Below are 247,899 nucleotides of genomic sequence, written 5' to 3'. Positions count from 1 at the left end.
TTTGACTGTGTGGATCACAATAACCTTGGAAAATTCTGAAAGGATGGGAATACCAGACCACTTGACCTGCCTCTTGAGAAACCTATATGCAGGTGAGGAAGCAACATTTAGAACTGGACATGGAACAACAGACTGGTTCCAAATAGGAAAAGGAGTACATCAAGGCTGTATATTGTCACCCTGCTTATTTAACATCTATGCAGAGGACATCATGAGAAATGCTGGGCTGGAAGAAACACAAGCTGGAATCAAGATTGCCGGGAGAAATATCAATAACCTCAGATATGCAGATGATACCACCCTTATGGCAGAAAGTGAAGAGGAACTCAAAAGCCTCTTGATGAAAGTGAAAGAGGAGAGTGAAAAAGTTGGCTTAAAGCTCAACATTCAGAACACGAAGATCATGGCATCTGGTCCCATCACTTCATGGGAAGTAGATGGGAAACAGTAGAAACAGTGTCAGACTTTATTTTGGGGGGCTCCAAAATCACTGCAGATGGTGAGTGCAGCCATGAACTTAAAAGACGCTTACTCCTTGGAAGAAAAGTTATGACTAACCTAGATAGCATATTAAAAAGCAGAGACATTACTTTGCCAACAAAGGTCCACACAGTCAAGGCTATGGTTTTTCCAGTGGTCATGTATGGATGTGAGAGTTGGACTGTGAAGAAAGCTGAGCGCTGAAGAATTGATGCTTTTGAACTGTGGTGTTGGAGAAGACTCTTGAGAGTCCCTTGGACTGCAAGGATATCCAACCAGTCCATTCTAAGGGAGATCAGTCCTGGGTGTTCTTTGGAAGGACTGATGCTAAAGCCGAAACTCCAATACTTGGCCACCTCATGCAAAGAGTTGACTTATTGGAAAAGACTCTGATACTGGGAGGGATTGGGGGCAGGAGGAGAAGGAGACAACTGAGGATGAAATGGCTGGATGGCATCACTGACTCGATGGACATGAGTTTGAGTAAACTCCGGGAGTTGGTGATGGACTGGGAGGCCTGGTGTGCTGCAGTTCATGGAGTCACAAAGAGTCGTACATGACTGAGCGACTGAAATGAACTGAACTGAACTGATAGACCAGTTTGGAGAGAATTGGCATCTTAACAACATTGAGTCTTCTGATCCATGAACATGATTCCACCTCTCCATTTATTTAATTCTGCTTTATTTTCTTTTTCTTTTTCTAAGCTAAGTTTTTTTAATTAATTAATTAATTAATTAGACTGTGAAGTCACTCAGTTGTGTCCGACTCTTGAGATACCATGGACTGCTTGAGACACCACTGAACCCAGGTCTCCTTCCCTAGTGGCTCAGACGGTAAAGCGTGTGCCTGCAATGCGGGAGACCGGGGTTCGATTCCTGGGTTGGGTAAATCCCCTGGAGAAGTAAATGGCAATCCACTCCAGCACTCTTGCCTGGAAAATCCCATGGATGGAGGAGCCTGATAGGCTACAGTCCATGGGGTCCCAAAGAGTCAGACACGACTGAGCAACTGCACTTTCATTGCAGGCAGATGCTTTACCCTCTAAGCCACCAGGGAAGCCCTATTTATTTGGCTGCACTGTCGCACAGAGTCAGACACGACTGAAGCAACTTAGCAGCAGCAGCAGCAGCAGCAGCAGTCTTAATTGTGGCAAACAGGATCTTCAATCTTTGGTGTAGCATGTGAACTCTCTTGTTTCGACATATGGAATCTAGTTCCATGATCTGAACCCAGGCCCCCTGCATTGGGAGTGTGAAGTCTTAGCAACTGTACTACCAGGGATGTCCCAATTGTGCTTTAATTTCTCTTAGAAATGTTTTGCAGTTTTCAGTGTACAGGTTTTACACATACTTTGTTAAATTTATACCTAAATATTTCATGTTTTTTGATGATACTAAAATTATTTAAAATCTCATTTTCTATTCCTATTACACACATGGAAGTAATTAGATATTCTGTGGAACTGTGAGATTCATACCACAGTTGTTTCAGGGTCCCATGGCTGAGTCCCACTTGCAGGAAGGTACCTGGAGATTAGATGCTCCTTAGCCAGCAGTTCAGTTCAGTTTAGTCACTCAGTCATGTCCAACTCTTTGCGACCCCATGAACCACAGCACAGCCTCCCTGTCCATCACCAACTGCAGGGAGTCTACCCAAACCCATGTCCATTGAGTCGGTGATGCCATCCAACCATCTCATCCTCTGTCATCCCCTTCTCCTCCTGCCCTCAATCTTTCCCAGCATCAGGGACTTTTCAAATGAGTCAGCTCTTCTCATCAGGTGGCCAGAGTATTGAGTTTCAGTTTCAACATCAGTCCTTCCAATGAACACTCAGGACTGATCTCCTTTAGAATGGACTGGTTGGATCTCCTTGCAGTCCAAGGGACTCTCAAGAGTCTTCTCCAACACTACAGTTCCAAAACATCAATTCTTCAGCGGACACGACTGAGCAACTTCACTTTCTCCCGCGTTGCAGGCAGACGCTTTACCCTCTAAACTACCAGGGAAGCCCTGTTTATTTGGCTGCACTGTCGCACAGAGTCAGACATGACTGAAGCGACTTAGCAGCAGCTTTCTTCACAGTCCAACTCTCACATCCATACATGACCACTGGAAAAACCATAGCCTTGACTAGATGGACCTTTGTTGGCAAAGTAATGTCTCTGCTTTTAATGTGCTGTCTAGGTTGGTCATGACTTTCCTTCCAAAGAGTAAGCGTCTTTTAATTTCATGGCTGTAATCACCATCTGCAGTGATTTTGGAGCCCCCCAAAATAAATTCTGACACTGTTTCCACTGTTTCCCCATCTGTTTCCCATGAAGTGATGGGACCGGATGCCATGATCTTCGTTTTCTGAATGTTGAGCTTTAAGCCAACTTTTTCCCTCCCCTCTTTCACTTTCATCAAGAGGCTCTTTAGTTCTTCTTCCCTTTCTGCCATAAGGGTGGTGTCATCTGCGTATCTGAGGTTATTGATATTTCTCCCGGCAATCTTGATTCCAGCTGTGCTTCCTCCAGCCCAGCAATTCTCATGATGTACTCTGCATAGAAGTTAAATAAGCAAGGTGACAATATATAGCCTTGACGTATTCCTTTTCCTATTTGGAACCAGTCTGTTGTTCCATGTCCAGTTCTAAATGTAGCTTCCTGACCTGCATATAGGTTTCTCAAAAGGCAGGTCAAGTGGTCTGGTATTCCCATCTCTTTCAGAATTTTCCACAGTTTATTGTGATCCACACAGTCAAAGGCTTTGGCATAGTCAATAAAGGAGAAATAGATGTTTTTCTGGAACTCTCTTGCTTTTTCAATGATCCAGTGGATGTTGGCCATTTGATCTCTGGTTCCTCTGCCTTTTCGAAAACCACCTTGAACATCAGGAAGTTCATGGTTCCTGTATTGCTGAAGCCTGGCTTGGAGAATTTTGAGCATTACTTTACTAGTGTGTGCTGCTGCTGCTGCTAAGTCGCTTCAGTCGTGTCTGACTCTGTGCGACCCCATAGACGGCAGCCTACCAGGCTCCCCCATCCCTTGGATTCTCCAGGCAAGAACTCTGGAGTGGGTTGCCATTTCCTTCTCCAATGCGTGAAAGTAATAAGTGAAAGTGAAGCCGTTCAGTCATGTCCGACTACTAGCAACCGCGTGGACTGCAGCCTACCAGGCTTCTCCGTCCATGTGAGATGAGTGCAGTTGTGTGGTAGTTTGAGCATTCTTTGGGATTGAATGAAAACTGACCTTTTCCAGTCCTGTGGCCACTTGCTGAGTTTGCCAAATTTGCTGGCATATTGAGTACAACACTTTCGCAGTATTATCTTTTAAGATTTGAATTAGCTCATCTGGAATTCCATCACCTCCACTAGCTTTGTTCATAGTGATGCTTTCCAAGGCCCACTTGACTGCACAGTCCAGGATGTCTGGCTCTAGGTGAGTGTGAGTGATCACACCATTGTGATTATCTCGGTTGTGAAGATCTTTTTGTATAGTTCTGTGTATTCTTGCCGCTTCTTCTTAATCTCTTCTGCTTGTTAAGTCTGCTTGTTGAACATTCTTTGGCATTGCCATTCTTGGAGATTGGAATGAAAACTGACCTTTTCCAGTCCTGTGGCCACTGCTGAGTTTTCCAAATTTGCTGGCATATTGAGTGTAGCACTTTAACAGCATCATCTTTTAGGATTTGAAATAGCTCAGCTGGAATTCTATCACCTCCACTAACTTTTTTGTAGTGGAGGGCTAAGGCCCACTTGACTTTGCACTGCAAGGTGTTGGGCTCTAGGTGAGTGATCACGCCATTGTGGTTATCTGGGTCATGAAGATCTTTTTGACCTTCAGGAGAAGATCTTCTGAAGATCTCCTGAAGATCTTTTTTGTATAGTTCTTCTGTGTATTCTTGCCACCTCGTCTTAATCTCTTCTGCTTCTGTTAGGTCAATACCATTTCTGTCCTTTATTGAGCTCATATTTGCATGAAATGTTCCCTTGGTATCTCTAATTTTCTTGAAGAGATCTCTAGTCTTTCCCATTCTATTCTTTTCCTCTATTTCTTTGCATTGATCGATGAGAAAGGCTTTCTTATCTGTCCTTGCTATTCTTTGGAACTTTGCATTCAGATGGGTATATCTTTCCTTTTCTCCTTTGCTTTTGCTTCTCTTCTTTTCACAGCTATTTGTAAGGCCTCCCCAGACAGCCATTTTGCTTTCTTGCATTTGTTTTTCTTGAGGACGGTCTTGATTCCTATCTCCTGTACAATGTCACAAACCTCCGTCCATAGTTCATCAGGCACTCTGTCTATCAGAGCTAGTCCCTTAAATCTATTTCTCACTTCCACTGTAGTAGAAGATTAAGGGATTTGATTTAGGTCATACCTGATTGGTCTAGTGGTTTCCCCCACTTTCTTCAATTTCAGTCTGAATTTGGCAATAAGGAATTCATGATCTGGGCCACAGTCAGCTCCCAGTCTTGTTTTTGCTGATAGTATAGAACTTCTCCATCTTTGGCTGCAAAGAATATAATCAATCTAATTTCAGTGTTGACCATCTGGTGATGTCCATGTGTAGAGTCTTCTCTTGTGTTGTTGGAAGAGGGTGTTTGCTATGACCAGTGCATTTTCTTGGCAAAACTCTATTAGTCTTTGCCCTGCTTCATTCCTTACTCCAAGGCCAAATTTGCCTGTTACTCCAGGTGTTTCTTGACTTCCTACTTTTGCATTCCAGTCCCCTATAATGAAAAGGACATCAGTATTCTTTAATGGGATTGCATGCAATTGGGTCACCAGAATGGTGCTGACATGGTGGTTTTGGTGAAATAAACAGTTTCTATACATAGGAGTCATGTAAAAAAAATTTTTCCCCAGTACCCTCAACTTCCTGGGGCAGCACTGACCCAGGCATGGCTCCCTTAGAAGAGGAAAAAAATCAGTAATCAGAGGAGTTCTCTGCTCTCCTATCATTCATTATGGCAAGAACCACTGCACTCTATATTTTCTTATACCTAAGAGAAGGGTAGTTCATTATTGCTCCCCACCACTACCACCAACAAAGCCTATGAAAGCCTTTCAGTTCAGTTCAGTCACTCAGTCTTGTCCGACTCTTTGCGACTCCATGGACTGCAGCATTCCAGGCTTCCCTGTCCATCACCAACTCTGGAGCTTGCTCAAACTCATGTCTATCCATTCAGTGATGCTATCCAACCATCTCATCCTCTGTCGTCCTCTTCTCCTCCTGCCCTCAATCTTCCCCAGCATCAGGGTCTTTTCCAATGAGTTAGTAGTTCGCGTAAGGTGGCCAAAATATTGGAACTTCAGCTTTAGCATCAGTCCTTCCAATGAATATTCAGGACTTATTTCCTTTAGGATGGACTGATTGGATCTCCTTGCAGTCCAAGGGATTCTCAAGAGTCTTTTCCAACACCATAGTTCAAAAGCATCAATTCTTCTGCGCTCAGCTTTCTTTATGGTCCTTGTCTAATTCAATGAAACTATGAGCCATGCTGTGTAGGGCTACCCAAGATGGACAGATCATGGTGGAGAGTTCTGACAAAACATGGTCTACTGGAGAAGGGAATGGCAAACCACTTCAGTATTCTTGCCTTGAGAACCCCATGAACAGAATGAACAGGCAAAAAGCCATGACACTGAAAGATGAACTCCCCAGGTCAATAGGTGCCCAATATGCTACCAGAGAAGAGTGGAGAAATAGCTCCAGAAAGAATGAAGAAACAGCCAAAGTGAAAACAACGACCAGTTATGGATGTGACTGGTGATGAAAGTAAAGTTAGATGCTGGATGTAAAGAACACTATTGCATAGGAACCTGGAATGCTAGGTCCATGAATCAAGGTAAATCGGAGGTGATCAAACAAATGTCAAGAGTGAACATCGACATTTTAGGAATCAGTGAACTAAAATGGACCGGAAAGGGTGAATTTAATTCAGATGACCATTATATCTACTACTGTGGGCAAGAATCCCTTAGAAGAAATGGAGTAGCCCTCACAGTCAACAAGAGTCTGAAATGCAGTACTTGGGTGCAGTCTCAAAAACGACAGAATGATCTGTTTGTTTCCAAGGCAAACCAGTCAGTATCACAGTAATCCAAGTCTATTCACCAGCCACTAATGCCAAAGAAGCTGAAGTTGAATGGTTTTATTATGACCTGAAAGCTTTTACTACAGTATAAAATAATTTGTTCTAAGGTCACACTGCATCCTTGGCCAGAAATTTACCCCTGATTTCTATTGAAGTACACATGATAATATGGTTAAAGTTCATTTCAAGGAAACTAATTCCTTATCCCTTCAGCATGCCATCTGTTACACAAGAACTAGTTATATATCTGAAGTGTGGTTGGGACCAGTTGAGTCTTATTCTGACTTTCTATCACACTGAACTTTGGAGACTTTTCTAATCTATGAAGTTGAGATGGGAACAGTTATGAAAAGTTAATGTGAATGTTCTGTTTACTCATGACTTTTGTATAATTTATTTAAGCTCTTTTAGGCTAGCAAAATTATTCCCATGTTATTTTATTATTCCTAATTAATGAAAGTGAACATCACTGGTGAGTGGCAGGGCCTCTCAACTGAAGGATGCATTTATACTGAAATCAGCACCCCTCTGGCAGCAAAGAATCCAAGCCTATATTCTTCTTCACTGATGGATAACTTTCTGGATTGTTACTTGCTCTTAGCTTTTGTTACTAGGAGGAAAGGGTAATATTATTTCTAGATACAAATGTATATTCAACTGTATTTTGAAATACTGATTCTCATGGAACTTGTGGCCACAAGCAAACTGCATTTGAGGCAGCTGTGGACATGACTTAGCAATTGAACAACAACAAAAGAATTAGCTGGCTAGATTTTTTTTTTTTGTAGTGGTATAACAAGTTTTAATTAAAAATAGACACTTTGAAAGCAATAGGTAAAGAGCAATAAACTTGAAAAAGCTCTGTATTTACAACAGAACACATCAACAATCACACACCACTTTCATAATTGCCTCAAAAATGCACATTTACAGCAAAGACTTGCAAGTATATTTTTAAAATCCATATGGCAACATTATCATATTTCCCAGAGACTGTCATGTCTTCTGAGTGCATTGCACCAGTGTCTCTGCTGTGTATCACCAGCACTTCAACTAATCTGGCTGGTTAGATATTTTTTAGTAAGAAATTCTGATGTCTTCAAGGTCAACACTTCTTCCGCCATATGGATTACATGCTGAAAGTACATCTGCATGGGTAAATGTGAGATAGTTATGGTTTGAATGTAAGAAGAATAACTAATTCATAACTTAGTTGTAGGTAGAGGTGGGAAGCTAAGAACATGGTTAAGGTGTCCAGAAATGGTTCATGCTCTAATGTGTAACTCATAAAGTGTAACATCAGCCAAAAAGGAGTCATGCATGTGTATTCAGTTGGGCAGACTCTTTGCGAATCCATGGACTATAACCCACCAGGCTCCTCTGTCCATGGTATTCTCCAGGTAAGAATAATACTGGAGTGGGTTGCCATGCCCTCCTCCAGGGGATCTTCCCGACCCAGGGATTGAGCCCACATCTCTTATGTCTCCTGCACTGGCAGGCAGGTTCTTTACCACTAGCACCATCTGGGAAGCCCCAAAAGAAGGCATGAAAGTGAAAGTGAAAGCAAAAGTCACTCAGTCATGTCTGACTCTTGTGACCCCATAGACTATACAATCCATGGACTTCTCCAGGCCAGAAAGAAGGCATAAACATATTGAATTCCCAGATTACAGATGCAACTTTTATTCAAAAGTTTTTGATGTATTCTTTGATGAATATGTTGTCTATTTTTCTCTCTTCAGATGTCTCACTTTAGCCCAAGTTTACTGAAAATATATGATCATTACTAGAAATTTCACGTGACTCTAATGCTGCTTTTCCCATAGCACTGTTTCACCATTTCTATTTGGACCTAAAGCACCTGCTACTTATCACTAAACATGATGGCCAGTGAATATTAATAGTTGTTTTTCTTTAAACTCTTCTCCCCAAAACTTTAGCCATTACACCAAATCAGAGTGTTCTTCCTAGGAGGGGCAAGTAAGACAAATTAAAACTTATTGGGTTCCTTCTTCTCAAATAAATTCCATGTCCTTTTATATTTTCAGCATTTAAAAAGCTCATAAAAGCTCATATTGTCTGAAGAAAGTGTGACCCAACACTCATGGGGATAACTGGCAGGAGTGGACAGTGTGTGTTTGCGGCAATAAGAGACTGTTTCATGCTGCCCACCTGCTTTAGGTGGTGACAGCACCCAGAAGGAAGGACCAGAAAGGACAACTTCCTGAGCAGTGGTCAACCTTATATCATCCCCTTTTTCCTCTGGTAGAGGAGTGGGCCAGGCCTTAGGCAATTAAATTCTTTTTTTAAAATTAAAATTGTGTTTTCTTTTTAAAAAAAGCCTCTTTATTTGTCAGGAAGCATTAACAGGAGGCTTCCTGTGTGCTGTTTTGGGTCTGTTATGAATCCTCTGTCCCTTATTAATTCCTGAATATTCAGGAATTAAGAGGTGTTGGCAAACCGCTCCCGGGGCTGAGGAATGCATGCATTTCCTTTGTTAGTTTTTCCATATGGTGATAAGTAACTATTTACGATCCTCTTCCTTTTTATTAACCATATGGTAAAAGTGATTATTTACAACCCTCTCTCTTTGATATGGATTGCCTTATGTTTCCTTGATAACTTGTAAGTCTGGACTTTTGATTTTTATCTTTGCTGAAAATAGCTACCTTATAAGACAGTATATATACCCACACTATGTTGAATAAAACACCTTTGCTCCATCAGAGCTTGGGTCCCCTTGTCTTTCTTTCTTTCTTTCTCTCTCTCTCTCCGACTAATTCTTTGGAGCGCAGAAGCCCGCTGAGCTCACTGTCTTGCCTGGGCTCCTAAGACCCTTTCAAGAAGGCACACTGAGCCTTCACCCCCTCGAGAGGGTGCCCAGTGCCTATGTGAAGCAGTGGAAGCCCCGTGTCAAGGGCTTTATTGGTTTTCTGTGTAAACCAAGGAATATCAGCCTCTTTTTCTCTTTTACTTTCTTATTGTCATCTCCAGATCACCAGGTTCCGGTCCATTAAAGGACCTCAACATTTATTGAGTTCAAAAAGTGATTGACAGGGACTTCCCTGACAGTGCAAACGGTTAAGACCTTGCCTTCCAACAGCAGGGGGTGTGGGCTGAATCCTTGGTCAGAGAACTAAAATCCCACATGCCTTGCAGCCAAAACACTGAAACATAAAGCAGAAGCAACATTGTAACACATTCAATAAAGACTTTAAAAAATGGTCCACATAAAAAGAGAATCTTTAAAAAAGTGATTGACAATTATAAACAGTGCTGCGATGAACATTGGGGTACATGTGTCTCTTTCAATACCGGTTTCCTCGGTGTGTATGCCCAGCAGTGGGATTGCTGGGTCATATGGCAGTTCTATTTGCAATTTTTTAAGGAATCTCCACACTGTTCTCTGTAGTGGCTGTACTAGTTTGCATTCCCACCAACAGTGTAAGAGGGTTCCCTTTTCTCCACACCCTCTCCAGCATTTATTGCTTGCAGACTTTTGGATCACAGCCATTCTGACTGGTGTGAAGCGGTACCTCATTGTGGTCTTGATTTGCATTTCTCTAATAATGAGTGATGTTGAGCATCTTTTCATGTGTTTGTTAGCCATCCGAGATGTCCATCAGCAGATGAATGGATAAGAAAGCTGTGGTACATATACACAATGGAGTATTACTCAGCCATTAAAAAGAATACACTTGAATCAGTTCTAATGAGACAGATGAAACTGGAGCCGATTATACAGAGTGAAGTAAGCCATAAAGAAAAACACCAATACAGTGTACTAATACATATATATGGAATTTAGAAAGATGGCAATGATGACCCTGTATGCGAGACAGCAAAAGAGACACAGATGTGTAGAGCAGACTTTTGGACTCAGAGGGAGAGGGAGAGGGTGGGATGATTTGGAGAATGGCATTGAAACATGTATACTGTCATGTAAGAAATGAATTGCCAGTCTATGTTCGATACAGGATACAGGATGCTTGGGGCTGGTGCACAGGGATGATCCAGAGAAATGATATGGGGTGGGAGGTGGGAGGGGGGTTCATGTTTGGGAACTCATGTACACCCATGGCAGATTCATGTCAATGTATGGCAAAATCAATACAATATTGTAAAGTAAAATAAAGTAAAAATTTAAAAAATAAAAAATTAAGTCACTGAGCTTCTCTAGGAGCACTTGAACTGCTTAGATGAAGGTTACTTGTTATGTAATATAATAAAAGATATTTATCACTTAAAAAATGATTGACATACAAAAAGCTGTACATATTTAATGTATACAACTTGATGAGTTTGGAAATAAGTATATATCCATGAAACCATTGCTGCAGTCAGTGCCATAAGCATCCATCACCTCCAAATAGCAGGGGTCTGAGCTGGAATCAAGATTGCTGGGAGAAATATCAATAACACAGATATGCAGATGACACCACCTTTATGGCAGAAAGTGAAGAGGAAGCCTCTTGATGAAAGTGAAAGAGGAGAGGGAAAATGTTAGCTTAAAGCTCGACATTCAGGAAACGAAGATCATGGCATCTGGTCCCATCACTTCATGGGAAATAGATGGGGAAACAGTGGAAACAGTGTCAGACTTTATTTTGGGGGGCTCCAAAATCACTGCAGATGGTGATTGCAGCCATGAAATTAAAAGATGCTTACTCCTTGGAAGGAAAGTTATGACCAACCTAGACAGCATATTCAAAAGCAGAGACATTACTTTGCCAACAAAGGTCCACATAGTCAAGGCTATGGTTTTTCCAGTTGTCATATATGGATGTGAGAGTTGGACTGTGAAGAAGGCTGAGCACCGAAGAGTTGATGCTTTTGAAGTGTGGTGTTGGAGAAGACTCTTGAGAGTCCCTGGACTGCAAGGAGATCCAACAAATCCATTCTAAACGACATCAGCCCTGGGTTTTCATTGGAAGGAATGATGCTAAAGCTGAAACTCCAGTACTTTGGCCACCTCATGCGAAGAGTTGACCCATTGGAAAAGATTCTGATGCTGGGAGAGATTGGGGGCAGGAGGAGAAGGGGACGACAGAGGATGAGATGGCTGGATGGCATCACCGACTTGATGGACATGAGTTTGAGTGAGCTCCAGGAGCTGGTGATGGACAGGGAGGCCTGGCGTGCTGCAATTCATGGGGTTGCAGAGTTGGACACGACTGAGCAACTGAACTAAACTGAACTGAACTGAACTGAGGAAATTAGCCTAGTTTTGTTTGAAATCCTGGCATTCACCTGACCAGGGACAGGTGCCTTGCAAGGCAATGTGCATCCACCACAGGTACTACTACAATCTTACTTGGCTACTGCTAGAACCATAAGTAAGGTCAAATCTCAGTCTGCTCTAGGGAGTCTGGTGTACAGTACAATATGACCAAGAAAGGAGTAGCTAAGCATCAGATGAATTATTACAAAGTTTAGCTAATGTATATAGTGTAGCAGAAGCCTGGGAACATGTGTAGGGGTAGATAGATTCTAAGAGTGTCAGGCCAAAGAAGACAAAATTTAACTAGATCAGGAATAATCCATTGATTAGGGCCCCCTTACTAGATATTCCAGGTTTAATGTGTTAGTTTATGCAAGTAGAGGTGGCTCTAACAGCTTAGTGGGTTGAAGGATCAACATTTTGACTCATTTTCCTGTTGTCATTTTTAAAAAAATGTATTTATTTTGCTGTGCCGAATCTTAGTTGCAGCATGTGGGATCTTTTTAAATTTGTGGCATGTCCGATCTTTTAGTCCAGGCATGCAGAATCTAGTTCCTTGAATAGGCTTGAACCCAGGCCCCCTGCATTGGGAGCATAGAGTCTTAGCCTCTGGACCACCATGGAATTTCCTGTTTTCCTATGTTTAAAGAGGATAAGATACCAAAGCTTCAGTGGCATGAAATAAAGAGAATACAAAGACTTAAGGAGAGAAGAAGGTTGGAATGGGTTTATTATGTGCAAACTGCATACTCATCCCCCCTCTATAACTCCTGAGAAAGCTTGGAAGGCTTTCTGTCACTGAGGCATTGAGAAAGAAATTAAGAGAGGTCTGTGGTTGCTTTCCTGACCATGCAAGATGCTGTCATTGAGATGAACTCCCAGATTTCACTAGAAATGAGAAGCTCTCAAGTAGCAAAGGTCAAATGGCATCACTTAACCATAAAAGACAAAGTAGATGTGTGTATTGTAAATGGAAGCAGGGACATTATTAATAATAAGAATGCTTTGGCCTATAGGGAACTTTGTTGCAGCTTTTTAGCTGCTTAGTCGTGTCCAACTGTTTGTGACCCCATGGACTGCAGCCTGCTGGGCTCCTCTGTCCATGGAATTTCCCAAGCAAGAATACTGGAGTGGGTTGTCATTTTCTTCTGCAGGGCATCTTTCTGACCCAGGGATCGAACTTGTATCTCCTGCTTGGCAGGAGGATTCTTTACCCACTGGGTTACCTGGGAAGCCCACAGGGATCTTTGACTGTGGCTAATTGATCCTGATGTCCCTTAGAGTGAAACAGATGAACAGCGTGATCTGTGTCTAATAGCCAGAAACCTGAACCAAGTTACCACAGTGGAGAGTCATGGCCTTTTGTCCACCTTCTAGCCTTAAGACACTTCACAAATGTAGAGTTCCTTAATTGAATGGTAGGGTTCTTTCCCTTCAGGAATGATCCTACAACATTGCTGCATGAATACATCATAAATCTTCAAGCCTTCTCCAAAGGGACCTTCACCCGTTTGCTTAAGTGACTGTGCACTGGATAAAAAAGGAATATCCACATCTTTCAGGTATTGGTAGACACTGCTTCTGCATTGATGCTAATTGCTGGGAATCCAAAATGACATTGTGGCTCATGGTGGAGGCTATTGTGGTGGTGATAAATGGAGTTGAGGCCTAAATTAAGGTGGGACCAGTTGGTTCACAGACATATCATATGTTTATTTCCCCATTTCTTTAATGTTTAATTGGAATGAACATGTTTATAAGTATCACTGTAGTAGCAAGGCTATCCTCTCTAACAAATTAGCAAATAAAAAGCAATGGCACAATGATAAAAAAAAAAATTCACCTGCCAATGCAGGAGTTGCGGGAGATGCAGGTTCAGTCCCTGAGTTGGGAAGATCTCCTGGAGGAGGAAGCAGTAACCTGCTCCAGTATTCTTGCCTGGAAAATTCCATGGCCAGAGGAGCCTAGCGGGCTACAGTCCTTGGGGTTGCAAAGAGTCCAACTCAATCTAGCACACGCAACAGCACAAGCAAACTACATCCCTGTAGAAATTGTAGATATGAGTACCACCATCAAAGACTTGAAACATGCTGGGATGCTGATATCTATCACACCTGCATTTAACATACTTGTTGGCCTCTGCAGAAATGGGATGGACCTTGGCCAATGACCGGATTTTCAGATTGGGAGATACTATGATGAAAAGATGGGATTCCATCTTCCAGCCTGCAGTGTATGCTTCGAAGCAGAGACCATTATATGGTGCTATCTCCTTCGTAACCAGAATCTGGAAATCAAGGGAGTGGAAGTCGGAGTGGCTCCTCTCACAATTAATACCTGATAATCCACTCACAGGGTTTTTCCCTCCTCTTTCAACTACTTTGAGCTTTGTTGGTTTGGAGATTTTTGTTCTTAATACAAATACAATGATAATTACATTGAACTAGAAAGTGAAACTCCATTTGGCTATTTGGGTTTCTTATTGTCACTGAGCCAGCTGGCAGGTAAAAGAATTGCTCTACTGGGGGGTTACTCCTTGATTATCACTGGTAAATTAAGTCGTTGCTACACCAAGGAGCAATAAGAATGATTCTGGAACCAGGGTATTCCCTGGGGCTAATCTTTTTTTTTTTTTTTTTAAACAACCCTATGATTTCGTGACATTGTACAGGAGGCAGTTATCAAGACCAAGAAAAAGAAATGTAAAAAGGCAAAATGATTGTCTAAGGAGGCCTTACAAATACTGAGAAAAGAAGACAATTGAAAGGCAAAGGAGAAAAGGAAAAATATACCCATCTGAAGGCAGAGTTCCAAAGAACAGCAAGGAGAGATAAGAAAACTTTCCTCAGGGATCAATGAAAAGAAATAGAGGAAAACAACAGAATGGGAAAGATTAGAGATTTCTTCAAGACAATTAGAGATACCAAGGGAACATTTCATGCAAAGAAAGGCACAATAAAGGACAGAAATGATATGGAGCTAACAGAGCAGAAGATATTAAGAAGAGGTGGCACGAATACACAGACTATATAAAAAAGATCTTAATGACCGAGATAACCACAATGGTGTGATCACTCACCTAGAGCCAGACATCCTGGAGTGTGAAGTCAAGTGGACCTTAGGAAGTATCACTATGAATAAAGCTAGTGGAGGTGATGGAATTCCAGGTGAGCTATTTCAAATCCTAAAAGATGATGCTGTGAAAGTGCTGCACTCAATATGCCAGCAAATTTGGAAAACTCAGCAGTGGCCACAGGACTGGAAAAGGTCAGTTTTCATTCCAACCCCCCAAAAAGGCAATGCAAAGAATGTTCAAACTACCACACAATTGCACTCATTTCACACACTAGCAAAGTAATGCTTAAAATCCTCCATGCAAGGCTTCAACAGTATGTGAACTGTGACATTCCAGATGTTCAAGCTGGATTTAGAAAAGGCAGAGGAACCAGAGATCAAATTGCCAACATCCATTGGATCACTATAAAAACAAGAGAGTTCCACCCTCCTACACTGTTGGTGGGAATGCAAACTAGTACAGCCACTTTGGAGAATAGTGTGGAGATTCCTTAAAAAATTGCAAATAGAACTTCCTTATGACCTAGCAATCCCACTGCTGGGCATACACACCAAGGAAACCAGAATTGAAAGAGACACATGTACCCCAATGTTCATCGCAGCACTGTTTATAATAGCCAGGACATGGAAACAACCTAGATGTCCATCAGCAGATGAATGGATAAGAAAGCTGTGGTACATATACACAATGGAATATTACTCAGCTGTTAAAAAGAATACATTTGAATCAGTTCTGATGAGATGGATGAAACTGGAGCTGATTATACAGAGTGAAGTAAGCCAGAAAGAAAAACACCAATACAGTATACTAACACATATATATAGAATTTAGAAAGATGGCAATGACGACCCTGTATGCAAGACAGCAAAAAAGACACAGATGTGTATAATGGACTTTTGGACTCAGAGGGAGAGGGAGAGGGTGGGATGATTTGGGAGAATGGCATTGTAACATGTATACTATCATGTAAGAATCGAATCGCCAGTCTATGTCTGATGCAGGATACAGCATGCTTGGGGCTGGTGCACGGTGATGACCCAGAGAGACGTCATGGGGAGGGAGGTGGGTGGGGGGGTTCATGTTTGGGAATGCATGTACACCCGTGGTGGATTCATGTCAATGTATGGCAAAACCAATACAGTATTGTAAATTAAAATAAAGGGAAAAAAAAAAAACAAGAGAGTTCCAGAAAAGCATCTACTTCTGCTTTATTGACTATGTCAAAGCCTTTGTGTGGATCACAACAAACTGTGGAATATTCTGAAAGAGATGGGAATACCAGACCACCTTACCTACCTCCTAAGAAATCTGTATGCAGGTCAAGAAGCAACAGTTAGAACCAGACATAGAACATTTGGACTGGTTCCAAATCAGAAAAGGAGTACGTCAAGGCTATATATTGTCACCCTGCTTATTTAACTTCTCTACAGAGTACATCATGCAAAATGCGGGGCTGGATGAATCTCAAACTGGAATCAAGATTGCCGGGAGGAATATCTATAACCTCAGATATGCAGATGACACCACCCTTATGGCAGAAGGGCTTCCCTTGTGGCTCAGCCGGTGAAAGAATCCCCCGCAATGTGGGAGACCTGGGTTTGATCCCTGGGTTGGGAAGATCCCCTGGAGAAGGAAAAGACTACCCACTCCAGTATTCTGGCCTAGAGAATTCCATGGACTGTATAGTCCATGGGGTCACAAAGAGTTGGACACGACCGATCGACTTTCACTTTATGGCAGAAAGCGAAGAGGAACTAAAGAGCCTCTTGACGAAAGTGAAAGAGGAGAGTGAAAAAGCTGGCTTAAAACTCAGCATTCAAAAAACTTAGATCCTGGCATCCAATCCCATCACTTCATTGCAAATAGATGGGGAAACAGTGGAAACAGTGGCAGATTTTATTTTCTTGGGCTCCAAAATCACTGCAGATGGTGACTGCTGCCATCAATTAAAAGATGCTTGTTCCTTGGAAGAAAAGCTATGACCAACCTAGACAGCATATTAAAAAGCAGAGACATTACTTTGCCAACAAAGGCCCATCTAGTCAAAGCTATGGTTTTTCCAGTAGTCATGTATGGATGTGAGAGTTAGACTATAAAGAAAGCTGAGTGCTGAAGAATTGATGCTTTTGAACTGTGGTGTTGGAGAAGACTCTTGAGAGTCCCTTGGACTGCAGAGAGATCCAACCATTCAATTCTAAAGGAAAGAAGTTCTGCATATTCATTGGAAGGACTGATGCTCAAGTTGAAACTCCAATCCTTTGGCGACCTGATGTGAAGAACTGACTCATTTGAAAAGATCCTGCTGCTGGGAAAGATTGAGGGCGGGAGGAGAGGGGATGACAGAGGATGAAATGGTTGGATGGCATCACTGGCTGGATGGACATGAGTTTGAGCAAGCTCCAGGAGTTGGTGATGGACAGGGAAGCCTGGCATGCTGCAGTCCATGGGGTTGCAAAGAGTTGGACATGATTGAGCAACTGAACTGAACTGAACTGAGTGATTTTTTTTAAATTATGAAAGTATGGTAACACATTTAAAGGAGACTTAGAAAATATAAAACAAAGTTACATTTAGTCCCTTATATATTATAATTATTTTTAAGTAGATAAATTAAGATTTTCAGTTGGAGTTTCCATATCAAACTCTCAAAAATTAATAGAATCAATAGACAGAAAAGTAGGAGGATATGTTGTTGTTCAGTCACTCAGTTGTGTCCCACTGTGTGACCCCATGGACTGCAGTACTCTAGGCTTCCCTGTCCTTCACCATTTCCTGGAGTTTGCTCAAACACATTTTCATTGAGTTGATGATGCCATCCAATCATCTCATCCTCTGTTGCCCTCTTCTCTTCCTGCTTTCAGTCTTTCCCAGCATCAGGGTCTTTTTCACTGAGTCGGCTCTTCACATCAGGTGGCCATAGTATTGGAGTTTCAACTTCAGCATCAGTCCTTCCAATGAATATTCAGGGTTGATTTCCTTTAGGACTGACTAGTTTGATCTCCTTGCAGTCCAAGGGACTCTCAAGAGTCTTCTCTAGCATCACAGTTTGAAAGCATCAATTCTTCTGGGCTCATTTCTTCATAGTCCAACTTTCACATCCATACATGACTACTGAAAAAACCATAGCTTTGACTATACAGACTTTTGTCGGCAAAGTGATGTCTCTGCATAGTAATACAGTGTCTAGGTTTGTTGTAGTTTTTTTTCCAAGGAGCAAGCGTCTTTTCATTTCATGGCTGTAGTCACTGTCCACAGTGATTTTGGAGCTGAAGAAAATAAGATCTGTCACTGCTTCCATTTTCTCCCCATGAAATGATGGGACTGGGTGTCATGATCTTAGTTTTTTGAATGTTGGGTTTCAAGTCAGCTTTTTCATTCTCCTCTTTCACCTTCATCAAGAGGCTCTTTAGTTCCCCTTTGCTTTCTGCCATTAGGGCAGTGTCACCTGCATAACTGAGGAGGATATAGTAGACCTGAAAAGTACTATGAACCAATTCAACATAATTAAGATTTATACAATTTTCACATAGCAGCAGGATACAAATTCTATTCAAGTTCCCATAGGGTATAAATCTGTGGATTTAAATATATATATATATATGTGTGTGTATACATACATATATATATATATATATATATATATATATATATATAAAATGTATTTATTTTTGGTTGTCCTGGGTCTTTGTTGCTACACAGGCTTTTCTCTAGTTGTGGTGATCAGAGGCTACTCCTTAATCGGAGTGTGAGGGCTTCTCATTGTAATGGCTCTGGGTCACTCAGTCTTCAGTAGTTGCACCATGTGGGCTCAGTAGTTGTGGCTCTCAGGCTGTAGCACAGCCTCAATAGTTGTAGTGCACAGCCTCAATAGTTGTAGCGCACAGGCTTAATAGTTGTAGTGCACAGGCTAGCTGCTTTGAGTCATGTGGGATCTTCTCAGGTCAGGGATCAAACCTGTGTCATCTGCATTAGCAAGTAGACTCTTTACCCACTGAGCCACAAGGGAAGCCCCTCTGGGTGTACTCTTTTTTTTTTTTAATTGTATAATAATTCCTTTACAAGGGGCTACTCTTGATACTTCTACACCCAAGTAAAATTTATGGAAAACTATAGCAATCAAAAAAGAGCAAGACTAGGACTTTTCTGGCAGTCCAGTGGTTAAGACTCTGCAATTCCAGTGCAGGGGACCTGAGTTCAGTCCCTGGTTGAGGAACATGCTGGATGCTGTTCAGTGTGGCCAAAAGAAAAAAAAAAGACATGATTATTGAACTTTCCAGAATGAAGGCTGAGATCACCCTACCACATAAAAGACCAAAATGGTCAATGTGGTTACTGAAGGAAGAAGTCATAGATTTCAACTATGGCCTCATGACTAATTAATTATCAAGGTAAGGATTGTGATATCTTTATCTACTTTCTTTTCACTAATTATGTGTATATTTAACTATTTTATTCTTCTTTTAGTTATTATTTTCTTTACAAATTGCTGGAGGTTAACTTTACAATTGTGTCTTTGGGCAGCAGAAGATTCAGTGAGATTGTGACTGAGGAGTAATTAATGGAGCCAATAATGGGTATGACTGTTTATGTGTCGCCTTATTTGGGGGAGAAGGGGAGAATTCTACTTGTATGAAGAATAACTGTTGCTTTATTGTTGTATGGAAGTTTGAATGTGTGAAGAAGGGTGCATCTGGAAATCAATGGGAATAACTTATTAGTTTGTTGCTTCTCACATCCAAATGTCCTCTTTTTTGTCCTATTTTTTTATAGTGGACCCTATAAACATTTCTACTTTGTTATTTTATATTAGTTTCGTCAGTAGAGTTCTGGAGGGACACTGCAAAGCCATAGGAGAGACTTCGTTTCCTGTTTCCTGTCAGCTCATTTTGAGCATGTGAGGAGGCCTGGTTAGTGCTCACTTCAGCAGTCCTCACGGACCAGCTGTGACCTGCATACTCAGCATATTATCTTCCCACCTAGCAGGCTGCTCCCACTGGGCAGCTACAACCGAAAGCAAGGTTTTCCACCACCCAGCAAGTTACTCGTATAGACCAGATCCAACTTGTATAGTTTGAAAAGTTTCTGGGCCAGTCCTATAACCAGCTCTGGTTTGCCACTTTCAGCAAGTTCCTTCACCACCCATAGGTCTCATGTTCTTGCAGCAGCCAGACTCTCTCCAAAAAGGTCTGAGTCTTAGCTCAGGAGCGGGGCTCTTCTACAGTCTTTGTTCTTTCCTTGTTTGCTCTTTCTCAGCCTTGTCCAGTCGCTCAGTTGTGTCTGACTCTTTGTGATCCCATGTACTGCAGGACATCCGGCTTTCCTGTCTTTCATCATCTCCTATAGTTTGCTCAAACTCAAATCCGTTGAGTCGGTGATGCCATCAACCGTCTCATCCTCTGTCAGCCCTTTCTCCTCTTGTCTTCAGTCTTTCTCAGCATCAGGGTATTTTCCAGTGAGTTGGCTCATTTGAAAATTGCAGGGAGAAATGTCAATTTCTCCCTGAAATCCTGATGCCAGCTTGTGCTTCATTCAGCCTGGCATTTCACATGATGTTAAAGCGTCTGCCTCCAATGTGGGAGACCTGGGTTCAATCCCTGGGTCAGGAAGATTCCCTGGAGAAGGAAATGGCAATCCACTCCAGTATTCTTGCCTGGAGAATCCCATGGACGGAGAAGCCTAGTAGGTTACAGTCCACGGGGTCGCAAAGAGTCGGACACGACTGAGCAACTTCACCTCACCTCACTCTGCATAGAAGTTAAATAAGCAGAGTGACAACATACAGCCTTGATGTACTCCTTTCCTCATTTGGAACCAGTGCATTGTTCCATATCCTGTTCTAACGGTTGCTTCTTGACCTGCATACAGGTTTCTCAGGAGACAGGTGAAGTGGTCTGGTATTCCTGTCTCTTTAAAAATTTTCCAGTTTGTTGTGAATCACACAGTCAAAGGCTTTAGCATAGTCAATGAAGCAGAAGTAGATGTTTTTCTGGAATTATCTAGCTTTTTCTATGATCCAGTGATTGTTGGCAATTTGATCTCTGGTTCCTTTGCCTTTTCTCAATCCAGCTTGTACATCTGGAAGTTCTTGGTTCATATACTGTTGAAGCCTAGCTTGGAGGATTTTGAACATTATTTTGCTAGCATGTGAAATGAGTAAAATTGAGTGGTAGTTTGAACAATTATTATCTCTAAACTTCTCAACCTTAGAGATAATAACTACTTTTTACACTTTGTGACTTGTGTATGCCTTAAGCTCTCCTTTACCCTGTTAGTAGTTAACCTTTTACTAACTAGTAAAAAAAGTTATTAGTTAGTAGAATATTAAATTTTCTCTGTTCTATTTACAGAGAAATGGCTTCTCTCTTCTTACTGGACTCTTACTCTGACTTACAGAAGAAATTAAATTCTTGTGCCCAGATTAGCATGTTGAAATGGAATTCCTCAGTCTTAGTCCTTCAGTGTAATATTTTAATTGCTCACATCTATCATCATAATTGACATTTATTTCAATTTTTGATACCTATGTATTTGGTTCTCATGCTTCCTTGACATTTCCTTTGTTTACTTTTTAGTCCTTTTATTAAACTATGAGCTCTTCAATTGTAGCATGTAAACTCCTAGTTGCTGCATGTGGGATCTAGCTCCCTGACCAAGAATTGAAACCTGGCCCCCTGCATTGGGAATGCTGAGTCTTAGACACTGGACTGCCAAGGAAGTCCTCCTCACCATGTTAAATAACTTTGTACTGTTTTCATTGCTATTATTTTCTCTCCTTTCCTACCACTTTTCCTCCTACAACCATTTTTCCTCCACTTAGTACACAATCTAGTCATTTCCTACTTAAAAATCTCTGCTGGCTCCTAGTACCTACAAGATAAAATTTAAACCCTTACAATGGCTTGACTTTGAAGTCTCCCTGTCGACAGATCTGGACAAGCCATTTCTTGGGGAAACCCTTGATGTTAGTGTCTTTAGGTCTTTCTTTTGGGACAGTTCAGTTCAGTTCAGTTGCTCAGTCGTGTCCGACCCTTTGCAGCCCCATGAATTGCAGCATGCCAGGCCTCCTTGTCCATCACCAACGCCTGGAGTTCACTCAAACTCATGTCCATCGAGTCCGTGATGCCATCCAGGCATCTCATCCTCTGTCGTCCCCTTCTCCTCCTGCCCTCAATCCCTCCAAGCATTAGAGTCTTTTCCAATGAGTCAATTCTTCGCATGAGGTGGCCAAAGTACTGGAGTTTCAGCTTTAGCATCATTCCTTCCAATGAACACCCAGGACTGGTCTCCTTTAGAATGGACTGGTTGGATCTCCTTGCAGTCCAAGGGACTCTCAAGAGTCTTCTCCAACACCACAGTTCAAAAGCATCAATTCTTCGGCACTCAGCTTTCTTCACAGTCCAACTCTCACATCCATACATGACCACAGGAAATACCATAGCCTTGACTAGACGGACCTTTGTTGGCAAAGTAATGTCTCTGCTTTTTAATATGCTTTCTAGGTTGGTCATAACTTTCCTTCCAAGGAGTAAGCATCTTTTAATTTCATGGCTGCACTCACCATCTGCCATGATTTTGGAGCCCCTAAAAATAAAGTCTGACACTGTTTCCACTGTTTCCCCATCTATTTCCCATGAAGTGATGGGACCAGATGCCATGATCTTTGTTTTCTGAATGTTAAGCTTTAAGCCAACTCTTTCTCTCTCCTCTTTCATCACGAGGCTTTTTAGTTCCTCTTCACTTTCTGTCATAAGGGTGGTATCATCTGCATATCTGAGGTTATTGATATTTCTCCAGGCAATCTTGATTCCAGCTTGTGTTTCTTCCAACCCAGTGTTTCTCATGATGCACTCTGGAGACAGGATAAGCAGGGTGACAATATACAGCCTTGATGTACTCCTTTTCCTATTTGGAACCAGTCTGTTGTTCCATGTCCAGTTCTAACTGTTGCTTCCTGACCTGCATATAGGTTTCTCAAGAGGCAGGTCAGGTGGTCTGTATTCCCATCTCTTTCAGAATTTTCCACAGTTTATTGTGACCCACACAGTCAAAGGCTTTGGCATAGTCAATAAAGCAGAAATAGATGTTTTTATGGAACTCTCTTGCTTTTTCCATGATCCAGTGGATGTTGGCAGTTTGATCTCTGGCTTCTCTACCTTTTCTAAAACCAGCTTGAACATCTGGAAGTTCATGGTTCACCTATTGCTGAAGCCTGGCTTGGAGAATTTTGAGCATTACTTTACTAGCATGTGAGATGAGTGCAATTGTGCGGTAGTTTGAGCATTCTTTGGCATTGCCTTTCTTTGGGATTGGAATAAAAACTGACCTTTTCCAGTCCTGTGGCCACTGCTGAGTTTTCCAAATTTGCTGGCATATTGAGTGCAGCACTTTCACAGCATCATCTTCCAGGATTTGAAAGAGCTCAACCGGAATTCCATCACCTCCACTAGCTTTGTTCGTAGTGATGCTTTCTAAGGCCCACTTGACTTCACATTCCAGGATGTCTGGCTCTAGATGAGTGATCACACCATTATGATTATCTGGGTTGTGAAGATCTTTTTTTGTACAGTTCTTCTGTGTATTCTTGCCACCTCTTCTTAACCTCTTCTGCTTCTGTTAGGTCCATACCATTTCTGTCCTTTATCGAGCCCATCTTTGCATGAAATGTTCCCTTGGTATCTCTAATTGTCTTGTAGGTCTTTCCCATTTTGTTGTTTCCCTCTATTTCTTTGCATTGATCACTGAGGAAGGCTTTCTTATCTCTCCTTGCTATTCTTTGGAACACTGCATTCAGATGCTTATATCTTTCCTTTTCTCCTTTGCTTTTCACTTCTCTTCTTTTTACAGCTATTTGTAAGGCCTCCCCATACAACCATTTTGCTTTTTTGTATTTCTTTCCATGGGGATGGTCTTGATCCCTGTCTCCTGTACAATGTCACGAACCTCATTCCATAGTTCATCAGGCACTCTGTCTGTCAAATCTAGTCCCTTAAATCTATTTCTCACTTCCACTGTATAATCATAAGGGATTTGATTTAGGTCATACCTGAATGCTCTAGTGGTTTTACCTACTTTCTTCCATTTGAGTCTGAATTTGGCAATAAGGAGTTCATGATCCGAGCCAGTCAGCTCCTGGTCTTGTTTTTGTTGACTGTATAGAGCTTCTCCATCTTTGGCTGCAAAGAATATAATCAACCTGATTTTGGTGTTGACCATCTGGTGATGTCCATGTGTAGAGTCTTCTCTTGTATTGTTGGAAGCGGGTGTTTGCTATGACCAGTGCATTCTTTGGCAGAACTCTATTAGTCTTTGCCCTGCTTCATTTCATATTCCAAGGCCAAATTTGCCTGTTACTCCAAGTGTTTCTTGACTTCCTAGTTTTGCATTCCAGTCCCCTGTAATGAAAAGGACATCTTTTTGGGTGTTAGTTCTAAAAGGTCTTGTAGGTCTTCATAGAATTGTTCAACTTCAGCTTCTTCAGCGTTACTGGTTGGGGCATAGACTTAGATTACTGTGATATTGAATGGGTTGCCTTGGAAACGAACAGAGGTCATTCTGTCATTTTTAAGATTGCATCCAAGTACTGCATTTCGGACTCTTTTGTTGACCGTGATGGCTACTCCATTTCTTCTAAGGGATTCCTGCCCACAGCAGTAGATATAATGGTCATCTGAGTTAAATTCACCCATTCCAGTCCATTTTAGTTCTCTGATTCCTAGAATGTTGATGTTCACTCTTGCTGTCTCCTGTTTGACCACTTCCAATTTGCCTTGATTCATGGAGCTAACATTTCTGGTTCCCATGCAATATTGTTCTTTACAGCATCAGACCTTGGTTCTATCACCAGTCGCATCCACAACTAGGTATTGTTTTTGCTTTGGCTTCATCCCTTCATTCTTCTGGAGTTATTGGGACAGTTAGATTCCCCCAGAGAAGAATCTTGCCCTTCCTGACTGAAGACTAGAGGTTCAGTAACCACCGATGTTCTGGGAGCAGTGTGAGGGAGGGGCTAGAGTCATCTCAGCATTTCGTATACAAAACATATGGCCATCTGCTCTCCCCATTTTTTCAGGGTACACAAGTCCTTAACTGTGTCTCGTATCCCCTGATCCAGAGGTCATCATCACATCTCCAGAAAATCGGCCTCCAGACTTTTGCATGGTAAAGGAGGGGCAGTTCTTATGGAATTTGGGAGGAGATCTAGGGAAGTAATCACTTCTCAAATCAGCTTTTATCCAACTCCCTTCTTTCCCTACTTTCTTGGGTAACAGCCTTTGAAATTGAGCAGACACTGTGAGGTCCTCCAAGGCACAAAAGCCTTTCCAGGTCCCTTTTTTAATTTGCAGGAAAAAAGTGTCACCCTCTTCGAACTTCCTGAATACCAAAGAGCAGATTCAAATAGTTGCTAATCAGAGAAGTAAGGGAATACAGAAACAAAGGAGGAACAATCAAGAAACTATAGTGTAGGGACTTCCCTGGTGGTCCAGTGGTTAAGAATTCACCTGCCAATGCAGGGGACACAGGTTTGGTCCCTGGTTGCAGAAGATCCCCCGTGCCATGGAGCAACTAAGCCCGTGAGCCACAATTACTGAGCCCACGTGCCATAGCACCCATGCTCTGCAACAAGAGAAGCCACCAGTGAGAAGCCCACACACCACAGCTGGAGAGTAGCTCCCACTCACCACAACTAGAGAAAGCCTGCACTCAGTAATGACGACCTAGCGCAGTCAAATAAATAAATTTTAAAAATTGGAAATTAGTCAGTAATTAAAGCAGGATCCTGGTTCCTCCTTAAGGGATATACATAACAATATTTTTGTAAGTTCTGCAGAAACTAAGGCCCCCTACCCTGGTGGAGGATGGTAAGTTCAGACTGAGCACAAGATTCCTGGAGCACTGCCCTGTTACCTCATCACTAACCCATCAGATGAAAGTCACACACCCTGCAGCTCTCACTCCAAATTTTGCCTTAAAAACTGCCTGCTTCCACCCCAAATCAGCAGGGATTTCTGTGATTTTGAGCACCAACCACCGTCCTTCTTGCTTGGCCCTACAGTAAACCTGTATCTGCTCCAAACTCTAGTGTTATGATTTGTTTGGCCTCACTGTGCATTGGGCACATGAACTTGTTACTGAACTTTAGCAACACCTTGGTAACAATAGCAGTTACACTGGTAATTCAGGCAGGAGCACAGCTACACAGTACAGGAGCTTTTGGCTGAATGATCAGAAGAAAGAATAAAGAGACTTGAGATCTAAAACTTTTGGTTAATAATCTTACCACACAGAAGGGAAGAGACAAGAGAGAGCAAGAAGCCAGCATTTTTTTTTTTTTTCTTCTGAACAAAGGCCTGTCTCTGGGTTCTCTGACGATGATCTCTCCTCCCTTTCTCGCCCATGCCTGGATCTTTCCTTGACGTGCATTCTGTTCTCACCTGCTGGGTAGCATTCTCCAGCTGCCTTCTCAGCAAAGAGAGCCTTCACTGTTACAGACAGTGGAGATTTCTAAAGAAGCAATTCCACTACAAGCCTGTGAAAACTGAACTTGAAGTGAATAGGTGAAAATTTTGTCATAGTGCGTTTGTAAGGGTGTTAATTCTCATCATAGAGGCCTCTTGGATTGATTTCTAAAGAATAGTAACTGCTCCACCACTATTTAAATTGCGGTAGAATTTTAAATCACAGCATGGTGGGAATTCCCTGGTGGTCCAGTGATTCCATGCTCCCACTGCAGGGGGCTTGGGTTCAATCCCTGGTCAGGGAACTGGATCCCATGTGCCACAACTTAAAAAAAAAGATCCCACACACCACAACTAAAGATCCCGCATGCCTCAGTGGAGATCAAAGTTCCCACATGCTGCAACTAAGACCCAGTGCAGCCAAATAAAGAAATAAATATTTTTTAAAATCACAGTGTGATTGAGATGATGTAAGTATTGCTGCAAAGCAGGGGAAATTGAGTAAAAGTCTTGTATACTTTTTGCGATACCACAACAGTTATTCCACGGAATCTTTTGGAGGCAGTGTATGGTTGATGAAGGGCAAAAGTTTGCAGTTAGTCATGTGGTTCTGAGTTTTAATGCACCAACATGATCTTGGACATGTCACACGTCAGCTTCTTCAAATCTCAGTTTTCTCATCTGTCATAGCTAAAATAGGGTTAACCAGGTTGATATATGAGATAATATTGTAAGTGCTTAATATATTCTGTGGTACAAAGAAAGTGCTCAATAAAAGCCAGTGAATATTATTATCATTTTAACTCTGTAGCAGAATCTTAACTAAACTAGCTGATCTGACTTTAACAAGGTGACTTTCTGCTTGCTTCACTTTCTGTACATCTACATGGGTGGGCGCGCTTTTAATCCACCTATAAGTTCACCTGTGTTCCAGATCTCAGGATCCATCCAGTTGCTAGATATGGTTATTTCAAAAGCCCTGTGCTAGAAGCTCACTGACTTGAGTTCAGACAGTCTGCTCTTGATCTCTTTTTGTATTTGGTTCTGGTGATTACTTCTCATTCCTTTTCAAAAACAGGGGCAGACCTAAGTTTTGTCTGACCTGGAGCTTATGCCATCTTGGGAGCTCTCTTTAAGAAAAAGAATACAAAATTATGAATGTAAAATTAAGTACAAAAACACATTGAAATCACTTCAGTTAAAAGTAATAATCTTTCGCCCAAGTTTTAGACCTGAACCAGTTTTTAGACCTGGAACCTATTGACTGAAAGGTGACTGAGTTCCCAGGGAGAAGGACCCTGCCACACCATAGCAAATATATGCAATAATGATTCCCCCAACTCATTCTTTAAAGAGACCTGTGACCATTTATTTGAATAACTGTGTTGGACTCTAAAGAAAGCTGAAGAGTTGATGTTTTTGAACTGTGGTGTTGGAGAAGACTCTTGAGAGTCCCCTGGACTGCAAGGAGATCCAACCAGTCCATCCTAAAGGAAATCAGTCCTGAATATTCATTGGAAGGACTGATGCTGAAGCTGAAACTCCAATACTTTGGCCACCTGATGCAAACAACTGACTCACTGGAAAAGACCCTGATGCTGGGAAGGATTGAAGGCAGGAGAAGAAGGGGATGACAGAGGATGAGATGGTTGGATGGCATCACCAACTCAATGGACATGGATTTGAGCAAGCTCTGAGAGTTGGTGATGGATATTGAAGCCTGGCGTGCTACAGTCCAAGTCCATGGGGTCACACAGAGTTGGACACAACTGAGTGGCTGAACTGAACTGATACTTGGAAAAGAGGATTAAGAGATATTTTGAGGATGTTTGGACACAGAGCTGAATTGATATTGATACCCAGAAACCTGAGGTATCATCATGACCTCCCTATCAGAGTGGGGGCACATGGAAGTCAGGTAATCAGTGCAGTCCTGGACACATTCCACACTACAGTGGGTCCACAGGAGACACGGGCCCATCCAGACATTTCTAGTCATTTCCCTCATCCTCAAATGAATAATTGGAGTTGATGTCATTGGCAGTTGGGATAACCCTCACATTGGGTCCTTGGTCTATGGGATAAGAGTTATCCTAGTAGGAAAGGCTAAGGGGAAGCTTCTGAAAATGCCCCACCCCCACGTATTCTTTGTGTCTGTGGAGGGGGTGGTGGATGGAGGAAATTAGTGCCACTTTTAAAGATCAAAAGAATGCAAAGGTTACACGCTATGATGATAGCCTACTTTAACTCTAATTCATTAATGTAGCCCCTGCAGAAACTAGAGGGATTTTACTTTATCTATAGAGCCAGACATCCTAGAATGTAAAGTCAAGCGGGCCTTAGAAAGCATCACTACGAACAAAGCTAGTGGAGGTGATGGAATTCCAGTTGAGCTGTTTCAAATCCTGGAAGATGATGCTGTGAAAGTGCTGCACTCAATATGCCAGCAAATTTGGAAAACCCAGCAGTGGCCACAGGACTGGAAAAGGTCAGTTTTCATTCCAATCCCAAAGAAAGGCAATGCCAAAGAATGCTCAAACTACCACACAATTGCACTCATCTCACATGCTAGTAAAGTAATGCTCAAAATTCTCCAAGGCTTCAGCAATAGGTGAACCATGAACTTCCAGATGTTCAAGCTGATTTTAGAAAAGGCAGAGGAACCAGAGATCAAATTGCCAACATCCACTGGATCATTAAAAAAGCAAGAGAGTTCCAGAAAAACATCTATTTCTGCTTTATTGACTATGCCAAAGCCTTTGACTGTGTGGGTCACAATAAACTGTGGAAAATTCTTCAAGAGATGGGAATACCAGACCACCTGACCTGCCTCTTGAGAAACCTATATGCAGGTCAGGAAGCAACATTTAGAACTGGACATGGAACAACAGACTGGTTCCAAATAGGAAAAGGAGTAAGTCAAGTATTGTCACCCTGCTTATTTAACTTCTATGCAGAGTACATCATGAGAAATGCTGGGTTAGAAGAAGCACAAGCTGGAATCAAGATTGCCGAAGAAATATCAATAACCTCAGATACGCAGATGATACCACCCTTATGGCAGAAAGTGAAGAGGAACTAAAAAGCCTCTTGATGAAAGTGAAAGAGGAGAGTGAAAAAGTTGGCTTAAAGCTCAACATTCAGAACACGAAGATCATGGCGTCTGGTCCCATCACTTCATGGGAAATAGATGAGGAAACCATGGAAACAGTGTCAGAATTTATTTTGGGGGGCTCCAAAATCATGGCAGATGGTGAGTGCAGCCATGAAATTAAAAAACACTTACTCCTTGGAAGAAAAGTTATGACCAACCTAGATAGCATATTGAAAAGCAGAGACATTACTTTGCCAACAAAGGTCTGTCTAGTCAAGGCTATGGTTTTTCCAGTGGTCATGTATGGCTGTGAGAGTTGGACTGTGAAGAAAGCTGAGTGCCGAAGAATTGATGCTTTTGAACTGTAGTGTTGGAGAAGACTCTTGAGGGTCCCTTGGACTGCAAGGAGATCCAACCAGTCCATTCTAAAGGAGATCAGTCCTGGGTGTTCATTGGAAGGACTGATGCTAAAGCTGAATATTTTGGCCACTTCTTGTGAAGAGTTGACTCATTGGAAAAGATTCTGATGCTTGGAGGGATTGGGGGCAGGAGGAGAAGGGGATGACAGAAGATGAGATGGCTGGATGGCCTCACCGACTCGATGAACATGAGTTTGAGTGAACTCCGGGAGTTGGTGATGAACAGGGAGGCTTGGCATGCTCCGATTCATGGGGTCGCAAAGAGTTGGACACGACTGAGCGACTGAACTGAACTAACTGATAGATTACTACAAACTACAAACCAAGATTGGTTGGTAGACTACTCCACCAAGTGGCAGCCTCAGTTGTAACTACCATAAGAGACATAATATCATTGCTAGATTAGATTAAGATGGTTTCAGGAACATATTGTGTAGCCTTTGAATTGACAAATGCATTCTCTTCTACCCTAATCAAGAAGAGGATCAGAAAGAGTTTTGCTTACCTGAAACACAGTTATTGTTGTAGGGTTTTCCAGAGAAACAGCACCATTATATATATATATATATATATATATATATATATATATATATATGCATGTAAAATTTTTATTTTTATCTATCTATTAAAAAAGAAAGACTGGACATCCCTGGTGGTCCAGTGGTTAAAAATCCACCTGCTAATGCAGGGGCCGTGGGTTCAATCCCCGGTCCAGGAAGATCTCACATGCTATGGAGTGACTAATCCCCTGTGCCGTAACTACTGAGCCTGCGTGCTGCAACTATGGAGCCCAAATGCCCTAGAGCCCATGCACAGCAACAAGAGAAGCCACCACAATGAGAAGTTTGTGCACCATAGCTAGACAGTAGCCTCTGCTCACTGCAGCTAGAGAAAGCTCCCACACACCAACAAAGACCCTGTGCAGCTAAAAATAAACAAATACTTTTTTAAAAAGCCAAGATTTATCATAAGGAATTAGCTCACATGGTATTGGGCTTCCGTGGTAGCTCAGTGGTAAAGGATCCACCTGCAATATATGAGGTGCAAGAGACTCAGGTTTGAGAGACTCAGGTTTGATCTCTGGGTCGGGAAGATCCCCTGGAGGGAGAAATGGCAACCCACTCCAGTGTTCTTGCCTGGAAAACTCTATGGATAGAGGAGCCTGGTGGGCTATAGTCCATAGGGTCACAAAGAGTTGGATATGACTGAGGGACTGAACAGGCACATACGATATTTTGGATTTTAAGAAGTACCAAGATGTAACTGAACGCAGAATTCCAGAGTAGTAAGGAGAGATAAAACCTTTAAGTGAACAATGCAAAGAAATAGAGGAAAACAATAGAATGTGAAAGACTAGAGATTTCTTCGAGAAAATTAGAGGTATCAAGGGGATGTTACATGCAAGGATGGGCATGATAAAGGACAGAAACAGTAAGGACATAACAGAAGCAGAGGATACCGAGAAGAGATGGCAAGAATACACAGAACGATACAAAAAAGGTCTTAATAAGTCAGATAATCATGATGTTCTGGTCACTAACAGCTGGACATCCTGGAGTGTGAAGTCAAGTGGGCCTTAGGAAGCATTGCTATGAACAAAGCTCGCAGTACTAGTATAGCGTAGTGTTAGTCGATCAGTCATGTCCGACTCTTTGCAACCCCATGGACTGTTTCCAGCCAGGCTCCTCTGTTCGTGGAATTCTCCAGGCAAGAATACTGGAGTGGGTGGCCATTTCCTTCTCCAGGGGATCTTCCTGACCCATGGATTGAACTCGTGTCTGCCACATTGCAGGCAGATTCTTTTCTGTCTGAGCCACCAGGGAAGCGCAAATGTAATGTTAAGTGCTATGCAAGTTGTTGAATATGAGTGGCAAATTTGTTTTATTTTTTGGAATTTCATGGAATTTTTTTTCAAGTATTTTCCATCCTTTGATTGAATCCATGGATATGCAGATATGAAGGGCTGATTATTTTCTTCTCTCCAAATATCAAATTCCTAGCAAATATATAATACCATATACAGTTTCAAATTAAATTTACAGTTTTTATTTTGATTGATTTTGTTTTAACCTGTCATGTAACATACTGCCATGAGTCTTCGGATGTAGCATCTAACCAAAGAAAGTTGCATATGGTCACTCTCTGTATAAGAGGTGTAAATACAGAAGGTGACAAGATTTTTGTGGACTATTTTTAAACATGGTAAATGGCATTATCAACATGATTTAAATATTATGTATACAATACCGACCATCTCCATATCAACAATTATGTAAGGGGAACACTAGAAAATAAAAATTTTATAATGTTCTTAAGCAATTGAATATTTTATCTGAAGAGACTATGATGTAAAAATTAGAATCAAAGTTTTGCTTTTTGTATGCATGGGAATTCCAGCTGAGTTATTTCAGATCCTAAAGGATAATGCTGTGAAAGTGCTGCACTCACTATGCCAGCAAATTTGGAAAACTCAGCAGTGGCCAGAGGACTGGAAAAGGTCAGTTTTCATTCCAATCCCCAAAATGGGCAATGTCAAAGAATGTTCAGACTACCATACAGTTTTGCTCATTTCACGTGCTAGCAAACTAATGCTCAAAATCCTCCAAGTTAGGCTTCAGCAGTATGTGAACTGAGAACTTTCAGATGTTCAAGCTGGATTTAGAAAAGGCAAAAGAACAACAAATTGCCAACATCAGCTGGATCATAGAAAAAGCAAGAAAGTTCCAGAAAAATGTCTACTTCTGCTTCATAGACTATGCTAAAGCCTTTGACTGTATGGATCACAACAAACTGTGGAAAATTCTTAAAGAAATGGGAATACCAGAACACCTCACCTGTCTCTTGAGAAACCTGTATGCAGGTCAAGAAGCAACAGTTAGAACTGGACATGGAACAACAGATTGGTTCCAAATTGGGAAAGGAGTACGTCAAGGCTGTATATTGTCACCCTGCTTATTTAACTTATACACAGAGTACATCAGGCGAAATGCAAGGCTGGATGACTCTCAAGCTGGAATCAAGATTGCTGGGAGAAATATCAACAACTTCAGGTATGCAGGGGATACCACCCTAATGGCAGAAAATGAAGAGGAACTAAAGAGCCTCTTGATGAAAGTGAAAGAGGAGAGTGAAAATGCTGGTTTAAAGCTCAACTTTCAAAAAATGAAGATCATGGCATCCAGTCTCATCACTTAATGGCAAATAGAAGGGGAAATGTAGAAACAATGACAGATTTTATTTACTTGAGCTCCAAAATTACTGCGGATGGTGACTGCAGTCATGAAATTAAAAGATGCTTGCTCCTTGGGAGAAAAGCTATGACAAACCTAGACAGCATATTAAAAAAAGAGAGTCATCACTTTGCTGACAAAGGTCCATATAGTCAAAACTATGGTTTTTCCAGTAATCAGGTATGGATGTGAGAGTTTGACCACGAAGAAAGCTGAACCCTGAAAAACTGATGCTTTTGAATTGTGGTGCTAGAGAAGACTCTTAAGATTCTGTTGGACTGCAAGGAGATCAAACCAGTCAATCCTAAAGGAAATCAGTTCTGAATATTCATTGGAAGGACTGATGCTGAAACTGAAGCTCCGATACACTGGCCATCTGATGTGAAGAGCTGACTCATTGGAAAAGACTGGTGCTAGGAAAGATTGAAAGCAAAAGGAGAAGGGAGCAGCAGAAGAAGAGATGGTTAGATGGCATCACCAACTCAATGGACATGAATTTTACAAAGTCTGGGAGATAGTGTAGGACAGGGAAGCCTGGAGTGTCACAGTCCATGGGGTCACAAAGAGTCAGACATGACTTAGCAACTGAACAACAACAAAAGATCTGCAAGGTGAATCAGCAAACTGGAAACCCAGGAGAGCAAATGTAGTTCTTATCTGAACATGTCCAGGCTTAAGACTCAGGAAGAGCTGTTTCAGCTAAAGTCCAAAGGCAGGGAAAAAGTTAATGTCCCAATTCAAAGGTAGTTGGACAGGACAAAACTCTCTTACTTAGGGGAAGGTCAGACTTTGGGTTCTATTCAGGTCTTCAAATGATTAGTCAAGGCCCACATACGTTAGGGAAGCCAATCTGCTTTAGTCAGTCTTACTTAAATGTTAATCTCATCCAAAAACACTGTCACAAAAACACCCAGAATAATGTTTGACTAAGTATCTGGACACTCAGTGGTCTGGTCAAGTTGACTCATAGAATTAACCATCACAATTATTTATAGTTTTGCTTTGGGGCTATGCTGTTTTCTGCCCAGCATCATAATGCAGTATGATCCTGACAGTCTCAGAGTATCACAATCGTTTATTACATTGATGACATTGTGCTGATGGAACAGAATGAGCACTAGGTTACTAGGATGAGGATAAAACAAAGGGTGAGAGAGAAACTCTGCTGCAAATCATGCACGTGCCACTTTGGAAGGCATTTAGGGGCCCAGTTTCAGGGCATCCCAGGATATCTCCTCCAAGTGAAAGACAAAATTGCATGCGTCTTGTATTTCCTAATACAAAAAAAAGTACAGAGCCTGATAGGCTCCATTAGGTTCTTAAGGTAACATATTCCATATCTAAGAATGCTATTCTAGCCTGTATACTGAGGTAACATTGAAAGCAGCTGGCTTTCAACGGGACCTAAAGTAGGAAAGGGTCAGAAGCAGGTTCAAACTGTAGAGCAGGCAGCCTTGATGCTTGGGTTGTATGATTCAGCAGCTCCAGGTGGAGCTGTCAATAGTGAGAAAAGATTTAATATGGAATTTATGGCAAGCCCCAGTACTAGAATCATAAGGAAGACCTTGAAATTCTGGAACAAGGGCATGCCACTCACAGGAGAGGATTATACACCCTGTGATAAACAGCACCAGATGCATTACTGGTTACACACTAGATTATGGGGCACTACGTAACTTTGAGTATGGAACTTTCCATTATGAGCTAGATTTTGTTGGAAAGGCCAAGTCATAAATTCTGACATACCCAGCATGTGTCTATTGTAAGATGGAAATGGTACATTTAGGACTCTAGGAGCCTGAGAAAGTGAGCAGGAAGTTCAGGCCCTCATATACCTACCATGGTTGCATCATTGCCCTTCTCTGAGCTCGCTCCTATGACTGTATGGGGAGAAGGAGGTCTGACACAATAGTTGAAGGAGAAAGAAAAAGCCTGAGCTTGGTTTATGGGTGAGTCTGCTTGGAACGTGGGTGAAAGCCAAAAATGGGTATTGATTTCATTATAGTCATATTCAGCAGTGGCCCTGAAAAACGATGGAGAGGAAATATATTCCAAATGAATAGAGCTGGGAGCAGTGCATCTGGTTGTCTGCTTCGTGAGGATGAGAGAAGGGGTTAGAGAGGTGAAAATATATAGAGATTCCTGGGCAGTGACCTCAGCATGGGCCATCTGGTCAGGAGCTTAGAAGGAAAACAATTTTTTTTTTAATTACACAGCACCAGAAAGCATCTATTATGAAAGAGACACTGAACGTTGAAGCAGACAAAATGACTTGGTTAACTGGTATTAGCCAACCTTTGTCATTGGCTATCCCACAACTAGCATGATAGGAACACAAAAGAGTGATGATGATTGTGGCAGAAATTGAGACTACATACGGGCCCAATGGCAGGTCCTTACCAAGGTTGATCTAGCTTTTGTTTCCTTGAGTGTTCAACCTGTTTCTGATCAAGATGAAGATATGACCCTGTTTTTCAGAGACTAACTGGTTTCTGGCAGATAAAATATATAAGACCCCTTCCATTCTAGAAGAGTCAGGAGTTTGTTCTCAGAGGAATGGATTCCTATTCAACATACAAATTGTCGTACCTGCCCACAGACCTCAGCCAATAACTGCTACTCAGGGACTATGGAATCCTTGATCTACAGGCATGGAATCTCACACAGAATAGCACTTAACCAGGAGACCCATTTCATAACAAAAGATGTGTCAGAATCATCTGATTTGACTGTGAAATCCACTGGCCATAGCAGATAACACATCATCCAGAAGCAGCCAGCCTCATAGAATGCTAGAAAGGCCTTCTACAGGTGCATTTAAACTGCTCAGCTCAGAGATAACATTCTTTTCTTAAGAAAATTATTTATTCATTTATTTTGGGCTGTGCTGGGTCTTTGTTGCTGCACGGGCTTTTCTCTAGTTGCAGCGAGCAGGGGGCTACTCTTTAGTTATGGCGCTCGGGCTTCTCACTGTGGTGGTTTCCCTTGTTGTGGAGCACAGGCTCTAGGTGCACAGGCTTCAGTAGTTGTGGTACATGGGCTCAGTTTTTGTGGCTCCTGGGCTCTAGAGCACAGGCTCAATACCTGTGGTGCACGGGCTAAGTTGCTCCTCTGCATGTGGCATTTTTCCAGACCAGGGATCAGACTGACATCTCCTGCACTGGCAGGTGGATTCTTTACCACGGAGTCACCAGGGAAGCCCCATAACATTCTTTTCTAAAGAAATATTTGTTTATGTGGCTGTGCCAGAGCTTAGTTGTTGCTGGGAGCCAGCACGGGAGATCCCACCCATGACAAGTTCATGCAGAGAGGCCTGATGGGCAAGGTGAGTCAGGTCTCAAGGGGTCCTCTGTCTGAGCATCTACCCTGAAACCAAAATCTGTCTGTTTACTGTCTGCTATACTATACTCTTCTGACATTACCACCTTTTCTCTGGAAAGAGTTAATTCAGAGCTCCAGTTAACAGTCTCCTGCATATAAAAAGAATGTCTCGGCTTAAACCCCTTTTGATGGCTTTCTAACTTATCTGCCCGGACTTTTACAATTTGTGGATTGTTTACAGCCCCCAACCATGAGAGGCACGAAGCTCAAAACATCTTAAAGATATAAAGCCTTTTAGAGTTAAGAATTAGTTTGGTGAAGAGTGTGTTGAGTTAATGTTTGCTGCCAGACCTCCATATCCTTTATCTTTTAGGCACCTGGGAGGATATTAATCAGTGTAATTGGGATGCAGAAATAAGAATATAGTAGTTCTGATGTTAGCAACACTAGACTTTTGAGTTAATTAATTTTCTCTTCGTTATAAATCACTGTACTCTTTTTACTTGTTATAAATTGTTGTATCCTTGCTATGTAAGAATGTAACTTTATTTAGTGCTTTCTGAGAGTGGCACCAGACTTTGGGAAGAACAACACAAATAAGTCTTCTGGTTGACAAACCCTTATCAGAAAAGGGCTGTAAAATGTTAATTGGCCCTTCTGGCCAGAAGATGATGTAAATCACCTAAGACTTGTGTATACGACTAAGTATGCAGAGAAAAAGCCTGGTCTCGATAAGATTCAGGGCTGCTGACACTGCATAATTTTATATTATCCATTGATCTCTATGTACAAAAAAATGTTTAAAAAGCCTTTACAACAATAGAGGATGGGCCAGTCATTGGAAAGACTGGTTTCCCCCATGTCTTCTTTTCTTACTCTATTTTTTGGCTGAATTCCCATCTGGGGCGTGGAGGCTCACCATGTCTACTTACTTGCCCCAGCTTCTAAGATCCACATGAGAGGGAGCCCAAGGCAGGGCACCCCCAGCTATTCAAGAGGACACCAGTGGCCTAAAGTAGATGGTGCAAGTTCCTTGTCTTGGAACTTTATTGGTTTTCCACGTAAACCAAGTTATTCAGGCTCTTTTCTCCACTAAATTTTCCTACTATACTATTTCTTCTTAATTTCTTTTATATTTCTAGATAAATAAGTTTTCCTCGCCTACACCGTCTCCCCTTCGAATTCCCTAGATCCACCCCGGCAGGACCCTGGCAAGTTGTAGCATGCAGGATCTTTCAGTTGAGGCATACGGACTCTTAGCTGTAGCATGTGGGATCTAGTTTCCTCACCAGGGATTGAACCCTGCCCTCCTGCACTAGGAGTGCAGAGTTTTAGCCACCGAACCACCAGAGAAGCCCCCAGAGACAACATTCTGAAGGGATGGGTGCCATCCTTCAATGCTGTGTGTGCATCAAATTAGGGACCTCTACATAGTGCTGTGGGCTTCCCAGGTGGTGCTAGTAGTAAAGAACCTGCCTGCCAACTCAGGAGACATAAGAGATGCTAGTTCAGTCCCTGGGTTGGGAAGATCGTCTGGAGGAGGGCATGACAACCCACTCCAGTATTTTTGTCTGGAGAATCCTATGGACAGAGGAGCCTGGTGGGCTACAGTCCATAGGGTCGCAAAGAGTCGGACATAAATGAAGCAACTTAGTACATATGCATGCATATAGTGCTGTGTCTCTATTAGGAAGACGACAGATGTCCTGAAACCAAAGAATGGAAGCAGGAGTGGTCCCACTTATAATCATTGCCAGTGACCTCCTGGGGATTGTGTACTTCTTGTCTCCACAACAGTAGGTTCTGCAGGATTAAAGGCCCTGGTCCACTGCACCACAAACTACAGCGCCTACCAGTGCACCAGAGACTTGTGTCCAGAGACTAGCAGGTGAGGAGTCATGACATTGGCAGGAGTCATTGACACTGCAGCAGAAGGAGATGGTGTTCCTTTTACACAGTGGGGTCAGGGAGGAAACACACAGAATCCAAGAGATCTATTTGGGTGCCTCCTGGTACTCCCTTGCCCCACTGTAACTGTGACCAGACACATGAAAACATCCTGGCCTGAGAAAGATATGATTACTAAGGGCTCAGAATCCTAAGGACTGTAGGTTTAGTCACACCACTAAGTGAGCTCTGAGGTGGTAATTGAGGGCGGGGCAAATTCAGAATGGATAAGCAGAGGAAGGAGAAAATGAATACTAGTTGTGGCCCCAGGATCAGTTGTAGCAATGAAGGCTGTACTTCACCCAGTCAACCTTCCTCTTCTGTTTCCTCTCAGAAAGAGAGCTATGGAAGGTATGTTCCGCAATCCTGTAAGGAGAAGTAAATCTATGAAATAAAGGGTAGACTGTGGAAGCCATAAAAACGCTCTTCTCGGATCTCTGTGATCTGAGAAGATTACATTGTGAGCTGCTCCTGCTGCTGCTCCTAAGTCGCTTCAGTTGTGTCCGACTCTGTGCGACCCCAGAGATGGCAGCCCATCAGGCTCCCCCATCCCCAGGATTCTCCAGGCAAGAACATTGGAGTGGGTTGCCATTTCCTTCTCCAATGCATGAAAGTGACCAGTGAAAGTGAAGTCGCTCAGTCGTGTCCAGCTCTTCGCGACCCCATGGACTGCAGCCCACTAGGCTCCTCCATCCACGGGATTTTCCAGGCAAGAGTACTGGAGTGGGTGCAATCGCCTTCTCTGTACATTGTGAGGGCATTCTTTATTAACCATCTTGATTGCTGTGCTCTAAAATCAATCCCCATGTTCACTCAAAGGCCATGGTTTCCACAGGTTGCTCTTCTGACTGAGTGTAAAAGAGATACTAAGGCAGACCTGATCTTGGGAGATGCAGGACCTCTCTGATGGGTGACCGGTTTTGTCTAACATTCTTAGAACTGAATTGCAGTCTAAGACCCTTCCACTCAATCTTCCTTCTTGTCCTTCCTTCTTCACCAGCATAGAGTTCTGATGGCTGTCGTGTGTGCAAGCATGCTGAGTCGCTTCAGCTGTGTCTGACTCTGTGCAACCCTATGGACTATAGCCCACCAGGCTCTCTGTCCATGGGACAAGAATACTGAAGTGGGCTTCCATGCCCTCCTCCAGGGGATCTTCCTGACCCAGGGATCGAACCCACATCTCCTGCATCTCCTGAATTGCAGATGGATTCTTTACTGCTGAGCCACCAGGGGTGCCCTGATAGCTCGCACAGTCTTTCCCTAGTTCACAATTTCCTCTCTGTGTTCCCTGTAAAGCTTAACTTCTAATAAAGCTCTCACGCATCTAATCCTTCTTGACTAACACGCATGCCAAATGTCCATCAAAGGGAGAATGGATAAAGAAAAATGGACATGTGGTATATTTGTATAATGGAATACTACTCAGGATTAAAACCGAACAAATTGCTGATATGTGGGAATAACAGAGATGACTCTTCAAACATGCTAAGTGGAAAAAGCCAGACAAAGGAATTCATACCATAGGATTCTACTTGAATAATGTGTCTCTGAGGCAGCAGGGCAGGAAAGAGGGGGGTGGGCAGGAATTCATATTGACTGAAAAGGGATACAAAGGAACTTTATGGAATGACAGAAATATTCTATATTTTGATGTGTGTGACGGCCTCATAGGTATGTACATATGTAGAGAGTCATTAAGCTGTACATTTAGAGGTTGTGCATTTAATACATGTAAATTATATCTCAAAAAATAATGAAAAATTATAAAGGGGATTTATTGACTCATGTAACTGGATGTTGATAGACATAGAGGGCATTAGGTAGGTTTGATTCAGCTGTTCAAGAATGCCATCAGAAATCTAGTTATTTTCTATGTTTCCCATAAGCCTTCTGGTGTGTCACCTTCAAGTGAAGCCTGGCTTACCCTTGTATTCATTGCATGCTATCAGCAATCTCCTTTTCTATGTCAGAGCACTCAGAGAGTTACTTCCATGAGCTCTTTTAAGAGAGTGAGAACATTTCTTTCCTGGAAGTTGCCAGCAAACGATGTCTCATTGGCCTAGTGGGTTATGCCCGTTCCCAAACCAATCCCCAGTGCAAGGGAAATGCCGTACATTGATTGACTTACAACTGCCTATCCCTGAACGAATCACTTTAGAATGGGGTGTGGGATTACTGCAATCCATTAGACAAGTTGGAGCTTACCTGTGGAGCTAAATCTCTCTAATTTTATCATTGTTCTTCACTGGAAGAAATATGGCAGTGTTCGGTAATAGGGCCAATCAAGTCAATTTTAAAAATAATTTCGTTTATTTATATTTATTTTTGGCTGTGCTGAGTCTTCCTTGCTTTGCAACAGGCTTTTTCTAATTGCGGCAAGCAGGGGCTGCTCTCTAGTTGTGGTACATGGGCTTCTCATTGCAGTGGATTCTCTTGTTGTGGAGCACAGGCACATGGCCTTCAGTAGTTGCGGCACATGGGCCTAGCTACTCCGCTGCATGTGGAGTCTTCCTAGATCAGGGATCAAACCTGTGTCCCCTGCATTGGCAGGCAGATTCCTAGCCACTGTGCCACCAGGGAAGTCCTCAATATTGTTTTAATCATGATTTTCCTTTCCATTTCTCAAATATCTTTCCCTACCCCCAGTTTATCAGTATTTCATATATATTCAAAGTTAGCATTTGCTTTCCTGGTAGCTCAGCTGGTAAAGAATCTGCCTGCAAGGAAGGAAACCCCAGTTCAATTCCTGGGTTGGGAAGATTGGCTGGAGAAGGAATAGGCTACCCACTCCAGTATTCTTGGGCTTCCCTGGTGGCTCAGCTGGTAAAGAATCTGCCTGCAATGTGGGAGACCTGGGTTCGATCCCTGGGTTGGGAAGGGAAAGGCTACCCACTCCAGTATTCTGGCCTGGAGAATTCCATGGACTGTATAGTCCATAGGGTCACAAAGAGTTAGACACGACTGAATGACTTTCACTTTTACTTTCAAAGTTAGCATTATCATCGAGCATAGGTGTCTGCATTATATTTTGAGATTGAAACCAGAATAAAGTCTATTATCATATACATTATTCTGGATTACGTATAGTTTACTTCCCAAATGATGCCTAAATCTGCATTTCTGAGCCTAACTCTATCCCTCACCCATGATTTTTGTTCCATTCCTAAAGGGTTGAGGATGTTTCACAAATGCAATTTTAAAGATTTGTTTTTAAGACTGGCTCAAAATTTTCCTGACATTAAAAGAGCTGTTATAAAATGTCATGTATTCTTCCTGGTCATTGATTTTGGTATTTGTGTTTTCACCCTAGACATTGCAATGCTATAAAAGAAGTATCTTTAGACTTCGGTCTCTTTGAAATGGATCAGTTCTCTCACCAGAGGAGAGAGATGAAACAGGGTAATACAGGCCTAGGGTTACTACCCATGTGGTTCCTTGGTGAGAATTTGAAAGGCACCCAAATTGCAACCCTTTAGGTGCAGGACCGGGTGAATGGAGTGCAGGCTGGAAATCAGCCTTGATGTCTAGATGTCGTGTGTCCTCTACAGGGCTTTCTCACATGTCCTTCTCACATGCTGCCATAGCCTTCTGACTTATCCTCTGCCTCCATTTCTCTTTCCCATTGATCCCACACACATTTGTCTGATTAATCTTCCCCAAACAGGCCTATTTTTCATGCTACTCTCCTGCTCAAAACACCTTCATTGGCTTCCCTCTGCCAAGCTAAGAGAATTCAGATTCCTTAAGTTAGCAGCCTAAAGCTTTTCCCAATGTTTCTCAAGTCTCTTTTATAGTCTTTTCCTGGTACTTCTCACCACAGTCTTTGTGTTCCAATTAATCTTAAGTACTTGCTATTCCCAGCCATGTTTTACATATTCCCCAAAATCTTATATGCCATGTTTTTATCATCTGTATTTATATATTTATATGTTTATTTGTTTAATGTCTGTTTCCTAAACTAGACTGACTGTAAGCCCCACATTGTATGTTGACTTTTGTATTTAAAGTGCTAGAACAATAACTCTAACATCAACAAACTGGTATTATTTTAATCTGAACCAATGTTTAGGGTATTTTGAAAAGAGCTGGCAGATGTCAACAGTGGCTTCATATAGCTCTCAGGGACATTGACCTCCATATTTACTCCACACAAACCACAGATAAACAAGACCTGCTTTGGGGTCTCATTATTATTTCACCTGCTGATATTTCCAGTGTGTTATGGTCTCTTTCTTACCACAAGTCACTGCTGCTTTTCCTTTTCATCTTTCATCTTCTCCTTCACCTTCCTCCTGTTCTTACCCTCTTTTTCCTTCTTATTTCCTTAAGTTTAATTATTTAACCAATGGAACAGTTCTCATGCTTTACTGAGAAATCTCATTGCTTATTCCCTTCTAAGTTAATCAATCTGATAGCTCCCTTCATGCCAAATTTGAGTCCTTATCCAGGAGAGAATATATGGTCACTTTAATTCTATCCTTACAAAATACATTGCCACTTAGGTGAGACAACTAATGGTATAGAAAGGAAACTTCACTGGACTCAGAATTCAACAAGGTGCATTTGAGTTCTGGATCTGTCACTCACTTGCTAGTGACCTTGATTAAAACACAATATTTCTGAGCATTTCTACAAAGGTAAAATGGGAATAAAGATGCTAGTCAACTGGAGATGAATAACAGGGTTAACAAGCAGCAATTTAGGGCCCACATGGAATTAGAATAAAATTAATATTCTTGGTCAGCATCAGTTTTCTTCAGGAATGCTTTATTTTCTAGCTGAAAACTGTAAAACATTGTATCAATTTTAAATATCATCATTATTAGATGTTCTTTCCTCCTTCGTGTAACTTCCTCTATATCAATTCTAGGTTTCCCTGGTTCCAGCTCAGGGTCACATATGGTTTCTTTCATTCTTCTTTTCTTTTGGAAGTTTTTTTTGTTTTTATTTTTTGGTTGTGCCTTTGTGGCATGTAGGATCTTAGTTTCCCAATCAGGGGTCGGTCCTGCACCACTGTGTTGGAAGCATGGAGTCTTAACCACTGCCAGGGAAATCCCAGTTTCTTTCATTCTTAATGTCCAGGTTATCTTAAGCAACCTAGTATCCTTCACTATTGGTTGTTATTGTTTAATTGCTAAGCATGTCCAACTCTTTTGTGACCCCATGGACTGTAGCCCACCAGGCTCCTTTGTCCATAGGCTTTCCCAGGCAAGAATATTGGAGTGGGCAGCCATTTCTTTCTCCAGGGAAATCTTCTTGACCCAGGGATTGAACCCATGTCTCAGGCATTGGCAGGCTGATTCTTTACCACCAACCCACCTCCTCACAGATAGTAGCTTATTTCTTTGTATTTGTTTAAAAATGGCAAATATATCAGAAAACACAACATGCAGCTTCATGAGCTATCAGGAAAAAAAAGTCACCCTGCTACTCTAAGGTACAATGTCATTATATCATTATTTTTTAGAAACAATAGGGCAGAAGCAGTTTGTTCAGAGAAATGTCTGTTTTCCTACTGTCATCTGAATTGAGGTCACTACAGTTCATGACCAGATTGTTGGAATAGGTACCTAAAAGGTTTCCATGTCTCTTTTTCTCCCGTTTGAATAGATTGACCACATCACAGCCAGATGATTCATTCATTCATGGAACATGTATTGAGGGTCTATTATGTGCTAAGTACAAAGCACACTGGCACTCCCCTCATGGCTCAGATGGTAAAGAATCTGCCTACAATGCAGGAGTCCTGAGTTTGATCCCTGGGTCAGAAAGATCCCCTGGAGAAGGGAATGGCTACCCACTCCAGTATTCTCACCTAGAGAATTCCATGGACAGAGGAGCCTGGCGGGCTACAGTCCATGGGATTGAAAAGAGTTGGACATGACTGAGCGACTAACACACAAAGCATACTAATGAGGGAAGAGATGTGAAAAACATAGGTGACATTCAGTGCTATCATGCTATATAGATGTCTAACAACCTTCACTATCTTGGTTCCCTGTTGCCCATACTATATACTTAACTTCATGTTCCTTAACCTGGCATTTAATATCACCCATAATTTGGCTTTAAAAGGCACTTCTAATCTTTATTTCCCATTTTTATATACAAACATTTATTTTTAACTGTTCCATGAATGTTCTGTACTTCTTAGCTTTGGGGCTTTTGCTGAAGTTGTTCAACATAATTGAAATTCCTTACCTAAGCTTTTGGGCATATTTGAATCCTATTCATTCTCCAAGACCTACATGAAATAAGACTACAGTAGAGCTCCCTCTCACAAGTTTTACCGAAACCGATCTTTCTTCTGGCTCCCCAAATAATGAGTGCTTCTTCAAATCACCTGACAATCTTCTGAAGCTATTACTTTTTTGTATTATTACAGTCTTTTACTGTTATTTAACTTTCCACATATTTTATAGTAGCTCACTAACTTGATGTTAAGCTGCCAGATGTGAGATTGTTTCTTGTTTAATGATATTTTGGAAAAGATCTATCAATTACTCAGTTCAATTCAGTTCAGTCTCTCAGTCTTGTCCGACTCTTTGCGACCCCACGAATTGCAGCACGCCAGGCCTCCCTGTCCATCACCACCTCCCGGAGTTCACTCAGACTCTCGTCCATAGAGTCAGTGATGCCATCCAGCCATCTCATCCTCTGTCGTCCCCTTCTTCTCCTGCCCCCAATCCCTCCCAGCATCAAAGTCTTTTCCAATGAGTCAACTCTTTGCATGAGGTGGCCAAAGTACTGGAGTTTCAGCTTTAGCATCGTTCCTTCCAAAGAAATCCCAGGGTTGATCTCCTTCAGAACGGACTGGTTGGATCTCCTTGCAGTCCAAGGGACTCTTAAGAGCCTTCACAAAATAAATATAAGAGTAATAATACAAATAGCTGTGAAAAGAAGAGAGGCGAAAAGCAAAGGAAAAAAGGAAAGATATAAGCATCTGAATGCAGAGTTTCAGAGAATAGCAAGAAGAGATAAGAAAGCCTTCTTCAGCGATCAATACAAAGAAATAGAGGAAAACAACAGAATGGGAAAGACTAGAGATCTCTTCAAGAAAATTAGAGATACCAAGGGAACATTTTATTCAAAGATGGGCTCGATAAAGGACACAAATGGTCTGGACCTAACAGAAGCAGAAGAGGTTAAGAAGAGGTGGCAAGAATACACGGAAGAACTGTACAAAAAAGATCTTCACGACCCAGATAATCATGATGATGTGATCACTAATCTAGAGCCAGACATCTTGGAATGTGAAGTCAAGTGGGCCTTAGAAAGCATCACTACGAACAAAGCTAGTGGAGGTGATGGAATTCCAGTTGAGCTGTTTCAAATCCTGAAAGATGATGCTGTGAAAGTGCTGCACTCAAATGCCAGCAGATTTGGAAAACTCAGCAGTGGCCACAGGACTGGAAAAGGTCAGTTTTCATTCCAATCCCAAAGAAAGGCAATGCCAAAGAATGCTCAAACTACCACACAATTGCACTCATCTCACATGCTAGTAAAGTAATGCTCAAAATTCTCCAAGCCAGACTTCAGCAATATGTGAACCGTGAACTCCCTAATGATCAAGCTGGTTTTAGAAAAGGCAGAGGAACCAGAGATCAAATTGCCAACATCTGCTGGATCATGGAAAAAGCAAGAGAGTTCCAGAAAATCATCTATTTCTGCTTTATTGACTATGCCAAAGCCTTCGACTGTGTGGATCACAATAAACTGTGGAAAATTCTGAAAGAGATGGGAATACCAGACCACCTAACCTGCCTCTTGAGAAACCTGTATGCAGGTCAGGAAGCAGCAGTTAGAACTGGACATGGAACAACAGACTGGTTCCAAATAGGAAAAGGAGTACGTCAAGGCTGTATATTGTCATCCTGCTTATTTAACTTATATGCAGAGTACATCATGAGAAACGCTGGACTGGAAGAAACACAAGCTGGAATCAAGATTGCCGGGAGAAATATCAATAACCTCAGATATGCAGATGACACCACCCTTAAGGCAGAAAGTGAAGAGGAGCTAAAAAGCCTCTTGATGAAAGTGAAAGAGGAGAGTGAAAAAGTTGGCTTAAAACTCAACATTCAGAAAATGAAGATCATGGCATCTGGTCCCATCACTTCATGGGAAATAGATGGGGAAACAGTGGAAACAGTGTCAGACTTTATTTTGGGGGGCTCCAAAATCACTGCAGATGGTGAGTGCAGCCATGAAATTAAAAGACGCTTACTCCTTGGAAGAAAAGTTGTGACCAACCTAGATAGTATATTCAAAAGCAGAGACATTACCTTGCCGACTAAGGTCCGTCTAGTCAAGGCTATGGTTTTTCCTGTGGTCATGTATGGATGTGAGAGTTGGACTGTGAAGAAGGCTGAGCGCCGAAGAATTGATGCTTTTGAACTGTGGTGTTGGAGAAGACTCTTGAGAGTCCCTTGGACTGCAAGGAGCTCCAACCAGTCCATTCTGAAGGAGATCAACCCTGGGATTTCTTTGGAAGGAATGATGCTAAAGCTGAAGCTCCACTACTTTGGCTACCTCATGCGAAGAGTTGACTCATTGGAAAAGACTCTAATGCTGGGAGGGATTGTGGGCAGGAGGAGAAGGGGGCGACAGAGGATGAGATGGCTGGATGGCATCACGGACTCGATGGACGTGAGTCTGAGTGAACTCCAGGAGATGGAGATGGACAGGGAGGCCTGGTGTGCTGCGATTCATGGGGTCGCGAAGAGTTGGACACGACTGAGCAACTGAACTGACTGAATAATAAAATAGTTCTTTTAAAAAAAATTGGCAAGGAACACTCAGATAAATGAAAGGATATATTATATTTATGAAGACAGTTATAGTTGACCCCAAATTAATCTATAAATTTAATGTAATTCCCAGAAGAATTCCGGAAAGAATTTTGGAAACAGAGTAGATTGTAAGATTTATATAGAAGGTTGAAAAAGTACATAGAGAGCTAAGAAAAAATTGGAAAACAAAAACAAGAAGGAAAATTCATCTTACCTCTCATCTAAATATTTACAAATTCAATTACATATTACCAAATTTAATTGGTAATTAAACAGTATGCACTGGAAAAAGAAAGTTACCAATGTGATAGTAGGCAGCTGTGATACCATTTAATTAAATAAAGTATACACCAAACAATGTTACATATGCACGTACACATAATTTAAAAATGGACTCCAAACTCAAGTTGTACTTGCTCCCAGAGATGCTATATGGAGGCATTAAAGTGGACTTCTGCTATATTAAGTAATAATTATTAATTCTGAGTGGTGAGTATATGGGTATAGATTATGCTATTCTTTGTACTTTTCTATAAATTTTAATGTCCTCCAGATAAGGAAAAACACCTAGTTAAATCAAACTTGTAAAAAACAAACTTGATTCTTAGTAAATGTTTAAGTAACATGTCTTCTTATGTGCCAACCTCTATTAACCATATTTTCCAGCTGTTGAGTATATCAGATATTTGCTCAAACATATTCATTTATTCAGAAAGCAAATTTTTTTGAGCAGCATGCTGGAGAAGACTCTTGAGAATCCCTTGGACTGCAAGGAAATCGAACCAGTCAGTCCTAAAGGATATTAACCCTGAATTTTCATTGGCAGGACTAATATTGAAGCTGAAACTCCAATACTTTGGCCACTTGATGCAAAGAGCCAACTCACTGGAAAAGACCCTGATGCTGGGAAAGACTGAAGGCAAAAGGTGAAGGGGTCGGCAGAGGATGAGATGGTTAGCTAGCATCTCTGACTCAACTGACATGAATTTGAGCAAACTCCAAGAGATAGTGAAGGACAGGGGAGCATGGTGTGCTGCAGTCGATGGGGTCACAGAGTCTTATGCGACTTAGCGACTGATCAACAACAATAATATATGTAGCATTACAGTGAATGTTAGAGATAGGCCTTTACATAGAAATATTTTCTGCTCTTACATTAGCTCATAATCTAGTTAGAGAGAAAGGCATTAAAGGAATACTGACCCTCAAAATAAACTGATAAATTCTAGGAAGGAAAAGAATGGTGCCATGAAAGTCTGTAATTGTGGTACCAGATTTAAAGAGGTTGAGGGATTATGCTGGGCTTCCCTGGTGGCTCAGCTGGTAAAGAATCTGCCTGCATTGCAGGAGACCTGGGTTTGATCCCTGGGTTGGGAAGATCCCGTGGAGGAGGACATGGCCACCCACTCTAGTATTCTTGCCTGAGAATTCCCATGGACAGAGGAGCCTGGGGGGCTACAGTCCATGGGGGTAAGAAAGAGTCAGACATGACTGAGCAACTAAGCACAGCATAGCACAGCAAGGGATTACGCTGGCTTCCATGGTAGTTCAATAGTAAAGAATCCCCCTGCTAATGCAGGGGTTCTATCCCTGGGTCAGGAAGATCCCCTGGAGAAGGAAATGGCAATCCACTCCAGTATTCTTGTCTGGGAAATCTCATGGACAGAGGAGCCTGGCAGATCCGCTGGAGAAGGGGAAGGCTACCTACTTCTTCTGGCCTAGAGAATTCCATGGACTGTATTGTCCATGGGGTGGCAAAGAGTCAGACATGATTTAGAGACTAAACAACAAGGATTTATGCTACTTCACAATAATTCATTTAGATATTTGCAGATATAAATCCATTTACAGATATAAACATGTTATCTACTACACCAAATAAACACTAGATTTAAATTACTTCTAGTAAATTTTATGTGTAGGTTATCATTTATCATTACTACCTCCCTTTTACAAATAATATGATTAGCATCATACAAGTAGCAAGTGTGATTTACACTGTAATTCTGTAATTCTATAGCTATACTTTAAAAATTCTGAAGTGAAGTGAAAATTGCTCAGTCGTGTCTGACTCTTTGCAACCCCATGGACTATACAGTCCATGGAATTCTCTAGGCCAGAAGGAGTGGGTAGCCTTCCCCTTCTCCAGCAGATCTTTCCAACCCAGGAATCAAACCCAGGTCTCCCGCATTGCAGGCAGAATCTTTACCAGCTGAGCCACAAGGAAAACCCCCTTTAAATTCTGAGATTATAGCAAAATCAAACTACTTTGGCCCCTGTCCATCTTCAGTCATTTACTCTTTTCTAAAAACGAAGATCATGGCATCTGGTCCCATCACTTCATGGGAAGTAGATGAGGAAACAGTGGAAACAGTGTCAGACTTTATCTTTTTTGGGCTCCAAAATCACTGCAGATGGTGACTGCAGCCATGAAATTAAAAGACGCTTACTCCTTGGAAGAAAAGTTATGACCAACCTAGATAGCATATTCAAAAGCAGAGACATTACTTTGACAACAAAGGTCCATTTAGTCAAGGCTATGGTTTTTCCAGTTGTCATGTATGGATGTGAGAGTTGGACTGTGAAGAAAGCTGAGCGCCAAAGAATTGATGCTTTTGAACTGTGGTGTTGGAGAAGACTCTTGAGAGTCCCTTGGACTGCAAGGAGATCCAACCAGTCCATTCTAAAGGAGATCAGTCCTGGGTGTTCTTTGGAAGGAATGATGCTAAAGCTGAAACTCCAGTACTTTGGCCACCTCATGTGAAGAGTTGACTCATTGGAAAAGACCCTGATGCTGGGAGGGATTGGGGCCAGGAGGAAAAGGGGACGACAGAGGATGAGATGGCTGAATGGCATCACCGACTTGATGGACCTGAGTTTGAGTGAACTCTGGAAGATGGCAATGGACAGGGAGGCCTGGCGTGCTGCCATTCATGGGGTCGCAAAGAGTTGGACACGACTGAGCGATTAACTGAATTGAACTGAATCCTTATTTATACTACACTCTAGAACTCGTTCATTTTGGAGAGAGACCACAACTGAAGGAACTCTCAATACAGTTTTTGGAACATTTTAATGTTTTAGAGATTAATTTGTCTGCAAATCTGAAATAAGTTTTCTTGACTGAGCAACATACGTTTTCTTGACTGACCAACATACCATCGCTTACAACTCAGTATTGTTTATGGAGGAGTTAGTGGTAAAGTTGCTATGTCAGAGTATAAATTATCAAGAAGAAGACAGACATGATCTTTGCTGTCATGGAGTGCACAAGCAGTTGGACATTACAGTTCAGTTCAGTGGCTCAGTCGAGTCCGACTCTTTGCGACCCCATGGACTACAGCATGCTAGGCTTCCCTGTCCATCACCAACTCCCTGAGCTTACTCAAATTCATGTCCATCCAGTTGGTGATGCCATCCAACCATCTCATCTTCTGTCGTCCCCCTTCCCTCCTGCCTTCAATCTTTCCCAGCATCAGAATCTTTTCAAATGAGTCAGATCTTCTCACTAGGTGGCCAAAGTATTGGAGTTTCAGCTTTAGCATCAGTCCTTCCAGTGAATACTCAGAACTGATTTCCTTTAGGATGGACTGGTTGGATCTCCTTGCAGTCCAAGGGATTCTCACGAGTCTTCTCCAACACCACAGTTCAAAATTGTTCAGCGCTCAGCTTCCTTTATAGTCCAACTCTCACATCCATACATGACTATTAGAAAAACCATAGCTTTGACTTGACGGACCATTACACAAATATATAAAAATATGTATGTTACTTGTTATAATTAATATGAAAGTGCAGAAGACTGAGCCAAGTGCTGCTGCTGCTGCTACGTCGCTTCAGTCGTGTCCGACTCTATGCGACCCCATGGACGGCAGCCCACCAGGCTCCCCTGTCCCTGGGATTCTCCAGGCAAGAACACTGGAGTGGGGTGCCATTGCCTTCTACAAGTGAGGAAAATATAAAGCCCTAATTGAGACTGGACTCAGGTGATTAGAGAATTGTACCTAAAACCACACGAAAGTGTTTTGTTTCCTAGGATGCAAGGTTCTAAAACCCTTCAAAACCCACGGAGGCTGTAGCTGCCGTGGCAGTGAGATCTTGGCGCCCCATTGTCCAGTCAGGGGCTGGCGCGACTTTGCCTGGCTCTGGAGGGGACCGCTGACTTTATTCTACATTGCTGTGGTGTGAGGGGAATTTTCATCAATGGAACTTTCCGATTTCCCCCCCTAGCGTCTTCCTAGCGTCTTTCTGCCAGATCATTCGCTCCTCTGTGGCCGTCGCCCGTCTGGTCCATCTACCAGAGGACCCTTGATTTTGAGTTCTCTCTCTTTCTCCGCCCCACAAGCCTAGCACTTTGCTTGCGGCTTCGCGCAATACTCGCTCCGGGCCGTTGCACTTGGCCGCACAGTCCACTCCCTTCCCTCCAGGCTGCAGGTGCGTCGGAGGCGCGCGGGCTGGCGAGGGTGCCGGGCGCTCCCCGTCCCTGGGTGTCCCCTAGGTGGAAGTCGGCCAGGCGCGAGCGCTCGGTGCGCATTCTGGGCCGTCTGCCCCTGGCGCGCGCCGCCAGCCCGCGCTCGCTCCCGTCCCTCCTCGCGCTCGCGGCGGCCCGGACAGCGCGCGCCGCCTCCCGCTCGTCCTCAGGCCGCCCCTGTCGGCCCTCGCGGCGCGCGCACCGGACCGGCCCAGGCTCCCCACTCGGGCCGGCCGGCTCGCGGGTTTGCTCGCCCCGCCCCCCGGTGCCGCAGCTGGGCGCTTGCGCGGGGCGCGTGGCCGTGGCCGGGGTCTCCGCCGCAGCCGGTGCCGCCGCCGCCGCCTCAGTCAGTCAGTCAGTCCCCAGCAATGGCGGAAGGAGGTGAGCGAGAGGAACTGCTCTCGCCGTCGCCGGTCTCTCCGGCCAAGCGCCTGTGCTCGTGGCCCAGTCCACAGGCTCACCACCCTCGCGGTTCGCCCGGGGCGGCCGGCGGCGGGGTGGGGGGCGTCGGCGGCAGCTGCCTACCCCCGGGGGCCCGCCCCCACCTGCAGCCCGAGTCCTTGCTGGACTGCGCCGCCAAGACGGTGGCAGAAAAGTGGGCGTACGAGCGGGTGGAGGAGCGCTTTGAGCGGATCCCGGAGCCTGTGCAGCGCCGCATCGTCTACTGGTCCTTCCCGCGGAATGAGCGGGAGATCTGCATGTACTCCAGCTTCCAGTACCGCGGCGGCCCTGGCGCCGGCGCGGCTAGCGGCGCCGCGGGGGCTTCGCCGGCCGAGGAGGGGCCGCCGCCACCCCCCGGGGCCGCCGCTCCGGCCGGCTCCGCCCCCGGGGCCGCCGTGGCGGGGGCGTCCCCCGGACTGGGCTCTGGGGCTGGAGTGGCCGGCGGCGGTAGCGGCGAGGGGCTCCCCTTCCGCCGGGGTATCCGTCTGCTGGACAGCGGCTCCGTGGAGAATGTGCTGCAAGTCGGTAGGTGCTCGCTCGGCTTCTCTCGGGTCCCCGGCCTCCTCTTCCGCAGGTGCCTTCTCTTTGCACAAGCCCTGAGCCAGGACCCCGGCTTTTTGCCCAACTCCCGATCCTCTGCCAAAGGACAAACTAGTCACATAAAAAACTTTTCTCAACATTTCGTCAGGTCCACTGCTGCTCTTTCCTCCACTACCCCCATTTCTTTTTGTTTGAAGAGCGAATAGATCTCTTTTTTATTCTTCGTTCTACACCCCAAGCCAAAGCAAAAAGGATGGGGAAGTATGGCTTTCTGGATGTAATCATTTCTGAATGCGTTTTTCTAATTTAAGTTGAGAGAGGAGCGAACTGTTAGTGAATCTGGAGCAAGCGGTCTTACAGGGAACGTTTGAGGGACAGGCTGTCAAAGGCAATCTAGTCTTTGCAGATTGAAGCTGGGTATAATTAACTTTAAAAATGGGGGGAAAAAAACTCAGCAAAATACTGTGCATTTCAGACAGTTTTAATTATCTGCTTTAATGTTTTTTTCCCCTGGACCAGTGATACTTGGGAATCTAGGCTGTGGACTTAACAATACCCGAAGATGGAAATGTGACAGCTTCTTCTCCACACCCCCACCCAAGGAAAAAAAAAAAAGGCACAATCTGGAGTGGGGGTGGGGTCTGTCTTCCTTGTCAGACTGGGGTAAATCAAAAGCTGGTCACGTTGGGTTTTTCAAATGCTTCTCATTTAACAAGTCTTCATATTTGCTTTTGTTTTATCTTTTTGTTTGTGGGGGAATGAAAAGGATTTCTTTTTCTTTTATTGCTCCAGAGCTTCTAGTCAGTTTGTTCGTCTTATTAAATATACAAATTCAGTAGTCCTGATTTGTGGGATGGATAGGGAGAAAGGGGAAAAAATGACATTGTTTAACATTGACCTGCTATGTGGGGAAATTTAAATACTGATTTTTTTTTCTATTTGGACTATTATAGCACTTTGGAAGTACACATTATCTTTATGCATTTTATTGTACAATATATGCTCATATTTACTGAAAAAATATTGATTTTTGAAAGGAGTTGGAGAGAGGCTGTTTTTAGAATTAAACAGACACAGGAACACACATAAACAGGAACCCCAAACATCTAGCTCTCTTCTCCCCAGGTAAAACTGACATATTTGATTTTTTTTTTTTCATTTGAAGAGTAGCACATTGTGGTGTTTCATATAAAGCAACCTACTTTTGATTATTGAGACTCACTGAACCCTGTTTCTTTTTAAAGCAACATATACCACAATTTGTTTTGCAAATATGAAATGTAAATTTATCTAAATTTATCCTGTGTCAGAATACAGAAACAGTAGATTGAGAAAGTTTTGTTTATTTGAGGCTATTCCTTTGTGTGTTTCTGTACATATTTGTAATAATGAATTGAATAACAGGTAATTAAGGTGTGCAGCTTTAATTCTGAAAACATGAAAATGAATATAGGCATTTCATTATTCATCTGTAGATCATATTCTTTTTATGAGTTTATATCAATTTTTAAGTTCCTTGTTTAAATATTTTGAATTGAAAAGTTTCAATTTAAGTAGTCATTTTATAGTAAGAGATACTGTATTTGAAATAATTTTCAAACTTCGAAGGGGCAATTGAGAAAGAAGAGTTTTAAAGAAGTATATATTTTGAAAATGACTATAATGTCAAGTTGTAAATGAAATCAGATGTTGTAAGTGATCCAGGTCATGTTTAAATCAGATCTTTTTCTTCTACAGTATGAGAGTTGGCATGCTTCTTAGGATGATGAGCTCTTGTATGATAGTTTTAGGGACTGGAGAAAATATATTTAAGCATATTTTTTGATTCTTACATTGGATTTCATAGATGAAGATAGGATAATGAATTAATCATTTTTAAGTAATGCTATTTGAGAAACATGAGTTGTATAATTTTATTTTTCTGATTTTAATCTATGCTGGTGAAGGTGAAAGAGAAGAATATTCCATTCTTTATCATTCTGAGTTCTGTATCTTGGCATAAACCCCTGTTAATTTTTTTGGCTGCATCATGCATCATCTTCCCCCACCAGATGATCAGACATGGGTGCCCTGTGTTGGGAGCACAGAGTTTTAACCACTGGACCACCAGGGAAGTCTCAAACCATCGTTTAGTATGTACAATTAGAGAACCATTCCTCATCTCTTAAACCTAAAATGTGAGTATGTGACGATCTAGATGATAGGTTTTATAAAAGTATTACCAAGAGATAAGCAAAAAAAAGATTTGTATATAGCAAGACAGTAATCATGTTCTTCACTTTATAATTTCACTTCAAATTCAATATAGGGGCTTCCCTGGTGGCTCAGTGGTAAAGAATCTGTCTGCCAGTGCAGGAGACATGTGTTCAGTCCCCGATCCTCGAAGATCCCACATGCCTTGGAGCAACTAAGTGCATGTTCCATAACTGCTGAGCCTGTGCTCTAGAGCCTGGGAGCCGCAGCTACTGAGCCCATGTGTCCTAGAGCCCGTGCTCTGCAACAAGAGAAGCCACTGCAATGGGAAGTTCATGCTCTGCAACTAGAGAGTAGCCCTTGCTCACCACAGCCGGAGAAGAGCCGAGCAGCAACGAATATCCAGCACAGCCAAAAATAATAAAGAAATACAATTACTTAAAAAAACCCTCAATATAATTACCCAGTGCTACTATTAAAAATTCTTATTTATTTCCTTACTATATCCAAGCCATAGTTAAAACCTCAGAATTGGAAAGATACTGAAGGCTGATGCTTTAGGAAGTAAGGGAAATTAGGGTATTTCTTTTAAACATTCTTTTAAATAAAAGATTCATAAAGGGATTTAAACAAGGTAAACATGTATTTTAAATATTTTATTAAAATAAATAAGTAAATTTAAAAATAAAAAGCACAACATAAAAGAAAAAAATTGAAACAAATTAGACAACAAAGACTTTGTACAAAGAGTATTTATATTCAGTAACTTTTGATTACTTTCCACATGGAATCTGGTAATGGGACATCATGGGCTGGTTAAAACACAAATGCTCTGTAGAAAACATCCGATTTTGAATTAGAACTCAAAGTTTCCCAGCTTGGTATAAAGAAATGGGAGGACTGTAGCTTGTTATGCTCAAAGGATACATTTCTTTTACAAGGCAGTACTGAATCAGAGGTATTGCTCCTTTTAAAAGGGGAAAATTATAAATTAGTCTTTTCATGGGCATCTGTAAGTTTGAAGCTCTGTGAATAGATCTTTCTGTTCTCTCGGTATTATGAAGGTAATAGAGTTCAGATGTTTTAAGCATCTGCATTTTAACCTGTCTAAGGAGCCCATGGAAATAGTTGTAGTATAAACCTTGGGAAAATACTTACTCAGGAATCTGCAGATGGTATAATAAGAATGGTACAACTATAATTTACTAATAATTTTAAGATGTTGACCCATCATCATATTTTAAATTAATGTCTCTGTGTCTGGTAGAACTTAAAGGAGGATTGTGTCTTCTCAGGGAAAACTGACTTGATTGATGGAAAAGAAGCATTGATAGTTTTTTTGTTGTATGCAGAAATATTATATTTATTTGAACATTTAGATTTTCAAAAATTGGATAAAGTCTTACTGGGGCCTTCAGTGTTGGTATATCTTAATTATACAAGTGTTTATCCAGAAAATATCATATATTCTGACAGTCGAGCCCCATAGTTTTAGCCTACACATTTTCTAATAAATGCATAATTTGTGTGTGGATAATCTTCAAGACTACAGCCACAATGCTAAGTACTACTTTATGTGAAAGAAATGTAATTACAAAGTCAATAATAATAAAAAGATCCATTTCAGGAAGTTATTCATAGCTTACACATTAAGTAGTTAAGTTTATAATTATGAGCATGTATATATTATCAATAAACATCTGTGTAATTTTTCTGTAGTACAGCTTTTGTAAAGTGCAGCAGTAATAAGTATTGCTGGTGTTGATTTCTATAGGTAATTTATTTTTAATCTATATTATTTAGAGGAACAAAAGATACCGTAACCTAAAAAGCTGTATAGCATTGTAAGTTAGAATAGATATAAAATCATAATAAAATTTCTATGTGGGGAAAAATGACTTAATTTATATGTGAGATATTCCAGCAGGGAAAGCAGCTGCATGCCTTTAAGGGATAAGTGGTAACATTTTTTAGAGTAGAAACTTACCAGGTTTTAAAATCACATTGCTTTTTTTCTTTCTTAAGCAGTGAATTTTCTCCTTCCTCTTCCACCACAGCACCTCACACAAGTATCTTAATATTCAAGTGTTTGTTAATTTCCAAAATATACAAACAGCTCCTGTAGTTTAATATGAAAAAAACAAACAGTCTAATAAAAAATATAGGCAGAAGACCTAAATAAACATTTTCCAAAAAGACGTGAAGATGGCTAACAGGCACATGAAAAGATGCTCAGTTCAGTTCAGTTCAGTCGCTCAGTCATGTCCGACTCTTGGCAACCCCAAGAATCGCAGCACGCCAGGCCTCCCTGTCCCTCACCAGCTCCTGGAGTTCACTCAAACTCACGTCCATCGAGTCGGTGATGCCATCCAGCCATATCATCCTCTGTCATCCCCTTCTCCTCCTACCCCCAATCCCTCCCAGCTTTACTATGATGAAATATCACCTTACACCAGTCAGAATGGCCATCATCAAAAAATCTATAAAAAAATAAGTGCTATAGAGGCTGTGAAGAGAAATGGACCCTCTTACTCTGTTGGCAGAAATGTAAATTGGTTCAGCCTCTGTGGAGAAGAGTATGGACGTTCCTTAAAAAACTAAACATAGTTCTACCATATGATCCAGCAATCTTTCTCCTGGGCATCAATGTTCATAGCAGCACTATTTATAATTGCCAAAACATGGAAGCAACCTAAATGCCTAGTGAAAGATGAATAGGTTAAGAAGATGTACATATATACAATGGAATATTACTCAGCCATGAAAAGTATGAAATAATATCATTTGCAGCAACATGAATGGACCTAGACATTATCAGACTAAATGAAGTTAGTCAAAGACAGATATCATATAACTTATATGTGGAATCTGAAAAGTGATACAAATGAATTTAATTACAAAATGGAAATAGAGTCACAGACATAGAAAACAAACATGATTACCAAAGGGGATAGTGGGAGTTGGGGGTGAGATAAATTAGAAATTTGGGGTTAACATGAATAGACTACTACATATAAAATAGGCAGACAATGAGGATCTTCTGTATAGCACAGGGGAACTATACTCAATATCTTGTAATAACCTATAATGGAAAAGAATTTGAAAAAGAATATATATGTGTGTGTATATAACTGAATCACTTTGCTTTACACTTGAAACTAACATAACATTGTAAATTACACTGCAATAAAAAAGTCTGTTGAATAGTGAATGTTTAGAAATTTAAAACAGACTTAGTTAAGAGAGAGAGATATGAATTTTTATAATGAGTGTGGTGCTAGAAGATAAAGGGAAAACTCCATTCTTGTGGGTATAATAAGCTGATAGCAGTAAGTGGTATGAGTGTTGCAACAGTGTGTATCTTTTATGTTGACTGTCTGCTTCTTGTGAAGAATAGTGATTTATCAGTTTTTTTTCCCAAAACTTTAGATGAATTCTTATTGAAGGCAACTTTCTCAATGATAGAGCTTTAAAGATAATGAATAAACTAAAGGTAGTAGACTTTTAAAGGTTATTTTTATTTTAGGAATTAAAAATGTATTACTGAAGTGTGAATACAAAGTTTAAATTTTGAAGTGAAAGGACTAGAAATTTACTTAAGCCTATGTGAAACAGTTTCATTGAACTTGTTTCAATGACAGCTGTTAAAAATCAAGACATTAACAGTATCTTAGAGTTGATGGTTATATGAATATACGCATGTATCTATCTACCTATCTGTATACATGTTAAAATATATAGAACTATTCTCCCAGAAGTCAAAATTACCGTTATTTTAGAAAATAATTTTAAAAATAAAGACATTAATATTAGTAACTTAACATATAAGAGATACTGAAAATGCTGTATTGATTTCCTATGGCTACTGTAACAAACTTCCACAAATTGGGTGGATTAAAACAATAGAAATTTACTGTCTCATAGTTCTGGAGGCAAGAAGTCTGAAATCAAGGTATCAGCAGGGTCATGCTCCCTCTGAAACCAGTAGGGAAATCCTTCCTGCTTCTTCCTAGCTTCTGGTGGTTTGCCAGGAGTCTTTGGCATTCCTTGACATACAACTTCATAACTCCAGTCTCTTCTTTGTCACATGGCATTCTTCCTATGTGTCTGTATTTTCACATGACCATTTTAGAAGGACAGCAGTCATATTGGATTAGGGGCCTACCCTGCTCCAGTATGACCTCAGTTTAACTAATTACATGTGCAATGACCCTATTTCCAAATAAGGTCACATTCTGAGGTCCTGGAGGTGAGGACTTCAACATATCAGTGTTGCTCAGTTGCTCAGTTGTGTCCGACTCTTTTGCAACCCTATGGACTATAGCTCGCCAGGCTCCTCTGTCCATGGAATTTTGCAGGCAAGAATACTAGAGTGGGTTGCCATTTCCCCCTGCAGAGTATCTTCCCAACCCAGGGATCGAACCTGCATCTCCTGCTTCTGCACTGCAAACAAATTCTTTACCTTCTGAGCCATTGGGGAAGCCTGTCAATCATGGGAGAACACAATTCAACTCATAACAGCTTCTCATGCTTGTTTCTTATTGCATAACATAGTTTCATGTGAATTTTAAACTTTTATATGTTGAATATGGCTTAAATTAGATATCACCACATCTATTTTATTAGATAAGCATTATTTCAGTTTAACTGATTCAGTTTGCATGATTGATTATTTAATATTTTTAATACATGTGGAACTTTTTTGATAAATAAGTGGTCATTTAAAGGTTAAACCTGTCATCATTCTTTATAAAAAATGATGACTGTGCAATACAGCACTCAGGGCATACACGCGTGGATGAACAGATTACTGTCAGATTTTTTTTCATGAATACCATTTATAACTCATTTATAGAAATAGGTAACCCTCAGTTGTCCAGAGCCTTTTCAGCATCTCCTTCAGTCAGATCACCAGTGGCTTGAGTGTTCTGCCAGTTCTGCACAATACACTGTGCATGAAAGTATGAGACCTCATTGATAGTTTAAGGGGATAGAGATTGCAGTGCATGAGGTTATCGTGGAGAAACAGGAGGGCAAGCTGGAGATGCTGTTCAAGCTCATCCTGGTGGGAGATGAGAGCCTGAGCTGGAGGGCACCTTGTATGGCCTTTCCCTGTTACATGCATAAGGAAGTTCTGCAGCTACTGACCTAGAGCAAGTGAGTAAACAGAACAGAGTCCTAGGTCAGCTTGCAGAAAGAACCCTAGGAGAGCAGAGAAATAAGGACAGTTAGATATCTTGTAAGTCTTGTAAGCTGACCTCAGTCTCTTTGCTGGGAGGGAGAGGTTTAAGGAGGCACTTTCTTTCTGAGATTAAGAATTCTACCACTCTGTCATGTCCTACTGATGCCCCTATCCCCTCACTGTACCTTCTTTTTCCTGCTAATTCTGTGGTAATGAATGTAGTTTCTGAGTTTACTTTGTGTGATTCGATGTTGGGGCATTTGGAGGTACCAAGACCCTGGCAATTTTATGTGGCCTTTTAGACTATCCTCTAAGAAGAAAGGGGCAGTAGGAAGAAGTGGGGATCCCAGAATTAGTACAGGAGGAGGGGCTGCTCATTTAGCTTACTGTTAGCAACAAGTTCCTATATTAGGGATAAAACATACATATGCATTAGAGCTGGGGTATAGACCATAGGCGGTGAAGAGAAAAATGGTCAGTCCTCTTTTGGGTCTAGAAGTCAGCTGCAATGTCACAATTACTTAGGGTGGTCAATTAGCTTTCTCGCTCTGCTTTCACTATTCTTTTTGTCTCCTGCAATGATTGGTGATCACCCACTGGATAGAGGCACATTGTCAGAGATGAATAAGCCTGGTAACTGACTTGCAAAATAAATTAAGACCTGGGAGAAGTGCCATCCTTCTTTCCAGCTGGAGAGACCCCAACACCAAATAGTTCTGTAGGGAGCCTGATCATCAACTTCCAGTTCCTCACAGAGCCAACCCATGTCCCACTCTGAACTCCCACTGGAAACGCTGCTTCTTTAAACTGGGAGTTCTTGAGGAGTTAGGCAGAAGTGGCTGGAGCTGACTCTCCTTCTGGGACATCACTTTGGCTTTGGTATTGACAGAGTGGCTGACACTTATCTTCCAACTCAGACTGGCTGGGACAGGACAAGGGCTATGCTTGATCATGACCAGGCTTGACTGCTCCCAGCCTGGAATGCCCCTGCTCTGGACCTCTCATTTCTTTTTATTGGTTTATTTTTTAGTGCATCTTTAATTTGTACAGAAATAAGATGTAAACAAAAAAGGAAATAGGTAACCCTGAAAGCATATGAACCATGTCTTAACTTTTTCCAAAGTGTTAGTTGCTCAGTTGTGGCCGACTCTTTGTGACCCCATGGACTGTAGCCTGCCAAACTCCTCTGTCCATGGAATACTCAAGACAAGAATACTGGAGTGGTGAATAGCCAAAGCAAGCTTGAGAAAGAAGAATGGAACTGGAGGAATAAACCTGCCTGACTTCAGACTACACTATAAAGCTGTAGTCATCAAGATGGTATGGTACTGGCACAAAGACAGAAATATAGATCAATGGAACAAAATAGAAAGCCCAGAGATAAATCCTTGCACCTGTGGACCCCTTATATTTGACCAAGGAGGCAAGAATATACAATGGAGAAAAGACAATCTCTTTAACAAGTGGTGCTAGGAAAACTGGTCAACCACTTGTAAAAGAATGAAACTAGAACACTTTCTAACACCATACACAAAAATAAACTCAAAATGGATTAAAGATCTAAATGTAAGACCACAAACTATAAAACTCCTAGAGGAAGACATAGGCAACACACTCTCTGACATAAATCACAGCAGGATCCTCTATGATCCACCCCCCAGAGCAATGGAATAAAAGCAAAAATAAATGGGACCTAGTTAAAAGCGTTTGCACAGCAAAGGAAACTATAAGCAAGATGAAAAGACAGCTTTCAGAATGGGAGAAAATAATAGCAAATGAAGCAACTGACAGAGAATTAATCTCAAAAATATACAAGCAGCTCATGCAGCTCAATACCAGAAAAAATAAATGACCCAATGAAAAAACTGGGCCAAAGAACTAAACAGACATTTCTCCAAACAAGATATACAGATGGCTGAGAAACACATGAAAAAATGCTCAACATCATTTGTTATCAGAGAAATGCAAATCAAAACCACAATGAGGTACCATCTCACCCTGGTTAGAATGGCTGCTATCAAAAAGTCTACAAACAATGAATGCTGGAGAGGGTGCGGAGAAAAGGGAACCCTCTTACACTGTTGGTGGGAATGCAAACTAGTACAGCCACTATGGAGAACAGTGCGGAGATTCCTTAAAAAACTGGAAATAGAACTGCCATACGACCCAGCAATCCCACTGCTGGGCATACACACCAAGGAAACCAGAATTGAAAGAGACACGTGTACCCCAATGTTCATCACAGCACTGTTTGCAATAGCTAGAACATGGAAGCAACCTAGATGTCCATTGGCAGATGAATGGATAAGAAAGCTGTGGTACATATACACAATGGAATATTACTCAGCTATTAAAAAGAACACATTTGAATCAGTTCTAATGAGGTGGATGAAATTGGAGCCTATTATACAGAGTGAAGTAAGTCAGAAAGAAAAACACCAATACAGTATACTAACACATATATATGGAATTTAGAAAGATGGTAATGATGACCCTGTATGTGAGACAGTAAAAGAAACACAGATACAAAGAAGAGACTTTTGGACTCGGTGGGAGAAGGCGAGGTTGGGATGATTTGAGAGAATAGCATTGAAACATGTGTATTACCATATGTGAAACAGATTGCCAGTCCAGGTTTGATGCATGAGACAGGGCGCTCAGGGCTGGTGCACTGGGATGATCCTGAGGGATGGGATGGGGAGAGAGGTGGAGGGATGTTCAGGATAGGGGACATATATACACCCATGGCTGATTCATGTCAATGTATGGCAAAAACCACTACAATATTGTAAGGTAATTAGCCTTCAATTAAAAAAAAAAAGAATGCTGGAGTGAGTAGCCATTCCCTTCTTGAGGGAATCTTCCTCATCCAGGGATCAAACCTGGGTCTCCTGCATTGCAGGTGGGTCATTTCCATCTGAGCCACCAGGGAAGCCCAACTTTTTTCAAACCCCAAGTTAATATGGTTTGGGATTGTGATATTAGAAATATATTACAGCCCATTCCAGATTACTATTATGTAAATTTTCTACCTTGTGGTTTATATATAGGCTTATTTCTTTCCTCATTTAGGCAGCATGCTTCTTGGCCACTTTTAACCTGTCATGGAGCTGGTATACTGAAAAAAATCACACTCATTTTAATATTAGCTTTAGCATTATATTATCATATGATAAATTTCTCTGATACTTTTCATAAGCATATAGCCAACTGATTAATTTTTGGTTCTCAGTATTGAGAAAAATTGTTCTCCCTCTTAGGCTATGTAATGTGATATGCCTTAAATTGATACTCAGTAAATGCTTATTGAATGAAGCATTTTTAAATATTTAAAAATATTTAGATAATATGAAAATCTCTCTTTATTGATTTGTAAGTAATGGGAGCCTAGAAGATATACTGGCAAAATGTAATTTCTGGATGTTTTAGATTTTTAAAACATTATATAGGTTTAAAAATACCGACGAAGCTTATTAACTAGTTTCTGATTCTTTTCATTGGATATTTGGTCACTTGTTTTGTGTAAAGCTCAGTAAATAACTATTTACTTACTTTGGGTGGAAATCATTTCAAAATACTTTGTATTTTCCTACCTTAGACTACAAACCCAAGTTGGATACCAAAGCCTATGCTTCTAAGAACTACATTATGTTGCCATCTTTATGCAGGTGGGAGATTGTAGACTGAGATTCTCTGAAACCTGATATAGCTGATTCACTTTGTTGTACAGCAGAAACTAACACAACATTGTAAAACAATTATACTCCCAAAAATTAGTAAATTTTATTGAATATAAATTTTGCCTCAGAAATTGGTTTTAAAGGAAAGAATGGTAGGTTCCAATCGTTGATTTCACATTAAAATCGCTGGGGAGATTTTAAAGAAAGTGCCAAGGACTAACCCTAAATTAATTAAAAGTCTGTTGAGAATGAGGACTGATCCTCAGAATTTTTAAAGAGCTCCTAGATGTCTTATGTGCAGCCAGGGTTGAAAGACACTGTTCTAGAAAAATGATCACCTTTATTAGTATTTTCAGTGTTTTTAAACTTACTGTAGACAATCAAAACATTATTTAATATTTATTACACAAATGCTTTGGACTATGTCAACTTTCTTTTCTATTTCAGCCTGTTTTCTTCTGTCTATCTTTAGGTTTATTAATGGATCTCAAGGAAAATTATTCTCTTTCATTTAAAAAATGTGTGTCTGTGTTTTGAAAAGGTCCTATGCAAAAGTGTATAAATTCATGCCATCAAAAGACACTATAAATGTAACACCAACATTTAATTTTATTCATGTTTGTTCACTCATTTGTAAAACTTAACATTTAACATTCTCAGTGCAGAACAGAACATAAATTCTGTATTTAAGGAGTGTATAGTTTAGTATAGGATACACATTAAAATAGCATTTAGCACAATGTTCTCTAGTAATAGAGTAGTTACTGCGGAGGTAAAGAGTAGAAAGTGATTAACTAGAGAAATGGGGCTAGCTGGATAAATTACTCTATTTTAATATAACTTCAATTATAAAAATATTAAAATTATGTTTAACAGTACAATAAAGATTGAGAACATTATTTATTGCTTACAGATTAGATTTGACCCTTCATGAAGTTCTTTCTGTATTAACATTTCTCTGCCCTGTAGTACTCTAGTTCATAGTTGACTCAAAGAGGTGACATTAGCAGGCAGGAAGATGACAGAAATATTGCCAGATTTTTTTTTCCCCTCAGTATAAATTTAACAGATTTCTGTCTTTAGAATAACTTTATTATATCTTCATAGGATCTTTTTAAAAAATTATTGCTGTTTTAAGGTACAAATATATGATAGAGCTAATCAGTAAAATAAATTTTGGTGTATCCATCCATTCATTATCCTGCATTCTGTAATCAGCGGGAAAATGTATTATGTCTTTAAAAGTACTTGGAGATAATTACATCTCTTCCCTACTCATTTATGGTCTTATTGAATGGAAGCTGGTAGCATTAATACATTCAGGAAAAGTCATCCTGTTTTTATTTTGCTTAAATCTATCAATACCTGGTAAACTGACAGGACTGTCAAGAATCACCAACATACACTGATGTTAGTGGTATAAAACCCTTCCCCATGTCATGGTTCCCTCTTATGAAAAAATAATTTTGCTGATCTTTTCTCTCATTCAGTATTACATTATTATTTTTATTTTTAATTAAAGTATAGTTAATTTATAATTTTATATTAGTTTCAGGTATACAACATAGTGATTCAGTTTTCTATAGATTAAACTCTCAATATTATTGTACTGTCTACTGGTATGTATGTTTGCATGTTCTATCATATATATTATCACATATATGCAGAGACCATACAGCAGGTAGCCTCAGAATTCTGGCTCCTCACTACATCTCAGTTTCCCCAACCATGGTGGTGGTGGTACATGCTCAATCTTGTCCGACTTCTTGTGACCCCATGGACTGTAGCCCATTAGGCTCCTCTGTCCTTGGGATTTCCTCAGCAAAAATACTGGAGTGGGTTGCCATGTCTCCTCTAGGACCAACAGTTGTTTTGAGGATAAATCAACATGTTAAGTATTTAGAACAGAGCCTAACTCCTATTAGGTATTGTGTAAATATTCATTCATTATTATTATTGTACCAAAATTGTTGAGGTAATCCATGTTTGTTACCTTTCCTTTAACCTTGGTGCCACCTCTGAAGCCTTTTCAATCTGACTTCTGCTTTCACTCACTATGTTAAAATTGATCCCTTAAAGGTTACCAGTGACCTCATGATTGCCAGATATAGTATCCTTTTTTTCAGTCCTCATCCTTTATGACCTCTATATAGAATTTTCTAGTCTTTTAAAATACTTTTTCCTAGATTTTTGTTTTACTTCACCATTCTGGTTTTCTTTCTACCTTTCTTCTTTATTCTCTTACTCTACAAAAGTAGGATCACAGTCTTGCCCCAAGTTTTCTAATTAACCAGTCTTGTTTATTTCTATATCTTCAATTACTATTTTATGAACATAAGTTAGAAAACTGAGCATGCAAAGAATTTATGCTTTTGAATTGTGGTGGTGCTGGAGAAGACTCTAGACAGTTCCTTGGACTTCAAGGAGATCAAACCAGTTAGTCCTAAAGAAAATCAACCCTGAATACTATTGGAAGGACTGATGCTGAAACTGAAGCTCCAATACTTTGGTTAACTGATGCCAAGAGCCAACTCATTGCAAAAGACCCTGATGCTGGGAAAGATTGAAGGCAAAAGAAGAGAGCAGCAGGGGATATGATGGTTAGATAGCATCACTAACTCAATGGACATGAATTTGAGCAAACTCCAGAAGGACAGAGGAGCCTGGTATTCCATGGAGTCCATGGGGTCTCAGAGTTAGACATGATTTATCGATTGAATAACAAGTTAGCATCATTTAATGTAGTGGTCTCAAATTTGTTTTAAGCCACTCTGCTTATTTTCAAATGAAATCTTAGATGATATTCCAGTTTTTGCAGTGGGAAAATTTGAGCTGTTTTGGGAATTGGGATAGGGCCCAAAACTCAGTCAGCTTGGCCAGCTTTTTCCTTTTGATCCCTGAAGCACTTCCAAATAATCTTGGGATTTGTAGTCAGGAGATCTGCCTGAGATTTCTCATCTGTAAAAGTATCAGAATTTTTGTGAGATTCTAAATAAGCTCATATACATGAAAATACTTTATTACAAATAATTAGACTGTATATCATTGTTTCTCCCTCTTGAATTCAAGATCAGCTTATATATTTGCCCACTAGATATTTCTAAATGGATACCCTACTAGCCCCTGAAAATCAACGTGTCTGATAAGGGATTAATGTCCAGAATATGTAAAGAACTCCTACAACTCAACAACAAAAAGCAAACAACCTGATTGAAAAATGGGCAAAGGACTTCAATAAACACTTCTTCAGAGAAGGTATGCAAATGACCAGTAAGCACATAAAAAGATGCTCAGCATCACTAATCATTAGGAAAATGCAAAAACCACAGTGGGCCATCACTTTATATCCATTAGGATGCCTATTATAAAGAGAAAAAAACAACGGAAAATAACAGGTGTTGGTGAGGATATGGAGAAATTGGAAACTTATGCATCACCAGTGGGCATATAAAATGGTACAGCTTCTGTGGAAAATGATATGGTAGTTCTTCAAAAAACTAAACATAAAATTATTGGATCTAGCAGTTCCACTTCTGGGTATATAAGCAAAAGAATTGAAAGCAGGAACTCTAACGGATGTTTGTACACCCCCTTATGGCAGCAGTAGTCACAGTTGGCAAAAGGTATAAACAACCCAGGTGTTCAACATAAGATGAATGGATAAACAAAATTTGGTATAAATATACAGCTTGCTATTATTCAGCCTTAACAAGGAAGAAAATTCTGATGAATGCTACATGGATGAACCTTGAAGATACTGTTGTTCATTTGCTAAGTCATGTCTGACTCTTTGCAACCCCATGGACTGCAGCATGCCAGGCTTCTCTGACCTTCACTATCTCCTGGAGTTTCCTCAAACTCCAGTCCCTTGAGTTGGTGATACCATCCCACCATCTCATCCTCTGTTGCCCCTTCTCGTTTTGCCTTCAGTCTTTCCCAGCATCAGGGTCTTTTCAATGAGTTGGATCTTCACATCAGATGTCCAAAGTATTGGAGCTTCAGCTTCAGCATTCCTTACCATCTGAGCTACCAGGGAAGCCCCTGAAGACATTATCCTAAGTGAAATAAGCCAGACACAATAGGGCAAAATTATTTGATTCCACTTAAATGAGCTACCTAAAATAGGCAAATTCATAGAGATAGAAAGTAAAAGAGGTTACCAGAGGCTAGGGGGGAGGGGAATGGAAAGTGTTTTTTTCTATTTATTTTTTTATTGAACAATAATTGCTTTACAGAACTTTGTTGTTTTCTGTCAAACATCAACATGAATCAGCCATAGGTGTACTTATATCCCCTCCCTTTTGAACCTCCCCCATCTCCCTCCCCATCCCACCCCTCTAGGTTGATACAGAGCCCCTGTTTGAGTTTCCTGAGCCATGCAGCAAATTCCCATTGGCTATCTGTTTTACATATGGTAATGTAAGTTTCCATGTTACTGTTTCCATACATCTTACCCTCTCCTCCCCTCTCCCCATGTCCATAAGTCTGTTCTCTATGTCTGTTTCTCCATTGCTGCCCTGTAAATAAATTCTTCAGTACCATTTTTCTAGATTCCATATATGTGCGTTAGAATACAACATTTATCTCTCTCTTTCTGACTCACTTCACTCTATATAATAAGTTCTAGGTTCATCCACCTCATTTGAACTGACTCAAATGTGTTCCTTTTTTATGGCCGAGTAATATTCCATTGTGTTCGTGTACCACAACTTCTTTATCCATTCATCTATCAATGGACATCTAGGTTGCTTCCATGTTCTAGCTATTGTAAATAATGCTGCAATGAACAATGGGATACATGTGTCTTTTTCAGCCCTGGTTTCCTCAGGGTATATGCCTAGGAGTGGGATTGTTGGGTCATATGGTGGTTTTATTCCTAGTTTTGTAAGAAATCTCCATACTGTCTTCCATAGTGGCTATATCAATTTACATTCCCACCAACAGTGCAAAAGTGTTCCCTTTTCTCCACACCCTCTCCAGCATTTATTGTTTGTAGACTTTTTGATGATGGCCATTCTGACCAGTGTGAGGTGATATCTCATTGTGGTTTTGATTTGCATTTCTCTAATAATGAGTGATGTGGAGCATCTTTTCATGTGTTTGTTATCCATCTGTATGTCTTCTTTGGAGAAATATCTGTTTAGGTCTTTTTCCCACTTTTTGATTGGGTTTTGTTTTTCTAGCATTGAGTTGTATGAGCTGCTTGTATATTTTGGAAACTAATCCTTTGTCAGTTGTTTCATTTGCTATTATTTTCTCCCATTCTGAAGGCTGTCTTTTCACCTTGCTTATAGTTTCCTTTGCTGTGTAAAAGCTCTTAAGTTTAATCAGGTCCCACTTATTTACTTTTGTTTTTATTTCCATTATTCTAGTAGGTGGGTCATAGAGGATCTTGCTTCGATTTATGTCATTGAGTATTCTGTTTTCCTCTAAGAGTTTTATAGTTTCTGGTCTTACATTTAGGTCTTTAATCCATTTTGAGTTTATCTTTATGTGTGGTGTTAGGAAGTATTCTAATTTCATTCTTTTACATGTAGCTGTCCAGTTCTCCTGGCACCATTTATTGAAGAGGCTGTCTTTGCCCCATTGTATATTCCTGCCTCCTTTGTCAAAAATAAGGTACCCATAGGTGCATGGGTTTATTTCTGGGCTTTTTATCTTGTTCCATTGATCTATATTTCTGTTTTTGTGCCTGTACCATACTGTCTTGCTGACTGTAGCTTTGTAGTATAATCTGAAATCAGGAAGGTAGTTTCCTCCAGTTCCATTCTTCTTTCTCAAGACTGCTTTGGCCATTCAGGGTCTTTGTGTTTCCATATGAATTGTGAAATTTTTTGTTCTAGTTCTGTGAAAAATGCCATTGGTAATTTGATAAGGGTCGCATTGAATCTGTAGATTGCATTTGGTAGTATAGTCATTTTCACAATATTGATTCTTCCTACCCAGGAACATGGAATATCTCTCCATCTGTTTATGTTGTCTTTGATTTCTTTCATCAGTGTCTTATTTTCTGTGTACAGTTCTTTTGTGTCCTTAGGTAAGTTTATTCCTAGATATTTAATTCTTTTTGTTGCAGTGGTGAATGGAATTGATTCCTTAATTTCTCTTTCTCATTTTTCATTGTTAGTATATAGAAATGCAAGTGATTTCTGTGTATTGATTTTGTATCTTGCAACTTTGCTAAATTCACTGATTAGCTCTAGTAACTTTTTGATACTATCTTTAGGGTTTTCTATGTACAGTATCATGTCATCTGCAAACAGTGAGAGCTTTACTTCTTTTCTGATCTGGAAAGTTATTTTTTAATGAGTATACAGTTTTATTGTGGGATAATGAAAAAGTTCTAGAGATAGATAATGATGATGGTTGCACAGCAGTGAGAATATATTTAATGTCACCAAACTATAAGCTTAAAATGGGTAAAGTGAAGTGAAGTCGCTCAGTCGTGTCCAACTCTTTGCGACCCCACAGATGTAGCCTGTCAGGCTCCTCTGTCCATGGGATTTTCCAGGCAAGAGTGCTGGAGTGGATTGCCATTTCCTTCTCCAGGGGACCTTCCCGACCCAGGAATCGAACCCGAGTCTCCCGCGTTGCAGGCAGACACTTTACCATGGGAGCCATCAGGGAAGCCCAAAGGGTACACCTTATTTATATTTTACTGAAAGAAAAAAAGTTGTAAAAAATTTGAATCATATGATTCAATTTATATGAAATGTCCAGAATAGGCAAATCCTAAAGATAGAAAGTAGATTCTTGGTTTCCAGGACCTGGCAGTAGGGAAAGTAATTGCTGATGGGTATGGGGTTTCCTTTGGGGTGATGAAATGTTCTAACATTAGATAGTGGTTGTGACTGCACAAATCTGTAAATATACTAAATACCACTGAATTGTATATTTTAAGTGTAAGTTTTTTGTGTTATATGAATTATGTCACAATAAAGCTGATATTAAAAAAGCAAATATTCCAAAGTTGGGGGAGAACTTTCAAAGACATTCTGTTTCTTAGGAAACGAGGTCTAAATTCTTAAGTCTTATTTTTAGATATTATTTTAGGCTTGTTTTAGCAAGGTTCAAATCTCAGTTCTGCTGCTTTTTAGCTGTATAACCTTGGATGACATGTTATTATACTTAATCCCTCAGTTTCTTTTTTTTTTTTTTGTGGCTCAGTTTCTTTATCTCTAAAATGGAGATACAATACCATTTCAGAATGTTTTTATTATAGTTAAATGAGATAATGTATTCAAAGTCAACTTGGAATTTCTAACACATACATTGTAGGGATACTGTGACTGTTAGTTCTCTTTCTTTTAACCTTCTGTGCCTCTTATGGTCTATATATTTCCATTTTTAAAAGGAACATTTCCATAACTAGAGAAGCCTGTGTGCCGCAACTAGGGAAGCCCATGCACTGCAAGGACGACTCAGCACAGCCTCCCTCCCTTCCCCGCCAGAGGGCCATTTCCTTATCTACTTGCTTGAAATTAAACCTTTCTTTCATTTTAGTCCTATGCATTATTCATCAAATGTTTATTGAGTACCTGTTATGTTTTAGGCCCTGGTCTAGACGCTGACTATGCCAAAGCCTTTGACTGTGTGGATCACAATAAAATGTGGAAAATTCTGAAAGAGATGGAAATACCAGACCACCTGACCTGCCTCTTGAGAAACTATGTGCAGGTCAGGAAGCAATAGTTAGAACTGGACATGGAACAACAGACTGGTTCCAAATAGGAAAAGGAGTACGTCAAGGCTGTATATTGTCACCCAGCTTATTTAACTTCTATGCAGAGTACGTCATGAGGAACACTGGTCTGGAAGAAGCACAAGCTGGAATGAAGATTGCCGGGAGAAATATCAATAACCTCAGATATGCAGATGACACCACCCTTATGGCAGAAAGTGAAGAAGAACTAAAGAGCCTCTTGATGAAAGTGAAAGTGGAGAGTGAAAAAGTTGGCTTAAAGCTCAACATTCAGAAAACTAAGATCATGGCATTTGGTCCTATCACTTCATAGCAAATAGATGGGGAAACAGTGGCTGATTTTATTTTTCTGGGCTCCAAAATCACTGCAGATGGTGACTGCAGCCGTGAAATTAAAACACGCTTACTCCTTGGAAGTTATGACCAACCTAGATAGCATATTCAAAAGCAGAGACATTACTTTGCCAACAAAGGTTCGTCTAGTCAAGGCTATAGTTTTTCCTGTGGTCATGTATGGATGTGAGAGTTGGACTGTGAAGAAAGTTGAGCACCGAAGAGTTGATGCTTTTAAAATGTTGTGCTGGAGAAGATTCTTGCGAGTCCCTTGGACTGCAAGGAGATCCAACCAGTCCATCCTAAAGGAGATCAGTCCTGGATGTTTGTTGAAAGGACTGATTCTGAAGCTGAAACTCCAGTACTTTGGCCACCTCATGCAAAGAGCTGACTCATTGGAAAAGACCCTGATGCTGGGAGAAATTGGGGGCAGGAGGAGAAGGGGATGACAGAAGATGAGATGGCTGGATGGCATCATGGACTCGATGGACGTGAGTCTGAGTGAACTCCGGGAGATGGTGATGAACAGGGAGGCCTGGCGTGCTGCGATTCATGGGGTTGCAAAGAGTCACACACAACTGAGCGACTGAACTGAACTGAACTAGACCCTGGAGATGCAGCAGTGAATAAAACAGTTTCTGCTTTTGTGGAGCATACATCTTAGTGAGGGGACCCACTCACTAAAGCACTTTCTCCTTTCAGCTATGTTATACTTATTTATAATTAGGTATTATTTTCTGTTCCAGTCTGTAAGGACTTCTAGGGCAAGGACTGTATCCTACAATATTTTCAGCATCCAGCACAATACCTAGCTGATTTCATAACAGACTTTTAAGAAGCTTTGTGGAAATGAATCAAAAACATCTTATTAATTTCTTTGACTGTCATAATAGTAATTTTCAGTGCTGCTGCTTTTTACTTAAGTCACTTGAGGAACTTTGGTAAAATACATTCTGGGGCTCTACCCGTGTAAATCCTAGTTAACTAAGATTGGAATGGGACTCAGGAATCTCCATGTTCTACAAGCTCTGCAGGTTTAAATGCTTGGGATCTACTATTCCATAACACAGTGATTTACATGGAATGTGCTTAGTAGCTGTTGGATGAATTGATTTATTGGTTGATTTATACACTAGTTTTTTCCAAACCAGATTCGGAACTTGTGGGTCAAATTTAAAAAAAAATGGGTGTAGTGATTTCAGGAAAGAGTTATATGAAAAAGTCATCTCAGCAAACTATAATTTGCTATCGGGAAAATCACTAGTATCCATCCTTTTTTCTTTTCAAATGCTAATTCTTAATGTACTTTATCCAAAATAATTATCCACATTTTAATAGTTACATGCATTTCTGAAAAAGCATTGGAAAAGTCTGAAAGGATTTACATCTAACTGATAAATAATATTTATGAAGAGAAAGGGGAATAGGTGGTAACCAAGAGGAAATTTAGTTTAATCTGAATTTTTTGAATTATTTTATGGCAAGAACCTATTATGTATTCCTTGTATAATAATGTGATTAAAATAAGTTAGGACTTCCTGGTAGCTCAGTGGTAAAGAATCTGCCTGCCAATGCAGGGGACCCAGGTTTGATTGCTGATCTGGGAAGATCCCGTATGCCGTGGAGCAACTAAGCCCATGAATCACAGCTATTGAGCCTGTGCTCTAGAGCCTGAGAGTTGCAACTAATGAGCCCATGCCCTGCAACAAGAGAAGCCACCACAATGAGAAGCCTGCCCACCTCAGCTAGAGAGTAACCCCGCCACTCAGTGCAACTAGAGAAAAGCCTATGCAGCAACGAAGACCCAGCACAGCCAAAAAAAAATAAATAAAATTATTTAAAAATAAGTTAAAGAATGTGACTTATTCAACTGCATTTTGGTCAGTGACTTTTGTCTTTTAAATTAACATGGGTTGGACAGATGTCATTTTACCTTTATAAACATGACTTAGATAAGGAATTCTTAACCTGGCTCCTATAAATGGCTTTCAAGGATCCAGGAACTCCTGAAATATTTTCAGACTTTACAAATGCATATGGACATTTTTTAGAGAAGGCAGTCCATAACTTCTGTTTGATACTCAAAGGGATACATAACTCAAATAAGTCCAGGAACCACTAATTTATACAAAAGAATTTGTTTTATTTGATAAAAATCCTGCAGTAAGTTCCTCTATTACCTTTGAGCCTTATGAATAGAATAGTTACTTTATTTTCTTAAAGGTTAACACAGCTCTATTATTTGCTTTTTCTAATAAGTATCTCAGTTTTGTCATCTTTCATATATTGATTCTGTTTTGTTACTTATCTAAGTGGTGCTAAGTTCCTTTTTTTCCCTGTATTAACAGAATGATGGCTTGACATTTTTGTGCCATACACAGCTGCATTTTAATGATTTGCACTAGCTGAAATAAAATAATATCCTATGAGGTTAATGAATAGAGTAGGTCATAGCTACTTCTTTATTGAATTTTCCTATGGAATCAGATTTTTTAGGTTATGTTCCCTGGGAAATAAACTCTAAGATGGAGATTTGCTTGCAGGTTTATTGAGGAACGATACTTGTAATGGAGTGAAGGAAGCAAGATTAGGAGGGCAGAAGGATTGAACTGATGCAGTTGCAGCAGAGAAGTTAGTCAACATTTTGGGAATTCTGGAGCTTGGATGACATTTCAGAGCTGTCTGGAATTGTTGTTATTCAGTTGCTGAGTTGTGTCCAACTCTTTGCAACCCCATGAACTGCTGCATGCCAGACTTCCCTGTCCTTCACTATTTCCTGGAGTTTGCTCAAACTCAAGTCCATTGGGTCAGTGATGGCATCCAACCATCTTATCTCCTAATTCCCTGTTCTACTCCATCCCTCAGTCTTTCTCAGCAACTGGTCTATGTGGCTCACCTGAGGTAACCTTGGGTGGTGTAACCTTGGGTGGAGCAGTTTCTTTCTGCAGTACAGATCAGTTCAGTTCAGTTCAGTCACACAGTCATATCCGACTCTTTGCGACCCCATGAATCGTAGCACGCCAGGCCTCCTTGTCCATCACCGACTCCCAGAGTTCACTCAGACTCACGTCCATCGAGACAGTGATGCCATCCAGCCATCTCATCCTCTGTCGTCCCCTTCTTCTCTTGCCCCCAATCCCTCCCAGCACCAGAGTCTTTTCCAATGAGTCAACTCTTCGCATGAGGTGGCCAAAGTACTGGAGTTTCAGCTTTAGCATCATTCCTTCCAAAGAAATCCCAGGGTTGATCTCCTTCAGAATGGACTGGTTGGATCTCCTTGCAGTCCAAGGGACTCTCAAGAGTCTTCTCCAACACCACAGTTCAAAAGCATCAATTCTTCGGCGCTCAGCCTTCTTCACAGTCCAACTCTCACATCCATACATGACCACTGGAAAAACTATAGCCTTTACTAGACGGACCTTTGTTGGCCAAGTAATGTCTCTGCTTTTCAATATGCTATCTAGGTTGGTCATAACTTTCCTTCCAAGGAGTAAGTGTCTTTTAATTTCATGGCTGCAGTCACCATCTGCAGTGATTTTGGAGCCCCCAAAAATAAAGTCTGACACTGTTTCCACTCTTTCCCCATCTATTTCCCATGAAGTGATGGGACCGGATGCCATGATCTTCATTTTCTGAATGTTGAGCTTTAGGCTAACTTTTTCACTCTCCGCTTTCACTTTCATCAAGAGGCTTTTTAGTTCCTCTTCACTTTCTGCCATAAGGGTGGTGTCATCTGCCTATCTGAGGTTATTGATATTTCTCCTGGCAATCTTGATTCCAGCTTGTGCTTCCTCCAGCCCAGGGTTTCTCATGATGTACTCTGCATAGAAGTTAAATAAGCAGGGTGACAATATACAGCCTTGACATACTCCTTTTCCTATTTGGAACCAGTCTATTGTTCCATGTCCAGTTCTAACTGTTGCTTCCTGACCTGCATATAGGTTTCTCAAGAGGCAGGTCAGGTGGTCTGTATTCCCATCTCTTTCAGAATTTTCCACAGTTTATTGTGATCCACACAGTCAAAAGCTTTGGCATAGTCAATAAAGCAGAAATAGATGTTTTTCTGGAACTCTCTTGCTTTTTCCATGATCCAGCGGATGTTGGCAATTTGATCTCTGGTTCCTCTGCCTTTTCTCTGGTTTTCTGCCTTGAACATCTGGAAGTTCGTGGTTCACCTATTGCTGAAGCCTGGCTTGGAGAATTTTGAGCATTACTTTTCTAGCGTGTGAGATGAGTGCAATCGTGTGATAGTTTGAGCATCTTTTGCATTGCCTTTCTTTGGGATTGGAATGAAAACTGACCTTTTCCAGTCCTGTGGCCACTGCTGAGTTTTCCAAATTTGCTGGCATATTGAGTGCAGCACTTTCACAGCATCATCTTTCAGGATTTGAAAGAGCTCAACTGGAATTCCATCACCTCCACTAGCTTTGTTCGTAGTGATGCTTTCTAAGGCCCACTTGACTTCACATTCCAGGATGTCTGGCTCTAGGTGAATGATCACACCATCGTGATTATCTGGGTCGTGAAGATCTTTTTTGTACAGTTCTTCCGTGTATTCTTGCTACCTCTTCTTAATATCTTCTGCTTGTTAGGTCCAGACCATTTGTGTCCTTTATCAAGCCCATCTTTGCATGAAATGTTCCCTTGATATCTCTAATTTTCTTGAAGAGATCTCTAGTCTTTCCCATTCTATTCTTTTCCTCTATTTCTTTACATTGATCACTGAGGAAGGCTTTCTTATCTCTTCTTGCTATTCTCTGGAACTCTGCATTCAGATGCTTATATCTTTCCTTTTCTCCTTTGCTTTTCACTTCTCTTCTTTTCACAGCTATTTGTAAGGCCCCCCCAGACAGGCGTTTTGGTTTTTTGCATGTCTTTTCCATGGGGATGGTCTTGATCCCTGTCTCCTGTACAATGTCATGAACCTCTGTCCATAGTTCATCAGGCACTCTATCTATCAGATCTAGTCCCTTAAATCTATTTCTCACTTCCACTGTATAATCATAAGGGATTTGATTTAGGTCATACCTGAATGGTCCAGTGGTTTTCCCACTTTCTTCAATTTCAGTCTGAATTTGGCAATAAGGAGTTCATGATCTGAGCCACAGTCAGTTCCTGATCTTGTTTTTGTTGACTGTATAGAGCTTCTCCATCTTTGGCTGCATAGAATATAATCAATCTGATTTTGGTGTTGACCATCTGGTGATGTACATGTGTAGAGTCTTCTCTTGTGTTGTTGGAAGAGGGTGTTTGCTATGATCAGTGCATTTTCTTGGCAAAACTCTATTAGTCTTTGCCCTGCTTCATTCCGTACTCCAAGGCCAAATTTGCCTGTTAGCTCCAGGTGTTTCTTGACTTCCTACTTTTGCATTCCAGTCCCCTATAATGAAAAGGACATCTTTTTTGGGTGTTAGTTCTAAAAGGTCTTGAAGTTCTTCATAGAACCGTTCAACTTTAGCTTCTTCAGCGTTACTGGTTGGGGCATAGACTTGGATTACTGTGATATTGAATGGTTTGCCTTGGAAACGATCAGAGATCATTCTGTCGTTTTGAGATTGCATCCAAGTACTGCATTTCGGACTCTTTTCTTGACCATGATGGCTACTCCATTTCTTCTAAGGGATTCCTTCCCACAGTAGTAGATATAATGGTCATCTGAGTTAAATTCACCCATTCCAGTCCATTTTAGTTCGCTGATTCCTAGAATGTTGATGTTCACTCTTGCTGTCTCCTGTTTGACCACTTCCAATTTGCCTTGATTCATGGACCTGACATTCCAGGGTCCTATGCAGTATTGCTCTTTACAGCATCGGATCTTGCTTCTATCACCAGTCACATCCACAAGTGGGTATTGTTTTGCTTTGGCTCCATCCCTTCATTCTTTCTGGAGTTATTTCTCCACTGATCTCCAGTAGCATATCAGGCACAAACTGACCTGGGGAGTTCCTCTCTCAGTATCCTATCATTTTGCCTTTTCATACTGTTCATGGGGTTCTCAAGGCAAGAATATTGAAGTGGCTTGCCATTCCCTTCTCCAGTGGACCGCATTCTGTCAGACCTCTCCACCATGACTTGCCCATCTTGGGTGGCCCGACGGGCATGGCTTGGTTTCATTGAGTTAGACAAGGCTGTGGTCTAGTGTGATTAGATTGAGTAGTTTTCTGTTATTATGGTTTCAGTGTGTCTGCCCTCTGATGCCCTCTTGCAGCACCTACCATCTTACTTGGGTTTCTCTTACCTTGGACAAGATATATCTCCTCACCACTGCCCCTCTTGACCTCGACTGTGAAATAGCTCCTCTAGGCCCTCCTGCACCCGGGCAGCCACTGCTCCTTGAACGTGGGGTAGCTCCTCCCGGCCGCTACCCCTGACTTCGGACATGGGGTAACTCCTCTTGGCCACTGCCCCTTGGGCATGGTGTCCTCCTGGCAGTAAAGATAGAACTACCTAGTTCTCCTTCCCAACTGCAGGAAGTGCTTTAAGCAGATGGTTTTCAATTATCAGCTGGTTCAGGATCTGTCTCACCTACAGAGAGCTGCTTCACCTGAGTCACAGTCTTCCAGGAGCAGTTTTCAAATGGCTGAGCAAGATGAGGGTATATTGGCCCAAGATGGAACTGTTGACAGGCAGTACTTGTTCAGAGAACTGTTCCTGGTTGTCAGGCCTGCATTACAGTTTGACTTCTTCCTCTTCTCAGTCCTGCTTCTGCTGCCTTTCCGTCACAAGTATTGATTTCTAATAAGTATCTTGTATCCCAAGCTCCCTCTCAATTTCTGCTTTCAAAGAATGCAGCCTATGGTACTTTGGTTGAGGGCAGTTTGTGGAAGAGGCCTTGGTTGTGAGCTACTAGCATCCAACTCTCCTGGCAATTAGAGGAATAACTGCCTTGGTCTTGACTGGAGTGTCTGAGCACTGTAATCCTTGTGTGTCTTGAATTCATTTCAAATGGTAATTTCACCCCATGTGTGAACAAATTCTCCAGTATTCTGTTTGATCTCTTTTAAAATGTTGGGAATTTACAAATGTGAAATTAGTGGACCAATTACAACCTCTTTCACTACAGCTGGTCTTCAGATAACAACTGATTAGTCTGTCTCCTTCCACTAATCTGTAGATTCTTGGCCAGAATCTCTTCCTGTCTAGATGACTTACGAGATGGGATGGTGGTCATGACTGAGGAGTCTGAGCCTAGTTATGATGCCCTTTTTAGGTCTTGGCACTGTACTTGTTTATTTACTGTCAACATTGGACAAGGAAGTTATTAAGAGATGCTCCGGTGGTAACCTCCATGCTAAATGTCATCTAGTTCCTGATGTTACCTTTCTTTGTGTTGGTAAATCTGCTTAATTTCATTTATACATGTGTTGCTAAGGTAGCATGTTACATGACATTAAAATCAGATCTATTATGTGGGTTTTAAAGATCAAACAGAACCGTGTTGAATCTGTTTCATTAATGTTTGTTTGATACATGATGGGGATACTAATTGCAGAGTTTTATAGATTGTCAGTTCTTGTGTTGTCTCTTGCAAATAGTATTAATATATTGTCGGGATAATTAGCAACAAAAGAAGTTACTTAAAATCTTATGTTTTTATTTGTAGTATTTTGGTATAGTTTTATTTAGAACTTTAGTGAGTAATGAGTGGTTGTTTACCACCCACTCCCCATTACCTATTCACTTAGAGGTTAGAATTGAAAAATTGAGGAGCTGGATCTTAATGCAGTTATATAGCCATGTGATAATTATGTCATTTAGCAAACCATCAAGACATGTTAACATTACTGAAAGGTTTTAGTGAGGAACCTTCCTTCTGCTTTGAAGCCAAGCCTGCTTGATGAGCCTTTGAAGATGAGAATGTTGGCAGTGTCCCTGAAGAGACTTTAATATTTTGAAACTGGGGGCTCTTTTAGCAGACACTCTTCCCTTTCCTTCTTTCCTCCCTCCTCCCTCTATCCTTTTTTCTCCCTCCCTTCCTTCCTTCCTTCCCACTTTTGGCAGGATATAGTTCACATACCACACAACTCACCCACTTGAAGTGTACAGTTAAATGTTTTTTAGGATAGTCATAGATATGGACAGCCATCACCACAGTCCATTTTAGAACATTTTTATCATCTTAAAAGAAACCCTGTACTACCCTTTGATATCACTCCCTAATCCTACCATCCCCTCTAACCCTAGGCAACCACTGATTTTTTATCTTTATGCCTATTATCTTATTCAGATAATTGGGATCATATACTATGTAATCTTCTTTTTTTTTTTTCTCGGTTAGATAGCATTTTATTTAAGCCGTTCAAAGAAAAATCAATTTTAATCTTCTGTGACTGACTTTTTTCATTTAGCATAATTTTTCAAAGTTCATCTCTGTTGTTACATGCATCTACTCCATTCCTTGTTATGGCTGAATAATATTTCACTGTATGGATATACTACATTTTGTTTATCTTTTACTTAGTTCTTGAACTTTTGCATTGTTTCCCTTTTGGTTATCAATAATGGTGCCATGAACATTCATGTACAAACTTTTGTGTGGACATATATTTTCATTTCTTTTGGGAATAGAATAGTTGAGTCATATGGTAACTCTGTGTTTAACTTTTTGAGGAACTGCCAAACTATTTTCCAAAGTATCTATACCATTTTACACCCCCTGCCTTCACAATATATAAGGATTTCAATTTCTCTGCATCCTTGTCAAAGCTTATTATTATCTATCTTTTTTATTATTATCATCCTAGTAGGAATGAAGCGGTATTGTGGTTGATTTTGATTTGCATTTCTCTGATGACTAATGATGTTGAACATCTTTCCATGTGTTTATTGGCCATTTGTATATCTTCTTTGGAGAAATGGCTCTTCAGATCCTTTGCCTTGTTTTTTTCTGGTGAGAATATTAAATATATATTCTCATAACAACTTTCAAGTATATAGTACATTATTGTTAGCTGTAGTCACCATGCTGTACATTAGGTTCCTGGAACTTACTCATCTTATTGCACTCATCTTACATGCTAGCAAAGTAATGCTCAAAATTCTCCAAGCCAGGCTTCAACAGTATGTGAACCGTGAACTTCCAGATGTTCAAGCTGGATTTAGAGAAGGCAGAGGAACCAGAGATCAAATTGCCAACATCCACTGGATCATTGAAAAGCAAGAGAATTCCAGAAAAACATCTACTTCTGTTTTACTGATTACGCCAAAGCCTTTGACTCTGTGGACCACAACAAACTCTGTAAAGTTCTTAAAGGGATGGGAATACCTGACCGCCTGACCTGCCTCTTGAGAAATCTGTATTCAGGTCAGGAAGCAACAGTTAAAACTGGACATGGAACAACAGACTGGTTCCAAATAGGGAAAGGAATACGTCAAGGCTGTATATTGTCACCCTGCTTATTTAACTTATATGCAGAGTACATCATGAGAAACGCTGGGCTGGATGAAGCACAGGCTGAAACCAAGATTGCCAGGAGAAATATCGACAACTTCAGATATGCAGATGATACCACCCTGATAGCAGAAAGCGAAGAACTAAAGAGCCTCTTGAAGAAAGTGAAAGAGGAGAGTGAAAAAGTTGGCTTAAAACTCAACATTCAGAAAACTAAGATCGTGGCATTTGGTCTCATCACTTCATGGGAAATAGATGGGGAAATGGTGGAAACAGTGAGAGATTTTATTTTGGGGGGCTGCAGAATCACTGCAGATGGTGACTGCTGCCATGAAATTAAAAGACGCTTGCTCCTTGGAAGAAAAGCTATGATCAACCTAGATGGTCATATTAAAAAGCAGAGACATTACTTTGCCAACAAAGGTTCGTCTAGTCAAAGCTATGGTTTTTCCAGTAGTCATGTATAAATGTGAGAGTTGGACTATAAAGAAAGCTGAGCACCAAAGAATTGATGCTTCTGAAGTGTGGTGTTGGAGAAGACTCTTGAGAGTCCCTTGGACTGCAAGGAGATCCAACCAGTCCATCGTAAAGGAAGTCAGTCCTGAATATTCATTTGGAAGGACTGATGCTGAAGCTGAAACTCCAATACTTTGGCCACCTGATGTGAAAAACTGGCTCATTTGAAAAGACCCTGATGCTGAGAAAGATTGAAGGCAGGAGGAGAAGGGGCCGACAGAGGATGAGATGGTTGGATGGTGTCTCCGACTCAGTGGACATGTGTCTGTTGTGTGTTAGTCACTGAGTTGTGTGCGACTTTTTGTGACCTTGTGGACTGTAGCCCACCAGGCTCCTCTGTCCATGGGATTCTCCAGGTGAGAATACTGAAGTGGGTTGCCATTTCCTTCTCCAGGGGATCTTCCCAACCCAGGGATTGAACCCGGGTCTCCTGCATTGCAGGCAGATTCTTTGCTCTCTGAGTCACAAAGGAAGCCCAAAAGTGAAGGTTGTGTTGGTTGGGAATCAAACCCAGGTCAGCTGCTTGGAAGGCAGCTATGTTCACCACGATACCACCAATCCCTGAACCTTATCAGTTCAGTTCAGTTGCTTAGTCGTGTCTGACTCTTTGTGACCCCATGGACTGCAGCACACCAGGCTTTGATGTCCATCACCAACTCTCAGAGCTTACTCAAACTCATGCCATCCAACCGTCTCATCCTCTGCCGTCCCCTTCTCCTCCTGCCTTCAATCTTTCTCAGCATCAGGGTCTTTTCCAACAAGTCAGTTCTTCACATCAGGTGGCCAAAGTATTGGAGTTTCAGCTTCAGCATCAGTCCTTCCAATGAATATTCAGGACTGATTTCCTTTAGGATGGGCTGGTTGGATCTCCTTGCAGTCCAAGGGACTCTCAAGAGTCTCCTCCAATGCCACAGTTCAAAAACATCAATTCTTTGGTGCTCAGCTTTCTTTATAGTCCAACTCTCACATCCTTACATGCCTACTGGAAAAACCATAGCTTTGACTAGATGAACCTTTGTTGGCAAAGTAATGTCTCTGCTTTTAAATATGCCATCTAGGTTGGTCATAGCTTTTGTTCCAAGGAGCAAACATCTTTTAATTTCATGGCAGCAGTCACCATTTGTAGTGATTTTGGAGCCCCCAAAAATAAAGTCTCTCACTGTTTCCATTGTTTCCCCATCTATTTGCCATGAAGTCGTGGAACTGAATGCCATGGTCTTCATTTTTTAAACGTTGAATTTTAAGCCAACTTTTTCACTCTCCATTTCACTTTCATCAAGAGGCTCTTTAGTTCTTTTTCACTTTCTGCCATAAGGGTGGTGTCATCTGTGTATCTGAGGCTATTGATATTTCTCCCAGAAATCTTGATTCCAACTTGTGCTTCATCCAGCCCCGCATTTCGCATAATGTACTCTGTGCAGAAGTTATAAGCAGGGTGACAATATACAGCCTTGACATACTTCTTTCCCAATTTGGAACCAGTCCATTGTTCCATGTCCAGTTCTAACTGTTGCTTCTTGACCTGCATACAGGTTTCTCAGGAGGTAGGTCAGGTGGTCTGATGTTCCCATCTCTTTAAGAATTTTCCACAGTTTATTGTGGTCTACACAGTCAAAGGCTTTGGCGTAATCAATAAAGCAGAAGTAGATGTTTCTCTGGAATTCTCTTCTTTTTCGATGATCCAGTGGATGTTGGCAATGTGTCCAACATCACATAACTAGTTAAGTGGCAGAACTGAGGTTAGAACCAAGACAGTCTGGTACCTGCATCCAAAATCTTAATCATGCTGTTTTCAGTTATGCATAGTGAAAAATAAAATGAGCAGCTTAAGTCCAAAAGAGTGATTGAGAAGGGCAAAACAGATCAGTTACGTGAACACATTATATGCTGAAATTATTCCTTTCCTCTTTATAACTAAGAAAATTCAGACATAGATTTTGTATATAGACTATGACTAATCTTTATTGCCTTTAATAACACTCATTCTTACCTTATGCATCATATCACGTCTTTAATGCACAGACTTAAAAAAACTATCTAGCTGAATCTATTGTTGAGCTTAGTATATTAAATTAATATATCATGGACCTATTATGTATTCTTACAATATGAACTTTTTCTCCAGCAGTATAAAATGGTTGATGTTAGTGATAGTTATAATTTAAATCAAGGAAATAATTCATTTTGCAGTATAGATAGAAAAGCAGAACAGGTGACTTCATGAATGGAGAATATATTATTGATTTTATTCACCTTTTTTAATTGCCTTTATGATTTACCAATAGCAATTTAGATAATTTCACTTTTCATTGTATTATAGAATTCGTTAGAAAGCAATACAAGGAAGAAAACAGGCAGAACATTTAGAAGTTTTACTGATGAGTGGCTTATAAAACTCGTTTTAAGAGTAAATTCACAGGAATTCTCTGGTAGTTCAGTGGTTAGGATTCAGCACTTTCGCTACTGGAGTGGGGTTTGATCTCTGGTTGGGGAACTTAAAAAAAAGGTGATTTACATGATAGTTGTAATCTAAATATGTGGTTTGTTTGCTAACTGCTCTAAACCCTGTGATCCTAGAGGTTCTGGGAAGATTATAAGGATGTTTTGTGAAGAAAAAAGCATGCCACAATCTTCCTAGCTCCTTTTTGACAGAATGTTTTCCTCTAGAGTTCAGCTACAGAAGATAATATATCTGAAGTGCTTGCTGAAATATAAAGTTCTGTATTGATATTAGTTGTGATTTATCTAAAATCATGTGTGGTAAGTTTGCTACAGAACCGTAAATTAGAATTTTTTCCAGTTTTCTGCATAGTAAAATATTTCACTTTTTAAAGAACATATTTGTTCGTTTTAGCTCACTCTGGTAAGACTGTATGTGTAGTACTAATATGGTACTAGGTTCTTCAGTTATTATAATGTTGCTAAGTGAACATATATTCTATTTATTACAAATGAAGTTGACATTTTATCTCCTTTTGGGGGACAGATTAATTTTTTTGAGAGGAAAGTACAACTATTAATATTTACTCAACAAATACAGATCCGTGAGTTGGGAAATGCTAAAGAAAGTATTGGTGCTTCTTCCCATGTGACACAAGTGGTAGAGAACCAGCTTGCCAGTGCAGGAGAAATAAGAGACATGGGTTCAATCCCTGGGTTGGGAAGATCCCCTGGAGGAGGACACAACAACCCACTCTAGTATTCTTGCCTGAAGAATCTGATGGACAGAGGAGCCTGGCGGGCTATGGTCCATAGGGTTGCAAAGAGTCAGACATGACTGAAGCGACTTCACATCCACGCACACAGTAAAGAAAGTATTAAGATCTTATCATCTACTGCAGATTATCAGTACAGTTGAAGGCTTCTCATCTATTCATTCATTCATTCAATAATGTGAGTAGAATTAGTTGAGACTATATATTAAACTTGTATTGTGTTAAACTGTGATAGGCAGTTAGGAGTATAAAAGTAGAATGATTTGGATTTGTTGACAGTAGGGAACTGTTGGAGGTACCTAATTAGAAAGCTGATATGATGAAATATATTAGGAAAGTTAATTTGTGTCATTTGAGTCAAGTAAAAAGAGATAAGTACAGCCTGGTGATAAATAGCATGGACCTTAGAGAGATTAAGGTTCAAATTCCAACTGTGTTGAAAAGAGAGTCCAGAAGTAAGCCCAAACCTATGGTCAATTAATCTTTGACAAAGGAGGCTAGAATATACAATGGAGAAAAGATAGTCTCTTGAGCAAGTGATATTGGGGAAACTGGACAGCTGCAGTAAATCAATGAAGTTACAGCACTCCCTCATACCATACACAAAAAATAAACTCAAAATGGCTTAAAGACTTAAGGTATGACACCATAAAACTTCTAGAACTGAACATAAACAAAACGTTCTCTGACGTAAACCATAGTAGTGTTTTCCTTGGTCAGTCTCCCAATGCAGTAGAAATAAGAGCAAAATATTGATAAACAAAGGGGACCTAATCAAACTTACTGGCTGTTGTACAGTAAAGGAGACCATAAACAAAATGAAAAGAAACATATGGGATGGGAAAAAATATTTGCAAATGATACAACTGACAAGTGCTTTATTTCCAAAATACAAACAGCTCATATGGCTAAATAACAGCAAAACAAACAACCCAATCAGAAAATGGGCAGATGACCTAAATAAACATTTCTCCAAAGAAGACATACGATTGGCCAGTGGGCACATGAAAAGATGCTCAACACTGCTTAATTATGAGAAATGCAAATCAAAACTACATTGAGGTACACTGGTCAGAATGGCCAATATTACAAAGTCTAGAAAGAACAAATGCTGCACAGGCTGTGAAAAAAAGGGAACACTCCTACACTGTTAAAAAAAAGGAATGTAAATTGGTGCGGCCACTATGGAAAACAGCATGGAAGTTCCTCAAAACACTAAAATTAGAATTACTCTATGATCCAGCAGTCCCAATCCTGGGCATATATCCACAGAAAACTGATTGTAAAACATCCAAGTACCCCAATGTTCATAGCAGCACTGTTTACAATAGCCAGGACATGGAAGCCACCTATATGTCTGTCAACAGATTAGTGAATATGAAGATGTGGTATACATTATCAGAGAGACAGAGCAGAGTGGCCAGAGAGAATTAAGATGGCTGTTTCAGGAACCCAAATCTGAGATTTGAAGAGCTTAGGATCCTCTTCTTGGATGGCCTAGGGCTTTGAATGAGTTGCTCATTTGGGGTTATTCAACACTGATTGACATGTCAATACAGTTTCAAGAAGGCTTCTAATAGAATGTAAAACTGTCTCTGATTTCAGATAAGAATCCACCCAATATAGCAACTGGTTGAATATGTGACGGAAGAAAAAGAATATGGAATACTACTTCTCAGCCATAAAAAATGAAGTAATGCCATTTGTAGCAACATGGATGGACCTGGAAATTATAATACTAAGTGAAATAAGTCAGAAAGAGAAAGGCAAATACCATATGATGCCACTTACATATGACACAAATGGATTTATCTACAAAACAGAAACAGACTCACAGACATAGAGAACAAACTTGTGGTTGCCAGGGGAAAGGTTGGGGGAGGGATAAATTAGGATATGGGATTAAAGATATAAGCTACTATATGTAAAACAGATGAACAACAAGGTCCTACTGTATAGCACAAGGAATTATATTCACAATCCTGTAATAATCCATAACAGAAAAGAATATGAGAAAGAATTCATGTATGTATATATAACTGAATCACTCTGCTATTCCAACCAGTCCATTCTGAAGGAGATCAACCCTGGGATTTCTTTGGAAGGAATGATGCTAAAGCTGAAGCTCCAGTACTTTGGACACCTTATGCGAAGAGTTGACTATTGGAAAAGACTCTGATGCTGGGAGGGATTGGGGGCAGGAGGAGAAGGGGACGATCCAGGATGAGATGGCTGGATGGCATCACGGACTCGATGGACGTGAGTCTGAGTGAACTCCGGGAGATGGTGATGGACAGGGAGGCCTGGCGTGCTGCGATTCATGGGGTCACAAAGAGTTGGACACAACTGAGTGACTGAACTGAACTGAGCTGAACTCTGCTATACACTAGAAACCAACACAGCATTGTAAATCAACTGTACTTCAATTAAAAAAAAAAACAATAGGATAATAAAATACTACCAATAGTGAAAAAAGAGAAATTCCAAATCTGTCACTAGCTCCTTGGTCTTGCTTAAGTTATTTATGCAAAAACAAAGGAGAAGGGACCAACCTAGACAACATATTAAAAAGCAGAGACATTACTTTGCCAACAAAGGTCCATCTAGTCAAGGCTATGGTTTTTCCAGTAGTCATGTATGGATGCGAGAGTTAGACTATAAAGAAAGCTGAGCATCGAAGAATTGATGCTTTTGAACTGTAATGTTGAAGAAGACTCTTGAGAGTCCCTTGGACTGCAAGGAGATCCAACCAGTCCATCCTAAAGGAGATTAGTGCTGGGTGTTCATTGGAGGGACTGGTGTTGAAGCTGAAACTGCAATACTTTGGCCACCTGATGCGGAGAGCTGACTCATTTGAAAAGAACCTGATGCTGGGAAAGATTGAGGGCAGGAGGAGAAGGGGATGACAGAGGATGAGATGCTTGGATGGCATCACTGACACAATGGACATGGGTTCGGGTGGACTCTGGGAGTTGGTGATGGACAGGGAGGCCTGGTGTGCTGCAGTTCATGGGGTCGCAAAGACTCGGAAACGACTGAGCAACTGAACCGAACTGAAAGGAGAAAAGGAAAGATATACCTATCTGAATGCAGAGTTCCAAAGAATAGCAAGGAGAGATAAGAAAGCCTTCCTAAGTAAAGAATGGGAAAGCCTTCCTAAACAGTAGAATGGGAAAGACTAGAGATCTCTTCAAGAAAATTAGAGATACAAGGGAACATTTCATGCAAAGATGAGCATAGTAAAGGACAGAAATGGTATGGACCTAATAAGCAGAAGAGATTAAGAAGAGGTGGCAAGAATACACAGAACTATACAAAAAAGATCTTTAGGAGATCTTCAGAAGACCTTCTCCTGAAGGTCAAAAAGATCTTCATGACCCAGATAACCATGATAGTGTGATCACTGACCTAGAGCCCAGCACCTTGCAGTGCGAAGTCAAGTGGGCCTTAGCAAGCATCACTACGAAAAAAGTTAGTGGAGGTGATAGAATTCCAGCTGCACTATTTCAAATCCTAAAAGATGATACTGTGAAAGTGCTACACTCAATATGCCAGCAAATTTGGAAAACTCAGCAGTGGCTGCAGGACTGGAAAAGGTCAGTTTTCATTCCAGTCCCAAAGAATGGCAATGCCAAAGAATGTTCAAGCTACCAAACAATTGCACTCATCTTACATGCTAGCAAAGTAATGCTCCAAATCCTTCAAACTAGGCTTCAACAGTACATAAACTGAGAACTTCCAGATGTACAAACTGGATTTAGAAAAGGCAGGGGAAGCAGAGATCAAATTGCAAACAGCCATTGGATTATAGAAAAAGCAAGAGAGTTCCAGAAAAATATCTTCTGTTTCATTGACTATGCTAAAGCCTTTGACTGTGTGGATCACAACAAACTGAAAAATTCTTCAAGAGATGGAAATACCAGACCACCTTACCTGCCTCCTGAGAAACCTGTATGAATGTCAAGAAGCAACAGTTAGAACCAGACATGGAACAACGGACTGGTTTTAAATTGGGAAAGGATTATATCAAGGCTGTATATTGTCACCCTGATTATTTAACTTCTGTGCAGAGTACATCATGAGAAACGCTGGGCTGGAAGAAGCACAAGCTGGAATTAAGATTGCCGGGGGAAATATCAATAACCTCAGATATGCAGATGATGCTACCCTTATGGCAGAAAGCAAAGAGGAGCTAAAGAGCCTCATGATGAAAGTGAAAGAGGAGAGTGAAAAGCTGACTTCAAACTCAGCATTCAAAATTGGAGATCATGGCATCCGGTCCCATCACATCATGGCAAATAGATGCGGAAACTATGGAAATAGTGACAAACTTTATTTTCTTCGGTTCCAAAATCACTGCGGACAGTGACTGCAGCCATGAAATTAAAAGATGCTTGCTCCTTGGAAGAAAAGCTATGACCAACCTAGACAGATATTAAAAAGCAGAGACATTACTTTGCCAACAAAGGTCCATCTAGTCAAGGCTATGGTTTTTCCAGTGGTCATGTGTGGATGTGATAGTTGGACTATGAAGAAAACTGAGCACCAAAGAACTGATGCTTTTAAACTGTGATGTTGGAGGAGCCTCTTGAGAGTCCCTTAGACAGCAAGGAGATCCAACCAGTCAATCCTAAAGGAAATCAACTCTGAACATTTTTTGGAAGGACTGATGCAGCTCCAAAATGTTGGCCATCTGATCTGATGAGCTGACTCATTGGAAAAGACCCTGATGCTAGGAAAAATTGAAGGCAGAAAGAGAGGGGATGACAGAGGACAAGCTGGTTGGATGGCCTCCCTGACTCAATAGATGTGAGTTTGAGCAAGCTTCAGGGGACGATGAAGGATAGAGAAGCCTGGCATGCTGCATTCCATGGGGTCCCAAAGAGTCAGACACAACTGAGCAACTGAACAACAAAACGCTGTCTGTAATATAGGATCATAATATATACTTCTTAGAATTGTTGTAAGGACATTTAATGAGAGATTACTATATGCTTGGCTCTGTGTGATATGCATTAATTTCATTTATATGAGAATATCTATTTCTCCACCTTCTTATATGGTTGGATTTTGAAAGAGGAGTAAAACAGTTCATTTTGTGGGGAAATGAATGTGAGAAGGACATTCCAAGCAGAAGGCACTAGTTGTACAGCTTACAAGGTAAAAGAATATGTGAAATAATGTGGTGTATTTGAGAGATGATGAGGGTAGCGTGTGTGAAGGAAAAGTATAAGAGAGATGGAAATTGAGAGAAACTCAGGTTATGGAGGATCTATCTTTCTAAGGAGTTTAGGCTGTATCCTTTAAGGCAGATGGCACAAATTCAATTGTTTATGGGGAGTCAGGCAGGAAAGGTAATTGAGTAAAGTGGCCTGGATAAGGACTGTGGTAAACTGAAAATCGGGCTTCCCAGGTGGTTCAATGGTTAAGAATCCAATTGTCAATGCAGGAGGCTCGGGTTTGATCCCTGGGTTGGGAAAATCCTCTGGAGGAGGAAATGGCAACCCACTTCAGTATTCATACCTGGAAAATCCCATGGACGCTCACCATTTCTCAAATATACCACTTTGTTTCACACATTCTTTTACCTTGTAAGCTGTACATCTAGTGCCTTCTGCTTGGAATGTCCTTCTCATATTTGTTTCCCCACAAAATGAACTGTTTTACTTCTCTTTCAAAATCCAATTGTATAAGAGGAGGCTACAGTCCACGGGGTTGCAAGGCTACAGTCCACGGGTTGCAAAAAGAGTCAGACACTACTTAGCGACTAAACAGCAACAAACTGAAAGTCACAAATCACATGTGCCTTGTCTTATCTAGATGTCCTTTCTTCTGCTTCAGCACAGTTTTCCACAGTTTGGACCCAGTGTTGCCAAATTTTCTTATTTTTAAAAGTGAAGTTATGTATTGATATTTTAAATATGAAATCATATTTCCCAAGCACCCGTGTGTGTGTGTGTGGGGAAATCCTTTACCTTTATTTTTTACTTAACCTGTGGGCTGTTTATGTCCTCTGCTGTAGATAGTTGGGAAGCCATACAAGCTTTTTAATAACAAGGGTAGTGACAGGCCCAGATTCAATTTTGAGATAGATCATTCTCGCCTCGGTGTGGAGAATGGATTGGTGAGAATAAAGAATGAACATAGAAGGCTATTGTTATAGAAAAAAAGTGAGAGAAGTGACTGGCTTAAGGCAGTGGCATAGGGGTCAAAGTGGGAGTGGGAGGTGAAGAGCTCATTTCAGTGCCATGCTTCCCAATATATTCATTTTCATGGGCCACTGTGGATTTACTGTTTGTGTCTTGCAAATAAGCTGTATTTATTAATAATCATACTCCAGTATTCTTGCCTGAGAAATTCCATGGACAGAGGAGCCTGGTGGGCTACAGTCCATGGGATTGCAAAGAGTCAGGTACAATTGAGCAACTGACACTTGCACTTTTTTTCTCTTAGCAATCATATCACCATAAAATTTTAATCACTAGTTATAAGGTCTTATAGGCATAAAGCAACTATGCATACTGCATTAAGTTAATTCAATTTTACTTCACAGTAAAAAAAGGCAAGCAAAACAGAACTTAGGCCTGAAGCTGTAATTAGCTTTTGTAACCTTACTGTAAGTATAACTACAATAGGGAAAAGTGAATATGTATAGTTCTTAATTACTGCTCAAATTAAATCTAGCCAAAAAAAGGGAATATAAATTACTCAGAAATTTGACTATAATATACTTTGAATCAGGAGAATTCCAACTAACATTTTCTAATCAGTTCATTATATTAGTCTCAAACATTTTGATCTTAAGACCTCTTTGTTAAAAATTACTGAGGTCTCCCAAAGAGCATTTGCTTATGTGGGTCATATCTATCAATATTTGCAATATTAGAAGTTAAAATTTAAATGAAGGACCTGTTTTGGAGAGTAGGTCTCTTCAAGAAAGTGATCGGAAGAATGCAAAATACATAATCTGTCCTTTGTTTTCTAGTCAGTTTGACAGATGAATCATAATCATATCTGTTACCTCTCCAAATTGGGAAATGAGAAGCCCAGGCTAGTCACAGAAACTTAAAAAAAAAAAAGACTAACATACTTTGACAACAACAATAACAAATAACTAGTATTTACTGATTGCTTCAGTTCAGTTCAGTTCAGTCGCTCAGTCGTGTCCGACTCTTTGCGACCCCATGAATCGCAGCACGCCAGGCCTCCCTGTCCATCACCAACTCCCAGAGTTCACTCAGACTCACGTCCATCGAGTCTGTGATGCCATCCAGCCATCTCATCCTCTGTCATCCTCTTCTCCTCCTGCCCCCAATCCCTCCCAGCATCAGTCTTTTCCAATGAGTCAACTCTTCGCATGAGGTGACCAGAGTACTGGAGTTTCAGCTTTAGCATCATTCCTTCCAAAGAAATCCCAGGGCTGATCTCCTTCAGAATGGACTGGTTGGATCTCCTTGCAGTCCAAGGGACTCTCAAGAGTCTTCTCCAACACCACAGTTCAAAAGCATCAATTCTTCGGCGCTCAGCCTTCTTCACAGTCCAACTCTCACATCCACAGATGACCATAGGAAAAACCATAGCATTGACTAGATGGACCTTAGTCGGCAAAGTAATGTCTCTGCTTTAGTGACTCTTTACAACCCCATGAATCACAGCACACCAGGCCTCCCTGTCCATAACCAACTCCCGGAGTTCACTCAAACTCATGTCCATTGAGTCGGTGATGCCATCCAGCCATATCATCCTCTGTTGTCCCCTTCTCCTCCTGATTGCTTACTATATGCTAAAAGTATTCCATGCTAAGGGCTTTATAAACTTATTTAATCCTCATAGCAGTGATGTAAGATAGATAATATTACCAACTCCATTTTATAAATGAAAGAAATAGGATTTAGAAGAGTTAACTAACTTGACTAGTAAACCAAGGGGACAGAATTTAGATTCAGAACCTGAAACTTTTTATAGCAACAAATAGAACACAAACAATAAAGTTAGTTCTATACTGTATAACAACAATTATGGTAATTGTCAGAGCTGAATTAACTTATTTATAGTAAGTTATCAGGACAACGTGTGTTTAAAGTCTTATTATGTTGAAATTATTCCATAAAAAGGCTTTTGGGTTAAACCTGTTTTTATGTGAATTTCTGCTAGAGATGAAATACAGCTGACTGGTATAGACAGCATTTAGTACAATTGTATTTGCAATAGCCTGTCATTTAAATTTTCTGTGTGCTGTAACAGATGACTGTTAGCACAACACAATTTGAATTTTTCACCTTTTTCTTTTCAATTTTATCTCCAGATGAATTTCATTTGATTTAACTGCTTTTAGGTTCAGCCTTACTTTGAATATGTTACTGAATTAGAATAAAAGAAAGATATATTACTGTCTTCCCAGGAGCCCTAATTCTTTATGGTTTCAACTATTGCAGTGCTTTTTACCATTGTGAAAATTCAAATTTTTATAGAGTTTTACAGCGTAAGAATTGCAGTTCAGCTATTTAAGGCAGCAACTGCCACATTATCATAGAACTGAAATCAAAAAAGAACAGAACTGACATTTATTGGAAACCTTTTATATGCCAGATGTGTCAAAATCTGTTGTCTAAATCATCATAAAAACCCTATAAAGTTAAGTGTTAACTCTGTTTTACAGATGGGAAAAAATGCCCCCAAAGTTAAATACTATGCTCAAATTCCCACAGCTAGTTATAGGTAGAGCAAGATTTAAACCCAAATCTATATGATTTCAAAGAGAGAAGTTCTGTAACCTTACTTAAAAACTGTAAGCAATTCAGTCAATAAATGCTTATCACTTGGGATACTATTTGCCAAACATATATTTGAACAAAGATTGATATCTAGATGTATGAATAACTCTTGCAATTTAATAATAAGACAAGCAACCTAATATAATATGGGCAAAAGATGCAAACAAACACATCACAAAAGACTATTCTATACAAATGGCTTATAAGCACAATAAAAGGCAGTCAATGTTATTAGTCATCAGGGAAATGTAAATTAAAACCACAGTGAGATAGTATTACTGTGTTCCCACTAGAATGGCTAAAATTAAAAAGCCAAATATTGGTAAGGATGTGAAGCAATCAGAAGTCTTATACATTGTTTTTTTGGAATATAAAAATGGTATAACGGGCTTCCCTGGTGGCTCAAATGGTAAAGAATCTGCCTGCAGTGCAGGAGACCCAGGTTCGATCCCTGGGTTAGGAACGTCTCCTGGAGAAGGGAATGGCTACCACTCCAATATTCTTGCCTGGAGAATCCTATGGACAGAGGAGCAGGCTACGGTCCATGGAATTGCAAAGAGGAATGACTGAGTGACTAGCCCTGTCAAAATGGTATAACCACTTTGGAAAATGGTCTACAGATACACCTAACCTATGATCAGAAATTCCACTCAAGTATTTACTCAAAATAAATGAAAGCACATTTCAAAAATTGTCAATGAAAAGCCATGTACAAGAATGTCCATAGCAGCTTTAGTTGTAATAGCCCTGTTATGCTTGAACAGAAGGATGGCTAAACTGTTTCAGTCATACAGTGGACTACTACTCAGCAGTAGAGAGGAGCAAACTACTGATATGTTCAACAACATAAGCATGTCTCAAGAATATTATGCTAAGTGGAAAAAGCCTCATTCAAAAGAGTGCATGTTGTTTGGTATCAATATAGGAAGTTCTAAAATAGGCAAAACTAATCAATCATTAGCTGTGGGTTCTATCCTTAGGTCAGGAAGATCCCCTGGAGTGGGAAATGTCAACCCACTCCAGTATTCTTGCCTGGAAAATTCCGTGGACAGAAGAGCCTGGCAGGCTACAGTCCATAGGGCCACAAAGAGTCAGACACAGCTGAGTTGATGTTGAGTGGATTCAGCATCTGAAAGAAGACTCAAATTTCCTTTGAAAACAATTGAAGACATGAAATCAACAGCTAAAAAAAGAGAACAGTGGTTGCCTCTGGAGGGGATTGACTGATGAGGGGCATGAGAAAACTTTCCTGGGTGATGGTGACTGCTTTTCTAAAATTTCCTTGTTCATTGCAAGTGCATATTAGTACAATTGATTTTTTGTATATTGATCTTATAACCTTGCTGAAATTGTTTATTTATCTCTAATAGTTTTTGTGTAGCTCCCTCAGGATTTCTTGTATGTAAGGCCATTCCGTCTGTGAATAGAGTTAGTAGTTTTACTTCTTCCATCCGTTTGAATGCCTTTTATTTCTTTTCTTTGCCTAATAAGGTTTCTCATCACCTTTGCAGTCTGTATCTGTTCCATCAAATCTTGGTATAATTAACTGCCTTCTGGGTGTGTCCACTTACGTATCTCTTTAGATCATCAGACTCACTATGTCCAAGACTGAATTCACTGTTTCTATCAAAATCTTCTTCCTCTGGAATCTGCTGTCTTGCTAATGACATCACATCCAATCCAACTAATTGTTTAGTCAGAAAACTGAGACTCACCTTTGACTCCTCCATTTTCCTTACCCATCATATCTAATCCACCACTCTGTCCTGATGGTCCTGCTTCCTAACTCTCTTGATTCAGTCTAAAACTTATCCTTTCTGCTGCCACTACCCTTGGTCAAACTATCATCATCTCTTGCCAGGACTATTATTACACTCACTTAACTGGTTCCTCCAGAAGCTACTCTTTACTTTCATTTCCCTATTCTTCACATATCTCTCAGCATGATCTTTCTTTTCTAAATTATTTATTTATTTTGGGCTGTGCTGGGTTTTTGTTGCTCCATGGGCTTTTTGCTCTAGTTGCTGAGAGCAGGGGCTACTCTCTAGTTGTGGTGTGCTGGTTTCTTATTGCGGTGGCTTCTCTTGTTGCAAAGCACAGGCTCTAGGGCACACAAGCTTCAGTAGTTCCGGCTCCCAATCTCTAGAGCACAGGTTCAGTAGTTCTAGCACATAGGCTTAGTTGCCCCATGGCATATGGGCTTTTCACAGACCAGGGATGGAACCCATGTCCTCTGTATTGGCAGGAAGATTCTTTACCACTGAGCCTCCAGGAAAGCCCAGCATGATCTTTCTGAAAAAACAGTTGTGACCGGGTCACTGCCCTGCTTAACACCTTCTTATGGCTTCCCATTCAAGTCTAGCATGGTTTGAGTCCTTGCCTTGCTTGCTCCCATTATTCTTTTTATAAAAAACAAAACACGGTCTGTGAGGCCTTTTAAGTATGTGTGTGCATGCTCAGTCAGGTCCAACTCTTTGTGACCCCATGAATTGTAGCCCACCAGGCTCCTCTGTCCATGGGATTTTCCAGGTAAGAATATTGAAGTGGGTTGCCATTTCCTGCTCCAGGGGATTTTCCTGACCCAGGGATTGAACCTGTATCTTCTGCATCGGCAGTCGAATTCTTGACCACTGTGCCACCTGAAACGCCAAGGTCATCACCACCTATCTATAATGTCTTTAAAAATATATATATATAAGTGAAAACATATAATATTAAGTATTATTCTATCATCCTGAAATTTTAAAATGACAGATGCACACATTTTTTAAAAGTTAGACATACTAAATAGATACAAACTGTAATGTCTGAAAGATACTTAAAAAACTAATTTCATTGAAATTTTTCATTTATAAATATCGCCTTAAATGCAGAGTGTTAAGAAGCTTAAATAACTATGTATTATGATGGTTACTCCTTGGAAGAAAAGTTATGACCAACCTAGACAGCATATTGAAAAGCAGAGACATTACTTTGCCAACAAAGGTCCGTCTAGTCAAGGCTATGGTTTTTCCATTGGTCATATATGGATGTGAGAGTTGGACTGTGAAGAAAGCTGAGCGATGAAGAATTGATGGTTTAGAACTGTGGTGTTGAAGAAGACTCTTGAGAGTCCCTTGGACTGCAAGGAGGTCCAACCAGTCCATTTTGAAGGAGGTCAGCCCTGGGTGTTCTTTGGAGGGAATAATGCTGAAGCTGAAGCTCCAGTACTTTGGCCACCTCATGCGAAGAGTTGACTCACTGGAAAAGACTCTGATGCTGGGAGGGATTGGGAGCAAGAGAAGAAGGGGACGACAGAGGATGAGATGGCTGGATGGCATCACCGACTCAATGGACGTGAGTCTGAGTGAACTCCGGGAGTTGGTGATGGGCAGGGAGGCCTGGCATGCTGTGATTCATGGGTCGCAAAGAGTTGGACACGACTGAGCGACTGAATTGAACTGATGATGGTTAGTCGCATATAAGGTCCATATTCTTTACAGTATGGCTCTGCCTACTTTTCCAGACATTGTTACACTGGCTTTCTTTCGCTTCCCTGAGCTGGATACATATTGATCTTTAAATACCAAAGGGCTGGGATCATATACTGATGTTTATTCAGGGCCTGACGCATGGTTAGTTACCAGTAAATTTAAGTAAATACAGATTATTATGTGCCAGGGTAGAGATGGATATGTTCATTATCTTAATTGTGATGATGGTTTCATGTATGTTTGTCAAAACTTATGTCAAACTTAATACATCAAAACATAACCTATTGTACACTTTAAATAGGTGTAATTTGTTGCATATAATTTTTTCTTAACAAAGCTGTTAAACAAGCAGCTATGTTCTGTTTTAGGGTCTTGTGAAGTCATTCAGTCGTGTCCGACTCTTTGTGACCCCGTGGACTGCAGCGCACCAGGCTCCTCTGTCCATGGGATTCTCCAGACAAGAATACTGGAGTGGGTTGCCAGTTCCTTCTCCAGGGAATCTTCCCAACCCAGGGATCTAACCCAGGTCTCCTGCATTGCAGGCAGATGCTTTAACCTCTGAGCCACTACTCTCTTTAGGGTCTTGGCACAGTCTTTTTATCTAGAATCTTCATTTGCTCTAATATGCTCACCTGGTGGTAGTGTTGTGCTCAGTCGTGTCCAACTCTGTGCGACCCTATGGACTGTAGCCCACCACCAGGCTCCTCTGTCCATGGGGTTCTCCAGGCAAGAATATTGGAGTGGGTTGCCATTTCCTCCTCCAAATTTGCTCACCCAATTCCTACCTTTTCTTTAGTCTTTGCTTAAATATATTTCTTCAGGTTCTAGCTTGGAATCCTCATTCATATCCCACTAGATTAGTTCTCCCTTTTACATATCCTGTCCTTCAGAGCACTTCTCATAATTATGAATAATTATATAGTATTGTTTAATGTCATCTTTCCCCCAAACTGTAAGCTGCCTCAGGATTGGGACCATGCCTTTCTTGTTCACTAATGTATCCTAGGGATGTATTATAGGTGCTCAAATATTTGTTGACTCAATTAACAAATATGTATCCATTTATTCTGCACATATTCATTGAGCTCTACCAGTAACCAGGGACTATTCTAGGTTCTGGAGTTACAGCAATGAACAAAACAGACAAAAAAAAATCTCTGTACACATGGAGCTTACATTTAAGAGTCAGAATACAGACAGTTAAATAGAAGGTGGTGGCAAGTGCTGTGCAGAAAAATAAAGCAGGGAAGGGGAATAAGTGGTGCTGAGGCATATGGAGAATTGTCTTATTGCCCATAGAGACAGGGATTAGTATCTGGGCATTGAGGAATGACCTAGGAGCTCTGGACTTCTTGAAGTGGTGGGGCATAAAGGGCATTGTGCGATTAGTCCTGAAGGTCTCAAGGCAATTAGTTGAAGCTGTGAGTGTTGAGCAATAGGAGGATCAGGAGTCTTGCTAGGATCATGCACAATCCTTGGTTCTTTCTGTTTATCCTGCGAATAGTGATGGGGAAGTTTAGGTGTTTTATCTAGAGTACATAGAGTGCTGGATGTTTTCCTTGATTGCTCCTAATAGATTTAAAAAAATATTTATTTATTTATTTGGTGGCACCGGGTCTTAGTTGTGGCATGAGGGATCATTAGGTGCAGCATTTGAACCATTAGTTGCAGCATGTGGGATCTAGTTCCTGGCCAGGGATCAAACCTTGGCCCCCTACATTGGGAGCTAGGAATCTTAGCCCCTGGATCACCAGGGAAGTTCTGCTACTGACAGATTTGTAAAATACTAACCACCAGTAAAAATGCAAAAGGCAAAATTGTTGTCTGAGGAGGCCTTACAAATAGCTATGAAAAGAAGAGAAGAAAAAGGCAAAGAAGAAAAGGAAAGATATACCCATTTGAATGCAGAGTTCCAAAGAATAGCAAGAAGAGATAAGAAAGCCTTCCTCAATGATCAATGCAAAGAAATAGAGGGAAACAACAGAATGGGAAAGACTAGCAATCTCTTCAAGAAAATTAGAGATACCAAGAGAAATTTTCATGCAGAGTTGGGCACAATAAAGGACAGAAATGGCACGGAGCTAATAGAAGCAGAAGATATTAAGAAGAGGTGGCAAGAGTGCACAGAAGAACTATACAAAAAAGATCTTCATGACTCAGATAACCACAATGGCGTGATCACTCACCTAGAGCCAGACATCCTGGAATGCGAAGTCAGGTGGGCCTTAGAAAGCATCACTACGAACAAAGCTAGTGGAGGTGATGGAATTCCAAGTGAGCTATTTCAAATCCTAAAATATGATGCTGTGAAAGTGCTGCACTCAATATGCCAGCAAATTTGGAAAACTTAGCAGTGGCCACAGGACTGGAAAAGGTCAGTTTTCATTCCAATTCCAAAGAAAGGCAATGCAAAAGAATGCTCAAACTCCTGCACAATTGCACTTATCTCACACGCTAGAAAAGTGACGCTCAAAATTCTCCAAGCCAGGCTTCAATAGTTCATGAACCGAGAACTTCCAGATATTCCAGCTGGATTTAGAAAAGGCAGAGGAACCAGAGATCAAATTGCCAACATCTGTTGGATCATGGAAAAAGCAAGAGAGTTCCAGAAAAACATCTATTCCTGCTTTATTGACTATGCCAAAGCCTTTGACTGTGTGGATCACAACAAACCGTGGAAAATTCCTCAAGAGATGATAATACCAGACCACCTGACCTGCCTCCTGAAATATCTGTATGCAGGTCAAGAAGCAACAGTTAGAACTGGACATGGAACAACAGACTGGTTCCAGATCAGAAAAGGAGTAAGTCAGGGCTATACACAAGCTGGAATGAAGATTGCCAGGAGAAATATCAATAACCTCAGATATGCAGCTGACACCACACTTGTGGCAGAAAGTGAAGAAGAACTAAGGAACCTCTTGATGAAAGTGAAAGAGGAGAGTGAAAAAGCTGGCTTAAAACTCAACATTCAGAAAACTAAGATCATGGCATCTGATCCCATCACTTCATGGCAAAAGATGGGGAAACAGTGACAGACTTTATTTTTGGGGTCTCCAAAATCACTGCAGATGGTGACCACAGCCATGAAACTAAAAGGTGCTTGCTCCTTGGAAGATAAGTTATGACCAACCTAGACAGCATATTAAAAAGCAGATACATTACTTTGCCAACAAAGGTCTGTCCGGTTATCGCTATGGTTTTTCCAGTCATGTAAGCTGAGCACCAAAGAGTTGGTGCTTTTGAACTGTGGTGTTGGAGAAGACTCTTGAGAGTTCCTTGGACAGCAAGGAGATCCAACCAGTCCATCCTAAAGGAAATTGGTCCTGAATATTCACTGGACGGACTGATGCTGAGCTGAAACTCCAATACTTTGGCCAACTGATGTGAAGAGCTGACTCATTGAAAAGACCCTGGTGCTGGGAAGGATTGAAAGTGGGAGGAGAAGGGGACGACAGAGGATGAGATGGTTGGATGGCATTCCAACTCAGTGGACATGAGTTTTGGTAAACTCCGGGAGTTGGTGATGGACAGGGAGGCCTGGCATCCTGCAGTCCATGGGGTCGCAAATAGTCGAACACAACTGAGCAACTGAACTGAACTGAACCACCAGTAATATCCTTTGGGAAAAACAAAAACCACCTACCTGACTTTAATCTCTTCCTATTCTCAAGGAACTCGCAATGTAGTCGACAAGACTTATATGTAGAAAATAATTATGATGTAAATAAGATGTAGTAAGAGTAATAGCAGAAATATAAATGTACTACGGAACTAAAGAAGGGAAGAATAATTGGAAAGGGTGTAGGGGCAGAAAGAAAAGTGGAAGGTAAAATGAGGTAGAGGAAGGACACAATTTCAACCAGCAGAAATGATAGGAAATTGCATCTTAAGCAAATAGCGCCTCTGTTTGGATGCCTCTCTTCCACCCCAAACTCAATGTGTGTGTGTGTAGCCAGTTATTTCCCACAAACCCAGATATTTCTCCTAATCTCCCCGTTGTGATCATTCTCTCCAGTATTCAGACTGTAAATGTTATAACGACCTTTGCTTCTTTCTCTAAAATAATAACAACCATATTTATTGATTAATTGCAGTGAGCCAGACTCTACTAAATCTTTACATATGTTATTACAGCTGGTGTGATCTGCTTCATAAAACTCAAAGTGAAAATGCAGACTCTTATTCTCTAATTTAAATTTAAGGCAACCCAAGTCCCTATATGCTATATTTAGCAGAATATCACCCGTTCCCAGGCTTCCAAGGTAGCACAGTTGGTAAAGAATCTGCCTGCCAATCCAGGAGATCCAAGAGACACACCTTCAATCCCTAGGTCGAGAAGATCCCCTGGAAGAGGAAATGGCAACCCACTTCAGTATTCTTGCCTGAAAAATTACACAGATAGCAGAGCCTGGCAGGCTACAGTCTGCAAAGAGTTGGACACAATTGAGCATATACGCATGCATGCATGCACACACCCTTTGCCATGTAATAGCTGAATACAAGCATTTCCCTTTCCACTGTATTGTCTGAAAGCTTCAAAGATACACCTTCTATTTAAAATGAACAAACCCTGATTCCTACTTCTAATCCCAGAGGAATCTTGGTAACTGTAAGTTCAATTCAGTCACTCAGTCATGTCCGACTCTTTGCGACCCCATGAATGGCAGCACGCCAGGCCTCCCTGTCCATCACCAACTCCCACAGTTCACTCAAACTCATGTCTATCGAGTCGGTGATGCCATCCAGCCATGTCATCCTCTGTCGTCCCCTTCTCCTCCTGCCCCCAATCCCTTCCAGCATCAGGGTTTTTTCCAATGAGTCAACTCTTCACATGAGGTGGCCAAAGTATTGGAGTTTCAGCTTTAGCATCAGTCCTTCCAGTGAACACCCAGGATTGATCTCCTTTAGGATGGACTGGTTGGACCTCCTTGCAGTCCAAGGGACTCGCAAGAGTCTTCTCCAACACCACAGTTCAAAACCATCAGTTCTCGCTATTAAAAAAATTATTCCATATAATTCTTAAATTTTTATGTACATAAGATCTCTTGGGTTATTACCCACAATTGTGTATTACTGGGCCCCCAATTCCAGAGGTCCTGACTGATTAAATCTGATGCCTGGTGATTCTGAAGCAGATGGTCTCCAGCCCACCTTTGAGAAATACTGAATGCTGTCTGTTACACTCTTGTACTTGATGCCACTATAATACAAAATTACTTGTCTCTGACCTCACTCCTTCAAACCTTCCTCATGCCTTGCATGTGTACATGTTCATATATTTGTTTGGACAGAACCCTCTCACATCTTTCCCTCCCTGTGTTTGTATTTTCAAGGGAAGAGGAGGAATAGTATCCTTATCATTCAGCTAGACCTCTCTTCATTCTTTAAAACTATTCAGATGTCACCTTCTCTCTGATTCCCATGTAGGAAAAAAAAAAAAGACTCCTTTCTTTTATGTGTTTGTTTATATCACATTGTAAATTCCTTGGGGCCAAGGGCAGTATAGGGTAGGAAACAAATGACAGCAGGCTCTTAACTCTTCTGGGAAATAAGATAGAGCCTAGAGTAAGTGATGTTGTGTTTGAGACCTAAAGTTTCTATAAGAGTTAATCAGATTAAGAGGTATAATGAAAGTATCTCAGTAAAGAGAAAATAGTGTTTGCAAAGTCCCAGAGATGAGAGAGTGATGTTTTTGAGACAGAAAGAAATTTACTGAAGTTGAAGAGTTTGGCTAAGGTCAGGTCAAAGATGGCCTTGTAAGAGTCTTAAGCCAATTAGAAAGCTGACTTCAGTTTGCAGAAAGAATTAAGGTAAGAGTAGAGGCAGGAAGGTGGGTTTTGAAAAACTATAAGTTGCTAGAAAATAATATTTATCTAGGCTCAAGGAACTCGTGAAAAACTGGTTGGATTCTACACATGCTACAAGTAGTGAGCATGATTTGATGATTGATTAGCTGTTGGGATTGTTGCTGGTAGGGCAACAGTTGGAGACAAGGATGACTGCCAGGTTTCTGACCTTATCATAGTGCCATTGTAAGGGGGCTGGAGAAGGGAGGGGAAGTATTTGGATGGTTGGGGGCAGTGTCGGGTGGGAAAGATGTCGAATTCAGTCTCTAAAATGTTGGCCTTTCCGCAACTAGAGAAAGGCCGTGCACTAGAGAAGACCCAGTGCAACCATAAATAAATAAATAAATTTAAATAAGAAAGAATACCTAACAGTGTTGTGAGCACAAATAGATTTGGTGAACCCACATTTTCAATTATACCAGTCAGCATAATTGTGCCTCAGTGTCTGTCAATCATGTATGGAGATGACGAATAGTTCTAGGATTAAGGTTTTGCCAGGTAGTTATCAAATAAAGATAGTTGAGTAACAGGTTTTGGGATATTGACAAATATCCAAAGAGTGATTAAAATAATGGACTAAGGAATCTAAGCTGGGTGATAATGATAATTTCATTTATCATTATTAAGTGCTTACTATAAGAGGAGAGTGAAAAAGTTGGCCTAAAGCTCAACATTCAGAAAACAAAGATCATGGCATCCAGTCCCATCACTTCATGGGAAATAGATGGGGAAACAGTGGAAACAGTGTCAGACTTTATATTTTGGGGCTCCAAAATCACTGCAGATGGTGAGTGCAGCCATGAAATTAAAAGACGCTTACTCCTTGGAAGAAAAGTTATGACCAACCTAGACAGTATATTCAAAAGCAGAGACATTACTTTGCCGACTAAGGTCCATCTAGTCAAGGCTATGGTTTTCCTGTGGTCATGTATGGATGTGAGAGTTGGACTGTGAAGAAGGCTGAGCACCGAAGAATTGATGCGTTTGAACTATGGTGTTGGAGAAGACTCTTGAGAGTCCCTTGGACTGCAAGGAGATCCAACCAGTCCATTGTGAAGGAGATCAACCCTGGGATTTCTTTGGAAGGAATGATGCTAAACCTGAAACTCCAGTACTTTGGCCACCTCACGTGAAGAGTTGACTCATTGGAAAAGACTCTGATGCTGGGAGGGATTGGGGGCAGGAGGAGAAGGGGATGACAGAGGATGAGATGGCTGGATGGCATCACTGACTCAGTGGACATGAGTCTGAGTGTACATCTGAACTGATGTACTAGGCCGGAGAAGGCGATGGCACCCCACTCCAGTACTCTTGCCTGGAAAATCCCATGGATAAAGGAGCATGGTGGGCTGCAGTCCATGGGGTCACGAAGAGTCAGACATGACTGAGTGACTTCACTTTCACTTTTCACTTTCATGCTTTGGAGGAGGAAATGGCAACCCACTCTAGTGTTCTTGCCTGGAGAATCCCAGGGATGTGGGAGCCTGGTGGGCTGCCATCTCTGGTGTCACATAGAGTCGGACACGACTGAAGCGATTTAGCAGCAGCTGCATGTACTAGGCACTTAGGAGAAAAATGAAGAATAGAGAAAGTTAAATTGATTTTTATGTGTCATTTGTCTTTTGATTTTATGGTATTTGAGGCCAAGCAAATTGTTTTTCATTTTTATGTAGTCAAATCTAACAATATTTTCTTTTATTAATATGAGTTTTGAGTTATGGCTTCTCCCTTACATCTGAGTTGTAGAGAAACCCACTTACGTTTTCTTCTAGTACTTGTATGGTTTCATTCTTTTACATTTAGATCCTTGATCTATTTGAAGTCTATTCTTGTATATGGCATGAAGAGAAATCTAATTTTATCTTTTTTTTTTTTCAGTCATCCCAACACCATTTATTAAAAAGTCCATCTTTGTCCTTGCGATTTGGAATATCACCTTTATCATGTACTTCCAAATTGAGTCAGTTTCTTTACTTGCTGTTTTATTCCATTGGTCTTTCTGTGTACTCATGTGCTGGTATTATACTGCTTTACTTTTGAAGACTGCAAGTTTTATGTCTGGTAGTAATTTCTCCTCATAAGCTTTCTATTTTCAGTATTTTCTTAGCTATTCTTTTGTGTCTATTTTCCCATATGAACTTTAATATCAACTTGTCTAGCTTGAGAAAAACAGCTTGGTACTTTTATTTGGGTTGCATTAAATTATGTTATTTAGGGAACACTAAATAGATGGGGAAACAGTGGAAACAGTGTCAGACTTTATTTTGGGGGGCTCCAAAATCACTGCAGATGGTGACTGCAGCCATGAAATTAAAAGAGACTTACACCTTGGAAGAAAAGTTATGACCAACCTAGATAGCATATTCAAAAGCAGAGACATTACCTTGCCGACTAAGGTCCGTCTAGTCAAGGCTATGGTTTTTCCTGTGGTCATGTATAAATGTGAGAGTTGGACTGTGAAGAAGGCTGAGCACCGAAGAATTGATGCTTTTGAAGTGTGGTGTTGGAGAAGCCTCTTGAGAGTCCCTTGGACTGCAAGGAGATCCAACCAGTCCATTCTGAAGGAGATCAACCCTGGGATTTCTTTGGAAGGAATGATGCTAAAGCTGAAGCTCCAGTACTTTGGTCACCTCATGTGAAGAGTTGACTCATTGGAAAAGACTCTGATGCTGGGAGGGATTGGGGGCAGGAGGAGAAGGGGATGACAGAGGATGAGATGGCTGGATGGCATCACTGACTCAATGGACGTGAGTCTGAGTGAACTCCGGGAGTTGGTGATGGACAGGGAGGCCTGGTGTGCTGCGATTCATGGGGTCGCAAAGAATCAGACACGACTGAGCGACAACTGAACTGAACTGAAAATCTTGGTGATTTTGAGATATCCTAAGAATGAGGTATATCTTTGAACAAGCACTTTTATTCTTTCCATAGTGTTTTATGGATTTCTTCATGCATGTCTGAAGTTTATTCTGAATATTTGCCTCTTTTTTTTTTTTTTGCTCTTGTAAGTGGAGTTTTCTCTTATCTTGTCCAATTTGTTGGTTTTGTCCCCGAAGGAGCTGGGATTTTAATATATTAATTTCAATAACTAATTTCTGTTCTCTAGTTTACCAGTTTTTCTTTCATTTTTATTGTTTACTTGATGTGTATTCTTTCTGTTTGTTATTTGTTCTTTTTCTAGCTTTTTAATATGATAATCTAATTTTCTTTATTGTTATTGATATAAGTGTTTAATGTTATGAATTTGAACAGTGGTTTAAATGGATCCTATCGTAGTGTTTTGCTGTTTTTTCAGAAATCTTCTAATTTCTGTTTTTATTTCCTCTTTTACCCACGAGTTTTTTAACAGAAGACTTTTTCATTTTTAGGTCAGAGGGACTTTTGTTTCTTGCTTTATCAGAGCATGTTGTTTTAATATTGCTCTGTACTTTATGGGATTTGCTGCTGTTCTGATCATGTTTTGTGAACATGTTATGAGCACTTGAAAAGAAGATATATTCTCTATTATTAGAGTGTGGTGTTTTATTTATATTGATACTTCCATAAGATTGTATTGACTGTGTTATTAGATTTTTCTATATCCATTCTTGTTTTTCGTTCAATTCACCTATCTTTTACTAAGAGCGCTGTTAAAGCTTTCTACTTGTAGTGGTTTCTATCAATTTCTTATTTTTATCTCCTTGTATTTCTGCTTTATACAGGGGGTTTTTGTCTTTTTTGCTGGGTAGATATAGACACCTGTTATGTCTTCTTTTTAATTTTGGCTTTTATCACCATAAAATATCCTTCATTGTTTCATTTAATCATTTTCACCTAATTCTACTTTGTCTGAGATCAGGATTGCTTTTTAAAAATTTTTTTCTATTTGCCTGTTTTGTCTTTGCTTATTCTTTTATTTTCAGTATTTCTAATTCTCTGTGTTTTAGATGTCTCTCTTGTACATAGCATAGATTTAGATTTTATTAAAAGCCAATTGAAAATCTTCCTCTTTCAATAAATGAATTAAGCCTATTTCCATTTATTGATGTAACTAAAATGTTTCATCTCTATACTGTTGTATGATTATTTTCTTTTTTAATTACTGCTGTATTGTATTTCCTAAGAGCTTGTTCCCATGTATATTTTATTCTTTCAAGATTTCATTTGGTATGTGGAAAAGACTGTTTTTTGTTATTTGTTCTTGTGGTTATTTTTATGTTAATACCTTTTACCATGACCACAGTCATCTTTTTTTTAACTTAACCTTTTACTTTGTGGCTTTTCAGTTGAAATGCTATCCTTTGAATCTCACAGTTATTACAGTAGTTAATGATCTTATTTTACTTTCTGCTTTTTCTCTTCCTTTTCCTCACATAACGTATAACATATGTTTATATAATATTTTAAGTCCTAATTTTTAAAAACATAGATGCTTTCCCTTTTAAAAAATTGGCATGAAATTCACACAATATAAGTAACCATTTTCAAGTGTGCAGTTGAGTGGAATTTCATGCATCCACAGTGTATGGATACTATTCAGTGCAGTTCAGTTGCTCAGTTGTGTCAACTCTTTGTGACCCCATGAACTGCAGCACGCCAGGCCTCCCTGTCCATCACCAACTCCCAGAGTCCACCCAAACCCATGTCCATTGAGTTGGTGATGCCATCCAACCATCTCATCCTGTCATCCCCTTCTCCTCCTGTCCTCAATCTTTTCCAGCATCAGGGTCTTTTCAAATGAGTCAGCTCTTCACATCAGGTGGCCAAAGTATTGGGGTTTCAGCTTCAAATCAGTCCTACCAATGAACACACAGGACTGATCTCCTTTAGGATGGACTGGTTGGATCTCCTTGCAACCCAGGGGACTCTCAAGAGTCTTCTCCAACACCACACTTCAAAAGGATCAATTCTTCAGCGCTCAGCTTTCTTTATAGTTCAACTCTCACATCCATACATGACCACTGGAAAAACCATAGCCTTGACTAGATGGACCTTTGTTGACAGAGTAATGTCTCTGCTTTTTAATATGCTGTCTAGGTTGGTCATAACTTTCCTTCTAAGGAGGAAGCATCTTTTAATTTCATGGCTGCAATCACCATCTGCAGTGATTTTCGAGCCCAGAAAAATAAAGTCAGCCACTGTTTCCACTGTTTCCCCATCTATTTCCCATGAAGTGATGGGACCAGATGCCATGATCTTAGTTTTCTGAACGTTGAGCTTTAAGCCAACTTTTTCACTCCCCTCTTTTACTTTCATTAAGAGGCTTTTTATTTCCTCTTCGCTTTCTGCCATAAGGGTGGTGTCATCTGCATATCTGAGGTTATTGATATTTCTCCCGGCAATCTTCATTCCAGCTTGTGCTTATTCCAGCCCAGTGTTTCTCATGATGTACTCTGCATAAAAGTTAAATAAGCAGGGTGACAATATTCAGCCTTGACATACTCCTTTTCCTATTTGGAACCAGTCTGTTGTTCTATGTCCAGTTCTTTTTTTTTTTTTAAATTATAATTCTTACATGCATTCCCAAACATGAACCCCCTCCCACCTCCCTCCCCACAACATCTCTCTGGGTTATCCCCATGCACCAGCCCCAAGCATGCTGCACCCTGCGTCAGACATAGACTAGCGATTCAATTCTTACATGATAGTGTACATGTTAGAATGCCATTCTCCCAAATCATCCCACCTTCTCCCTCTCCCTCTGAGTCCAAAAGTCCGTTATACACATCTGTGTCTTTTTTCCTGTCTTGCATACAGGGTTCTATGTCCAGTTCTAACTGTTGCTTCCTGACCTGCATACAGATTTCTCAAGAGGCAGGTCAGGTGGTCTGGTATTTCCATCTCTTTCAGAATTTTCCACAGTTTATTGTGATCCACACAGTCAAAGGCTTTGGCATAGTCAATAAAGGAGAAATAGATGTTTTTCTGGAACTCTCTTGCTTTTTCCATGATCCAGGGGATGTTGGCAATTTGATCTCTGGTTCCTCTGCCTTTTCTAAAACCAGCTTGAACATCTGGAAGTTGCTGAAGCCTGGCTTGGAGAATTATAGCACTTTACTTTTTCATCACCCTAGGAGAATACCCGGTACCCATTAATGTGTTTCCTCTGTCCCCTCTAATCTATTCTCTCTCTCTGTGGATTTGCTTGTTCTGGATATTTCATATAAATGGAATAATACAATATGTGACTTTTTGTGTCTGGTTTCTTTCTCTTAATATTTTCAAGGTTCATCCAAGTTGTAGCGTTCTGTCTTTTTATGGCTGAAGAATATTATGTTGGGCATCCCTAGTAACTCAGTTGGTAAAGAATCTGCAATGCAGGAGATGCTGGTTTAATTCCTGGGTCAGAAAGATCTGCTGGAGAAGGGATAGGCTACCCACTCCAGTATTCTTGGGCTTCCCTGGTGTCTCAACTAGTAAAGAATCTGCCTGCAATGCATGAGACCTGGGTTCAGTCCTTGGGTTGGGAAGATCCCCTGGAGAAGAGAACAGCTACCCACTCCAGTATTCTGGCCTGGAGAATTCCATGAACTGTACAGTCCATAGGGTCACAAAGAGTCAGTGTTGTTTTCACTTTGGCGCCATCTCTTCATTCTTTCTGGAGTTATTTCTCCACCCTTCTCCAGTAGTATAATGGAAAATTCTTAAAGAGATGGGAATACCAGACCATCTCACCTGCCTTCTGAGAAATCTGTATGCAGGTCAAGAAGAAACAGATAGAACTGGACATGGAACAACAGACTGATTCCAAATTGGGAAAGGAGTATGTCAAGACTATATATTGTCACCCTGCTTATTTAACTTCTTTGCAGAGTACATCATGCAAAAAGCCAGGGTGGATGAAGCACAAGCTGGAATCAAGATTGCCAGGAGAAATATCTATAACCTCACGTATGCAGATAACACCACCCTTATGGCAGAAAGCAAAGAGGAACTGAAGAGTCTCTTGATGAAAGTGAAAGAGAAGAGTGAAAAAGCTGGCTTAGCTCTTTCTGCCATCTTTCTGTGCTGGATGGCGCACATGAATGTCCTGGCTGATGCTCTCAAGAGTATCAAGAATGCTGAAAAGAGAGGCAAACACCAGGTCCTTACTATGCTATGCTCCAAAATCATCATTGGGTTTCTAACTGATGATGACTCATGGTTACATTAGTGAATTTGAAATCATTGACAATCACAGAGCTGGGAATATTGTTGTGAACCTCACAGGCAGGCTAAATAAGTGTGGAGTGATCAGCCCCAGATTCGATGTACAACTCAAAGATCTAGAAGTAATGGCAGAATAACCTGCTCTCATCCCATCAGTTTGATTTCATTGTACTGACAACCTCAGCTGGCATCATGGACAATGAAGAAGTAAGATGAAAACATACAGGAGGGAAAATCTTTGGATTCTTTTTCTAGGGATGTAATACATACAAATAAAATGCATCAGAAGGGGGAAAGAAAAAAACTTGGCTTAAAACTCAACATTCAAAAAACTAATATCATGGCATCTGGTCCCATCACTTCATGGCAAATAGACAGGGTGACTTTGGAAACAGTGACCAGCTTTATTTTCTTGGGCTCCAAAGTCACTGCAGCCATGAAATTAAAAGACTCTTGCTCCTTGGAAGAAAAGCTATGACCAACCTAGACAGCATATTAAAAAGCAGAGACATTACTTTGCTGATACAGGTCCATCTGGTCAAAGCTATAGTTTTTCCAGTAGTCATGTATGGATGTGAAAATTGGACCGTAAGGAAAGCTGAGTGCTGAAGAATTGATGTTTTTGAACTGTGGTGTTGGAGAAAACCCTTGAGAGTCCCTTGGACAGCAAGGAGATCTAACCAGTCCATCCTAAAGGAAATCAGTCCTGAATATTCATTGGAAGGACTGATGCTGAATCTGAAGCTCTAACACTTCGGCCACCTGATGCGAAGAACTGACACACCTCAGCGACTGAGCAACAACTGTTAAACACAATAATCTGTAAGAACTTACTGAAAGCTAATACTACTTTATTAGGCTTAATGATAAAAGTCATCACTGAATATACAATTTAGTTTAAATCTTTATGGAATGACCATACAAGGTATACATAAACACTCTACTATTGTTAAATTTATGATTTATTGGTGAAAGTAATTGTACATATTGGCACATATTACACAGCAATATCTATATGAGATTGATCATATAGCCTTTTAAAACCTTCCTAACAAAGTATATTAAGGTAACCAGATTAAATCAAGACTTTAAGAATGAAAGAACATAAAAAACAGTATTATACAAATTAAGTCTTACTTTCACTTATTTATAACAAGTACATCATCCAGGGGACTCACATGAGAGTACAGAAAATAGAGTTAAATATTTGTTTATACTGAAAAATGACCTGTATCTTTGTAATAAATCTGTTTCAAGTATATAACATTCTTTATAAAACAGTATTTTGTTCATTTTCCCATATAAATCATGTTTAAAAGCTACCATAAAGAAGATATATAAATGACCAATAAGCTCATAAAAAGATGTTTAACATCATCAACCATTAACAAAATGTAAATCAAAACCACAGTGAGATACCACTTCATACCACTATGATGATTATGATCAAAACAATGGATGATAACAATGGATGATTATGATCAAAACAATGGAGAGGACCTGGAAAAATAGGAGCCCCTGTACATTGTTGGAAATATAAAATGTTAGAGCAGCTATAGAAAACAATTTGGCAGTTCCTTAAAAGTTGAAAACAGAATTAGCGTATGAACCAGCAATTTCACTTCTCAGCATACACCCAAGAGAAATGAAAGTATATGTCTATCCAGAAACTTATACAAAAGTGTTTATATATCAGTATTATTCATAATGGCTGAAAGGTGGAAACAACTCAATGTCCACCAACTGATTAATAAATTGTGGTGTATCAATACAATATAATATTCGGTTCAGTTCAGTCGCTCAGTCATGTCTTACTATTTGTGACCCCATGAATCACAGCACGCCAGGCCTCCCTGTCCATCACCAACTCCCGGAGTTCACTCAAACTCACGTCCATCGAGTCGGTGATGCCATCCAGCCATCTCATCCTCTCTCGTCCCCTTTGCCTCCTGCCCCCAATCCCTCCCAGCATCAGAGACTTTTCCAATGAGTCAGCTCTTTGCATGAGGTGGCCAAAGTACTGGAGTTTCAGCTTTAGCATCATTCCTTCCAAAGAACACCCAGGACTTAGTTGTGTCCAGTTCTTTGCAACCCCATGGACTGCAGCATGCCAGGCCTCCCTGTCTATCACCAACTCCCAGGGCTTGCTCAAACTCATGTATATCGAGTCGGTGATGCTATCCAACCATCTTGTCCTCTGTCATCCTCTTCTCCTGCCTTCAATCTTTCCCAGCATCAGGGTCTTTCCCAGTGAATTATGTATTTTGTTATGTATTTTAACAGTTGCATATTTTGAAGAGTTTGTTTTCTTTTGTCACTCCTCTAAGCATCTGTGACCTTGAAGTATGTTGATATAAATTGAAGGGAGGAAAAAAATTAGTATAAATATTATAAGAAAAGTACTACAGATATTATAAGGAAAATTGTCTGTTTGGTGTATTATAAAAGGTTTCAATATCTACCTTTGAGAAAGGGTCTACTGAATATCACGTATCCAAGGGAGGCTATCACTGTATATCGCTTTGTCTGCTTCCTTTTAGAAAAACCTCATGATGCTCTAGGATATGCAGTTAGCAAAGCTTTAGGGTCTCACAAAAGCCTGAATACATCTTTGATTGGTTATATATTAAAGGAAATAGCCCACAGCATGGTGCCAGACAAGTGTAGAGCCCAACCAATTTGATCCTTAAGCAGGGAGAAGAATTCTATTCATCATTAAGAGGTTAGATCATAAAATGTTGTAATTATTTCAGCCTCAATTGGTTTAAAGCTTTTTTTTTTTTTCAGTAAAACTTCTCTTCAAATTTTGAGGCAAGAAGACAGTTTTCATTTTGATGACCTTTTGCATTGTGTTTTTCTTAAGTCCTCCCACCCTGCCCTGTGGCCTACTCTGTTTGCTGTTCAAATCTGAATCATAATGTGCATCTGCAGGGATCGGAGTCATGTGACTGACTGAAGTGTCTCTTGTCATTTATTAACATTCTTTGAATATCTAATTTTGACATATTATTTGGCTGTGTCATGAGGAAATTTGCTCCTGCTCTTGACTGTTTCAGAGGTGGGTGCATATGAAAAATTATTATTTTTTCTCTTTCATCTCTACACAGTTATTTTTGTTTTTGTTTTTTAGTTACAAAATGGAACAAAGAATGACAGCCACATTGGGCCTTGACAGGGATCCTTTTACTTGAAGGGCCACTCCTATAATGAATGATTTTTATTCAAGTGAATATTCATATATTTCTCTGACTCTAATTTGTATGAAATGACAGCCTGCAGACCATTTTATTTGATTACAGTCCTTTCACCTTCATTATCTTTTATGTCTATTTAAACTCTGGACTTGCCATATCCATCTTGACCCTCCCCCACATCTCTCTGTTTGTATTTTCTTTCATTGCAATTTTCCTCTTTTCTCTTCTGTGGGCATTCACAGATTGTTTTTGGAGTTCATTAAAAAGAGAGTGTGTTGTCTGGGTAGAAAATTACATTTGCATGCTTGAGAGAGGCCTAAGGGTTTTTGTGGGGTTTGGCAAGGATCCTGGCTTTTTTTTTTCCTTTTCGGAGGGAAGAATGAGGAAAGGGGGTAATAATAAGGGATTTTTGGAAAGGAGAAAAGTGAGAGTTGTTGAGGTGATTTCTTTCCTCATTTTTCCCTTCCCATAGTATATGCATCTAGCTGATTTTCATTTTTTTTTTCTGCATGTATAAACCACTTGACTAACAATGGGGGAGATTAGAGACTTTTCTTAGAACTGTTTTTGAATGCACAGTAGAGTTCTGCAAAGCAGAAACCTCTCTTATGGTGATAATTGTACATTTTCTAGTGAACATGGCAAGTTGCAGTATGTATACATATGCATTTTTTTCCTTTGTGGTAACTGGAGGAGGTTTTATATGGAAAAATTGTTTCTTAAATTAATATGACATTTCATTTAAACTGGAATCTACATAGAATTCTAGTTATGTTTTGAATTAGGATTCCACATTTTCAAAATTTAAGTTTTGAGGTTTAATATTTAGCCCTTTTTGAAGGTGATAATGTTTTTCCTTTTTTATTAAAAGTGATATCATTTGTTATTTAGGACTTGTCATTTGTGCCCATTGGGACATTAGGGAAATCGTGAACATTTATAATAAAAGGAGTATAGTTTATAGCAGTGATAATTCAGAAGAATTTGGCTAAGTTCAGAGTTAATACAAAAAATGTGGACTGCAGGCATAAGACCAAGGGTCATGTGGGTCAGGACTGATCAGGAAAATCAGAGAGTTGTTTTGTGCTGTGTTGGATATTCATAGGAAAATAAGTTGATTTATTATAGAGTAGCTCATAGAGTTGAATCTTTTTTTAAAAAAATAGTCTAACTGACTTGTTATGTACTATAAATCCATTCAGCAAATATTTTTAATTGAATACTGACTCTGTTCATAGGGACTAGGACTAAAAAAATGAGTAAGATATAATAGTTGTCCTCAAGGAACTTATAATCACCATGACTATGTATATTTGCAACTGTGTTTGTAAGTTGTCTGTAAGGTCTAGAAACATAGATACTTTTATTTTATACTTATATATGTTTTTAAGATCTAAATACAAAGCAATTATACTCCAATTAAAAAAGATCCAAGAAGTCTTTGATGAAAAGTATATTTTCCTATGTTTTCAGACTTTATGTTTACCATATGGAATGTGTGTGTGTATGTAAACAATTAGTTACAGTGTAAGTGCTGAAAAAAAGCTGTATGCAAAATAATTTGGACTGCATCCACTTTTCATTTTCTACTGGATATTCACATTAGCCTATAAGGACTTCCCTGGTGGCTCAGCGATTAAGGACCTGCCTGCAATGCAGGAGACACAGAAGAAGGGAGTACTATCCCTGGGTCAGGAAGATCCCCTGGAGGAGGGCATGGCAACCCAGTCCAGTATTCTTGCTGGGAAAATCGAATGGACCGAGGAGCCTGTTGGGCTACAGTCCATGGGGTCACACAGAGTCAGACACAACTGAAGCAACTGAGCACACACACATCAGCATATAAACATACTTTTATTTCTTGAGTCTTAAAAAAATTATCTTCTCTTAACTCTGCTAACTTCTGTCAGCTATTGTCCTATTTCTTTCCCAGGCTCTGTACTTGTTAACTCTAATTTCCCTCCTCCCATTTTTTCCATCCTATTCTAATGGTGTTCTCATCAGAGTCACTGATGACCTCTACATTACTAGTTGTCATTTCTCAGTCCTTGTCTAACTTGATTATCAGTAACATTTGATATAGATTACACCCTATCTTTGACTGGTAATCTTCACAAGGTTTCCAAGATACTCTGCTCTCTTAGTTGAAATTTCTCCTTGGTTGTTCAGTTGCTCTTCTCTCTTCTCCTCTCTTTTGTCCCTCAACTTTAAAAAGTGTTTTTTAAAACCTCACACTGTAAAAAACAAAACTATTCTTTTCTTTTGACGTGTACAGTTCTATGAATTTTAACACATGTATCAGTTCAGTTTAGTCACTCAGTCATGTCCAACTCTTTGCAACCCCATGGACTGCAGCACACCAGGCTTCCCTGTCCATCACCAATTCCTGGAACTTGCTTAAACTCATGTCCATTGAGTTGGTGATGCCATCCAAACATCTCATCTTCTGTTGTCCCCTTCTCCTGCCTTCAATCTTTCCCAGCAGCAAAGATTTCCTGATGTGAAGAGTTAGTTCTTCACATCAGGTGGCCAATGTATTGGAGTTCCAGCTTCAGCGTCAGTCCTTCCAATAAATATTCAGGGCTGATGTTTTAAGGATTGATGAGTTTGATCTCCTTGCAGTCCAAGGGACTCTCAAGAGTCTTCTCCAACACCACAGTTCAAAGCATCAATTCTTCAGCACTCAGTTTTTTCTATAGTCCAACTCTCACATCCATACATGACTGCTGGAAAAACCATAGCTTTGACTAGATGGACCTTTGTTGGCAAAGTAATGTTTCAGCTTTTTAATACACTGTCTAGGTTTGTCACAGATTTTTTTCCAAGTAACAAGCATATAGATGTATACACATGTATAGATTTGTGTAATCAGTACCATAATCAGAATACAGAACAATTCTATCACGCTGAAAATCTTCCACATGTCATCTCTTTACAGTCAAACCTTTATCGCCTGGAAACCATTGTTGTTCTCCATCATTATAATTTCATCTTTTAGAGAATGTCATATGCATGGAACTATACAGTATGTAACTTTTCTAGACTGGCTTCTTTTACTCAGCATAAACCTTTGATATTCCTCTAAATTGTTGCATGTATCTTTTGTTTCTTCTTTCTTATTGCTGAGTAATATCCTTTGTATGGATGTACCACAAATTGTTTCTCCATTCACCTGGTGTAAAGGACATTTGAATTGTTTTCCAGTTTGAGTTGTTTTGGGCAACTATGAACAGAACTGCTATAAACACTGATAATCAGGTTTTGTATAATGTAAGTTTTCATTCTCCAGGGAGAAATCCCAGGAGAGGGATTTCTGGGTCTAGAAGAAATTTCTGGGTTTATAAGAAACAAAAAAGATCTTCACGACCCAGATAATCATGATGGTGTGATCACTCACCTAGAGCCAGACATCCTGGAATGTGAAGTCAAGTGGGCCTTAGAAAGCATCACTACTAACAAAGCTAGTGGAGGTGATGGAATTCCAGTTGATCTATTTCAAATCCTGAAAGATAATGCTGTGAAAGTGCTGCACTCAATATGCCAGCAAATTTGGAAAACTCAGCAGTGGCCACAGGAATGGAAAAGGTCAGTTTTCATTCCAATTCCAAAGAAAGGCAATGCCAAAGAATGCTCAAACTACCGCACAGTTGCACTCATCTCACACGCTAGTAAAGTAATGCTCAAAATTCTCCAAGCCAAGCTTCAGCAATACGTGAACTGTGAACTTCCAGATGTTCAAGCTGGTTTTAGAAAAGGCAGAGGAACCAGAGATCAAATTGCCAACATCCGCTGGATCATGGAAAAAGCAAGAGAGTTCCAGAAAAACATCTATTTCTGCTTTATTGACTATGCCAAAGCCTTTGACTGTGTGGATCGCAATAAACAGTGGAAAATTCTGAAAGAGATGGGAATACAGACCACCTGACCTGCCTCTTGAGAAACCTATGTGCAGGTCAGGAAGCAACAGTTAGAACTGGACATGGAACAACAGACTGGTTCCAAATAGGAAAAGGAGTACGTCAAGCTGTATATTGTCACCTTGCTTATTTAACTTCTATGCAGAGTACATCATGAGAAACACTGGACTGGAAGAAGCACAAGATGGAATCAAAATTGCCAGGAGAAATATCAATAAGCTCAGATATGCAGATGATGCCACCCTTATGGCAGAAAGTGAAGAAGAACTAAAAAGCTCTTGATGAAAGTGAAAGAGGAGAGTGAAAAAGTTGGCCTAAAGCTCAACATTCAGAAAACGAAGATCATGGCATCTGGTCCCATCACTTCATGGGAAATAGATGGGGAAACAGTGGAAACAGTGTCAGACTTTATTTTTGGGGGCTCCAAAATCACTGCAGATGGTGATTGCAGCCATGAAATTAAAAGACGCTTACTCCTTGGAAGGAAAGTTGTGACCAACCTAGATAGCATATTCAAAAGCAGAGATATTACTTTGCCAACAAAGCTCCATCTAGTCAAGGCTATGGTTTTTCCTGTGGTCATGTATGGATGTGAGAGTTGGACTGTGAGGAAAGCTGAGCACTGAAGAATTGATGCTTTTGAACTGTGGTGTTGGAGAAAACTCTTGAGAGTCCCTTGGACTGCAAGGAGATCCAACCAGTCCATCCTAAAGGAGACCAGTCCTGGGTGTTCATTGGAAGGAATGATGCTAAAGCTGAAACTCCAGTACTTTGGCCACCTCATGCGAAGAGTTGACTCATTGGAAAAGACTTTGATGCTGGGAGGGATTAGGGGCAGGAGGAGAAGAGGATAACAGAGGATGAGATGGCTGGATGGCATCAGTGACTCAATGGACGTGAGTTTGAGTGAACTGCAGGAGTTGGTGATGGACAGGGAGGCCTGGCATGCTGCGATTCATGGGGTCGCAAGGAGTCGGACATGACTGAGTGACTGAACTGAACTGAACTGAAGAAACTGCCAGATGATCTTCCAGAATGCCTGTACCATTTTGCATTCCTACCTTCAATGAATGAAAATGCCAGTTCTGCATCCTCACCAACACTTGGTATTGTTGATTTTTAAATTTTTTCTTGTTTTGTTTTTGTTTGTTCTTTTGTCTTGTCATTATTTTAATTTTATCCATTCTCATAAATATACATCAAAGAGTTATTGTTTTAATTTGCAGTTCTTTCAGAGCTAACGATGTTGAACATCTTTTCATGTGCCTACTTGTCATTTGCATGTTTTCTTTAGAGATGTGTCCAAATCTTTTGCCTAGTTTTAAAGTAGACTCTTTGTTTTCTTAATTTGAGTTTTGAGAGTTCACTGTGTATTTTTGATACAAGTCTTTTATTGGATATGTGCTTTGCAGATAGCACCTCCCAATCTCTTGCTTGTTTTCTTCATCCTTTTAACAGTATCCCTGGTAGAGCAAAGGTTTTTAATATTAATGAAGTCTAACTTATCAGCTTTTTCTTTTGTGGATTGTGCTTTTGCTGACATGTCTAAAAACTCCTTCATATACAGTGGCTAAGCAATAAGGTCCTACTGTAAACACAGGGATCCATATTCAGTGTCCTGGGATAAACCATAATGGAAAAGAATATTAAAAAGAATGTATATATGTGTATAACTGAGTCACTTTACTGTATAGAAGAAATTAACATAACATTTTAAATCAACTGTACTTCAGTAAAGAAATAAGTTGGGTGGGGCGGGGGGGAAAGCCTTTGCCTAACCCCAGGTCACAAAGATTTTCTGCTATGTCTTATTCTAAACATTTTCTATTTTTACATTTTTCCATTCAGTCTGTAATCCGTTTTGAGTTAATTCTATATAAAATACGATATTTAGATTACTTTTTTTTTGCGTATAAATGTTCTGTGTCCAACCCTGTATGTTGAAAAGACTGTCCTTATCCACTGAATACTTTTGAATCTTCACCAAAAATCAGTTGGTAATATTTGCATAAGTCTATTTCAAGACTCTGTTTTCTTTCATTGATTTAGGTGTCAATCCTTTTACTGTTACCACACAATTTTTATTATTATAGCTTTATAGTAAGTCTTGAAATCATTGTGATTCTTCTAACTTTATTCTTTTAAAATCATTTTAAACTATTCCAGTTCCTTTTAGAACCAATATATATATTTTAAAAGTTTTTGCTGATATTTTGACTTGTATTATATTAAGCCTATATAGCCTGTATATACAAGCCTATAATACAAGTCAAAATATCAGCAAAAGAATGTTTTTGGTGGCTCAGTGGTAAAGAGTCTGTCTTTACCACTTTAGTAAAGTGATAAAGAATCTGCCTTTTGGTAAAGAATCTGTCTTTAAAAGACTGGGTTCAGTCTCTGGGTCTGGAAGATGCTCTGGAGAAGGAAATGGCAACCCATTCCAGTATTCTTGCCTGCAAAAGTAGGAGGAGGAAGACAGAGGAGCCTGACGGGTTACAGTCCATGGGATCATGCAGTCAACCATGACTCAGCGACTAAACAAACCTATATATCGGTTTTGGAAAAATTGAAATCTTTACTTTGTTGCATATTTAATCTATAAATACAATATCTCTATATTTAGATTTTCCTGGATTTCTTTCATCACTCTTTGTAGTTTTCAGCATACAGATTCTGTAAATGTTTTGTTAGGCTTATACACCTATTTTAAAGTTATTATAATTGGATATTTTTGAAAAACAACAAGGAAAGTTTTCAATCTTTGGCAAGTTTGAAAATAGAAAAACAAATAGAAAAAAATCAGTAAAGCCAAAAGCTGGTTCTCTGGTATTAAGGCCAAACAAAATCAGAGAAAGGAAGGAAGGAAGGAAGGAAGTTGCTCAGTCATGTCCAGCTTTTTGCGACCCTGTGAATCATAGCACGCCAGGCCTCCCTGCCCATCACCAGCTCTCAGAGTCCACCCAAACCCATGTCCATTGAGTCGGTGATGCCGTCCAATCATCTCATCCTCTGTCGTTCCCTTCTCCTCCTGCCCTCAATCTTTCTGAGCATCAGGGTCTTTTCCAGTAAGTCAGCTCTTTGCATCAGGTAGCCAAAGTATTGGAGTTTCAGCTTTAACATCAGTCCTTCTAATGAGCACCCAGGACTGATCTCCTTTAGGATGGACTGGTTGGACCTCCTTGCAGTCCAAGGGACTCTCAAGAGTCTTCTCCAACACCACAGTTCAAAAGCATCAATTCTTCGGCACTCAGCTTTCTTCACAGTCCAACTCTCACATCCATACATGACAACTGGAAAAACCATAGCCTTGACTAGATGGACCTTTGTTGGCAAAGTAATGTCTCTGCTTTTTAATAAGGTAAGAAAAAAAGAAAATGACGTGATTGTCTATATAGAAACTCCCAAGGAGTTTACAAAAACATACCTTTTTGTGAAGTTATTAAAATAGAATATTAAAAAAATTTTAATTTTCATTTGTACATTTCTGATATAAAGAAATCTAATTGATTTTTGTATTCTGTATCCAAAATTTTTATACCTATATCCAAGTCCTTGCTAAATGCACTTAGTGTTAGGAATTTTTTTGTAAATTCTTTGGAAGTTTCTATATAAATAATCATGTCTTCTTTTTTCTTACCTTCCTGCCTTCCTTCCTTTCTCTGATTTTGTTTGGCCTTAGTACCAGAGAACCAGCTTTTGGCTCTATTGATTTTTCTGTGTTGTTTTTCTATTTTCAAACTTGCCAAGAGATTGGAAATTTTCCTTGCTGTTATTATTCAGTCACTAAGTCGTATCTGACTCTTTGTGACCCCATGTACTGCAGCATGCCAGGCTTCCCTGTCCTTCACTATCTCCTGAAGTTTGCTCAAACTCATGTCCATTGGGTCAGTGATTAATGGTCTGTCTAGCCATCCCATCCTCTGCTGCCCTCTTCTTTTGCCTTCAATCTTTCCCATCACCTTCAATCTTTTCCAGTGAGTCAGCTCTTTATATCAAGTGGTCAAAGTATTGGAGCTTCAGTTTCAGCCTCAGTCCTTCCAGTGAATACTTTAGGGTTGACAGGTTTGATATCTTTGCTGTCCAAAGGACTCTCAAGAGTCTTCTTCAACACCACAATTCAAAAGCATCAATTCTTTGGCATTCAGCCTTCTTTATAGTCTAACTGTCACATCCATACATGACTACTGGAAATTTTCCTTATCTTTCCGTTATTTATTTCTAATTTAATCTATCATGATCCATTTCCCTACACTCTGCCCCAGGCAACCACCAGTCTGGTATCTTTGAGTTTGGTTTCTTTTAGATTCCACATAAAATCATGCAATGTTTCTTTTCTCCTGAGTTATCTATTTAGCATAATGCCCTCAAGCTCCATCCATATTGTCACAAATGGCAGAATTTCCTTCTTTTATGACTGAATAATATGCCATTGTGTGTGTGTGTGTGTGTGTGTGTGTGTGTGTGTGGTGTGTGTGTGTGTGTATCTCACATCTTTATCCATTCATCTATGAACAGGCAGTTATGTTAGTGTGTTGGCCATTGTGAGTAGTGCTATAATAAACATTGGAGCTATCTTTGAAAGAGTGGTTTCGTCTATTTTGTATGTATACCCAGAAGTGGAATTGCTGAATCATATGGTAGTTCTATTTTAAACTTTTTGAGGAACTTCTATACTATTTCCACAGGTGGCTGTACCAACTTATATCCCCACCAGTAGTTTCTTTTTCTCTCCATCCTCACCAGCACTTGTTATTTCCTGTCTGTTTGATAATAACCATTCTAACAGGTGGAAGTCATATCTCATTGTGTTTTTTATTTGTATTTCCCTGATTATTAGTGATACTGAGCACTAGTTCATGTACCTATTGTCTATTTGTATGTCTTTGGGAAAATGTATATTCAAAGTCCTTGCCCAATTTAAATCGAATTGATTTGTTGCTCTTGAGTTGAGTTCTTAATATATTTAGAGTATTAACCAGATATAAACAATTGCTATAATCAATTGTTTCATTATGGATTATGGAAAAGTTATTTTTTCTTATCCCATCATTCCTTTTATATTTATCAGCTAGCATTCTTCAAAGAGAGTGTTTCCTGAGAAGTGCTGGATCAGTCAGTTCAGTCGCTCAGTTGTGTCTGACTCTTTGCGACCCCATGAATTGCAGCACGCAAAGTCATGTCCATCGAGTCGGTGATGCCATCCAGCCATCTCATCCTCTGTCATCCCCTTCTCCTCCTGCTTCCAGTCCCTGCCAGCATCAGGGTCTTTTCCAATGAGTCAACTCTTCCCATGAGGTGGCCAAAGTACTAGAGTTTCAGCTTTAGCATCATTCCTTCCAAAGAACACCCAGGACTGATCTCCTTCAGAATGGACTGGTTAGATCTCCTTGCAGCCCAAGGGACTCTCAAGAGTCTTCTCCAACACCACACTTCAAAAGCATCAATTCTTCGGTGCTCAGCTTTCTTCACAGTCCAGCTCTAACATCCATACATGACTACTGGAAAAACCATAGCCTTGACTAGATGGACCTTTGTTGGCAAAGTAATGTCTCTGCTTTTTAATATGCTATCTAGGTTGGTCATAACTTTCCTTCCAAGGAGTAAGTGTCTTTTAATTTCATGGCTGCAGTCACCATCTGCAGTGATTTTGGAGCCCCCCAAAATAAAGTCTGACACTGTTTCCACTGTTTCCCCATCTATTTGCCATGAAGTGATGGGACCAGATACCGTAATCTTAGTTTTCTGAATGTTGACCTTTAAGCCAACTTTTTCACTCTCCTCTTTCACTTTCATCAAGAGGCTCTTTAGTTCTTCTTCACTTGCTGCCATAAGGGTGGTATCATCTGCATATCTGAGGCTATTGATATTTCTCCTGGCAATCTTGATTCCATCTTGTGCTTCTTCCAGCCCAGCGTTTCTCATGATGTACTCTGCATAGAAGTTAAATAAGCAGGGTGACAATATACAGCCTTGACAGTTCCTACTAAAACATCATTGTTAGTGCTAATTTTTTCCTCTTTAGCTGAAATGATCAGATAAGGACTTTAAGTAATAAAAAGTGACCTCCAATGGCGGCAAATGAGGTTTTTCTTTTCTTTCTTTTCCCCCTTTTTTTTTTTTTTGAGGTATCTCTATGGACACATAGGTTTTAAAAAATATTTTATGGTCATAGTCATTTTTCTTTTTGATACTCAAATTGTTATTTATTTGGCTAGTGGAAGTCCTTTCCAGCTTCTTGTCTCCTTTTAACATACTTTTCCTTGGAGTTCATCCTTGATTTCAGGCAAGGTGGAACGACCCAGAAAAAAATTGATACCTTCACTGCCTAGACCTGAAATTCACTATGGAATGGTTACTTTCAGTGGTAATGGTTTTTAGAAACAAAAACCTAGGTGCTATATGTGCTTGTTGCCACTGTGACATCATTTTTTTCTAGGGCAGCCCTAAAATTGGCCCAGAGTCACTATACCTCTTGATGGAGGAGTGACATAGGCACATTGCACAAAACACATGGGAAGAATTTGGAAAACTATGTTCTACATCTGTGGCTGGACACAAGGGATATCTCCATTCTTTTGATATTAGAAATAATGCTGAAATCAGTAACTTATAGATGTTTCATATCATGGAGGTTTATATTCAAATTTCTTCAAGTAAATTAGAGATACCAAGGGAACATCACATGCAAAGATGGGCACAATAAAGAACAGAAATGTGGACCTAAGATAAGCAGAAGATACTAAGAAGAGGTGACAAGGATACTCAAAAGAACTATACAGAAAAAATCTTAATGACCCAGATAACCACAATAGTGTATGTGATCACTCATCTAGAGCCAGACATCCTGGAGTCAAGTGGGCCTTAGGAAGCATCATTACGAACAAAGCTAGTGGAGGTGATGGAATTCCAGCTGAGCCATTTCAAATCCTAAACAATGATCTGTTAAACGTGCTGCACTCAATATGCCAGCAAATTTGGGAAACTCAGCAGTGGCCACAGGACTGGAAAAGGTCAGTTTTCATTCCAGCCCCAAAGAAGGGCAATGCCAAAGAATGTTCAAACTACCGCACAATTGCATTCATTTCACATGCTAGCAAGGTAATGCTCAAAATCCTTCAAGATAGGCTTCACCAGAAAGAAAAACACCAATACAGTATATTAACACACATATATGGAATTTAGAAAGAGGGTAACGATAACCCTGTATGTGAGACAGCACAAGAGACAGATGTATAGAACAGTCTTTTGGACTCTGTGGGAGAGGGAGAGGGTGGGATGATTTGGGAGAATGGCATTGAAACATGTATAATATCATATAAGAAATGAATCGTCAGTCTAGGTTCAATGCAGGGTGCAGGATGCTTGGGGCTGGTGCACTGGGATGACCCGGAGGGATGGTGTCGGGGGGGAGGTGGGAGGGGGGTCTGGGATTGGGACTACATGTACACCTGTGGCGGATTCATGTTGATGTGTGGCAAAACCAATACAATATTGTAAAGTAAAAATAATAATAAATAAAATTTTAAAAAAAGAAAAAATAAAAATGTTTTCTTAGTAAAAAAAAAAAAAAAGGCTTTAATATTACATGAACTGAGAACTTCCAGATGTGCAAGCTGGATTTAGAAAAGGCAGAGGAACCAGAGATCAAATTGCAAACATCCGTTGATAGAAAAAGCAAGAGAATTCTAGAAAAACATGTTCTTCATTGACTATGCTAAAGCCTTTGACAGTGTGGATAACAACAAACTGTGGAAAATTCTGAAAGAGATGGGAATACCAGACCATTTTGCTTACCTCCTACGAAACCTGTATGTAAGTAAAGAAGCAACAGTTAGAACTGGACATGAAACAATAGACTGGTTCCAAATTGGAAAAGAAGTATGTCAAGGCTGAATAATTGTCACCCTGCTTATTTAACTTCTATGCAGAGTACATCATGAGAAATGCTGGACTGGATGAAGCACAAGCTGGAATCAAGATTGCCTGGAGAAATATCAGTAACCTCAGATATGCAGATGACACTACCCTTATGGCAGAAAGTGAAGAGGAACTAAAGAGCCTCTTGATGAAAGTGAAAGAGGAGAATGAAAAAAGCTGGCTTAAAACTCAACATTCAGAAAACAAAGATCATAGCAGCTGGTCTCATCACTTCATGGCTAATAGTTGGGGAAACATTGGAAACAGTTACAGACTTTATTTTCTTGGGGTCCAGCTGAGCCACAGGGAAGCCCCTTTCCCCCTCTATTTGCCATGAAATAATGGGGCCAGATGCCATGATCTTAGTTTTTTTAATATTTAGTTTTAAGCTGGCTCTTTCACTTTCCTCCTTCAACCTCATCAAGAGTCTGAAGTATGTGAGGCATACTTTATTTTAATTTTAAGCAAATATAGCATACCAAATTCAACACAAATTAGCAAAAAAGTCAGTATAGTAGAGGTTAGTCATTGTTGGCTCAAAAAATATCCATTAAAATGAGAGAGCTGGAAAATAATTTGAAAAATAATATACGTATATTATTTTATATATATCAGTATTATATATAAAACTGAACCAATTTGCTATACAACAGAAATTAACACAATATCATAAATCAACTATACTTGATTTTAAATTAAAAAAAATTTTAAACAAATTTTAAAAAAGAAAAATAAGAGTAGTGAGACTTTTTTAGTATAGAGATGATGTATTTCACAGGTAGTTCTTAATTATGCATTCATGGAATGATCATTCAGTGTATGGATTATCCAGGTAATTTGTTTCTAATTTCCTTTCGCCTCCCTTCTGTTGATTACTCTTTTCTTATTTTATGCCTCCAAAAGAGTTGGACAGGAAAAGAGATTAGATGTAAATAAAAAAGATAGCAGTTTTTTCTGGTTAGCAATTGTGTTCAGAAGTAAGAATATTGAAACTAATGACAAACTAATTTTGAAAATTGCTAGTGGTTTTCAGTATTTGCTGATTTAATACTCATTGCCTAGATTGTTTATTATAGAAAGAGGAGATTGGCATTTCAGGTTAGGAAAGGATGACATCAATGATATTCATCATATATCCTTTATTTTTATAGTTAGAAAATACCAAGGTCATACTGTTCTGAAATAAAAATAGCATGGATTTAAGCAGTTAAATATGATAATTCATAATATGATAATTGTTTTTACATATTGCCAATAAATGGAATTTTTCTTTTTCTTTTCATCCTCTCTGTGTACTACTTTAGCTGAAGGTATTGGTAAAAGGTTTCTCTTATTCCTCTATTATCTGCCTAGGAGTTTTACATAAACCTATCTCATAGACTTTCATTTGATAGTATCTAACTATCAAGGGAGAAACTCAGAAAAGCACTAATGTCATAATGAAGCTTTGCCCACCTCGATGAAACAGTTTATATTATATAGATAATTTGTTTTGTCTTTTGCTAATACTGTTACTGCTTAAAATGTTCTTTCTTTAAAAATGTGGCTAGTTTAAAACTTATTAAAAGTAGATCTTTAAAACTGCTAACATTTACTTAGAAATTTCTCTTACAGAGTGTTTGAACTTTAGAAGTAAGATCTCAATACAGCATTTAAAGAAATACTCTAACTGAACTTCCCTCTGTGTATTATTCATGTAAAACATGGCTCTGCAGACCCTTATATAATACCTCGATCATAATTTTCATATATTTTTATTTTATTACTGCTATTTTTATTGAATTATATTTGATTTGCCATGTTGTGGTAGTTTCAGGTATACGGCAAAGCGATTCAGTGTCATATATGTGTACATATATAAATATGCGTGTGTGCATGCTAAGTTGCTTCAGTCGTGTCCAACTTGGAGGGAAGCTGTGCCAGGAGTTAGGGGCAGAAGAAGGCACTGTGTGTGAGCTCAGTCTCTCAGTCGTGTCCAACTCTGCAACCCCATGGACTGTAGCCTACAGGGTCCTCGGTCCATGGAATTTTCCAAGCAAGAATGCTGGAGTGGGTTGCCAGTTTCCTTCTCCTGGGGATCTTCCTGACCCATGGATCAAGCACGCGTCTCTAGTGTCTCCTGCATCAGCAGGTGGATTCTTCACCACCGTGCTATGTGGGAGGCCCAGAAGAAGGCAGATTTATGAAGTATGATATACCTGTGAGCCATCTAAGTGATGACATCAAGTAGGCAGTTGACTATAAGGATTTCAAGTTTAGAAAAGTGTCCTAAATTATAAATGTAAATAACTAATGTGGAATAGTCAGTATAAACCTAGGGCTTCTATTTAAAACACACAATTCGGAGCACAGTTGAATAAAACATCTCAGCATACACTTCATCATCAGAAAACTTTCACTCTTGTGACTTAACCTTGGCTTTACTCTGGTTTAATATGAAGTCTTACTTTTCTTTTCACTCACAGGGATGAAGAGCTAAGAAAAAGTAGTGCTCTTAAAAAAGAAAAAAAGAAAAAAGAAAAAGAAAAAGTACTGCTCTTAGTTGTTATACTACAGGGTCCCCCTAGAGGCTGTTTCTTTTCTGCTACCCTAACTCAGGTTTTGCTTGCTTCCCCTCATCTTTCAGCATCCTGCTCGTTTCCACTTTGAACCAAAAAGAAAGGAAATGATTTTGCTTACATATGCACTGTTTTCCAGAGATTAGCCTTTGCCACTTTTTTCCAGTCTCGAATTCTCTTTTGAATTCTCTGCTGCTTCCTGTCCTTTGAAGGCTGGAACTGTTATAAAAGCTAATTGGCATCAAACACAAAAGATTATTCATTAACTTTTCTCTAAGACCTACAGCTCCTTCCAAGCCTGATTCTAATTTTTTTAAAGGACATCTCTTTCTTTTCTTCTGAACAGACATTTTAGAATATGTTTGAATAGAACATGCACAATTTTTAAACAACTACTTTATATGCCGTATTTAGTTTGAAAGTTATTTTCCCATAAAAACAATATTATAAATGGTGGTTTGGTTTCTCCAGCCAACTCCAAAGCCTTTGAAACTTGTGTCACAGTGGTATTTAATCTATAATTGATAATAGCTATATCCTTGTTTCTTGGGCACAGTGACACATTTCCCATAAATTATTCTAGTACTGCATAGAGACAAGGACTGTACCTGCAGGGCCCCAGTAATTTAACTTTGTACACTAGCAGCATAAAATCATAGACGGTATGAGCTAGAAGGGACTGTAACACAGTCTCAACTATTTATTTTATGAGGAAGAAAACTAAAAGCCAGGAAAACTTTAATGATTTTTCCTCAGTAGCATCTTCTTATTTTACATCACTGAAACTTGTGTATGTTGATTCCTTTGTTAGAATTCCATATAAACTCTTTAATATCCATCAAAAGTTCTGTGAAACTTTCTGTGTCAACCTTTGTCTCCTTGGATATAGTGGGTCACTCCAGTCTCTGTGTTAGCGCCATACATTGTATATAGCTCTTATAGCACTTGTTAGCTGAAAGTTGTGTTACCTTGTATAACTCACCAAATATCTTTATACTTCAGTTTGTTCATCCATAAAATAATTATAATCATAATACCTCATAGGGTTGATATGAAAACAAAATGAATTAGTATATGTAAACAGCTTATGACAGTGTCTGGTGCATAGTAAATGGATGTAGCTATTATTATCATCAGGCATTGTGATTTTTTAATGAGAATACTTGTCTTACCTACTGAACTCCTCAGTTCTTTCTCAAAGTCGGAAATATTATATATTACTCACTTTGTAAGCATTATACAAGTTTTTAATGAAACTTTTTATTTTTAGATGACTGTAAATTGGCATACACTTGTAAAAAAAAAAAAACAAACAGAAAAATCCTTGTGTCCTTTACCTAATTTCCCCTAGTAGTAAACCTTGCAAAACAATACTACAATATCACAACCAGGAGATTGATATTGATACAGTCAAAATTCAAAGCATTTCTATTACCACAAGGATATCAGGTATTGTCCTTTTATAGCCTCACGTTTCTTTCCGATATCCCTCTCCAAGTAACATCCTTAATCCCTGGCAACCACTGATCTGTTCTCTGTTCCTTTAATTTTATTATTTCAGGAATGTTACATAAAAGGAATAACACAATATATAACTAAGCATAATTTACTCAACATAATTCTATGAAAATTCATCAAAGTTATTGTATGTGTTATTAAAATTATTGTTACATTGTGTTCCACAGTATGAATATGCATGCCAAACATGTATGGATGCTACATGGTATGGATAAATATACTTAAGTTTAACTCTCCACTGAAAGACATCTGAATTATTTCCAGTTCCTAGCTATTATGAATAAAGCTTATTTGAACATCGTGTACAGGTTTTTGTGTGAACATAAGATTTTTTTTCATTTAATTCATTCACCTTTTATTTCTTTTTTAGCAAACATCAGATAATATGAACAAAATTGTATTGTTCACTATAGTTATGCACATTCTTATTTGCTTTATGTGTTACAAACCTACTTAAGCAGATAAAATTCACTGAAGAAATTAGACATATTCCAGAACTCTGACATATACTTTTCTAAGTTAGGACAAAAGGAAGCTTATCAAATTTCCCTAAGAGATCAGCATTATACAACAAAATAAATTAATATATGCTGCTTTTAAGTTCAGTTCAGTTCAGTCGCTCAATCGTGTCCGATTCTTTGCGACCCATGAATCGCAGCACGCCAGGCCTCCCTGTCCATCACCAAGTCCTGGAGTTCACCCAAACGCATCGAGTCGGTGATGGCCTCCAGCCATTTCATCCTGTCGTCCCCTTCTCCTCCTGCCCCCAATCCCTCCCAGCATCAGAGTCTTTTCCAATGAGTCAACTCTTCACATGAGATGGCCAAAGTACTGGATTTTCAGCTTCAGCATCATTCCCTCCAAAGAAATCCCAGGGCTGATCTCCTTCAGAATGGACTGGTTGGATCTCCTTGCAGTCCAAGGGACTCGCAAGAGTCTTCTCCAGCACCACAGTTCAAAAGCATCAATTCTTCGGCACTCAGCTTTCTTCACAGTCCAACTCTCACATCCATACATGACGACTGACTGGAAAAACCATAGCCTTGACTAGATGGACCTTTGTTGGCAAAGTAATGTCTCTGCTTTTGAATATGCTATCTAGGTTGGTCATAACTTTTCTTCCAAGGAGTGTCTTTTAATTTCATGGCTGCAGTCACCATCTGCAGTGATTTTGGAGCCCCAAAAAATAAAGTCTGACACTGTTTCCACTGTTTCCCATCTATTTCCCATGAAGTGATGGGACCAGATACCATGATGTTAGTTTTCTGAATGTTGAGCTTTAAGCCAACTTTTTCACCCTCCACTTTCACTTTCATCAAGAGGCTTTTGAGTTCTTCTTCACTCTCCACTTTCACTTTCATCAAGAGGCTTTTGAGTTCTTCTTCACTTTCTGCCATAAGGGTGGTGTCATCTGCATATCTGAGGTTACTGATATTTCTCCTGGCAATCTTGATTCCATCTTGTGCTTCTTCCAGCCCAGTGTTTCTCATGATGTACTCTGCATAGAAGTTAAATAAGCAGGATGACAATATTCAGCCTTGATGTACTCCTTTTCCTATTTGGAACCAGTCTGTTGTTCCATGTCCAGTTCTAACTGTTGTTTCCTGACCTGCATATAGATTTCTCAAGAGTTAACACCTGTCATTTTTCAGACTTTTTTAGGTTACAGCTAAAATAATTTTTATCTCAAGTTTTATGACAAAAGAACAAAAACTGAGGCATGCAAATCCTATTCATAACTGTATTGGCCATTTAAAAAATAAAAAAATAAAAAATATAATCAAGAAAATACTTCCCTTGTGGCTCGGTCAGTAAAGAGTCTACCTGCAATGCAGGAGACCTGGGTTCGATTCCTGGGTCAGGAAGATCCCCTGGAGAAGGAAAAGGCAACCCACTCCAGTATTCTTACTTGGAGAATCCCATGGACAGAGGAGCCTAGCAGGTTACAGTCTGTGGGGTCACAAGAGTCGGACATGACTGAGCGAGTAAGCACACACACAGCATACAAGAAAATGCTACTCATTCTGCTAGAAAAAAGTAGCTACCGATAAGTTATTTTAGAATAATTTAAATATAGATGGAATTTACAATAAGTAGATTTCACTGTATCTTGTTTTATTGTTTAATGCTTCTCTTTTAATTTTAAAGTAACAGAACCCCCCCCCCAAAAATCCAGACATAGGATTACAAAACCAACAGCCTTCAGAATATATTTTGTTTAGCAGGCAGAATGATTCTTAATCTTTGGAAGTGTAGTACCTTCATACAGTACTTATTTTCCTCAAGATAACCACAGCAGTTCCCCACACTGTCGCCTGCTGAGCATGTAATACTGATACCCTGTTTTTCATATTATAAAACCCAGTTGTTTCTGTTGTTGTTTAGTCACTCAGTTGTGTCTGCCTCTCTGTGACACCATGGACAATAGCCCACCAGGCTCCACTGTCCATAGAATTTTCCAGTCAAGATTACTGGAAAACATAAGTTTTTATTTCCCTAGGATAAATGCCTAGGAGTGCAATTACTGGATCATGCTTGATATGGTGGTTACATGTTTAGTTTTTAGAGAAACTACCAAACTGTTTTCTAGCATGCTGTACCATTTTGCAGTCCCAGCGACAACTTAATGAGTGATCCATTTTCCTCACCAGCATTTGGTGATGTTCTTAATTTTTTAATCCAGTCTAATAAGTATATAGAGATATCTCATAGCATTTTTCATTTACATTTCTCTTATAGCATATGATATTGAACATCTTTTCATGTGCTTATTTGTCCTTTTTGGTGAAATATCTGTTCATGTCTTTTTCCCATTTGTTATTTGGATTTTTTTAACAGTTGAGTTTTAAGAATTCTTTAAAAATGTATTCTAAATACTAGTCCTTTTTTGGCTATATCATTTGCAATATTTTCTCCTAATCTGTAGCTTGTCTTTTTATCCTATTAACAAGTCCTTTCATAGAGCAAAAGGTTATAATTTTGATTAAGTCTAGTTTACAATTTTTTATTTTATGGATTGTCCTAAGAACTCTTTGCCTAGCTATCAATCCTGAAGATTTTATTTTTTCTCTAAACATTTTATAGTTTTGCATTCTGCATTTAAATTCATGATCCATTTTGCCATTTTGAGTTAATTTTTAATGTGTGAGGTTTAAGTTTATTATTATTATTTTTGGCTGAGGATATTGAAATGTATTTTTTTGTTTAAAATACTTTCTTTCCTCTATTAAATTGCTTTTGCACTTTTATGAAAAATATGATTAAAGCAATATTGAAGAAAACAAGGTTGATACACAAAAGTCAGTTTCTTTCCTCTAGACCAGCAATGAGTAGTTATATTGAAATGAAGAATAAAATACTGTTTACATCAGACAAGAAGGAAGGAAAGACAGACAGACTTAGGCATAAATCTAAGAAAATATGTATAAGACCTAAATGAGGAAAATTACAAAACTCTAAAGAAGGAAATCAAAGAAGAACTAAATAAATGAAGAGATATTTCATGTTCATGGATAAGAAAACTCTAATGTAGTTAGGGCTTCCCTGGTGGTTCAGAGAAGCCTGGCAGGCTACAGTCCATGGGGTCACAAAGAGGCACAACTGAGTGACTAACACACACACACACACACACACACACACACACACAAATAGAGTTAAGACTCAATATAGTTAAGATCTTTGTCTAGATTCAGTACAATCCCAGTCAAAATACCAGCAAATTGCTTTGTGGATATTGACAAACTGTTTCTAAAGTTTGTGAGGAAAGGCAAAAGATCCAGAAATCTTTTGAGGTTGAACAAAGTTAAAGAACTGAAACTACCTGACTTTTAAGATATACCTCTGGTAGGCTGTGGTCCATGGGGTCACTAAGAGTCAGAGATGACTGAGCAACTTCACTTTCACATTTCACTTTCGTGCATTGGAGAAGGAAATGGCAACCCACTCCAGTGTTCTTGCCTGGAGAATACCAGGGATGGCGGAGCCTGGTGGGCTGCCGTCTGTGGGGTCGCACAGAGTCGGACACGACTGAAGTGACTTAGTAGCAGCAGCATAAAGCTATGATAATCAAGACAGTTTTATTTTGGCAAAAGAATGGACAAACAGATCAATGGAACAGAATAGGGAACTCAAAAGTACACTCATAGAAATATACTCAACTGAACTTTGACAAAAGAGCAAACAGAAAAAAGATAGTCTTTTCAACTAATTGGTGCTGGAAAAACTGGACATTCACATGGAAGAAATGGATATAGATAGTGAACTTACACCTTTCACAAAAACTAACCCAAAATGGATCATAAACCTAAATGTAAAATGCAAAACTATGTAACTTCTACAAGTTACATAGGGGAAAAAATCTTGAGTCTGGCAGTGAGTTTTTAGTTGTGACACCCAAAGTGTGATCTATGAAAGAAAAAAATTGATATGATGGATTGCCTTACATTAAAATCTTCTGTTTTGTGAAGGACACTGTTAGAGAATGAATAGACAAGCTACAGACTTGGAGAAAATATTTGCAAATGATATACCTGATAACAGACAAATATCCAAAAAATGTGACGTGAAAGTTGTTCAGTCGTGTCCAGCTCTTTGCAACCCCATGAACTATACAGTTTGTGGAATTCTCCAGGCCAGAATACTGGAGTGGGTAGCCTTTCTCTTCTCCAGGGGATCTTCTCAAGAAACCAAGGGATCAAACCCAGGTCTCCCGTATTGCAGGCAGATTCTTTATAAAGAATCTTTAAATAATTTAAATTTGTTTAATTTATTATATTATAAATTATATAAAAAATTTAAATTTAAACAATCTATAGAATTTAAATTTAAAGAATTCTTTAAAGATTCCACCTGCAATGAGAGAGACCTGGGTTCGAACTCTGAGTTGGGAAGATCCCCTGGAAAAAGGAAAGGCTATCCACTCCAGTATTCTGATCTGGAGAATCCCATGGGCTGTATAGTCCATGGGATCGCAAAGAGCTGGACACAACTGAGCAATTTTCACTTCATCAGTTATCCAAAAAACACAATGAAGCCTTCAGTTCAGTTCAGTTGCTCAGTAATGTCCAACTCTTTGTGACCCCATGAATTGCAGCATGCCAGGCCTCCCTGTCCATCACTAACTCCTGGAGTTCACTCAAACTCACGTCCATCGAGTCGGTGATGCCATCCAGCCATCTCATCTTCTGTCGTCCCCTTCTCATCTTCTGTCGTCCCCTTCTCCTGCCCCCAATTCCGCCCAGCATCAGAATCTTTTCCAATGAGTCAACTCTTCGCATGAGGTGGCCAAAGTACTGGAGTTTGAGCTTTAGCATCATTCCTTCCAAAGAACACCCAGGACTGATCTCCTTTAGAATGGACTGGTTGGATCTCCTTGCAGTCCAGGGGACTCTCAAGAGTCTTCTCCAACACCACAGTTCAAAAGCATCAATTCTTCGGCACTCAGCTTTCTTCACAGTCCAACTCTCACATCAATACATGACTACTGGAAAAACTATAACCTTGACTAGATGGACCTTTGTTGGCAAAGTAATGTCTCTGCTTTTGAAATGCTATCTAGGTTGGTCATAACTTTCCTTCCAAGGAGTAAGCGTCTTTTAAATTCTTAAACATCTGGTCCACTGGAGAAGGGAATGGCAAGCCACTTCAGTATTCTTGCCTTGAGAACTCCATGAACAGTATGAAAAGGCAAAATGATAGGATACCAAAAGAAGAACTCCCCAGGTCATTAGGTTCCCAATATGCTACTGGAGATCAGTGGAGAGATAACTCCAGAAAGAAAGACGGGATGGAGCCAAAGCAAAAACAATACCCAGTTGTAGATGTGACTGGTGATAGAAGCAAGATCCGATCCTGTAAAGAGCAATATTCCATAGGAACCTGGAATGTCAGGTCCATGAATCAAGGCACATTGGAAGTGGTCAGACAAGAGATGGCAAGGGTGAATGTCGACATTCTAGGAATCAGCGAACTAAAATGGACTGGAATGGGTGAATTTAACTCAGATGACCATTATATCTACTACTGCGGGCAGGAATCCCTCAGAAGAAATGGAGTAGCCATCATGGTCAACAAAAGAGTCCAAAATGCAGTACTTGGATGCAGTCTCAAAAACGACAGAATGATCTCTGTTTCATCTCCAAGGCAAACCATTCAATATCACAGTTATCCAAGTCTATGCCCCAACCAGTAACGCTGAAGAAGCTGATGTTGAACGGTTTTATGAAGACCTACAAGACCTTTTAGAACTAACACCCCAAAAAGATGTCCTTTTCCTTATAGGGGACTGGAATGCAAAAGTAGGAAGTCAAGAAACACCTGGAGTAACAGGCAAATTTGGCCTTGGAATGCGGAATGAAGCAGGGCAAAGACTAATAGAGTTTTGCCAAGAAAATGCACTGGTCATAGCAAACACCCTCTTCCAACAACACAAGAGAAGACTCTACACATGGACATCACCAGATGGTCAACACTGCAATCAGATTGATTATATTCTATGCAGCCAAAGATGGAGAAGCTCTATACAGTCAACAAAAACAAGATCAGGAACTGACTGTGGCTCAGATCATGAACTCCTTATTACCAAATTCAGATTGAAATTGAAGAAAGTAAGGAAAACCGCTAGACCATTCAGGTATGACCTAAATCAAATCCCTTATGATTATACAGTGGAAGTGTGAAATAGATTTAAGGGCCTAGATCTGATAGATAGAGTGCCTGATGAGCTATGGAATGAGGTTCGTGACATTGTACAGAAGACAGGGATCAAGACCATCCCCATGGAAAAGAAATGCAAAAAAGCAAAATGGCTGTCTGGGGAGGCCTTACAAATAGCTGTAAAGGAGAGAGGCAAAAAGCAAAGGAGAAAAGGAAAGATACAAGCACCTGAATGCAGAGTTCTAAAGAATAGCAAGAAGAGATAACAAAGCCTTCTTCAGTGATCAATGCAAAGAAATAGAGGAAAACAACAGAATGGGAAAGACTAGAGATCTCTTCAAGAAAATTAGAGATACCGAGGGAACATTCATGCAAAGATGGGCTTGATAAAGGACAGAAATGGTCTGGACCTAACAAGCAGAAGATATTAAGAAGAGGTGGCAAGAATACATGGAAGAACTGTACAAAAAAGATCTTCACGACCCAGATAATCATGATGATGTGATCACCTATCTAGAGTCAGACATCTTGGAATGTGAAGTCAAGTGGGCCTTAGAAAGCATCACTACGAACAAAGCTAGTGGAGGTGATGGAATTCCAGTTGATCTATTTCAAATCCTGAAAGATGATGCTGTGAAAGTGCTGCACTCAATATGCCAGCAAATTGGGAAAACTCAGCAGTGGCCACAGGATTGGAGAAGGTCAGTTTTCATTCCAATTCTAAAGAAAGGCAATGCCAAAGAATGCTCAAACTACTGCACAATTGTACTCCTCTCACATGCTAGTAAAGTAATGCTCAAAATTCTCCAAGCCAGATTTTAGCAATACGTGAACCGTAAACTCCCTGATGTTCAAGCTGGTTTTAGAAAAGGCAGAGAAGCCAGAGATCAAATTGCCAACATCCACTGGGTCATGGAAAAAGCAAGAGAGCTCCAGAAAAACATCTATTTCTACTTTATTGACTATGCCAAAGCCTTTGACTGTGTGGATCACAACAAACAGTGGAAAATTCTTCAAGAGATGATAATACCAGACCACCTGACCTGCCTCTTGAGAAACCTGTATGCAGGTCAGGAAGCAACAGTTAGAACTGGACATGGAACAACAGACTGGTTCCAAATAGGAAAAGGAATACGTCAAGGCTGAATATTGTCATCCTGCTTATTTAACTTCTATGCAGAGTACATCATGAGAAACGCTGGACTGGAAGAAGCACAAGCTGGAATCAAGATTGCCGGGAGAAATATCAATCACCTCAGATATGCAGATGACACCACCCTTATGGCAGAAAGTGAAGAGGAGCTAAAAAGCCTCTTGATGAAAGTGAAAGTGGAGAGTGAAAAAGTTGGCTTAAAGCTCAACATTCAGAAAACGAAGATCATGGCATCCGGTCCCATCACTTCATGGGAAATAGATGGGGAAAGAGTGGAAACAGTGTCAGACTTTATTTTTTTGGGCTCCAAAGTCACTGCTATGGTGACTGCAGCCATGAAATTAAAAGACGCTTACTCCTTGGAAGAAAAGTGATGACCAACCTAGATAGCATATTCAAAAGCAGAGACATTACTTTGCCGACTAAGGTCCGTCTAGTCAAGGCTATGGTTTTTTCAGTGATCATGTATGGATGTGAGAGCTGGACTGTGAAGAAGGCTGAGCGCTGAAGAACTGATGCTTTTGAAGTGTGATGTTGGAGAAGACTCTTGAGAGTCCCTTGGACTGCAAGGAGATCCAACCAGTCCATTCTGAAGGAGATCAACCCTGAGATTTCTTCTGAAGGAATGATGCTAAAGCTGAAAATGCAGTACCTTGGCCACCTCATGCGAAGAGTTGACTCATTGGAAAAGACTCTGATGCTGGGAGGGATTGGAGGCAGGAGGAGAAGGAGATGACAGAGGATGAGATGGCTGGATGGCATCACAGACTCGATGGACGTGAGTCTGAGTGAACTCCAGGAGATGGTGATGGACAGGGAGGCCTGGTGTGCTGTGATTCATGGGGTCATAAATAGTCGGACACGACTGAGCAACTGAACTGAACTGAACTGAATAAAAATCCAGACAACCCAATTTAAAAATGGGCAAAAGTTCTGAACAGACATCTCATCAAAGAAGATATACCGATGATAAATAAGCATATGAAAAGATGCTCAACATCGTATGTCATTAGGGAATTGTAAATTAAAACAACGGATTACTACTACATACATATTAAAACAGGCCTTCCCTGGTGGGTCAGTTGGTAAAGAATCTGCCTGCAACGCAGGAGACCCAGATTTGATCCCAGGGTTGTTAGGATCCCCTGGAGAAGGAAATGGCAACCCACTGCAGTATTCTTACCTTGAGAACCCCATGGAGAGAGGAGCCCAGTACATGGAGTTGCAAAGAATCAGACACGACTGAGCAACTAACACATATTAGAATGTCTAAAATCCTAAACACTGACAACACCAAATGCTGACTAGCATGTGGAGCAACAGGAACTCTCATTCATTGACTGTAGGAATGTGCTTCTAACAATTTTGGAAAATTTTTTACAAAGCAAAACATAGTTTTACCATACAATCCATGTTTTCCTAGGTGTTTACTCAAATGAATTCCACATAAAAACTAGTACTGCAGATGGTGACTGCAAATGGTGACAGTAGCCATGAAATCAAAAGACATTTTCTTCTTGGCAGGAAAGCTATGACAAACCTAGACAGGGTGTTGAAAAGCAGAGATACTACTTTGCTAACAAAGGTCAATATACATAAGGCCATGGTCTTCCCAGTGGTCACGTACAGTTGTGAGAGCTGGACTGTAAAGAAGGCAGAATGCCGAAGAACTGATGCCTTCAAACTGTGGTGCTGGAGAAGACTCCTTAGAGTCTCTTGGACAGCAAGGAGATCAAACCAGCCAATTTAAGGGAAATCAACACTGAGTATTCATTGGAAGGACTGATACTGAAACTCCAGTATTCTGGTCATCTGATGTGAACAGCTGACTCACTGGAAAAGTCCCTGGTGCTGGGAAAGATTGAGGGCAGAAGGAGAAGAGGGCTTCAGAGGATGAGATGGCTGGATGGCATCATTGATGTAGTAGACATGAACTTGGGCAAACTTTAGGAGATGGTGAGGGACAGAGAGGCCTAATGTGCTGCAGTCCATGGGGTTGCAAAGAATCAGACACTACTGGGTGACTGAACAACAGCGACAAACACTAGTATAGGAATGCTCATAGCAGTTTTTTTTTTCATATTTGCCAAATTTTAGAAGCGACCAACATGTCCTTCAGAAGGTGAGTGGATAAATAAACTTTGGTACATTCATACATTGGAATATTATTCAGTAGAAAAATGAAATGCACTATCAAGCCAGGAAAAGGCTTGGAGAAACCTTAAATGCTTATTGTTAAGTGAAAAGGCCAGTCTGAAAAGTCTGTAAACGATATGATTCCAAATACATGACATTCTGGAAAGGCAAATCTATAGACACTTTAAAAAAAACAACCACCAGTGGTTGTCAGGGGTTTGGGGAATGGTGGTGATTGAAAAGGAAAGGGTAAATTACTGAAGCACAGGGTATATTTAGGGCAATGAAACTACTCTTTATGATACTGTGATGATAGGTACATGACATGCATTTGTCAAACTGACAGACCTATACATCTCAAAGAGTGAACCTTAATGTAAATTGTAAATTTTAAAACAGACAAATAAATATCAGTTGGTAATATTTCTGTGAGTCTGTTTCTGGGTTCTCTATACTGTTGTGTTGAGCTATGTATTTACCTCTCTAATACCACACAGTCTTGATTTATTATAGCTTTATAAAGTCTTAAAATAGGGTAGATTGTTTCTATTTTATTCTTTTAAAAATTTGTTTTAGCTATTCTAGTTCCTTTCCCTTTACATTAAACGTTTAGAATAATCTTTATCCGTAAAAAATCTTGCTGGGATTTTGATAGTAATTACATTAACTCCATTTGGGAGGAATTAAAATCTTTATGATATTGAGTCTTCCAGACTTTGAACATGGAATTTCTCTCCATTTATTTAGGTCTTTAAACAAATTATTTATTTTTGGCTGGGTCTTCGTTGCTGTGCAGGATTTTTTCTAGTTGTGGCAAGTAAGGGCTACTCTAGTTGTGGTGTGCAGGTTTCTCATTGTAGTGGCTTCTCTTTTTGTGGAGCATGGACTCTAGTGTGCACAGACTTCAGTAGTTGTGGTTGCTGCGAAGTCGCTTCAGTCGTGTCCAACTCTGTGCGACCCCACAGACGGCAGCCCACCAGGCACCCCGTCCCTGGGATTCTCCAGGCAAGAACTCTGGAGTGGGTTGCCATTTCCTTCTCCAATGCATAAAAGTGAAAAGTGAAAGTGAAGTCGCTCAGTCATGTCCGACTCTTAGTGACCCCATGGACATAGCTTACCAGGCTCCTCCATCCATGGGATTTTCCAGGCAAGAGTATTGGAGTGGGGTGCCATCGCCTTCCCCTAGCAATAGGTCCTAGGCAGTACCAAAATAGCAAAAATTCTTTAAAGTGCTACACCTGCCAAAAATTTAATGGAAATCAAAAGTAGAAGCCTATCACAACCTCAAAGTCTTAAAATAATCAAAACATAGCATGATGACAGTAAACTTTGTAGGTTCAGTAGTTGTGGTTTCTGGGCTCAAAAGCACAGGCTCAGTAGTGGTGGTGCACAGGCTTAGTTGCTCTGCAGCATGTGAAATCTTCCTGGATCAGGGATTGAACTCATGTCTCCTGCACTGGCAGGCAGATTCTGAACCACTGAGCCACAGTATTGCTGAACACAACATTCGGCTGAACTTCAAGTCTGTTGTTGATGAAGTCCCTCAGCTTTTGTTTGTCTTAGGAAGTCTTTTATTTCTTCTTCGTATCTGAATGATAACTTTGCTGGATAAGGTATTCTTGGTTGGCAATTTTTTTCTTTCAATTATTCTGAATATATCATTTCATTCTCTCCTAGCCTGTAGGGTCTCTGCTGAGAAATCATTTGATGTCCTAACGGGAATTCCTTTGAATGTTACCATCTTTTTTACCCTTGCTGTTTTTAGGATTCTCTTTTTGTTTTTGTATTTTGACAGTTTCATTATAACGTATCTTGAAGAAGGTTGCTTTGCATTGCATGAGATAATGAGGATCTATTAGCCTTGTGAACCTAGTTGTCCAGTTTTCTCCACAAATTTGGGAATTTCTCAGCTATTATTTCTTAAATATTCTGCCCACATTTTTCCTTTTGATAGTTCAGTTATTCTAATAATTGAACAATGTTACTGTCATAAAGATTACATATGCTTTCTTTCCTCTTTCTCCAGTATTCTCTTCTGACTATCTTATAGAAAACTTACTCTATCTTCTGTTTGGTCCATTCTGCTGTAGATGCTCTCTATTGCATTTTTTCATTTCATTCATTGGATTCTTCAGCTCCAGAATTTCTGTTTGTTTCTCTTTTATGATTTCTCCCTCTTTGTTAAGTTTCTCATTTTGTTTAGGTATTACTTTTCCTGACTTCATTGAATTATCTTTTTGCATTTTTCTTGTAGCTAATTGAGCTTCCTTAAAATAGTTATTTCAAATTTTTTCATAGATTGCAAAATTCTGTATCTCTGTATTCAGTTACGCAGGATTATTGTCATTTGGTGATGATATGTTTGCTTGATTCTTCATGTTCCTTGGACTTTTGTGTTGCTGCTTTTGCATTTGGAGTAGCAGACACCTCAAATATTTACTAGTTGCCTTCAGGTAGGATATACTGTTTGTTAGTCCTATTATATGTGGGGTTTTCTCCAATCTTGAATGGATACACCTGCTTCCCATTTCTTGCTCATCCTTGTGGGAGAATTCTTAAGCTTTTATGCTTTCTTTAATTTTCACATCTCTCAAGGCCAATTGCTGGAAACCTCTTTTATTTTCCAGAAGGTGGTGCTATATGGCTTAAGTATGCACCTTAAGCCATACAGACCCTGGTCTGATTATCTGAGTGCATTCCACTGGCTCTCAGTCTCACTGCCATATTTGGGAGTGTGCAGAAGGAGCTGCCTTCAGGGGTGGGTGGTGTGGGTATAACACTTGTGATGTTGGGGTGCCTGTGGATCAGATGCAGAGATCATTAGGTGAGGTTCTCCTAGTAGCTCCTGGGTGGGTTAAAGGCAAATAGCAGGAACCATGTCTCTTTAATGCCCTTTAATATTTTTATTTGCCTCTTTCATAGTCTTTTCCTACCTCCAGACATGGAAGTCTGACCTCAATACTCTGGGTACTAAAAAACAGATTTCTCCAGCAGTGTCTGCACAGCTGGAGTAGCCAAGCACTCACCTTCCCCAACCGTATCACCTTGAGAGAGGGATAGCACTGGCAAAGTTCTAGTTACTCTTTCTGTTGCATCTAGTTTATTTTTTGTTTTCTTTGTTTTGTTTTTGCTCCAGTGGAGTGCTAAAAATTTCCCCTCAAGAAGGCTGGATTCTACAAATACTCTATTATCTGGCAGTGACTTCCACATGAACTCTCTTTGAGTTTTCCCCAACTATAGCTAAGAGAGGTTGGGACTAGTTTGCTGGCTCCATTTCCCAGCCCTTATTGAGTCCTCTCTGACTATTAGCTGATACACAGATACGAGAGACTGCTTCCAAGTCTCTTGGCATATAGTGTTGGAGATCTCACAACTCCCAGTGCTGTGTGCTTAGTCACTCAGTTGTGTCTGCCTCTTTGCGACCCCCATGGACTGTAGCTTGCCAGACTTCTCTGTCCATTCTCCAGGTAAGAATATTGGAGTGGGTTGCCATGCCCTCCTCCAGGAGATCTTCCCAACCCAGGGGTTGAACCCAGGCCTCCCACATTGCAGACAGATTCTTTACAGTCTGAGCTACTTGGGAAGCCCCACAACTCTCAGAGGTACCTTCATTTTTGGATGGATGCTGATTTTTAGTTGCTAAAAGCAGGAGCAAAAAGGAACAACATCTTATGCTACCATGATGCTGATGTCCCTCTCAGGAAAAGTTCTTTTGACCTTGAGTTAGGCGAAGATTTCTTAAAATGTCAGCCAAGAAGTGAACAATTAGAACTTTGATATAAATGCTAGTGGGAATAACTATAAACAAACTGATGAATTTCAAAATGATATAATCAATTATATCTCTGTATATTTTGACCCAATAATTCCACTCCTAGGTATTTATCCAAGAGAAATTCAAAAGAACGTCCACACATTCTTGTATAAAAAGGTTCACTGCAGCTATAGTCACAATAGCAAAAAAGCTGAAAAAGCTAAAATATTATTCAAAGAAGAATGGACAAATTGTGGTATAGTCATACAATCAAATACTTCTTGGCATTAAAAAGAAATAAACTGCTACTGCTGCTGCTGCTGCTGCTAAGTCACTTCAGTCGTGTCCGACTCTGTGCGACCCTAGAGATGGCAGTCCACCAGGCTCCCCCGTCCCTGGGATTCTCCAGGCAAGAACACTGGAGTGGGTTGCCATTTCCTTCTCCAATGCACAAAAGTGAAAAGTCAAAGTGAAGTTGCGCAGTCGTGTCTGACCCTCAGCGACCCCATGGACTGCAGTCTTCCAGGCTCCTCCATCCATGGGATTTTCCAGGCAAGAGTATTGGAGTGGGGTGCAATTGAACTACTGATACATAATAATATAACAAATCTCACAAATATAATGCTCAACATAGATACATGTTACATAAGCCCATTTATATGATGTTCTAGAACAGGAAAACCAATCTAGGGTGAAAAATATTAAAACAGTGGTTGGCTCTTGGCAGGTGGGGGACCTGACAAAAAGCCACCTGAGAGAAATTTCTGGAGACTTGAAAATATTCTGTATCATGATACCCATGGATTACACTATAGTATTACTATTGATACATTTAACAGTGTTCTTGCTGTTGTTGTTTAGTCAATTAAACTCTTCTGTGACCCCAAGGACTATAGCCTTGTAGGCACTGGAGCGGTGGCTGTGTGGCGCTGAAGCGGCAGCTACATGGTGCTGGAGCAACTTTGAGGAGATACCCCCATGTCCAACGGCAGAGGAGATGCCCCAGCAAAACGATAGGAGGGGCAAAATCATGTTTAGAATCAAACCCCATAACCGCCAGAGACACTCATAGGGCTCAAACAAACTTTGTGCGCACCAGGACCCAGAGACCCCCACAGAGACAGAACTGTGTTTAAGTGTCTCCTGTGGAGATACGGTTCAACAGTGGGCTGCTTCAGGGCAAGGGCTCTGGGTGCAGCAGACTTGGGTTTGGCATAAACCTTCTTGGAGGAGGTCGCCATTAACCCCACCATAGTCCGTCTAGTCAAGGCTATGGTTTTTCCTGTGGTCATGTATGGATGTGAGAGTTGGACTGTGAAGAAGGCTGAGCGCTGAAGAATTGATGCTTTTGAACTGTGGTGTTGGAGAAGCCTCTTGAGAGTCCCTTGGACTGCAAGGAGATCCAACCAGTCCATTCTGAAGGAGATCAACCCTGGGATTTCTTTGGAAGGAATGATGCTAAAGCTGAGTCTCCAGTACTTTGGCCATCTCTTGAGAAGAGTTGACTCATTGGAAAAGACTCTGATGCTGGGAGGGATTGGGGGCAGGATGAGAAGGGGATCACCGAGGATGAGATGGCTGGATGGCATCACGGACTTGATGGACGTGAGTCTGAGTGAACTCCAGGAGATGGTGATGGACAGGGAGGCCTGGCGTGCTGTGGTTCATGGGGTCGCAAAGAGTTGGACATGACTGAGCGACTGAACTAAACTGAACTGAGAGCCACCAGAACTTACACAGGACTGGGGAAACAGACACTTGGAGGGCACAAACAAAACCTTGTGTGCACCAGGACCCAGGAGAAAGGAGCAGTGACCCCATGTGAGACTGACCCAGACTTGCCCATGAGTGTCCAGGAGTCTCTGGCAGAGGCGTGGGTTGGCCATGGCCTGCTACAGGGTTGGGGGCACTGAATGTAGCAGTGCATGCATGGGACCTTTTGAAGGAGGTCGCCATTATCTTCATTACCTCCACCATAGTTTGGCCTCAAGTCAAATAACAGGGAGGAAACACAGCCCCTCACATCAATAGAAAATTGGATTAAAGATTTATGAGCATGCCCCACCCATAAGAACAAGACCCAGTTTCCCCCTCAGTCAGTCTCTCCCATCAGGAAGCATCTATAAGGCTCTTATCCTTCTCCATCAGAGGGCAGACAGAATGAAAAGAATGAAAACCACAATCACAGAAAACTAACCAATCTGATCACATGGACCACAGCCTTGTCTAACTCAGTTAAACCATGAGCCATGCCATGTAGGGCTACCAAAGACTGACGGATCATGGTGGAGAGTTCTGACAAAACGTGGTCCACTGGAGAAGGGAATTCCAGAAAAACATCTACTTCTGCTTTATTGACTATACTAAAGCCTTTGTCTGTGTGGATCTCCTCAAACTGTGAAAAATTCTGAAAGAGATGGGAATACCAGACCACCTGACTTGCCTCCTGAAAAATCTGTATGCAGGTCAAGAAGCAACAGTTAGAACTGGACATGGAAAAACAGACTGGTTCCAAATCGGGAAAGGAGTATGTCAAGACTATATATTGTCACCCTGCTTATTTAACTTCTATGCAGAGTACATCATGAGAAATGCTGGACTGGATGAAGCACAAGCTGGAATCAAGATTGCCAGGAGAAATATCAATAACCTTAGATATGCAGATGATACCACGCTTATAGCAGAAAGTGAAGATCTGAAAAGCCTCTTGATGAAAGTGAAAGAGGACAGTGAAAAAGTTGGCTTAAAACTCAACATTCAGAAGACTAAGATCATGGCATCCAGTCCCATCACTTCATGGCAAATAGATGGGGAAACAGTGGAAACAGTGAGATACTTTATTTTGGGGGGCTCCCAAATCACCATAGATGGTGACTGCAGCCATGAAATTAAAAGATGCTTGCTCCTTGGAAGAAAAGTTATGACCAATGTAGATAGCATATTCAAAAGCACAGACATTACTTTGCCAACAAAGGTCCATCTAGTAAAGCTATGGTTTTTCCAGTAGTCATGTATGGATGTGAGAGTTGGACTATAAAGAAAGCTGAGCACCAAAGAATTGATGCTTTTGAAGTGTGGTGTTGGAGAAGACTTGAGAGTCCCTTGGACAGCAAGGAGATCCAACCAGTCCATCCTAAAGGAAACTGGTCCTGAATATTCATTGGAAGTACTGATGGTGAAGCTGAGACTCCAATACTTTGGCCACCTGATGTGAAGAACTGACTCATTTGAAAAGACCCTGATGCTGGGAAAGATTGAAGGCAGGAGGAGAAGGGGATGATAGATGATGAGCTGGTTGGATGGCATCACTGACTCAATGGACATGAGTTTGAGTAAGTGGAGTTGGTGATAGACAGGGAGGCCTGGTGTGCTGCAGTCCATGGGGTCACAAAGAGTCAGACATGACTGAGCGACTGAACTGAACTGTGCTTTCCATCATACCATAACCACTTCTACTTGAGCCTAAGCGTTGGTTAGTTTGGAGAAAAGAGACTAGTTTAGAGACTATTGGAGATAGTAATCAGGATAAGCAGTAAGGTGAGCCTAAACTGAAGTAGTAGTTGTAGAATTTAAAAATGACATGGCCCACAACTTGTATTTTTACCATTCCCTGTACTATTTTTCTATCACTTTGCCTTGGTTTTATCATAGGAGCTTTTTACTATGTATTATAATTATCTGTTTACATGTCTCTCTCTTTTTAGATTATAATATACTCAAGGACTTTGTCTAATTTTGCATCTTTATTGCTCAACTTTATCACATTGTTCAGAAGGTGTTATTTGATTGTTTGCTTGACAGAGTGAATGAGTAGATAGGTTATAGACCATTTTTGGAGAATTTTGTAAACTGTGTATGTAAGAGGCACGGAAGAGAACAGGTTGTAGAATATACGACCAGAGCTTAATACTGAATGACCAGCCTGTTTTCTTTAATAGGGTCTGAAAAATCAGAGGAGCATAATTTTAGGGGGAAAGATGAAGAATTCAGTTTAGAACATTTTAAGTGACTTCCTCAGGAGATGTTCATCAGGCAGTTGCAAATGTAGACCTAGAGCCTAGAAGATTTTGAGAGATATACTTTTGGGTGTTCCAGCAGAAAGTAACCATTAAAATTACCTGACACTATCCTAGTTCTCACCATCACTTCTCTTCTATAAATAGCTTTCAACAACTAATCTCTCTGCTTCTGTTCCAGCCTCTCAATTCATTCTCTACATTCTCCAGAATGATCTTCTTAAAATGTACATCTAATTATGATATTGACTTATTTAAAATAATCTTTGAATGATTCTTCCTTGTTTTCAGAAAACAATCAATAGTATTTACCTGTTATGTTTATAATCTCATCCCTTGCTGCCTCTTTGGGTACATCTCTCCATCCTCTTCTTTATACTCTACCCTTCAGCCCTCATAGCTCAGCTGGTAAAGAATCCACCTGCAGTGCAGGAGACCCCAGTTCAGTTCCTGGGTTGGAAAGATCCCCTGGAGAAGCTATAGGCCACCCACTCCAGTATTCTTGGGCTTCCCTGTTGGCTTAGATGGTAAAGAATCCACCCGCAATGTGGGAGACCTGGGTTCAATCCCTGGCTTGGGAAGATCCCTGGAGAGGGGGCATGGCAACCCACTCCAGTATTCTTGCCCAGAGAATCTGCTTGGACAGAGGAGCCTGGCAGGCTACAGTCCCTAGGGTTGCAAAGAGTCAGACATGACTGAGCTAGTAAGCACTTCAGCCGTAATAAACTGCTCAAAGTCCCATGTAGAGGCCTCCATTATAGAACAGATGGTGGAGGTGGTGGGGATACTACTACTAATAGCAATATTTTTTTCAACAAATGTCAAGATTCTGACAGTTCTCATTTTAAGCAATTTATATATAATAATAGCTAAAACTTAATATAGCACATACCATATCACAGCAAAGAGGTTAACACTTTGCCACATCAACCAGGGAGGGGTATCTTCTTAGGTTCAATTAAACATTCACACTCAAGACTAGTAGGCAAAGAAAAAGACTGTAATAGACTATACTTCACATTAGTCTGGGCTTCCCTAACAGCTCAGTTGGTAAAGAATCCGCCTGCAATGCAGGAGACCCCGTTTTGATTCCTGGGTCAGAAGATTTGCTGGAGAAGGGATAGGCTACCCACTCCAGTATTCTTAGGCTGCCCTTGTGGCTCAGCTGGTAAAGAATCCACCTGCAATGTGGGAGACCTGGGTTCAGTCCCTGCATTGGGAAGATCCCCTGGAGAAGGGAAAGGCTACCCACTCCAGTATTCTGGCCTGGAGAATTCCATGGACTCTATAGTCCATGGGGTCGCAAAGAGTCGGACACAACTGAGTGACTTTCACTCACTCACTCACGCACTGACATTAGTCTACTCAAAAGGATATAGGACATTTCAAAACCTAACTATGAAGCTACAGTAGTCAAAACAGTGTGGTATTGGCATACAGACAGACATACAGACCAATGGAATAGAGTATAGAACCCAGAAAGAAACCTTCATATATGTGGTCAAATGATTTTTGACAGGGATGCCAAGACCATTCAGTGGGGAAAGGACAGTCTTCAACTATTGGTGCTGGGAAAATTGGATGTCCACATGCAGAAGTAGGAAGTTGGACTGTTAACTAATACCATATACAAAAATTGATTCAAAAATAGATCAAGGACCTAAATATAATACCTAAAACAATAAAAGGGCTTCCCTGGTGGCTCAGATGGTAAAGCATCTGCCTGCAATGAGGGAGACCTGGGTTCAATCCCTGGGTTGGGAAGATCCCCTGGAGAAGGAAATGGCAACCCTCTCCAGTACTCTTGCCTGGAAAATTCCATGGATGGAGGAGCCTGTGGTAGGCTACAATCCATGGGGGTGCAAAGAGCTGGACCCAACTGAGTGACTTCACTTTCTTTCTTCTAAAACACAATAAAACTCTTAGAAGAAATCATACAACAAAAGCTCTGTGGCAGTGTATTTGGCAGTGATCTCTTTGATATGATACCAAAGGCACAGTTAATAAAAGAAATTGGATTTCATGAAAATTAAACATTTTGTACATCAAATGACACTATCCATAAAGTAAAAAGGCAATGCACATAATGGGAAAAATATTTATATATCATATATCTGATAAGGAATTAATATCTAGAATATGTAAAGAACTCCTAAAACTCAACAACAAAAGAGCAAACAACTTCATTCAAAAATAGGCTAAAGACTTAATAGACATTTCTCCAAAGAATATATACAAATAGTTAATAAGCACATTAAAAACAAAGCTCAGCATCTCTAATCATTAGGGAAATGAATGCAAATCAAAACTCTCTTGAGATAGCACCTCATACCCAGTAGGATGGCTATTACTTTAAGAAACAAAACCCAGAAAAAACAATGAGGATATGGAGAAATTGGGACACTTGTATACTTCCAGTAGGAATGCAAAATGGTACAGCTGCTATGGAAAACAGTATGGAGGTTCCTTTAAATTATTAAAAATTGAATTACCATATGGCTGAGCAGTTCCATTTCTGGGTGACATATACCCCAAAGAATTGAAAGTAGGGTCTCAAAGAAATATTGTTCACCCTTATTCATAGCAGCATCATTCGCTATAGCTAAAATGCAAAAGAGGGACTTCCCTAGCAGTCCTGTGGTTAAGGCTGTGCTTCCACTGCAAGGAGCACAGGTTTGACCCCTGATTGGGTAACTAAGATCCTGTATGCTGTGTGACTTGGCCAAAAAAAGAAAAAATGATGGATGAGTGGATAAACAAAATGTGGTAATACAGAAAATGGAATGCTATTCATACTTAAAAAGGAAGATAATTCTACAGTATGCTATAATATGAATTAATCTTGAGGACATTGCATGTGTGCTAAATCTCTTCAGTCGTGTCCAACTCTTTGAGACTCTGTGGACTGTAGTCTGCAGGCTCCTCTGTCCATGGGATTCTCCAGGCAAGAATACTGGAGTGGGTTGCCATGCCCTCCTCCAGGGGATCTTCTTGACCCAGGGATCAAATCCATATTTGATCAAACCCATCTTATGTCTCCTGCATTGGCAGGTGGGTTCTTACCACTAGCGTCACCTGGAAGCCAGTATGCTATAGTATGAATGAACCTTGAGGACATTATGCTAAATGAAATAAGCCAGTCCCCAAAAGACAAATACTGTTTGATTCCACTTACATGAGGCACTTAGAGTAGTTATAATCATAGAGACACAAAGCAGCATGGCAGTTGCCAGGGGCTTGGAGGAGAGACGAATGGAGAGTTATTTTACAAGATGTAGTGAGTTATGAGGATAAATGGTGGTAATGTCTGTGCAACAATGTGAAATGTATTTAATACCACTGAAATGCACACATAAAAATGGCTAATATGAAATGGTATGTGTATTTTAGCACACTTAAAAGGAAACAAAGTATATAGGATAGGATCCAAAGCTTGCCAGCAAGACAGCATCAGGCATTCTTCTTCCATTAGTTTGTAGCATTTTATAGCTGTTCAGAAGCTATTTTTTACCCTCATTCTTCTAAGTGATGCTCAAATATAAGGAAATGAGATCCATATTGAACTGGTCTAGTAGGTGCCCTGACTTAAAAGGCTTATGTCCCAAAAGAGTCAGTATCTCTTATAGAATTTCCATAGGCATAGTAAGCAGGGTTCCCACAAGGGCTGTGCCAAGTTAAAAAAGTCACCACTCAAGGGAGCCCAAAGATTTGGCATCAATTAGGTATTTATAATTCTTCCAGTTCTAACTAATCAGGTGTCATTTTTAGCCATAATGTTGCTTAGGAACATAGTTGATATTCTACTTTTATCAGGTTTTCAGGGGAACGTAGTTAAAATTTTAATCAAAGGTCAAAGTCTCATGAAAAAAGTTATTTTTGTTAACCCTTTAACCACATACATATTAATCCATTTATACCTCACTGCAGGCTTCTTTGGTGGGTTAGCAGTAAAGAATCCATGGTTCGATCCCCAGGTCAGGAAGATCCTCTGGAAGAGGGCATGGCAACCCACTCAAGTATTCTTGCTGGGAAAATCGCATGGAAAGAGAAGCCTGGTGGTGTACAGTCCATGGGGTTGAAAAAGAGTCAGACATGACTGAAATGACTGAGAAAACATAAATATCTCACTACAACAAAATAGTGTTATTATCCCTTTGTACAGATGAGGAAACTGAAGTGCAGAGAGGTAATTTACTCAAGGTCACACAACTATTAAAAGATGTTAGAACATGAACCCAGGCAGTTTGACTCCAGCATGTACACTCTTAATCATTGTGTTAGGCAGAATAGTAGCTTTCCAAAGATGTCTACATCTCAGTCATCTGGAATCTATGACTATGTTATATTATGAGATAAGGAGGAATTAAGATTATAGAGAGGATTAAATTTACTAATCAGCTGGCCTTGAGTTGAGGAGGTTATCTTGGTTTATCCAGGTAGTCCCAGTGCAGCCACAGTTCAGTTCAGTTCAGTTCAGTTGCTCAGTTGTGTCTGACTCTTTGTGCAGCCACAGTAGTCCTTATAAGAGAAAGAAGGAGGCAGGAGATTCAGTGTCAGATTGATACAGTGGAGATGCAGCCCTTACTAAGGCTGAATTTGGAGAAAGGGGCCACCAGCCAAGGAAAAGCTGGAAAAGGCAAGAAAATAGATTTTTTTCCTATAACCTCCAGAAGGGATGTAGCCTTGCAGACACTTTTTTTGGCTGTGCCGAGTGGCATGTGGGATCTTAGTTCCCCAACCAGGGATCAAACTCACGTTCCCTGCAGTGGAAGTGCCTGATTCTTAACCACTGGAATGCAAGGGAAGTCCGGTAGAAACTGATTTTAACCTAGTGAGGCCCATTTTGGACTTCTGTTATCCAGAACTGTAAGATAATAAATCTGTGTTGTTTTAAGCCACCAAGTTTTTGGTAATTTGTTACAGCCGCAATAAGAAACTAACGTAATCACTATACTATACTGCATCTCATTTATACAATACTTCTTGCTGCCAGGCCTTCCCACAAGGCTGGTTTGCTTTTGTGTATGCCATTCTACCTCCTTTCCCTACTTCTGGCCCCCTCGTCAGTCTAGATTGTTGTTTCACCCTCGCGTTTCCATCTTACTCTGTGGTGCTTTTCATATTGCTTCTCAGGTAATATAGATCTTAGCTACCTGTCTGCCTCCTTTTCACTTTCAAGATTTAACTCAAATATCACTACTGCCTGAAAGTCTTCTCTGAACTTCAGACCCTCAGCCTGGACTAGTTATTCCTGCTCTGTTTTCTGTAATAGCATTTGCCAATTTTTTTCATAATATTTACTTTCTCAGTTATAAATGTTTACTTGTCTGCTCTCCCGCTAGAAACTGTTTCTTCTCATCTTAGTATCTTTGGTACCCAGCCTAGTACCTAGCACATTTTAAGAGCTTAAATAAAGTTTGATGAATGAATCAATGATTTATTCTATCTCTTAGAATTGCTGTTGGAATATTATATTTATCCTGAGCTTGAAAATCTTTTTTTCCTTCATTAGAGTATGAAAAATAAGAAAAATAGCTCACTATGGTGGCCATTAAAAATATGGTAATAACCCTGATGATCTGAGATTCATCTTTTTCAACATTCATTGTCTCAGACGATCATTAAGTTTTAGTGCTATTTCCCTAGATAACAGTGATTATTTTCCTTTTTCCCTTCAATTTTGCATGAGAAAAAAGTCAAATATTTTACCTGGCAGAACATTTTGCATATTGGGATTCCATGTGTGGTCTTACTTAGACCTTTGAGCCAAAGAAATTTCTTTGGCTCTTATCTTTGTGGACCTTCTAGATTTTTATCTTTCAGCTACCGCTCAGGTAAGGGTATCTCCATTCACCTTCCAGGAATCTTCACTTCTATGCCTACGAAAACATTCTGTAGCCTTCTTCTTCACTGTATTCTTGGTCTTGAGAGTCCCTACATGAACCACAGATGAACTCTTTAATCTTAACCTGGCTTATACAGGAGAAAACTTACCTGACTTGTTTGTTTCTCCTACAGGCTCCTCAGTAAGCAAGTTTGCTGACTCACAGAGGCAGCTTTTCTTGTCCTTGATGTCTATACCTTCTGAGTTCTGGTGTGCTATGATTCTGAGGCAAGGCCTGAATAAATTGAACTTTAGCTTAGATCATGATTGTTTTATAAACAAATTTAAACTCAAATTTATTAAAAAATAAATTATGTTACACAGAGCATGAGAACCCATAAAAGCACAATGCACAATTTAGATATTCCAAAGGTGATTCTGGGAATCTTTCTAAAGAAGTATACATGAGGAGGAACATTCTGTCTTGCAGTTTTGTTCCCTGCCTTTGGGGATGAAGCAGCAAAGGAGTTAAAAGCCATATAAGAATAGTGGGTGCAAGGGAAAGCTGGCCAATTTATGGGATTGTACAGTAAGAATGTAATTTTCATTCAGAAGAGTTGCTGACATTAGAGATTTTTCCAGTGAAGAATGGCTCTTGGATCCAATGGACGATGTAAATGCATTTAGAACCCTGAATGAAGGCTTAATGAGAATGCCTTCTATTTGATTGGTGTTTGTATGGAATCAGATTACTGTAGAATGTGGAAAAATGGTTTGCTCAGTTTCTAAACAAAATGAAAAGCATTGTCCTAATTGAATTTGTTTTGACATTCTTGCTGCCCTACACAGGTCAAGCTGCAAGATGGAACAAAAGAATAAAGCTAGAGGGTAATGTGAGGCCTTGACCAGAATGCTGTAAATGTTAGGAATGGTGTTCTTACTAGCATATGAAACCTTTAAATAAAGAATGTTATGAGAGATATGCATTCATCTCCATATTAAAAAGGCCATGATGGAAATAAAATGTCATGGAGTTTAGAAAAAAATGAGGATTAAGATCTCCTGAAAATTAGCCTTTTGATTGCTGCTAGAATTTGATTATATGGGCTTCTCTGGTGGTCAGACGGTAAAGAATCCACCTGCAATGCGGGAGATCCAGGTTCAATCCCTGGTTCAGGAAGGTCCCCTGGAGAAAGGAATGGCAACCCATTCCAGTATTCTTACCTGGAGAATTCCATGGACAAAAAAGCTTGGTGAGCTACAATCCATTGGGTTACAAAGAGTTGGACATGACTGAGCAATTAACATACACATATGATACTTATGCATAGACATTTTTCTTTAAACCATTTGAGGTTAGCGCTCAGCTCAAAATGAGGGGGCCTTTAGATATTGTAATAAAGGAGTTAACTGCAGTTTAGTTGGAATACTAACATAATAATATTTTTGTAGTATTACAGTATGTTTGCTCAGTCATTCAGTCATGTCTGACTCTTTGAGACCCTATGGACTGTAGCCCACCAGGCTCCTCTGTCTATGGAATTTTCCAGGCAAGAATACCAGAAATCTCGTGTACAGAGAGGCCTGGTGGGCTATAGTCCATGGGGTCGCAAAAGAGTTGGACACAACTTAGTGACTAAACCGCTATACCACCAGACGCTGTTATAAACGCTACATATTAACTCATTTGAGTAGAATTTCAGTGTATTCTGGTGTCTTGATTAAGGCCATACAATCTTAAAGAGGAAGCCAGAAGCTTTTCCTCTTGGAAAAAGATATATGGGTAATTTTAATGCTTTAATATAAATCTGAATACTATTTTGAAGACTTTTCAGAAATAAACATCTTATCACTCAATATTGTGGTTGATCAGAAATGGCTGTGGGTATCCTTTTCCTTTTCCCATTGAAAAGCAACTCTTGTTTAGTTTTCTGTTTTTCCCCATTGATGTAGACTACTAAATGAAGTAGAGTAATTTCTGGAAATCATTTTATAATTATATATTGTCCTTTTCTCTGTTCAAATGAATAACCCAGGCAGTAGTTATTAGCCTATAACCTCCTTTTTGGCAACATGTATACCTTGGAAAACTCAGCAGTGGCCACAGGACTGGAAAAGGTCAGTTTTCATTCCAATCCCAAAGAAAGGCAATGCCAGAGAATGCTCAAACTACCGCACAATTGCACTCATCTCACATGCTAGTAAAGTAATGCTCAAAATTCTCCAAGCCAGGTTTCAACAATACATGAACCGTGAACTTCCAGATGTTCAAGCTGGTTTTAGAAATGGCAGAGGAACCAGAGATCAAATTGCCGACATCTACTGGATCATGGAAAAGCAAGAGAGTTCCAGAAAAACATCTATTTCTGCTTTATTGACTATGCCAAAGCCTTTGACTGTGTGGATCACAATACACTGTGGAAAATTCTGAAAGAGATGGAAATACAGACCACCTGACCTGCCTCTTCAGAAACCTATAGGCAGGTCAGGAAACAACAGTTAGAACTGGACATGGAACAATAGACTGGTTCCAAATAGGAAAAGGAGTACGTCAAGGCTGAATAGTGTCACCCTGCTTATTTAAATTCTATGCAGAGTACATCGTGAGAAACGCTGGGCTGGAAGAAGCACAAGCTGGAATCAAGATTGCTGGGAGAAAATCAATAAGCTCAGATATGCAGATGACACCACCCTTATGGCAGAAAGTGAAGAGGAATTCAAAAGCCTCTTGATGAAAGTGAAAGTGGAGAGTGAAAAAGTTGGCTTAAAGCTCAACATTCAGAAAACTAAGATCATGGCATCTGGTCCCATCACTTCATGGGAAATAGATGGGGAAACAGTGCAAAAAATGTCAGACTTTATTTTGGGGGGCTCCAAAATCACTGCAGATGGTGATTGCAGCCATGAAATTAAAAGACGCTTCCTCCTTGGAAGGAAAGTTATGACCAACCTAGATAACATATTAAAAAGCAGAGACATTACTTTGCCAACAAAGGTCCATCTAGTCAAGGCTATGGTTTTCCAGTGGTCATGTGTGGCTGTGAGAGTTGGACTGTGAAGAAAGCTGAGTGCCAAAGAATTGATGCTTTTGAACTGTGGTGTTGGAGAAGACTCTTGCGAGTCCCTTGGACAGCAAGGAGATCCAACCAGTCCATCCTAAAGGAGATCAATCCTGGGTGTTCATTGGAAGCACTGATACTGAAGTTGAAACTCCAATACTTTGGCCACCTCATGTGAAGAGTTGACTCATTGGAAAAGACTCTGATGTTGGGAGGTATTGGGGGCAGGAGGAAAAGAGGACGACAGAGGATGAGATGGCTGGAGGGCATCACCGACTCGATACACATGAGTTTGGGTGAACTCCGGGAGTTGGTGATTGACAGGGAGGCCTGGCGTGCTGCCATTCATGGGGTTGCAAAGAGTCGGACATGACTGAACGACTGGACTGAACTGAATACCTTTTTATGCACATTGTTTTTGCAGAGAACTGCTTAGGGATGTGCTATTTTTTTCCAACTTGTGTTCAAATCTGTGAAGTGAGAAGCAGGCATCTGATCTGCAGTTCTGAGTAGATTGGTTGTCCATCAGTATACAGGCAGCTTATTCCATAAGTCTTCTGCTCCACAGAGGGGCTGGGGTGGGGGAAATGAATTTATCATTTTTAAATGATTATGCTTTATGCATATTAGATGTTTAAATGAATTTTCCAGACAAATCCTCCTCATTTTATTTTCTTCTACATAAAATGTTTCTAAAATAACAAAAGAAAGATAATTCAATCTTTTAAAATACACACATAATCCCCTTAATAGAGATCCAAGTAGAAGAAAGAGTACTGGTAAACTAGGTAATGCAAGGGTATCTCTAAGTGAATGCCTGGGCTTGGGAAGTCTCATTTTTCTGTGACTGTGTTGCTGGCACAGATGGAGAGCAGAGACCATTGCCTGCTGAAGCTGGTGCTGAGAAGGGCCTGTGGCTGCCCTTCAGAGATTAATACAAGGAAACCCTCTTGATTTGCCAGAGGAGTCTGGGAGGGGAGCAGATGGCCACAAGAAGGGCCCTCCAGCTTACTCAGCTGCTCTCAGAAGCTTAGGGTGACCTCTCTAATACAGACAAACCAAATAGCTCTCAGGGTAATGGGGCAGCATCATTTATATTCCCAGATAACAATACTGCTCCTCACTTTGCCATCTCTCGCACCCTCATCCAGTATGTGGGTGCCATCTGCTTCTTATAAACTTATATAGGCTGGTTGGGATTGCTATTGACTGATATCTCTGGGAAATGTGTTCTTTACTAATTACATTCATATGAATCTGATAGGCATATAAGTATTATGTCTGTTTGCATAATTAAGAAACTAAGGCAAAGAGAAATTGAGGGGCATTGTAATTAGAACCCAAGCACCTTGATTCCTCAGCTCAGTGTATAATAGAATGAGTCCATAGAGCCATTCCAGTACTCTTGTTAAGCAGTAGTTATCCAGCTTTTGAGTAAGGTTTTCTAGAAGGGCAATTAGTTATTTTGAGCTTGTCACTTCCACAGCCTTTGTGTGACTACCATTTTGCCAAGTGACAGAAAGGAAAAAGAGTGGCTTCTAGTGTACTGCTATAGCCTTCCAGGAAACAGGAATTGAGAAGATCTAATTTATACTATACAGTTTCATCAAAACCAAATTTGTTCAAGAGAAAAGTGTTCTGGTGCAAAGAAGTTACCTAGTGTGTGTGTGTGTGTGTGTGTGTGTGTGTGTGTGTGTGTGTAGCTAAACTGACTATAAGAAAAATTATTCTTTTTGTGAACCACTGCTCTCCTTTTCCCTGCCATTGGCTGAAACTACATTCATTTTCATGCATTAGCACCTGCTCAAGGGTCTGGTGAATCAAAAGAGCAATGAGCAAAGTGGTTTTAATTGCCCATGCTTTACTAGAGGCATTTTTGCACTCAGAAACACAAAAGACTTTGAATGGTGTCAGAGGGCTATACTGAGAAGTGCTTTCCTTTAGAACTTTCAGATGATTCACTCCCTGTGTTGAGACATTGTCTTGTACAGATGAGTTCATGAGCTCGTCTTCCTTCCAACTGTGAGAGTATCACAAGCACTTGTCAGTTTCAGTTGCCTTTAACAATTGCCCGGGAAATCAGGCAAACATTAGTTTACTGACTTGTCGTTAGTGCATCTTTGTATATCACTGTGCTTGCTAATTACTTTTATAAAATTCCGTATGCATAATTTTAACTGCATAGTCGTATTCAGTACGACTGACTTATCGTAGTAGTTAAGAGTACAGGCTCTGGAACCAGACTGTCTGGTGCAAAGCCCACTTCAGCCTCTCACAGGCTGTGTGATGTTAGATAGTTTCCTTTACTGTCTGAGCCTCAGTTTCATCATCTGAGAAAGGGGACTAATACACAAACCTATCCTGTTGTGAGGATTTAGTTAGATAATACATGGAAAGTACTTAGAATACTCTCGTACATAGTGAGTATCCAATGATTGTTAGCTAGTGAAACTTCATATTTTATATTTTAGAAAATGGGTTGAAGATTGGCAGAAGCATAACAAGTGTCCATATGAGGCATAAATATGAATTATGGAAAATAATATCAATGTTTCACTATTGTTAGCTTGTATTCAAATTATTGTTATTTTGTTCACCATCCCAGTAAAACTGTTTACTTATTAGCTGATTTTATTTTATTATAAAATCAGGAATTTTATAAGCATGCTTAATTCTCTGTGAATCATGAATGTGGGTGTATAAATTAAAGATTCAGTTTAGTGTTCATTTATTCATTCATCCATAAACAACTGCTTATGAAACTCAAAATGTGCCTGAGATGAAAACATAGGATGAAAAAGACAATCCCTGTTTTCAAGGAGTTCACAATCTAAAGGGAAAAGGCAAACATAAAAACTATTAATTACACTGATATCAAGTGCTGTAAAAGAGATATGGATGATTAAAAAAAAAAAAAAAAAACGAGAGCTCGGGAAGCATTTAGGACTTCCCTGGAGGTCCAGTGGTTAAGACTCCACACTCCCAATGCAGGGGCAGGGGTTCAATCCCTGACTGGGAAAGATCGCGCATGTTGCACCATCAAAAAAAAAGGAGGAGAAGCATTTAATTCTCTAAGGATGTCAGGGAAGATTCCCCAGAGTAGGTATCATTTGAGTTGAGAATTAAGATAAGGAGGTGAGAAACTCACACCTGGTATGGGGACATAGAGGCTAAGAAAACATTGCATAGTCAAGAATCTGCAAGTAGTTTAGTGCTGAAACCCCAGTACTTTGGCCACCTCATGCAAAGAGTTGACTCACTGGAATAGACCCTGATGCTGGGAGGGATTGGGGGCAGGAGGAGAAGGGGACGACAGAGGATGAGATGGCTGGATGGCCTCACCGACTCAATGGACATGAGTTTGAGTGAACTCTGGGAGTTGGTGATGGACAGGGAGGCCTGGCGTGCTGCAATTTATGAGGTCGCAAAGAGTCAGACACGACTGAGCGACTGAACTGAACTGAGTGCACTGATAAGTGGCAGGAGGCAAGTCTGAAGAGATTAAAAAAAGAGACTGCATCATAAATTTGAACTTTATCCTACTATCAGTTAGGAATCATTTAAAAGATTTTAAACAAACATTTTTATAATTTTTTTTTTCTATGCCAGATTCTGTGTTAGATACCAAGACTATGAAATGAATAGGTCATAGTTTAGTAGGAATGCCATGATTTAGGAAGATCATTCTGTTTATGTTATGGAAGATGAGAGGGAAATAAGACTAGGAGGCAAGAAGATTAGTTAATCCAAGTAGGAGATTATGATGATCTTGGTCTGAGGCAGTCTTAGGGGAGTTAAAGGATGAGTGTCGTGGTCCAGGCAAGGATTGGAAAAGGATTTCCAGACATGAAACAGAATGAGATGGAAATAAAGTTTATTAAATGGGGACACTGTTAGAACAGTGGGCCAGCTCAACGGAGAACCAACGCTGAACAGGGATCCTTGCTGCTGCTGCTAAGTCGCTTCAGTCATGTCCGACTCTGTGCGACCCCATAGACGGCAGCCCACCAGGCTCCTCTGTCCCTGGGATTCTCCAAGCAAGAATACTCTAGTGGGTTGCCATTTCCTTCTCCAGTGCATGCATGCATGCTAAGTTACTTCAGTTGTGTCTGACTCTGTGTAACCCCATGGACAGCAGCGCACCAGGCTCCTCTGTCCACAGGATTCTCCAGGCAGGAATACCGGAGTGGGTTGCCATTTCCTTCTCCAGAACAGTGGTCTTTAGTCCACTTTCATACCCAGGGTACAAGGAGTGGGATAAGGGTCTTGTGGGTCATTTGCTGATTGGATGAGGCATGTATACTTGGTGGGGGAAGAGTAAGGCAAATACCTTCTCCCTGTGTGCGACAGGAGGAGAGACAGGTTATACTGCTCAGGAGGACCTGAAATCTGTTAATAGTTACAACATGGGGGAGGGAAGGATGATGAGGATCTGGTTTTTCCATTCCTGCATTCCAAGACCCTCCTTGGTTTTATCTGCTCTTTCTTCCTTGGGTCACCACAGAGAGCGGCTGGAATGGAGAGATACTTAGGAGGCAGAATCTGCAACATTTAGTGACCCTCTTGGGTATGGAGCATCGGGCGGAGCTGGGATGCATCCCAGAGCCCTGGCTCCTGCCTGCTTCTCCAGCCTCATTGTATTCCCCTTTCCACCCCCGTCCCCCGTCCCTATTGGCTTTCCAGTTGCTGGGCTTCTTTCCATTCTCTGCGCATTCTGTGTTCCTCTTGGCCTTTGCACCTCTGCATAGTCTTCCTTTGCCCTTTGCATATGCACTTTTTTTTTTTTCTACCTGGAGTCATCTTTACCATTATTCTGCCATTCCCCATCCTTTTGGCTAATTAATTCTGATTTATTCTATAAAATTCTGCATGTTATTTCCTCTCAAAATGTTATTTCCTCAAGGAACCCATCCCTTACCACTCCTGTCCCTAAACCAGGTCATGTCTCCCGTATTATATACACAACTTAGCGACTGAACAACAACCATTCTGTACTTATTCACAATTAGAACTAAATAATTACCTGTGGATTTAGTTGTTAAATATGTCTCCCCAGCTAGACTATGTTATTGTTGTTCAGTTGCTAAGTCATGTCTGACTCTTTGCAACCCCATGGACAGCAGCATGCCAGGCTTCCCTGTCCTTCACCATCTCCTGGAGTTAGCTCAGACTCATGTCCGTTGAGTTGGTGATGCCATCCAGCCATCTCATCCTCTGTCTCCCCCTTTTCCTCCTGCCCTCAATCTTTCCCAGCATCAGGGTCTCTTACAATGAGTTGGCTTTTGCAACAGGTCCCCAAAGTTATATAGATACTATAAACTCAGGGGTTGTTTGGTCTTTTTATAGATGTATCCTTGGGATCCAACATAGCAGATCTTAAATAGTTATTAGTTTAATGAATGAATTACTCAAGATATACCTTTAGAAAGAGAAAAAATTAACATATTTATATGTTTTGGCTCTTTGAATTTCTTGTAGTCACTTAGATAAGGTATGTGCTGTCTTACATGTGGATTACCAGATTGAATCTGATGGGAGACCACATTTCGCATATTCTCTGCCATTTGTCCCTATTCAGTTCAGTTCAGTCACTCAGTCGTGTCCGACTCTTTGCAACCCCATGAATCACAGCACTCCAGGCCTCCCTGTCCATCACCAACTCCCGGGGTTCACTTAAAGTCATGTCCATCGAGTCGGTGATGCCATCCAGCCATCTCATCCTCAGTCGTCCTCTTTTTCTCCTGCCCCCAATCCCTCCCAGTATCAGGGTCTTTTCCAATGAGTCACCTCTTCGCATGAGGTGGCCAAAGTATTGGAGTTTCAGCTTCAGCATGAGTCCTTCCAATGAACACCCAGGACTGATCTCCTTTAGGATGGATTTGTTGGATCTCATTGCAGTCCAAGGGACTCACAAGAGTCTTCTCCAACACCACAGTTCAAAAGCATCAATTCTTCGGCACTCAGCTTTCTTCACAGTCCAACTCTCACAGCCATACATGACCACTGGAAAAACCATAGCCTTGACTAGACGGACCTTTGTTGGCAAAGTAATATCTCTGCTTTTGAATAAGCTATCTAGGTTGGTCATAACTTTCCTTCCAAGGAGTAAGCGTCTTTTAATTTCATGGCTGCAATCACCATCTGCAGTGACTTTGTAGCCCTAAAAAATAAAGTCTGACACTGTTTCCCCATCTATTTCCCATGAAGTGATGGGACCAGATGCCATGATCTTAGTTTTCTGAATGTTGAGCTTTAAGCCAACTTTTTCACTCTCCTCTTTCACTTTCATCAAGAGGCTTTTGAATTCCTCTTCACTTTCTGCCATAAGGGTGGTGTCATCTGCATATCTGAGGTTATTGATATTTCTCCTGGCAATCTTGATTCCATCTTGTGCTTCTTCCAGCCCAGTGTTTCTCATGATGTACCCTGCATAGAAATTAAATAAGCAGAGTAACAATATACAGCCTTGACGTACTCCTTTTCCTATTTGGAACCAGTCTGTTGTTCCATGTCCAGTTCTTTTTTTTTTTAATTTAAATATATTTATTTTAATTGGAGGCTAATTAAAAATATGGAACGCTTCACGAATTTGTGTGTCACCCTTGCGCAGGGGCCATGCTAATCTCTGTATCATTCCAATTTTAGTATATGTGCTGCCGAAGCGAGCACCCATGTCCAGTTCTAACTGTTGCTTCCTAACCTGCATATAGGTTTCTCAAGAGGCAGGTCAGGTGGTCTGGTATTCCCATCTTTTTCAGAATTTTCCACTGTTTATTGTGATCCACACAGTCAAAGGCTTTGGCATAGTCAATAGAGCAGAAATAGATGTTTTTCTGGAACTCTCTTGCTTTTTCGATGATCCAGCAGATGTTGGCAATTTGATCTCTGGTTCCTCTGCCTTTTCTAAAACCAGCTTGAACATCTGGAAGTTCACAGTTTACATACTGCTGAAACCTGGCTTGGAGAATTTTGTCAGGGGACCTTTTTTTTTAACCAGTTTGCAAATTTAGTATCATATTAGCTGACTGTATACAAACAAAGAATGAAAATTGAGTTAGTAAAAAAAATTAAGGAACAGTACCCAGCATCACTCTGATTCTCCTAAGCTAGGAAAATGAAATTAGTGTTTGGGGAACGCTATAATAGAAATAAAATGTGGTTGTTAGGAGCATAGACTCTGAAGCCAGACTGCCTGGGTTCAAATCCTAGCTCTGCCACTTATAGGCTGTATAAAGTTAGGTAACTTAAACAATTTCTGTAAGCCTGTTTCTTTACCTACAGAAAATGAGGATAATAGTACTAAACATATAACATTGTGGTGAGGATTAAATGATATAATGCTTATGAAAGAACACATGGTAAGTGCTCAAAAACTGTTAGTGATGAAGAATTATTTTCTTTTTAAAGCAAAAGAAGCAATTTGGATATATTCAAGAAGTACATTAATTGAGGGAAACTCTTTACAAATTTATTTTTCATTGGTTTTAAAGCCTAAAATATTTCAGAATGTGAATTTGCAGTCATTTTAATTTCTGTTATCATGACTGTAATCATACAGTAAAATTGGGGCAAATTGCATAACTTCTGTGAGCCTATTCCTCATCTGTGAAATTATCATCTGATGAAATTATTAGTCAATTCTGGGTAAATTGCCCTCTTGTAAACTAAACTGTAAGCTCTACAGGCACAAATGTTAAAGTTTCTTCATTTAATAAGATTCAGTTTTGCAACTGCGACACCAGATAGAGTTTCGTATGGAAGTGATATTTGAGCTAAGCCATGAAGAACATAGGATTTCCTTATTTGGGAAAGAAACTTTATTTATATTTTCCATAGCTATAAAACTGATTGATCCTTAGCACTTTCTGTTTAGTCCAAGGTCGGGTCTAGCCCATGCCCTGGATTCCCCAGCTGTGATACTGGTAAAGAAATGTTAAGTGTTACAAATGTAACATTTACATTGTAACACAATGTTAAGTTACATTTCCATTTCCACTTAGGCCACTATTTAGTTTAGAAGGCAGGGGTATAAGAACTCTTCTAATGAGCCATTCCTGAATTTTTAACAATTTCTTGCTAATATTGATGTTTTCAGAGCTCTTGTTGCACTTTTAATCATGAATGTAAGCAAGACTGCTTACAAAGAACTCAGTTGTTAGGGGCCTATGAGGCCATTTCAGCACACTTTTGAATCTTGTCTTATTCCTAAATGGCACTTGGAGCATGCTGAAGGTAAGGAAAACATGGTACACTTATAGGATAACATGCTTGTAGGGGCTAACCTCATAGTAGGTGTTTATAGTTCAGCTTTTTTCCTGGACGCTGAGATGTCAGAGCCATTGTGATATGTAATGAAGAAAGTGCTGCAGTACAACTTTATTCTAAAATTTCTAAACAGTGTAGAGGCCAGCTAGGAAAGGTGCCTCAGCCATAGAACAGTAAGCCGAAATTTGTTCACATCTTTTTGTCAAGGCAGAGCTAGCTTTATGACTTGGGGATGGGTTGGAGGGATGCAATGCTTGTAAAACTAAACAAGAAGTCCTAGAAAGTGTGTAGTGCATTCAGGCTCACTCATTGTTAGAGCACTTGAGTCCCCAACCACCACAATGGACTTCTCGATGAGGTGGTTTCTCTTCTTGCAGAGCATGGGCTTTAGGGCGTGCGAGCTCAGTAGTCGGGACACACAAGCTTAGTTGCCCACACATGTGAAATTTTAGTTCCTGATCAGGGATCAAACCTGTGTTCCCTGCATTGGCAGGCAGATTCCTAACCACTGGACCACCAGGGAAGTCTCTTATTCAAGCTTCTTGATTAACCTTTTTGAGATTATGAAAAAAGGTATGAAATGTTCCCCCAGAAGAATGTACACACATACAAACAAAAGTTTTCTTATAATTAGTTCTGGAGGTCCATAGACTTCAGGGTAAGGACTCTTTCTAGATTGTATGTTCCTTAAGAACTATACCTAGATTTCATTGACCTTTGACAGAGCCTGCTGTGTATGTGGGAGATACTCAGCAAATAGTTTCTGAATTGATGAACTGGAATGCAAAATGAAAATCTTCAAGTTTCTTACTAGACAATCTCTAAACCTGTCTTCTTTGTTTCCTTAGGCTTCCATCTCAGTGGCACAGTAACTGAACCAGCCACTACTTCTGAACCAGCAGTGACTTATAAAGTTGCCATCAGTTTTGATCGGTGCAAAATCACCTCAGTGACCTGTGGCTGTGGGAATAAAGACATATTCTACTGTGCTCATGTGGTAGCACTCTCACTCTACAGGATCCGTAGACCAGATCAAGTCAAATTGCGTCTTCCTATCTCAGAAACCCTTTTCCAGATGAATAGGGACCAGCTACAAAAGTTTATTCAATATTTAATCACGGCACACCACACTGAAGTTCTTCCTACTGCACAGAAATTGGCAGATGAGATTCTGTCCTCCAACTCCGAAATCAACCAAGTAAATGGTAATTGTACAATATTTTTGTTGCTAAAAAATCTATTTTGTTGCTTTATTGCATGTTTAGAGGTTGGGATACTTTTGCCATTGTAATCGCTTAACTTTAATCAGTTTATTCTATCCAAACTATTTATTAACTCTGTTTCTTAAAGCCATCCAGTTGTCCACCTCATAAAGTTTGGATGAAAATGACAGAGGATGTTAGAGTTATAAATTAAACCAGTTTGTGGACTTCATGTGTCCATATAATCCTTGCCTCTAGGAGCCTGGAATATTCAGGAGTGAAAGAAAACATAAAATAATTAATGTCATTCAGTGAAATGAAATGGGTATCAGAATTCCTTACAATTTCGGGATCCTGCATAGCACCATGGTTATTCTAAAGCATGTCTGTTTGCCTTGTGTTTATGAGCTATATAATGGATGGAGAGAGATACGATGTTCACGTATTCATTCAAGAAATGTATGTTGAGTACCTGCTCTGTGCATGTGATAGTGCTGATTGTTGAGGGCATAAAACAGACATGGTTCCTGTCTTCAAATATCTTACAATCTAGTAGAAAAGACAGCTAAGCCTGAAGTGAATGCTTGCTTTTGTTATGAAGCCAGGTTGTAGATACTTAATCATAGGAAACTGTTGAAGAATTTTGAGAAGAGGAGCTATTTGAGCCAATTTTTCATTTTGTTAGTTAGGTTCTACTATGTTCCAGGCATCATACATGAGAACTTTATGTATGTTTATATATGTTAATTCATTTAGCTTTCAAAACTACCCTGTGAGGTAGATATTATAACCATTTTATAAATAAGGAAATTATTATAACCTAGGCTCACCTGACCTCCGAACTCGAGTTTTTTATACCTCTCTATACTTCCTTCCTATTTTTAGAATATAACTTTGGTATTAGTGTGAATAAGGCAGTGAGACTAGGTAATGGCCTGTATAATACTATGGTCTGTGTGCTAAAGGCCTGCCTCTCCCAGTTGCCCAAGAGAACTAATCAAGTCCTACATACAACCTCACCACTTCTCAGAAATAAAGATAGTCAGACAAGCTTCCAGGAACTCTTGCTGACTAGCAGAAATAATCTTCTGTTGCTTTATCCTCAGAGTTGCGTTTACATGATGCATGCATGCATGCTAAGTCACTAACTATAGTCTGCCAGGCTCCTCTGTGGGATTCTCCAGGCAAGAATACTGGAGTGGATTGTCATGCCCTCCTCCAGGGATCTCCCAACCCAGGGATCAAACCTGTATCTCTTATGTTTCATGCAGGAGAGTTCTTTACCACTAGTGCCACCTGGGAAGCCCATTACGTGGTAACTGAGCTCTATTTGAGAGATGCTATTAAAGAGTAGCTTTCTAAAGGGGCTTCCCTGGTGGTTCAGTGGTAAAGAATCAGTGGTAAATGAGGCACTGCCAATGCCTCAGTGGTAAAGATTCTGCCTGCCAATGCCAGAGACACGGGTTCCATCCCTGATCCAGGAAGATCCCACGTGCCTGAAGCAACTAAGCCCATGTGCCACAACTGTTGAGCCTGTGCTCTAGAGGGAGCCGCCAACTACTGAAGCCCATGTGCCCTAAAGCCCCTGCTCCACAAGTCCACACACCTAAACTATAGAGTAGTTCCCACTTGCCGCACCCAGAGAAAAGCCCATACAGCAATGAAGACCCAGCACAGCCAGAGATAAATTAAATAAATAAGTAAAAATAAAATTATAAAACTCTAGTTCCTCTTCACTTTCTGCCATAAGGGTGGTGTCATCTGCATATCTGAGGTTATTGATATTTCTCCCGGCAGTTTTGATTCTGGCTTGTGCTTCATCCAGCCCAGCATTTCACATGAGGTACTCTGTATATGAGTTAAATTAGCAGAGTGACAATGTACAGCCTTGATATACTCCTTTCCCAATTTTGAACCAGTCCATTGTTCCATGTCCAATTCTAACTGTTGCTTCTTGACCTGTTGCTACAGGTTTCTCAGGAGACACATAAGGTGGTCTGATATTCCCATCTTTTAAAGAATTTCCCACAGTTTATTGTGATCCCCACAGTCAAAGGCTTTTGCATAATCAGTGAAGCAGAAGTAGATGTTTTTGTGGAACTCCCTTGCTTTTTCTATGATCCAGTATACTATGCTAAGTCTCTTCAGTCGTGTCTGACTTTTTGCGACTCCATGGACTGTAACCTGCCAGGTTCCTCTGTCCATGGCATTCTCCAGGCATGAATACTGGAGTGGGTTGCCATTTCCTTCTCCAGGGGATCTTCCCGACCTAGGGCTCAAACCAGTATCTCTTACATCTCCTGCATTAGCAGGCGGTTTCTTTACCACTAGCACCACCTGGGAAGCCCTTCTATGATCAGAAGGATGTTAGCAATTTGATCTCTGCTTCCTCTACCTTTCCTAAATCCAGCTTGTACATCTGAAAGTTCTTAGTTCACGTGCTGTTGGAACCTAGCTTGAAGGATTTTGAGCATTACCTTGTTAGCATGTGAAATGAATGCAAGTGAAATGAGTGCAGTGTAGTTTGAACATTCTTTGGCATTGCCCTTCTTTGGAATTGGAATGAAAACTGACCTTTTCCAGTCCTGTCCTATAGCCACTGCAGGGATATGTATAAAAAGTACATAGACACTGTCCTATAGGAAGCACTCAATAAATGGCTGTTTTTAACAAATATTGAAGGATGGAAGGAGTATATTTGTTTTTCTTTGCCACTTTCAGTTTACAGAGGTAGTATAGGATATATTATTTGCCCACCTGGGTTTTAAATCTAGATGGTCAATAGGACATGCATTTGTTCATTCTATAAATATTAACTCAATGCTGTAATGATCTAGGCACTGTGAGGTACAAAAATGAATCTCTGCTCTGCCTCTTGAGAAATCTGTATGCAGGTCAGGAAGCAACAGTTAGAACTGGACATGGAACAACAGACTGGTTCCAAATAGGAAAAGGAGTACATCAAGGCTGTATATTGTCACCCTGCTTATTTAACTTATATGCAGAGTACATCATGAGAAACGCTGGACTGGAAGAAACACAAGCTGGAATCAAGATTGCCGGGAGAAATATCAATAAGCTCAGATATGCAGATGACACCACCCTTATGGCAGAAAGTGAAGAGGAGCTAAAAAGCCTCTTGAAGAAAGTAAAAGAGGAGAGCAAAAAAGCTGGCTTAAAGCTCAACATTCAGAAAACAAAGATCATGGCATCTGGTCCCATCACTTCATGGAAAATAGATGGAGAAACAGTAGAAACAGTATCAGACTTTATTTTTTTGGGCTCCAAAATCACTGCAGATGGTGACTGCAGCCATGAAATTAAAAGACGCTTACTCTTTGAAAGAAAAGTGATGACCAACCTAGATAGTATATTCAAAAGCAGAGACATTACTTTGACGACTAAGGTCTGTCTAGTCAAGGCTATGGTTTTCCCTGTGGTCATGTATGGATGTGAGAGTTGGACTGTGAAGAAGGCTGAGTGCCAAGGAATTTATGCTTTTGAACTGTGGTGTTGGAGAAGACTCTTGAGAGTCCCTTCGACTGCAGGGAGATCCAACCAGTCCATCCTAAAGGAGATCAACCCTGGGATTTCTTTGGAAGGAATGATGCTAAAGCTGAAGCTCCAGTACTTTGGCCACCTCATGCGAAGAATTGACTCATTGGAAAAGACTCTGATGCTGGGAGGGATTGGGGGCAGGAGGAGAAGGGGACGACTGAGGATGAGATGGCTGGATGGCATCATGGACGCGATGGACGTGAGTCTAAGTGAACTCCGGGAGATGGTGAGGACAGGGAGGCCCGGCGTGCTGCAGTTAATGGGATGGCAAAGAGTCAGACATGACTGAGCGACTGAACTGAACTGAACTCTACTCTTTGAAAGCTTCAGTGTAGTTGGGAGTATATGAGACAAGCTCAATTCTAATGTAAAACAAAATGCAACAGGTCTTTAAGAGAAGTAATAATAAAGTACGAAGAAGAGAGTTACTACATTACTTTCATGCATATGAGCATGAAGGGCATACTTTTGACAGGTGAGGTGTATGGGGTATATGGTGAATTCAGTGAGAGCCCCTCCTGCCCAGTAAATTTCAGCAGTGTTAGCCTATCTGTATACTGATTTTATGGTTTTTCTTTCTCATTGCAGCCCTGACTATAGAGCTGAGGCAATACTGACAATGAGAAGTAATGCTTTTTGGCCAAAGAACAGGTTGTGGGGAAAGGAAGGGAAGTAAAGGGAAAAGCATAAGTAAAGTCATCAAGAAATGTCATTGACTTCTGGGTACACTAAGTTTCTAGTTGAAATATAGCATAAGTATAGGAAAGACAAGACTAGAAGTGAAAGGGCCTGAACAGGGAGGGCCCTAAATGCTAAGCTAAGTTTAGACTTCATTTATAAAGAATAGTTTATCACTGAAGACTTCTGAGCAGGGAAGGGATATGATCAAAACTGTGTTGAGAATAACACATTTGAAGAAAAGTAGCATATAGCAGATTCCATAAACTGGTTGCTCCTAATGTTAATTAGTATTTGTAGACTAAATATGAGTCCTCCTGATTTCCTGGACAATAAGATGCACTGAAAAAGCATGGCAGAAGAGCACTATTCTCTGCAGACCTGGAATTAATTTAATGAGGCTTTCATATAGGAGGACAAGAAGAAAGGTAGATTGACTGATGAAACATGACATGAATTTGTAACCAATTGCACAACCACACATATGGAGTATTGACTTATACTATAAGACTATATTGACTTGTAGTCTTTTGTCACTTGGAGACAGGGTTCTAAAAACCTATCACAGGACTCAGTCTTTGAGAAAGTGAAAGAAGATTCAGTTTTCATTCCACAGATATTTTTTAGGTGCCTGTCACATTACCAGAACTGTGTCATAGATGATTCAACTGTGAGCAAGGAGCTAACAGGCTACTAGGGGAGAGGGATGTATAAATAACTAACACTGTGTTTTAAGTGATGTCATTGAGGTGAGCCCAGGAAGGAAAGATATTCTGAGTATAAATTTATAAAATATCACCCTGTATATAACCCTGCCTGTAACTTTAGGTAGCAAGTTTCCAGAAATTTAGAATTGTTGACTCCACTTGAGAAGCTACAATTTTATTGTGAATTTTAAAAAGAGAAATTTTTATTTTCTAAGAAAGTATTATTTTAATTTTAAAATAATACGTGTGCTTTAAGGCTTATTCTAAACTTCAAAGAAAAACAAAGTAGAAGAATTACATTCTCCTAGGGGAAAAAAATACATCACTACTTTCGTGTTTATGCATTTTTACCCCAGGATGATATTTGTAGACCTTGGGAGAGGATACAACCGAGACTTTCAGTGAACATGAGACTAGCTCTACTCTCTTACGTTTCTTGAGAACCACACAATTGACAAAGCCTGGATTAAGGCAGAATGCCCATCTGTTTCTGAATATACTCACATAGGGCTGCTCCTGCTGAGTGTGGAGTGTAGGAACTCAGGAGATTCATTTCACCATCCTATTCCTTGCAGGTGCTCCTGACCCCACGGCTGGGGCCAGCATTGATGATGAGAACTGTTGGCATTTGGATGAAGAACAGGTGAAAGAACAAGTGAAGCTCTTTCTCTCCCAGGGTGGTTACTATGGCTCTGGAAAGCAACTCAATTCAATGTTTGCCAAGGTAAGAGATGAAAAGATTTTTTTTTTTCCTTACGTAAACTGGGCTCACCACACTTCTGGCTTCATGCATTGTAGCTAGCTCACTTGACCTACCTGTACTGAATGCTTGAAAACTACTTGGGGGGAGGGGAGCTGAGCAGAGCAGAACAGAGCAGGTTGCATCCAGGGAGCCCTACTGCCTCACCCTGGTCGTCCTCTTCCTCTTGCTCCACACTCTCTAAATGAGTTTGCATTCCTGGGGGGATTAGTAATGAAGCTACCTCCCCCTGCCTTGAACCCAAGGCTGCCCAATGAGGCCTTAAGAGACAATATTTTGTTGTTTTTAAAATATTAACTTATTTATTTGGCTGTGCCAGGTCTTAGTTGTGGCATGTGGGATCTAGTTCTCTGACCAAGAGTTGAACCCTGGCCCCTTGCATTGGGAGTGCAGAGTATTAGCCACTGAGAAGTCCCAGAAACTTAGTAATTTGGAACTGGGGACTCTCACAGCAGGCTTGCTTTCTTTTCTTTCTTAACACCTTTGGTGAAATATAATTCACATATCATAAAATTCACCCATTTAAAAAATTGTACAATTCAGTGGTTTTTAGTATATTGACAGATATGTACAGCTATCACTGCAATCAACTTTAGAACATTTTCATTATCTTAAAAATAAACCCTTTCCCTTTACCTATCATTCCCCTGTTCCCCATGCCCCTCTTCCCTGAGCCCTAAGCAACCACTAGTGTGCTTTCTGTCTTTATAGATTTCCCTATTCTGGACTTTCCTAGGAATGGAATCCTATAGTATGTAGTCTTTTGTGACTGGCTTTTTTCTCCTGGCATAGTATTTCAAAATATTTTAAAACATACATCCATGTTGTAGCATGTGTCAGTACTTCATTTCTTTTTATGGCCAAATAATATTCCATTGTATGGATACCACACATTTCATTTGTCTGTTGATGGGCATTTGGATTGTTTCCACCTCTAAGCTGTTATAAATAAGGCTCCTATAAACATTCTTGTACAGTGTTTCTGTGTTGACATATATATTTTCATTTCTCTCTAGGAATGGAATTAGTAGGCCATATGGTAGCTCTATGTTTGAGGAATTTCTAGAGTGATTTCCAAAGTGGCTGCATCATTCTACAATCTCACTAAACAGTGTATGAGGGTTCTGATTTCTCTATATCCTTGCCAACACTTATTATCTAGCTTTTTTATTCTAGCCATCCTTGTGAGTATGAAGTGGTATCTCATTGTGCACAGCAGGCTCTCTTAATACATGCAGAGAACTTGCTTACAGAAGAAGAGGCCTTCTTTTTGGCTCCTTGGATATGCTGTGCTTAGATACTTCATCTTCTCCTCCCTCTCTTCCCCTTCCTTCTCCTCCTACTTTGTTATGATGTACAGTCACCAACCACCTGCCCCTCCTTATGTGTCAGGTTCGAGAGATGCTGCGGATGAGAGATTCCAATGGAGCCAGGATGCTGACACTAATAACGGAACAGTTTATGGCCGACCCACGACTCACACTGTGGAGGCAACAAGGAACAAGCATGACAGATAAGTGCAGGCAGCTCTGGGATGAGCTAGGTAAGTCCCCATATCTCAGCGAGGTGCTATGTCTATCCTGTGAGCTTGTCCCCAGCAATAGTGTTAGTGAATACTTGTCATTAGTCATTACATAGATCTTGCTAAGTGAACGTTAGCCCAAATGGTGGAAGATTTAGGTTCTATAGAGGCCACCCGGAGTCATTTTGAACTCACTTGTGTTTCTTCCACAGCCTTATGTTTTGCTACTGACACCAGCGTTCTATTCCAGATATTGCCATACAGAAGCCTTTAGTGAGAGAAAACCTTTTGCCTTGGCTTCTGTCTCATGACATTAGCTTGGCTCTCCAAATACTTGTTATTCTCACTTTTCTCGCATTCCCTGGGTCTGCTTTTCTTTATCATTTCCAGCAAACCTCTTAGCCATAAGGCCATTTCTAAGCCTTGAGCCCTGGACTTCTGTTTTTCTTTCTCTATTCTCCTTTGTTCAGTTCAGGTCAGTCGCTCAGTCATGTCCGACTCTCTGCAACCCCATGGACTGCAGTACACCAGTCCTCCCTGTCCATCACCAACTCCCAGAGCTTGCTCAAACTCATGTCCATCGAGTCAGTGATGCCATCCAACCATCTCATCCTCTGTCGGCCCCTTCTCCTCCCTCCTTCAATCTTTCCCAGCATCTGGGTCTTTTCTAGTGAGTCAGTTCTTCACATCAAGTGGCCAAAGTATTGGAGTTTCAGCTGCAGTTTCAATTTCAGTCCTTCCAATGAATATTCAGGACTGATTTCCTTTAGGATAGACTGGTTGGATCTCCTTGCCATTCAAGGAACCCTTAAGAGTCTTCTCCAACACCACACTTCAGAAGCATCAATTCTTCAGCACTCAGCTTTCTTTATAGTCCAACTCTCACGTCCATACATGACTACTGGAAAAGCCATAGCTTTGACTAGACTAGATGGACCTTTGTTGGCAAAGTAATGTCTCTGCTTTTTAATATGTTGTCTAGGTTGATCATAGCCTTTCTTCCAAGGAGCAAGTGTCTTTTAATTTCATGGCTGCAGTCAACTATCTGCAGTGATTTTGGAGCCAAAAAAAATGAAGTCTCTCACTGTTTCCATTGTTTCCCCATCTATTTGCCATGAAGTGATGTGACCGGATGCCATGATCTTAGTTTTGTGAATGTTGAGCTTTAAGCCAACTTTTTCACTCTCCTCTTGCACTTTCATCAAGAGGCTTCCTCTTCACTTTCTGCCATAAGGGTGGTGTCATCTGCATATCTGAGGTTATTGATATTTCTTCTGGCAATCTTGATTCCAGCTTATGCTTCATCCAGCCCAGCATTTCTCATGATGTACTCTGCATAGAAGTTAAATAAGCAGGGTGACAATATACAGCCTTGACATACTCCTTTCCCAATTTGGACCTGGTCTGTTGTCCATGTCTCACTGTTGCGTCTTGACCTGCATATAGATTTTTCAAGAAGCAGGTCAGGTGGTCTGGTATTCCCATCTCTTAGAATTTTCCACAGTTTGTTGTGATCCACACAGTCAAAGGCTTTGGTGTAATCAATAAAGCAGAAGTAGATTTTTTTCTGAAACTCTCTTGCTTTTTCTATGATCCAGTGGATGTTGGCAATTTTATCTCTGGTTCCTCTGCCTTTTCTAAATCCAGCTTGAACATCTGGAAGTTCATGGTTCACGTACTGTTGAAGCCTGGATTGGATTATGAGCATTACTTTGCTAGCGTTTGAGATGAGTGCAAATGTGTGGTAGTTTGAACATTCTTTGGCATTGCCTTCCTTTGGGATTGGAATGAAAACTGACCTTTTCCAGTCCTTTGAGAACTCTTTTTTTTTTTTTTTTTAGTATCGTGACCTCAGAGTTACTTCTGTGGTGTTCTCTTCCTCATCCTTTTTCAATTATCTTATTTCCAGTCTCATATTAGCTGCTACCCTATGACCATTTCTACTGAAAAAATCTCCTGATCACCTCAAACTTGAGAAATCCAAAAATGAAATCAGGCCTTCTATGAAGAAAGATTCCCCTGAACCTGGCATTGGCACCTCCATTTCTTATTCGACGAAACTTATTGTCAAGCATTCATTTTTGTGTCATTCCCTACATCCAGTCACCAATATAATTTGATTTCTTGATCTTTTAAATGTAATTTAGTATCCATTCACACTTTTATTTCTTGTCATAACTGGTCTGGTTGAGGACCTTGGGACTTTTAGATTAAATTAGACCTGTGGCCTCATGAATGGTCTCTTTGTTCAAGATTCTTGTCATTAAGACCATCTTCTTTTTTTTTTTTTTTCTCAAATCAAGAGTTTTTATTGTCTCTTTAAAAGATCACAACTGAGTCCATAGAACCATCTGCTATCTTGTTGTTTCTGCAGCAGGATCACTGAGATCTTATTCATCAGCCTGCTGAACTGTTCCTTTTTCAGAAACATAGATACCATCCAAAAATTTTCTGATATCCTTGTTTTTAACTGTGGTGGCTTGCTGAATCAAAGCAGCTGAATTTGACACAAGTTCAATGTCATTTCCTTCAAGAATCAACTCATCTTTCTGGGCTTGAGATACTGAACAGGCAACCCTTGGCCTCATTCGAACCCTGTGTATGTATTTTTCGCTTAAAAAATTTCGGATTTCCACAAGAGAACCATTCTCCTGAATAACAACATTGATGGGGAAGTGGGCATACACCAACCTCATCTTGTAATGGAAGCCCAGTGTAACACCCTTGATCATGTTCTGTACGTGACTACAGATTGTGCGAACAGTGGCCAATTCCTTTCTGTTTCCCCACCATTTGTCAACATGGAGCCTCTTCTTTTTCTTTCCACGGAGACTGAGTTCTACATTGATGTGATTGAAGTCCCTCCGCAGGGTGCCTCTGGGGCCTTTCACAATAACTGTCTGTCCCTTCAAGCTAATGTCGACATTTTCTGGGATGTCGACAATCCGATTGCTGAGAATGGTCTTCATTCTTGCAGTAGATGCGGCAAAGAGAGCAAGACCATCTTCTTTAGTCATTATTTATCTTCATCATTCCCATTTCAATGACAGTTTTGTAATGGTGATACTCAACTCCCCTCCCTGTTTGCAGAATCCTTCATACTCTGAACTTACAATCCAGTCACAGCCCCACTTTGGTGTTATACTAGAAAAGTTGTCTATGGCATATTCTGAAATTTCTAATATAGCTTCTTCGTACTTTCTCCACCCCAAAAAGCAATGACAGACTTTCCTCTCATACAAAATAGCACCATAAAACCACTACAGCTTAGGATTTTAATGAACTCCCCAAAGCATATATTAATACATTATAGTCTTAGAGCTAAAAGCTTTGAGGAATAAGGCTTAATGATTCAGACTTTACATGGTTACTTTGGGGCTGGTAAGTGTGGGGTTTTGGTTTGAGTGCTGGGGCTTCATATCACCTGAGGCACTATAGCTTTGGAGTTTTCATTAATAATGAACAGCTGCATTATTGAGCATTATGTGCCAGTCTCTGTGTTAAAGATTGTATGCATGTTTAATTCTCATAACAAACCTATGAAGTAATTGTGTGTTTATTGCAAAGAAACAGAGACACCTCTGGTTACTTCTGGATACAGAATGAAATAAAGAAGTATAGAAAACTGTCTCTCTGACACAATCACATTTTCCAAAGTACAGGAATGTTGAAATACTAATTTAAAGTTACTGGTCTAACCAGTTGTGACCAGGGCCATGTAATACAGTACATGGCAACTTGGAAACAGCTTCCCTCAGAAGGGATTGTAGGCATGGACCCTTCAAGGATAAGACATCAGCATCTCCATATGTTTAGGTGAGAAAAATGGAGGTCAGAAAGTTTTTTGTTCAAAGTTACACACTAGCAGGTGGTGGCTCTAACACTGGAGCCCCAACCTGTCCAACTCCAAATCAAGCATCCTTGTGCAACGTCTCCCTCAATTTCATCTCGCATGTGCTGTTTTCCCCAAAAGTGCATGTTTTTTAAGAATTTGAAATTAGCCTTCAGAGCATCAGGTTTATCTGAGGCCTGAATCTCTTGGGAATAATTTCTGTGATAATCGCAGGATTGTGTTGTGGATTTGGACTTGGCCTTAGGTGACAGGAAGTAAGTGGAGCATGACCTCAGTGCGTCTAAAACTTTTGTTGGTTACTCAGATTCATTATGAAAAGCTCCTGGTTGTGACATTTTCTTATCTAAGAAATTGCTGTATCAACCTTCCAAGAAACTCTAAGCATTCTGCACAGACCGCTATCTATGATCTTCCCAGAATCACCTGGGATACTTGTTAAAATAGATTGCTGGGCCCTGACCTGAGTTTCTGATCTTGTCAGTTGGAGGAGGACCTGATACTTTGCATTTCCAACAAATTCCCAGAGGATGCTGATGACGTTCTTCCAGAGACCACATTTTATAAAACACTGCATTATTGGGTTAGACACTAGAGCATGTGCATTCATGCCCCGCCCCCCGCCCCGACTACTCTGAGGGTTCCTCACTGGTCAAAAGGCCTGCTCCTCTGGGGATGGTCTCAGCAGGGATAGTAAGAATGGGAGGAGTGGCCTCAGTTCCTTCAGTTTCTGAACGGGAGATAACAGAAGCAGTCAGGCATGGTTTTCTCATCTCCCCACGTCTGTACACATATACTTTTTTTAAAAAAAATTTATTTAATTGGATAATAATTACTTTATAATACTGTGGTGGGTTTTGCCATACATTGACATGAATCAGCCACAGGTGCACATTTTTAAACATTTTCTTTTAAAACCTGTAAAGTATCTTTGCTCCCATAAAAGACCAGCCTTTACATATTTGCTCCTGTTCCTATGCCATTCCCTTTTCTCAAGAATTTTGCTCCTGCAATTACTCTTTTCTCGGGTATCATTAATTTCTCCCTCAATACTGGATCAATTCCATCAGAATACAAATATGGTCTAATATTTTCAGTCTCATAAGTGCCTTTGATTTTCCCCTCCTCCTCTAATCACTACCTCATTTCTCTTTTTTCCTTCAGAACAACACTTCTTGAAAACCTCGTCCCTCTTTCCATTTGCTTACCTCCATATGCTGTCTTGAGCCCACTGCAGTCTTCCATTGCTCATTGCTGTCACTCTACTGATAAGTAGCTTTGGTTAAAACCACCAGTGTCTGCCATATTGCTCTTCTCTGTTGTTACTTTACTTGACCTCTTAATAGTTTCCAATAAAATTGACCATACCCCATCCCTACATTAATTTTACAAGAACCAGCAAACAGTGTAACACAGACACCATAGGAGAAGAACTACTATGTGAAAAAAACAGTTTTTTTCATGAGGTTTATACAGGCCTTTAGGATTCTTGAATTCTAAAAGTTGAGAAAGTAACTTTTATGATCTGAATATTTGTGCATCTTTCTTATTGCCACACTGTTCAAAAATGTTTACCTTCTGTATATTAAGGATTTCTTGCCACCTGGTGTTCAGAAAGGTGAACTTTTATTGATAGGAACTCACAGTCCCAATAGTATTAAAAGCTGACATCCTAGATTACAAAAATTTTCTACCAAAAGGAAAAAACATCCAATAGACTACAAATATTCAAAGAGACTACAATGACATCTCGGCATTTTTGCTTTCCCTTATGTCCTTCCCCCTGTTTTGGTACATACTCTCCCGCCATTTCTGTGCTTAAACAACTCCTATCTATCTCTTGTTCTTCTTTTAAAATGAAGTAATACATGTACACAGGTTAAAATTTCAAATGGTTCTACAAACTTTATAATAAAAAACAGTATTCCTCTGCCATATTCCTTTACATTGTCAGTTTCTACTTCTTAGAAAGAGCAATTTTTAATTCTTCTAGCTGCTTTTTCTAATATGCCTCCATATTTCTAAATGACCGTTCTTTCTTAATTTTTAAAATTATAGATGTTCTCTTTTTCTTCCTACAATGAAAGATGAGGATTTACCTCTTTTAAGGTCACACCCTTAGGGTTCTTTCCCAAACAGCTTTTCTCATTCTTTTCAATGTGCATAGGCTGAGAATGTTCCACATCTTTAAGTTTTACTTCCTTTTTGATGAACAGTTCTGTCTTTAAATAATTTCTTTCTTCTTGCATTTTACTCTAAGCACTCAAGAGGAACCAGGCTGCTCCTTTAGCACTTTGCTTAGGTATTTCCTCAGCTAATCTTATTACTCAGAAGTTCTGCCTTCCACAAAACACTAGGACATGAACACAGTGTCTCAATTATAAGACCAACACAGTCTTCTCACAACCAAGCAGGGAAAGAGGACTGCTTGGTGGGAGTGGGGGTGTTCATTTGTTCCATATGTATATTTTTCTTAATCCCTCAGTTTTTAGTGAGGAAAATCTACCCTCAGCTTTGTGTAGTATTCCCAGTCCAGAACTTCTGTGAATCAGTCTTTCCAGTGAGTAAAGCTCTGGTTTTCTTCCAGGAGAGGGAATGAGCAGGTACTAAACTACCTTGAATATTTATGCCTGTTTTTATCTCTCCACTTTTGTTTTAATAAAGTATTAAGAGGGAGTAGTGATAAACATACATGTTTAGTTAGCCATTTTTAAATAGAATTAACTCATGTTTATTCTTCAAGGACAAACTCGAATGTTGTAACCTTTCCTGACCGCATGTACAGAGTTAATTGTTCCATCATACCTATTCTCATAACACTTTATATATGGCTATAATAGTATTTACTGTCTTTATTATAATTATTATTATTTGTGTATGTGTGGGCTCAGTCGCTCAGCAGTGGCTAACTCTTTGTGAGCCTATGGATTGTAGCCCACCAGGCTCCTCTGTCCATGGGATTTTCCACGTGAGAAGACTGGAGTGGGTTGTCATTTCCTTCTCCGGGGGATCTTCCCAACTCAGGGATCAAACCTGCCTCTCCTTTTTCTCCTGCATTGGGAGGTGGATTCTTTACCACTGAGCCACCTGGGTTACAATTATTATAAGTTAGGAGTCACTTAATTTGACTCCTAACTAATCCTCTTAAGAGCCATCATTATACAAAATACTACAGTATTATATAGTATAGTTTCTTTTTCATTGTAGATTTGAAAAACTTATTTGAACCTATAGAAATGAATTTTTATCTTCTAGTTAGTACCTGAAATTGAGGCTTAAATGGTCTTTTAAAACATTCTTACTTGACTTTAAGGGGTCTTAAAATAGTGTCTGAATATACCTCCATCCACAGATGTAGCTCCATCCCAAAGAATGTTTAACTTAAGACACTCTGCAGCCAGGTTTTATTGTTAACTTGAGATTGAGAATATTTCTGGCTCAGCCATGTAACCAGCTTTGAAGAGAGGAAGCAGGTTTGCTTGAAAAGAAGGGTGATGGGATCAAAGAAACAGTACTTACTGGTTATGTGGAATATGTGATATGCTGCTATAGTGACAGAGAAGATCCAAGAATGTGATAGTTTTAAGGCATCATAGCTGATCAACAGTATCAAAACCCAAGTCCAAATAAATTATTTTCCGTGGAAAAAGGAAATATAATTCCACTACATGCCAAGTAATATGCCAGGCTCTCTACATTATGATCTGTTTTACAGTTGAGGGATTTGAAGCTCAGAAAGCCCAAGATCAACTAACCAAAAATTGAATCCTTTTCTGAGCACCTTCCTTCTTACAGTAAATGTCTTTGCTCTGTGCTATTATTGTACCCTGAACATATCTTTATCTTAACGCTTATCATATTCATATTAAAATGACACTGTGTTTATTTTTCTGTCTTCCCCCACTGCAGAGCTCCTCAAGGGTAGGAACAGTGTCTTATTCTCCAATACAAACTCTTAAACAAGAAAGCTCTCAATAAATTGTTGGACTGCCGATTTGAGCTCAGAATTCAAGTCCAAATCTATCTTGTTCATCAAACACAGGCACATACCCAGATATCAAGATAGCTACTCTGCTTTAAGAAACCTTTGGGAAGGAAAAATAAGCATTTCTGAAAACTTTAGCAGATTTGGTTTCTTATATTGAGAACTGATGTTTTGGAAACTTTTCCTACCAACTGAAAATAGAAGAAAAGAGTAAACTGAAAAATTAAGGCTTAGACATACATCAAAGGAGAGATGTCAAGGATGTGGTTGCTTTCTTTTCCAGGGGCCTTATGGGTGTGCATCATTTTAAATCCACATTGCAAATTGGAAGAAAAATCCTGTTGGCTGCAGCAACTGCAGAAATGGAATGACCTGGATGTCTGTCCCCTGGAGGATGGGAACTATGGGCATGAGCTGCCCAACATCACCAATGCACTTCCCCAGAATGCCAGTCACAGTTCAGGTGAGCCAGATGTCATTCTAGGGTCTTGGTGCCTGGAACTCCAAAAGGTCAGAGGTTAAAGCCCTAGAACGAAGGTGGCTGGACAACTTTTAGACTGTCAGAATTGTCATCCTAAATAAGAAAAGCCTGTCCTTTGTTTATCTTGAAATGCCAAACCTTAAATAAGGGCAAGCTTTTTATCTTTGACATTGGGTATGTTGTCCTTTTCTACTCTGGGTGTGTCCTTACAGTGCCCAGCATGAATTCCTGGAACCCTCTGCATGAATCCTCTTTACCCTTCAAGTTCTTCATGACTCAGGGATCTTGGCCTCCACTAGGGCTGGTTTTATCTCAGAAGACTTACCTCAAGGGAAAGATGGAATACCTGCAGGAAGAAGAAAAAAAAAAAACTTTAAAAAATGTCCTGACAGCTGCTTTTCTTACTTTTCTCTGTTTTCCTCAAATTTTTATATAGCCGATATCTGGGGGGAAGAGGCCGGGGCCATGCTTCCAAGATACTGCTTACTCTTGCCCCATTTTAAGACAAATCCAGTACAGTGATACTGTACCCTCTGCCTTTTGAGCCCACTGACCAGATATTACTGGGCATCAGCATTCACATCAGCTTTAGTTCATCTAACTCAGGCCATGTGCTGCTAGCAATTGATTGCTGTTTAGCCCATGGGGATCTTTTACTGGTAGATTTTATCAAACATTGATTTTACATGTCTTCCCTTTTATTGTAAGTGATAAATCCACTAATATTTTTAACCTCAAGGAGGAAATCACTTAAATTATTGTTCTTGCTTGGTCTTCATCTACTATTCCATAATTGATTATCAGTGTATTTAAGGTAACCAAGGTAATGAGAGATGAAAAGGCTACAACTTCACCACATGAAGCTCTCCTTTCCTGGGTAGCTCATCTAACCTCCACAACATAGGAATTCATGCTTTTAGTATTGGCTTTGGATTGGCATAGAGAGAATCCAATGCTGCATATAAACACATGCCTCCAGTCTGGCAGTTTCTTTCTTGTATATTATTTTGGTTATTTGTTGTTATTGTTCCTTTTTTTTTTTTTTTTTTGGCAGTGCTGGGTCTTCATTGCTGCATATAGGCATTATCTAGTTGCAGCAAGCAGAGGCTACTCTTTAGTTATGCTCTGCAGGCTTCTCATTGTGGTGGCTTCTCTCGTTCCAAAACACTTGTTACTGGTTCTTATTTGAGGGTATTGTTTCCTGTTAAGTTTTCTCAGGCCATGACTGATTTATCACTCATGTATGTTTACCTTTGGGCCTGATGGAGCAGTAGGCATCCTGCTTACTCTTCATTGCCATTTCTACATCATTATCCTATCCTCCTTCCTAAAATACCCCCCAGTTTTAAAGTTGATGCTGTTAAAACATGCTGTCTGCTACCCTCCTGGTTTTGGTCATTTTTATCTCTGGGTTAATTCCTTGAAGATTTTTGGCAGTTGGCTCACTAACACTACTCTCTGTCCCTACTTCTGTTGTAATTCTTAGCCACATAGATGACACTTCCGGTATTCAAGCCTCCGAGTTCTTTTACCTCCTCTCTTTGAATAGTCTATCTTTTGTGTTAACTTTTGGCTGTGCCTTGTCTTCACCGCCGGGTGCGGGCTTTCTCCAGTTGCGACGAGTGCAGGCTGCTCTCTAGTTGCAGTGCACAGGCTTCACTCTGTGATGGCTTGTCTTGTTGGAGAGCGTGCACTCTTGGGTTCTTGGGCTTCAGTAGTTGTAGTGCACAGGCTTAGCTGCTCTCAGGCATGTGGGGTCTTCCCCAGCCAGGGATCAAACTCATGTCCCCTGCATTGGCATGTGGTTTCCTAACCACTGTACCACCAGGGAAGTACCAATAGTCTATCTTCTACATAACTTAGCCATGCAACCCCAAGGTCATACCCTGAACCCTTTCACTACCAATAACTGCTCCTTCTTTACAGTCATAATTTCAAGCAGCTCTAATTACCACCACCAGCCTTACTAGATTATTTTCTCTGTTATGCATATTCCAGTAATTCCTGGACCCCATTAGGAATTTTGATCCTGTCACTTTTTCTTTCTTGTGGTAGCCTCATTTTCCTCCTTATCCAGATTAGATTCCTTGGTATATCATTATAATCACTACTCTGCAAACATATTCAACTCCCTCTTTCCCTTAGTTATATTCACATAGCAAAACCTTATCCTTAGTAATTCGGTCTGACTTTCTAATTACTCAGTGCTCACACTCACACAGTGAGCATATTGGCGAGAAACACGGCCACAATAACTGGTCTTATTTAAGTTGATGACCAGTAATCTCAAGTGGGCCCATTGTACTGTCCATACATCAGCTACATTTCTCTGGTCCATGCTTCCTTTCACTCTTCTAAATTACTGTTTCACATTGCCTTTCCTTAAAACTTTCTATGCTTTCTCCCCTTCCTCACGTACAGCCTAGAGCCTTGCTTCCTGTTCACTGAGAATACAGAAGCAATCAGAAGAGAATCTCCAAAACTCTGTCATCACATCTGCCTCTGTTTATGCCCATCTACCTGTTATGCCTGTCTGCCTGTTCCCCTATTCTTCTTTGTGCTTCTGTCTAAGTCCAAGCACTCCATTTGTTCTTAAGAACCTATTCCTTCTCTTTTACCTAGGAATCACCCCAGCAATTATCTCCTCTCTCCTGCATCACAGATTTTTGTGGATTATTCCTAGGAGTATACCAGCACATTGTTTTATCTTTCACCTGAAACAAAACAAAACAAAACAAAAACATACTTGCTGACCCTACATGCCTCTCCTGTCCACCACCCTATTTCTCTGAGAGAGTAGAAATAAGTGGTAGAATTAAGAAAAATGCTCAAAAGAATGTTATATATTTATCTTCTCTGCTTCTGCTCTTATTCTTCCTTGAATTCACTCAAGTCAGGCAGTCATCCCTCCAGTACTGAAACAGCTCTTGTACTGGTCACTAACACTGCTGCTGCTAAGTCACTTCAGTTGTGTCCGACTCTGTGCAACCCCAGAGACAGCAGCCCATCAGGCTCCCCTGTCCCTGGGATTCTCCAGTCAAGAACACTGGAGTGGGTTGCTATTTCCTTCTCCAATGCATGAAAGTAAAAAGTGAAAGTGAAGTCGCTCAGTCGTGTCTGACTCCTAACGACCCCATGGACTGCAGCCCACCAGGCTCCACCGTCCATGAGATTTTCCAGGCAAGAGTACAGGAGTGGGTTGCCATTGCCTTCTCTGGGTCACTAATGGTAACCATTCCTAAATCTAGTTTTCAAGTCAGAATTTACTTGATCTATCAACAGTATTTGTTACTGCTGGTCACTCTCTCTTTCAAACACCTTTTTCATCTTATTCCACGACACTGTTCTCTTGGTTCTCCTCTTCCTTGGCCCCTCCTCAGTCTCCTTTACTGTCTCCCCACCACTTCCCAACCTAAAATTCTAGAGTACCCAGGGCTCAGTCATCAAACCACTTCTCTTTCTGTATTTACTCCCCTGATAATTGCATTGTTTTAATAATCATCTGTATACTAACAATACTCAAATTTATAACTCCTGCCCAAACTTTTCCTCTCAACTCCAGATTTACATGTTTAACTACCTTTTCGATATTGCCTCTTAGATATTAATAGACATCTCAGTAGGATTTCTTACCTCTCAAGCCCCACCCAAACCTGCTCCTCTTGTGTAGACTTCCCTATCTCTGCATATGGCAAGCCTACCTTAAAAACCTTGGAGTCATTCTTGATTCTTCTCTTTCTCACCCAGATCCCCCAGATCTAATCCATGGGCAAATCCTGTCACCTTTGCCTTTAGAACATAGCCAAAGTTCATTTACTCTCATCGTCTCTACTGCATATTACTCTGAACAGATTATCTTTCACAAATTATTACAGTGACCTCCTAACTGCTTCTACCTTAAAGTCTGTTCTCTATGCTGCTGCCAGTTGTCAAATCAGATCATACACCTTCAACAACTCAGAGCCCTCAAGTGGCTTCTCATCTTTCCTCATGGCCTAGAAGGCTCTGCCCATTCTGGTTCCCTAGTATCTCTCTGACCTCATCTCCTGTGAGTTTCTGGCTTGCTCATTCCATTCTGTGTACACTGGCCTCTGCCCTGCCCTCAAAAACTTCAAATATGTTCCCACCTTAGCTTAGCACTTGCTGTTCCTTTTGCCTAGAATGCGCTTCCTTAGTTACATCTAAGGCTTGCTCTTTGGTTCCTTCAGGTCTCTATTCAGATGTTACCTTATTAAACCCCATGTGGCTCAGATGGTAAAGAATCTGCCTGCAATGCAGGAGACTCAGGTTCGATCCCTGGGTCAGGAAGATCCCCTAGAGAAGGAAATGGCAACCCACTCTAGTATTTTGTCGTTGTTCAGTCACTCAGTCGTGTCCGACTCTTTGTGACCCCATGGACTGCAGCACGCCAGGCTTCCCTGTTCTTCACCATCTGGAGCTTGCTTCAACTCATGTCCATTAAATTGGCTTTGAGTCCATGCCATCTGACCATCTTGTCCTCTGTTGTCCCCTTCTCCTCCTGCCTTCACTCTTTCCCAGCATCAAGGTCTTTTCTAATGAGTCAGCTCCTACACACCACCCTAAAGAATTGAGCTTACTTTGTCTGCTGTTTCCCTTCAGCCCTTTTCCTGAAGAGAGATGTTTTGGTAGGACTCCATTGAGAAAACAATTCAATTAATCTTTAGTCAGCCTCAGGTTTTCTTACTGGAGAACAGGTTGTAAGCCTGCAGATACTAGCGTGATAAAGATACCAGAGGACTTACCCTGGTGGCTCAGTGGTGAGGAATCCACCTGCCAATGCAGGGGACAGGTTTGATCCCTGAACCAGGAAGATCCCACATGCCGCAAAGCAACTAAGCCCGTGTGCCCCAACTACTGAGCCTATTCTCTGAGCCCCTGTGCTGTGACTACTGAAATGAAAGTGCCTCGAATCTGTGCTCCACAGTAAGAGAAGCCACCACAATGAGAAGCCTGCTTGCCACAACTAAAGAAAAGCCCACACAGCAATGAAGATCCAGCCCAGCCAAAAGAAAATGCATAAAGAAATAAAATTATTTTAAAAATTAAAGATACCAAAATACACAGGACTGCCGCTGTTTTTCAGCTTTTATATCAATGTGACAGAAGTAGTCTGATAAGGGTCATACTGTAAAAGAAACCAGTTATGGGTTGACCAAGGATATTACCTCACTGCTTATCTTTTCCTTTGGCTTCTGTAGAAGCAGTTGGAATCCTTGTAACTGAGCAGCTGAGCATCACTATCCCTCTTCTCTCTCATGTAGCTCTGGGTCTTAGGAGAAATTGGTCTTCAGTCATAGATCTATGTAGAAAGGTTCTTCCCATAGAGGACAGGGACACATTAAAAGCTACCCAATAGAGAAGTAAGACAATGAATACCCAGACAAATGGCAGAGTTGCTGCTCTCACTAACTATACACTATTGTTCTGCCTGTCCTTCCATCCTGAAGAAGACACAGGAGTTAGATCTTCAGATTACCCATCACTGAACTGCTGCATCTTTTTTCCTTTCCCCAGATTCTTTATCCAGACCGAGACGGACGGTGTTCACTAGAGCCATTGAGGGCCGTGAGTTGCATTGGCAGGACAGCCACTTACAGCGAATCATCAGCAGTGATGTATATACAGCTCCTGCCTGCCAGCGGGAAAGTGAGAGGCTACTCTTCAATTCCCAAGGCCAACCACTGTGGCTTGGTAAGTGTACTTATCCTACTCTAAGAATTTCAGAGCCCAGTCTCACCTCATGTCAGGCCTGAGTGAGCCATCTCCATAGGTACCAGCAACACAACTACCCTTTGGACAGTCTTCATCCAGATCTTTTGGGGCCTTGACTAGGGCCTCAGGGTATAGCCTGAGCCACTTGTATATGTTCTCAGCTGAAGTACAGTAATCTCAAAAAGAGGTATTTCTATTGTTTCCTGAGTTTGGGGAGGGGAAAGGAGCTAATAAATCTAAAGGAGTACTAACAAAACCATTAGACATCAGTTCATAGACTCTTAGCAGTTACTGAACAACATTAGAATCTACTATGAAATTACATGTTTTGCTAAAAAGGCATGAACTTTGAAACTTAAATCGCTCTGTACTAGTAGCTCAGACTGTCTGCATTTGTCACCAAGCTGTCTTCCTTTCCTCATTCCTTCCTTTATCATCACAGAATAAAGCTGTTCCATCATGAGTTTAAACTCTCCTCTAGCCTTCTTTGAGTCTGTTCTTGACTTTGTTACAGAATGCATATTCCATACTACACACTTATAAAATAATATTCATTCTCTGAGTCTTAAAACAATAGCATACATTTTTATTATCATCTCCTAATTCCCTACCTCTGTCCCTCATCCCATATCTTTGTCTTTCGCAAGAGCCTGCTGAATCTGGATGTGTGCCTGTCTCTCTCTTGAAAGGTTTTGGCCAAACTCACTGTAGGTCACTACCTGAAATTCCCACTGATTATTTTTCCTCTTCTCTGATCTAATACTTTTAAAACATAAATCTAACAAGTGTGTGAAAAATACACACCCCATTATAAACAAAGATCCAAATCAAAACAACACTGAATTACCATGTTTCAGTTGTCAAATAGGAATTTTTTTAAATAATGATAACTGATTTTGGTGTAGGAGAGGCTACATTGGATATAGTAATCTCATATATTACTGGTAGGAATGTAAATACTTACTGCAGTTCAGCAACACTTATCAAAAGCCTTTAAAATAAATTCATAGCCCTTGATCCAGGAATTCTATATCTAGGAATTTATCCTGAGCTATAATTAACTAAGAATGTACATAAAGTTATGAGGTTTATTAGAACATGAACATATAACGTATAGATGAGAAAAATTAAAAACAATAATGTCCAGCAATAGGGGACTGATTGAGCCAATGGATAGTACACATATTTAATGGAATGATATGTAATCATTTTTAATATTATGGAAGTATATTTAATGGTATGGAAAAATATTTACAATGAATTATTAAGTGGAAAACCTAATTATAAAACAATAATTATAATACATCATTTTTATTAAAATTATTTAGGAAAGTCTAGAGATACATATTTTTCATAAAAATATGAAATTAGAAATAATGGTTATCTCTGATTTTTATTTTCTATTTTATCTGTATTTTCTATAATTATTCCTATAATTTTTATGTTTATTAATCCTGTTTCCTGAGAACCTATTATGTGCCACGTAGCAGGCTGGGCAAAGCAACTACAAAAATGTAAAAGAAACAGTCACTGTCCTCAAAGAGCTCAGAAATAATACATAAAAAGATCATTATAAAACAGTTAAAAAGAAATGACAAGATAGAAATAAACACAGAAGGAAAATATTTGAGCTATATGCTTTGTAGGGCAAAGCTATATGCTTTGTGTATATTTATGTCCCTTCCCCATTTATAAGTGTTTGGTAGTCATCCATTATGCCTAAGGTAAATCCAAACTTCTTAGAATGGCATTCGAAGCTCTTAACATTCCAGACTCCACCTTTCCAGGCTATCTCTAGCCACATAACCTAACTCTACACAAAACTATTTGCCATACTCTGAAGATGTTATCCAGAATACTTTTTATGCTTTTACTTACATGCCTTTATTTATACGTTCTCTTTGCCAGGGATGCCTCTTTCTGTTTTTCTACCTATTTAAAATATTACTTGCCCTACAAAGCATATAGCTCAAATATTTTCTTTCTGTGTATATTTCTATCTTGTCATTTCTTTTTAACTGTTTTATAATGATCTTTTTATGTATTATTTATGAGCTCTTTGAGGACAGTAACCGTTTCTTATACATTTTTGTAGTTGCTTTGCCCAGCATGCTACCTGGCACATAATAGGTTCTCAGGAAACAGGATTAATAAACAAGTGAGGCCTTCCCTCTATAAAAGTAGTTTATTGCTGCATTAGGTTCCTGAGGTTTATGTTCAGAAAGAGGTATAACAGTTTATTATCCTAGTTCTTTGCCCCTTTCTACACCAAACCACTATACTGAGGCTGCAGTGTATCTCCTTGGAGGTAGTACCTGTGACTTATTCAACTTTATATCCCTAAAAGATAAAATACAATTTCTGGTACACAGTAGATGTCAGGTCAAATTTGAGGACCTGAACTGAATACTGTTTCCCGTTGTCAAACACAAGTTTTCCTGATTTGAAAATTTAACTCAATCAAAATATCTTCTTCTCATCTGATAGAGCATGTGCCTACAGCCTGTGCTCGGGTTGATGCCCTGCGTTCCCATGGTTACCCAAAAGAGGCCCTCAGACTCACAGTGGCCATTATCAATACTCTCAGGTTGCAGCAGCAGCGGCAGCTGGAAATCTACAAGCATCAGAAGAAAGGTATAGTGATCAGGAGCCATCTCAACTGCTTAGGCTGATGGGGTTCTCAGGGACTACAAGGCCCAGGACTTAATTTTCATTCAGTTTCCTGGTGTGGCAGGGGTTAGGGGATTCCAGGTCATTCTCCTTTCTGTGTGGAATCCCTCTCTTTACCTCTATAAATCTCAGTTTTCTTATCTGTAAAATGGGAATAATAATGCTGGCCTGCCTCTCGCATAGGACAGTTGGATCCACTGAGATCTGGTATGAGAAGACCCTTTTTAAACTGTAAAGCTGTGTCTACATATGTGTGCTATCGGCAGGCAGCCCAAATGCATCCCACATGGCCTCATAGTGGCTGATGAGCTGGTGACCAGACTCCTCAACCCAAGGCAAGCTTTACTTTGAGTCTCAGGGCCACCGCCTGAAGGAGACTGATGAGGAGACTGATGAAGAGACCAAGCAGGGACAGAGAGCAGTGTGTGTATATCCCTCTCAAAACCTTTGACCTGCTTATTTCCAGAACTGTTGCAGAGGGGAACCACAACCATCACAAACCTAGAAGGCTGGGTGGGCCACCCTCTGGATCCAATTGGCTGCCTGTTTCTCACCTTGACTGAGGCCTGCCGCCTGAATGATGATGGCTATCTGGAAGTGTCAGGTACAGGGGTCAGCCTGAGGGAAGCCCAGACTACCCTTCGGAGCCCTCTTCTTTCCCATGACAGAGTCTGTTTTACCCCTCTTGTTCTCTTATCTAAACTGGACCTCCCCTGAGTGGTTTCCTTGGGATTGCTCCTTTCTTATCTTCCTTCCCCACTCTGTGGACTGGCTCTGTCCTGTTCACCCATTTTACCTTGCCAGCTTCAGCTTTCCTTTGCTCCTGTCACTTTCCTACCTTGTGAATGTCTGAAGAGTAATCCAAAGGGAACAAAAAGGACCAGCGGGACTTGAGAAGTCAGAGGCCAGGTCCTCAAAACAGTCTGGAAATGTAAAAGAACTTGCATCAGCAGTGTGTGTATCCCTTGCAATTACATAATACTCTCATGTTTCCCTTGAACAGTCTCCCTGGTGGTAGTTTTGTACCAATTTTACAAAAGAGAAATAAAAGGGAGGTAATTTAGTAGAGTCTCAAATTAACAGGGACTTGAGACAAAATTGATTCTTTTTTCCTTTATGCTATCACTGTATTGTAAACATGCATATATTATGGTATTTAGCACACTGCCATAAAATTTGTTTACAAGTGTCTCTGCTAGCCTTTCAAGTTCCTGAAAACAGCAGTTAGGGCAATAACTCCCTTTTAATAGTCTCCCTTAAACATTTACGAAATGGATAATGGGAGGAAGGAAAGAAATTAAGACTCTGGCTTTTAGATCTGTGCTCTTCTCCTGAAACTTAGAACCCAAAGGTGGAGGATAAAAAGTAACAATAACATTAAAGTTGCAAATATCACAAAAGTAATAGTTTAACTGGATGATTCAGATATCTCTGGGTAGAGATACAAGAGGTGACTTCAATGCGAGACAGGGCTACTGTGTCTTTCCTCTTATCCCCTGAAAAAGGAATCATCCTCCTTGGTCTCTTTCATCTGCATAATGACACTTAGATGTCTTAAGAACCTGAGGTTGTACTTGGGATTTATTCACCACAAACATTTGGCTCCTTACACATACCAGACAGTGGAGATGCCTAAGGCAAAACGATAAAGTCCCTTTCCTAGAAGGTTCTTACATTCTAATGAAGAGACAGACACAAAAATAGATCATTGTAGTATTACATAACATTCTAACAGAAGACTAGTATGACTGTATTTTTTTCCAGCTGGCCTAGCCAGTTCATATTTTAGGAAGGAGTTAATCTTTAGAACCATGTATAACATTTTTTAGTATGTTTTTATTTTTTATTTTCAGTATATTACTGTTCTGGTTTTTCATTTAGCTTCTTTGTGTTAGTTATTGACCAAGCTGTATCCCAAAGTGTGCATTGGTGGGAGAGGCACAAAAATCCATGGGACCTGACCTAACAAATCTGGTGCCCTGTTGTCCTCAGATATGAATGAAAGCAGACCCCCTGTGTACCAGCATGTGCCTGTGGCTGCAGGCTGCCCAAACAGCAGTGAGTCCTACCTGTCATTGGCCATGGAAGTTGCTCTGATGGGGATGGGTCAACAGAGGGTGATGCCTGAAGGCCTCTATGCACAGGACAAGGTGTGCCGTAACGAGGAGCAACTGCTGAGTCGACTCCAGGAGCTGCAGCTGGACGATGAGCTAGTGCAAACACTGCAGAAACAGTGCATCTTACTACTAGAAGGTAAGTAGAGAAGGGACTGTTGGCACAGAGTCTTAGGCATTTGACTCCAGGTTCCCCTCTCTAATAGAGCACAAGCACAGCAACATTTCTGACTTTAAAGTGTAATGAAGGTTCCCATGGCTAGCGAGCACTTGTGGGGCCCTGGAGCTCAAGGTCAGGCAGGCAAATAAAAGCGCACAGATAAACAACTGGCTGGTTTATCTCCTTCCTGCAGGAGGCCCCTTCAGTGGCCTGGGAGAAGTCATCCACCGAGAGAGTGTTCCCATGCACACCTTTGCCAAGTACTTGTTCTCAGCTCTGCTGCCGCATGATCCAGACCTGTCCTATAAGTTAGCCTTACGTGCCATGAGGTGGGTAGCCTTTTCCCAGCCCAAATGCCTCCACCAAAGCAGAAGCCTCTTGGTTTGTCTCACTTTCTTTTCTTTCCCTCTTTCTGTGTTCTATTGGACCTGCCATTGGCCTGCCCTAAAATGGTTCAGATATTTTCCTATGATCTAGGACTCCTAGCTTCTTCCCTGGCTGCATTCTCAGTGAGTTGAAGAAGCCTCTGAGATTTTAACAGATACAGAATATCCAAGGCCTGAGCCTCTTTGTTCAAGGGCCAGTTTGGCAGCTTCACAAAGGGTTTGAGCCCTTCCATATCTAACTGAGAAATGGTTCCCGGGCATAGGTCACCAGATACATCTAGGGAAGTAGAAGTAAGTCTTTCTGTATCAAGACTTGAGAACAGTGAGCTATGGGCATCCTGTCTCCAAACAAGAGTAGAATCCTTGGTTCAGGCAGGTAGTCCTCTTGGATGCAGCAGACGGTACAGAAGAATTTAAGTTAGACTATAAGGCTGAGAGAGCGCCTCAGCTTGACCAGAAAGGACTGCTGAGGATTACTTGGCATATATTTCTTATACTTTAACAAATAATCTTATGACTTCTGAACTGTTTTCAGTAAGAACTGTTCAGCTTGAGTTCTTCCAAGTGCCCAGGCACTCACCTCATATAACGTACAGTACTCATAGGTTTTAAAACCTTTGAGGGTCCTCATTAACCCTTTCCTTCCCATTTCCTCCCCAGCAAAGAACAAGCTTCTCTAAGGTGGCTCAGAATGGCAAGGGTCTGGGTAGTAGTTGATGACTCTCCCTGGGTCTTCTAGGTTACCTGTTCTAGAAAACTCAACTTCTTCAGGCGACACTTCCCACCCTCACCATATGGTATCTGTGGTGCCCAGCCGTTACCCTCGCTGGTTCACGCTTGGACACTTGGAATCACAGCAGTGTGAACTGGCCTCCACCATGCTGACTGCTGCCAAAGGTGAGCATAGATAGATGTAAGGTTCCAGCACCCCCAGTATGCCTGCTTGGTCATGACCTACTAAAGGCTTAGCCTGAGTCTCCTGAAGAAGAGAAGCTATTCGACTTCTCTTAAGCACTTAGAGTGGTAGGGATCCTCACTTTGATTACTGCCTATTACAATAAACACCTGAGTCCAAGTCAGAGTTTTGCCATAGTTACTAATTGTAGGACTCTTGAGAACAGAGAATAGATCATCTTTAAGGTAGCTTCTGGAGAAGGCAATGGCACCCTACTCCAGTACTCTTGCCTGGAAAATCCCATGGACGGAGCAGCCTGGTAGCAGTCCATGGGGTCGCTAAGAGTTGGACACGACTGAGCGACTTCACTTTGACTTTTCACTTTCATGCATTGGAGAAGGAAAAGGCAACCCACTCCAGAGTTCTTGCCTGGAGAATCCCAGGGATGGGGGAGCCTGACGGGCTGCTGTCTATGGGGTCGCACAGAGTCAGATACGACTGAAGTGACTTAGCAAGGTAACTTCTAAATCTAACCTTCCATATGATAAAGTCACTTTACATTTCTAATCCTCTGGTTTAAAAATCTATAAAATGGGGATCATTGTCAATGACCTGTCAGCTTCCCAGGACCATTGGAAGATCCAGTGAGTGATGGAACTCCAAATCTCAGATATGAGAGTTTATGATTTTTCTAGGGCCCCTGGTCAAAAAATAAGACAGTCCAGAGTGACTCAGGTTTTTAAGCTCACATCCTCCATGTTAGCTATGTAGATCTCATCACAAAGAGAAGTAAAAATAAGCCCCAGAGAAGTTATAATAAAATACTAGCTGCCATGGACTGTGAGTATTTTTCTGATACCAGGAAATTACATGGGTTTTTTTAAGCACTTTTTTAAAATTTAAAATAACGTTATGTTGTGTCTTCTTATAGTAGAAAGAATGTATGCAAAATTGTAGAAAAGGTAAAAGACACAGACAAATCAATATAAAAATGATTTTTAAAAAACAGTAAAAAAAAATTGAACAAATATGATCAGGCAGTTTACAGAAAAGAAGGTACAAATGAGTTTTAAACAATTAAAAATGCCTGGCCTCACTTGAGAAATACAAATTTAAATTACTCTAAGATAACATTTTTCATAAATCTTATTGGAAAAAATAATAAATTTGACAATAGACATCCATATGGGAAGTGGGGGTGGCAGTGGCCTGTCATGGAGTATCAGATTCCAAGCAGGATAAGGATGCCACAGATCCAAGATGCTTACTGAAACTCAAGCATAAGAAATATGAAGAAAATTATACCAAGGCACATCATAATCAAATTGCTTAAAACCCATGATTAAAGAGAAAAATCTTACTTAAATGCAACTGCAGGGAAAAAAATACACACTATATACTAAGGATAAATGATAAAAGTATGAGAGTAGGTTTCTCATTAGAAGCAGTATAAGCCAGAAGACAGTGGAGAAAAATCTTTAAATTACTCTTAAAAATTTTTTTTGACCTAGAATTCTATACCAGTGAAAATATCTTTCCAAAAACAAAGGTAAAAGGAATTTCCTGGCAGTCCAGTGGTTAGGACTCCACATTTCCACTGCAGGTAGCATGGGTTCAGTACCTGGTTGAGGAACTAAGACCCCACATGCTAGGTGGCATGGCTGATAAAATAAAATGATGTTTAAAAAAAGCTGAAATAGGATGAGGAGAGAAGTGGGAGGAGGGTTCAGGATGGGGGACACATGTGCACCCATGGCTGATTCATGTCAATGTATGGCAAAAAACACTACAATGTTTTAAAGTAATTAGCCTCCAATTAAAATAAATAAATAAATAAATTTTTTTAAAGCTGAAATAAAAATCTTTTCCAGACGACCACAGTTGAATTAGAAATCAATAATAAAAATCCACTTAAGTTTTAGAAATTAAACTGTACACCTCCATGTAACTCACTGAACAAAGGGAGAAAAACAGAAAAAAAATGAATAGAAAATATTTTAAACTGAATGAAAAAGTACAACATTTAAAATTTTGTGGATTAGGGCTAAAGCTTTACTTAGAAGGAAATTTTTAGCACTTAATACCTATATGTGAAAAGAAGAAAGGTTTCAAATCGACGATCCCAGATTCTAACATAAGAACCCAGAGAAGAAGAGCAAATGAAACCTAAAATAAGTAAAAGAAAGAAAATAACACATATCAGAGCAGAAATCAAATAAAATATAGAAAAAAAGAAAATCAATGAAACAAAAAGCTGTTTCTTTGAAAAGATATATAAAATTGAAATCTTTGTCCAGACTGATCAAGAAAAAAGGAGAAGACAAAGTAGCAATTTTAAGAATGGGAAAAGTGACATCACAACAAATTCTAAAGACAACTTTATGCTAATAAATTCAACAATATAAATGAAATAGACTGATTTCTTGATGGATACAAACTACCAAAGCTGACTCAAGAATAAATAAGAATTAGGTAGGCATATACCCCAAAGAATTGAAAACATGGACTTAAACAGATATTTGTACACCAATATTAATAGTGGCATTATTCACAATTGCCAAAAGTTGTAAATAACTCAAGTATCTGTCAGCAGATGAATGGATAAACAAACTGTAGTAAATATATACAATGGAATATTATTTAGCCATAAAAAGGAATGAACTTCTAATACATGTTACAACATGGATGAGCCTTGAAAACATTAAGTGAAATAAACCAGACACAAAAAGACAAAACATTGCATGATTCCACTTATATGAGGTACCTAGAGTAGCCACAGTGAAAAAGTAGCAGTAGATACTAATAATGGTTGAACATTTGATGAGGAACAGGATATTTACAGTAAGTCCCCTACATATGAATGTGTTCCATTGCAAGAACACATTCATAAGTCGAATTTGTTCATAAGTCCAACAAAGTTAGCCTAGGTACCCAACTAACACAACTAGTTCTATAGTACTGTAATAGATTTATACTTTTCATACAATAGTACCTAAGAAAAAAAATTAAGCATTTTTAATCTTACAGTACGATACCTTAAAAAGTACAGTAGTACATACAGTTCAGCTGGCATACAGGGGCTGGCATCAAGTGAATCAGCAAGAAGAGTACTAACTGGAGGTAGGAGAGGAGATAGGAGATGGTAGAGCTGAAGAATGATCAGCAATAGGAGACAGAGGACAAGGAGAAATTTCACTCATACCTAATGTTTACGGAATGTACATTCATATGTTTGAAAGTTCAAACTTGAAGGTTCATGTGTGGGGGACTTACTGTACATAGTATCTCTCTACAAAGTGTTACTATTTATCAGTCATAAAAGGAAGAAGTATAATTACCATAGAGTAGGTAAACCTGGCAGATATCGTTTTAATAATGTGGCCACAATATTGCATCATAAATTTATAGAGCTAGCATGTAGACTAGAGGAAAAACTCATAGAGCAGAAAGTAGAATAGAGAGGGTAGGGAAAGGAGAAGTTACTATATAATGAGTATAGAGTTTCAGATGATTAAAAAGTTCTGGAACTGGATAGTGGTGATGTTTGCACAACAGTGTGAATGTATTTAATGTCACTGAATTGTACCCTTAAATGCTCAAAATGGTAAATTTATGTATATTTTACCACAGTAAAAAGAATAAATAGAAGTGAAGTTCAGAGAAATTGAATTAGTTAAAAATCTTTCACTGGTAAATTCTACCAAACATTTAAGGAAAACATAAAAATTCTGTATAAACTCTTGCAGAAAATTGAAGAGGAGGAAATACTGCCCAACTCAGTCTGTGAAATTATCATTATCCAGATACCAATACCAGGCTATTTTGCCAAAAGCTTTAGCTTTGTTTCAGGTTCAAAGAATTCATTAACAAAAGAAACCCCTCGTTACACACAAAGAATTTCAGTATTTAACAGAGGATTACTTAATTTCAATATACAATCATTAACAGAAAAGAGAAGTAGAAACAATAGAGAAGAGTAACACCACATACATCACCAAATTGGGCTGACCAAAATCCAAACCTGAACAGCATGCTGGGTAGTCCCAAGTAATGGCAGTCTGGAGTCCCAGTTTGGAAAAGGTTCCGGGCAGTGTGTCCCCTCCACAAGTGAGACTTCAAATTGCAGTTTGGGGGTTTTCTACTTACAGTCACAGGGTGCAAACTGATATCAGTTTGTGTGCAAAAAATGCAACTCTGGTTTTACTTTAAACTTTTTACAATGCTGTTGTTTTATCTTGTGAGTCTTGGGATTTGGGCTTCCCTGGTGGCTCAAATGATAAATCATCTGCCTGTAATGCAGGAGACCTGGGTTTGATCTCTGGGTTGGGAAATCCCCTGGGGAAGGAAATGGCAGCCCGCTCAAGTATTCTTGCCTGAAGAATTCCACGTACAGAAACCTGGCGAGCTATAGTCCATGGAGTCTCAAAGAGCCGGACATGACTAAGCGACTAACACTTTCACTTTTACTTGGGCACAGTTGGCCAGACTTCTAGGCTCTCAAGAATTTCAGGACCAAATGCCTTTCTTATCTAAAGTGCTGCCTGACTTGCTGTGCTGGCAGGCAGGCACAGAATCTGGGCAGTGTCCAGATTGGTCAGAAGAAAGGTCAGGGGTCTGCTCTGCTGCTTCTGAAGCCTGATCAAGACTTCCTCTGTTTTAATTTCCCTAACACAGACAAAAACTATAAAAAAGAAAACTCAGGGAATTCCCTGGCAGTCCGGTGGTTAAGACGTTGTGCTTCCACTGCAGGGGATATAGGTTCAATCCCTGGTTGGGTAACTAAGATCCCACATGCCACACTGCACAGCCAAAAGCAAAAACTCAGAATAAAACTCTCATGAGCACATAGGCGCAAAAACTCTTATTAAAAATTGTAAGAGGTTGAATCCAAATAATATATTTTTTTAATGATAATACATCATAATAAGTAGGGTTTACCTCCAAGAATGCAAAGTTGGTTTAAAACATTCAAAATCAATCACTGTATTTCACCATAATAATAGAGTAAAAAAGAATACTCAAATGATCATCTCAGTAATAGGGAAAAAGCACCTAATAAAATCCAACATTTATTGCTACTAAAAACATTAAAATTCTCAACAAACTAGGAAAAGAAGGGAACTTTCCCACATGATAAAGGGCATCTCTCTTACAACTGCCTTTATACTTAATGGTAAAAGATTGAATGTTTTCTTCCTAACATCAAGAACAAGGCAGGGGACTTTCCTGGCTATACAGTGCTCAAGACTCTGAGCTTCCACTGCAAAAAGTTCAATCCCTGGTTGGGGAACTAAGATCCCACATGCCACCTGGTAGGGCAAAAAAAAATTAAATGTTAAAATTTTTTTAAAAAAAGAACAAGGCAAAGCTGTTTACTTTTACCTTTTCTGTTTCAGTATCAAACTGTTGATTTTAGCCAGTACAATAAGACACTTAACAGCACCAAACGATACTCAGATTAGAAAGGAAGAAGCAAAACTCTGATGACATGATTGTCTATGTAAAAAATCCTGTGGAACCTAGAAAAAACTTTTAGAACTAATAATAAGTGTAATAATGTTTCAGGATATAAGATTAATATACAAAAATCAATAGTATTTCAATATACCAGCAATGAACAGTCAGAAGTTGAAATTTTTTAAGTTATCATTATAACAACATCTTGAAGTTCAAAAGGGAGGGGATATATGTATACCTATGGCTGCTTCCTGTTGATGTTTGGCAGAAACCAACAAAATTCTGTAAAGCAATTATCCTTCAATTAAAAAAATAAATTTATAAAAATTTAAAAATAAGACAATAAGAGAAAGGATAAAATTTTAAAAAGAAAAAAACAATTGTAATAAGACCTGCAAGGAGGTAGAGCAATTGAAGCTCTCATATGTTGCAGGTTGGAACATAAGTTAAACCACTTTGGTAAACCATTTGTCAGTTTCTTAGAAAGTTAAATAGACGCCTGCACACATGATCCTGCCATTCCACTCATAGGTATTAACCAAAGGAAATGAAAGCATATATCCATACAAAGAATTCAACATGAGTGTCATAACAGATTTATTTTTTAACCCCAAACTGGAAATGATCCATATATCCATGAGTAGATTGAATGGATAAAAACTGTGAAACAACCATACAGTGGAATACTACTCAGTGATGAAAAGGAACAAACTACTGATACATACTACACCATGGAAGAATCAAAATTATGCTAAGTGAAAGAAGCCGAACTAAAGGAAAAAATGGTGCATATGTATTATTCCATTTAAATAAAATTCTAGCAGTGCCACACCATGGTGACAGAAAAATCAGCAGTTTCCTGGGAGTGGGATCTGGTATAGGCTAGGATGGAAGGGAAAAAAGGATTAGCAAGGGTCACAAGGAAAGTTTGGGGGCAATAGATATATCGTGGGTAATGGGTTAAGTCAAAATCATGTATTACTTAGTAGGAGGCAATAAGAATTCAGTATCACTTCTCTTACATTACACTGAAAATGCAAACCTGCATCTAATCATGAGGAAACATCAGTCATATCCAAACTGAAGGTCATTCTGTAAGATAACTAGTCTAATCTGCAAAAATGTCAAGGCCATGAGTGTCAAGGGAAGACTCAGGAATTTTTCCAAATTGTCAAAGGCTGAAGAGACATGACAAATGTAACACATGATCTTGTATAAAATCTCTACACATGTTTATACAAGATCACGTGCTGCATTTAGTTTGTCATGTCTTCTTAGGTGGTAATATATCAATATAAATTTCCTGATCTTGATGGTTATGTTGCAGGTAAGTAGAAGAGTGTCCTTATTTGCCAGGAATAGACTGCAGAGCTCAGGAATGAGTTCAGGGTATCAAATCAGTTACTTTCAAGTGGTTTGGGGTGAGGGCATGGAGAAAAGATGATGCCTGAAGTACTATTGAAACTTCTCTTTGAGTTTGAAATTATTTCAAAATAAAAGGAAAAATTTTGATAAAACATTGTGTTTGCAAAGGTGTAAAGTGGGAGTGTAGATTGGTAATTCTTTGTGTAGGGCAATTTGGCCCTACACGATATCTATCAAATGTCTATCATAATTACAATGCATATATCCTTTGACCCAGCTGTTTCACTTCAAAGATTTTATTTTACAAATATATTTGTGAAATGATGTTTGTACAAAGTTATTCACTACAGCCTTGTTTGCGGTTGCAAAATATTTGAAACATTCTAAATAGCCATCAATAGGAGACTGATTAAATTTATTACCTTAGCACCAAATCTCACATGGAATTCCAAAATTTGAAAAGCTTTGAAAATCCACACTTTTTTCTAAGTTGAAAGAAAAGCCTGGCCTCAGCTGACAAGAGGCATTAGTTGTTTCTCAACACTCTTACTAGTCACAGACATCTCTGCTATTCACTACTAAAATGTTTGCCTTCTTTTTTTTAAGATGGTTGTTATTTTGTCAATTTGAGTTTAATTATTCTGTAAAAATGTCCAGAAAATTGAAGATACTCCTATGGATAAAAATCAGTAGAAAAGGAACCATGTGACATCAACAGCACAGAAAATAGAATTAGTGCAAAATTTGATCAGGTGTTTCTATAAGACATCTTACTAAAGAGCAAAGTGTGGGAATTAACACCACATATGACTTGAACTGGGCTTCCCGGGTGGCTCAGTGGTAAAAAAAAAAAAAAAAAAAAAAAATCCACTGCCAATGCAGGAGACACAGGTTCAATCCCTGGGTTGGGAAGATCCCTGAAGAAGGAAATGGCAACCCGCTCTAGTATTCTTGCCTGGGAAATCCCATGGACAGAGAAGCCTGGTGGGCTACAGTCCATGGGGTCGCAAAGAGTCGGACACAACTGAGCTCAGTACAGCAGCAGCATGACTTGAAGTAATAGAAAGACAAAGTATTGAAGTTTTACAGGGACAATGACCAGAACTAAAGAAGAACAGAAAATTTTCTGAGGACAAAAAATGAAGATATTGACATTACCATGATTGAAAGGATTCAACAATGAAACAGTATGAATATGCCACTGATTGGTTTGTTGTTCATGAAACAAGCTAGATTATTTCATGAAGGATTGAAGCTTTACAGTGAGTTTAGGATATCAGAAGATTGGCTGCAGAAATTTCAGAAGCATTGCAGTATAAAATATCTGTACAACTATGATGATAAAACTTCTTTTCAATATAATTTTTGATGAAAATTATATTGACAATTAATGAAAGCCTTAGTCTTGAACAACTATACACTGCTGATGAAATAGCTCTGTTCTGTTTTCTTAAAAAAAAAAAACTTTAACAGTGATTGATGAGCAAACGAGATTTTTAGGACTCTACGTTCAGTTCAGTTCAGTTCAGTCGCTCAGTCGTGTAGGACTCTAAACACAGGGTGAAAGTTCTGGGAAGTGCCAGATTAAGCTAGAAAAAGTCAACATCCATAATGTTTCAGAAGTTATTCAGAGAATTCCCTAGCAGTCCAGTGGTTAGGACTCTGCTTTCACTACCATGGGCCAGGGTTCGATCTCTGGTCAGGGAACTAGTATCCTGCAAGCTGTGCAGTAAAACCAAAAACAAAAGAGTTGTTCACAATTTATTTGTTAGTATTTAAACAAAAAAACATGAATAATCAAAGAGATCATTTCTGTCAGGCTTAATAATCTGTACCAATGACATGAACTCATTGCACAGGAAGCTGGAATGGAAGAAAACTGCATACTCGTTCCTAGACCACTGTTCTACACACACGCCTCATGAACTTCTTGTAACCAAGAAATTTTACTCCCAATGAAGAACAAATGTAAATATTTATTTATTTTCATACTATATACTTGAAACAGGTAACTCCCAAGTCTTCCTAAAAGAGTTATTGTAGAAGCTTGATCAGGTATACCTAATTATGCTATTTACACAGTTGCTGATACTTGGAACAATTGATAAATATTTTGCAGAGACTTTCACTTTGAAAGGGCACTTGTATATAAAGATAGTGAAGGGTTTTGTGTCACTAATGTAGTCTCATTACTTACATTAAAAGTTAATAGGCTAAAAGTCTAAATAAGTCAGAACCTTGCTACTCAATGTATGATCAGTGGATAAGCAGCATCAGCATGACCTGGAAACTTGTTAGAAATGCAAATTCTGAATCTGAATCTCTGTGAATATAGCCCAAGAATCTTATGCTTTAACAAATTCTTCAGCAATACGTGAGCCATGAACTTCCTGATGTTCAAGCTGGTTTTAGAAAAGGCTGAGGAACCAGAGATCAAATTGCCAACATCCGCTGGATCATAGAAGAAGCAAGAGAGTTCCAGAAAAACATCTATTTCTGCTTTATTGACTATGCCAAAGCCTTTGACTGTGTGGATCACAATAAACTGTGGAAAATTCTGAAAGAGATGGGAATACAGACCACCTGACCTGCCTCTTGAGAAATCTGTATGCAGGTCAGGAAGCAGCAGTTAGAACTGGACATGGAACAACAGACTGGTTCCAAATAGGAAAAGGAGTACGTCAAGGCTGAATATTGTCACCCTGTTTATTTAACTTCTATGCAGAGTACATCATGAGAAACGCTGGGCTGGAAGAAACACAAGCTGGAATCAAGACTGCCAGGAGAAATATCAATAACCTCAGATATGCAGATGATACCACCATTATGGCAGAAAGTGAAAAGGAACTAAAAAGCCTCTTAATGAAAGTGAAAGTGGAGAGTGAAAAAGTTGGCCTAAGCTCAACATTCAGAAAACGAAGATCATGGCATCCGGTCCCATCACTTCATGGGAAATAGATGGGGAAACAATGGAAACAGTGTCAGATTTTATTTTTCTGGGCTCCAAAATCACTGCAGGTGGTGATTGCAGCCATGAAATTAAAAGACGCTTACTCCTTGGAAGAAAAGCTATGACCAACCTAGATAGCATATTCCGGAGAAGGAAATGGCAACCCACTCCAGTACTCTTGCCTGGAAAATCCCATGGATGGAGAAGCCTGGTAGGCTGCAGTCCATGGGGTCACTGAGGGTCGGACACGACTGAGCGACTTCACTTTGACTTTTCACTTTCATGCATTGGAGAAGGAAATGGCAACCCACTCCAGTGTTCTTGCCTGGAGAATCCCAGGGACGGGGGAGCCTGGTGGGCTGCTGTCTATGGGGTCGCACAGAGTCGGACACGACTGAAGTGACTTAGCAGCAGCAGATAGCATATTCAAAAGCAGACACATTACTTTGCCAACTAAGGTCCGTCTAGTCAAGGCTATGGTTTTTCCTGTGGTCATGTATGGATGTGAGAGTTGGACTGTGAAGAAGTTTGAGCGCCGAAGAATTGATGCTTTTGAACTGTGGTGTTGGAGAAGACGCTTGAGGGTCCCTTGGACTACAAGGAGATCCAACCAGTCCATTCTGAAGGAGATCAGCCCTGGGATTTCTTTTGGAAGGAATGATGCTAAAGCTGAAGCTCCAGTACTTTGGCCACCTCATGCGAAGAGTTGACTCACTGGAAAAGACTCTGATGCTGGGAGGGATTAGGGGCAGGAGGAGAAGGGAATGACAGAGGGTGAGATGGCTGGATGGCATCACTGACTCGATGGACATGAATCTGACTGAACTCTGGGAGTTGGTGATGGACAGGGAGGCCTGGCGTGCTGCGATTCATGGGGTCGCAAAGAGTCGGACACGCCTGAGCGACTGAACTGAACTGAACTGAAGATTGTAGAAGTGTTCAGTTAGAGCAAGCTGACATCATAAAATATATACACTATTTTAAGTTATATCCCTATTGTACATTCCTTGCAAGATAGAAGAATTGTTAAAATAGTGTTATCCCAAGTAAGCATGAGGCTAGGAATAATGACAATTATGAAATGTAACAGATGAAAAAAAATATCCATAGACAGTATGGGGGAAATGTATGAGCAGTTAATTGGCCTTGAATAACATGCATTTATCAGTGAAAAAGGATTATAGCTGCTTAGTTAATTGAAAAAGACTGCTTATGTAGAAATCTGTATTAATCAGACACATTATCCTAGAAGTACTCCTTTTTTAAGGTCATCTATTGTAGTTGTTTCATCATTAAAGAATTTCTTTCCAGGCCCATCATTAAATTCCCAACTCTGTTCTTTGGTGACAGTAATAGCAATGCAGATGAAGCCTTTTGTCCAATATCCTCAAGAAACCAGATAGAAGAAGTATTTACTTATGCATATGTTTAGAAGTGTATCTTGGTTTGAGGTTTTATTGAGTATTTTCCTTAGAATTAAAGAGTCCCAAGTATTTAGTCTATATCACACTGTTTCATCCATCAGTTTATTACTGTATCAAAAAAATTCAATACTAACTTTGCTATTTATCCTACCTAGCATGAATATTCATACTTTTGCTGAACAACTAATAATGTGTTTAATTATAGGATGCTGCCCCAGACCCAGTGTGAGTATTATATATAATATATGCACAAACTATCTTTATATAATAGGCTCCAAATGCATTCATAACCTAAGAGTTTTAAAGAAGCAGTTATGGACCTGTACATCCATAAATGGGATATTATGCAGTCATGTAAAAGAACAAAAATTTCTTTATGTACTGATGTAGAATAATTTCCAAGATACACTAATATGTGAGGGGGAAATGATATGCAAATTTGTATATACTATGCTAAAGGAGGGGAAATACAGTGTTTCTTTACTATGCATAAGATGTCCTGGAAAGTAAAACACTATCAGTTGTGCATAGGGTTGGAGTTGGGTGACTATGGGTCAGAGGTAAGAGGGAGAAAATTCTTCATTATTTATCTTTTGTATCTTTTCAACATTGAATCATGTGAATATTTCCAAAATTTTAAATTATGAATGTCAAAAGAAACATGTCAAATTGCAATGCAAAAGTTAAAAAAGAATGGGGGTGGAGGAACCCAGAACAGGATATCTGAGAACCATGAGACAATTAAACAAAAGATATATAACATATGCAGTATATTCTGTAATACCAGAAGGAGAAGAAAGAAAACAGTATAAGAAATATTTGAAGTAATAATGATTGAAAATTTACCAAAACTTGTGACAGACACCAGAACATAGATCCCGGAAGCTCAGAGAACACTGAGCAGGATGAATACCATGAATTCTTTCTTTCTTGAAAGAAGCAAGAGAACAAGACAACCTTACCTATGGAGAAACAAAGATAAGAATTCACTTCACAAACCATGCAAGCAAGAGGGAGTGAAGTGAAATATTTTAAATGTTGCAAGAAAAAACCACCAACCTAGAATTAGGTATCCAAATAAATTATCCTTTGAAAAAAGAAATAAAGACTATCTCAGACAAAGACTCAGGGAAGTTATTGCCAACAAAATGCAAGAAATCTTTCACAGGGAAGGAAAATTATATAGATCTGAAATTTAGATCCATGTGAAGAAAGGAATAGTGTTAGAGAAGGCATAAAAAAGGTGGTGCTGGAGCGGCAGCTGCGCAGCGCTGGAGCAACTTTGAGGAGATACCCCACGTCCAAAGGCAGAGGACAAGCCCCAGTAAGACAGTAGGAGGGGTGAAATTGCATTTAGAATCAAACCCCATATCCGCCAGAGATGCTCAGTTCAGTTCAGTCACTCAGTGGTGTCCGACTCTTTGCAACCCCATGAATCACAGCACGCCAGGCCTCCCTGTCCATCACCAACTCCCGGAGTTCAGTCAGATTCATGTCCATCAAGTCAGTGATGCCATCCAGCCATCTCATCCTCTGTTGTCCCCTTCTCCTGCCCCTAATCCCTCTCAGCATCAGAGTCTTTTCCAGTGAGTCAACTCTTTGCATGAGGTGGCCAAAGTACTGGAGTTTCAGCTTCAGCATCATTCCTTCCAAAGAAATCCCAGGGCTGATCTCCAGAATGGACTGGTTGGATCTCCTTACAGTCCAAGGGACTCTCAAGAGTCTTCTCCAACACCACAGTTCAAAAGCATCAGTTCTTCAGCTCTCAGCCTTCTTCACAGTCCAACTCTCACATCCATACATGACTACTGGAAAAACCATAACCTTGACTAGACGGACCTTAGTCGGCAAAGTAATGTCTCTGCTTTTGAATATGCTATCTAGGTTGGTCATAACTTTTCTTCCAAGGAGTAAGTGCCCTTTAATTTCATGGCTGCTGCAGTCATCATCTGCAGTGATTTTGGAGCCCAAAAAAATAAAGTCTGACACTGTTTCCACTGTTTCCCCATCTACTTCCCATGAAGTGATGGGACCAGATGCCATCATCTTTGTTTTGCTCAGAGGGCTCAAATAAACCTTGTGCTCACCAGGACCCAGAGACTCCACAGAGACTGAGACAGAATTGTGTTTGAGCATCTCCTGCGGAGGTATGGGTCAGCAGTGGACTGCTGCAGGGACAGGGGCTCTGGGTGCAGCAGATCTGGGTACGGCATAAACCCTTTTGGAGGAGGTTGCCATTAACCCCACCATAGAGCCGCCAGAACTTACACAGGACTGGGGAAACAGATTCTTGGAGGGCACAAACAAAACCTTGTGCGCACCAGGACCCAGGAGAAAGGAGCAGTGACCCTACAAGAGATTGACCCAGACTTGCCTGTGAGTGTCCAGGAGTCTCTTGCGGAGGCATGGGCCAGTGGTGGCCTGCTGCAGGGTTGAGGGCATGGAGTGCAGCAGTGTGGGCATGGGACCTTTTGAAGGAGGTCGCCATTATCTTCATTACCTCCACCATAGTTTGGCTTCAGGTCAAATAACAGGGAGGAAACACAGCCCCTCTCATCAACAGAAAATTGGATTAAAGATTTACTGAGCATGCCCCGCCCATTAGAACAAGACCCAGTTTCCCCCTCAGTCAGTCTCTCCCATCAGGAGGATAAGCCTCTTATCCTTCTCCATCAGAGGGCAGACAGAGTGAAAACCACAATCACAGTAAACTAACCAATCTGATCACATGAATCACAGCCTTATCTAACTCAATGAAACTATAAGCCATGCCATGTAGGGCCACCCACGATGGATGGGTCATGGTGGAGAGTTTGACAAAACATGGTCCACTGGAGAAGGGGACAGCAACTACTTCAGTATTCTTGCCTTGAGAACCCCATGAACAGTATGAAAAGGCAAAATTATAGGACACTGAAAGATGAACTCCCCAGGTCGGTAGGTGCCCAATATGCTACTGGAGATCAATGGAGAAATAACTCCAGAAAGAATGAAGAGATGGAGCCAAAGCAAAAACAACACCCAGTTGTGGATGTGACTGCTGATGGAAGAAGACCCAATGCTGTAAAGAGCAATATTGCATAGAAACCTGGAATGTTAGGACCATGAATCAAGGCAAATTGGAAGTGGTCAAACAGGAGATGGCAAGAGTGAATATCAACATTTTAGGAATCAGAGAACTAAAATGGACTGGAATGGCTGAATTTAACTCAGATGACCATTATATCTACTATTGTGGGCAAGAATCCCTGACGAACTATGGATGGAGGTTCTTGACATTGTACAGGAGGCAGTGATCAAGACCATCCCCAAGAAAAAGAAATGCAAAAAGGCAAAATGGTTGTCTGAGGAGGCCTTACAAATAGCTGTGAAAAGAAAAGACGCAAAGGAGAAAAGGAAAGATATGCCCATTTGAATGCAGAGTTTTAAAGAATTGCAAGGAGAGATAAAGCCTTCCTCAGTGATCAGTGCAAAGAAATAGAGGAAAACAACAGAATGGGAAAGACTAGAGATCTCTTCAAGAAAATTAGAGATACCAAGGGAATATTTCATGCAAAGATGGGCATGATAAAGGACAGAAATGGTATGGACCTAACAGAAGCAGAAGAGATTAAGAAGAGGTGGCAAAAATACACAGAAGAACTATACAAAAAAGATCTTCATGACCCAGATAATCACGATGGTGTGATCACTCACCTAGAGCCAGACATCCTGGAATGCAAGTCAAGTAGGCCTTAGGAAGCATCACTACGAACAAAGCTAGTGGAGGTGATGGAATTCCAGTTGAGCTATTTCAAATCCTAAAAAATGATACTGTGAAAGTGCTGTACTCAATATGCCAGTAAATATGGAGAACTCAGCAGTGGCCACAAGACTGGAAAAGTTCAGTTTTTATTCCAATTCCAAAGAAAGGCAATGCCAAAGAATGCTCAAACTACCACACAGTTGCACTCATCTAACACACTAACAAAGTAATGCTTTCCAAGCAAGGCTTCAACAGTACATGAACTGTGAACTTCCAGATGTTCAAATTGGATTTAGAAAAGGCAGAGGAACCAAAAATCAAATTGCCAACATCCATTGAATCATTGAAAAAGCAAGAGAGTTCCAGAAAAAATCTGCTTCTGCTTTATTGACTATGCCGAAGCTTTTGTGTGGATCAAAACAAACTGTGGAAAGTTCTTAAAAAGATGGGAATACCAGACCACCTGACCTGGCTCCTGAGAAATCTGTATGCAGGTCAAGAAGCAACAGTTAGAACTGGTCATGGAACTGGTTCCAAATTGGAAAAGGAGTACATCAAGGCTGTATATTGTCACCCTGCTTAGTTAACTTCTATGCAGAGTACATCATGAGAAGTGCTGGACTGGATGAAGCGCAAGCTGAAATCAAGATTGCCGGGAAAAATATCAATAACCTCATATATGCAGATGACACTGGACTTATGACAGAAAGCAAAGAGAAACTAAAGAGCCTCTTGATGAAAGTGAAAGAGAGTGAAAAAGTTGGCTTAAAGCTCAACATTCAGAAAACTAAGATCATGGCATCTGGTCCCATCACTTCATGGGAAATAGATGGGAAACAATGGAAACAGTGAAAGACTTTATTTTCTTGGGCTCCAAAATCACTGCAGCCATGAAATTAAAAGTAGCTTGCTCCTTGGAAGAAAAGTTATGACCAACATAGACAGCATTTTAAAATGTAGAGACATTACTTTGCCAACAAAGGTCCATCTAGTCAAAGCTATGGTTTTTCCAGTAGTCATGTATGGCTGTGAGAGTTGGACTATAAGGAAAGCTGAGCGCTGAAGTATTGATGCTTTTGAAGTGCGGTGTTGGAGAAGACTCTTGAGAGTCCCTTGGACAGCAAGGCGATCCAACCAGTCCATACTAAAGGAAATCAATCCTGAATATTCATTGGAAGGACTGATTCTGAAGCTGAAACTCTAATACTTTAGCCACCTGATGCAAAGAACTCACTGAGAAGACCCTGATGCTGGGAAGGTTGAAGGCGGGAGTAAAAGGGGATGACAGAGGAGGAGCTGGTTGGATGGCATCACCGACTCAATGGACATGAGTTTGAGTAAGCTCCAGGAGCTGGTGATGGACAGGGAAGCCTGGCGTGCTGCAGCCCATGGGTCACAAAGAAGTGGACACAACTGAGCCACTGAACTGAACTGAACCGCAGAAAGGTAAAATAAATCCTTTGGTTTTTAGAAAATTCTTAATTGAACTAATAACTGTTCAAAATAATAATAGAAATGTATTGGGTTAATATAGCTTAAAGATAAATCAATGAAGCAGTGATGTTACAGATAGAAGGAAGAATTGAGAATACTAAGGTATCTTATGAAGTGATACAGTTATTTGAAAATGGACTTAGATTAGTTGTAAATGTATCCTGCAACTCTTGGGCAAACACTAAAGTAACTTTGAAAAGAAATTGTGAAATTTGAAAAGAACTGTGAAATTTGAAAAGAATTGTGAGAAGGGAAAATTGAATCATGTAACATGCTCAGTTTAAACCAGAGAAGGCAGAAAAGAGGAAAGGTTTTTAAAAACAAACAAGTTCAATGAATAAAAAAGTTATAAATGTAGATATTAATCCAAGTATATCAATAATCACTTTAAATGTGAATGGTCTAAATAAGCCAATTAAAAGAGAGACTGGGGGAAAAAAGAAAGGAGAAATTCCCTGGCAGTCCAGAGGTGACTTCATGCCTCCACTGCAGGAAGCCCCAGTTCAATCTCCAATTGGGGAACTAAGATCCCTCAAGCTGCATGGCTTGGCTAAAAAAAAAAAAAAAAAAAGGACAGACTGACAGTGGATTTTAAAAAAAACCAATTATATGTTGTCTATAAGAAACTCACTTTAAAGATATAGAGTGAAAGTAAAAGGAAGGGATCAATTACTTATATATAAGAACTAAAGCCATAATTTCATAAGAGAAAACATAGGACCTTGAATTTGGCAATTCTTAGGTTATGACACCAAAAGCATGAGCAGCAAAAGAAAAGAATAAATTTGGACCTCATCAGAATTAAAAACTTTCATTCATCAAAGGACATTACCAAGAAAGTGAAAAGACAACTTAAAAAGGATGGAAAAAATTTATGTTTTATATCTGATAAGGGCTTAATATACAAAATATATAAAGAACTACAATTCAACAATAAAAAAGACAAACAACTGGATTTTAAAATGGGCAACAGATTTGAAGAGATTGTTCTTCAAAGAAGATATATAATGGCTTATAAGGACATGAAGGAAAAACATCATTAGTCATTAGGGAAGACACCCACTAGGATGGCTTGGCTGCGCTATTGCACAGCTTGTGGTATGTTAGTTCCCCAACCAGGGATTGAATCTGGGTGCCCTTAGTGGAAGCATGGAGTCCTTTGGTGAGGATATGGAGAAATTCTTTTACATTGCTGCTGTAAAGTGATTAATAGCTTTTCTTTTACATTGCACATGTAAAGTGATTAATAGCTGCTGTGGAAAATAGTGTGATGGTGCCTGAAATTTTTAAATAAAATTAACGTATCATCTAGCAGTTCCACTCCTATGTATATACCCCAAAGAATTGAAAACAGATTCAAACAGGTACTTTATATACCAGTGTTCACTGCAGCATCATTTGCAACAGCCAAAAATTGGAAACAACCTAAGTGTCCATCAGCAAATGAATGGGTAAACAAAATATGGTGTATATATATACAGTGGACTATTAACATTAAGTCATTAAAAAAGAAACTATGTTCTGATAACATGGTACAACATGGGGGAAACTTGAAGACATTATGCTAAGAGAAATAATTCAGACACACCAAAAGTAATTTTTGTATGATTCCACATACACATCACTTCATGGGAAATAGATGGGGAAACAGTGTAAACAGTGTCAGACTTAATTTTGGGGGGCTCCAAAATCACTGCAGATGGTGATTGCAGCCATGAAATTAAAAGACGCTTACTCCTTGAAAGGAAAGTTATGACCAATCTAGACAGCATTTTCAAAAGCAGAGACATTACTTTGCCAAAAAAGGTCCATCTAGTCAAGGCTATGGTTTTTCCAGTGGTCATGTATGGATGTGAGAATTGGACTGGGAAGAAAAGTGAGCACCGAAGAATTGATGCTTTTGAACTGTGGTGTTGAAGACTCTTGAGAGTCCCTTGGACTGCAAGGAGATCCAACCAGTCCATCCTAAAGGAGATCAGTCCTGGGTGTTCTTTGGAAGGAATGATGCTAAAGCTGAAACTTCAGTACTTTGGCCACCTCATGCGAAGAGTTGACTCATTGGAAAAGACTCTGATTCTGGGAGGGATTGAGGGCAGGAGGAAAAGGGGACGACAGAGGATGAGATGGCTGGATGGCATCACCGACTTAATGGACGTGAGTTTGAGTGAACTCTGGGAGAGGGTGATGGACAGGGAGGCCTGGCGTGCTGTGATTCATGGGGTCGCAAAGAGTCGGACACAACTGAGTGACTGAACTGAACTGAACATACATGTCTAGAATAGGCAAGTTAATAAAGACAGAAAATAGAAATTTCCTGGGCTAAAGGGAGAGATGATGGTGAATTACTGCTTAATAGGTACAGAGTTTCTGTTTAAGATGATTCAAAAACTTTTGGAAATATATGGTGCTGCTATTTACACAATGAATGATATTCCACAGTGTTGAATGTGATTAACAGTACTCAATTGTATACTTAAAATGATTAAGATAGAAAGTTTTAGTATATGTATTTTTACCACAATTAATAGGTAAAGGAATTAATAAAGAGGCAGTGTTAAAGCAAGCAAATGACCCTAAGTACAAACATTAAACAGTACTGGGCTTCATTTTAATCCTAGTACCTTTAGGTACATATTTAATTCTTCTGTGACTTGAACTTCTACACTTTACCTTTCCATATGAAAGTGAAATGAAAGTCACTCAGTCATGTCATATTTTGCACTAAAAACAGAAGCCAGGGCTTAAACAAACCACACATAATGAGGTATTGTCGACACTCTCACCCCTACTTTCCATACCCTGTAGACTACCAAAGTAGCTGCACTAAAAGCAGGAAGAGTCTGGAAAAGATATTCTCCCAGGAAAGCATGTGTACCAACTGAGCTAATTTGTTACTTTCATCTCTAAAACTGTTTCTTAACCACAGTCTGATTCTTTCACCAACAACATAGTAAAGGGTAGAGAAAGTTATACCATGTTAACACATATCAAGAAAAACCTGGAATCCCTGTATTAAACAAAGACTTCAATAAATGGAAAATTATCAGGAATAAAAGGGGGCATTACACAGTGATAAAGGAGTCAGTTATCTAAAAAGTCATCATAATCTTTACTGTATATGCATCCAACAACAAAGCATCAAAATATGTGAGGGGAAAACCAATAGAACTGCAAAGAGAAATGGAGAAATCCACCTTTACATTCAGAGAATTCACAGTACCTCTTATCAGTAAGTGATACATCCAGCAGGCAAAAAAATCAATGTTATACTTGAACACCACCATTAATTAACTGAATCTAATTAATATTTACAAAATACTTTTATCAAACTACAATAGAATACACATTCTTTTCAAGCTTACATGCTGGAATGTTCACCAAGATAGACCACATTCTGAACCATGAAACACATCTCAGTAAATTTAGAAGAATAGAAATCATACAAAGTGTGCTTTCAGATCACAGTGGAATTAAGCTAGAAATTATTAACAGAAGGATAACTGGAACATTCCCAAAACTATGGAGTTTAAACACACTTCTAAGTAACACATGGATCAAAGGTGAACTCTCAGGAATTTTAATATTCTGAAACTAAATGAAAGTTTAAAACTAAAAAAAAAATGCAACTAATCAGAAATGTAGGAAGCAATGAAAGCAGTGCTTGGAGGGAAATTTTATGGCATTAAATATATATGTTAGAAAAGAGGTAATATTGCAAATATTCCCTCACACGTTAGAATGGCTATTATCAAAAAGACAAAAGATGTGGAGTACACTGTTGGTGAGAATGTAAATTGGTACAACAACTATGGAAAACAGGATGGATGTTTCTCAAAAAAATTTTAAAAATAGAACTACCATGTACAGTATGTACCATGTATGGTATATGGTACAGTAATCAAATAGTGTGGCATTTGCAAAAGAACAAGCAAATAGGTCCATGGAACAAAATAGAGAGCTCAGAAATAGTCTCACACAAATGCAGTCAACTGGTCTTTGACAAAGGAGCAAAGGATAGTATTTTCAGCAAATGGTACTAGAAGAACTATACATCCACATTTTAAAAAATGAATATAGACACACTGACCTTATACCTTTCATGAAAATAAATTCAAAATGTATCATAGACATAAATATAAAACACAAAACTATAAAACTTCTAGAAGATAACACAGGAGAAAGACTAGATGATCTTGTGTTTGACAGTAACTTTTTTGACCACACTGTGTGACCTGCGGAATCTTAGTTCCCTGATCAGGGATCAAACCTGGGCTGCCTGCGGTAGAAACGCAGAGTCCTAACCACTGGACATCCAGAGAATTCCCAGAAATAGCTTTTTAGATACAACACCAAAATTAGATACAGTCGATGAAAAGAACATTGGTAAGTAGGACTTCATTAAAATTTAAAATTTATATGAAAAACATTGAAAAGCCACAGCCTGGGAGAAAATATTTGCAAAACAGTATCTAATAAAAAACTTGTATTCCAAATACACAAATAACTCTTAAAACTCAAGAATAAAGAAAACAACTGAATCTTAAAATGCACTAAAGACCTGAACTGATGCCTTACCAGATAAGATATATAGATGTCAAACAAGCATGTAAAAAGATACTCACCAGGACATGTCATGTTCAGTTCAGTTCAGTTCAGTCGCTCAGTCATGTCCAACTCTTTGAGACCCCATGAACCATAGCACACCAGACCTCCCTGTCCATCACCAACTCCCAGAGTCCACCCAAACCCATGTCCATTGAGTCAGTGATTCCATCCAGCCATCTCATCCTCTGTCATCCCCTTCTCCTCGTGCCCTCAAGTCTTTCCCAGCATCAGGGTCTTTTCCAATGAGTCAGCTCTTCCTCGTATCAGGAGGCCAACGCATTGGAGTTTCAGCTTCAACATCAGTCCTTCCAGTGAACACCCAGGACTGATCTCCTTTAGGATGGACTGGAAATACATATTAAAACAAAAATTATATACCACTATATACCTGTTAGAATGGCTAAAATCCAAAACACACCACCAAACACTAGTGCGGATGTGGAGCAGCAGAGACTCATTCATTCCTGGTGGGAATGCCAAAGGTTCAGCCACTTTGGAAGAGAGATTGTCAGTTTTTTACAAGGCTACACATAGTCTAACTATATGATCCAGTAATCATGTTCCTAGTTATTTGCCCAAATAAGTTGAAAACTTACACAACTGTCCACACAGAAACCAGCACACAAATGCTTATAGCACCTTTATTTGTAATTGCCTAAAAAATGGAAGCAAACAAGATATCCTGCAGCTGGTGAATGGATATACAAGCTGAGGTAGATCCATACAGTGGGATATTATTTACCAACATAAAGAAATGAAGTGCCCTTCAATAAGTGGTGCTGCAAAACTGGACAGCTACATATGAAAGAACAAAATTAGAACATTAACTGTACACAAAAATAAACTCCAAATGAATTAAAGACCTAAATATAAGACCGGAGACCATAAAACTCAAAACATAGGCAGAACACTTTAACACAAATCATAGCAGTCTTTTTTTTTTTTTTTACTGCATCCTAAATCAAAGGAAAATAAAAAATAAACAAGTGGGACCTAGTTAAAAGCTTTTGCACAGCAAAGAAAATCATCAGCAAAATGAAAAGACAACCTACTGAATGGGAAGAAATACTAGCAAATAGAGTGACCAATAGGGAATTAAATCCAAAATATACATTTCATATGAACTAACATTAAAAAAAACCAACTTGATTTTTTAAATGGGCAGAAAACGTGGATAGACATTTTTCCAAAGAAGTACAGATGGTCAACAAGCACATAAAAAGATGCTCAATATCATTAATTATTAGAGAAATGTAAATTAAAAACCACTATGAGATATCACCTTACACCTGTCAGAATGATTATCATCAAAAAGAACACAAATAACAACTGTTGGTGTGGACGTGGAGAAAAGGGAACCTTTGTACACTATTGGTGGGAATGTAAATTGATGCAGCCACTGTGAAAAATGATATGGAGGTTTCTCAGAAAATTAGAACTACAATATGACCCAGCAGTTCCACTCCTTGGTATATAGCCAAAAAATGTAAAACACAAATTGAAAAAGATACATGTATACCAATGTTCATGACAGCATTATTTACAGTAGATAATAAATAGAACCAACCTAAGTGTCCCATCAAAAGATGAATGGGTAAAGAAGCGATGGTATAAATATATAATCAAATACTGCTCAGTCATAAAAAGAAGAAAATTTTGCCATTTACAGCAACATAGATGGAATCGAAGGGTGTTCTGCTAAGTAAGTTAAGTCAGAGAAAGACAAATATTACATGATATCACTTATATGTGGAATATAAAAAATACAAACTATTGAATATAACAAAAAAGAAACAGACTCACAGAGTATGAGAGCAAACTTGTTAACAGTGCGGGGAGGTAAGGTGGGGAGGAGGGTCAGATGGGGTAAGGAGTTTAAGAGGTACAAACTACTATGTATAAAATAAGTAAGCTACAAGGATATATTATAGGAATATAGCTAGTATTTTATAACTATAAATGGAGTATAACCTTTAAAAATTGTGAATCACTATGTTGTATACCTGAAATGTATATAATATTGTACATCAACTAAAACTAAATTAAAAAAAAAAAAGAGCTACCAAGCCATAAATAGACATTTAAGGAAACAAATGTATTTTGCTTCCTGAAGGAAGCCAGTCTGTAAAGGTTACATACTACTACAAATCTGCGACATTGTGGAAAAGTTAACATTATAGAGGCAGTAAAAAGATCAGTAGTTTCAGAAGCAAAGAGAAGAGGGATGAACAGGTGGAGCACAGGAGATTTTTACAGCAATGAGTCTATTCTCTGTGACATAGTAACGGCAGATCCATGATACTATGCATTTGTCAAAACCCATAGGATTGTATAACACAGTGGACCCTAATGTTAACTGTGGACTTCAGTTACTAATAATGTATCAGTGTTCATTCAATGTAAAATGTTAGTAATAAGGGAAACTGAAAGGGGAGGGAGGGGGATATGTGAGAACTCTGTCTTATCTGCTCAATTTTCTGTATACCTAAAACCACTTTAAAAACATAAAGTCAGGGTTTCCTTGGCTGTCCAGTAGTTAGGACTCTGCTCTCGCTGCCTAGGGCCTGGGTTTGATCCCTGGTTGAGAAACTAAGGTCCCACCAAAAAAAAAAAAAAAAAGTCTATTAAATGTCTTAATTGTTTTTAAAGAGGATAGAAGGAAAAAAGGTGATCTCTCAATCCTGACACCCAAAGATAACTACTACTGCTAAGACAGTGTTGTAAATATCCCTGCATATTTTCTCTTCATTTATGTGCATGCACACACATATCACCTGTACACAAATTGTTTATAATTCCCTCCACGACCTTAAAAGGTCATTGTTTCTATTTTATAGATGAAGTAACTGGTCTGGTACGTGGCTGAACTAGGTTCATTTCCCAATGTATTTTACTCCAAAGCCTGTACACTCTTAGCACTGCACCTCTTTGTAAGACATAAGACCTACTTTTTCTTCTATCTTTATTTCACATTTTACCCCTTCAGAAGATAACACCAGTCTTTCATATACCCTACTGCCTTTACATCATATGGTACCCATGGCTTTCCTGCAATGTATTCCGTAACTCTGTGCACTCATACTTGCCTGCTGGATAAGAAGTGGTAGCCCAGCTACAGGGAACTGTACTGAGAAGCAGACCATGGGACTGGCATACTTTCTTGGCAGTACTATGGCTTCCTTCTCCTGTATAAGTAGCTCTCAAAATTCAGGTGTTAGAAAAAGTTATTTCTGGGACCTAAAGATCCTGAGGGGAAAAAAGGGTAAGGGGTCAAGGCCGATGAAAAGGTGGAGAGAAGTGAATTTGCATGGGTGCCTGGGGAAGGAAGGAGCCTCCAGTGGGTTCAGTGGAGACAAAGCTTGACCACCCCAACCATTCGGAAGCATTCAGTGCATTGATACCAGCCAGTTCAGCCAGCACCTATTGTGATCAGCTGACTGTTCAGGGAAGCTTTAAGGAAGACCTTGTCCCTGCCCCTTCTCTTGGTGCCTGTAGGGGACACGCTGAGGCTCCGAACAATCCTGGAAGCAATACAGAAGCACATCCATTCTTCCTCCCTCATCTTCAAACTGGCCCAAGATGCATTCAAGATTGCTACTCCCACGGACAGTAGTACAGATGGCACCCTGCTCAACGTGGCCTTGGAGCTGGGGCTACAGGTATGGAGGAGGAGTGGGCCATCCCGACTTTAAACTTCTGGCCTAGTGACAGGGAGTTAAGATCCCATGAGGACTGGAGTGGGCATGGGCCAGGTCTGATTCTTTCTGTGTCCCCAGAACATAGCTTCTAGGCTAGTCACAAGGTTAGGACTCAATTTTGGGCTCTGTTTTGAAGTTAAGGCCAGTTAAGCAGTATAGCCTTAGGCTCCACAGGGTCCCCATTTTTTCCCTACCCACCCCCATTCCTCCAAGTCAAGGTGTGATAATAAGGGGTTTATTCATTACAGGTCATCAGAGAAATCTTCTATCTGATTGGTGGCAGGATGGGGCAGAAATTAAACAAACCCATCTGTACTTCTCAGGGGAGAGATGGTTGTTTAAGGCATAAATAAATACATGTACATAAATGAATGGCAAAGAGGAGGGACAGGTTATAGCAGTTATGCTTAGTCCGCTGGGAATGCCACTTCTTTTCACCCAGGTGATGAGGATGACCTTATCAACCCTCAACTGGAGGCGCCGGGAGATGGTGCGGTGGTTGGTAACCTGTGCTACAGAAGTGGGTGAGTCTCCCAGCTCCTGTGCCCCCAGGGGAAAGGATTCCTAGGCCCTACTCTTGGGACAGGACAGTGAATCCTTAGAGCTCTCATATTCCTATTATTGATGGCCTAGGAAAGGATGAGGCTGCTGGTAGGAGAAGATGGCCCTGTTCAGCCTGACCAAGCTCTTCCCTCACTGCTTGGATCGTACCCTGAGGGCAAGCAGCACTCTGATCCTCCGATAGAAACATTCTGAAAGAATAATTTTCAGCCACCAGTACTCAAGTGCAGCCTTAGGAGTTGTTTAGTCCCAGTCCCTGTCCATGCTTCTGAGAAATCCCAAACAACTTGGAGGCTCAAGACCTCATCTAGTGCCCAAAGCCCCAGCACAAAACTCTGCCCTGAGAGGCTTCACTTCAGCGAGAAAACCCAGGGGCAGATCTGAGACTCCTGCCTTGGAGCAGGCAAACCACAGGCTCTGTTGCTCCATCCTTGTGAGGGGCTAAGAGCACCTGCAGAAACATTCAAACCTCTGACCTGGGGGAAGGAAGGGATAGGAAGAGACCTCACATGGGGTCTGGCCACCAGGGTTGCCCCCCTAGCCCTGGTTACTGCAGATCATCTCAGGGCTGCTGAGGAGAGAGAGCTTGTCCCTGCAGGCCAAATTCTCACCCCAAATGGCAATCTGAGTAGACCTGGATCAGGACCCGGAGGCCCATGGCTGAGCACAGCCTCTCCTTGACAGGTGTGCGGGCCCTGGTGAGCATCTTGCAGAGCTGGTACACACTCTTCACCCCCACCGAGGCTACCAGTATTGTGGCTGCCACAGCCGTCTCCCACACCACCATCCTGCGCCTCAGTCTTGACTATCCACAGCGGGAGGAGCTGGCCAGCTGTGCTCGCACCCTGGCCCTGCAGTGCGCTATGAAGGATCCGCAGAGCTGTGCCCTGTCGGCCCTTACCCTATGTGAGAAGGACCACATCGCCTTCGAAGCAGCCTATCAGATCGCCATCGATGCTGCGGCTGGCGGCATGACTCACTCACAGCTGTTCACCATCGCCCGCTACATGGAGCTCCGTGGCTACCCGCTACGTGCCTTCAAGCTGGCCTCACTGGCCATGAGCCATCTCAACCTGGCCTACAACCAGGACACCCACCCGGCCATCAACGATGTGCTCTGGGCCTGCGCCCTCAGCCACTCCCTGGGCAAGAATGAGCTGGCGGCCCTGATCCCCCTGGTGGTGAAGAGCGTGCACTGCGCCACAGTGCTTTCAGACATCCTCCGGCGCTGCACGGTGACTGCTCCTGGACTGGCCGGCATCCCAGGCCGCCGCAGCTCCGGAAAGCTCATGTCCACTGACAAGGCTCCCCTGCGCCAGCTGCTGGATGCCACCATCAATGCCTACATCAACACCACACACTCGCGCCTGACGCATATCAGCCCTCGCCACTATGGAGAGTTCATTGAGTTTCTGAGCAAGGCCCGGGAGACCTTCCTGCTGCCGCAGGATGGCCACCTGCAGTTTGCCCAGTTCATCGACAACCTCAAACAGATCTACAAAGGCAAGAAGAAGCTGATGCTGCTGGTGCGAGAGCGCTTCGGCTGAGAAAGCAGACGGCTCGCTGCCAGGGCAGCGTGGGCTCCCAGGTACCATCAGGTCAGGCCACGGACACAAGCATTTGTCCACCCTGAGAGGACTCTGAGCACCTGTGGCTGAAGCCAGAGGACCACAGGGCTAAGCATGGGGAGAGTCCAGCTGTAGCCAGCATGCCTGCCTGGGCAGGGTTCTTACAACAGCCCACTGTTCCTGGAGGAGCAGGGCCCTGCAGACCGATCAGTACCCACAACATTCCACCTCAGGCCCTTGTATCCTGCGTGTCCTGGGCATTGCCCCTCTCTCCCTTGGCAAACACAGAACACTGTTCCGTCTCAGGGATTGCGTAACCAGAGAAACAGAAGCGTTTATGGTACTGTAAATACTATAGTCTGTGTGTTGCCAATTATGTTGTAAAGTTGTAACTATTTATAATTCTGGTTCTAATTTGATGGGTACTTGAAGTAGCTGTGGGTGGGAAGATAGGCTTGTTTTCTGAGGAGATTCACAACCATTTCTCAGGTTTCCCTTGCAGAGTATATTCTGTTGGCAGTGGAAGATTGGGGGTGGCAGGGAGAAAAATGGCCAGTTAAGAGGAAATCTCAAGTCTAGTCTATGCAGAAACCCAGTGATGGGTGAGGAGGCCCAGTCTGGACTTAGACTTTCACCTCACGAAGCCACGAGGACACGGAAGCGGTTGCTCCTGCCTCACACAGCCTCTCTAGGAGTCTGACGAGTTCCTGAGAAACAGGTGAAGGTGAACGTCTGGGAGGCCACTGAGCTCATAATGTTCATCTGCTCTGGACACCGTTGTGTTAGTGTCTGGTTTCATCTCTAAGTGTGCATAGAGACCTGAATGACTAAATACGTGTGTCTGTGTGCACTGGTGTATCTATGCACGCCTGTATGTGCACACATATGTGTATGTGTCAGGTCTGTGTGCTGGACGGTGGGCTTGTGAGGTTATGCACATGTGTGAGCATACTGTAGTACATATCTGTGTGTCTGTTGCGTTTGCTGATGCACATCTAGCCTGTGTGTATCTGGCCACACGAGTGCACGCATATAAATCTGTTTGGTCTGTCTCTGTCTCTGTCTGAGTAACTGTGGTATTGCCACATGTAGGTTTGTCTGTGAATTCATGTTCTAGGATCTGCATGAATGTGTCCCTTCTTTTTGCCAGATCTCTCATGCCCATTCCTCTGTTCTCTCGCGCCAGCTAAACACATTCCCCATCTCTGTGGCTCCTGTACTCATCACTGTCACCCAACAAGCTTCTGAGCACTAACTCCCTCTGCCGAGTGGCTCCTTGAGCGCCACATTTCTCTGCTTCCCCTGCACCTGCTTTCTTCCCCTGCCTTTCTACCTCAAGCTTCCTTGCCCTCTTCTGCCACAGTCCCATGGGTCACTGACTTGGAGGCTGCGGCTGGAATGCATCTGGCCTTGCCCTGACTAGTTTCTAGCCCGGGTGGACAACCCTCTGCTCTCTCTGACTGGCCTCCACAGTGTGTCATGCTCCTGCTGGCTTCCTGCCCCCTCCTCGCCTGGAATTGTTGTGGGAGATGGCACAGGCATTCAGGAGTCCTAGATGCCAGTGACTTGGTGTTTACTGTTTCCTGTCTTAGTTTCCGAGTAGGGGGCGGGGTGTGATAGGGAAGGGGTGGTATAGCTAGAGTGTGAACTAAGGACCTGTCTGCTTTACTTCGCTTTCTCTGACAAACTATGTCACTTTTTTTCCCCCTCCACACTGACCGTAAATTTGTATTTGCTGTTTGTGGCTACTGAAGTCTTACTGTTCCGTCATGGACCGTACAACCTCTCAGCCTGATAGGTTGGTTAAAAAAAAAAAAGACACCACTCCCATTTCTGTATCACAGTTGCCGTTTTTTAGCAAGTATGTGAACTCACAGTGCTTTTCTATGAATAAATCACGGATCACAGGAAAGATCATTTTTCTAAAATCAGAAATTGTGTTATTTCAATAAATGGGGCCCTTCTCCGTATTCTCCATCACCCTGGCTGGGACAGGGAGCTGGTTAGGCCTATAGCACAGAGGGTTCCTAGCACTCTACTAAGATGTGGAATGACAAATGAAGAATTTCCTACTGCACCAGACCGCTTTCCAGAACTCACAGGCACATCAGGGCCGGACCCCAGAAAGTAGGTACCATCATGATGAGCAGAAACATCAAGATACTGAGAAAATTAGAGGGTATACACAGAAAAGAAGCCTATCGGTGTCAGAAGCCTTCTCAGCTCCGTGATGCATGTCTAAGCAACTCAGCCGATCTTTATGCCCTCTTCCCAACTTTTCGGGTCAAAGCTGAAGGCCTCTCAGCTTCTTCCTGCTCACCTAGACTCCATCTTCCTCAACAGGCTTTTCTGAATATTCTAACCGTTTCTGTGTCCCTTTCCGATCTATACACTCTTCCTCCCCAGACACAAAGCCCTGGCTTCACATGCTGTAGGGACCCCATTTCCCTGCACATGTCACAGCTCCCACTCCTAGGAAGATCTGTGCAACCCCATGTGGCTCTGGGGCTTGGATATCTGAGAGCACATTGGTGTCAGGGCCCTGACATGAAGTCTGACAGGGCCTAGGCATTGATATCTGAGCTCCAAGGACTTGTGGGAGAGGATGCAAGCAGCAGCCCAGGGAAGGAAGAGGCTGAGAAGAAATGGAGGATAAGGGCACAGATCTTTCACAAACAAAACCACATGCAAGACTCCAACTCTCAAACTTTTATTCTCCTGGAAATAATCATCTGTGTCAGTGGGACTTCAGGGAAAATGGGCACGCTCAATTCTGTCGAAGCAGGCGAGAGTGTTTGTGCACGGCATCCACAAAGGCTCCCACATGTTCCGGGTCCATGTCAGGGTAAAGTCCATGGCCCAGGTTGGCAATGTAGCGCTGTGGCCCAAAGTCATTCAGCATCTGCTGCACCAGCTTCCCAATCTCCTCCTGGGGGGACCAACAGGGCACTGGCTACAGGGGGACAGCACGCCTCTGTCCTCCCTATACATGATAGTGACACACATACATGGAGGCACTCAGTATTACTCAGTCATTCAAAAAAACTTTATCGGAGCCCTAGTATGGACCAGGCACTAAGAAAAGCCAAATGAACGAAATCAATGAAAAGAAACTCCTGCCTTCCTAGAGTCCATGTTGTGAATGGAGAAGAAGGGAGGGATAAACCAATGATGAAAACACACACATGGTAATAAACACAACCACATCCAGAACCATGAGAGTGCAGAGACAAAGTCACCAACACACACACAAGAACCTGGTTGTTACCTCAGATGCATACAGGGCACAGGGGTCCAGGTTGCCCTGCAGGGTCACCGTCTTTCCCACGCGTTCCCTGGAAGCAGAGTCAGGGCCCTGTTCTGGTGACTGCACACACTGTAGCTGTCCCCTGCTCCACCTCACCTTCCATCACTCACCGGGCTTTCTCGGGGGCCACTGTCCAGTCAAGCCCAACCACCTCATAGCCAGCCTGGGCCAGCTCCTCCAGGGCAAAATGTCCGTCCTTAGCAAAGATGATCTGGGGGAAAGGGCAAATCTCAGGCTGCAGAGAGCTTTGCTCTGCTGGCTATTAATAATATACCTCAGTCATACTTCTGCTGCCCTCTAGTGGTCACTTAGTTCCATGCAGGACTTAACCTGATAGCTGCACCGCCCCACCTTCACTCAGCCCATCCCCATCCTTACCATAGGCACCGGTGCCAGGCCTGCCTCCTGCAGCCCAGCCTTCACTCGCTTGGACACATCACGGATGTAGGGCAGTGCAAACTTACTGAAGAGTTGTGGGCCAAGATGCCCTGCATGGGACTCAAAGAGCTGCAATGCCTACAATTACGGGGTAGTGAAAATAAATACATAACGACAAAGAGGAGATACACGTAGAATGTGCCTCAATTTTCCCCAAGTGACTTCATCCCTGAGATTGCCTAAGCCTATAAACCTTGTTCCAGTCAAAAACTTTTGCCTTCTCCAGATCCCAGTTCTAGCTTCGGTCTTTGAACAGAGCACTAAGCCCCTCTGCCAGTATCTGGGCTTAGCTGCTCCAGTCAGATCACTGCAGGTCAAGTCTCTTTTGTGCCTGGCATTAAGATACCTAGCTTCTCAGGTATAAGGAACTGTACTGTTTCTGGTCCTTAAAGATTAAGCCCCAGGCTATTATCTCTCCCTCAGGTCTTACCTGGGCACCAGCAGCCACTTGTCCCACCAGATAAGGGACAAGAGCATCAGTGAGGATGCGAAGCAGCTGGTGACTGGCTTGTGGTCTCTGGTAAAGCCAGCGCTTGGCCTGAGACATGGTGCTTGAGCCGCCACCTTCAACCATGTATGTCATCAGAGTCCACTACAAAAGGCAAAAGCCAGATTGACACTTCCTTCCCTTGTCTTCACCCAGACCTGCCAAAGTAACTTCTCCAAGCCCAAGTCCCTGCCCTGCTCCATATTACCGGGGCACCAGCAAAGCCAATCAGTGGCACACGCCCAGCCAGCTGCTGTCGAGTGAGGGTGATGGCCTGGAACACATAGCCCAGCTCAGAGGCCACTGTTGCTGGATCCCGGAGGCGCTCTAAGTCCCGCTCTTCTCTTAATGGTTCTGGGAAGCTGGGCCCTTTGCCAGGCACCATGGTCACCTCCATGCCCAGTGCCTGGCAGGGGAGAAAACATCTGGGTTCCCAACCTGTAACTCCTGGAGAATGAGATCTGTTCAATCCATGCCAGGAAGGAGGAAAAGGAGAATGAAACTCGGCCAAGCTCCATCTCCTCCAGCCTATTTTTCCCTCTGTCCCGTAAGGGTAAATGCTTTTCTTGAGCCTTGACTGTCCTTTCTGTTTTATACGTTTGAGTCAGATCTGAGCAGGTACCTGGGGTACGACAAGGATGTCGGAGAAGATGATGGCAGCATCCAGAGGGAAGCGACGCAGTGGCTATAGGGAACAGAACACAGATTGCTAGGTGGCCTGCGGAGGACATAAATCCCTCCTCTTTTGTCGACCTCTCACCTGCAGGGTAAGTTCACAGCAGGCTTCTGGGGAGCGACAGGTGCTGAAAAAGTCCTGGGCAGCCCGAGTTTCCCTAAACTCTGCAGACAGAAAAGGTAAGGCAGGGCTCAGCCTTAGGGAACCTCCAAGAGCCCTTCTCTGCCCCTCCAAAACTTTTCACTCTCCAGAGTTTTACCTAGACTCCGAGGCCCTGACCCTGACCTGGTAAGTAGCGTCCTGCCTGCCGCATGCACCAAACAGGAGTGTAGTCTGTTTCTTCTCCCCAGGCTGCTCGCAGGAAGGTGTCATTCTTAAGTTCCGGAAAACCCTGAGGTCTGGGGATCAAGAGGAGGGAAGGGTAGGTCTCAGTAAACTAGGCTGGGGGTTGGGCAGGGCTTGGGTTCTAAAGGCGGATACAGTCCATCCAGCACCGCTATCTGCCTTCTCCAGACCAGCTACCAAGCTGCGCCTCCCCGCCGATTCTGCCCTCTCTCTGCCTATCAGGTGGTGTACAGGACTAGAAGGGCCGGTGCTGGGGCCTTTACCCTACGCATAGTCCCAGTTTCCCCAGCCTCCCCAGTTTTCCCCTTCCCACTGGCAGGACTAGGAGAGTGGGGGTGAGGAGACGAAAACTCACTTAGGAGAACTGGTGGGGGGAGAGCATGTCTCTCGAACAAGGGTATCCATGGGCTAGTTCCAGGGCTGGAAGGTTTTGGGGCTGAAAAATCTCCAGGCGGGGGCGGGTAGTCATGGGGGAATCAGAGATGGAAGTCCGAAATGGGGATCTTAGTTGAGGATTAGAAAGTCCTGGGGGCGTATCCTAAATTAAGGTCTGGGGTACGCAGTCCAGCTAGGTAGTCCCTGGGATGAATATTTTAAGAATCCATGGTTGGAGGATTTGGAATCCCAGCGACTTGGGTTCTCCGGACTGGGGAAGAAGGGTATAGGAACAGATTCCTAGGCTGGAAGATTCAGGTCAGAAGCCCCTATGACCACACTGCGTGGTGGTCCAGGGAACTCACCTAGACTCTTTCGCCTCCATGATAAGCTGTCGGTAAACGCGAGCACAGTCCCCGTTATAGACTGAATCTGAGCCTGCCCTCTGCCCAGGCTCCGCCTCTTCCAGGGATGAACCAGGGCAGTCGCCATATTGAAGGTCACATGATCAGACTCCCGCTACCGCTCCTGGGCTGCCCCAGCGGCTGCCGGTAGGACCCCACCCCTAGTCTCTTCACCGTAAAGTCAGCTGTAGCGACGCAACAACAAACACACATCCATCCCCACCCCCCGAAAGAACTTTGCTGTAAATACACTTTGCATGGTGTGAGGAGTTTGCTCTCCTCTGACGGCCTGGGAATCCCAGAAAACTCGGCCCAAGGCTCACTTTTCACTCCCACTCTCCACGATTCTAATAATTTTATGCCGGGCTCAACCAGCCACAACTGTGGTAGAACAAAGTTGTACAGGAAACTGAAATAATTAAATATTACCTAGAAAGAGGCGGGCACTATAGTAGGTGCAAAGGTTACAGTAGTGAACACGGCATTTTCTTCCTCTAAGGAGCTACAGACTGATGAGGAAACAGAAATCAGCAATCACAATGGTAAATGTTTTAAAAGGAAAAAGCTAGACGCAAGTAGCAAGGACTCCATTTAATTGGGGAAGGCAATGGGATATTACAAGCAAAGGAAACAGCATGTGCAAAGAGAAGATGCAAAACAGCAATTGGGTTAATGGAAAACAGGATATCAAGCTAGTGGATTTAAATAATCTGGAACTATCCACAGAGTTCAGCTCATGCAGGCCTTTGTTAAATGCACGTATTCACTTTATCTTGTAGTAGTGTGACAGGGTACAAATAGCTTGGAGAAATCAGAAGAGAGGCACTGTGTTCCCAACTTACTGAGAAAAAAGTGGAAAACTCTCAAAATTACATGGGATTATTTATTTCCTGATACCTTTATTTGATAACTACATCAAAACAAAGTTTCCACCCAAGTGTCCCTCAACAATGAATGGATAAACAAAATGTAGTGTATTTATACAATGGAACATTATTCAGCCATAAAAATAAAATCCTGATACATGCAACAACATTGTTGTAACATTATGCTGAGTGAAATAAGACACAAAATGGCAAATACTGTATCATTCCACTTACATGAAATATCTAGAATAGGCAAATTCATAGAGGCAAAAAGTAGATTAGAGCTTTAGCAGATTAGTCCCCAGGGACTAGGGAGTGGGGACAAGGAGGAGTTATTGCTTAAGGATACAGAGTTTCCTGTTTGGGGTGACAAAAAAGTTTTGGAAATAGATAATTGTACACTTTAAAAAAACGGCCAAGATTGCAAAATTTGTTATTATTTACTATTAAAAATTTATGTTATATTTAAAAAACAGTGATTTGTACACTTTATATGATATGAGTTACATCTCAGTAAACTTTTCAATAAACAAGGGTGGGGGTGGGACAAATTTTCCTTTTCCTCCGTGATTATACATCACTCAGTTCAGTTCAGTCGCTCAGTCCGACTCTTTGAGACCCCATGAATCGCAGCACGCCAGGCCTCCCTGTCCATCACCAACACTAGACAGCATATTAAAAAGCAGAGACATTACTTTGCCAATAAAGGTCCGTTTAGTCAAGGCTATGGTTTTTCCAGTGGTCATGTATGGACATGAGAGTTGGACTGTGAAGAAAGCTGAGCACCGAAGAATTGATGCTTTTGAACTGTGGTGTTGGAGAAGACTCTTGCAGTCCCTTGGACTGCAAGGAGATCCAACCAGTCCATTCTAAAGGAGATCAGTCCTGGGTGTTCATTGGAAGGACTGATGCTGAAGCTGAAGCTCCAATACTTTGGCCACCTCATGCAAAGAGTTGACTCATTGGGAAAGACCCTGATGCTGGCCTCCCAGCATCAGGAGGAGATGGGGCAGGAGCATTGGGGGCAGGAGGAGAAGGGGACGAAAGAGGATGAGATGGCTGGATGGCATCACCGACTCGATAGACATGAGTTTGGATGAACTCCAGGTGTTGGTGATGGACAGGGAGGCCTGGCATGCTGCGATTCATGGGGTCACAGGGAGTCGGACACGACTGAACGACTGAACTAAACAACTTCTGTACGTGGTTTGTTTGTTTTTGCCTCCTCTTTTGCCACGTTGGCCTTTCCTCTCATTTGGTTTAGGATTACTGGGAGAAACTGGATAATGATCCCCAGTGCCCTGAGGTTAAGAGTAACCACTAGGAACAAGTCTAAATGACTCAAGAGTCCCATCAGCAGCCAGGCTGGGGAGGGATCATTTTCCCAAACATTTTAGTCACACTCGTCCTAGGATGGGAAACCTGACAGGATAGCTAACACATTCAGTTGGTTGTAGTGAGGCTCACTGGGAGCAGGGAAGCTCCAGGAGGTCGAAGGAATAGCGTTTCGGGCTCGGGCTCGATAGGATGGATGGTGGCTTAAAGGAGAGCAGTAGCAATGGGAATGGAGTGGGGAGATTGATCAGGTAGAAACTTCGGAACTTGGGTCTGGCTGACTGAGTGGAAGGCACAGAAATAAATAACAGGATTTAGTACCCAAGTACACAGAACAATACGGCGACACATGAGGTGCGCTTAGTCCAGAACTTACGGCGAAGGCTGGTCGAGGGCGGGGCTAAAGGTGGTGGGAAGCTCTGTCTGCTGGTTCTGCCGAATCTCCTGCGCCCGGATCGCCCCGGGGCTTCCCTGGGCCATACCGCCATGGCTGGCCCGGGTCCGGGCGCGGCGCTAGAGTCCCCGCGACAGCTGCTGGGCCGTGTACGCTTTCTGGCGGAGGCAGCGAAGAGCCTCCGTGCCGGGCGGCCGCTGCCGGCGGCGCTAGCTTTCGTGCCGCGCGAGGTGCTCTACAAGCTTTACAAGGACCCGGCGGGACCGTCGCGCGTGCTGCTGCCGGTGTGGGAGGCGGAAGGCCTGGGGCTGCGTGTGGGAGCCACGGGCCCGGCCCCCGGTACCGGCTCTGGGGCCCTCCGCGCGGCCCGCGACAGCATCGAGCTGCGGCGCGGCGCTTGCGTGCGCACCACAGGCGAAGAGCTGTGCAACGGCCACGGGCTCTGGGTGAAGCTGACCAAGGTGCAAAAGACCCCGGGGCCAGGGAAGCCCCTGGCTGTTCCCCACCCCACCCCCCATATCGAGCTGACTTAGCGTCCGGTGCCCTTCGCCCTGGGCTGGGCAGGGCGGGCCGCTGGCAGTTCCCTGACGGCTGTCCTCGTCTGGTGCGTCCCGGCAGGAGCAGCTGGCGGAACACCTGGGCGACTGCGGGCTGGACGAAGGCTGGCTCCTGGTGTGCCGCCCAGCCGAGGGCGGGGCCCGCCTGGTACCCATCGACACTCCAGACCACCTCCAGCGGCAGCAGCAGCTCTTCGGAGTGGACTACCGCCCGGTGCTCAGGTCCTGCGCTGGGATGGGTGGGGCTGCTGGCCGACTGCCAGGCCCTAGACTGGCACAGCCCGGGCGGTGTGATCTGATAGGATTGACAGCAAAAAGGGCGGGACCTAAAGGGAGCTGGGGTGGGGCTTCTGGAGGCATGGTTTAGAGGAGCCAGAGCGCTGGAGAAGGCTCCAGGGTCTTCTGCCGCCCGCTGAGGTCTCCATATCCCGTTCCCCATTCTGCGCGCACAGATGGGAACAGGTGGTGGACTTGACATACTCACATCGCCTGGGATCAAGGCCTCAGCCGGCCGAGGCATACACTGAAGCTGTACAAAGGCTACTGTGAGTAAGCTGGGATGGGCTGGGGAGGAAGGAGCTCCAGGTCTGGGCCCGACCTAATTAGGGACTTGGGGTCGCTTAGCTATGTGCCCCCGACGTGGACCTACGAGTGCGACGAGGACCTGATCCACTTCTTGTACGACCACCTGGGCAAGGAGGATGAGAACCTGGGTAGCGTGAAGCAGTATGTGGAGAGCATAGACGTTTCCTCCTACACGGTGGGTGCTGGGACTCCTCCCACCCCAAGCAAGATGTAGTAACATCCTGCTAGATTCAGAACTCTTACCTCTAAGCCACAGCCAAACCTGAATCCCCACAGGCCAGACTCAGTCCACCCCCCCAGTCTTGGAAGTCCTATAGGAATCCCTCGACACTTCCACCCTTACCAGATGGATTTCCAGCTCAGCTCCACTGTGCTTTCTCTCTTGTGCTCCCTGGCCCATCCACCTCTCTACCCTCCCCAGGAGGAGTTCAATGTGTCCTGCCTGACAGACAGCAACGCGGACACGTACTGGGAGAGCGATGGGTCCCAGTGCCAGCACTGGGTACGGCTGACCATGAAAAAGGGCACCATTGTCAAGTGAGTGGGCTCTGAACACAACAGGGTGGGTGAGCCACGTACCTGTGAGTGTAAAGACACATGTGCACCCTCTTAACCCTCAGGAAACTACTACTGACGGTGGATACCACAGATGACAACTTTATGCCTAAGCGGGTGGTGGTCTATGGGGGTGAAGGGGACAACCTGAAGAAGCTGAGTGACGTGAGCATTGACGAGTGAGTGAGCTGATCTGGGCTGGGAGGTGGGACATGATCCTGGCAGCAGGATCTGACCCAGCTTGGAGGCGTAAGGTGGACTGTGACCCCAGCAACCCCTGAAGACAAGGGGTTTCCAAAGTTCCCCATGTTCATCCCCTCAGGACCTTGATCGGGGACGTCTGTGTCCTGGAGGACATGACTGTCCACCTCCCAATCATCGAGATCCGCATCGTCGAGTGCCGAGGTGGGGCTTAAGGCCATAAGGAGGGAAAGGGAGCCCCAGCATGTAGATGGGGGTTAGCTGGCAGTGAGTGTGGAGTGAAGGAGATGGACTTGGAGTTGGGATAAAGGTGACAGCTGAACTAACGCCAAGATCTGAAGCTTTGGGGCCCAAGCCAACGGGATGGTGCCGGGTATAAGCCTGCCTTAAAGCCATAGAAGTGCTTGGGCTCACCTGGAAGAGGAATGGAGTTGGGACCTTCAGGCATCCCCATATTATAGTGGTGGACGGAGGAACTAGCACAGAATATAATCGTCAGAATCGGGCGATAGAAGGGGATCCCAAAGGTCCCGAGTTTCTAGGGGCAAAGGGTGACACAAGGCTGAGCACTGAAGAGCCATTCTCAGGTCCCGGGGCCAAAGAGGCAGCAGGCGCCGTAAGTGAGCTCACTCTGACTCTTCCCCCAGATGACGGGATTGATGTGCGTCTTCGAGGGGTCAAGATCAAGTCTTCTAGACAGCGAGAATTAGGGCTAAATGCAGACCTGTTTCAGCCCACCAATCTCGTGCGATACCCACGCCTAGAAGGCACTGACCCGGAAGTACTGTACCGCAGAGCTGTTCTCCTGCAGAGGTGGCTGTGGTCCTGGGCCAGTTAGTCCCTCCCCTGACCCCCCATCCTGAGCCTTTTGTCTGTGTGGAAGAGATCTTACATTGTATGCTATTCCACTTCAAGAGGCAGAGAGCCCCTGGGCCCTGCCTTCTCCTGTCCCTGTGTGTTGGGGGTGGTGAGTGGGTCTTACATCTATGACTTCAGCCACAATTATCTTTACCCAACCTCCCCAGATTCATAAAGATCTTAGACAGCGTCCTGCACCACCTGGTACCTGCCTGGGACCACACGCTGGGCACCTTTAGTGAGATTAAGGTGAGCCTGACTCACTCAGTGCTGGCCTTGGCAGTGGGCACCCCTTTCTGCAGTTGTTCACGCTTCATCAGAAAGTTCTTAGATCTACTCTAGGCCTAGACTTTTGCTAGGCTCTGGGAACATAGGAAGAAAGACACAAATAATCAAAATTTAGTGTTTAGGGTCCTATTTCCCAGAGAGTATGTGACATGCACAAAGCTTGGGGAGGAGAGGTGACAGCATGGACAGGGCAGGCTGTATGAAAGGTGCCCACTGGGAGTTCCTAGCTGCTCAGGATGACTTGAGAGAAGCATAGCCATAGATGTGAGTGTGACATGGGATGAGGCAGGAGGAGGTGGGCAGGAGGCTGGCCCTGGTAGCCGAGGGCACCGGGGCCAGACTTTGTTCCTGGTCAGTGGAGCCATTGGGAAATTTTTATGTAAGGTAAAGACAAAGTTGGGTTTTTATGTCAGGTAAAGACAAAGTTGGGTTTTTATGTCAGGTAATGACAAAGTTGGGTTTTAGAAAGCTTCCCCTGGTGGCTGGACTAAGGGAGAGACTGAAAGCAAGGACCAGGGATAGAGTAGGCTTGAACTGGCCCCGTGGGGTTGGAACAGAGAAATGTTCCAGGGCCTGGTCAGAGGCTGACTGCCTGCCGGCCCCGCTCTGGCCACCTCTCCCCACCAGCAAGTGAAGCAGTTCCTGCTGCTGTCACGCCAACGGCCAGGCCTGGTGGCCCAGTGCCTGCGTGACTCAGAGAGCAGCAAGCCCAGCTTCATGCCACGTCTGTACATCAACCGGCGCCTCGCCATGGAACACCGTGCCTGCCCCTTACGGGATCCCGCCTGCAAGAACGCTGTCTTCACCCAGGTCTGGACCACCTGGGGTCAGAGCAAGGGCGGGTCAGCAGGGGGACTAGGGGGCGCTGGGCCAGGAGGGGCCTGAGCAAGGTCTTTGGGCAAGAGTGGGGCCGGGTCTCAGACGTTCCCACAACTCCCTCCCCTTCTCCCTGGCCCCAGGTTTATGAAGGCCTCAAGCCCTCTGACAAGTATGAAAAGCCCCTGGACTACAGGTATGGCTTGGGGGCAGGGGACCACACATGGACCCATGTCCACCCACACACTGCCTCTGGACCCCTCAGTGTTACCCCTCTGTAGCCCCTACTCCTGGTTGGACCCTGGGCTGGTGGGTCATCCTGAGCCCTAGCCCGGTGTAATGATAGAGACTTACCCCTCCTTATAGGTGGCCCATGCGCTATGACCAGTGGTGGGAGTGTAAATTCATTGCAGAAGGCATCATTGACCAAGGTGAGGCCTTGAGGGCCAGCAGCAAGAGGCCTGCCGTATTGAGAGTGGTTGGGGTATCTGGGGTGACCAGCTAAGCCAGATAGGGGACTTGCTTCTTACCCCCTCATGGGGGCTGGGGCTCTTGTGTGCCTCAACTGAGAGCATCTGTCTGTCCTTTCAGGAGGTGGTTTCCGGGACAGCTTGGCAGACATGTCAGAAGAACTGTGCCCTAGCTCGGCGGACACCCCTGTGCCTCTGCCCTTCTTTGTACGAACGGCCAACCAGGTAAGCCCTCACCCCTACCTCCCAAGTTGTTTCTGCTGTTCTGTCTCTGCAAACCTCCCAGGTGCCAGACTAAGCCAGAGAAGGAGCAGGGAGAGACTGAACTGCCCGGGGCAGCTTCTGGGCAGGCAGGGAAGGAGCCATTGTATGTTCAGAGGGCTCCTTCAGGGCCCCTCCGTGGAAGGTGTTCAGGGAAGTCGTTGAGGCATCTGGGGTAACACAGGAGGGTCCATTACAGGCCATGCTGACAGCTCTGTCTCGGGGGCAGGGCAATGGCACAGGCGAGGCCCGGGACATGTATGTGCCCAACCCCTCCTGCCGGGACTTTGCCAAGTATGAGTGGATCGGACAGCTGATGGGGGCTGCCCTTCGGGGTAAGGAGTTCCTGGTGAGTAGCCTAATCTGCACCCAACCAGCTTAGTCCTGGCTCTTGGAAAGAAGAGCCAGCCAAACCCGGGCAGTTCAGGGCACGAAGACAGCAGTGTTTGTCCCACAGGTCCTGGCTCTGCCGGGTTTTGTGTGGAAGCAGCTCTCTGGTGAGGAGGTGAGCTGGAGCAAGGACTTCCCAGCTGTGGACTCTGTGCTGGTGAGTTGGGGCCTGGACCAGGTTTCTCTGCCCAGCTCTCAAGCTTGTTGCACCCCTAGGCTGTCCTGAACCTTTTCGTACCACACGTGTTTCCCCTCTCCCATCTCATGTACTCCCATAGCTTCGATTCCTGTCACTGTTCTGGTGACCCTGAAAGGACTGCTAATCGCTGGACCCAGCCTCTCTGCTAAGCCGAGGGCTATATATGCATTTACCTACTGGACTTCTCTCCCAAGATGGCACCTTGGGCTCAGCACACTCTTCATCCTCTCCCTCTAGGGCTCCCTCTCGCAGTGGCACCACCACCCAGCCCTCCCCTTGCCAAGCCCCTCAGGGTCATTCTTCACTCTTCTTTCTCCCTCACCTCCCACATTCTGTCACATCTGCCTTTGGAATCTGCCCACCTCTCCCGTCTCCCTTCTGTCCCTCAGGTTTAGTCACCTTCCTTCCTGATCCAGCCACTGACTGCATGTCTCCCTTCTTACCCATCTGATCTCCATAACGCCTTCAATGGGCCACCCTGGGCTTAGGATAAAATGCAGAGTCTGAAAAGGCCTTACATGACTCCTGTATCTCTGGACACTTGCCCGGTTAGGTTCCTCAGGCCTTTTGCTCTTTCCACCTTTTTTAAAGATGTTCTCTCTCCTGACTTCTTGGTGGCCCAGCCAATTCCCAGCCAATCCTTTGGGTCTCAGCTTAGATGCCACTTCCCCCAGGACACCTTCCCTGATCTCCATGGCTGGTTAGGCATCGTCTTGATGCTGGGCTTCACAGCCCGTCTACTAACCCCCCCACTGCCCTCACTGCCTGCATAACAACCGCCTTGCCTGGCTGCCTCCCCTGCTTTCCTGTGAGCTTCCTGAGGAAAAAAACAAGACTATCTCCACAATGAAAAGCTGACCTTCCTGCCTCTCTTCAACCCCCAGGTGAAGCTCTTGGAAGTGATGGAAGGAATGGACAAGGAGACATTTGAGTTCAAATTTGGGAAGGAGCTAACATTCACCACTGTGCTGAGTGATCAGCAGGTGGTGGAGCTGATCCCTGGGGGTTCCGGCATCGTGGTGGGATATGAGGACCGTTCCCGTTTCATCCAACTGGTGCAGAAGGCACGGCTAGAAGAGAGCAAGGAGCAGGTACTACCCAGAGGCCAGTGGAACAGAGAGCTGTGGATGCTCCCAGGAGCCAGAGCCCATCCCGAGGGGCCACCAGAACCCAGCCCCGAGAGCTCTGACCCCCACCACCCCTCTGCCCCACATTCCTGCTGATCTGTGGGGCACAGAGGTACTTTATCTCTGTGAGTGGAGGCCAGGTGTCCCCACCACACCCAGAGCTGGGAGTTGTGCCATCTTCTCCACCCAGGCCTTCTCCCTTCTCCCCAGGTGGCAGCCATGCAGGCAGGTCTGCTGAAGGTGGTGCCCCAGGCTGTGCTGGACTTGCTGACGTGGCAAGAATTGGAGAAGAAGGTGTGCGGGGACCCAGAGGTCACTGTGGATGCCCTGCGCAAGCTCAGTGAGTGTGGGGCCGGGCAGCACAGTCCCGGGGTAGGGCTTAAGGACCTAAGAATGAATTCTGTGTGGCTTTGTCCCACCAGCCCGGTTTGAGGACTTCGAGCCATCTGACACCCGGGTGCAGTATTTCTGGGAGGCACTGAACAACTTCACCAACGGTCAGTGGAGATGGCAGAGGACTGCCTGGGTTCAGACTCCACTCCTAGGATACAGAGATGGGGGAGGTGGTCGAGTTTCCTCCACCAGCACATGGGTGCTGATTTCCTTCTCCTCTTCAGAGGACCGGAGCCGCTTCCTGCGCTTTGTCACCGGCCGCAGCCGTCTGCCGGCCCGGATCTACATCTACCCAGACAAGCTGGGGTGAGAGCCGATGGGGAGGGGAGGTCTCGTCGGAAGAGCCTGTGGCTGGCCTTTGCCCTCCGCCAAACACACATTCCCCTATCAGACCGCTGCCCTGTGCCCCTCCAATTCTTCCTCATCTCTGGTCCCTCCACACCCCCAGCTATGAGACCACAGACGCGCTGCCCGAGTCTTCCACCTGCTCCAGCACCCTCTTCCTGCCGCACTATGCCAGGTGGGTTCCCTAAGTTCCAGCCTGGGGAGTGGGGAGTCGGGGAAATGTGACATCCTAGGGTGGAGGAGGGCTTCAGGGTACAAATTGGACTCCCAGAGCCCCTGGTCATGATGGAGGAGCCTCTGCACCACGTGCTGAACAACTCCCTGCCCCCAACAGCGCCAAGGTGTGTGAGGAGAAGCTCCGATACGCTGCCTACAACTGTGTGGCCATTGACACCGACATGAGCCCTTGGGAGGAGTGAGTCGGCGCCAGGGGGCAGTCGCGGGCCTGCAGGACTGCGCCTGCGCTGGTCCCATGGGGTCTCCCCCTGAACACCCAGGGCAGAGACAGCTTCCCTGGACCAGTGCAGTATGAGCAGAAAACGCCAGTGCACTGCACCCCTGGGTGCGGTTGAAGTGGGAGCAGCGGGTTGACACTGGTGGCCCAGCCCCATAGACCCTCAAGCCCTACACGTGCTCGGGTTTGCTTCCAGAGCTATTTCACCTCTTGTGAGAGGAATCTTCCACAAGCCCAGCACAAGCTGCCAGGCCTGAGCTACTTGAAGGGGGCCTTCTTCTAGCTCCCCACCTCATGGACTTTGTTTAAGTTTTCGATTCCTTTTTTTTTTCCCTCCATATTTTTCTCTGGTTTCAGCCTGAACTAAAAATTTGTGGGGGCGGGTGGGGGGATGGAGGCTCCTCCCCCAACAAATCTCCATAGATGGATACAGAGTGATGGCCATCCCCCTTGGTCGCCTGAACCAAGAATAAAGCAACAACTGAACACCCTCTCCCTCACATACTGGTCTTTTCCTCCTCTCCCTCCATCCCCAAGGTGTGAGCTCCAACTTTCTTTCTCCAACTCAGTACCAACTGACAAAGTGCCACCACTGTCCCTGACTCAGAACATATAGCTACTCAACATTAAACCTCTACTACTGCTGCTGCTAAGTCGCCTCAGTCGTGTCTGACTCTGTGCGACCCCATAGACGGCAGCCCACCAGGCTCCCCCGTCCCTGGGATTCTCCAGGCAAGAACACTGGAGAGGGTTGCCATTTCCTTCACAAATGCATGAAAGTGAAAAGTGAAAGGGAAGTCGCTCAGTCGTGTCTGACTTTTTGTGACCCCATGGACTGCGGCCTACCAGGCTCCTCCATCCATGGGATTTTCCAGGCAAGAGTACTGGAGTGGGGTGCCATTGCTTCTCCACTACTACTGCTACTGCTACTGCTACTCATCACTTCTGCAACACCTGGCTCCCTGTCTGCTGTCTTGCCCTCCAAGACCTTGCCCAGGTTAAGGCCAGATATGTCCTCTCTGAAGTCTTCAATAGCTCCTCTTTCAGTTCAGTTCAGTCACTCAGTTGTGTCTGACTCTTTGCGACCCCATGAATCGCAGCACGCCAGGCCTCTCTGTCCATCACCAACTCCCGGAGTTCACTCAAACTCACGTCGATTGAGTCGGTGATGCCATCCAGCCATCTCATCCTCTGTCGTCCCCTTCTCCTCCTGCCCCCAATCCCTCCCAGCATCAGAGTCTTTTCCAACGAGTCAACTCTTTGCATGAGGTGGCCAAAGTAGTGGAGTTTCAGCTTTAGCATCATTCCTTCCAAAGAACACCCAGGACTGATCTCCTTTAGGATGGACTGGTTGGATCTCCTTGCAGTCCAAGGGACTCGCAAGATTATTCTCCAACACCACAGTTCAAAAGCATCAGTTCTTTGGCACTCAGCTTTCTTCACAGTCCAATTCTCACATCCATACATGACCACTGGAAAACCATAGCCTTGACTAGATGGACCTTTGTTGGCAAAGTAATGTCTCTGCTTTTCAATATGCTATTTAGGTTGGTCATAACTTTTGTTCCAAGGAGTAAGCGTCTCTTAATTTCATGGCTGCAATCACCATCTGCAGTGATTTTGGAGCCCAAAAAAATAAAGTCAGACATTGTTTCCCCATCTGTTTCCCATGAAGTGATGGGACCGGATGCCATGATCTTCGTTTTCTGAATGTTGAGCTTTAAGCCAACTTTTTCACTCTCCTCTTTCACTTTCATCAAGAGGTTTTTAGTTCCTCTTCACTTTCTGCCATAAGGGTGGTGTCATCTGCATATCTGGGTTATTGATATTTCTCCTGGCAATCTTGATTTCAGCTTGTACTTCTTCCAGCCCAGCGTTTCTCATGATGTACTCTGCATAGAAGTTAAATAAGCAGGGTGACAATATATAGCCTTTTCCTATTTGGAACCAGTCTGTTGTTCCATGTCCAGTTCTAACTGTTGATTCCTGACCTGTATATAGGTTTCTCAAGAGGCAGGTCAGGTGGTCTGGTATTCCCATCTCTTTCAGAATTCTCCACAGTTTATTGTGATCCACACAATCAAAGGCTTTGGCAGAGTCAATAAAGCAGAAATAGACGTTTTTCTGGAACTCTTGCTTTTTCGATGATCCAGCAGATGTTGGCAATTTGATCTCTGGTTCCTCTGCCTTTTCTAAAACCAGCTTGAACATCTGGAAGTTCGCGGTTCACCTATTGCTGAAGCCTGGCTTGGAGAATTTTGAGCATTACTTTACTAGCGTGTGAGATGAGTGCAATTGTGTGGTAGTTTGAGCATTCTTTGGCATTGCCTTTCTTTGGGATTGGAATAAAAACTGACCTTTTCCAGTCCTGTGGCCACTGCTGAGTTTTCCAAATGTGCTGGCATATTGAGTGCAGCACTTTCACAGCATCATCTTTCAGGATTTGAAATAGCTCAACTGGAATTCCATCACCTCCGCTAGCTTTGTTCTTAGTAATGCTTCCTAAGGCCCACTTGACTTCACATTCCAGGATGTCTGGCTCTAGGTGAGTGATCATACCATCATGATTATGAAGGGGTGGAGCCAAAGCAAAAACAATACCCACTTGTGGATGTGACTGGTGATAGAAGCAAGATCCGATGCTGTAAAGAGCAATATTGCATAGGAACCTGGAATGTTAGGTCCATGAATCAAGGCAAATTGGAAGTGGTCAAACAGGAGATGGCAAGAGTGAACGTCGACATTCTAGGGATCCGCGAACTAAAATGGACTGGAATGGGTGAATTTAACTCAGATGACCATTATATCTACTACTGCGGGCAGGAATCCCTTAGAAGAAATGGAGTAGCCATCGTGGTCAACAAAAGAGTCCGAAATGCAGTACTTGGATGCAATCTCAAAAACAACAGAATGATCTCTGTTCGTTTCCAAGGCAAACCATTCAATATCACAGTAATCCAAGTCTATGCCCCAACCAGTGCTGATGAAGCTGAAGTTGAACGGTTCTATGAAGACCTGCAAGACCTTTTAGAACTAACACCCCAAAAGATGTTCTTTTCATTATAGGGGACTGGAATGCAAAAGTAGGAAGTAGGAAGCTCCTCTTTACCCAACTTTAAAATAAAACTAAACAAAAACTTTAAACCTCCTCCTAAGTTTTATGCATGTCCCGCCCCAGCCTTTTCTCCCTTAAGAGCTTCCATAACACTCCATCCAAGCTCTTGCACATGGAAAAGTTGAATAAATGGACGAATTCATTCCTTCAGAGTATGTTTATTGGGCTCCTGAGGGATGTTAAAGAAGACTGTTCCAGGACTTAGGGGTCCTTCCAGGAGCTAAGGAGACATGTGTCAAGTGGGAGTGGTAGGGCTTCTCAGTGCAAACATGAAATCTGGAGCTGAGAGGGGAAATAAGGAGTCCTCTGCCCAGAAGCAGGAATAAAGCTGGCCTGGTGTCTTCTGGGATGGAGAGATCCCGCCATGTGGATGCAGTCCCCACAGGGGGCCGTCCTCCTCAAGCACGGTCCCCAGAGAAGTCACACTCTCCCACCGCCTCCGCACGATGCCCTCTAGGGCGCGCCCGGACGCCGCTCTGCGGGAAAACCACTTGGGCTCTGAGATCCGCCCCTCTCCGCATCCCGGGGTGAGTGCATCCTCAAGACCACCACTCCGTAATTTGGAATCTGATGCTCCAGATGAGCCTGCCTGGCCCTGCGGCTTCCCGACCCCTACGCCTTGGGTGGTCCGCAGGACACTGCCCACCGCCCCGCCCCCGCCCCCTGCAGTCTCTTTCTGCCTGAGGCGCTGGAGCCGGAGAGGCAGCTAGTCCCGCCCAGCTCCGCGCTTCCCGGCAAGCTCCCGCCGCCTCCTCCCTCCACCCGGGGATTCTCTCCTTCCCCTTCTCTGCTCTTCGGGGAAAGGCCTGGCCAGCACGGGCCTGCCGGAGGTAGTCTGTTTCTGGTACTGGCCACACGAAGGGCTTTCCAGGTAGTTCAGTGGTCGAGAAGCCAAACGGCTTCCCAAGGGACTCCGCGGTAAAGGATCCGCCTGCCGATGCAGGAGATGCAGGTGACTCGGGTTCGATCCCTGGGTTGTCAAGATGCCCTGAAGGAGGAAATGGCAACCCACTCCAGTATTCTTGCCTGGGAAATCCTATGGACAGGAGAGCCTGGAAATCTACAGACATGGGACCTAAGAATCAGACACGACTGAGCAAGCAGAGACTTGTGCCACACAAGTCTTTGATCTGTCTTTTACCAAATTGGACCCACATTGTGTATTTTGTAACTTGCTTTTCATTCATTCATTTATTCATTCAGTGAATGCTTGGAGCAGCTATGTCAGGAGCCAGGCTGGCTACAATGGGTAAAATGGTTAAACAGATCATTTTTGTCATCTTGGGATTTTACCTTTAAGGGTGTGGCCGGGTGCTCACTCAGTCATGTCCTACTTTTTTTGCGATCCCATGGACTGTAACCGGTAGGCTCCTCTGTCCATGGGATTTTTCAGGCAAGAATACTGGAGTGGGTTGCCATGCCCTCCTCCAGGGGATCTTCCCCACCCAGGGATGGAACCTGCCTCACCTGTGTCTCCTGGATTGGGAGGACTCTACCACTAGCACCTCCTGGCAAGCCCAAAGAGACATTTATTAAACAGATAATCGCATAAATAACGGGCTTCCCAGGTGGCGCTAGTGGTAAAGAATTCGCCTGCCCTTGCAAGAGACTCAGTGGGAACCGTGGGTGGGGAAGATCCCCTGGAGGAGGAAATGGCAGCCCTCTCCAGGATTGTTGCCTGGGAAATTCTATGGACAGCGGAGCCTGGCGGGTTACAGTCCACGGAGTAGCAAGGAGTTGGACACGACTGAGCACGCACACATAAACAACATTTAATAACACTCATGTAAGAGCTCCAGAAAGAAGTGAAGGATTTCATTAGAAGACAGAATCAGATGATTCTAACCAAAGTGGTTCAGCGGGGACTCACCTGGTGGTCCAGTGCTTGAGAATCTGCCTGCCAATACAGGAGACAGAAATTGGATCCCTGGTCCGGGAATAAGGATCCTGCATGCCCCGAAGCAACTAAGCCAGAGCAGCAACTAGAGAAGGCCCACACAGCAAAGAAGAGGCCATGCACTGCAACCAAGGCCAAGTGCTGCCAAAAATAATAAATATTAAAAAAAAAAAAGAAGAAATGTTCAAAAAAAAAAAAAAAGACTAGGAAATGGGAATACCAAAGAATTAAAAAAAAAAAAAAGGCAGCTCAGAGAAATACTAAATCCTTAGGGAGAATAACGGTACAAAAACCAACTGAGAAGCATGTTGAGTCCTGTGTTACTGGAGTATGAAGGGAAGAAAGAGATGAGACTCGCCTCGGAGGCTTTTAGAGGGTTTTACGTTGAGCAGCCATGAGAGGGTTCAGCAAAGGAGTGACATGATTAGATTGCTTTTGGCAGCCCTGTAGAGAATGAGTTGAGAGGGAGAGACTACAGGCAAGGAGGAATCCAAGCAGGAAATAATGGTCGCTGGAACAAGGGTGATACTCATTTTCACCATTATTTTTATTGGCTGCATTGTATTACATTATAAGGCATTTCGTAACTTTTATTCATTTCAAACCCTCAACAGATGAACATTAAGGTTGTTTACAAATTTTCTGCATTAAAAACTATAAATGTTATAATAAACATCCTCATGCATATATCCTTTCATACCTATTTATTTTCTTAGAATAACTTTTTAAAATTGCTTCATCAAACTGCTGAATTGCCCTCTAGGAAGGATGTATCAATTTTTACTCCCATTAGTGTCTATTTCCTAAACTCTTACCAACTCTGGGCATTGAATTTAACACACAGAAAAATTGTATGATTGTTATTTTAATTTGCACTGCTTTGGTTATTTACAGCATTGAGCAATTATTTTTCTTCTTTAGGAACTGCTCTTTATTTTCACCCATTTTCTGTTCTTTAGACTAGATTCATTATTCCTTTCTTATTGATTTATAACAGTCTTCATGTAGGACTAAAATAATAAGCACAGCAAGGCAGTGTGCTAAGTGCAGTACGTGCATTATCTTGTTTTACCTTCTCAACAACTCTGTGAAGTAAGTACTATTATTATAGTCATCTCCAGATGAGAAACCTGGCATGCGTGCTCAGTTGTGTCTGACTCTTTGCAAGCCCACGCACTGTGGCCCACCAGGCTTCTCTGTCCATGGGACTTTTCAGGCAAGAATACTGGAATGAGTCGTCATTTCTTCTTCCAGGGGATCTCCCTGACCCTGGGATCAAACCCACATCTCGTGCATCGTTAGGCAGACTTTTTACCACTGAGCCATCTGGGAAACTCAAGCAAAGATTAATTAACTTGCCCAGGGTAGGTAGTAAGTAATGAAGTTAGGATTTGGATGACGATCTGCCAGCTCCAAAGCCTGCTGACATGGTAACTAAGGCACTGTGTCCTGAATATTAACCGTTTTGTTGTGTCAGGTGTTATAAATATGTCTTCCCAGCCTGTACTTTGCCATTTAATTTCATATATGTTCTTTTCTAACATACAAACTTTAAAATTTTTATGAATTAAGTACTTCCCTGGTAGTCCAAACCTTCTCAGGTGGCGCATTGGGTAAAGAACCTGCCAGCAATGCATGAGACTCAGGAGATGTGGGTTCAGTCCCTGGGTGGGGAAGATCTCCTGGAAAAGGAAAAAGCAACCCACTGCAATATTCTTGCCTGGAAAATTCTATGGACGGGGAGCCTAGTGGGCTATAGTACTTAGCATCGCAAAGGGTCAGATACGACTGAGCGACTAAGCACACACACACTGGTGGTCCAGTGGCTAAGACTCTGTGCTCTTAATGAAAAGGGGCCTGGGTTCAATCCCTGGTCAGGGAACTACATCGATACCACATGCTACAACTAAGAGTTCATGTACCACAACTACAGACAGTTTTAATTTCACGTCTGCCGTTATCATTTCTCATTTATCAGCTACACTTTCATTTTGTTGGTCAATTCTCAATTATCCTTTTTTTTTAATGTCACATGGGTTTATCACTGGGAGACAAGAAATTAACACAATTACAGTCTTTGCTGTCTGTGAATGAACTGAATAAGAGATATGCAGGGACTAATCACCAACAGACTTTAAAAAGTGACATGAGGACTTCCCTAGTGGTCCAGTGGCTGAGACTCCATGCTCCTGATGGAGGAGCCCAGGTTTGGTCCCTGGTCAGGCAACTAGCTCCCACAAGCTGTAACTAAAGTTTCGCGATGCAACTAAAGATTCCATGTGCTGTCATTAAGACCCAATGTAGCCACATAAATACATATTTTATTTAAAACTTTTAATTAACAATACATTGTCTGCTGCTGCTAAGTCACTTCAGTCATGTCCGACTCTGTGCGACCCCATAGACGGCAGCCCACCAGGCTCCCCCGTCCCTGGGATTCTCCAGGCAAGAAGACTGGAGTGGGTTGCCATTTCCTTCTCCAATGCATGAAAGTGAAAAGTGAAAGTGAAGTTGCTCAGTCGTGTCCGATTCCTAGCGGCCCCATGGACTGCAGCCTACCAGGCTCCTCAGTCCATAGGGTTTTCCAGGCAAGAGTACTGGAGTGGGGTGCCATTGCCTTCTCTGCAATACATTGTCTACCTATCTTTAAAATTTTTTTAAGTGACATGATTGTTTTCTCATGATGCACATCCATCATTATCCAAGTTGATTCTGACAATTTTTTATATTATTCTCCTCTCCTTTTATGGAGGAGAGAATTCTTGGAGGAATTTATTCCATTTCTACTGATGTTGCCTGTTCCTTTTGTATTTATTTCTAAATTTATTAGATAGAAAGTTGTGGACAGATTTAAATGAGACACAGTTCCCAAATTTCAGTAACTTCTGTAAAACGCACTTTATGCTGTCAATATGGTGTTCTCTCCCTCCCCCTGTCCCTCCTCCCTGCCTAACTTTTTTCATTTTCCCAAAGTACTTATCACTTTTTAATATATGGCACTGTTTACTGATTTATTATTTAAATTTCTTTTTTATTTTATGCTGCCTCTCCCAGCTAGGATGAAGGCTGGATCCTTTTTTGTTCACTAATATATCCTAAGAGCCCAAAACTATTCTCGGCACATAGTAGTCATTCAACAAATAGCTGTTAAATAAATGAACTGTGGCCCATAAACTGTATTTTGCCATTTAAAAACAAGGAAAATCAGATATCTGAAGGTTTTTCCAATAAAGGAAGAAAATTAAAAATTGATTAAATCACTTGTTTTTAAAGTGATCAGTTTAGAGCATAAACATTCAGATTCTGACCTTCAAAACCACCAACAATGAAAATTCTATGTGCTTGAAAGGAAATATTGAATTCCTAATTAACAAAGGTTCTTTCCAAGCTCTATATAAACACTGTAGCATCATTTGCTCTCTAACTTATCATGAATCTATTAGGAAACTGCTGGGCTTATGTACAAAAATAAAGCACAAATATTTTAGGACCTGAAATCGGTTGCCAAAGTAGAGTTTCTCTTTCCGTTTTTATCCTTCACTCAGCACTCTAAAAATAATAATTCCCTGTCCCAGTGACATGTCCTCAGCCAGATGGAGTAGATGAATATTGTGATATGGCCAGTAAATTCCCAAAGAGAGATTTCTTGCAGACTGTGGGAAGACTATTTCTGAGCCAAGGCCCAACGTTTGAAAAGTTTCTTTTGTCTCCCACAGTTCAAAGAGAACGTAGACCTTGACCTTCTTAAACTATTTCCCTACCACATACAGACAAGTACACATAAACATCCTTTGGGGGAAGCGATATGAACAGGAAAGAAATAAACATTATAGGGAAGAGCTTGCATTCAATAATCACTTATTAAATACTTCCCATGTGATTAATAACTAAAAGTAAATGAAAAGTAAATAATAAGAGTGAGGCTAGGCATGAGGGCTAATAATTAAGATTAACTTAGTGAAAAGAAATGTTTAGAAGAAGAGGTGTTGTCAGTGATCCAGGCCCTCAGCCCAGTTTTCATACTACCAAATGGGATGACAAGGGAAAATTTATGAGAAATTTCTAATTCGCCCAATTATTATTTACTTAACATGTCCCAGATTCTGTCTAAGATCTGCAGAGACCTCTCTCTGCAGATATTAAGTCTTTTTAGCAAATAAGATACAGTCTTTGTCCTCAGGGGGTTCCCAATGTGATACAGAAAACATGAAAAAGGAGAATGACAGTCCCTTGTGGTGACTGCCATAATGTAAGAACTAGAAGCAGTGGGAGCCAGCAAGAAGTTCACGAGGCAGCAGTTCTTAAAATATGCTCCATGGACCTCAGCAATTCCCCAAGACCCTTTTAGGGGGTCTGTCGAGTTAACATTACTTTCATAATAATACTGAAACACTGCCTCTTTCACTGTATTGATATTTGCACTGATCATGCAAAAGCAATGCTGGATAAAACTGCTGATGCTTTAGTATCAATCAGAGCAGTGATGCCAAAGTGTATTAATAGTCACTGTACTCTTCACTGCCACAGGCTTACCATAAAAAAATTTAAAAATAATAAAACAAAATAAGTTCTACTTAAGAATGTCTTTGATGAGGCAATAAAATAATTTTATTAAATCTCTGTCCTTGAGCATACGTCTTTTTAATATTCTATGTGATGAAATCGCAAGTACACGTGTAACACTTCTGTGCATACGAAGTAAGTATGATGACTGTCTCCAGAAAACTTGGGCCATTGTTTCGTTTGTGAACTACTGCTTTTTTCACAGAACACTGTATTTTTTTGAAAGAACAACTGACAAACTGGAAAAAATTTATCAAGATGAGTGAAGTAAGCCTGTCATTTCAAGGAAAACCACTAATAACGATGATATCTGAGCTTTCAAGAGAAAATAAGAAGTTTGGGAAACTTGTCCCAAGCTTGCCAACATTCTTAAGGACTTTATCTGTCAATCTATTTGTTTATTGGTTGTTCTGGGTCTTCATTGCTGCACACAGGCTTTCTCTAGTTGCAGAGACTGAGGGCTGTTCTTCGGTTGTGGCGCGCGGGCTTCTCGTTGTGGTGGCTTCTCTCGTTGTGGAGCACAGGCTCTAGAGCCCCAGGCTTTAGTAGCTGGGGATCACGGCCTAGTTGCTCCATGGCACATGGAATCCTTCTGGACCAGGGATCAAACCCCTTCCCCCGGCACTGGCAGGCAGATTCTTATCCACTGTACCACCACAGAAGTCTCCATTAAGGACTTTTCTAATAATTGGTGGTGGTATTAACAAGTGTGATTTAACAAATATTGTATAATGAGTCAACATTGGGAAGATCTGCATAATTTAGTGAATCAATATTTTACAAATGAGCAATGCATCAAGTTGCAAAATCATGCATGGGTAAAATGCCTATTCAAAATGCAAGTATCAGAGTACAAAATGTTCATTGATACAAATGATTCTATATCACAACTAATCATTAACAAACTACCATTTCTTGAGTTTAGTGTGTAGTACTGAAGAATACTCACAATTATTTGACAAAGACTATTAAAATCTCTTTCTTTTTTCTGACTATGTATCTGTGTGAGGTCAGGTTTTCATCACCCCAAACTATATCCCACAACTGATGGGAAAATTCAGCTGTTCTCTATTAAGCCAGACATTAATGAGGTTTGCAAAAGAAAGATGAAACCATTGCATTCTTCTCACTAAATGTTTTCTTATGAAAACATAGTTGTTTTCAATAAAGTGTTACTGTTACCATGTAATGGTTTTGTTTCTATTTTTTATGAATTAGTGTTTTTAAAATTTCTCAGTTTGAATTTTTAATATGGTTGGTATTGACAGATTCAACCCATACAAACAAAAGCTCTTTGAAGCTTCCAATAATTTTTGAGACTGTAAAGAGTCTAGAAACCGAAACATACTGCTCCAAGGAAATAATTTAAAGTGAGTTTAAATTGAAGTAATCCTTCAACTACTTTCTTCAACTAGAGGAGAAAGTCCTCCAGTTCCCTGAAAACATTTGCTAATTTAAACATGAGCATTTAAAATGGATGCCAGATAGGAGGTTGAATACTATTCTTACTTCATAACTAGTTCTGACCTCAAAACCATGCTGTAATTCCCGAGGCTTCTGCTTGCTTGAGCTAATACCAAAGAGAGAAAGAATCTTGCTGCAGAAGGAAATGGTAATCAAGTTCCAGCTCTCCTGTGGCCAAAGCAATCACTCCATGGCTCTCTTTACCAACTCAGTGTTTAGAGCTAAGTAATTTTCCAATAACGCATCACCAACATTCTAAAGTGAAAGAGAGGCAGGGCACAGATAGGCTAGTTTTATGGATGTGGCCACAGGACTTTTTTTTTTAGTACGTTCTAGGCTGAGCTCTTACTCTTCTGGCTGAAAGTCAGGGAAAAATTACAAGTCCTGTCTTTCTCACTGATTGTTGTAGTCCCACTATCTAGGATCTCAGACACTGGTTGGCACATATTAGGGATACAATAAATATTGTTGAATGAAGTCAAATTCCTTTATTTTTACTGCAGAAGTTAGACTCCGCTTCCTAATTGGTAGGGAGCTAAGGTAACTAAAGTTTTAACAGATGGATAGAGGACTTCCCTGGTGGTCCACTGGTTAAGAATCCACCTGCCAATGCAGGGAACACGGGTTTGATCCCTGGCTGGGGAAGATGCCATGTGGCACTGAGCAGCTAAGCCTGTGTGCCACAACTGCTACAGCCCTCGTGCCTCAGAGCCTGTGCTCTGCAACAAGAGAAGCCACGGCACCGAGAAGCCTGTGCACGACAAGGAAGAGTAGCCCCACTCACCCAACCAGAGAAAGCCCTTGCACAGCAGCGGAGATCCAATGCAGCCAAAAATAAAACAGATACATATTTTTAAATTAAAGAAATATTATTAAAAAGAGATGGATAGAAAAAGAGGGAACCTTCCAAAAGAGAGAACGACCATTCAATGTTATTGAATTGTTATTCAATGTAGTTTATAGAATCCCCTGGTGGTCCAGTGGTTAGGACTCCATGCTTTCACTGCCAAGGCTTGGGTTCAATTTCTGGTTGAGGAACTAAGATTGCTTGAGCCCAGCAGCATGGCCCAAAAAACGGAAACCACACAACCCCTACCCCAAACCAGATAATGCAGCTTAACAATCTGCCTTAAAAATGTACTGCTTAAAACAAAACAAACAAAAAAGAATTATTTTATTGTTATCTCACAATTGTTGG

At 41.2% G+C, this 247,899-nt stretch overlaps 4 protein-coding genes, 1 non-coding gene and 1 pseudogene across 10 annotated transcripts; 3 read left to right on the top strand and 3 right to left on the bottom strand.

Annotated features, from left to right (window-relative positions):
• Positions 1-51,939: 51,939 nt before the first annotated feature.
• Positions 51,940-221,464, top strand: ZSWIM5 (zinc finger SWIM-type containing 5). The gene is made up of 14 exons (XM_027969186.3): positions 51,940-52,552; positions 164,817-165,173; positions 170,689-170,837; positions 172,266-172,416; positions 180,514-180,693; positions 186,247-186,423; positions 188,932-189,078; positions 189,581-189,718; positions 191,107-191,367; positions 191,582-191,717; positions 192,514-192,671; positions 217,205-217,368; positions 217,850-217,931; positions 218,653-221,464. The coding sequence occupies exons 1-14, from the start codon at positions 51,955-51,957 to the stop codon at positions 219,513-219,515; spliced, it is 3,561 nt and encodes a 1,186-aa protein (XP_027824987.2). The 5' UTR covers positions 51,940-51,954; the 3' UTR covers positions 219,516-221,464.
• Positions 109,633-111,171, top strand: LOC132658409 (small ribosomal subunit protein uS8-like; annotated as a pseudogene).
• LOC114111081 (U6 spliceosomal RNA) lies at positions 162,269-162,372 on the bottom strand. Its single transcript, XR_003587212.1, has one exon. It is a non-coding gene; the product is annotated as a U6 spliceosomal RNA (small nuclear RNA).
• Positions 174,673-192,668, bottom strand: LOC121817852 (large ribosomal subunit protein uL6-like). 4 transcript variants are annotated; one of them, XM_060404598.1, is made up of 4 exons: positions 191,184-192,668; positions 189,953-190,037; positions 185,898-186,077; positions 174,673-181,057 (listed from the first exon to the last, which is right to left on the bottom strand). In XM_060404598.1, the coding sequence occupies exon 4, from the start codon at positions 175,410-175,412 to the stop codon at positions 174,786-174,788; it is 627 nt and encodes a 208-aa protein (XP_060260581.1). In that variant the 5' UTR covers positions 175,413-181,057; positions 185,898-186,077; positions 189,953-190,037; positions 191,184-192,668; the 3' UTR covers positions 174,673-174,785. The 4 variants fall into 4 exon arrangements, with proteins under 4 accessions (XP_060260581.1, XP_060260512.1, XP_060260468.1 ...); XM_060404529.1 differs by having other exon boundaries at positions 185,898-186,046; XM_060404485.1 differs by lacking the exon at positions 189,953-190,037.
• Positions 221,465-222,229: 765 nt separating the features above from the next.
• Positions 222,230-225,598, bottom strand: UROD (uroporphyrinogen decarboxylase). 3 transcript variants are annotated; one of them, NM_001012341.1, is given in 10 exon segments: positions 222,230-222,465; positions 222,805-222,871; positions 222,954-223,054; positions 223,222-223,359; positions 223,712-223,873; positions 223,977-224,174; positions 224,391-224,453; positions 224,529-224,608; positions 224,730-224,842; positions 225,530-225,563. In NM_001012341.1, coding segments are annotated over 10 exon segments (1,104 nt in total). In that variant the 5' UTR covers positions 225,550-225,563; the 3' UTR covers positions 222,230-222,303.
• Positions 225,599-228,165: 2,567 nt separating this feature from the next.
• Positions 228,166-236,155, top strand: HECTD3 (HECT domain E3 ubiquitin protein ligase 3). The gene is made up of 21 exons (XM_015091944.3): positions 228,166-228,624; positions 228,782-228,942; positions 229,173-229,265; positions 229,345-229,480; positions 229,727-229,842; positions 229,926-230,039; positions 230,183-230,265; positions 230,709-230,874; positions 231,087-231,168; positions 231,835-232,017; positions 232,167-232,219; positions 232,390-232,454; positions 232,615-232,718; positions 232,984-233,103; positions 233,212-233,301; positions 234,228-234,434; positions 234,681-234,810; positions 234,893-234,967; positions 235,088-235,169; positions 235,312-235,383; positions 235,543-236,155. Exons 1-21 carry the CDS (start codon positions 228,256-228,258, stop codon positions 235,625-235,627), a joined length of 2,586 nt encoding a protein of 861 aa, XP_014947430.2. The 5' UTR covers positions 228,166-228,255; the 3' UTR covers positions 235,628-236,155.
• Positions 236,156-247,899: the final 11,744 nt, after the last annotated feature.

Source organism: Ovis aries, chromosome 1, assembly GCF_016772045.2.
Source record: "Ovis aries strain OAR_USU_Benz2616 breed Rambouillet chromosome 1, ARS-UI_Ramb_v3.0, whole genome shotgun sequence".
Lineage (NCBI taxonomy): Eukaryota > Metazoa > Chordata > Mammalia > Artiodactyla > Bovidae > Ovis > Ovis aries.
This window is presented reverse-complemented; position numbering and strand designations above follow the sequence as displayed.

Excerpts from the sequence above, each read along its gene's own strand:
- ZSWIM5 (XM_027969186.3), top strand. The coding sequence starts at position 51,955 with ATGGCGGAAGGAGGTGAGCGAGAGGAACTGCTCTCGCCGTCGCCGGTC. Across the intron at positions 180,694-186,246 it reads GAATGCCAGTCACAGTTCAG|ATTCTTTATCCAGACCGAGA; the intron begins GTGAGCCAGATG and ends TCCTTTCCCCAG. Across the intron at positions 217,932-218,652 it reads AACCTGTGCTACAGAAGTGG|GTGTGCGGGCCCTGGTGAGC; the intron begins GTGAGTCTCCCA and ends TCTCCTTGACAG.
- LOC121817852 (XM_060404598.1), bottom strand. The coding sequence starts at position 175,412 with ATGACTAAAGAAGATGGTCTTGCTCTCTTTGCCGCATCTACTGCAAGA.
- UROD (XM_042247654.1), bottom strand. The coding sequence starts at position 225,194 with ATGGATACCCTTGTTCGAGAGACATGCTCTCCCCCCACCAGTTCTCCT. Across the intron at positions 223,055-223,221 it reads GCCTGGCACCGGTGCCTATG|ATCATCTTTGCTAAGGACGG; the intron begins GTAAGGATGGGG and ends CCTTTCCCCCAG. Across the intron at positions 222,466-222,804 it reads GTGCCCTGTATGCATCTGAG|GAGGAGATTGGGAAGCTGGT; the intron begins GTAACAACCAGG and ends TGGTCCCCCCAG.
- HECTD3 (XM_015091944.3), top strand. The coding sequence starts at position 228,256 with ATGGCTGGCCCGGGTCCGGGCGCGGCGCTAGAGTCCCCGCGACAGCTG. Across the intron at positions 232,719-232,983 it reads TTGTACGAACGGCCAACCAG|GGCAATGGCACAGGCGAGGC; the intron begins GTAAGCCCTCAC and ends TCTCGGGGGCAG. Across the intron at positions 234,811-234,892 it reads GGATGCCCTGCGCAAGCTCA|CCCGGTTTGAGGACTTCGAG; the intron begins GTGAGTGTGGGG and ends TTGTCCCACCAG.